At 52.2% G+C, this 283,825-nt stretch overlaps 5 protein-coding genes across 8 annotated transcripts in view; 2 read left to right on the top strand and 3 right to left on the bottom strand.

Annotated features, from left to right (window-relative positions):
* Positions 1–22,993: 22,993 nt before the first annotated feature.
* On the bottom strand, positions 22,994–38,502 carry LOC101538210 (ADP-ribosylation factor 2). 3 transcript variants are annotated; one of them, XM_004618021.2, is made up of 5 exons: positions 38,409–38,502; positions 36,677–36,843; positions 31,657–31,767; positions 27,541–27,665; positions 22,994–24,664 (listed from the first exon to the last, which is right to left on the bottom strand). In XM_004618021.2, exons 2-5 carry the CDS (start codon positions 36,822–36,824, stop codon positions 24,503–24,505), a joined length of 546 nt encoding a protein of 181 aa, XP_004618078.1. In that variant the 5' UTR covers positions 36,825–36,843; positions 38,409–38,502; the 3' UTR covers positions 22,994–24,502. The 3 variants fall into 3 exon arrangements, with proteins under 3 accessions (XP_004618078.1, XP_054989012.1, XP_054989014.1); XM_055133037.1 differs by having other exon boundaries at positions 38,432–38,490; XM_055133039.1 differs by having other exon boundaries at positions 38,358–38,460.
* A 13,552-nt stretch (positions 38,503–52,054) lies between these two features.
* On the top strand, positions 52,055–198,621 carry NSF (N-ethylmaleimide sensitive factor, vesicle fusing ATPase). Of its 2 annotated transcripts, none has more exons than XM_055133170.1 (21): positions 52,055–52,134; positions 70,869–70,954; positions 75,680–75,779; positions 79,133–79,172; positions 83,521–83,687; positions 88,269–88,376; positions 88,893–88,968; positions 92,081–92,236; positions 126,404–126,603; positions 133,630–133,795; positions 134,706–134,780; positions 134,969–135,156; positions 142,485–142,580; positions 146,102–146,258; positions 149,963–150,096; positions 162,693–162,759; positions 165,364–165,443; positions 191,017–191,151; positions 192,623–192,736; positions 196,389–196,444; positions 197,076–198,621. In XM_055133170.1, the coding sequence occupies exons 1-21, from the start codon at positions 52,123–52,125 to the stop codon at positions 197,119–197,121; spliced, it is 2,259 nt and encodes a 752-aa protein (XP_054989145.1). In that variant the 5' UTR covers positions 52,055–52,122; the 3' UTR covers positions 197,122–198,621. The 2 variants fall into 2 exon arrangements, with proteins under 2 accessions (XP_054989145.1, XP_054989144.1); XM_055133169.1 differs by lacking the exon at positions 52,055–52,134 and adding an exon at positions 52,486–52,668.
* Positions 115,635–116,021, bottom strand: LOC129403633 (60S ribosomal protein L37-like). The gene has a single exon (XM_055133171.1). The coding sequence runs from the start codon at positions 115,980–115,982 to the stop codon at positions 115,689–115,691; it is 294 nt and encodes a 97-aa protein (XP_054989146.1). The 5' UTR covers positions 115,983–116,021; the 3' UTR covers positions 115,635–115,688.
* A 5,047-nt stretch (positions 198,622–203,668) lies between the features above and the next one.
* Positions 203,669–243,266, bottom strand: WNT3 (Wnt family member 3). Its single transcript, XM_004618023.2, has 5 exons — positions 243,046–243,266; positions 212,147–212,388; positions 209,017–209,282; positions 208,027–208,513; positions 203,669–205,351 (listed from the first exon to the last, which is right to left on the bottom strand). Exons 1-4 carry the CDS (start codon positions 243,123–243,125, stop codon positions 208,034–208,036), a joined length of 1,068 nt encoding a protein of 355 aa, XP_004618080.1. The 5' UTR covers positions 243,126–243,266; the 3' UTR covers positions 203,669–205,351; positions 208,027–208,033.
* A 32,141-nt stretch (positions 243,267–275,407) lies between these two features.
* Positions 275,408–283,825, top strand: part of WNT9B (Wnt family member 9B) — a 14,489-nt gene continuing 6,071 nt past the window's right edge. Inside the window, exon 1 of the mRNA XM_055132267.1 lies at positions 275,408–275,427. Coding sequence (XP_054988242.1) covers positions 275,408–275,427 — 20 coding nt within the window. The remainder of the gene's footprint in view (positions 275,428–283,825) is intronic.

Raw genomic sequence — 283,825 nt, 5'->3', positions numbered from 1 at the left:
CGGCGACAGTGGAGCCTGTGTCTGGTGGGAAAGGTGGGAGTGGGGACAGGGTCACGCCAGGCCCCCCAAAGCCACACCGCCAGCCCCTCACCCCGGGCTCACCCAGACCACCTCCTCAGGGACCCCTCGCTCCCCAGGAAAGGCTGCTGAGATCTCAGTGCCCTGGTGTAGAGAACCCAGGCCTGGCCTTCACCTGGGCATCCTAGACTCCGTTCAGGGTCGCCTCGAGTCGCCCCCCCCCAGGCCAAGTGGGGGACCAGGACTGCACGGAGGGGGGCAGACATGAGCCCGAAATTCTATCCCACTGCCAGCCCCCGCCACCTTGTCCCGACTCCCTGCACCCCAGCGCCCTGCTCCCTCACGGGGTGCCCCATGGGGAGGAAGGGCACCCAGAGAAAGCGCGGAGAAGCCCCATGGCCGGCCACCAGGTTCCCTCCGTCCCCTGTTAGCTCCGAGAGGCCGAGGGTCAGTCACCCACTGCTTTTCCCGAGGGACCTGAAGTTTGGAAGCTCCAACACCCACAAGTCTCTGCTCCCCCAGGCACACCCCCCACTTTCCTGGGGTCCTCAGAGCAGAGGTGCTGCCTTCTGGGCCCACCGAGTCATTTTCTAGTGCCCATTTTCACTCAATCCGGACACCAGGCCCCTGGGCACAGCCAGGGACAGCGTCAGAATCCACAGGAAAAACTCCAAAATCCAGAGTTGGCCTGTCCAGCCCTGGGTGGTGCCCCCCTACTTCTTCTGACCAATCAGCGGCGCAGTGGGAGCCCCCGTCCCACCTCTGGGACTGGCTCATCTGTCCCCGTGGTCCGCAGCCCTGGGAGGTGCCTGACTTACTTGCCTTTCCCAGTTTGCTCCATTGAGTGAGGATATGATTGAGGCTGACGAGCCCGCTGGGAGGTCCCAAAGGGTCCTAGCCTGGGCCGGACTCAGGGTACATAGCATCTGCAGGTCACAGGGACATTCACCGACCCAGCAGCCTCCCGAACCCACGGCAGGGAGATTTGGGGGTCTTCATTATACACGTACGCTCACTCCCCAAGTCCAGCTCCAGTCCCTCCCCCGTTCCTCCAGGGAGGGCTGAGTCGGGGGTCTTTAAGCTTCTCACCCTGGCTCGGACGTCCTGGCAAGCAGCCCCCAGCCCGTCACCCTGCAGGCGCCCACGGGCCTCACAAACACGCTCCTCGGGCCCAGGAAACCCGCAGGCCCCCAGTTGCTGTCGGGGCTCAGCCTCAAAGGCCAAATGCCAGGGCAGGGAGGAGGCAGGCCGAGCTCCGTGCCAGGAGGGCTCCGGGCCAGCAGAATCCAATCTGCATCCTCTCTATTATCACCCACCCACAGCCGTCATTATCTCTCGGGCGCTGTGGGTCCCAAATCAAGGGCAGGCGGGCCCGGAGGTGGGGCTCGAGGGCTCTGAACATGGGCCCGGGCTGCCTGGGGGCATTGCTGGGGGCCGGCCCCCAGGGGCTTCTCTGCTGCCTCCTGGCAGGAGGCCTCGGTTCCCTACAGCTCCCTCAGACCTTCTGACTGTCTCCCCACAACGACTGGAGCCTCAGAAATGACTCCTGTCACTTCCGCTCCATTCTGCGCCCTGGGAGAAGCCACCAAGCTTGCTGTCCCACTCGGGGTGGGGGAGACCACCGAGAAGGTGTGTCTGAGGTGGGTCAATGGGGTGTGTGTGGGGGGTGCTGAGACACACCCCCCGCCCCCGGGATGCCACAGCAGCTGGTAGGGCCAAACCCTAAGCCCAGGATGTTTGGATCACATGCACACACGCAGCGTGAAGGCTAGCTTAGGCACACATGAATGGTCACACGCAAAGAGAGAAGACTCGGGCAACAACACGAGTCCCATGAGTGACCGCCCGCGCTCCCCCGGACTACAGCCGAGTGTGAGTCACCTCCACACTGCGCCCCAGGGGGCGGTGAGCGAGGGGGGGAGGGGAAACCACGGAGGGGGATGGAGACTCTGAATTTGATCTGATTTGATTTGTATTAAGGTAATATGCGGGGCTGGAGCGACAGCACAGCGGAGAGGGCGTTTGCCTTGCACTGAGCAAACCCGGGTTCGATCCCTGGCATCCCTTATGGTCCCCGGAGCACCACCAGGGGTAATTCCTGAGTGCAGAGCCAGGAGCAACCCCTGAGCATTGCTGGCTGTGACCCAAAAAGGAAAAAAAAAAAGTAGCATGGGTTTCCACGGTGGTATGTGTTTTAAGGGGATGATTTTATGCCTTGAAATCATCTTGAAAGACAGTCACCACGCCAAAACCATTCCCGGACCCAGCCCCTGGCCCCTTCCACGCTGGGAATCACAGCTCCTCATGGCTCGGGTTCAAGGGCTGGCTCCACAGGTGCTGTCTGTCCTGGGTTTTGTTTCTCCAAATCCCACATAGGAATGAGATCATCTGATGTTTGTTTTTCCTCCGTCTGACTTATTCCATTTAGCGTGACCTCCTTCAGGTCCATGTTGTCACAAAAGGCAAGATTTCATTTGTTCTTTTCTTTCTCTTTCGCATTTGCTGGGGGGTGGAAGATTTCCATTTATTCCCCCTTATGGTTGAGCATAGGAGCGATAGCACAGCAGGTAGGGTGTTTGCCTTGCACATGGTCAACCTGGGTTCGATTCCTCCATCCCTCTTGGAGAGCCCGGCAAGCTACCAAGAGTATCCCGCCCACCCAGCAGAGCCTGGCAAGCTACCCATGGCGTATTCGATATGCCAAAAACAGTAACAAGAAGTCTCACAATGGAGATGTTACTGGTGCCCGCTCGAGCAAATTGATGAACAACGGAACGGGATGACAGTGCTACAGTGCTATGGTTGAGCATTATTCCTTTGTGTATATGCGCCTCCTCGGGATCAATTCATTTGTCTGGAATACTTGGGTTGTTTCTGGATCTCGGCTACCGTCACTAGCGCTGTAGTAAACCCAGATGGGCATGCATCTCTCCAATCCATATCCCTGGGGCCAGCGGGATAGTACGGAGGGATGGTGCTTCCCTTGCATGTGCTGATGGGAGTTTGATCCCAGCACCACCGAGGGTCCCCAAGGCCTACCCGAGTACAGGAGTAAGCCTTGAATACTTCTGCATCACAGGTCTGACACAAAAACAAAAACAAAGCAAGCCAACCCCCCAAACTGTGCTCTTATACTCCATGTACTGGCACTAGGGGTGGGATGCTGAGCCCTACAGTGGAGGCATTTGACTCCTGAGAGTTCTCCGCAGTTCCCCTCCAGGCTGCATCATCACTGAACCGTGGCATCTGTTTCTCCAAACCCCACCAACACTTCTTGGCACTGCTCTTTTTTTTTTTTTGGGTCACACCCAGCGATTCAAACACTAGACACCCATAAGAGGTTTAAAGGTTTTATTAGAGTTATTAGAGAGAGGGGGAGACAGAGAGAGAGAGAGAGAGAGAGAGAGAGAGAGAGAGAGAGAGAGAGAGAGAGAGGAGAGAGAGTGTTGTTACAGACTGGCCGGCCGGGCTGCACCCCATAGGGAAACGGCGGGGCACTACCCCCTTCAACCACAAGGCAAAGTTTAAGAAGATTCGACGGCCACCAGGTACTTTCCCCAAACCACCTGGTGCCACCTGCAAGTATCAGGAGTACCTCCAGCCTTTGTCTCCACCTGCTTTGTTGGTTTCCGGGATGTGCGAGGGACACAGGCTGGGTCCGTGCCCAGCCCAGCTGTCAGTCAGACGGCCTCTAGCACAGTGCTTCTGAAATGGCCGCACTTAGGTCCTTCCCCTGAGGGCTATTCCCACAGTGCGGCCAGGCCAGTGTGGGCAGACCTTCTCTTTGGAAAGACCCTACACGGGGCGGATCTGCACCCTCCTCAGTCACCCCCAGGCTGCTTGACCCCTCTGGAATATTCAGGCTGGACCTTCTTTCTTAGCCAGGACCCCGGGGGGCTCATGCCTGCAGGGAGGGGGGACCTGAACCTCTGCAATGGCCTCAGCAGAGGCAACCAGGAGTGAGGGGCAAGGGGAACGACGTCAACCATAAAAGAAATGACACACTTCATGGGCCAAGAGGAAGACAAATGCAAGCCAGACCCAAAGAGCATTTCTGCCTCCCTCTCCCTCCCTCCCTCCCTCCCTCCCTCCCTCCCTCCCTCCCTCCCTCCCTCCCTCCCTCCCTCCCTTCCTTCCTTCCTTCCTTCCTTCCTTCCTTCCTTCCTTCCTTCCTTCCTTCCTTCCTTCTTCTCTTCCTTCCTTCCTCTCTTTTCTCCCTTCCTTCCTCTCTTCCTTCCTTCCTTCTGTTCTTCCCTCTTCCTTCCTTCCTTCCTTCCTTCCTTCCTTCCTTCCTTCCTTCCTTCCTTCCTTCCTTCCTTCTTCTCTTCCTTCCTTCCTTCTGTTCTTCACCCTTCCTTCCTTCCTTCCTCCCTCCCTTTCTTCCTCCCTTCCTTCCTTCTTCTCTTCCTTCCTTCCTTCCTCTCTTTCCTCTCTTCTTTCCTTCCTTCCTTCTTTCCTTCCTTCCTTCCTTCCTTTTGTTCTTCTCTCTTCCCTCTTCCTTCCTTCCTTCCTTCCTTCCTCCCTTCCTTCCTTCTTCTCTTCCTTCCTTCCTCTTTCCTCTCTTCCTTCCTTCCTCTCTTCCTTCCTTCTATTCTTCTCTCTTCCCTCTTCCTTCCTTCCTTCCTTCCTTCCTTCCTTCCTTCCTTCCTTCCTTCCTTCCTTCCTTCTTCTTCTCTTCCTTCCTTCCTCTTTCCTCTCTTCCTTCTTTCCTCTCTTCCTTCCTTCTGTTCTTCTCTCTTCCCTCTTCCTTCCTTCCTTCCTTCCTTCCTTCCTTCCTTCCTTCCTTCCTTCCTTCCTTCCTTCCTCCCTCCCTCCCTCCCTCCCTCCCTCCCTCCCTCCCTCCCTCCCTCCCTTCCTTCCTTCCTTCCTTCCTTCCTTCCTTCCTTCCTTCCTTCCTTCCTTCCTTCCTTCCTTCCTCCCTTCCTCCCTTCCTCCCTTCCTCCCTTCTATCTTCCCTTTTCCTTCCTTTATCTTTCCTCCCTTCCCTCCTCCGTCCCTTCCTTCCTCCCTCCCACGTTCATCCATCTTCTACCCGGGTTGGATTCTCTTTTCATCCCGGATGTTCCTTGGTGGACCAAGGGAGGCCCGAGAGCACAGATACAGACTTGGTCACCAGTGGCCCCGCCCTGCCCTGGTGGCACTGCTCCTGGGCATCTCCCTCCCCTCAGTCCCGGAGCCTGTACGGACCCCAGGAGAAGCCAGCTCCTTCTGAGCCACCTACAGTTTAAATACTCCCTCCCCTTGATTTATTGATCAATAACAGGGTGGCATGTCAGCGGGCGGCATCACCCCACTGTGAGCAGAGCACTCACCGCTCCCACCCCCCGAGTCCCAGAGTCATCCCCCACACACCCCTCTGCCCCCCACCTCTCCCCTTTGCCCGTGGGAACCACCACCGTGTCCCGCACTGGGGCTTCTCGTTGTTCCTTCTGGACCGGCGTGTTGGCTTTATTCACTCCTTTTCAGTGTGTGAAACTGTTAGAAACCGTCTTTCACGTCCTGACATTTCACTCAGCATCATCCGCTCAAAGCGTGTTACTGTGTCCCCACAGGCACGATTTCTCCCTTTCTTCCACGCCAGGGGAGCGCTGCTCTGTGCGTGCGGCCCACGGCCCACGGCTGCTTCATCCCCACCTCCGTGCACAAGCCTTGGGTGGGCCTCACGCTGTGGCCGCTGTGAGTAACGCTGCTATGGACACGGGCACACCAATGTCCTCCCAAACTGGCGGTTTCACAGCCTTTGGATACGTGCCCAGGCGAGGCACTGCTGGAGCTTATGAAACAGGCTTTGTTTCTCAAAGCCTGTGTCGGGGTCGCACATGGTGGTGCTGGGGTGGGGGGCGGGCATGCAGTACTGGGGATTGAACGTGGGGTTCCTGTAACGCTCGGGCCCCCTGAGTCATCTCCTTGACCCCGCCATTTTTATTTGTTAAAGGAACAGCAATCCTGTTTTCCAAAGAGGCTGAGGTCATTTACCCTCAAAGACCAACCCCTGCCCCCGCCCCCGCCTCTCCCTTGACCAAACCATGTCTGCGCTTGGGATGTGGCGTGCCAGAAACGCCCTCCACGCCTCCCTCAGCTGCAGGACGCTTCCCACACCCAGGCGGCACCCTGTGGCCAGGGCAAGGACAAAGCCCAGCGGGGTGGCACCTGCAGTGGTGCAGGGAGCAGGTGAGGGAGTCACCAAGCGCTGCCCAGGACATGCCCGTCCGACAGAGCGGCTCTTGCCGGCAGGCATGGTGCTGGGGAGGAGACGGACCCCACCAACCCGGCAAACGCGGACACGTGTGTGTTCCTCGCCAGAGAAGCGTTTCCCCGCAAATGTCAAGCCGCTATATCTGGCTCATCTGGGGCAAAACTCCAGCTGTCCGAGTTCCAGCTTGGCTGTGCTGCCTCCCGGGAGTGGGCGGAGCTTCCCCCTGCCGGGCCCAGACCCCTGCGCGCTTGCCATTAGCACGGACACGGGGGCATGTGTGTCCGAGCTGACGCAGCCGGATTCCCGGGGCCCCCGGAGATGTCCCTGTTCACTTTGGGGATGACGCAGAGCCAGCACAAGATCTGGCACCGGGTTGGTTGCAGGGGTGAGGCTGACCGGGTGGGCTGGGGGTGAAGGACGGCATGGAGGAAAGCAGAGAGACGGATCAAAGGGCTGAGTTTGATCCCTGGCCCTGCCTGGCCCCAGGTACAGTCCTGGTGGCACCCGGTGGCACCGGGCTGAATAGCACCACGGGGCCTGAGCACTGACATGCCAGGCCCACACTGCTGAGCCAAATCCTGCCGGCACAGTCCCTGGGCCCCCGGCACTGCCACACGGCACCCTCCCTCCCTGTCCTCCAATAAAGGAGACCACGCGGTTCGATGGAGCGTGAAAGGAGATGACCGAGACGTGGACAGGAGCCGCTCAGAGAGGAAGGTGCCCCCCTCCCCCCCCCGCAACTCGGGGACAGGCCTGTCACGGGGCATCACGGGGCGGAAGGGGCGCGGGGCCTGTCACAGCCCTGCCTGCCTCAGAGCACGCCAACCCGCCTCGTGGAGGAAAGAAATGGCAGAGAAATTACAACCCCGTGTTGTGGCATCTCCCACGGAACTAAAAACAGCACATGCGTCCCACGCTCCGTGCTTCCAGATGGAACCACAGCCTCACCACGGCAGGGGCACGGTGGTGGGGTGGGGGGCAGGCAGGCCCCGGGGAGGCGCCTGGGGGGAGGCCCCGCCCTGACCCCACCCCAGGCTGGATTGGCAGCCTTGGAGGAAACCCCCTGAGTGCAACCCCCCCACCTCACCCTGCCATGCTGGGGAGACTTGGGCACTGCCACTCAGGGACCCTCCCCACCCCAATTCCATGCCAGGGCCTGGGGACATGAAATGACGGGATTGGTCCGAGTCAGAGGTTTTCAGTTCACAGACCAGAACCGGCTGAGGCGCTCGGAAACCTCCCATGCTCACACCAAGAGCCTCAGCCCAGAAGCAGCTGACCGGGCACTGGGGCATGCGCAAGGGTAACGCTGAAGGAGTCAGAGAGAAGAGCAGGAGCAAGGGGCCGTCAGCCACTCCTGTACCCTGGGCGGGCCTGCACGGGCGACGGTGAGCGCTCAGCCCACTGGGTATTGCTCCAGCCCGTGTTCCCACTTTGCAGCTCCCAAGTCATCCAGCTAAACATTGGCAGAGCTGAGCTCCAAAGGCAGCCGGTGCGCAGGGCCATCCCCCTGCCGAGCGCCCGGCTCTGAGGTGTGCGGCCAAGGCAGGGCCGAGCGGGCTGGGACCCGCGTCTCCCGGGAGCTTCATGGCCTCCGTGGCTGCCTGCGTCTCGCTCCTCTCCCTCCACTTCCTCTCTTTCCGCTTCTCCTCTGCCCTCCCACACTCTCTCGCACACATTCGCACACCCATGCACTCTCACACACACATACACACACTCACACACACGGATACACCCAGACTCACACACTTCACAGTCACTCACACATTTACACTCATGCTCATTTCACATCCTCGCTCACACTCACACATTCCCACACACCCACACCACACACTCCCCTCCCTGGGGAGCTGCTGGCCACTGGTGGTGGCTGTGGCCGGCCCCGTAATCCCTGCCAACCTCCAGGGGGCTGACCGGCCCTTTGACCGCCCCTTGCCGTGGTCCCAAGGGCCTCATGCCTCCTGGGCCAGGAGCACGTGTCCACTGGCCACCCCCGCCCCTGCATCTCCACCCAGGCAGCTGTCCTCTCCGTCCTCCCTCTCTGAGTGCTGGCTGTGTCTGCAGGCTGCTCTCACCTCCATCCAGCCTCTGCAGGCTGGTGGCTCACACACCGTCCAGCAGCTAAAAGCTCCGTCTCCTCTCGGGGCTTCGTGGAAGACACAAAACTCCCCAGCCTCCATCCCCAGCCCCCCTAACCCACCTGCTGGCCCCAGCCCCGCATCGAGAGGCCCCTGGCCGCAGCCCGGCCTCCAAAGGTGAAGGGAAACCCAGGCCCGAGGGCTTGAGGGAGACTCAGGCTGAGGGCAGCGTGTGCTGGGGAGGCCCCGGGGGACCGTCAGGCTGCCCGCTAGCCGGGCTCTGTCCACGGAGCTGTTAGCTGCAGCCCAATGAACACAGGGGAGAGAGAGGAGCAGGGCTGGGAGCGGGAGGGCAGGGGGAGGAAGGGAGCAGGGGTGTGGGGGGAGGCCAAGGGTTGAGGAGTCAGGCCTGGAAGCTGGGAGGATCGAGGGTGTGGTAGGCTGGGAGGGACGGAGCTCCAGTAGAAAATTCTGGAACGGGGCTAGAGCAATAGTACAGTGGGGAGGGCTTTTGCCTTGTACATGGCTGCCCCGGGTTCAATCCCCAGCATCCCATATGGTCCCCAAAGCATTGCCGGGACTAATTCCAGACCACAGAGCCAGGAGTAAGCCCTGAACATCGCTGGGTGGGACCCACAAAGCAAAATAAGTAAATAAACAAGAAGAAAATGAAGAAGAAAAGAGAAAAGAAAGTTCTGGAACCCAGCGGAATGGCCCTCCAGCCCTCCATACCCACCTATGCTGACCTGTTCCCGCTCACCAGACGAGATCTCCAGCCCTCATGAGAGCACTGGGAAGCGAGAAGTGGGTGGTGCAGGGTGACCTGAGACTCTGTGGGGCCTCCACCCTCTAATTCTGGGGGTCAGAGCGGGGCACAGAGCCCTGAACGGGGTGCCCTCTGCCTTCCCTCCCCCCACAGCCCCCTCAGCTTGCCCGGGGGAGATGGAAAGGCGGAAAGATGGAAACCCAACACAGCCCCAGGCCTGCCACGTAGGGGTGGCTGTACCGAGTGATGGCTGAAAGCTGGGGGCGTCTAAGAGCTCCCCTGGCCAGACCCCCCACCCCGGACCCCTCACCCCGTACACACGCTGCCCTGAGCACCTGGGGTTAGACTACACGAAGCAGCTCTGGCCCAAGAACACTGGGGTACAAGAGGAACCACCTGAGCACCTAGAGCAGAAGCCTGCGGGGAACTGAGGGGTTGCTGGGACCCCCGGGGTTGCCTCAGAGAAGGTCCAAATCTCCCTTCAGAGCCCGGAGATGCTGGCCGAGAGGCAGCGGGTGGGAACGTGTGCTCTGCTGGCGGGTGTGTGGGTCAGCCACTGCCAGGAGCCTGGTGGCTCCTTGGGAAACTGGACATCACTGCCGGCCAAGCAGGTCCACTGGTGGGGAAACACGGGGGTAGGGACGCCTGAGTCTGCCCCAGAGACCCCATGGGCTGGGGCCGCAGCCACGGCCCAGCGGGGAGGAGGCTGGCCTTGCACATTGCCAACCTGAATTCCACTCCCGGCATCCCATCTAGTCACCCAAGCAACGCCAGGAATGATCCCTGAGCACTGAGACAGGAGTCAGCCCCGAGCATTGCTGGCCATGTACCCCCCTCCCAAAAAATAAAAAAAATATATACCCGTTCGGAAAACAGGGACGTAAGTGCCAGCAAGCGAGGTCATGTGCCTGGCCCATCCGGCCCCTTCAGCTCAGGGCTTTTTCCTGTCAGGTAAAGCAAGTCCTGCACACCCGGACTTGGCCCAGGGGCTGCCAGCAAGGGGCCCTGAGGCGACCCTCGGTGCTGCTGCCTCATGCAAATGAGCCCCCCCCTCACTTCCCAGCAAAAGCCCCTATTCCTGGTCCTGATGGATGTGCAGCCTGGTGCCTGGGGTCCCGTGTGAGGCGTGAGGGCCCCTTTTTGGCTGCTGTGTGGTCCTGGGGAGCTGCTGACCGGGACCCTGGAAAGGGACATTCATGGGATGCAGTCGGGATACAGAACGTTGAGTATGGCAGGAGCTTGGCATCTCCAAAACACACCCATGAAGGCCCTAAGGCACCTGGACCCTATGATAGAAGGCAGCCCCGGGGATTTGGGGGGCAGCCGGCATGGACAGTGGCAAGCAGGGCCCCGGGGCTTCTGGGAAGAGATCCGAGAGTCCCACAGGACACCCCGGGCTAGCTGCCGGCCCCCTGCCCCGACTGAGAACGCGCCGCGCCTCCCCTTGCTGCTGTCAGAGGCGTCGTGAGCTGTTTTGCCTTCGCTTCATTAGAGCCTCTTCAGATGTGCTTCCAGGTGGTCCGTGTTCGGTACAGTGTGTCCCCGTGCGAATGTTTGCAGGCAAATTAGTCGAGGAAGGTTAATTCCCCCTCCCCAGCCTTGCCTGCCCCAGCTCAGGGCCCACCGCGAGCCTCAGGGGCAGCCCCGTGGGTTCCGCCTCACCGCCCCGCCAGCCCTGGGCAGCAGCTGTGCAGCCGGACCAGAGGCCAAGCCACGGGGCTCGGAGGGGGGGGGCCCTCCCGCCAGCCCCCACTGCCCTTGAGCCCAGGCATCCAAATCACCCTTCAGGATCGATCGGCAGAAACTGGGACACAATTTCACAGCCACGGGGAGCGGAGCTGGGGAAGAGAAAGGGCCGGCGAGGCGCTCAGGGAATCCAGAGCCTGGAAACGCCTCCACACTGACCTTCCCCCCCCCCTGAGCTGCGGGCACACCCCCCAGCCTGCAGCTTTCCAGGCCCAGGCAGTGCCAGGGGCGGCAGCAGGCACACGGCTGGCGGGCGGGCTCAGATCCCGCAGCAGGGCCCACACTGGGCCCCCTGACCATAGTCCCAGGAGGCGTGGCGGGGCTGCCAGGGCCCGAGGGGTACAGCCCGGCCTCACCTCGCCCCTCCCAGAAGCCCCCTTGGCTCAGAGCCCGAGAGCAGCCTGGCTATGTGTGAGGCCCCCAAGGCCACTGGCGGTGTGCGGCCCTGCTCCCCTACCAGCTTTCTGGGCTCCCTTCCTTCCACCCTCCCCATGGCCCTGCAGCTGCCTCCTGGCCCCGGGGCACAGGGGTGCGAGGGGACCACGCAGTATCAGGGATCAAACCTGAGCCTTGCAGGCTGGAGACACAGCATCGTGGGTCGGGCACTTGCCTTTATCTGCAGCCTACCAGGAGCTCAATCCCGGGGCCACGTCCGGTCCCTGAGACCCACCAGGAGTAACTCCTCTAAGCGTCGAGTACCACGGGGTATGGCTCCTCACAAAACCCGAACCCAAACAAGGAACTAGCCCATCCCTCCTCCGCTGGGTAAACCAGCCAGCGCCTCGGGCTGGCCCACGTGTCGGCTGTCATCCCTCTGTCATCACAGGCTTCTCGGTCGGGATTACCTTCAGTGTCCACATCAGAAAGAGGACTTGGATAAGAAAACTCACAACGAGGGCCAGGACCATGGAACAGTGGTCAGGGCACTTGCCTTGCACGCGGCCGACCCAGGTCTGATCCCCCACGTCGCTCCCCTGAGGAGCATTCATGGGTGTGGCTCCAAAACAAACCAACAAAAAGAAAAAGAAAAAAAAAAAACAACCAGTCCATGGCTACATAGGACAGAAGGCGGATTTCTGCTCTTGGTTCTCCGTCTGTCTATAGCTGCAAAACTACAAACTAGCTTGAAAATTCCTGAATCCCACAGCTCAGGTTAGCAAAGGGCAAATGGAGCACAGAGATTCACTGTTTCCATCTGAAATGCCAATAAAATGCTAGTTAAGGGATTTGAGAGGGGATGGAGGGGGGGAAATTTAAGTGTAACAAGACCAAAAAGATAGAAATTAAAAAAAAAAAGTCCACAACATGTACGCCTGAAATTCAATCACGAATAATTTTGTGACTCTGTAATTCATGGTGATTCAATTTAAAAAAAAAAAAAAAAGGGCCCACAGACTGTTCTGGAAGGGGCAGCAGGTGGAGGCACAGTTGGAGCCGAGACATCCCAGTGCCGTGGGCCGCCACAGCGGGAGCCGGTGAGGACGGAGCCAAGTCAGGCTGCGCCTCTTGGCAAGAGCCTGGCCTCAGGCCCCGGGGACTGCGCAAAAGACGGGGCGAGGGCGGAGCTGAGGCCAGGGCCTGGCTCCAGTCCAGGCAGGAAGCAGATCCCCAAGTTTCCGTCCCCGTTCAGCAGAACAGCTAGGCGACACCCCACTCGCTCGGCCACCCTCGGGCTTGGGCTTACTCGGCGGGAGGCATCCTCCGTCTGAGCCCAGAGGAACCCAGCAGCCGCCTGCCTGGAGAGACCCCGGGGGACTCGAACAGAAGGGAAGCGGGGTGACTGTAGGGGCTGAGTCCCCCTGGACATCCGCCTCCCGGGCCAGCTCCTACTCACCACCCCGCAGGGGAGCGGTCTTTGGGCGCTCCTCAGGGAAAGGCAAACACACACCTACACACATGTGTGAGGCCCTGGGCTCGATCCCCTGAACATCACACCAAAGGAGTCAAACCAACAAACTCTAAGATCGGTCACTGGGGACTTGGAGCTATTAGCACAGCGGGGCGGGTGTTCGCCTTGCATGCAGCTGACCCTGCGTGGGCTCCCACACTCCAAATGGGCCCCCAGGCCCCTGCCAGGAGGGATCCCTGAGCACAGAGCCAGGAGGAAGCCCTGAGCGCCTCCAGGTGTGGCTCCAAAACAAAAGTAAATTAAGTCTTCAATGCCTTTGGGCACTTTGTGAGTGTGTGATCCTGGGTTTGTGTATACGTGACCCCCGTGCTTTTTCCCTGAGTGTGCATGTTCCAGAATGTGTGTGCACGTTCCCAAGGGTGTGTGTGTTCCCAGGTGCATGTTCCTGAGTGTGTATGTTTTCCTGAGTGTGTGTGTGTGTGTTCCCACAAGTGTGTTCCGAGTGCATGTTTCCGATGGTCTGTTCCCGAGTGTGTTCCCGAGTATATTTCCGAGTGTGTGTTCCCAAGTGTGTGCTCCCAAGTATATTCCCGAGTATGTTCCCGAGCGTGCATTCCCAAGTGTTCCCGAGTGTGCGTTCCTGACTGTGTGTGTCCCCGTGTGCACATCCCTGTCTCCTCTCCCTTTCCTGTGGCCCCCACGCCCCTCCCCCAGTGCCCGTTGCTCCTGGGGCCTGTCCCTTCCCTCCCCGGGGCTCCCCATGGCCGCCCCGTCAGGCCCTCACCCGGGCGTTTGGTGCAGGTGCTCTGTGCTTGGGGCGTGATGACCATCTGTGATGACCCTGTGCTTCTGCCTCTGCCGCGGCCTCCCCGGCTCCCCCGGGGGTGCACACCCCGCAGGTCCCCTGCTCCAGCTCAGACTTGCACACGCGCTTAGCCTGTCCTTGTTGCACGGGGAAGAGCTCAGGGTTGGGGCTCACAGGGGAAGCCCGGGTGTTCCAGACCCTCTGACCTCTGGGCCTGCACAAAACCCCACGGCCAGCGGGTGGCGGGAGGAAGCTGCTGCCCTGACGCAGTGACCCCCAGGAGACTGAAGCAGGCAGTGTCCTGGCAGCACAGAGGAGCCAGTGATCCCAGAGCACCAAGGAAGGCTTCCTGGAGGAGGTGATTAGGGGCACTGTGGAGGGGGAGGGGAACGCGGGGGTTACTGGGGAAGGTCTATGGCAGGCAGGCTCAGCCCAGGGCACAGGCAAAGACACTGAGGTGCATAAGGACATTTCAGGTGACTCCGGGGCACGTGGCATGAGGTGTGAGGAGCACAGAGCGCCTCTGCCACAGCTGTCGCCCTGTCTGGGGAGAGACGCCAAGTCTGCTGCCGCTGCCGTGGGGCACCAGGGCAGCCTGTGAGTGACAGCCCCTGGCCCTGCAGGGAGCTCAGGCTGACAGTGACAGCGGCAGCCCACACCGCTCCCTCACCTCCGCCGCGCCAGCTCTGGGAGTGTGTGTGTGTGTGTGTGTGTGTGCATGTGTATGTGTGTGCTTATGTTTATATGTGTATGTGTGTGTATATGTGTGTATGTACGTGTATATGTGTATATGTGTGATGTGTGTACATATATGTGTATATGTATCGGTGTATGTATATGCGTGTATACATGTATATGTCTATGTGTGTGTGTGTGTGTGTGTGTGTGTGTGTATGTAGGGCTCAGCAGCTCAGTGCTCAGTGGTGGCGTCTGAAGGTCAAATCTGGGCAGTGTGGATGGGCTTGTGCTCTTGCAAGCCGCGGGGCTGCCCAGCTCTGAGCAGCAGAGGGCAGAGGTTGCACAAAGGGTCCATGGCTTGGCATTCACAAGGGGCACAGAGCGGCCACACAGCGGGCAGGCCGCTTGTCTGCACACAGTCGGCCCCCGGCAACACATATGGCTCCCCGACTGCCACCAGGAGTGATTCCTGAGCACAGAGCCAGGCTGTGGCCCAAGAGCCCAAACACAACACAGAGGGCCAGAGACACCCGAGTTCCCCCCGCGGCGCCGGGCTCAGAGCAGGTGTGGCTGGTGTCCATGTGGGGCTCTGCCCAGTTCCCAGCTGGGGCACCTGGGGGGACGCCCGGAGCTTTGGAACGGCTGCCCTGCCGGGGTCAGGCGCAGGCGCTGGCTCGGGTCTGGGCCTCGGGATTCAGGTGTGTCTGCCACTCAGAATCTGGGGTGCCACCCCAGTGAGCACTGCTGTTACAGCTGTGAGCGCAGCGAGTCCCGGGAAGCCCGCGGGAGGCGGGCGGACACCAGAGCGAGGGGTGTGCCACCTCCAGCCACAGCAATTAGGGAGAACAGGGAAAGCTCTTTTGTCCTGCTGGAGGCATAGCCCAGCACGAGAGGACTTAGCCTGTGTGGACCCAATTCTTGGACCACGAAACTTAAATAACAAAAGAAAAGAACTGGGTCAAAGCAGTAGTTCACTGGGCTGCGCACAGGCTTTGAGAAAGGGAGGCTCAGGGCTGACCCCCAGCACTGCAGGGCTCCCTGAGCACTGCCCAGAATGACCCCTGGCACAGAGCCAGAAGCAGCCCCCCAGCACCACTAGGTGTGGCCCCCCCCCACCCAAAGAGGCGCTGAGGCGCTTGCAGCAGGGCCCCAGAAGTCAAAGGGGGCTGGGGGACTGGTTTTAGGAAGGTGGAAGGGTGCGGCCTGTAAGTGGGCATGGCCAGCGGGAGGGAGGAAGTAGACATCTGCCTTGCACGCACCCGGCCCGGCCCGATCGCCGGCGCTGCACGTGGTCCCCGTGCCTGGCCAGGACTGATGCCTGAGCACAGAGCCAGGAGTAAGCCAGGCAATACACACACCCAAATAAAAACAGAAAAGGAGAAACAGTCATCTGGCCTGGCAAGTGCTGGTCCTCTGAGAAGCCCCAAAGGGCCTGTCCTGGGGGACAGGAGGTGAGAGGCCAGCTTGCCCACCCCCCCCTCCCCGCATACAGGACTCTCGGGCCTCTCGGCAGGTGTGGCCCCGGCACTGCTGCAGGGCAGCCTGAGCCAAGGTGGCCGAGAGGGCAGCAAAGGCAGCCCAGAAGGGGGCCTGGGGGGCGGTGGGGAGTCAGACAGGCGGCCCCCTCTCCGGCAGCCCCCAAGTGAGTCAAGCAGAGACTGTCAGGCCCATTTTGTTGTGCCGTTTCTGTTTGGGGGCCACAACTCAAGGTACTCAGGGCTTCTTCCCGGCTCTGCGCTCAGGGGCCACTCCTGCTGGGGCTTGGGGGACTGTAAGCGCTGCCTGGGATCGAACCCAGGTCCGCCATGTACAAGGCAAGTGCCCGACCTGGTGTGCTATCTGTGCTATCGCTCCGGACCCTGTCGGACCCATATTACAGAAGGAGGAACTGAGTCTAGACAGCTAGATGCACCCGCATGTCCACACACAGCCAGGCCTGTGAAGGAGTGTTTCTGTGCCTACGAACACTTCTGCCCAAGAAGCAAGAGAAGCCTGAAGGGGCCAGAGATATAGGACAGCGGGTAGGGCATTTGCCTTGCAAGCAGCCAACCTGGGTTCGATCCTCGGCATCCCATAGGGTCCCCGAAGCACCGCCAGGAGTAATTCCTGAGTGCAGAGCCAGGAGTAACCCCTGAGCATCCCTGGGTGTGACCCAAAAAGCAAATAAATATATAAATAAATAAATAAAAGGGAAGCTCGGAGGAGGGGTGGGGAGCCAGACGACACGGAGCCCTTGGGGAGGCCCCATGGCCCACCAGCAGGGAGCAAGGGAGCATCACCCCCCCCCAACACACACACACACACACACTAGTCTCCTGGCTCAGGCAGCGTGTGCAAACCTTGAAAACAGCTGTTGACAGTGGGGAGAGGTGGTGGGGGGATGTCAGCCCAGCAGCTCAGTGGGTGGGGGAGGGGGACACTCTTTGAAACATCAAAGTGGGGGCTAGAATGACAGCACAGTGGGTAGGGCCTTTGCCTTGCATGCAGCCGACCCGGGTTCGATTCCCAGCATCCCATATGGTCCCCTGAGCACCGCCAGGAGTAATTCCTGAGTGCAGAGCCAGGAGTAACCCCTGAGCATCACCGGGTGTGACAAAAAATAAATAAATAAATAAATAAAAGAAACATCAAAGTCACAGAGCACTTTACATTGTGTTCCCCGCAATGGGAACACAATGTAATGGGAAAGTGGACACGAGGAACCTGAGGGCCACCAAGGGTTCCGCACTGGGAGCCTCCGCCATCTGAATGGACTCCCCCACCTCCTTGCGCAGGCCCTGGCTCTGGGTTTCCCTCTTCAGGCGACTGCCCTGCTGCCCTCCAAGAGCCCCATCAGCCTCAGCTCATTTTCAGCTGCCCCCTTCCCAAGCCCAGGCAGCCGGTCGCGGCACCCCAGCCCCAGGGAACTCCCTCTGAGCCGGGCTCACCCACCCCGAGAAACCCAGGGAAGCACCTTTCCGAGAGGCTGCCCCGGACAGAGGTGGCCGAGCTCCGATTCTAAGAGGCGGGCATCAGAAAAATGGAAGAATAATGAGGCAGGCTCGCCTCGGAAGTATTTACTAATGAGCTGTGGAGGAGATACTGCCCGTGCCCAGAGCATGAAAGAGCAAAAGGAAAATGAGGCAGGGTAAATAATATATTTATATAATAATATTCACATAATAATGTTTCATCACAGAGGGAAAAGGCTGGGAGTAAATGTAAAAATAACAGGCAGCCTTCAAAGGCCAATTTTTTTTTTTTTCAGAACAAAGAAAACAGGAAGTATTCAAGGCAGATGGTGCAAGACTGACAAAAGATGGAGGAAATGGGAAAGCTCCTTCCTCCGAGGACTCTTCCACTTCCTTTGCTCTGGAGAAAGGATTCTGACCTGCACAGACTAACAGACATGGGGGTGAGGGACCGCCTCCTCCCATGAGCTCATTCTGCCTTTCATGCACATGTGAGAACTTCCCCATGACAAGGGGATCCCCTACCAGCAAAGTGGGAAGCAGAGAGGGCGGGAAATGTTGCCGAGTCCGAAGACGTCAGTACAGCTGAAGCCGATGTGGAGCTAGAGGGCTGCCGAGCCCTTGCCGCCGTGGCCCTCTCAGGCACCCTGGACACATCTGCTCACTTCCTTGGCCAGTAGATTGGCATATGGAGGCTCCGCTATGCCTAGTGTACTTAATTCTAGCAAAGCACCTGGAAGAGTCCCTCCAGGTTCCCAGTGGGTATGATGAAGACACGGGGCGCAGGGCTGGAGTGACAGCACAGCGCGGAGGGTGTTTGCCCTGTATGTGGCCACCCCACCAGGAGTAAACCCTGAACACTGCCGGGTGTGGCCCCAAAACAAGACACAAGGGCAGGGCTAGAGCGATAGCACACTGGGTTCGATTCCCAGCATCCCATATGTTCCCCCAAGCACCGCCAGGAGTGACTCCTGAGTGCAAAGCCAGGAGTAGCCCCTGAGCATCGCTGGGTATGACCCCCCCAAAAAAAAGAAAAGACTCAAGGGCAAGGAGGCCCCGGGGCCTGCGTGTGGGGGACCTCAGTGCTAGAACCCCGGCCTCGTAGGCATGAGGTCACAGTTCAATCCCCCGTGCTGTGCCACCGGCCAGTGTGGTCCTGGTAGCACGGCTTTCTGGGTAAGCACTGAAACCCCAGGCCCTCCAGGCCACCCCAGCCAGTACTGCAACTTGGCATCCTCTCTTCCTTCCCCCACGGCCCAGCACTGTCAGAAGGGAGAGACACCCCACCCCCAGCCATCGCAGAAACCGTGGGGCTGCAGAGGGGTCGCAGGGGTTAAGGCATTTGCCCAGCAGGCAGCCGACCCGGGTTCAGTCCCCGGCACTGCAGATGGTCCTCTGCCCAGGCCCCATCAGGAGGGCAGAGGCCTGGGCACCAACAGGTGCGACCCAAACCACTGCCACCACCCCCCACCCCCAGCAGGAGGGACTAGACTTGAAGTACGATGAGCTCAGCCGAAAGCACAGGCGAACCAAACATGCCCGTCTTGTCCAATATTTATCATCCCTTTGAACAGTGACTTCCAAGTCACGGGCTCAAACCTGCAGAGCCGAGAGGGGGGCCTGGGTGCTCTCAGCGACAGAGTCCAAATTCATCACCGATCGCCCGTCAGGATGAACGATGGCCAGAGCCAGGCGAGATGGAGAGTCAAGTGTCGCTCACTGGCCGCGGCCCGCCTCCCCCCAAGGCACAGGAAGGAGGCCTGCAGGCTGGACCGAAGCTCCGGGGGTCTCTCTGGGGTGAAGAGCCTGAGCGCATGGGATGTGGGAAGGGGTGAGGCCCGGCACCCTGCTCTCCAGCACTGGCACCAACTTGCTAGAGCATTTATTATGCTTCGCCCCCCCTGCAGGCAGGGGAGTCCCAGCCAGCAGTGCTCAGGGATCACTCCCAGCAGACCTCAGACCATAGACATGACGGGGGTACATGCAAGGCAAGCCCCTGACCTGCTGTACTATCGCTCTGACCCCTTCCACAGCTTTCATCCAGAAGGGGAGCTGGCCCCATGGGCTGAGGGGTCACGGTGCCCTGAGCACCAAGCCAGGGGTAGCACCTGAGCACTCAGCCAGGAGTGGCAGCCGGCCCTGAGCACCATCAGATGTGGCCTAAAAACAAACTGGAAAAGGCCCGAGGCCCAGGAAGGGGGACAGTTCTGTGTCAGACTCGGGCAGCAGACTTGTCACACCCACTGCGGGCTGTCTGGGGAGAGCCAAATAGAGGGGGTGACGGGGGCGGCGGGGCTGGAGTCATGTCTATGCCACCGAATGGGGCCGCCGGCTGGGAGACCCACAGGCCTGTTCTGTCTGGGAGCCTCTTCCTCAAGGGAATGGATGTGACAAGATGGGCCAGGAGGGCGGTCACTCAGGGCTACGGCAGCATGTGGCCGCCGTCCCCAGCCAGATGTCCACCTACGGCTGAGACCCAGGCAGACACGCTTAGGGATGACACGGACTCCCATGAATCAACGAAGGTTTATCTGAAACCTGGAGAGCAAACGTCACCGTCAAAGCTCCCAGAGAGTCGGGAGTGAGGGGGCCCATGCCCTCTCCCTGAGGGCCATCAAGCCAGGCCCAGCCCCCCTGTGGGGGGCTGGATGGTTGGTGACCATGGACATGACTCAAACAGACATTCAGCTTTTTGTTTGGTGTTTTGTCTGTGCTCAGGGCTGACTCCTGGCTCTGTGCTCAGGGATCACCTGGTGGGGCTCAGGAAACCACATACGTTAGGGCAGATCAAATCCAGGTCAACCACATGCCAGGCAGACGTCCTACCCGCTGCACTCTCTACAGCACCCCATCACCCCAAGATTGGTTTTGTCAATGACAGTGACACAGCTGCACAATTAAGGATCATGTGTGCTCAGAAGCCTTAGTGGAGAAGCGGCTGCCAAGCAGAGCTTGATAGTGGTATCTGCAGTCTCGGGCCACCAGGGCCAAAAACCCTGGGGCCTGAGAGAGGCTGAGCGGGCCGAGAGGTTGCTGTGTACACGGTAGCTCTTGGTTTTTCCCCCCATATCACACAGTTTGCTGAGCACTGCCATGGTGGTCCAAAAGCCAAAGAACTTTCCATTTAAAAAAATTTTAGGGCTGGAGCAATGGTACAGTGGATAAAGCACTTGACTTGCACAGGGCCGAGCCCTGGCAACCCATCTGGTCCCCCAACCACCACCAGGATTGAGCCCTGAGCACAGAGCCAGGAGTAACCCCTGAGCACTGCCAGATGTGCTCCTCCCCACTAAACTTTTTCTACAGGGGATAGATAGTACAGCAGGTAAGACACTTGCCTTGCACGTGTTTGACCTGGGTTCGATTTCCAGCACCCCGTATGTTCCTCTGAGCCTGCCAACAGTGACTTGAGCACAGAGCCAGGAGAAAGCCCTGCGCAGATCAGCGTGGCAGAGCGGGGAGTCCATCCTAGGGGAAAATCTTGGTGGTCTGCACAGCATTACTAGGGCTGGGGGCAATCCCAAAGCCTATCCTGGAGGGCAAAGATGGGGGAGAGCAAAGCGGTTTATTCTGCTCAGCAGGACGAGAAGATTACGCCTTCTGAAGATTAAGAGAGCGATTCCAAAGCATCTCAACAGGCTGGCCCGGGCCGTGCTGGGCTCCCTGGCATGGAGCTTCTAGGCCTCTGTGCGGTTGTTGGCTGGGGCTGGCGGGGGCGATGGTCTTCTTCCTCTTCCCAGAGCCGACAGGGCGCTGCTGGGACACGTGGCAGCCTCCGGGCCACTGGGCCCGGGCCACCGCCCACTGGAAGCAAACAATGTGATGGCCCTTAGGGATGCACCGTGGAGCAATCGGGTTTAGTTCACTCTGACTACCCAGAGAACAGTCTGGTATCTGGGCAGACCCTGGCGTGAATGATGAGCCTGCGCCCTCCCCGCCCTCTCAGTCCCTGGCGAGTGAGGAGTCAGGGTCCGCCCAGGGCGCCGTGTCAGGTCCTCAGCAGCGTGTGCACGTGCACCGGTCACCCTCGCTTCAGGGGTCTGCGTTTTCCCCTTCTGCAGACACGCAGGGAGCTTGCAGTTATGAAGATCAGAGATGATCTGGACAAGTGCCTAGAGCGCAGCCGCTGCTGCCTCCATTCTTCCCGCTTCTCAAGTGCTCAGCTCGGAACACCTGCGTCTCTTCCCCAGGAGTCCCTGATGCAGACAAGCAGTGTGGGAGAGCAGCACCACCTAGTGGTGGCATGCAAGAACAACCAAGCCCGTTGCTAGTAGGCTAGTGACAAATCGCAGGAGCAGTAGGAACCCAGGACACCAGGAGGTCCACTAGGACTCTATATGGGGTCACCACTGCCCCCGAGGCGTGAAAAAGGGCAGGCACTGGTCACCAAAACAGGAGGAAAGTCTCCCACTTGCAGCCTTGCACTGTGGCAAATAAGGCTTCTTCGAGGAGTGATTATTGCTAATTGAAAAATGTTCCCACTTTAGGCATCCCTGAGAAACACAGGCTGGGCACTGAGGAAAACGGGAAGGACAGAACTTTCTAGAATGGATTGCGGTGGTGGCTGCACTCCTGTGAGTCTAATACTTAAACTTCTAAAGAACGCACTTAGAACCGGGTCAAGTGTATGGTATGTGAATTATATCTCAACAAAGCCACTATCCCACGGGGTGTAATATACACATCTCAAAGATTTCAAAAGAGAAGTCCTCTCCGGAGGTACTTGGGAGTGACAGAACACTGGGGAGGGCGTCTGCCTTGCACTCGACTGACCCAGGTTTGACCCCCGGCACCCACATGACCCAAGCACCACTAGGAGTCATTCCTAGTGCAGAGCCAGGAGTAACCCGAGCGCCACCAGATGAGGATGACATGTGGATGGCCACCTCTCCTGTACACCCTGCGGGCAGCTGGCAGCCAGTGCCCTGGAAAGCCACCTCCCTTTCTGCCCAAAGCAATTCCTGAGTGGGCAGGCTCAGCCCTGGGCAGGTCTGATAAGATCAGAACACAGAACATTCAGCTCAGGGCCCAACTCCCCGTGTTCCTGGTACCCACACAGAACTATACCCCAGAAAATCCCGCAACCTTCCTTTCCAGGGAAGGCCCGATGGCGGAGGGTGAAGTCTGCGTCCATTCCTGTGTCTAGCTTCTGCATTCCGACGCGGTGATCATGTACCCCTCTGCTCTCTGTCGCTTCCTCGGAGCTCGGGGCCCCCTTCCCTCATGGTAACCGTGCAGGCCTCCTGCTGAGGGCAGGCATTCCTCTGCGGCACGGCCACGGGCTCCCCAGTCCCAAGCAGGTCACCCCCATGGAAGGGGGAATGGATCCAGGGTTCTCTCCTGGGGTACCATCAGTCTGAGCTTGGTAGCATGGTTGCACCCCTGAGCAGACTGACACAGTGTGGGGTCAGGGGAAGGGAGGAAGTGGGACCCAGGATATGCCTTCTGAAACAGACCATCCCCCCCAGGTGGTCCCCGATCCCTCCCCCACACTTGCATAGGACAGGGTGCTCCGGGGTCACAAAGGAATAGGGCAGGAGAGGGACAAGGCCTGCCCCAGGTGTGGCCGGCACTGCCTGATGAGAGTCCCAGAGCAAGGCCCCCGGAGGCCTGAGACCTGTCACCCTCACTGCGCCCCCATGAGGCAGGTGCTGTGCCCATTTGCCAGATGAGCCGAGTGAGGCTCAGAGACAGCTGGCCTGGGCCACAGCAGTGAGGGCAGAGCTGGGGCGATCTGTGGACAAGGCCGTTCTGACCCAAAGCCATTCACTCCTCACCAGCGCCCCATAGCCGCTCCCCAATCACAGCAGGGAACTGGGGCCGAGAGAGCAGGGGCCGAACTGGAGGAGCAGGTGATGTGGCGCGAAGGGACTTGGATGTGACTTCAGACGCTCGGAACCACGGGCTGTCCTTCCCTCCTCGCAGAGCACGTCTTTATTGTCCAACCAATCAAAAAGACAAACGAGACACAAGCGAGGCACGAACCCAGACAATCCCCGCCAGCTGGAGGCACCAACACGTTTCACAGGAACCAAACCCGGACTGGGTGACGGGACCACAACGACCACACTCTAAAGCTAGTTTCCCCAAACACATCACCCCCCAGCACGGCATGAGACCGCGTCCTAGTAGCATCAACATCTCTGTCATCGAGAAACCAGGTTCATGCTGGCTAAAACTCACCTTTCACCTCCTCGGTCATTTCGGTAAAATGTGTTTTTTTGTTTTGTTTTGTTTTCTAAAAAAGGTGAAGTTATGAAAAGGCTTGGGTAAAAAATGGGCCAGTAGGGGTGAGTCTGGGTGGCCTCGCTCCTCTCCAGGCCTGTCTCACTTGTATCTCGGGGACAAAATAAAGCACATTTCCCCATGGGGCCATCACTGCCACCCGCAGGGCGGGCAGTGCCACGGAGGGAGGTCTGGACTGGACATCTTCATAGCAAAACTTAGCACCAGCGGGGCGACACCAGGGGTGGCTGGGAGCTTGTTCCCAAAATGCACCTGGGTTCTCTTGCAAACTCTCAGAAAACACGGGCCTGTGGTTCTGGGACAGAAACCAGCCCAAGAGCCAGTGGGACTGAGACAGGGACTCCGTGGCACGGCCGCCCCAGGAAGGAGCCTCTGGCCACAAGCGTTGACCACTCAGCAGGGAGCAGAGAAGTGGGGGCAGCGGCCTCAGGAGCCTAGAACCTGCGACAGTGCTGGACAGAGAGGGACGCCCCTCACCACCTGACCCGGGCCCAGGGAAGAGCCTTCCCAGGGGTCCCCGTCTGGCAGCCAGGAGGCAAGTCGGGGAAGGAGGGAGCACAGGGAAGGACTGGATCACTTTCTAGAGTCGGGGAATCTCCGTACTCTCAGGAGAAAGACCCACCCCAGGTTCTTCCCACCAAGCCCGTGAAAGCAGGAAGTCTGGGCTAGCAAATACACTTCAGGGGAAAGCTCAAACGTGAGCCTCAAACCTGGGGCAAGCATGTACCTCCCTTTCTTGGGGATGGGACCCCTGGGAGCACAGACCAGGGGGCTGCTGGCTCTGACCAGGACGGCAGGAGCGACTGCTCCTCCACGCTTACAAACAGGACTCCTGGGGAGCAGAGGCCAGGTCCAGAAATGCATGAGAACTCAGCACAGCACTTCCACCTGCCTTACTACCACGAAGCCCTGGGGGCCCCAGTGCTCCAGTCGGCCCCGGGAACTCCTCCCTCAAATGCAAAAGTGGTGATGCAAGCGACGGAAATGGAAGGTGGACGGGACGCCGGCTTTCTCCCGCCGCCATCAGACTGGCTTCCTGCAGCACGTGGAAGGCACGATGTGAGAAAGCTGCTCCCACCCGCACCCCCCGCGGCTCCTCACACGCACACACGCACACAGAAGAGGCAGCTGACTGCCTGATGCCCAGGGAACGGCCGCGGCGGGGCCCCTCACTTCTGGTTCTTGAGCTGGTTGGAGAGCCAGTCCAGGCCTTCATAGAGTCCATCTCCGCTGGTGGCACAAGTGGCCTGGATGTACCAGTTTCTCTGGCGGAGGGAATGTAAGCCAAGCTTGTCTGTTATCTCTGCGGCATTCATAGCATTGGGGAGATCCTTCAAAGAGAGGATGTGAAAGCAGTTAGCCGCGCTGTGTGCGTACCAGGAAGATCATGCCCTTTCCTGTGCACTTGCCTTAACCCATCTCAGCTCGACAAAGGGTAACCCCAGCCTCCGCGGCCTCGCCCCAGGGTCCTCGTGGAAAGAGTAGAAGGACACGTTTGAGCTGGTATTCCCACGCACTGCCTGCCTGTTCTTGCTCTGCTCCGAGCTGGTCCTCCTCGGTGCCTTAGTGCTCTGCAGGAGTCACGGCCCCAAGCCCTCCCACCCTCCCCTCTCTCCCCTGCACAGGCTGCCCTGCTTGGTCTGGAACCACCCGGGTTGTTGCCTGCTGGCTCTGCTCCGTGTCACCTTATCAGCTGGGCTTCCCCCACCTCCTCTACCATACTCCCACCAGACAGCAGCTACATCACCCGGCCCATGGCCACACCAGCTGGGTTTCCTCCCACCAGCATGAAAATTCTATGCATAAAGAGAATCTGCCTTTGTTCACTCAGACATCACCGATACTGAGACAATGCCTGGAAATTAGTAGAGGCTCAGTTTATGCTTGAGTAAGTAAAAAGTACAAAGCATAAGCTATAAAAAAGGTAGAGTGGGGGTGGAGAGAGATAGTATAGCGGTTAAGGCCCTTGCCTTGCACACAGCTGACCTGAATTCAACCCCAGCACCCCTTGTGGTCTCCTGAGAACCGTCAAGATTCATCTCTGAGTAAAGCCAGGAGCAAGCCCTGAGCATTCTGAGGTGTGACCCCACCTCACCTCCAAAAATGAGAAGGGGTGGGACATGATTCAGCAGTAAAGTTCACACCTTGCATGCCTGAGGTCCTGGGTTTGACCCCCCGTAGTGCTAAGAGGTGGAAAATGGCAAAGAAATAATATAGGAGGTAAGGCACTGGCTTTGATGTAGCCACTTCAGCTGACCCTGGTTCAATACCAGGCATCACAAATGGTCCCCTGAATACCATCTGAAGTGGTCCATGGGCACAGAGCCAGGAGTAAGCCCTGAGCACCAGGGTATGTGGCCCAAACCCTCCCACCTCCAGTAAATGAGAGAGAGAGAGAGAGAGAGAGAGAGAGAGAGAGAGAGAGAGAGAGAGAGAGAGAGAGAGAGAGAGAAGAGAGAAGAGAGACAGAGAGACAGAGAGGAGAGAGAACACTTGAGATGACAGACTCTCCCTGCACACGTGCGCGTGCGCATGCGCGCGCGCACGCGCGCGCACACACACACACACACACACACACAGAATTATACATTTCTGGGTTTTTTTTTTTTTTTGACTTGCACACAACCCACCTAGATTTGATCCCCAACACTGCATATGGCTATTCCCAGTGGTACTCAGGGCTACTCCTGTCTCAGGGTGAGATGGAGGTTTACTCCTGGTGGTATGTGGGGACACCATGCAGTGCTGGAGATCAAATCAGGGTCTCTCACATGCAAAACATGCACTCAGGCTTTGCACTATCTCTTTGGAACCTAAGTGTGAGTGTGTGTGCCCACGCATGTGTGCATGTATGCATATATAATGTACATATACTATATGGTATATAGCATATATACCATATATGTATAAATATAAACATACACAGTATACATTTATATTATAAATATGTATATGTATGTATGTAAAATGTGTATATTTATCGTGTGTATGTATATATGTGTATACACACATAGATGTTTATTTTTTCCCCTTCCTTCTCCAAAAGAGTTTGTTGAACTTGGTCCTGTGGGGTACAAACTAACCCCAAATCTCTCAAAGTCTGTATTTGTTTGTTTCTGGACAAAACAAAGTGGATCTTAGGGCTTACTCCTGGTTCTGTACTCAAGGATGACTCAGGGTTCAGGGGACCAGATGTAGCACCAGGAATCAACCTGGGATGGACTGTATGCAAGGCAAGAAGCACCTTACTCCTGGACTCTCTCTCCAGCCCACATCTACCTTTCTTCACCTCTAACTTCTACACTTCCAAAGACTGGAAAGCACAAATACACCTTTGGAGAGGAGCATCAAGTATCTGTAGATTTTGTTCTGGTGGCTATTTTTAGGCCAGCCTAAAAACAGCCTAAATCCCTTGTGGCTCTCAGGGATCACTCCTGGCAAGTTCAGGGGTCCATATGGGTGCCGGGGATCAAACCCAGGTTGGCCACATGCAAGGCAAGTGTCCTATCTGCTGTATTATTTCCCTAGCCCCTAAATATCCATTTTTTAAAAAATTTTTTATTAGTGAATCATCATGAGGTACAGTTACAAACTTATGAACTTTCGTGTTTGCATTTCAGTCAAACAGTGATCATTTACCCATCCCTCCACCAGTGCCCACTCTCCTCCACCAATGTTCCCAGTATCCCTCCCAAATATCCGTATTTTTTTTTTTTTTTTGCTTTTTGGGTCACACCCAGCGATGCTCAGGGGTTACTCCTGGCTTTGCACTCAGGAATTACTCCTGGCGGTGCTTGGGGGACCATATGGGATGCCGAGGATCGAACCCGGGTCGGCCGCGTGCAAGGCAAACCCCCTACCCGCTGTGCTATCGCTCCGGCCCCCGCAAATATCCGTATTTTTAAGTGAGACATTTAAACAGTTCATTTCAGTCCCCGTATGCAAAAGTCAAAGTCATCAACCTATCTGTTTGCTTATATTTTTTGCCTTTTAGAATATTTATTGATGCTTTTCAAACTCACCCAGGGCTGTGTGTGTTTCTTGCTCATACTCTAATCTTGCCCCCTTGGTTCCCCAATGCAGCAGGAGGGCACAGAACAGAACACAAACCTGATCAGAGCTGCTAGTCCTCAAACCCCAAAGGAAGTGAGTCCTTGGAGGGGCCCCTGCGGGCGGGCGGCGTCTGGCTGACCCTCCACACACGTACCTGTTTATTCACAAACACCAATAGAACGGCATCTCGGAGCTCATCCTCAGCTAACATGCGGGTCAGCTCCTCCCGGGCCTCATTGACGCGCTCTCTGTCGTTACTGTCCACCACAAAGATCAGGCCTGGAAGAAAAGGCAAGTGTGTTAGGAATGTGGACCCAGGGAGGCCAGCGGAAGCTTCCTGTCTGAGCAGTCCTCCTTGCTCGCAGCATGCTTCCAAGAAAAGCCATCAGTACGCAAGGACACGCTGCCTCACCAGGTGGCCCAAGATGCCCACAGTCAGCATACCCGGCTCCAAAGCAGCACGGCCTGCACTGCATCAGCAGAACCAGAGAGAGGCAAGGGAGACACCTGGGAGGGGCAAGGCAGCGCTTCTGCTGCCTGGAGAAAACCCGTCCGCAGCAGCCAAGGGGCACCAACCTCCTAGACCAACCCCTTCCAGGAGCCTCCTGCTGTCACAAAAGGTCTGTCTGAGTAAGCGCTTCCCTTACTGTGGGTCACTCTCACCAATTAGACAACCTGAAGAGGAGTGATTGCCACACGTGTCTCCAGCTGATCAGAATCGAGGGCATTTGAGCCGCCTAACTTGCCCCTAGTGTCTGAAGTGAGGGAGCCTTGTGTTCTTTGCCTCAAAGCACGGCCCAGCTCCCAGTATCCAAAGTATCTACAGCATCCCACACCAGAGGAGGCAGGAGACAGGCCAGAGAGATGAGCCCAGGGCACTGAGCCCTTACTACAGGACCACAGCCCCACTGGCAGGAACCAGCATAGCTTGGGTGGTACCTAACAAGCAAGAGTGCTGCTGAAGCCAGGCAGGGCGGGTGTGAAGGGGCTGTGAAAGACCCAGCCACGCCCTGGGCTGTGTCACGGGTAAGGAGAACAGTTCAGTTCGGGTAAGGAGAACAGTTCAGTTCGCTGTGAGGATAGAGGCGAGAAAAGCCTGCTTGGCTGCACCTCAGGGAGTAAACTGGAGAAAGCTCCGAGGGGGGCATGGGTAGTTCACCCAGGAAAAATGCTCAGTTGAGAGGACATGGGGCCTGAATGCCCACCTGCCAGGCTGTGACACGCAAGGCTCCGGGGCCCAGATGCAGCTCAGAGGCAGAAGTCAGGCTCAGCCCCTAGCGCGCACACAACAAGTTAGAATAGAGCGAGGGATTCACAAAGAATGAAGGACAGGGGGGCTGGAGCAATAGCACAGCGGGTAGGGCGTTTGCCTTGCACGCAGCCGACCCGGGTTCGATTCCCAGCATCCCATATGGTCCCCTGAGCACGACCAGGGGTAACTCCTGAGTGCAGAGCCAGGAGTGACCCCTGAGCATCGCTGGGTGTGACCCAAAAAGCAAAAACAAAACAGAACAAAACAAAACAAAACAAAACAAAACAAAACAAACAAACAAACAAAAGAGAATGAAGGACAGGGTAAATGCCACAGCCCAGAGTCGACCGCCAGCAGGAGCAGCAGCTGCCTGGGTGGCACTCCTGGTACCACAGACATTTGTGCCCTGCTTAACCTTTGTGTGGACACGCTGCAGAGTGACCACTAGCAGAAAGGGGAAGGGGGAGGAGAGGACCTCTCAGGCCCTATGGACATGGAGATCCGCCACCACCTGGCAGGCCAGCACCCTCCCTCCTACTGCCCCTGCACGACCACCCCAAAAAGCTGCATGTCCCAGCAGCTGTGGATGCTAAGCATAGAAAAGCAAATCAATTTACTCAGAAGTGGGGTCTTCGAGACTATGAGGGAAACCCCAAAGGGCGGAAGCAGGCACACCATCCCTTTACAGTTTTGGAGACAAATAAAGGTTTATAAATAGCAGGTCCCACTTTCAACTGTCTTTGTAGAGAACCTCTAGGAAACCTGGAGAAGGTAAATTTACACATGAATAGCATTTCATTTGTTTTTAAAGAGGGAGAAGACTGTAGAGAAAGCAGTGACAGTGACATTCAGTATCTCTGGGTGGATAATGGAGAGGGGGCAGGGCGTGTCAGGCAGAGGAGCTGGGCACCAAGTTCTTGAGTGACAGTGACTTCGGTCTTTCTGAATGCCAGTATATAAATATATTGCAATATTAATATATTAGTTTCAGATAACAGAAATACAAATAAAGAGAAAGCTCTACACACAAAAATTGAAGGACCATTCATGCATTCTAATCCACTAAAAGTTCAAATTCCAGTCCTCAAACTCCATAGTTAAAGTGTCCTAAAGAGAACCAAAGGCGGGCTGAAATGGATAGCACAGCAGGTAGGGCGTCTGCCTTGCATGCCGCCGACCCGGGTTCAATTCCCAGCATCCCTAAGCACCGCCAGGAGTAATTCCTGAATGGATGAGCCAGGAGGAACCCCTGTGTATTGCCAGGTGTGACCCAAAAAGACACACACACACACACAAAAAAAAAAGAGAGAACCAAAGGCTATCATTAAGCCTGTCATACTCAACATACTGATGGAGAAGGAATATTAAAGAAAATTAAAAGCCAGAACAATTAAAATTGGCAGAAGTGTCTCTCATACCTCCAGATTGATGATTTCCATGAATTAATATCATCTTATATTTAGTTGATTTTTCATAATAATCAAAATCGGTTTATTTTATTATTTTTATAATGATAATATGCTGTGATAATATAATAAAATATAATCATATATTCTGTTAATGAACGATTAATCTCTGAATGAACGATTTGAGGCTCTTCCTGTTCCTGGAGCGAACAGATATCATTGGGCTGCACTAGCTCTCGACAGGGACAAATGGAGACATTACTGGTGCCCGCTCGAGCAAATCGAAGATCAACAGGACTACAAGTGATACTGTTAATATTTTCATATATTGATGCGATTTCCAGATGAGAGTTAATTATTTTTGATTTGTCTGGGGGGGGTCACACCCTACGGTGCTCAGAGCTTACTCCTGCTCCTTACTCAGAGATCACTCCTGGTGGGCTTGGGGGGGCTACTATTTCAGTGCCAGGAACTGAACTGGGTCAGCAGCATGCAAGGCAAGGCCTTTCCCTGCTGCACTACGGCTGTCCCTGTGGGTTAATATCTGAATCAACAGTCTGATAAAGAGATACCTTTCCCCAATGAGGGTAGGCTCATCCAATCCACTGAAAACAAAGGGGAAGAGAATCTGCATGTTCATCCTGAGTGGGAGCAGGCCTTGGAAAGAAGGCAGCTCACTGGCTCTCTGGGGTATCTCCAACATGGGAATGAAGGAAAGGGCACACATGCCCATATGCGCACATGCTTAGAGAATTCTACAAAGTTCATCTCATTTAAGCCAAATAATCCAGGGCAATGGGTATTATTTCTATTTCACAGCTGGGGAAAATGAGACAGAAAAGATTACTTCACTCTCCTGAGGTTTCAGAGCAGAGCTGTGCGTAGAACCCATGTTTGCTCATTCTTTCAGGGGAGGGGAGGGAAGAGGCTGAGTGTTTTGCTTTGTGAAGAGGGTAAGTTTGGGGAACCTCTGGCTTAGCCTCAAGAGGCCAGGAAATGGCTCCAAGGGCTAGAGCATAGTCTCTGCATATGGGAATTCCGGGCTCAATTTCCAGTACCGGATGGATGATTCCTCAAGCTCCGGAATTACCCAAGGCTACACCGGGAATAACCCTTGATCGTCACCACCTCAGGGTAGGGTAGTGTGGCCCAGAACACACACAGTCTCACACACACACACACACACACACACACACACACACACACACACACACACACACACACACCCCCCTCTCCCAGCACTTCAGCTGAGGCTCATACCTTTGAGCACTACCACCTCAGGGTGTGGCCCAGAACAAACACCAACACACACACACACACACACACACACACTGGCGCTTCAGTTGAGGCTCACATACTCAGTCTGTTAGATGGAACTCTCCAGGCTAACCGTTCTGAAGCATTCTAGATGCTTCCTTTTGAGGAGGCATTCAAGTCACTTTACTAAGAATGCAGGAACCACTTCTCAGAAGGAAACTTCCCCCTTCCATGTGGTAAGGAGGAGTCAGACGAGGAACAACGACGGTTCACACCAAGCCAACCACACGTCTGCCTTCAGAAGAGAAGCAGTTCTCTGAACCAATCTCCAAGTTTCAGACTGAACCGCACTTACCTTGGGTGTTCTGGAAATAGTGTCGCCACAAAGGTCTGATTTTATCTTGGCCACCAACGTCCCAGACTGTGAAGCTGATATTTTTATATTCTACTGTTTCCACATTGAAACCTAAATTAGGGAGATAAAGTTTTTAATAAAGACTTCTGCTGCTAAACAATTCAAAATAACTTTGGGCAGTATATTTAACTGGCAAAGCACCTTGCCAGCCAGAGATTTGGAGCTTAGAAAGCAGAATACCTTATCCATCACAATACCCAACCATCCTCTACACTCCAGTGTTCCCCACACCTCCCCCTGCAGCAGAAGGTCCCACCAAGTACAAACAGAAGCCGTTAGTGTGGCTAGTTTCCACTCCTCGCCACGCACAAATCTACCTACACCCACCCTCCAACAACTATGTTCTTTTTCCTTTTTTGTTTTTTTGGGCCACACTTGGAGGTGTGAATTTTGACATCACTGTCCACTCTCTCCTTTAACTCTTCCCTAGTTCCCCATTTCCCTCTGTTTCAGTGGTTGGACCTTCTAGATTCCTTTCCTAGCTCAGACACACTGGACTGATGAGTAACTGACAAGCCCCCTGACTGTCCTAGCCCATCCATTCTCCTCTTTCCACAACACCCCCCACCCCACCCCCCCAAACACCTGAGACCATCTCACTCAGTCCTAGGACTTCCATTACCATTATCATGCTAACAATCAAAATTACTTTAGGCCAAACTAGAGCTATCTTTGGAACTCCAGGTTCATAACCCAACCATTGTCGTACATCTTTGGTTCCATGTCACAAAGGTTCCTCCAGTAAGGCAGTAAATCAAAACCTGAACTTGGGGCCAGAGAGACAGTACAGCGGGTAAGGTGTTTGCCTTGCACGCGGCCAAACTGGTTTCTCTCCCTGGTATCCCCTCTGATCCCCTGAACACTGCCAGGAGTAATTTCTGAGTGCAGAGCTAGGAGTAAAGCCTGACCGTTGTCAGGTATAATTCCCAAACAAACAAAATAACCCCTGAGTGCTCCTCATCCCTTTACCCAGTTTCCTCTACAAGCTATCCTTTCACTGACTCTATTCCTCAAATTGGAAACCAGACAAAATCCTTCATGACCAAAACCTGTCAACTCAAGCCTCCTAAATATCTAATCACTCTAATGCGAGACTATTTCTATTCTCGATAAATGAAACAGTCTCACAAATACTCTGTATTTGTTTATCCTTCTCTAGCCACTCATCATTTACTAATCAAAACTATCAAAAATGTAATGTGAGGGGCTGGAGCAAAGTAGAACGGGTAGGGCATTTGCCTTGTATGCAGCCGACCCGGGTTCGATTCCCAGCATCCCATTTGGTCCTCTGAACACCGCCAGGGGAGATTCCTGAGTGCAGAGCCAGGAGTAACCCGTGCATTGCCAGGTGTGACCCAAAACGCAAAAAAAAAAAAAAAGTAATGTGAGTCATATCATTTCTCTATACAACTACTAGCAAATTTAAATAACTTTCCTTTTAGGGAAAGAAGAGGAGAAAAAGGGGGAGAGAGAGAGAGAGAGAGAGAAGGGAGGAAGAAGAGAAATAGGAGGAGGAAGAGAAGGAGGAGGAAGAGGCAGCGGCTGTCAGGGTGAGGCAGAGGGAAACACCATTTTGTAGGAAGAGCCTCCGGAGGAGAGAGAGCTGACTGTACCCTATAAAGTAAGAGACAGTTATATATCCAAACTCTAAGTTGAGATGCGGGTAATTTAGAATGGGATATTCTTGGTGACACATTTTGAGGGAGTGCTTTGGCACAGCGTACCTGTATTCAAAATGTATGTTTTTAACTTTTTAACTTTGCTTTTGGTGGCACTGGGAATCAAACCAAGGGCCTCACACTTTTAAGTCAACTGCTCTACCAGTGACTCTGATCCTTGAATCAAAATATATACCAGGTTTCAACAGAGGAAAATAAAGTATATCTTTATAAAAATGTCCAAGACATTGGCGCTGAACAAATAGTACAGCACAGAGATGCTTGCCTTGCACATGACCGACCTGGATTTGATCCCCAGCACCCCAGCTGGTCCCCTGCCTGCCAGAAGTGATCTGTAAGGGCAGAGTCAGAACTAAGTCACACAATGCTGGGTGTGACCCAAAGAAACAAAGAAAAGGGTTCCAAGACCTTCTTGGAAAAAAGGGTTCCAAGGTTCTTGAGCAATCATTTATAAGAGCAAGTCACTGCCCATGCTACAATACAAAAAACTGTGATTAAACTGAAAACAGATCAAGCCACTGCCAATGTATCAAAAACAATCACACTGTGGTGAGGGAAAGCGCTCAACAGACTCAATCAGACGCTTTGCAGGCTGGAGCCCAGGTTCAATCGCTGGCACTACAGGGTCCCCAGAGCACTAAGTCGGTAAGAGACCCCCCAAATTAAAAAAAAATCAGTGGAGTAATAACCAATTATTAAAATTTTATTTTGATCTGCATAGGTTATTATTTTAGCCTCTAAATTTATTGATTTAGAATAACCCTCTCACCCCCACAAATTATGGGTTTCCTAGGCGTCCCCGTTGAGTTTCAGCTAATGAGTCCTTAGGGCTGGGCTGAGACAGGCCCCTTTCTCTCCTAATGGTCACTCGATACCTGAAGAGCACTCATTGTGCTTCCTCAAAAGAGGGCAGTGACTCAGGAAGGCAAGCTTCAAGCTATGTGCACCTACAAGTCTGTACGAGGGTGACCTGAACCAAGGACCCCCTGGCTGAGGTCTCTGATGAAACACAGGGACGCCCAGGGTGTGGCTCTGAGGCATGGTTCATTACAGGGCATTAATATAACAATCCACCACAAAGACCGAAACTCAATTCACCAAATATTTGCCAGGCATTTTTCTGGTGAACAAGACAGACAGGACTCCCATCTTATTTACACTGCTGGGAGGAAGAGAGACAGTGAGCAAGCAATGACAAATTGCAAGTAACCAAGAAGTTCAGGTTGCTATGGAAACTAATAACAGGGGAAAACCAGTCCCAGGGTCAGGAAAAGTGTCCCTGAGAAATAATGTTTGAATCGAGACAAAAGAATGAGCTGGCAATTGCTAGATAAAGCGGGAAGGGGACTAAGGAAGAGGGCAGAAAAGCATTCCAGAGGGAGGAAATGACATATTCCGAGGTCCAAGCATATTGTCTCACGCAAAGCAAACTGGAAAACAACATGTGCATATCTTACAAAGCTCAGTGCCAAAGTCTTAATATTAGAATAGTTTCTAAAAATTGTTTTGTTTTCTGGATGTATGAATGTATGAAGAATGTATGAAGAAGCACAAATTACTTTCATAATTGGCAAAAATCAAGTAGTCGTGCTATTTCAATTTTGGATTAAAACATTTTTTAAACTGTGGGTGTGAACATTTTCCCCATCTGATTTCCCGCTTCTTCCAATATTATGGTCTAGGAAGCTACTGCCCATGATGGATATTGATCAATTGATTGCTGTGCCTAAGGTAGCACACAGAAAGTCACTACCCGGGCTCACATCCCACCTTCTCAAAGGAGCCTGGATCATACGCCACAAACTGCCAAAACTGCCTTTGCAAAAACCTCAAAGAGCCTGTAAAACACAGAGCTGGTTCACAGGAATAACCACACTGCCAGATTGTCCCCTAATACTGCTATAAATCAGATTCTTCCATTGAATACCAACTCAAGCAGTTGGCTTGAGCTGAAGTGAAGAAGAAATCTTTACCTATAAACACCTGGATCATAGTGGCATGGAGAGATGCTGGAGTTTCACTGGGGGAACTCAGAGGGGGGAGGGTTGAGTTTCCCTCCTCACCCCAACACACCTCCAAAACCCCACCACCACCATGCTCACGGCTGCTCTCCACAGGCTTGGATGAGCCTCACCCATGGGAAAACCTGCAGAAAAACCCAGGTATGCGTGACCCGTGACTGAAATCTCCAAAACTTGCTCAGCCAGAATGGGCCTCCTCCCCCATCTCCCAAGTTTTTCAGTAGCTTGGCAGTCATACCCATAAACTGCCCCAGCTCCATGTACTCTCATAAATGGCCATGATCCAGAGACTCAGAAATAAAGCTCCTGTATGAGAGCAACATAGGCCTCACCCATGAGTGAATATGCTGTATAATCATATTCTAAATTTTAGAATTCCTAGAATGCATGACCTCTCATTCTTTACACCATTGATGTATCAAACTTTGGGGATACAATTTAGGATCTGAGGTAGAAACATTCAAAATATGGTGGTGGGAAGGTGCACTGGTGGTGGGATTGGTGTTTGAATATTAAATGTAATGAATTATTGTGAACAACTTTATAAAAACTAAAAATACAATAAATAAAACAAATTTTGCTATATAAGTAAAAAAAGGCCTGCTGGAGACCTGGAGAGGTGACAGAGGGATGAAAGTATGCTGACCCCCACTCAAATGTATCACATGGTCCCCTGAGCACCGCTGGGAGCTACCCCTGAGAGTCGGGAGGAAGCCCGTCCCAGCACCACTGGGTGTGGCTCAGACCCACCCCAACAAAGCAAGACCAGCTGGAATGAAGACTAACTTGGGGAGCAGGGGCAAGGGCTGACTCTACGCTCCCTTCTCAGGCTTAGGCTGGGCCCCAGGAAGGCGAATGGAGGACACGACTGTTTCCACAGTTCATCATCACCATCCAGCTCTTAGCCAAAAAGGGTTAAACTATCTTAACCTAAACGTGTTCTCAGGTCTCTAGCAATGTGCTAGGACTGGTGGGGGGCAATCATGAAACTACTTATTATCGGATTTGGCCTCAAAATGTTATGACCCTGGGACCATGGAGATTGCTGAGTGCTGAAGTGTTTCCATTGCAAGCTGGAGCCCCAAATTAAATCCCTAACACCAGAAGGATCTAGAGCACCCCCCCTCAACCAACTGAAAACGTGGCCAGTAGTAGCCACCCCCCCAAAAAAAAAAGTTTTACAAAGAAAACAGTAATATAAAGCTGTAAAAGTGTAATACGCTGAGCCATAACTGGCCCTCCCACAGGCCCTTCACCTACCTATTGTAGGGATGGTGGTAACAATCTCTCCCAGCTTCAATTTATACAAGATGGTAGTTTTCCCAGCTGCGTCCAAACCCACCATAAGAATTCGCATCTCCTTCTTCCCAAACAGGCTTTTAAACAGTTTCTCAAACACGTTCCCCATCGCAAATGACTTCTGTTACCTGAGTAAAAAGAAAGGCAGGTTAACTCATGGGTTTGCAAAGGTAGAGAAACAATATACATAAGATACAAGCCTCTGATTAGAGTCGGTGCCTAAGTGCAACCTGAACAATTTCAAGTTGAGCCTGGCTTATGAGGAGCAGTGTCTTGTTTTCAAAGGGAAGCCCAACAAGGCCAGTTGGAACAGTGCCCAAAAATGCTTTTCCACTGCAGCACCCAAGGGGTGTGCCCACAGCCAGTCCAAGCATGGGGGACATTCCGGAATGAGAGCTCACGAAGCCTCTTCCTTTTCAGTGTGTAAAGCATGAAAAGCCGGTTGGATGCAGTCAATCCTGGTTCCATCCCCAGCATCTCCAGGACTGATCCCTGAGCACAAGTGAATGCCCAGGGTCTGGAGGAAGCCCTGGGCACCAGCAAGAGAGCGGGAAGAAGGGCAAAAGGGAGGTAAAGGAGGGAGGAAGAAGAGAAATAGATTTCAGTGAAGAGACAGCATCAGGAAACCGCAAAGCTCACAGAAATCAAGTGGGCTGAGAGTCCAGGACATGCCAAAGAATCCGGTGCAGACTAGCATCAAACTTTTGCAACATTTTACATTTACATGCAAATGTATGCGTATATGCTAAGTGGGCAGTTCAGGAAACGCCAGGAACCAAGAAAAGTGACCACCAGCGGTGTGGCCACTGGACCTATCACTTCTTGTTGTGTTGTGTTGAGCTCCTTGGCCACGCTCCGTGGCTTCTTCGTCCTGGCGGGCGCGTGGGAATTGACTGCAGTGCCTGGGATGGAACCCTGCGAAGGCCGGCGCCCTAGCCGCGGGTCCCCGCATCACTTCCTCACCAGAACAGACACTTATTTCTCAGCAAGTGCCACACAGGGCTTCTGGAACAAAGACCCGGTCGGCGCGGATTTATTTAACGCTGCATTCATTGTGCAGGCCTTCGCAGGCTTCCCTGGGGGGCACGCGGACCTACGGGGGCTGAGACCTGGCCCTTTCCGCGTCCACGCTCTGCGTCCACCCGAGCAAGCTCCGGGGAACCCAGCAAGATTCCCGAGGAAACAAAGGGGCGGGGAGGGGGTGGCCCGTCACCGCGCTCGGGGGGGGGGGGGGGGGACTCCGGCCCGCCGCACGCCCGCGACCCTGCCCCGATCGATCCATCGAGGCGCGCGGGGACAGCTCGGGTCGGTCCGCACCGGGTCCGCACGGAACGTCCGCCCGACCCCGACGCCCCCGCGGCCCCGCATCCTGGAGGGTGACAAAGCCGGGGCCGCGTCTTTGTCCCCAAGAAGCAAGGGCGGGCGCGGGGCACCGCCGGGCCGCGACCGTGCCGTCCGCGCGGGGGTCCCGGGCCCGCCCCTGCGCCCGGCCGTCCCGGGCCGCGACCCCCACGGCGCCCGCTGGACGTTGGCGCGCGAGACCGCCCCGTTGGGGGCCAGGTGACGGGGTCCCGGGCCCGGAACGCGCTCGCGGCCGCCGGCCAGGCCCGCCCCGCCTCAGCCCTCCTCGCCGGCCGCCCACCTCTCTCCCGCTTCCCGCCCGCGGTAGTCCGGACGCCGAGCCCGGCCACACCTTCTCCACAGCTCGCCACTTACCCGTCCGAACCGCGCTCCCAACACTTCTGCCTTCAGAGTCTCAATTCCCCTCAGCAAAATGGCGACGGGCGCGGGGCGGAACCACTGCCAACCAATCACCCTCCGCCTCTTGAAGTTTCTGGACCAGTGATCTGGAAGTATTGTGAGTGACGGCACAGACTACCAATGAAAAGGGCAAACCGCCCCCCGGTCCGAGGAGGCCCGCCCCGCGCGACCTAGGCGACCGCAAGAAGCTCTGGAGACGCCGGGTTCATCGTCCAATGATCGAGCACCGCGTCCCCGTGAGCCCCGCCTACGTGCCCCACCCCCAATGCCTTACACGGCCAATCAGAAGAAGGGAAACATTTCCGCCCATCATTCAGAAAAAGGGCGAGGATCGCCCGTAAGCCCGCGAGCGTTCGGACCAACCCGCTGGGAGCACGCGGGCGGGGCCCGACTTGGGGCGATATTTAAGGAAATGTGCCCCACTGGAGCTAAAAGTAGAAACTGGTCAAGAGCGCCTCGCCCTGTGCCAGGCTGCACTAAGGCCGCCCAACGGTCGTGATTACCGGCACCTGCACCCTCCCAGACTTCGTGGTGGGACCCTGGCTGGGTCTTCCTATGAGATACGTTCTATAACTGAACCCCCTTAAATGCCCGCCCGGAGGGCTAATAAGCCTGTGAGTGGCACATAACAGATGCCCGGAGAAATGAGCATCGATTTGTTGTCTCTGAGAGACGTGGGGAATGAGGGAGACAGAGTCCATTTGGAAGTGTGGAAGGACTATCACATACATCTGATGGTACTGCTCCCTGGAAACTGTGCTGGTGCTCAAACAGTGCTCACGAGGGGTCGGACTCCGGCCACAGTGCGCATCTTTAATTGCAGGATGTGCCCTCACCTGACTGTGCACCAGAGGAAGCACACTGTGATGCCTCGAGGTCCCTGGAAACATGCTGGTGGCACCAGGGAATGGAGTCATGACTTCAGACTTGTAAAATAGGTTCCTTTAGCTACCGGCCATCTCCTGAAACCCCCTACATAATTCTTTTAAAAGTTAAGGGGGGAGCGGAAAGGTAGTACAGCTAAGGAGTCACTCCTAACAGAGTTCAGGGGACCAAATGGAGTCCCGGGGATCAAACCCAAGTCAGCTGCGTGCAAGGTAAGCATCTTACCCACTGGACTATTACTCTGATCTCTGTTTCATTTTTTTTTCCTTGGTTTTTTTTTTTTTTCTCACACCCGGCGATGCACAGGGGTTGCTCCTGGCTCGTGCACTCAGGAATTACTCCTGCCGGTGCTTGGGGGACCATATGTGATGCTGGAAATTGAACTCGAGTCGGCCACATGCAAGGCAAAAGCCCTACCTGCTGTGCTATGGCTCCAGCCCCTCTGTTTTATTTATTTATTTATTTATCTATTTTTGCTTTTTGGGTCACACCCGGTGATGCACAGGGTTACTCCTGGTTCTACACTCAGGAATTACTCCTGGCGGTGCTCAGGGGACCATATGGGATGCTGGGATTCGAACCCGGGTCGGCTGCGTGCAAGGCAAACGCCCTACCCGCTGTGCTATCGCTCCAGTCCCCCCTCTGTTTTATTTTTAAGTCAAGTTTTATTGTGGACTTGTGGTCACACTGAAAAAAATTTTTTTTTCCAAAGGCGAGTTTTCAATCGGAGGCACTCAGGCTTTATTTTGTTAATTTTTTTTTCTTTTTGGGTCACACCTAGCGATGGACAAGGGTCACTCTTGGCTCATGCACTCAGGAACTACCCCTGGCGGTGCTCAGGAGACCATATGGGAATGCTGGGATTCGAACCCGGGTCGGCCACGTGCAAGGCAAACGCCCTACCTGCTGTGCTATCACTCCAGCCCCTACACACTGAATATTTTTAATATGTTTTTTCTTAAAGGTATCATGAATTACAATAGGTAAAAGCATGTAAATATATAAACATAAAATGCCGGGGCCACACTGATACAGTACAGCAGGTAGGGCATTTAACTAGCATGCGACCAACCTGGGTTCAATCCCCAGCATCCCACATGGTCCACTGATCCCTATCAGGAGTATTTCCTGAGTACAGAGTCAGGAGTAAGTCCTGAGCACCATCAGGTGTGCTCTCCCTCCCAAAATAAATTAAATACCAAAGACATATGAAATTGGGTTTTCTGTTCTGCTGAATGTCCATAGGCACAGGATTTAAGGTTCATAGATGAGAGGATGAACTGAGTTCCACTGGGGTAGTTGCCTGTTGGGTAAAAGAGGTTTTGGCCAAGAACCAGTGCTGGATTGATTGCTGGAAGGAGACTCATCAAGTGAGACGAAAGAGCTGGGGAACCATGCACTTTAAATGTAGTACTGCAGAAACAGACGGATTCCAGAGCATATAGGTAATCAGGAAGAAAAGGCAACTTCACCAGAGAAACCTGGGTCAAAATTCCACGAAGACTAACAGGATAATTAAATTCAAATTCATCTGGGTGTATTCAAATTGCCTGACAGCCTGTCCCCAGCAATAATTTATGAGGTCCTATCAGTTCAGCGCTATAAAATGGTGCTCTTTTAGCTGGAGCAATAAAATCAAACCAGATGCATTCCACCCAGACTGGTTCTTGCCCAGCTCATCCAATTCAAGGAAATAGCCTTTCAAAGGACTTTAGAGGCAAGATCTCTGGCTAAGAGTTCCTTAGGCAACAGGAAGTCCTGATATTTTTTTCTATTATGAATGTTGCAGTGAGCATTTACTTTTCTTTCCTGTATTCCCTACTAATCAGAAAAGAATTTCAAAAGCAGAAGTCCTGGGTCAAATTACTAAGATCTTCTATTTTTTTTTAATTTTTTCCCCTTAAACTTTATATAGACACTGTGGTTTACAAAGTTGTTCATAATGATTTGGGGGCCGAAGAGATAGCACAGCGGGTAGGGCGTTTGCCTTGCACGTGGCCGACCCGGGTTCGATCCCCGGCATCCCATATGGTCCCCCAAGCACTGCCAGGAGTAATTCCTGAGTGCAAAGCCAGGAATAACCCCTGAGCATCGCTGGGTGTGACCCAAAAAGCAAAAAAAAAAAAACCAAAAAAAAAACAACAAAGTTGTTCATAATGATTTATTACAGGCATTTAATATTTCAACACCAATCATTACACCTTCTCTCCACCGTTGTCTTCAATTTTTCCATCTACCCCTTAAGCCTGCCCTCATAGCAGGCCCTCAATAATTGATTTTTTTACATTATATTGTTACATTATTTTTTGAGTAGATTACATAAATTTACATTTCTATCAACCAAGGGAAAGCCATGGTTACTTTATCCTAGGGTAAACTTGATAGGCCCAAAATTTCATTTTCAGGAGCCTGAAAAATAGTATAGCAGGCAGGGTGCTTGCCTTGCACACGGCTCACCTGGGTTTGATCTTGGCATCGTGAGCACCTCCACGAGTGATCCCTGAGCACTGAATCAGGAGTAAGCCCTGAACACCACCAAGAATGGCCCCAAAAGAAAAATTTTATTTTTCATTGATTTAACTTTTGGGGTTTTATTTGCTTTATTTTTCATGTATTTATTTGTATTTTCATTGTATTGACTATTGTTGTTCTAGTTATGTCCTGCTGATTTCCAAGGCAAAGACGTAAAGTTCTTCTGCCAGCAATTATGAAGGTTCATTGAATAAAGTCATCCTACCTGAAAAGAAGAAAACTAGCAAAGATAACATCTTTGCCTACCATTGTTTGTACCCACAGAAGGAGTGTTGGGTCTGATAGTAAATGAGTTCAGGGTCCAGAGAGATAGTACAGGAGGTAGGGCACTTGCCTTACACATGGCCGACCCAAGTTAAAGTTCTGGTCCCCTGAGCACCACCAGGAATAATTCCTGAGTGAAGAACCAGGAGTAACCTCTGAGCATTGCCAGGTGTGACCCAAAAACAAAAACAAAAGGGGTTCTATCCCTCCACCCTCTCACAACTAGAGAATATGTACTGGGGCTAGAGAGATAGGAGAGCAGGGAAGGCAGTTGTCTTATATGTGACTGACCTGGGTTCGATCCCTGCCACCCCATATAGTCTCCCAAGCTCCTCCAGGAATGAGAACTGGTCCAAGAGTAATCGCTGAGCATCGCTGGGTATGCTCACAGCCCATTTTCTCCCCCATTTCCCCCTCAATCTGCATGGCTAAAACAAATTCCTGCCCACATAGCACTTAATTATGAATAATTTGGACCATATACTTGATGCACACACAGGAGATATGTTTTATACTGCCATGTTTGGACTGGAGCAGTAGCACACCGGGTAGGGCATTTGCCTTGCATACAGCTGACCTGGGTTCGATTCCTCCTTCCCTCTCAGAGAGCCCGGCAAGCTACCGAGAGTATCCCACCTGCACGGCAGAGCCTGGCAAGCTACCTGTGGCATATTTGATATGCCAAAAACAGTAACAACAAGTCTCACAATGGAGATGTTACTGGTGCCTGCTCGAGCAAATCTTTGAACAACAGACGACAGTGCAGTGTAGTGCCTCTGTCATGTTTCTTATGTGCATATTTGTAATAATATGATTGAGAATTATATGGGGTGGGAGCTAGAAAATAGAGCAAGCTTGCTAATGATTATATTCAGGAGCAGGAATTGTGACTTTTTAATGAGAGAAATGATAAACTAATTTTATAATACATAATAACCTTTTGTTTTTATTTTTTATTTTTATTTGGGGGTCACATCCGCCAATGCTCAGGGGTTAATCCAGGCATCAATGTACTCAGAGATCAGTCCTGGGAGGGCTCAGGGGACCATACAGGGAACTGGGATCAAACCTGGGGTGGCACATACAAGGCAATTATCCTATTCTCTGTTCTATCGCTCCAGCCCTGAACTTTTTATTTTTAAGTGATAGTTTGAACCATAAAGTTAGTACAGGAATTAAGGCACTGCTTTGTATCCCACGAACCCAGTTTGAATCCCTGGTACCACATATGGTGCCCTGTATACTTCCCTACTTGTCATGGGGAAATGCTCATGAGTACAGAACCAGAAGTAACATCTGAGCAATGCTGGGTGTATCCCTCCCCCCGACACACACACACACACACACACACAAAAAAAAAAAAAAAAACCTGATAATTAAGCAAGAGGTTACATTGAAGGTACAGTTGGTGAAAGTTTATCAAGTTCACCCTGGTTACTCAATAAACAAAAATAGCTTATGGTGCTATCCATTGAGTAGAGTTTATTTCTTAACAGAAAATGCCTTTTGGGGCTGGAGTGATAGCACAGCGGGTAGGCCGTTTGCCTTGCATACGGCCGACCCGGGGTTGATTCCCAGCATCCCATATGGTTCCCTGAGCACCGCCAGGGGTAATTCCTGAGTGCAGAGCCAGGAATAACCCTTGTGCATCGCCGGGTGTGACCCAAAGAGCAAAAAAAAAAGAAAAAAGAAAATGCCTTTTGTGGGCTTGACTGATAGAATAGTGGTTAGGGTGTTTGCCTTGCACGCAGCTGACCTGAATTCAGTCCCCAGCACGGCATATGCTATATCCCACATGAAACCTGCCAGGAGTGCTCCCTGAGAGCAAAACCAGGAGGAAGTGTTGAGCACAGCTGGGAATACCCCCTCACCTTCCGACCCCCCCACAAAAAAGAAAGAAAAGAAAATACCCCTTGTGAATATAATGTTATTAGTATAGCATGGAAAGTATAGCGTGCTTTGGAATGAGCAAATAGAAAATCCCACCATGAGTGACATGGTTTTTTGATTTTTTGTTTTGCTGGTGCTGGGGATCAAACTCTGGGTCTCACACATGCAAGACGCAGGTGCTCTACCACTGAGCCACATCCTCTTACTTGCAACACCTCCCATTTCAGATTGTCAGAATGTTCATCATTCAGGAGCTAAAGCCACCTTGGTTCTCCGATCATAATCTCATCTAATTCTCATCTAAGATGCCATAGAGTGGTCACATAGAAATATCAAATAGGTCCTCGCTGCAGTAGCAAATTGTCTGCACAGACCACTGTCCCCCAAGTGTCCGAGTCTCATTCTTCTGTTCTGCTGGCATTTTTGCTCACCAGTTGTCTGCTCCTCCGTGGGGGATCCCTGCAGCTAATCCCTGCCCTGGAAACAGCCCTTCTGGGAACTCGCCTTGGCAAAATGCTCAAGGCTCACCTTCCTCTTTCTTTATTTTATTTATTTATTTATTTTTCTTTTTTGGGTGACATCCAGAGATGCTCAGGAGTTACTCCTGGCTCTGCACTCAGGAATTACTCCTGACTGTGCCTGGGGACCATATGGGGTGCCGGAGATGGAACCCGGGTCGGCCGTGTGCAAGGCAAACGCCCTACCCACTGTGCTATCGCTCCGGCCCCTCACCTTCCTCTTTCTCAGGAGCATTCCAGAAGACTCACAGTAGCCAATAATGCCATCCCCATGATCTGATTTTGGAGGTCTCTTGTGGGTTCCAGTTGTGGGCAATCCAGCCCCTTCCAGGGCAACTCCAGTTCCTGTTCTCCAGATGCCTAAAAGCTCATTAGACCAGTTTCCAGACATTTCCTGCCTTTTTTTTTTCTTTTTGTTTTGTTTTGGGGTCACACACAATAGTGCTCATGGGTAACTCCTGGCTTTGCATTCAGGAATTCCTCCTGGTGGCGCTGTATCTCATGTGGGCTGCCAGGGATCCAGCCGGGCCAGCTGTGCACAAGGCAGGCTCCTGCCTGCTGGTCTATCCAGCCCCAGACAATCCCTTTCTGAAGGAAAGTGAGGGAGGGCCACAGGGAGAGAGTACAGGTAAGGCCTTGTACACAGCCAACCCAGGTTCCATTCCACATATGGTCCCCTGAACACTGCCAGGAGGGGTCCTTGAGCACAGAGATAGGAGGAAGTCCTGAGCACAATTGGGTGTGACCCAAAAAACAGAAAATGAAACCAGAGGCCGGCCACTCACTGGCCACGTGATGTCATCACCCAGGGCTGGGTGCGGGGCTGGCACAGGAGGACTGCCTGGTTTCCATGGCAACACCCTTACTTTTGAAACCTCAGAGGATTCTGACACATCTCCTGCCCACTCAGATTTTCAGATAAATTGATTTTTGTGACTATAGGTTTTGTCCTTGATCCTCCAAGGAGAAAAGACATATTTATCAGAATTTTAAAAAAAATCTACCAATAATAATTTTATTAAAAAAAAACCAAAACATCTGTAGCTAGACTACTGCATTGCATCAGTGGCTTCCTGTTCAAATTCCACTTCCCTTCTCTATTTTGCTCTTGCTCTCTAGCCTTCACCCCTCATTTTGGGAAGAGATTTTTCTGCTGGAAAGCAAACAGCCCCCATGCTCCCGAAGCTGGCTTCGGCGAGGCTGGAGAGGAGCCTGCAAGCCCAGGCGTGGCTGTGTCTGAAGGCCACCAGGAGCACTGCTTTCCACCACAGCTCCTCGTCCAGCTGGAGACTTGGTTCATGCTAGACGTGGCTTTGTTCTCCCTTAGTCTCTCTTTTTTTTTTTTTTCTTTTTGGGTCACACCCGGCGATGCACAGGGGTTACTCCTGGCTCTGCACTCAGGAATTACCCCTGGTGGTGCTCAGGGGACCATATGGGGTGCCAGGAATCGAACTCGGGTCAGCCACGTGCAAGGCAAACGCCCTACCCGCTGTGCTATTGCTCCAGCCCCTCCCTTAGTTTCTTACGTTGCGTAGATGCCTGGGTAGAGTAATGCCCACAGTTGATGATGCTGGAAGAATTGGGAAAAGAGAAAATGTGGTGCCAAGAGGAGGGTTTACAGAGAGACTCTGGATACCAGCTTTGCTTCACAGTCGCCTAAGACCACTTCACACAGAGCCGCTGGCACAGATGGCACCGCAGGGAAGGCACTTGCCTTGCATGCGGTTGACCCTGGTTCAAATCCTTGAGTCTGCCAAGTAGCACCAGACGTCACCCGCCACAGAGCCAGGACTGTTCCCACCCCTCACCCCACCCCCCGGGACAGCCAGGTGTGGCCCCCAAACCTAAAACATATAACAACATGCACAGTTGCTGGGAAATGTTTTTTGTTTCTTTTGTTAGTTTCTTTTGGGGCTGGAGTGATAGCACAACAGGTAGGGCGTTGGACTTGCACGTGGCTGACCCGGGTTTGATTCCTTCGTCCCTCTTGGAGAGCCCGGCAAGCTACTGAGAGTATCCTGCCCATACGGCAGAGCCTGGCAAGCTCCCCATGGCATATTCAATATGCCAAAAACAGGAACAAGTCTCACAATGGAGATGTTACTGGTGCCCGCTCGAGCAAATTGATGACAGCGGGATGACAGTGCAACAGTGCTACAGTGCTTGCTAGTTTGGAGGGCCACCCCAGATGGTGGTCAGGGCCTACTCCTGGCTCTGTGCTCAGATCTTACTCCTGGTTCTGTGTTCAAGGATCACTTCTGGTGGGGCTCACGGGCCCAGATCATGTCGGGAATCAAAAGCAGGTTCTCTAGCACCCCACCCGCCACATTCTCTCTCCAGTGCTGTTCCTGGGAAAGCTCTAAAACCCCCTAATTTTTAACATGATTGTAACCATGTTACCTAATCCACAGTAAGATTTTTCAATTCAGTCACTCACCCACACATGTACATAATTATACATTCACACACATCACACCCCTCATACATATGTAAATGTATGTAAACACACATATATACACACACATATATATACACACATACATATAACACATATATGTCTTAGATACATAGAATTGATTTAAATAACTGGCTCTTGTGATTGTGGAGGTTTGGGAAGCTCAAACATTGGCTGGAAGTGGCTAAGACTCAGGAAAGAGCTTGGAGTTCAAGTGCCAAGAAAGCCTTCTGGGGAATTCTCTTGTTCTGGGGACATCATCCTTTTATTCAATTCAGGCTTTCAGACTATTAGATGAAGACCTTCCCCTTTATAAAGCATCATCTGCCTGATTTAAAACCTACAGATTTAAATATAAACGTCATCCAAAATCACCATCATGGAAACATCTAGAATGAAGTGTGGGGTACCCCAAATATCTGGGGTCTGGCGCCCAGAAAAGTTGACACATAGAATTAAGCATCACTCTGTGTTGCACGTTGGCTCAGCAAGAACAGATGTTGGCGAATGCCCACTCTCTGTCCTGGGTCCTGCATTCTCTATCCTGTCATGTCTTCTCTCCCCACCTTCCTTGGGTCTAGTCCCCCTTTTTCTCTCCCATCTTAGCCCTACTCCTATGTCATTCACTTCTTATCCTTCTAAAAAGCCTTCTAAGCCCTTAGGAAATGATGTTAAGTCTCACACACACACACACACACAACCCCCTGTAGGGGGCATACCTGGCTCTGTGCTCAGCGGTTACTCCTGGGGACCATATGGGGTGCTGGGGATAGAACCCAGGTCAGCCATGTGCAAGGCAAGCATCCTACCTGCTGCTCTCCCTCCAGTCCAAGTCATTTATATTTCAGGCTAAATTTAAATCATTGGTAGCTGTCTAACTTGCTACTTTTCAATGTAAGAGAGAGCATATGAAAAGGATTTCAGAGACCCACGCAGAGCTGAGGGAGGGCTTTGTGTTTTGTTTTAAGAAGGGTAAGAAAGTGATTAACTCACAGAAATCAAGACAAAGGGCAATAGGTAGATTTTGCAAAGAAAGAAAATCAGGTCTGCCTCAGGGCCTGGGGGACGGGTGAGCGATCTTCCCTGGGTGTCAGCGGTGTGGGTGGATCAGCCCTAGCTATTCTCCATCATTCTGCTTCGGGACCGCATTGTTGCAGTTTGGGAGAAAGCATTTGTGCTTCTTGTAGGCCAGGGGAGGGCAGGGTCCCTCCTCTGACAAGCTCTAAGATGGCATGAGCTAGGGAAGCTGTGAGCAGAAAGGGGGGGATGTGTCACGGGCCGGGATAGGCCGCACTGAGCTGGAGCGCATGCTTTGTAGAATGAATCCCCCTCACCGCTGGTTCCCCATGCACCCCTCGGGGTGTGAAGAAGCACTGAGGTCTACCAATATAGGACTGAGTACTTGATGCAGGAGAAGCCCCCCAGCATCACCAGATAGGGCCCCCAATTAGAAACAAACAGGGCTGGATACTTGCCTGGCAGGCGGTCAACCTGGGTTCAGTTTCTGGGCCCCCATATGGGCCCCTGAGCATAGCCTTGAGCACAGAGCCAGGAGGCAGCCACGAGCATTGACCCAAAATAAAACAATTTGCCTATCACTCATCTCTGTGGCACCTCTGAGAAGGGGACTGAGAAGGTCAGCTCCTGTCTATTTCTAAGGTGACCTTGGATATAAGAGCAAGGCACAGATGGATGAGAAGACCCCTGAGAACCACACCTCTCAGAATCTTTCCACCCCAAGTAGATGTTAAGCACCCTAGGAAGAGTTGCTCATGGCTGCGGATGTTGCTCAGTGGGAGGGCCCTTGCCTGGACCATGTGAAGGCCTAGCCTGACTTCCAGCCCTGGCACAAGGAAGAAGGAATCCTGGCGGGTTCAATGCCCCCTTTTTTTTTTTTTTTGCTTTTTGGGTCACACTCGGCAATGCAGAGGGGTTATTCCCAGCTCATGCACTCAGGAATTACTCCTAGTGGTGCTCAGGGGACCATATGGGATGCTGGGAATCGAACCGGGGTCGGCCGCGTGCAAGGCAAACACCCTACCCGCTGTGCTATTGCTCCAGCCCCAATGCCTTTTAAAAAAAATTATTATTATTTTTGGTCAGATCCCTTGGCCCAGTGGCACAAGCACCTTCCTCCTGAACTGTCTCTCTGGCCCAGGACTGTAGATCTTCTGTCATGTGTTAACCACTTTTGAGAGGGTTACAGCGAAGGTCAGCTTGTAAAACTGCTGCTCCAGGCCCCTCTGCAGGCCTGTGGGGGTCTGGGGCCCATGTGATAAAATATTTCTCCTTGCGGGAGAAATTGAAGAAAAACTCACTTGCAATTTTGTCTACCTCATAAAACAAGAGAAGAAACCAGTGGTATAAATATAAAATCAAACTGCATTGTTCCCTGGCCTTGAAAGCAACGTTAGCTCCTAGAACTGGGAGCCCATGTCATCTTTCGGAGGGGGGCAATATTTTAGAAAAGATCTCTGATTCATAATATTCAAAATGTTAGTCACCAAAAAAAAAAAAGTCAGCCAAAGCCATTGATCTCACCTAGACATATGCTTCACTTTACACATAGGGAAACTGAGACTCAGAGTTGAAAGGGCTCGGGAGAGGGGGTCACTCCTGGTGGGGCTCAGAGTAAACCATTTGCAGCTTCTGGGATTGAACCTGGGTCCAGCTGCATGCAACAAAAGTAGCAAAACCTGAATCTTCTGATTTATCACTCTAGACCTTCTCATAGTTTCTACAGATGAACAGATCAGAGAGAAACTTGTTCCCAGTGTCCCCTGACAAATTCGGAACCACCCAGGATTGAGGTAAAAGCCCACCTGTCCAGCAAAGCACTTTTATGCTCAGGTACATGTGATGGAAGCCACCTTTGAAATGGCCTGGATATTTTCTTCCATCCAGTCCCATCTCCAGATACTCAGTGATTAATACTGAGAAGTTTTAAGCCACGAAGCCTGCCCAGCTTCACTTTCTCCCCTTTTATTGTATTGGACAAAGCCATTTTCCCTGCTAATTAACTGGAAGAAGTAAAGGTAGATCCTATTATTGTTATGTCACGTTAATATGAAGAGAAGTGTAAGACAGCAGAGGCCGAGAAGGCCCCGTAGGAGCCCGGTGGCAAGGTCTGTCTTGTTACATCCTCATCTCTCCTGAGAGTCCTGTGAGGAAAGGGGGCAGGCAGAAGGAAGAACAGCCCAGGGTAAAGAGAGTTGGACTTAGGGCATATTTTATTGGAGTACCTATTACCTGAAATGAAATTATAGACCTCAGAGCAAGCTCAGCAGGTTTGAGTGCTTGCTCTTGCATGCCAGAGGCCTGGGCATGACCTCTGGCACTGGGGAGGGGGCGTTCCCCATGTAACCACACCGAATAGCCTCTGAACATCACAGATTACTGTGGACCCACTGCCCCCCCACCAAAAAAATAAAGTGTTCTTGGTCTGCAAAGACTTGAAAGCAGGGGCCAGAGCGATAGTGCAGGGGTTCAGGCACTTGTCTTGACCTGGGTTAGATCCCCAGCACCCCTCCTGATTATAGTCCCCTGAGGCAGAGCCAGGAGGCAGCCCAGTGCATCAATGGGTGTGAACCTCCAACCAAAACCATTAGGAATAAAACACAACACCTGCTAAGAGACCAGATTTCTCCAAGAAGTTTTATTGGAGGGAATGTAGGGCCAAAGAGGTAGGACAGCGGGATGAGCCAGGTTTGAACCCCGGTATGGAATAGGGTTCTCCCCCAGGGCCCAAATACAAAAGACATTTTTTAAAAAATGGAATCACCTTGGGGTACACAGTTACAAAGTTGGTCATCATTGGGTTTCAGTCATACAATGTTCCAACACCCTAATGTCCTCAGTTTCCCTCCTGCCACCTGCCTGCAGCCTGCCTCTACGTCAGCTACTTCTCTCTCTCTTTCTTTCTTTCTTTCTTTCTTTCTTTCTTTCTTTCTTTCTTTCTTTCTTTCTTTCTTTCTTTCTTTCTTTCTTTCTTTCTTTCTTTCTTTCTCTTTCTCTCTCCCTTCTTTTTAGGCGCTGTGGTTTGCAATACTGATACTGGAAGGTTATCATGTATATCACCTTCCCTCCTTTCAGCAGTCAGTTCTTGTCCAGAGTGATCATTTTCAGTTATCATTGATACAAGACATATTAAAAAATAAATCACAACCCACATTATCGTTTTTTGGCTTATTTCTGGACCATGCCAGGCAGTGCTCAGGATCTACTCATGGGGTGCGGGGAAACTTCGGTGCTGGGAACTGACCCCTGGGCCTCCCGCACTCAGCTCAGTCGGTGCCCTGACACCCTTCTGGGTCCTCTCCGCAGGGGTCCCAGCCTGAACATCCCCCAACCCTCATGCAGAGCGAATGTGCTCAGGCCCTGCCTCCTGGGTGCCCACCGGGAATCAGGAAAATGGGACTTTTCCAAGCTCCGAGTACCGGATGCTCAGAAAGGATGAGCGGGACTCATCATAGTCAAAGTGATCAATATAAAATAAATTATCTAGCGTCTGCCCCTGACAGGCAGGCTTGAATGGTGGTGGGAAAATTTGAGCAAACTATATTGCCCAAAGTAGAGTGTATTGGGGAAATTGTCAGCCATAAAGGCAGGGTGAGGACTGGGATCGGAGGGGAGAGGGGAGATACTGCGGACATTGGTGGTGGGAAGTGTGCACTGGTGGAGGGATGGGTGTTCCATCACTGTATGGCTAAAGCTCAAACACGAAAGGTTTGTAAGTGTATCTCACGGTGATTCAATTTAAAAAAAAGAGAAAAAAAAGAAAAGAAAGAAAGTCAAGGCCAGAGGCGGGGTGGGAAGAAAGGAGCCAGAGTTCCCTGGGATGGAGCCTGGAGCCGGAGGCGGGGCTGGCAGCTTCCAAGCTGTCAGTCTGCAGCGCCGCCAGATTCGGCCGCGCGTCCCCGCCGCTGCGCCTGCGCGCGCGTCCTCCCGAGGGCCAACATGGCACCCCGCGCGGGCGCGCTCCTGCACAGCCATCAGGGCGGCTACGCGCCTGCGCGGGGCCGGGCGCGCGCGCGCGCGGCGGGGGCGGGCGGCGGCGGCGCGCGCGCGGGGCTGCAGCGGGCGAGCCCGACGCGGCGGCCAAGATGGCGGGGCGGGTGAGTGCGGGCGCCGAGCTGCGGCGCGAGGCGGGGGGCGCAGGGGGCGCGGCGGGCGGCGGGACTAGGCGCGGGCGCCGTGATCCCCCGCGGCGCGCGCACCTGCGGACCGGGCGGCTCGGGGCCGGCAGCAACGCCGCGACCCCTCGGGGCTGCCCCTGGCGCGTCCCCCCCCCCCCCCCGCCGCGCGCTGCGGGGGTCCCCACGCCCCGTGGCCGGCGCAGGTGGCGCGGCGGTGGCGGGGACTGCGGGGACCCCCGCCGGCGCCGCTGGCGCTGGGGGCGCGGGGGCTCGTTTGTCGCCCTGGCGCCGCGCGGGGGCCCTGTCCCGGGGGCGCGGGGCGCGGGGCGGCCGCGGGGTGCGTGAATGAATGACGGCCCGGCCGGCGCTGCGGGACGTGTCGGCGCGGGGACCCCGGATCTTCCGTCCTCCTCGCGGGCGGCTGCTGGTGGCCCGGCCGGGGCGGGCAGGGGCTGCCCGGTGCGGGGCTGTGCGGGACCCGGGCTCAGGTGCCAGCACCCGGGCGTGGGTCAGGTGCGGGGTCAGGCGCGGGGAGGGGCCGCCCCGGGGCCGCGCTGAGGGTCAGGGGCCGGGCCGGGCGGACCTGTGCGGGGCTGTGCGGGGTGAGGCCGGTCTTCCGGGGGCAGGTGCCGGCACGGGTGCCCCGGGCGTGGGTCGGGTGCGGGAGGAGGGCTGTCCCGGGTCGGGTGCGGGGCCGTCCCGGGCGTGCGGTGGCCGCGGGGTGGGCCTGCTCTGCAGTGGGTCTGCAGCTTAGCCCTCCCCCAGGGCTGGGTCTTGCCCGACGTGGCGCTGGCCCTACACCCGGGGCCAGCCACTGCGGCACGGAGAGGTGGGTGGGGATGGGCTCGACTGATTAATCCGCGAAGGGTTGCCCCGGCTTATGTCCTTGCAAGCCCTGAGTCAGAGGATTTGGAGGCAGAAGGGACCTCTCAGGCCCTTTCAATATTCGACCTTTCTCGTGCCCTCATCACCTCCTTTGCAATTGAGAGGCGGTGGGGGAAAGAGATTGGTCCCCCCAATCCCACCCTGTGGAGAGATTCTCTCCACCCCCCCTCCCCGTTGACCCTGCTTGTGGCTCTACCTGCGTCCTCTGAACACACTCATGCTTTTCCCTCTAAAAACCAGCCCTTCCTCCACCCCAGAGCGCTCACCTGCCCTCTTCCCCGCTGGCCAGCCAGACGCCTCCGTGGACTTCACACCTTTATCATCTCCCGTTTGCTTGCCTCCTGCTTCCCCCCTCAGCCTGCTGCAGTGGGATTCCCCAGCACCCCACTGCAACTGCCCCTCGGCGTGAGTGACATTTCCCGGGTCCCTGTCGCACTGGACGGCCACTGCCTCCGTCATTGGAGGGGCCTTGGCCGCGGCGTCTGCTGAGCCTCACTCCCTTCCTGCGTCTCCGTTACAGATTCATCCACCTCTGTCGTTATGCGGGCTCAGGCGCTGCTCTTTGTTCATCCTCATGCTTTCTTTTTAAAATTTTATTGTTATTATTTTTATTTATTATTGTGATTTTTTTTTTTGGTAGGGGAAGGCCTCTAACAGTGTTCCCTGGGGCCTGCCGGCTCCTGGAAGTGGTCTGACAGCTTGGCCTGAGATTCGGTGTTGCGGTACTTGCTGCTAGGTCCTTGGTGCGCTGGAGGCTTGTGCTCAGACCCTTGGGCTCCCTCCCTGGCCTCTTACTCTTTCTTTTTCTGGGGGGCATTGTGGGCAATGGGAGACAACTTGCAGGGCTTGGCTCATTATGCAGGCGTCACTGCTGGAGGTGCTCCCAGGGGCGTTATATAGTACTGGGGGTTGCCTGTTCTCTAACCCTTGGTGCTATCTCCTCCCCCCACACACACCCTATTTTCTTCTAACAGGTGATGCTGGTGTGTGTGGTAGGAGCACTGTGCCAAGGATTAAAACTCAGGGCTTTTGGTGTGCTGGGCATTCACCCCATCCCTTGAACTATTGCCCTGGTACCTAGAGAGATTTTTTTTTTTTAATTTTTATTTATTTATTTTTTTATTGTGGATCTATATGTAGCTTTAAATGTGGCTGTTAGTTCTGTTCAGGGCTAAACTCAGTTCCTTTTTCATAAGGTAGCCCTTCATGAAGGCAGATTGCATTTTCCGTTTTGCCAGGTAAACATCCCCAGCACCTCAGACAGCTGCAGTTCCCAGCCCTTCATCATTCAGGCTGTCTTCCTGTAGGAAGGCGCTGCTTTGTGAACGGCTCTGCTAAATAATGCACCCCAGAGTGTAACACAGTGTTCGTTGGAAGATATGAGCTGCTATTCTCCTGAGCTGGAGATGATCATTATTGATACAGGGTGAAATTATATCCTCTGTTCTTCTCTAGTCAATCATGCTCTTGGCTCAGCTGAGCTTATAGTCAATTAAGACTCTGATGTTCTTTCAGCCCAGCTCCCTTCCAGGGCCGTGCAGTAGCTTCCTGAAGCCTAAGTGGTAGATCGAACCCGGGACAGCGAGTGCTTTCTCCTCTGTACTTTCCGGCCCTGTCGATTTTAGTTTTTCTTAGAGGAGCTCAGTAAGCCATCAAGTTCACAGCCAGCAGGAAGTGGTTCCCCCTTGATTACGGAGCTCTCCCTGTCTCCTTGTTATCTCTGCTCGCTCGCTTTGTCCACTCTGGAGAAGTCCGCCACTTCTCTCGAATGTCTGTGTCCTCTCTTCCTCTCCCCTCACATCGAAGTTAATTTTGTTCAATAAAACCAGCTTGCGATAGCACAGTGGGTACGGCATTTGCCTTGTAAACGACCTATCTGGGTTCAATCCCCAGTATCCCATATGGTCCCCGTGCACCGCCAGGAGTAACCCTTGAGCATTGCCAGTGTGACCCAAAAGGCAAAAAAGAAAAAAAAGAAAAAAAAAACTACACCAAAAACTATCTTGCTTCACGTACACACACACACACACACACACACACACACACACACACACACACACATATGCACTTGCACACAGTAGGGTCAGGATTTGAAGTCAGGGAAGTTTTATCTTGTTTCTTATCTCATCTACTGAGTTGCAAGAGGAAAGGGTAGACTACCTTGCCTAAGTTGTTTGTGTTATTTTATTGTAAATTTTTGTGGTGCTGGGAATTGAACCCAGGGGGCTTCACATGAGTAAGGCATGTGCTCTACTGCTGGGCCACATCCTGGCCCAAATTATTAAGGACCCAGGTCATAGGCACCAGGCTAATAATTTCTTATACATGTTGTATCACACATATTTTATTTTCTTATTTTTTTTTGGGCCACCCACCCCAGGGATGCTCAGGGGTTACTTCTGGCTCTGTGCTCAGGGATCACTCCTGGTCATTCTTGGGGGACCATATGGGATGCTGGTGACCCAACCCAGATTGGCTGCATGCAAGGCAAGCACCCTGCTCATGGTACTATCACTCTGGCCCCATGATACTCTTTTAATGGGTTCCTGTGTGTGTGTGTGTGTGTGTGTGTGAGAGAGAGAGAGAGAGAGAGAGAGAGAGAGAGAGAGAGAGAGAGAGAGAGACAGACAGAGAGACAGAGAGAGACAGAGAGACAGAGAGACAGAGAGACAGAGAGAGAGAGAGAGAGAGAGAGGGACAGAGAGAGAGGGAGGAAGAGAGGGAGGGAGGAAGAGAGGGAGGGAGAGAGGATATTTAGAATTATTGCTTTGGCTAGTTAATTTTGGCATTCTGACAGTATCTTGTGATGATATATTCACTTTGTAATTGAAGTTTTTTTTTTTGTTGTTATTATCTCTGATTATTTTCATTGATAGCATTATTACCTGTGAATCTTGTCATTTGTCTTTTCTGTCTGAAAAAGAGAAAGCCTCTTGTTTACTCTTATGGGGAAGAGTAAAATGTGGTATCATTCAATTAGTAATTGCTAGTCCATCTGAACTTGATTGATTTCTAAGGTATCTTCCCTAGTATAAAAATTTATTTATTTACTTATTTATTTTGATTTTTTGGCCCCATGGGGCTGTGCTCAGGGCTTACTCCTGGCTCTGTGCTCTGTGCTCTGTGCCCTAGCAGGACTCAGGACCCAGATAGGTGCTGAGGATCAAACCTGGGTCAGCTGCATGCAAGGCAAGTCCCTGCCTCCTCTGTTGCTCTGGCTACATATGAATTTTACTGATTCATTGTTTTTTGGGTCATACCTGGCAGTGCTCAGGGGTTAGTGCTGGCTCTGCACTCAGGAATTACTACTGGTGGTGCTTTGGGGACCAAGTGGGATGCCAGAAATTAAACCTGGTTTGTCTGTGTGCAAGGCAAGCACCCTGCCTGCTGTACTGTCACCCCAGCCCTGACATACAAATTTCAGAAGCAGTGTAATGCCTTCTCAAAAATTATTTTAATCTTTAGGTATAAATTTAATCTTTATTATTATGAATTTTTACTTATATTGTCTCCTTTTATTGTACAAGATTATTTCAATATTGAGTTAAGTTACTTTAAGAAACATTTAAATTTTTTGTTAATTCAAAAATAGCTAATAATTTATCACAACTTTGTGCTCCATATCTTTGCTACCAGATAGATGAAGATCAGCTGTTTATGAGTAATGCGGGATATTTTTGGTCCTTTGCTATATTCAGAATGGAAGTGCTAATGTATTTTGCACTAGCCATATAGATTTTTTGTAAGGGACAAAATGGAGAATAATTAATTTCAGGTAAGAGATAAAGTCATTTTGATATCAGCATTCACTTTTCTATAATAATGTAGGAGCACTGACATTATTATTATTAATAATAATTATTATTTTAAAATTTTTTGCCTGCTCCTGGCATTGCTCAGGGCTCACTCCTGGCTCTGTGCCCAGGAATCACTCCTTGTGGTGCCGAGGAGCTGTATATGGTGCTGGAGACTGAACCGGGATTAGAATCTGCAGGCAGGTATGCTGTCTCTTTGGCTAATCATTTCTTTTAAAAATCACTAGTAGTGTTTTAAGATTTCATGGGTGAATTTATTATTATTATTATTATTATTATAAAGTGTTATTGTTGTGTGAGTATGAAGACTTACTTGGGTTGGCAAGCAATGATAAAAGTTATCATTAAATTTTAATTTTCCAAAGAACTACATCTACTTGGATGCAAAAAAAAAGAAAAAGGTCTAATGGGGACTGGATAGATAGCATATAGGTCGATCCCTGGAACTCCATATGGCCCCCTGAGCACCACCAGGAGTGCTCTCCGAGCACAGAGCCAGGAGTAACCCTTGAGCACGGCTGGGTGTGGCCCCCAAACAAAATAAATCTAGTTATCCTTGGTTACATCGCCGATTATCCACGCGGTGGTAGTAGGCTTAATTTTTACTGTATCAGAGCCTGGCGTGATGGTGTTAGTCATTTAATGTTGGTTAAGCAAGTGAACATTTATTTCTGAATACGTTAATAACTGTACCTGAATCTTTTTTTTGAAGTGAAGTAGCCTTATATAGGAAGTATGAGAAAGGAGAGAAACACGTTCAAGAGAAAACACGGGCTTCTCCAGGGGGGATAGCGCCTCAGGAAGTGAAATACCAAGTGTGGATGGGGGTGACCACAGGGTGGGTGCACTTGCGTGCTGCTAGGAAGTTGGTTTTACAGGGTTTCCCCAGCTGCTCCTGCTGGGACCTTTCAGTATGGATACTAGTTGGTAGCTGAGGCGGTATCAAGGGGAAAGGACCTTGAACTTTCAGCAGTCTTCTTTTTCGGGGGTGGGGGGCGTGGAATTGGGCTACACTCAGCACTGCTCAGGCTGTTCCTGGCGTGGTGCTCAGAAGTGACCTCCGTCCTCCCGTACAATCCCGGGTCTCTCTCTGGTTCCCTTCACAACCTTGTGCTCCTGTGGGAGCTTCCACCCTGCGAGTCCAGCCCTCTCTGGCCTCAGTTCCCGCCTCCACAACGGGGTTTCAGCCTTCATGCCTCTGGGTTCCCTTAGGGCTCTGCCCAGGTTTGCCCCGCACCATGGCCTTCCCTCATGGGAAGAGTGTCAGGGAGAGAGGAATAGTGAAGTAAAATAGATTATTCAGAGAAATAAGAGGCGAGGGAGTGGAGAGAAATGGGGGATGGGAAGGACTGTATTTGAATTGTAATGTTACTTTATCTGTCAAGCCATTAAGGATTGTAGTTAAAACCGTTTTTTAAAAATTCTGTGTTTGGGGATGGAACGATAGCACAGCGGGTTGGGTGTTTGCCTTGCGTGTGGCCAAACTGGGTTCGATTCCCAGCATCCCATATGATCCCACGAGCACCACCAGGAATGATCCCAGAGTGCAGAGGCAGGAGTAAGCCCTGAGCACTGCCAGGTGCGGCCCCCAAATAAAATAAAACAAAACAAAATTCTGTTTTAATTTTTCCTTTGAGGCAGGTAGGGGCCATCCCTGGTGACCCTGTGTTTCTGGGCTTGAGCCTGGGCTGGTGCATACGAAACACCAGCGTGCAAAGCATGTGCTGCAGTCATTGGAATTTTCTCTCCAGGTGTTACTCCCAGCTCTGTGCTTGGGGGCGGTTCCTGGTGATGCTCAGGGGACCATATGGGGTCAAGGATTTAGCCCAGGCCTCCCACATACAAAGCATGTGCTTAGCCATTTAAACTCTCTCTCTAGACTATTTATTTATATATTTTTGTTTTGGGGCCACACCCAACAGTGCTGAGTGCTTAGTGCTTTTTTGTTTGTTTGTTTTTTGCTATTTGGGGATGCTCAGGGGTTACTCCTGGCTCTGCACTCAGGAATTGCTCCCAGTGCTGCTCGAGGGACCATATGGGATGCTAAGGATTGCTCCCGGGTCGGCTGGCTGTGTGCAAGGCAAATGTCCTGGCTGGACTTTCGCCCCAGCCCCTTCTGGAGTGTTTTGGGGGACCATATGGAGTGCCAAGGATCGAACTTGTGTTGGCCTCATGCCAGGCAAGTGCCTTACTCACTGTACTGTCTCTCCAGCTCCTCTCTAGCCCATTAAAAAGAAAATTGTTATCCAGAACCAGAGAAATAGCACAGTGGGTAGGGGCTTGCCTTGCACATCCAGGATGCCAACCTTGGTTCAGTACCCTATATGGCCCCCCCAAGCACTGCCAGGAGTGATTCCTGATCTCAGAACTAGGGGTAACCCCTGAGCATAGCTGGGTGTGGGCTGCCAAACAAACAAAATGTTATCACTAATACAGAATAGAACAAACCTTATTTATTTTGTTATTTTGCTTTATGGGCCATACCGGTGGAGCCCAGGGCTTTCTCCTGGGTCTGTGCTCAGAGTGCACTCCTAGTGGGCTCAGGGGACCATATGGTGCGCTGGGGATTGAGCCTGGGTCAGCCTCCTGCAAGGCAAACACTGTACCACTCCAATATGGCTCCTGCCCTCTGTGTAATCTATGACCCCAGTGCAGGCAGATTAGAAACTGATGGCCAAAAATAAGTAGATGAAAAATCTGGAGCAAGCAGACTTAAGTTATACAAAAATAATTATGAAGGAAAAATTAAATTTCTCATGTAATTAAAATCTGTTCTGAGCCGGTGAGATGGTCCAGGAGGTAAAGCAGTTGCCTTGCGTGCAATTCTGGTGGCTGCGGAGCTGGTTAACAAACCCAGTCCCACAAACACCGCCAGGGGTCGCCGCTAGACACAGCGCCAAGAAAACACCCCTGGGTGTAACCTCCTAAGACCAAACAAAATCTGTTCTTCAGAGGACACCCTCTTGATTGACTTGGTCTGCCATATAAAATATACAGGCTGGCTGTGTTTGTGACACAAAGGGGTTTAACCTCATTAGTCACCCCGAGTTCGATTCCTACGCCCCTCTCGGAGAGCCCGGTGAGCTACCGAGAGTATCGAGCCCGCACGGCACAGCCTGGCAAGTTACCTGTGCGTATTGGATATGCCAAAAACAGTAAATATAAGTCTCCAATCAGAAGACGTTACTGGTGCCCACTCGAACAAATCGATGAGCAACGGGATGACAGTGACAGTGACAGTCACCAGTGAAATACAAATAAAAGCCTTTGGTGGGGCTGGAGAGATAGAGAGGATAATGTGCTCGCCGTGCACACAGTTGACCCCGGTTTGATTTCCTGAGCACAGCAGCTCGGCCCAGACAGCCCCTCCTCCCCCCAAAGCAATACCAAAACCAAATTAAACCTCTCACAAAAACATGAGTAGGCATAAGGGTTGTGGAAGAATGTGGAGCAACAAAACGCTCATGCACTATTGGTCAGTATGAAATGAGTCAAAACCTCTTTGCAAATGGCCAAATTCCTTACACCTGGTGTGCCTTGGTGCCTGTTACCTGGCAGTTGGACTTCCCGAGGCTGGAAACGAATCTGCCCAATAGAAATGCACGCTTGTATTATCCAAAAGGCGAACAAACGTTTGGAGCAATAGTACTTGCAAAACGACTCACTTGGTTCAATAGTGGCAGGTTCCTGATTACATACTCTGAAAACAGTGAAAATAAGCGAACGACTCCCATCTGTGATAACATGGATGACTCTTCACATTCATCTTGAGGGTGGGAGTCATGGCGAAATCTAGGCGTCTGTAGCATTCCGTTTCTATCAGGTTTTCCGAGACAAAGCTTCTGTGATGTACGAGTTCTGTCCCTGGGGATAGAAACAAGGTTGTGGGTATCTGTGCCTGGGAGTGGGGGCTCCGGCTGTGAGGGGCAGCTCAAGGGGGCTGGCTGTGTTCGAGAGCGAATTGGGTGCTGCTGGTTAGTGCAGGCATTTATTGGGCCAAACAATGTTTGTATTTTTCTCTCTGTATGTTTTTCTTCAATAAAAAGTTGGCTTAAAGACAGTTATATGCTTTTCCTTTTTTTTTTTTTTTTTTGCGGGGAGGGGCTGCTTACCTGGCAGTGCTCAGGGACTATTCTTGACTCTGTGCTCCGGAGTGACCCCTGCATAGTTTTCTGAGCACTGCCAGGAGTGATCCCTGAGCCCAGAGCTGGGAGGAACTCTGGGTACTGCCACTTTGCCCACCCCCTACCTCTGTGCACACAGAAATAAATGAAAAGCAAAAGAGAGCCTGGAGCCTGGAAGGTTACGCAAAGGCTCACGCCCTGGTATGTTCCAGACCTCCAGGGCAGTTCCCAGCCCCCCGTGTCCCTACTGCTGCACTGCTAGTGTGGTTCCATGCCACACTGCCGGTCCCTGGCATTGAATCACCGGGCTGCAGAGCTGGGCCGAGTGTTGCCAGGCATAACCAGGCCCCTTGCACTGCTTGGGAGGCCCCAAATAGTAAAAGAGAAAAACTGTGAAAAACAAACATGGATTTGATTTCTTTAGCGATACTTGTAATAAGATTTGTTCACTTGTATATAAACTTGTACATAGAGGTTCATAGTAGCATTATTCCTAATAGCCAAAAGGTGGAGATACTCCAAATACTCCCAGCTGGTGAGTTTTATATATAAAATGTGATACGTATGATGGAATATGATTTGGCCATAAAAAAAAAAACAAAAAAGAAAAAGCATGCTACAGTGTGTGTGTGAGCTTGAAAATATGATTCTCTTTGTAGGAAATGTGATAAGCAAAGCCATAGAGAACAAGTGGATTTGTGGTTGCTAGGGAATGGAGGGAGAATTGGTCCCCACTGTTAACAGGGACTAGGGTTTCATTTTGGACTTCCCGGAATATTCTGGAATTTGTGGTGATAATGGCACATCTTGAAGGTACTAAGACTCATTGAAATGTACACTTTAGGGGCTGGAGTGATAGCACAGTGGGTAGGGCATTTGCCTTACATGCAGCCGACCCGGGTTCGATCCCCAGCATCCCATATGGTCCCCCAAGCATTGCCAGGAGCAATTCCTGAGTGCAAAGCCAGGAGTGATCCCTGAGCATTGCTGGGTGTGACCCAAAAAGCAAAAAAATAAAAACCAAAATGTACACTTTAAAATAATGAACTTTTGGGGTTGGTGCGATAGCACAGTGGGTAGGGCCGACCCCTTGCACGCGGCCGACCTGGGTTCGATTCCCAGCATCCCATGTGGTCCTCCGAGCACCGCCAGGAGTAATTCCTGAGTGCATGAGCCAGGAGTAACTCCTGTGCAACGCCGGGTGTGACCAAAAAAGCAAAAAAAAAAAAAAAAAATGAACTTTTCTGTTGAATGAGGTCATTCCTACTCCATTCAGGCAGTTGTTACAAACTACCAGCAGTTGGGCAGCTCATTAACTACAGAAATATATTTCTCACAAGCAAAATAGGCTGCAGGTCTGCAGCCAGGGCGCTTGCCTGCTCTGAGGGGCCTCGTGAACGGGCTCTCAGGGACCCTGTCGTCGAAGTACTGATCCCTTTCAGGAGGCACTGACTGCTGACCTGAGTACCTTACAAAGGCTCCCCTGTTACTATCCTCAAGTTTTCAACACAGGAGTTTCGGGACACAAACATTCAGTCTTCTTTTTTTTTTTCTTTTTGGGTCATACCCGGTGATGGTCAGGGGTTACTCCTGGCTCTGCACTCAGGAATTACTCCTGGTGGTGCTCGGGAGACCATATGGGATGCCAGAGATTGAACCCGGGTTGGCTGCGTGCAGGGCAAACGCCCTACCCACTGTGCTATCGCCCCAGCCCCACAAGCATTGAGTTTATGAGAGAAATATAGCTCCAGAGGTGCGGATCAGAAATTTAACATTTGTTGTGTGTTCCCTGAGTGGCCCAGGAGAGTCAGTTGAGAATCATGCTCAACTAAGCTGTGTAACGCTGGCAGCAGTGGGTAGAGGCAGAACTGGGGAAGGAGCATCGGGGTGGGGGTGGGAGTGAGGGTCTCCTCCTTCCTAGGGCCCTGGGATCTCCAGGCTTGATAATGTGAGATGCATTATTTTAATAGTGTGAGATGCATTCATTTTGTTTAACTTTACAAACATTTCTCAAATTTTTTAATTTGAGAAGCAAGATTTCCACAGTGGAAGGGGTCTGTAGTAGGCAATTCAGGCAAAAAGGCATGATCTGGACAAAGGCATGTGCATGGAATATGAAGAACATGGGCTGCTTTGGGGTATGGATGTAGATAATACTGAAAAATAAGGATAGATCACAAATAATTTTGAGAACCATGTTGAGGAGTTAGGGCTTTGTTATTTGGGAATCTCTGAGGCCAGAGAGATAGTCCAGTGGGTAGAGCATGCTGGCACCCCATACAGCCCCCAGAGCCCCACTAGAAGAGATCCCTGAGCTCAGAGCCTGGAGTAAGCTCTGAGCGCTGCTGGATGTGACCCCAAAACAAAACAAAACAAAAAAAGAATCAGTTTGGGGTTTTAAATCATGTCCGTTGCCAGAAGGAAGGCAGAATTAGACAGAAATTAATTAATCATGGAAACCAATGATCCTGCAGGTTTTGTGAATTGAATGCAAGTGGCATTGCTGACAGGGAACCCTGTACCCCAAACTGGTATGTGTTTTGGAGAGGGAAAACTGACCCTGAAATTGTGAATCTGAGTGACTTGAAAGAACAGAGATGGTAGTAATCAAGATGAGAACAGCAAATCAGAGCAGATAACTAGGACCCTGGATGGTCTTGGCACTCGGAAGGGGGGAACATGGAAGACGGAAAATTGGCAGCTTGAGAGAATTTCAAAACTGGATTAGGTTACGGGAAAATGGGAGGCTAGGGAGGGAAGGGGGAGGAGCGTGCAGGTGAGGAGAGGAAAGCTTCATCCTTTGAGGAGGGAGCACGGGGATGTCATCTGTGCCCCCCCGAAGGAGAGCACTTTCCAGACTGTGCCCCCCAGATTGAAAGGCAGAAGCTTCAGGAGTGGGGGGTGAGAGGCCAGAGCTGCAGGGTAAGGGTCCTGCCTCCCCCTGCCCTGGAGATATGTGCCCTGTGAACTCAGGACCACGAATACTCCGAGCGCAGGACACCCCGAGGTAAAGGTAGTTATGGGATGAAGTGTGCTGCCTGTGATTAACCTGAACATGAGATTCTCTGCCCCATCGCTTCATGCATGCAACATTCAGAATGAGTCCTGTTTTAAAATCGTTTGGTAGAAGCAGTTTTGTGTGTGTGTGTGTGTGTGTGTGTGTGTGTGTGTGTGTGTGTGTGTTATGAGAAGCAAAAAGTGAAATGAATACTGTTGCTTAGATTTGGGCTACAGGGAAGAGAATTTTAGGCGGGGACGCTTTCAGGTTTATAAACTCTTCAGACAGCTCCCGGCACATAATAAGGTCTCAAAACATGTTCGCTCATGGTCCGAATGGTTTCTCAGTGGCTCAGCCACATTTATCAGATAGTTCAGTTGCCGCTTAGATGGGAGTCCTCTGGGATCGTGATTTTAATTGCCTGGAATTTGTGGTTAATTTGGTGTTCAACCTTATTGAGTCATCACATGCATTGATATCATTTTTATTTGATTTAGTTGGCCATTCCTTTATGTACTCCCATAGGTTTTCTTCATATGGGTCTTGTGCAAGTTTTGCTAATTTTTTTTACTATATATACTTTTGTTTCTATTGTGAATGGATTCTGTTGCCTTTTTTTTTTTTTTTTTTTTTGCACTTTGGGTCACACCTGGCGATGCACAGGGGTTACTCCTGGCTCTGCATTCAGGAATTACTCCTGGCAGTGCTCGGGGGGCCATATGGGATGCCAGGAATCGAACCCAGGTCGGCTGTGTGCAAGGCAAACACCCTACCCGCTGTACTATCACTCCAGCCCCTGTTGCCCATTTTTTATTGTAGCAGAATTCTTTAGGCATCTGCTGTGAGATGCACTAATTTTGTTTAACTTCATAAGCATTTCACAAATTAAAAATACTATTTTTAATAATTTATTTTTGGTTTTGGGATCACACCCTGCAGTGCTCAGGGCTTATTCCTGGCTCTGCACTTGTATCACTTTTGGCAGAGCTGAGGAGGCCAGATGTGGTGCTGGGACTCGAACCCAGGTTGGCCATGTGCAAGTCAATTGCTCTACCTGTGTGATCACTCAAGCCCATAAAGAGGAAGTTTATAGGGCCGGGGACTGAAATAATCTGGTTTAGGATTTTGTGCTCAAGTTGATGTGGACTCACGGGTTAACCTCCTAGTTTAAATCTCTCTCGAACACATCTCTCTTTGAGTTGGGATACCTGAATATGGACGTACCAAGGTTAAGGTTCTTGTTGCAAGCATTTGTCCATTTGACCTTGAACCTAAATTTATATATATTTAAACACACTATATATATATAAAATGGACTGGAGCGATAGCACAGTGGGTAGGGTGTTTGCCTTGCATGCGGCCGACCCGGGTTCGATTCCTCTGTCCCTCCTGGAGAGCCCGGCAAGCTACTGAGAGTATCCCCCCGCACCGTAGAGCCTGGCAAGCTCCCTGTGGTGTATTTGATATGCCAAAAACAGTAACAGCAAATCTCATAATGGAGCCATTACTGGTGCCTGCTCGAGCAAATCAATGATTGGGACAACAGTGCTACAGTGCTATATATATTAAATATACATATATAAATCTTATATCTATATCTATATCTACCCCCTTTTTTGGCCCACACCTGGTGGTACTTGGTGCTTACTCGTGACTCTGCACTCAGGGATCATCCCAGGAGGAACACTGGGGACCAGATCAAACCCAGTGCCAGAGATTGAACCGGAGTCGGTCACTGTGCAAGTCAAGTGCCCTACCTTCTATACTAATGCTCCAACCCCTAAATTATATTTTCTCGTCTTGGCTTTTATCCCATGTTTGCCATAGGAATTCTGAGAGATAGCCCAGCTTTTGGGAAGTCAGACCTGCATTTCTCAAGTTTATACAATAAAGTGTAGTCAAGATAAGAAATATTTCTGTCATCTTGAAAAGTCCCTTCACACTTCCTTGCTAATTTGTCGCATCTAGGCAACTGAGGTTTTTTGTTGTTGCTTGTTACTTTTAGAGTAATTTTGCTTCTAAGATGAATTTTATAAAGGTAGGATGAACTCTTATTTTCAGTCTAGCTTCTTTTACTTAACATGATGTTTTTAGGTTTATTCATGTTGTTACATAGATTTCTGATTTAGGTTCTTACTAATTGCTGAGTAGCATTTTATTGTATCGTTAAGCCATAATATGTGTATCCATTCAGCCATTTGTTGGTAAATACTTGTGATATTTCCAATGTTTTCCTTTTTGTTGGAGGGGCAGGGTGGTTTGCAGTCACATCCTGCTGTTCTGAGGGCTTACTCTTCCTCAGGGCTCGGGGGGACCAGCTGTGATGCTGGGGGTCGAACCTGGTGGGCTGAGGGCAAGAAGGCAGGAGCCTTAACCCACTGTGCTCTCTCTCCTGCCCCAGTGAAAATATTCTGAGGCCAGTTCAGTCTTCGGCTGACGCAGACAAATAGCCTTATGTAACATTCCTATTAGCGTCATGTTTTCGCTTCGCAGTGGCTGTGCAGCTAGAGCAGCAGCTGGGTTGTGATCGTTTCCTAGACATAAGGTGACCATCAAACAAAGTGTGGAATTTTCCCGCGGCATGATTGTGATCAGTAAACAGCCGCTATTTATAGGGACTTATTTTTTGATGAGAAAATGAGAGACCCTGCTTGACTCACCATGGAACACAGATGCTTCCCGATCCCAGTGGGGAGCCTTCCCAGTAGCATCTGTTTCTGTTGGCCAGACAGATGATTTCTGGAGCATGTCTCTTGGTTTTGAAGGGCACCATCATGTCTTTGGTAAACTGGTTTACAATCTCAGACGTTTAGGCACACTTGCCAAGTGATGTGGTGATGTGGTGATTGCTCTGGTGATGTGACTCCTGTGTCCTTTTGTGTTATTAGATGGCGAATGAAACCTCGCTTCCTAAGTAACCTTGGCATGTCCTTGGCGTCCATGTTCTTTAGTTCTGCACCTGGATTCTTGTTGACCCATCAGTTCACTTGGCAGCAAGCATTTGCTGAACCCGCACTGTGTGCCAAGCCCTGTACTAGCCCCCAGAACCGCAGACGGTAGAACCCGGCTCTGTCTCAGTCCCAGAGAACGTACTGTCTGTGATGCAGTGCAAGCAGAGAACAGACCACAAAGCTACGGGCAAGTGCTTCTGGTTGAAGTTTTTCCCATCAGTTTAGTGGAAACCTCCCCACTGAAGTGGGGGCCAGAAAGGCCTGGAACTGTAAAATGAGTAGGCGTTGGCCAGGCAAGGAACCCAGAAGGGAAAGAGAGCCATAGGAAAGAGACCCCAGGGGAGGTGGGAAATAGAAAAGGCTCTGTATGTTATTCTCAGATGACAGGGGGAAATGCTGTCATTCAGGAAGCAAGCATTTCCATGGGTTCTAGATCGATGATGGTGTTCATACATTTTATCATTAATTCCATTAATACAAACAGATTGTGTATCCCCAGGTGTGTGTATGCATGATATATATATTTTGTTTATGCCATGTATTAATTTATATGCATAGAGAAATGTACAGCATAAAAAATGTGAGCCATAGATAAAATGTGTAATAGTTTCATAAGTTTTGATTTTACTGTTCATATAGAAAGCAAAGTTATGCTTTGTTATAATTTTTTGTTTTGTTTGGGCCATGCCTGGTGGTCAGGACTTAGTCCTGGCTCTGTGCTCAGGGATCACTCCTGGTGCTCAGGGGACCATGTAGGATACCAGGGATGGACCCTGGCTTGGCCGTGTGCAGAGCAAGTGCTGAGTCCTCTGTACCATCTTTCCAGCCCTAATACTTGAGAACCTAGTTCAGAGCCGGGGAGGTAGCCCAGAGGGATGGGCCTAGTGTTATGCATGCAGGGGTCCTGGGTTCCAGCCCCAGCACTGCTGAATCTCCTAGTACTGCCCTGGGAGGGACCCTGAACACAGTCTCAACCTGCCTCCTCCCCAGTAAAATAGTCGCATGTGAGAACCATTTGCCTTGCACACGGCTGACCAGGGTTGGATTCCTTCGCCCCTTTCGGAGAGCCCGGCAAGCTACCGAGAGTGTCCTGTCCACACGGCAGAGCCCGGCAAGCTCCCCGTGGCGTATTTGATATGCCAAAAAACAATAACAAGTCTCACTGGAGATGATACTGGTGCCCACTCGAGCAAATCGATGAGCAACGGGATGACAGTGATACAGTGATACAGTGAAAATCATGATTTAAAAAAATATTTTGCCACCATTTATGGAAATGTTTTATGTAAGTGTCTTTGGGAAGTTTTCAGTCATTAGGTTTGTTTACAGATTAACCAGAGTGTATTGTACTTCTATGGCATTAATGTGCTAAAAGTAATTGAAAGTCACCACATATATTCCCCCCCCCCCAGTTTTATTTGTCAAAGCCCTATGATTTACAAAGCTGTTCATTGTTGGGTTTTAGACGTTCCATTTAAATATTCCATCACCAATCCCACCACCAGTGTCAACTTCCCTCCCTCCCCCTGTGTTCCTCGAATGCCTCTCCTCCCCCCCCCCCCCCGCCTGCCTGCCATCTCAACAGGTACCTCTCAAAGTTCGGTTGTTAGTTTGGGTCTCTTGATTTTAGTGTTGTTGAGTCTGTGGTTTTAATGTTGAGTTCTATCATTCCTCAACACCACCAAAGTACCCTGACTCTAGCTCCCTGTTCCTGCTCATCTGTCACTCCTTCCTGCCCCCAACTCATTATATTCCTTCTCCTTCCTGTATTGTGGGACCAAGGGTGATCAGGGCATCCCTCCTTTAAACCGTTGCATTTCCTCATCCAGCTACTCTAAGTCCCAAATATTAAAGATGTCTTTTTGTGTTTATCCTTCTTCATCTGGCTTACTTCATTTAACATAATGTCTTCCATTTCCATCCATGTTGCAGCAAATTGCATGATTTATCATTCCTTACAGCTGTGTAGTATTCCATTGTGTGTATATATACACTGTATCTTCACACTGATGTGTTGTTGGACATCTGGGTTGATTCCAGATCTTAGCTGTAGTACTGAGCGCTGCAGTGAATTGTGGTATGACTGTGTCTTTTTGAATGAATGTTTTTCTGTCCTGGGGATAGATGCCCCAAAGTGGGATTGCTGGGTCGGATGGTGGCTCCATTTTAAGTTTACTGCAAACCCTAGTATGGGTTGAACCAGACCAGCAGTGGATGGGGGTTCCCTTTCACCACCCTGCCACCGACACAGATTGTTCCCAGTATTTTTGATATGTGCCGGTCTCAGTGGTGTGAGATGGTATCTCATTGTTGTCTTGATTTGGGTTTTCCTAATAGTAAGTGATGATGAGTATTTTTTCATATGCCTGTTGGCCATCCATTCTTCTTTTTCCTCAGATAAGTGTCTGTTCATTTCCTCTCCCCATTTTTTGATGGGGTCTTTTAAGTTAGAAATCTTTGACTTTTTACTGCATGCAAATGCTAGTGCTTTTTTTGGGTAATATACTTAGTTTTCAGTAGCAGACTCATTTACCCTAAAAATGTTTTCCAAATACCCATTTTGAAATGACTAATTAAATACATTTCAAAGTTTCAAATTTCTGAATTTTGAAATTTATCAGTACAGTTACCAGCACATTGCTTTTTGGGTTTTGTGGAATAGCAGTTTTCTAACATGTTAAAACATTTTTATGTTCTAAGTGGGACTTTTTTGTTTGTTTGTTTGTTTTGGTGGGGAGGGGCTGCCACACTTGGCTGTGCTCAGGGATTACCCCTGGCTCTGTGCTTGGGTATCACTCCAGTAAACCTCAGGGGACCATGAGCAGTGCCAGCAATTGAACCTGGGTTGGCCACATGCCAGGCATGTGTCTGCCCCACTCTGCTCTCTCCACCTTCTCCTGGGATTCTTGCATTCTCTTAGTGTGGCCATTGCTTCAGCATTACAGCTCTCCACGAGGCTCATCAGCTAATTTTCCATGGACACTTTATCCTTTCTGCCGGGCCAGTGCACTAACCCCTGAGCCACGGAGCCAGCCATGAGGCACTCTCCCTTTTGATACATCTTTTAGCAACGCAGAGAAATGTAGTGCTTGATTTGCTTCCTCTAATACCCCAGAAGCACATTAAAGGGAATTAAAGGGAATGTCTGTGGTTTGATCAGCCTGTTTTACAGAGCCTTCCCAGCTACTCTGTTCTGATTGCTTTTGTCTGCAGTTAACAATAAAGGAATATTCATGGATCACTGTACTATTTCCCGTGTGTCTTTATAGCCCCTTGTGACATCTTGTTTTTCCTTCGTTTGAACTGTTCAGTGGCTATTCCCTGCTGGTGCCTGGGGCTCTTTCCCGGTCCTGCTCCTGGGATCCAGTCCACACATTTAAAAAAATTTTTCCTCTTAGGAAACTAGTGTTCCACTGGCTCTGATACAATTCAGTCAAGCACTAACTAGAATAAAGTAATTTTGGTGACTGGTGGAAAAGTCCTGGAACTGTATCTTGTTGCTAGTGGTTTTCAAAGGCCTGCCTGCATGTTAGACACATTATGTCTTTGTATCTTTTTGTATCTTGGTTACTTTTCCTTTCTCTGGTGAGGCACACATTGTGTCTTTGTATATCTTTGTATCTTGGTCACTTAACCTTTCTCTGGTAGATTTATTCTCCTTCAGGGCAGAGTCCTGTGCATTGAGAGGCAGTGAGAGTGCCTTTCTCCCACCGTCTCTGATGTGTGGAGACACGTGGCTGGGCGGGAGAGGAGGCCCTGAGGCCGCCACATGCTGTGGTCGCCAGGCCCACACGTGTTCCTATGGAATGACAGGGACAGTGTACAGAGGAATTGGGGATAGGTGTTGATGGCAAGCAAGATGGACAAGAGCCCAGGAAGGTATAGAGTGTTTCCCCAGGTAACAGCAGTGACGCCTAATCCTGCTCATTGGTTTTCCTAGAGTATGCAAGCTGCCCGATGCCCTACGGATGAGCTGTCGCTGACCAACTGTGCGGTTGTGAATGAAAAGGATTTCCAGTCCGGCCAGTGAGTATCTCACTTTCTTTAAGGTGCTGAGTAGAATTTTAGAATCTTTAAAATATATATATATATAAAATTTTAAGTCAAGAAAGATAGTTTTTTTAATAAGCACTGCACTGTTCTTAAATATATATTTTTTTATTGAATCACCATGAGCTACAGTTACAAAGCTTCCATGTTTGATTTTCAGTCATAAAGTGATCGAACACCTATCCCTCCACCAGTGCACATTTTCCACCACCAAAGTCCCCAGTACTCCCCCCTCCTACCTCCCCCTGCCTCTGTGGCAGACAGTTTTCCCCATACTCTCTCTACTTTGGGGCATTATGGTTTGCAATACAGATACTGAGAGGCCATCACGTTTGGTTCTTCTTTCAGCACACAACTCCCATCCCCGAACGATCCCTCCAACCATCACAGACTAAGTGATCCCTTCTGTATCCCAGCTGCCTTCTCCCCCAGTTCATGAGGCAGGCTTCCAACTGTGGAGCAATATTCCTGGTCCTTGTCTACTGTCCTTGGGTGTCAGTCTCATATCGTGTTGTTTTATATTCCATAAATGAGTGTAGTCATTCTATGCGTGTCCCTCTCTTTCTGGCTTATTTCACTTAGCATGATACCCTCCATGACCATCCACTTATAAGCAAATTTCATGACTTCAGAAAGGTAGTAGTTTTTATGGAACAAAAGTTACTTAGAAAGAAGTGAGGGGAGAGAGAGAGTGGAATTACATGTCCAAGAGAGAAAGTGGGCTTCTCTAGAGTGGAAGACAGCAAGCAGAGAGACATGGAGACAAGCAAGTGAGATCTGTGTCCCAGGAGGGCATGGGCTTGAAGAGAGGGCCACTTCTGTAGTTTTGAATAAATATATTTGTTGATTTTTGTTGGGGGCTGTGTGCCTGGCTGTGTTCCCAAGGCCCACACCTGGCAGAGCTCAGGGGACTCTCCGTGGTGCCAGGATTCGAATCAGGGCTCATGGCCACGGCTGCATCCTAGGCCAGAGCCTTAAGCTCTCTGCTGTCTCTGTTAAACCGGGCCGAGATCTCCCCAGAGGAATCACAGGAAGATAAGTTGCGGTGCAGTAAGCAAAGGGTCTTTATTGGCTAGCTCTGCTAGCTTGAGGGCTCTCATCTGGCTCAACGACACAGTGACAGCCTTCTTGGAATGAGCAGCCCCGAGTCTCAAAAGCGAGGGGCTTTTATACCGTAGCATTATATAAGAGGAACTTTCTGAGGAAAGTCCCTACCTGCGTCAGATTGGTAACCCTTAGTTGATCTCACCATGGCTGTCTCACTTCAGGGAAATCATGACTCAATTCCAGGTATCTGTGCTCAATTCCAGGAATTCTGGAACCGAAACCTTGGCGTAGCTTCTTCTGGCTTCTTTATGAGCCTGTCATGGCTCTGCCTTTGCTTCTCTATCTCTTATCTTCACAGCCCATACGTCTTTGACATGAATTATTTCATTCTTTTTGTGGGCTGGAAATGGAAGAGATGAGAGTTACGTATTTTATTTCTTATTGTGTCAAACTTGAATACATATGTTTTAAAAATGATGCATGTGGGTTTTGTTTTTGTTTTGGGTCCATACCCAGCAGTGCTCCAGAGGGCTTGCTTTTGGCTTTGCATTCAGGAATCACTCCTAGTGGGCTCAGGGGACCATATCCGGTGCTGGGGATCGAATCCGGGTTGGCCGTATGCAAGGCATGTGCACTCCCTGCTGTAGTATTGCTCTGGCCTGATGTGCTTTTTTTTTTTTTTTTTTTTTTTTGCTTTTTGGGTCACAGCTGGCGGTGCACAGGGGTTACTCCTGGCTCTGCACTCAGGAATTACCTCTGGCAGTGCTCAGGGGACCATATGGGATGCTGAGAATCAAACCTGGGTCGGCTGCGTGCAAGGCAAACGCCCTACCCGCTGTGCTGTAGCTCCAGCCCCTTAACCTATTTTCTTGATAGAACTGAAGATAATATTTATATAAATCATAGAGAGCTTGGTCAATGAGAATTTTGACTGTGGGATCAAAATGAATCTGAATCCTGGCTCTGGCGGTGTCAATCTGAATCATCAGAGAGAAAATTATGTTGATGTTGGTTTTTTCCCTCTCTCTCCTGTGCCCTCATCTTTAAAATGGGGGGATGAGAAACTTCCTCAGAGGATTGTGTAATTCATTTAAAACTCTTTGAACAATGCCTAGCCATTAGTAAGCCCTTAACTAAGAAACATGAAAATTAGAAGCACAAAATATAGAATCATCGCATATGTGCTGCCCGAGCCCATGTGTTGCTGCTGTGTGCCTGTGGTGCCCAGGCACATGTGTCGCCCGAGGCTCCCCTTTGGAAATGTGTACTTTTTTTTTTCTTTTTTGCTTTTTTTGGGTCACACCCAGCAATGGTCAAGGATTACTCCTGGCTCTGCACTCAGGAATCACTCCTGGTGGTGCTCAGGGGACCATATGGGATACCGGGGATCGAACCCAGTTGGTCATGTGCAAGGCAAATGCTCTACCCTCTATATACCCACTCCAGCCCCCAAATGTGTATTTTCATGCTTTCATATCTATTGCTGGGTTGTGTCCTGGGACTCCCTCTCCACTCTGGAGAAGCCCGAGTTCTCTCTTTCTTTGAGCACACGTTTTCTCTCTTCCTCTTCCTCTCTCTCTCTCTTTCTCTTTTTCTCTTTCTCTCTCCCCTTCTCCTCCCTCTCTCCCTCTCTCTCTCTTTTTCTCTTTCTCTCTCTCCCTCTCCTCCCTCTCTCCTTCTCTCTCTCTTTCTCTCTCTCTCTCTCTCTCTCTCTCTCTCTCTCTCACACACACACACACACTCCTCAAAACTTGCAAATAAAACATGTTTTTTCACTTTAAAAATGTAGACATTATGGCAATTTGGTCCTCATTTATTTGAGTCAGTTCCTGTCACTGTGGCCAGAGCATCTGAAGAGCCTGTTTCCAGTCTGGTGCCATCCAGGCTCCCAAGGCCACTGAGGGGAGCCGCTGACAAGGGCAGTGAGGACTCATAACCTCACCCTCAGGCCCTTGCTCGGAACCGCATAGGCCTCCCTGGCCCAGAATCCTAGGGAGTGACCCCTGGCCCCTGAGGCCTGCTGGGGAGTACTCATTCCCCTTGCCCCCCCCCCCAAATCAGTGAGAATTAGTTTATGAAATTTTTTACGTATGTCAGGTTTCAGTGTACTCATGATGGGGTTATTTAGCTTATAATCATTAATATCAAAAATATTATCACCTTCTTAAAGATTTGTTTTAAACATAGTGCTGAATGACAGAGCTGTCTCTCACATAGTGGTGATTTCCTAGTGTAGGAGATGATCTCAGATGATTGTATTTTGGGTCAGTGATAGTCCAGGGTAAGAAGCTTGCCTTGCATGTGGTCAACCCTGATTCTATCCCCAGCATCACAATTGGTACTCTGAGCACAGAACCAGGAATAAACCCTGAGCATTGCAGAGAATGCTCCCCTAAAAAGATGACTCTGTTTGAATTGTTTGCGGGTTAAGTTCTGAGCAGGGCAAGTAAGCCTCCGTAGCACTGTAGCACTGTTGTCTCGTTGCTCATTGATTTGCTCGAGCGTGCACCAGTAACATCTCCATTGTGAGTCTTGTTGTTACTGTTTTTGGCATATCGAATACAACATGGGTAGTTTGCCAGGCTCTCCGAGAGGGAGGGAGGAATCGAACCCGGGTCGGTCGTGTGCAAGGCAAACACCCTACTCACTGTGCTATCGCTCCAGTCCAACAAGCCTCTAATGCATTGAAATAGTACATTAGTAGGTTAGTAAAAGCTGATGTATTTTGTGAAATTTAATATTTTTATCATCTTTTAAAATTTGCAGGTTGTTACTGTTTCAGCAGGTTATGAGAGTTTGAAAGAAATTGAATGCATATTCTTAAAAACTCAGTTTTGGGGTGGAGTGATAGTACAGTGGGTAGGGTGTTTGCCTTACTGACCCGGGTTCAATTCCCAGTATCCCATGTGGTTCCCTGAGCACTGCCAGGAGTAACTCCTGAGTGCAAAGCCAGGAGTAATCCCTGTGCATCACCAAGTGTGACCCAAAAAGCAAAAACCAAAAAAAAAAAAAAAAAATCCAAAAAAACAAAAACCAAACAAACCAACTAAAAAAACCTTTTACTTATTTGTTTTAATCCCGGCCTATTCTCTGGGGCTCACCCCGCCTTGGTTCTGTTTAGGTGTGAAGTGATTCTCAGGAGAGAAAGTTGATCTCGATTTTTATTTAATACCAAGGAATTGCAGTCATTGCTTTTCTTCTTGATTTTTGGACCACACCCAACAATACTCAGAGGTTATTCCAGGCTCTGCACTCAGGAATTGCTCCCAACAGTGCTCAGGAAACCCAGTGGGGTGCTTGGGGGTTGAACCTGGGTTGGCCACGTGCAAAGCAAGTGCCCTCCCACTGTCCTTTCTCTCTGGCCCCTCAGTCACTCTTAAAGTGTTTTCATCCACTCAGGATAAATGTCATGAAGTCCGTGTTTCACACCCTCCCCCGCTTGGTCCTTATTCTGCTCCGTGATGCCTCATTCATCTACTATATGTTGGGACAAATTGAATTGGAAATGAAATGTTTGATCCATTCTCTTGGACTCTGATTTTACCCCTGGTTTCCTCTGGATGTCATCCGGTTGTTGCCTGTAAATGAACTCCCTGTCCCCCCCACCCCCCCACCCCCCTGGCGTGCAGTGCTGATTCTGCCTCTGTCTTTCAGGCATGTGATTGTGAGGACCTCGCCCAACCACAGGTACACGTTCACCCTGAGGACCCACCCGTCCGTGGTTCCAGGGAGCATCGCCTTCAGCTTACCCCAGGTAACTCCCGTCGGGAGAGTCTCTGCTCTTGAGAGTTGTGGGGAATGGATTCGCCAGAGGCGAGCTTCCCCTACATCTGTGTTGGTTCGAAGTGGAGTAAAACATCTAGCCATTCAGGAGTTTACCAACTCACTCTTCATTGCCAGATTTTGCTTTACTCTAGCTGCCTGGCTTGATTTTTCTAAATTAAAAAAAAAAAAATTCTGCAGTGGCAACAGTTGTCCATCAGGTTGCCTGAGTGTTTGTTCTCAGGGTAGAGCGGAAGAGATGACAGATAATTGTACTTATCTGTACAGTTGTCATCTGATACTAATGATCTTGTTTTTATTTCTTTATTTTTGAATCTTTGGGTCACGCCCAATTGTGCTTTGGGTCACACCCAGTTTATTCCTCTCTCTGCACTAAGGGATAACTCCTAACGGGCTCAGGGGACCACACTGGGTATTGGGGACCAAACCTGAGTAAGCCAGGGGCAAGCAAGCACCCTCCCCTGCAACACTATCTCTCTGGCCCCTTAAAAGATTATTATTATTATATTTTTGTGGGGCACACCCAGTAGTGCTGAGAGCTTATTCCTGCCTCTGTGCTCAAGGCTCATTTCTGGCAGTGCTCAGGGGACCATATGGGGTGCTGGGGATTGAACCCAGGTTGGCTACATGCAAGGCAAGTGCCCTACCTGCAGTACTATTGCTCCAGCCCCTGATCATAATGATTGTAAAGGGCAGTGATGTTGGGATAAAGTAGCATTACTCAGCTGGTGCCATAGGGCCATCCTGCATGCCTCCAGGGTTTTCCGAGGATGCTGCAGATGAAACTGTGTAAATGGGAGACTGTGGCATAATACCAGGGAGCCAACCAGTAGGGCAGTAGGACAGTGGGGGCTGCACGGTGGGCTGCAGGCTGCAAGACACTGGATTGAAGAGTGTAGGTCTGAGTCGCGTTCCCTCCCGGACTGGCTGAGTCAGCCTGGCTGCCTGCAGTGACGGAGGGTCTGATGACAGTTGAAACTGTTGGGGGTTCCGAGAGCCCTCCGGAGGCCAGGAGCACTGCTAGCACCAGTATCTCCTTCCCTCCCATGTCTTTGACTCCAGCCACTGATCCCAGGGCCCTGGCACCCAGAGTGCAGCCCCGCCTCCTTCTGGTTTTCGAATAAGCATTGATTTACTCCCCTGGGCTTCAGAGAAATCGATCCAGCATTCATTAGGGAACTATGAAACATCTCTCAGAGCTTTCAACAATTCTTCTCACTTCGCTCTTTATTTTTCTCCACTAGAAGCCTCCTACATCCTCCATGAAATTATCAAATGATCAGATTATCAAACTACTCTCTGCATTTGGTTCTCTAGATCGAGTTTGGGGTACTCCCGAGTTCCTAGCTTTTACAGGGCTCCCATTGAAGATATTCATGGTCAGAAGTTTTTGACTATTTTTCCCTGACTCTCCTCCACTTTTTTTTTAAAGGGACAAGCTATTTATTTATTTGCTTTTTGGGTCACACCCAGAAATGCTCAAGATTTACTCCTGGCTCTGCACTCAGGAATTATTCCTGGCACTGCTTCGGGGACCATATGGGATGCTGGGGATTGAACCCAGGTCATATGCGTACACGGCAAACGCCCTACCCGCTGTGCTATCGCTCCGGCCCCTCTCCTCTCCACTTTTTTTTTTGGTTTTTGGGTCACACCTGGCGATGCACAGGGGTTACTCCTGGCTCTGCACTCAGGAATCACCCCCGGCAGTGCTCAGGGGACCAGATGGGATGCTGGGATTTGAACCCGGGTCGGCCGCGTGCAAGGCAAACGCCCTACCCGCTATGCTATCACTCCAGCCCCCTCTCCTCTCCACTTTTTAACAACAGCAACAACGATGATGGAAGTCCCAAATATCTACTATAGCCAAGTGCAATTCTATATAATCTCTGCAATACATTAGCCTCTTTAATTCCCGAAAGAAACCCATAGGAGAGATACTACTGTTACCCACCCCGGAGGTTGTCTTTGGATTGAAGTGCAGAACAGTGTCCGGTTAGTTTGTGATCCACAGTTTCGGTGTAAATGAAGGACCACACTGACTTGGAGGGTGACCAGAGTGGGATGGGATGTACCAAAGAGGAGGGAGGAGGCAGGAGGCAGAGAAAGGAGAAGAAGGAAGCCGGGGAGAGGCTTGAAGACAGTAGGATGTTGCGCAGTTCGGAACGCAGTGTCTTCTTCTCTACCCACCAGGAAATTCATGATGTGCAGAGGAGTAGCCAAATTTGATTCCCAGCCCAAAAATGTTTTCCTTGCTGTTCTTTGGAGAGCTGTCAATAGTTACTAATTTGGGACTTAATACCAAGCCAGTCCCTGGTCCCTGCCAAGGCACAATCTGGCCTGCCTCTGCATTCTTACCGTCGTTGCCAGCTGGGGCTGGGGGAGAAGCTCAGGTCTGGTTGCAAAGGCCCCTAATCATGGGCTGCTGTGCAGAGTAGACGTGACCACCCGCAAGGTGATTTGAATCCCCGCTTGGCTGTTGGGGATAGGTTATCTGTCAAGTTTTGATGAGTTGAATATTTCTTTTTAAACAAACAGTGTAATTAACCACAGAGGGGCTAGGATGCTGGGATATTCCCTAAGACAGCAAAGTCCTTCAGGAACATTATATTGCGTAAAGAAGCAACGCACCCAGCGGGGCGAGCTTCACTGTAGAAAGATGTGCCTGGTAAGTTTGGGATACAAACTATAGCCTGTGTGTTCGTTTCCCCAGGCAGCTGTGACGCAGCGTCACAGGGTGGGCGACTTAGAGGGACGAAAATGTGTCCTTGCCTAGTTTCTGGGCCACAGGTCTGGAACTCCAGTGCTAGCGGGTGCTCTGTTCTCTCTGAAGGTGTCTGGGAAGAATCTGCCCCTTGCTTAGCTTCTGGCATTGCCGGCATGCTGGCCATTCCTTGACTGGTAGATGCAGCACCTCAGTCTCCGCCCCCGTCACCCAACTTTCTCTCTGTTCAACCCGGGTTCTATCTGCAGCAGCCCATGTGGTCCCCAGAGCCCATCAGGAGAGATCCTTGAGCCCAGAGTCAGGTGTACACCCTGAGCAACACTGGGTGTGGCCCCAAAACCAAAGGGAAAGAACAAAAGGACACCAGTCATGATGGCCAAAGGCCAGCCCTCCTCAGTGTGACCCACTGTCCCTTGCTTGCTGCTGCAAAGGCCCCGTTTCCACACACTGTCCTAGTCACTGATGCTGGGGCTGAGGATGCCGACATGCAGTTGCCGCGCACTGGCCTTTCACTCCGTTTCTGCAGTTCCTAGGAATTTCTCTTTTCTAATTTTAATTTATTTAATTTTGTGGTTTCCCCTCCCTCTTTTATTTTACAGAGAAAATGGGCTGGACTTTCTATTGGACAAGAAATAGACGGTAGGTGTATATTTATCTGCTAGGGGTAAATTTTCATCCTCATTTTTTCATAGTATGCAAAACTATACAATTTTGTGTTCTTGGTTGTAAGACTATTGGACATTCTTACTGCTCGTATGACTGTGAACATATATATGATCTATGTTAGATCTGAGAATGGACATAAATAGTCATAATACTTAAATCGCTCTCTTTTTATCTCTTTGGTATTCTTCCTGAAATTAAAAGTGAATGAGGAAAGAATGTGCACATATTCATAAGTTACAGAGTATTGGAAGGTGTATAGGAGTTCTGTGCAAAAGTGCTAAGATAGAACAGGAGTGGATGAATAGATTAGAGACTGGAAATTCACTTGAGAAATCTCTAGGCAGTAGAATTTTTAATTTTGATTAATTTTATTTTGACTTTTGATTTCTAGGCAACACGTGACAATGCACCGGTCTTAATCCGGGCTCTGCGCTCAGTAATCACTCCTGGCTGATTCAGGAGACTATGGGATGCTAAGGATCGAACTTGGGTTAGACGCATGCAGATCAAATTCCATGGGCAAGAGTTTTTAACATGATTAGTGGGTAAGAGAAAGAAATTACACGGTAGAGACAAGAAAGAGAGGTGTTTTAGGTGAGAAATAACATAAATAAAAGACATTGAGATGGGTGTAAACCAGTTTTAGGAGGTCCTCAGGAAGCATGTTTGCCTGATTAAAAGGACCTGTGTGTCGGGGCTGGAGCGATAGCATAGCGGGTAGGTGTTTGCCTTGCACGCAGCTGACCCAGATTCGATTCCCAGCATCCTATATGCTCCCCGAGCACCACCAGGAGTAATTCCTGAGCATCACTGGGTGTGACCCAAAAAGCAAAAAATAAAAAACAAAAATAAAAAGTAAAAGGAGCCAGAGAGATGATAGTACAGTGGGGGGGTAGGATGCTTGCCGTGCATGCAGCCGATCCAGGTTAGATCCCCAGCACTGCAGGGAGTAATTTTTGAATGCAGAGCCAGGAATAAGCTTTAAGCATCACTGGGTGTGCTCCAATACCAAAACACAGTATTAAAGGACCTGTCTGGACTGGAGAGACAGTATGGGTGTTAAATTAAGGTGTTTGCCTTGTATGTGGTTCACCCCAGTTTATCCCTGACTTCTCTGAGCACAGAGCCAGGAATAATCCCCGTGCATTGCCCGATGTGGGCTAAGTGCTCCTCCTGCACACATTAATGGTTTCATTAATGGTTTTCATTCATTAATGAATGGTTTCATTAAGAGAAGGGCTTGCTGCACTTTTGCTCCTTGAGGGAATTTGTGCAGGGGCGTGTGTGTGTGTGTGTGTGTGTGTGTGTGTGTGTGTGTGTGTGTGTGTGGTGTGTCCCTGTCCCATGTGAGGGGTATGTATGTGTGTGTGTCCTGGGAAAGACTGTGCGTTAGCCATGGTGCTGACCGAGATGCTGTCCATGGTGCTGAAACCAGCAGCTTGGTCCTTTCTATTTAGGAACTTTGATCTTAAACTCAAATACACTTGAAAATAAAAGTTAGTAATACTGATATTTTCACATAATCACTCAAATTTTGGGGAATAAAAATGCTCCACACTGGGGTCAGAGCAATAGGGCAGTGGGGAAGGCGCTTGCCTTGCACATGGCAGACCCAGGTTTGATCTCCAACACACATATGGTCCCTCACGAAGAGTGACCCCTGGGCACAGAGCCAGAAATAGACCTGGAGCATTACTGGATGTGGTCCCCAGCCCCCAGCTTCCCCCTCCCCCCTAAAAGAGCTGCACATATATACAGTTACACATAGTTTGTATATATGTCTGTTTATACTCACATACATGCATTTTAATGTTACGGCATTGTTCGGGAGTCTTGGTTAGATTAAGTGGCATTTTCTCTTTTTTTGTTTTTTCACCACACCCAGTGGTGCTCAGGGGCTACTGCTCACAGTGTGTGCACCCCAGCCTTTTAACCAACGCCCTGCTCCTCAACACTGGGTTCTAATGTCATTTTGATTAAACATAGATCAAGTTTCTAAGATTCTTTTTTGTTTTGTGCTGTTGGAGAATCAAACCAGGTCTTATGGAAACAAGGCATATGCTTTGCCACTGAACCACATCCCCAGCTCTTAGCCCAGAATTTTGTTTTAATTGCCCTAGTGTTCCATATTGTGAACATGTCATCTCTTTTTCCTCACTCCCCTTGAGACTTTGTTTTTCCAGTGTTTTGCTAGTGACAGATAACGCAAAGATGAATCTCGCTATGGTGCTCTTTTCAGGAAGACGTTCTGTCTTTCTGGGACAGAACTTACATTAATATTTCAACTTAGAAAAACTTTAACTGTGTAGAAACAGGTTCACTCTCTTGTTTCCAGTCAGCACATTAGCCTTACTTTCTAGCAATTTTAAGAAAGCACAAATCAGTGCTCACCTGGTGGGAGTGATACCATGAACCCAAAGGTGCTTCTCCCAGGTTGTGGCTGATCCTTGCACTCAGAACATGCTGACTCCTGTCATTTTCCCAGTGTGGGAAAGTACTCAGCCATATGGTTCATAGCAGTGGGAACTGCACTGGTGCTTACCATTGAAAAGAAAAGAACAAAATTGGGGGGGGGGTGAAAAGATAGTGCAGTGGTTAAGGTGCTTGCCTTGCACACGTCCAGCCCCTGGTACCCCATATGGTTACCCAAGCCTGTCAGGAGCGGTCCCTGATTGCAGAGCCAGGACTAAGCCCTGAGCACAGCCGGCTGTGGGTGCCCTCTCTGCTGCCCCCCCAAAAAAAAAACAAATGCCCAGAGTAGGCAGAAGAGCATTCTGAAACTTCCAACTGAGAATTGAGGTCTGAATTTATTATTTGATCTCCATTGCCTTTTCCACTTCTTATTTTTGGCTTTCTCTGTTGTTTTGCTTTTGAAAAAAATATTTTGGGGGCTGGAGCAATAGCACAGCAGGTAGGGCATTTGCCTTGTACGCAGCCAACCCGAGTTCGATTCCCAGTATCCCATATGGTAACCCCAGCACCGCTAGGAGTAATTCCTGAGTACAGAGCCAGGAGTAACCCCTGTACATCGCTGCGTGTGACCCAAAAAGCAAAAAAAAAAAAAAAAAGAAAAAAGAAAAATATTTTGTTTAGTTTTTGTTTGGGGGCCACACCTGGTGATGCTTAGGGGTTACTTCTGGCTCTGTGCTGAGCAATTACTCCAGGGGTGCTCAGGGGATCTTGTAGGGTGACAGGGATCAGACCTGGTTGGTCGTATGCAAGGCAAGATCCCTGCCTATTATATTACCGCTCCTGCCCATGAGAAATGCTTGTTTTAAAAATATGTGCCCAAAAAAAAAAAAACAAAAACAAAAACAAAAAAAAAATATGTGCCCAGTATACTCCTTCATGACATCAAACCCAAATATTAAAACTATGGTTAGATAAGCAATTTCAAGGAATTTACAACTAATGAAGATTAATCTGGTCTAGTCTTTTGTTTCATAAATATGACAGATCACAGCCCAATGTTAGATTTGCCTCTTTGTTTATATTTCTGGTATCCAACTTTCTTAAGGAAAAGGAGTTTGCGCACCTTTCAGCTTCTCACTTTCTCGCATCAATCAAGACTCCTGTTTGGAAATTGCATGTTGTACCAATTGTTTGGGAATCTGCTCCACCTCACCTCATTGTCATTTTGTGCTCTCTTCAATGAGAAGGGAGACCCTGTGGGAGGGCTGTGAGCTGCCTGTAGTCAGTGACGTTGAAGGAGGGAGTGTGCTTCTCAGTCCATCTCAGCATTCAGACAGGCAGGAAACTGTGTAGTGGTTATTTCTAAAAGAGTCTGTGCCCAGGTCTCCCTCCAGTGAAGCCCCTTTGGTCCAATTCTGTTTGGATTTGTTTACGTGAAACTTCTTTGAAATGGGGCTGGAGCAGTAGTCCAGTGGGTAGAGCACTTACTTACTTGCCTTGCACACAGCTGACCAGAGTTTGATCCCCAGGACCCCATCTGGTCCACTGAGCCCCTCCAGGGGTGATCCCTGAGTGCAGAGCAGTAATAAACCCTTAGAAACTATGGCTGTGCCCCCCTCCAAATTTTTTTCTTTGAAACATAATAAATATTTGATATCCCCGAGTTTTTTTTTTGTTTGTTTTTTCTTTCGGGGTCACACCCACTAATGCTCAGGGGTTACTCCTGGCTCTGCATTCAGGAATCACTCCTGGTGGTGCTCAGGAGACCATATGGGATGCCAGGGATTGAACCCCAGTTGGCCGAGTGCAAGGCAAATGCCCTGCCTGCTGTCCTATTGCTCTGACCCCGGAGTTGTTGGGTTTTCGTTTTGTTTTGTTTTGTTTTTTAATCTTGCCTCTCCCCTTCTAGTGTCCTTATATACATTCGACAAGGCTAAACAGTGCATTGGCACAATGACCATCGAGATTGACTTCCTGCAGAAAAAAAGCATCGACTCCAACCCTTATGACACAGATAAGATGGCAGCAGAGTTTATTCAGCAGTTCAACAACCAGGCCTTCTCCGTGGGACAGCAGGTAATCTTGTGGTGTCTTTCATTCGTAAGCGCGTTATAGATAGAGGAACACTTACATTCAGCACAGGCAACATAAAGCAGGGGAGATGTGCTTGCTCAGCCTCCCGGAATCTGCACAGAATGATTCTAACATATGTGTAGGCTCCAGTGCCATGTGTATTGAGATAGCTTTTCTTTCTGCCAGTTGGGGAACATGGTAGGTATGTATTCCAAATTTCTTTCCTTGTTGTGCGATGATGTTTTGCCTTTGGATGTCTTTCTCTCTTACTAATTTATGTCTATGGAAAAGTATTTCTTAGCTTTAGTTATGAGGGGCCGGAGCCATAGTACAGTGGGTAGCATGTTTGCCTTGTTTGTGGTTGACCCAGGTTTGAGCCGCCAGGAGTAATCCCTATGGCAGCAGAACCAGGAGTAAGCTCGGAGCACAGCCAGATGTGACTCCCAGACCAAAAACCCACCACCACCAACAGCAACGCTTTAGTTATGAGCCTCTGAAAAATTTAAAAGAATTGTGTAGAATTTTTTAGTTTTTTTATGGAAGACCAAGAGCCCAGATTTTCTCTCCTTTAAAATGCTGCTGGGGCTGGAGCAATAGCACAGTGGGTAGGGTGTTTGCCTTGCATGCGGCCGACCCAGGTTCAAATCCCAGCATTCCATATGGTCCCCTGAGCACCACCAAGGGTAATTCCTGAGTGCAGAGCCAGGAGTGACCCCTGTGCATCCCTGGGTGTAACCCAAAAAGCAAAAAAAAAAAAAAAAAAAAAAATGCTGCTCATGTGACCCTTTTGATTTTCTTTTAGACTTCAGCAAATATATATTACTAAACTCTATGAAGAAATTCTGGGGCCGGAGCGCTAGCACAGCGGGTAGGGCGTTTGCCTTGCACGCGGCCGACCCGGGTTCGATCCCCGGCACCCCATATGGTCCCCCAAGCATCGCCAGGAGTAATTCCTGAGTGCAAAGCCAGGAGTAACCCCTGAGCATCGCTGGGTGTGACCCAAAAAGCAAAAAAAAAAAAAAAAAAAAAAAAAAGAAAAGAAATTCTGTCCGTTTATTGTTTTTCTGGTGCCGGATAAAACACCTATGACTTGTCCATCCTCCAGAGATTCTCTTCTTTTAAAATTTCCTTAAAATTAAAAAAAATTAAGCACAGTAGTTTACAAAACTTTTAATGGTAGGGTTTCATGCATAATAAAACTTTACATTTTTTTGGGGGTGGGAGCATTTTGGCTATACCCAGTGGTGCTCAGGGCTTACTCCTGGCTCTGCACTCAGGAATCACTCCTGATGGGGCTCGGGGTTCCATATGGGGTGCTGGTGATCAAACCCAGGTTGGCCACATGCAGAGCAAGTCTCTACCCGCTGTACTATATCTTTCCGGCTTTTATCTTTTTTTTCTTTCTTTCTTTTTTTTTTTGTTTTTTGGGTCACACCCGGTAATACTCAGGGGTTACTCCTGGCTCTGCACTCAGGAATTACTCCTGGCAGTGCTCGGGGGACCATATGGGATGCTGGGGATCGAAACCGGGCTGGCTGTGTGCAAGGCAAACACCCTACCTGCTATACTACCGCTCTGACCCCAATACTTTGCTTTTAAAAATGTGAATCCATGCATTGCTCTCTGCTTGTCCACATCACAGTGCTCCTGGTGTGTCCTTCTCAGTCCCCCTGGTTCCTTCCCCCTCCTGTTGCTCCTTAGCAGAGGTTCACCACGGGTGGCCCTGGGCCTGTGAGTGCCCTGGAGCCCTTTCAGAGGGCTTGTGGCCTCAGGATTTTCACGTGAATACCAAGTGTTCTTTGTCTTTCCCCGTGTCCGCCAAAGCCCATGGCAGTGCGTTGCGGACACTCACGTGCAGGTCCAGCTCGGCCCCACCGAGCCCGCCACTGGAGACTTGAACCTGCGGCAGCGCCATGCCTCCCCCTTCAGGCTTCCTCAGAGAAGACAGGTGGTTCTGCTGAGGGAGGAGTGTTTGATTGATACCGATACGTAGAGGTTATTTGTCATTTTAAAATCCGTACATTTAAGGTTTTGTTCTCTATGGCTGACATCAATGGGCATGATCCATACAAACTGAAGGCTCTTGGGGGTTCTTAAGAATTTCATTTTTTTATTAAAAATTTTGGGGGTGGGGCTGGAGCGATAACACAGCGGGTAGGGTGTTTGCCTTGCACGCGGTCGACCTGGGTTTGATTCCCAGCAACTCATGTGGTCCCCCCGAGCACCGCCAGGGATAATTCCTGAGTGCAGAGCCAGGAGTAAATCCTGTGCATTGCCGGGTGTGACCCAAAAACCTAAAAAAAAAAAAATGGGGGGGTTGGGACCACACCTGGTATTGCCCACTGGCCACGCTTGGCTCTGTGCTTGGGGGCTACTCCTGGCAGTGCTCTGGGGACCATATGGTGCCAGGGAGCAAACCAGGGTTGGCCACATGCAGGCAAGTGCTTTAATCCCTGGACCCTCAGAGATTTTAGGCCTCTCAGGGAATCCCAAGACCAGAAAAAGCTCAAGTATCTCTGTGTAAAACCTCCTGATTTTCAGTGACTGGCCTGCCCCGCCCCGGCGGCCTCTCCCTAGAGGACATCTGCTAGATGGCGTGTGAGAGAAGACTAATGGAGGAAAAGAGGGTTTCACGGAATAGCAGCATTCTTGGAGAAGATGGGATTTTGCCAGTCCACTTTGTAACATCAGGCTCTGCAGTAGGACGTGGAACAGCTGATAGGAAAGAATGCAAGAGCCTCCCTCCTCCCTGCCTCCCTCCTTCCTGCCTTCCCTTCCTCCTAGCATTGAGATTTGGGTTGTGGAGAGAGCTCAGACTGTGTGGGCCTCTGAACCTTGCCATGAGTGAGCACTAGCCACGGAACCAGGAGTAACCCCTGAGCAGTGCCAGGTGTGGCTTCCTAGCACCCCCTGCAAAACAAACAAAAAACAGTGAATCTCAAAAGAAAATTGGAGTGACTCAGATTATTATTATTATTGTTATTATTATTTTAGATATTTTTACATTGCACACAAGGAATTTTAGGTCCAGAAAGGTAGCCAACAACACAAGGGGCTTCTGTGAGACGCATGAGTCAGCCAGTGGATTCTTCAAGCAGGTGTTTTATTGGCCGCTGAGTGTGTCTCAGCCATAGCTCTGGGCATGAGCATCAGGAGTAAACAGACCCTCAGCGAGCTCGCCCTGGGTGGGCTGTGTTCTGTGGCGTGCCTGTGTGTATTGGCGGGGGCTGAGCAGACATCCACGGTCACGTGGCTTTGCCTGAGATGGTCCCACAGGCTCCCACGATGACGCTCAGCTCCTGATTTTTGTTCGCTCTACGAGCGCTTCTTCCTGGGTTCCTGCGCTGAGAGAGAGGCTCAGATCCCTTCGCCACACCGTCATCTTCCCTGTCTCTTGGAGCTGTGGGTATTTTAACAAAAAATGCCTAAGAGAATTTTTGTTCTTTCAAAATTTTTAGAGGAGCCAGGTTTGCAGTTGTTCACACACATCCACCTTGGCTAATAAGAATAAACCACTACGTCGGGTGCAGGTTTATTAAGTTTTTGTTTTGTTTTGTGTTGTTGGCTTTTTGGGTCACGCCAAAAAGTGTGATGCTGATGGATTACTCCAGCCTCTGCACTCAGGAATTATTCCTGGTGATGCTCAGGGACTACGGGGATTGCCGGGGGTCAAACCCGGGTCAGCTATGGGCAGGGCAAGCGCCCTCCCCACCGTACTATTGCTTCAACCCCTAGGAGAATGTTTTAATAGAAAAAGTTTTGGTATGTGTAATGATTAAAAACCCACTGACATGAATTTGTCTATAAACTGTGAGAGGAAATCCTCTGTAATACAGAGAAGAAATAAGCATCTTAACCCGCATCACTGCGTAAAGCATTTATGTCACTTCATACTTTGACCCTGTTGGCAGTTGACTTTGCCCACTCTGTTTACCATTATAACCTCACACATAGAGGTTGTCTTGTCGAAGGCATTGAATACAGATTGGAGGGAAGGATGGTCAAACGTCCAAAGCTATCGCTGCTTGCATTGGTTACAGGAAAGGTGAGTTTTGGAGGCAATAGACCCAGGCTTAAATCCATCCCCTGCCACCGTGGGTCCCATTGCTTAATCTCTCCCCAGATCTCACCATCCTCACTAGTAAAATGGGGGAGCATTTTCTGGTTCCAAGAGGATAGTTACATAACCGCCTTATAGTTTGTGTGGTATATCATAGGTACTCAGTAAATGGTACTTTCATTTTCCTCTTATTGGTTATACAGGAAGTTTTGCCCGTGAAACAGATTTGAGAGGAAAACAAAGGGAAAGCTTGTTTTTCTGTTTTATTTTTCTTTTTTTGGTCATGTCCAGTGGTGCTCAGGACCTACTCCTGACTCTGCACTCAGGAATTACTCCTGGCGGGGCTCCAGGGACCCTATAGGGAGCTGGGGATCAAACCCTGGTCAGCTGTGTGCCCTCCCTGCTGAACTATGGTCCCAGCCCGAAAGCTGCATTTCTGCGTTTGGAGAGTGTCGGTGATGATATGTGAGTGAAGCTGTCAAATCACGGAATGGGTTTTCTCCCTTCGCCTCTCTCCTCTGTAGCTTGTGTTCAGCTTCAACGAGAAGCTCTTTGGCTTGGTGGTGAAGGACATCGAGGCGATGGACCCGAGCATCCTGAAGGGAGAGGCCGCCACGGGGAAAAAACAGAAGGTGGGTCTCGCTCCAGATAATCTACATTGCCTGATTGTAGCCATGCAATTAATATAATTTTTCTTATTCGCTACCCGTTTCTCTCATGTTGCCTAGTCTTTGCTTTAAGCTAGTAGATAGATGTTGCCAAGTGTGGCAAACAAAAACCATACACAAAAAAATTAAGACAGTAGGAAAAAAATAATCAATTTAATAGCTTACATTATTAAAATATAGCCAAAAATTATTTATTTGAAGGCCTAGTAGTAGAGGGAAACTTGGATATGTCATAAATCTAATTGGATGCAGATATTTATTATAAATAAATAATAAAAATAAAGGTATTGACAAGTGGTGGGCATTGAAATGAAGATAGGAATAGTAGGAGGCAGTTGGGAAGAGTAACTTAAATGATAACTTGGATAATTATTTTTAAATGCACAATGAGACCTCATTTCCCCTTGGGATTTGACCTTGTTTTGTGAAGTTCAGGAGTCTGGTATTAGACTAACTACTAATTATTGTCTTTCTATATAGATTGAAGTAGGACTGGTCGTTGGAAACAGTCAGGTTGCATTTGAAAAAGCAGAAAATTCATCACTCAATCTTATTGGTAAGATTTACAGTGTTTAGAACCTTCCGAATGACGTGGACTGCCTGTGTTGTTTAGCCGTGGCCCCAAGTGGTGGTTTTCTAGAGGGGAAGGCGGCCAAGCGCACTGCCCAGACTTGGAGCGTTGCATAACCCTCACTTGGTGCTGCTGGAGAAAAACAGCTTAAAACTGGATCAGCATTTCCCAATATCCAGATAGAATGTAAGCCCCATATGCAGTTTCTCGTTTCTGAGTAACACACTAACAAAGAAATTTAAAATGCAATTTCTTTTAAAGCTCTAGCATTGAGGTAAATTGAGGCTTACAGAAGATCTACAAGCACAGTTCAATTTCTGCCTGTGTGCTCTACCAGCTGCTTCTGTGTCACATCTAAAATAACCTTAGTGAGGGGCTGGAGCAATAGCACAGTGGGTAGGGCATTTGCCTTGCACGCAGCCTACCCGGGTTCGATTCCCAGCATACCATATGGTCCCCTGAGTACAGAGCCAGGAGTAACCCCTGTGCATTGTCAGGTGTGACCCAAAAGGAAAAAAAAATTAAAATAACCTTAGTGCATCACCAAAACCAGTCAACCTGACTTACATGCCTTATAACTGCAGACAAACCAGAGCTCGACAGGTTTTTGCAGTTGCATCCTGTTTTTCTGTTCCAGGATTGAACTCAAGATCTCATTTTCCCTTGAATTATGCAGAGGCCGCAGTGGGCTTTGGTTTCTGGCTGTCTCTGAGCCCTCTGAGAATGTGGGATTCTCGAAGTCCCCTCTGGTTCTGTGTCCCGTGCCATCCTGGCATCACGTCTGTTAGTGACCGAGGGGAAAGGGGAATGTGCAGATAAAACCTGTCTTGGGGATTCCTAGATGAGCCCTATGCTCGGATCTCAGCCTTGCTCATCATGGTGAATGAAGATTGGCCTTTAGGAAGGGCAGTTCACCAGAATAATCACGCAATTAACCACGTGCTCTGTGTTTCTGCTTGATGGACTATGTGGATACCTTCCCCAATAGAAAGTAGAAATTTCTTTGGTTACAGACCATTATATTCAAGACTATTTATCTGAATGGAGGACTCTTATTTTCCTCCCCTTGATTCATACGTTATCATTTTCTCCTTTTCTTACTTAAATAATAAAAAGATATTTCATGGAATATGGAGGGGATCTGTAAAATTTTTAAATTTAATTCTGTTTTCAAGATCTTTTATAATTTGTCTTTTCAGCCTCATAAGAAATATACCTCTTACAACATAATTTTTAGTGACTGGCTCTATGGCCGTAGGACATATCAGAATCTGTTATTGATCCCATACTTTCTTGAAGTGGTACCTTTGTGTTTTATATCTTTGTATATCTTTTGTTGATTTTTTTTTTATTACCTGGTGGTGCTTGGAAGGCTTTGCCCTAGTGGTCCTTGGGGACCATGTGGTGCCAGAGGTCACCCTGGGCCCCCCCACATGTAAAGCACATACTCCAGTCCTTTGCACAGTGTGACCCCAATTTGTTGTTTCAAATTTGTTGTTGTTTGGGGGCCGCACTCCGTGGTGCTCAGGCCTTACTCCTGGCTCTTCCCTTAGGGAGCAAACCTGGTGGCTGGGGGAGCCACATGGGATGCCAAGGATCAAACTCCGGACTGTTGTGTGCAAGGCAAGCACCTTACCTGCTGTCCTGTCTCTGGTCCCTGGCCCCAAATTTTGTTTGTTTTTGGGTCACACCCAGCAGCGGTGCTCAAGGGTCACTCCTGCCTCTGCACCCAGGAGTCACTCCTGGTGGTGCTTAGGGGACCACCTGGGATGCTGGGATCAAACTGGGGTTCAGCTGCGTGGAAGGCTTGTACCCTCCCTACCTGCTGCACTATTTCTCCAGCCCTTGGCCCAATTTGAAAAACAAAATATTTTAATAAGGACCACGCCTGGGTGGGGGGGTACATGTAGGGGGAACGAGGTGCCAGGGATCAAACTTTACTTTTCTCTAATGTGAGTATTTCTTTTTTTTTTTTTTCTTTGCTTTTTGGGTTACACCTGGTGATGCACAGAGGTCACTCCTGGCACTCTACTCAGGAATTACCCCGGCAGTGCTCAGGGGACCATATGGGATGCTGGGAATTGAACCCGGGTCGGCCGCGTGCAAGGCAAATTCCCTACCCACTGTGCTATCGCTCCAACCCCTAGTATGAGTATTTCTAAGTAATTCTTACAAAGCAATGATTGGTAGATAGGTTTTAGTTGGAAAATTGTGATTTAGCATGAGGTTATTTGGGCACAAGAGGGCAGTAGAGCGTAAGAAAAATATTCCAAGTGCTTCATAAAAGATGTTAAGTCCATAAAACTAACCATAAATTAACAGAGAATAAACTTTTCCCATCATGGTACTGATTTCTTTTCTAATTTAAAAAAATTGTTTTTCGAATTGCCTTCTTTTTTTTACTTACAGTTGAAAGAATGTATTAGGACGGTTCTTTCCTTGTGTTGTAGATGATTAATGTGCTACCCTTGAGTTACTTTAGGTGGCACTATGCCATCTCAGTTAGAAAATGCACAACTTTCAGAATGCAAAAATATGAAATTCTAAATCATTAAAATCTCCGGGATGATTTTAGACTGATGTGCACCGTGAAGGAAAAGTAAATAAGATACCAAATTATCTAGTGCATCTTCTCAGGCCAAGGGGTTAGATTCCAGTCGTGAGCTTCATCAAGAGGAGTATTTTAAGCACATTTGAGTTAGCAGCCTTGGGAACTGCTGCGACTCACTTGCACCTCTGGCTGCTGGCGTCTTCATCAAATATGAACGGGGGGTTTCTTCTAACCAACCAAATGAGTAAACTTGGCTAGGATTAAAGGTTGGTCAGCCTCCTCTCCCGGGGCAGGGGCAGGGGGGGCCACACATGTACAAGGGCATGAGTTTAGCCCAATCATTCTGAAAGTGTTTCACTGACCCTAAACATGGGCGAGAGAAGTTGTTCGCGGAGCAGAACTCATTCTTAGGACATCAGCTCCAAGAATGTCGCTCGTCTTTGACGTCCTCCCTGTTCGTTGAGAATGCCCAGGGGTCTCTGTCTGTTTTCTCCACTCAGTGACGGACTTCTAGCCTCACGGCTTGATTATCTCTGTTTACTCCAGGCAAAGCTAAAACCAAGGAAAACCGCCAGTCTATCATCAATCCCGACTGGAACTTTGAGAAAATGGGCATAGGAGGTCTGGATAAGGAATTTTCAGATATTTTTCGACGTGCATTTGCTTCTCGAGTGTTTCCTCCAGAGATTGTGGAGCAGATGGGTAAGTTTTATAAGGAAAACTTAGTAAAAGCCTATATTGTCTTTAAAAAGATGGATATGATGAATTCTCTTTGCAGTCATGTATTTTTTTTTTTAGACCTGCCAAAGTTGGTTTTTTCTGTCTAAATGCCTTAATAAAGTTTTCTTTAAAAAACTCATTAAAGTATTAGACTTTCAAAAATCACATTTGATTTTTCTGGTCAAACCATAGAAATATTTATAGTTGCCCCACTTTATTCAGTCTATCTTTCTGAAGGACATATTGGAAATTTCATCTTACTTATTAGCTACAAGTGTCTTTCCTATAGAGCATATTGAAAAACACTTCACCCGATTCTAAAGGCCCACTGTGGGTTGGGTTTAGCCAGCTGCTAATTGTCTGTTAGACCAACGCTCTGTTCTAATATTAGCTGCTAATATTTTCATGGCACCCTCGAGTTGCCCAATTAGTACAGCTCTTCATACCTAGTAAATGGATACTTGGCATGTTTTAAAATTAGATAAGTTTGATCCAAACTGACAAATGCAGGATATAGTAGGAGTTTCCGTATTATATACAAAGACAGGCACGATTCATTTAGCACTTCCTTTGCGAAGGTTTATTTAATTTATCTGTGTGAGGTGGCTTCATTTGCCCTCGTGGAAATGCTGTCACAACTGTTTTCAGATCCATGTCATAGGTTGGGTTGGAATGTGAGCAACAGAATATCCGAGAGAGGAATTTCCAACCTAACAAGCTCCTGGCAGGCTGCTAGTACCAAACAGTATCCAAGAAACCTGAAGGAATATGAGCCTATTACTCACCCCATCCGTCTTTATCTTTAAATTGCTACTGGGAGATAAAAGTGTATTCATGGTGGGGATAAGAACTGCTTTCCAGGCACTAAGTCCGTGGTTCTATTAGAGTCCTATTGTTGGTAGCTTTTCTGCCTGGTTGCTCACTCTGATAAATCACAGGACCAGCACACACCTGTTCTCTGGGGAAAGGTCGAGTTTGGAACTGGATTAAGAGAAAATGACAGAGACCCTCATCACCTGAGTTTTTTGTACACCTTGAATTGGCAGTGATATACTTTTTTTTTTAAATCCTAAAAGATACAAAAGCCATGTCCATTAAAAAAAAAATCAAAATTTTAACTTAGAAAATAGTAAAAAATGTGGTACATATTGGTAATATATATTTTGAGGTATAATAAATCCATAACTTTTTTTTATTGTTTTAAAATCAAGACATGGAAATAATATTTAACTATTTGGAGAGGGAGGGGCAGGGGTAGAAGTAGAGAAAAAAGGTTGATTCTGAGTGTTCTAAGTTATTGCAGAAATTTTTTCTGGTTTTTGAGGATGGATGCTGGTCAGAGAGCTTAATGATAGTATTTCTTTGAACATCGATACTTTCTGGCTAAATAATAGGGAAGTCTTTTGATTTTTAAAAAGCCTTTATACTTTTATCACTTTGTAAGTATTGTCCACCAGTTTGGACGTTACCCAAGGACCCAGCTACTCTAATCTGTCCCCAGTCCACCCCTGCTCACTCTAGCTTCTGTCTGAGATGGGCATAGAACCTGTCAGTTGGGTTGTGAGTTGGCCAGCTGCTAGTGAATAGTTTGAAATGAAATCAAAACAGACATGGACTTGGTGACTTTAATCTTGGTTTTTGCAGTCTATATTAAACTTGGTTAAATTGCATGGATTTGAATTTTGTTTATAAGTGTTACTATCCAGACCTTTTTTCTGTGAATTTCTCTTCTTCCTTCCTTCCTTCCTTCCTTCCTTCCTTCCTTCCTTCCTTCCTTCCTTCCTTCCTTCCTTCCTTCCTTCCTTCCTTCCTTCCTTCTTTCCAACCTTCCCTCCTTCCTTTCTCCCTCCCTCTCTTCCTCCCTCTGTCCCTACTCCGTCCCTCCCTTCCTCTCTCTCTTCCTCCCCCCTCTTCTCCCTCCCTCTCTCCTCTCCTCCCTCCTTTCTTCCTTCCTTCCTCCCTTCCTCCCTCCCTCTTTTCCTCTCTCCTTCAGACTTTTCCCCCTACCCTCCACCCCCAGCAGTGCTGGGAATCAAACCCATACCAGGGCATGTAATGTTTTGCTGAATCTGAGTCCCCCGCCTCCCCCAACACACACTGATTTAGTTAGATCAAAAACAAAATCAGAGTTCTTTCCTTTTCAGAAATATGTGTGTTTTTCTCTCTGTTTCCCCCACACACACCAATCAATAAACAAAGTATCAGGGCTGGAGAGATAGTACAGTGGGTAAGGCATTTGCCTTGCATGTAGCCTATCTAGGTTCTATCCCCTGCACCCCATGCTTTTCTCTGAGCCTTTCCAGGAGTGATTCCTGAAAGCAGAGCCAGGAGTAAGTCCTCAGCACTGTGGGTATGGCCACAAACAAACAAGGAAAAAAACACAAAAAGAAACATATACTAGGACCTGGAGCAGCACAGCGGGTAGGGCATTTGCCTTGCTTGCAGCCGACCCTGGTTCAGTTCCCAGCATCCCATATGGTCCCCTGAGCAACCCCAGGAGTAATTCCTGGGTGCATGAGCCAGGAGTAACCCCTGTGCATCACTGGGTGTGACCCAAAAAAGAAAAAAAACAAACAAAAAAAGAAACATGCTATTATTTGATTAAAAGATAATAAATACGAAGTTGTCTTTGTTTTTGAATCTTCATGTCCTAAAGCTACTTCTTGGTGGCGAAGTGGCTGAGAAACAATTCCCTTGCTCTGCATAAGTCAGTCCGAATTTTCCAACAGAGCCTCCTTTTTTCCTTTTGAGTTTGGGGGGCAGTTACTTTATTGTACTCCCCATATAGGAGGGAAGATTTGGTCTATGAAAGTGAAAATTGCTACATTTGCTGCAAGTCATTTTTACACATGTATATTCTGTGTTAATTATACTCTGCCAGGTAGAAACAAATTGACTGATTTTCCCCCCACAACATTTAACAAATTAGTATGCTTTTCCTATTCTAAAAGACAGTGATCAGAGAAGAATTTATGTAGGCTATGGACTGGTTTGCTTTGTTTTGTTTTAAACTGAGATTTTTTTTTTTTTAAGCTTTAGAACAAATCACAGTCTTTACCTTGAAGTCTACTGTTATTTCTTCTTATAAGCATGAATTCTAATTAAATTAATTTTTCTGGCTTATGTATGTTTCAAGTTCACAAAGTAATAAAGTAAAACTTCCCACCATTATTCCTCTAGATCGTTTGGTTCTTTATTTTTGCATCTAAAAATTTACGTTCTTTTAAAAATTGAAAATATAATTTTGACGTGGAATGTTGGAATAATAGGTACAGTAGATACAGAACATATGGAATATTGCTGATGATATAAAGGAAAACTAAAGACCTCATCAGATACACAATTATGTAGTAAAATTAGTACTCACAAGATAATACATACGCAGAGTAAGTGTCCTAAAGTTTCTGACATGTTATTTTCTCTTTGGGAGAACTATCATATGTCAGAGAAAGCTGGAGTCATGCCGGGCACAGGTGGGCACCAGACCCTCTCCTAGTGGCAGGTGTCCATTCCGTGGGGCAGTGGGAGCATCCCCTGAGGGCTCAACCAGAAGTGTGGAGGAAGAGGTGGCTGAGTGAGCACAGCAGCTGACGGCTGTCCTGGGCACTCAGACATACCCCGAGAGCTACAGGGCATAGGAGTGTCCCTCACGCCCTTGTGGGCACTTCTGTGGAGTCCTCCAGAGAAAGGATCCACTGATCACCTCAGTTGTTAGCGGCCGTTCCCTTGCTGTCAGAGACGGAATCTCTGCAAAGAAACATCACTTTTCAGCATCCTGACAGGCACAGCCATGGATGTCCAAGCAAACAGACTGAACCAAAACTTTGCAAAGAGTAATTCAACATTTGTCAAAGAAGTAGTGTCTGTACTGTCATTTTATTACATTTTTTTGGTGGGAGTGGGGTAGGGGTGGGAATCAGTGCTCAGGAGTTACTCCTGGCTCTGTGCTCAGGGATCATTCCTGGTGGGGCTTGAGGGGCCATATGCGGTGCCCAGGATCAGACCCCATCCCCAGCCAGTGTATTATCTCTCTAGCCCCTGTACTGTCATTTTATTTTAGTTTTGGAGTATCTTTGGGTCTTGTTTGTTTGGGGTTTGTTTTGGGGTCACACCTGGCAGTGCTCAGGGCTCACTCCTGGTGGTTCTCAGGGAACCGTATGGGATGTAGGGAATAAAACCTAGGCCAGCTGCATGCAAAGCAAGTACTTTATGGGCTATACTTTCTCTCCAGCCCCTGTACTGTCATTTAGAACTAGCTTTGCATCTGTCCAAGGGAGGGGACTTTGGCAGAAGTCCCCCATTTTAGAGATAGAAGAGAAGGAAGGTGAAAACTCAGGGCCTCAAGCCTGTCCTTCGGTGGATCTATGCGTGCAAGTGTCCAGGACACCTCGTGAGGACTACAGGTTATAGTTTTATGGCCCTGTTTTCAAAAAACAGACACTGTTCTCTCAAAGCCCATTTTAATCTGTATATTTTAGAATCTCCATAAAAATTCTGGAGGAAAGGGACCCTTTTCTGACACCCATAAGTAAACCGCAGTTACTGTATGAAGTGGAGCGACTAAGAAGATAATCACATGCAGAAACATCTTTCCCATGCTAAGAACAGTGTCAGGGAAATACAGTGGAAGAAAGGCCAGGCAGGTTTTGTGCATGCTCTGTTTGGGAGGCGGGAGGGAGTTCTTGCAAAGATTAACATAAACACTGACACTCTGAAATGCATTTTCACACACCACCCCACCCCCCCACCCCCCCCATGAGGGGAGATTGCGATTTAAATGGGGGTTAAGACATCCAGCCGAACTCCGGGCTCTGTAAAAGGAACCCTAAGGCTAAAGAGCTTATCTGAAATTTGAAAAAAAGAGAAAGAAAGAAAGAAAAAAAAAATGAAGCTTTCTGACATTCATCTTTTTCCCTTGTATTAGTCATAACTTGCTTTTCAGCTATATTTTAGGGTTTGAATGCCAACCTGACATCTGCTCAAGTCTGCCTGTAATTTATTAGGAAAGGAAAAGAAAGCGATTCTCACAAGTTAGAGACGCAAAGCTTCTCCCTTCTGATTTTCCATCAGCTACTCATAGATGGATACTTGGATATCTGGAATGTAAAATCTACTAACTTATAATTCTGACTTCACACAGGTAAATTTGTAGCTTTTTTTTTTTTTCAATTAGGAGAAGAAAATGGTTTATGGCTATGTGATTTCTAACAAGTTTTAGAGATAAAGCCTGTACCCTGAAATAAAGTGCTATTGGTGTCTTTTTATAAATGAAAACTAGTAACTATGAGTTAATCAAATAATCATTAATTTTAGATGTTTTTAAGTTAGAGTTACTTGTCTTTTTTTTTTTTTTTCTTTTTGGGTCATACGCTGTGATGCACAGGGGTTACTCCTGGCTCATGAATTCAGGAATTACTCCTGGCAATGCTTGGGGGACCATATGGGATGCTGGGAATTGAACCTGGGTTGGCTGCGTGCAAGGCAAATGCCCTCCCCACTGTGCTACTAGAGTTACTTGTCTTGAGTAGAAAGTGGCTAGGTTAATGAGTCCTAGTCCTAGAAGTAAATTCAGTTGGCATATTTTAACTTTATAGGTTTCTTCTCGAAATTGTTTTTCAGTTTTATAACACCATGATTTACCAGGTTGTTCATAATGCAGTTGTTTCAGGCCTTCACTGCTCTAACGCCAGTCCCACCACCAGTGTGCCCATCCCTCCACCATGGTCCCCATTTCCCACCCACCATCCCAGCCTGCCTCCTTGCAGGCACACTCGAACGTATTTCCTATTGTTTGTTACAGCTCAAAGGCAAACGGGATTCTCAGACCTTAGATCGATAGTAGTCAATTGGTGATCATTGGTAGCACCTGATGTTACTGCAGTCGTCGTCTGAGGGGCGGCTGTGTTGGGCAGTGCCAGCTGAGCCTTCCGTGCTCCTGGTCAGGCTCATTCCACTGCGTGGGCTTCTCAGCAACTCTCAGATTTGCTGTGATCCTCCTGGGCTGACAGCGCCATGCAATTTGGAGATGTCTCGGAGCTGTAGATCTGGGACAGTTTGTTGGTGTGGCAGTTGGATGAGGTTCAGTTGAGCTGGACCATTTCTATCGGGGTGTCGGGTGTGGCGGTGGGCTGCTGGGTTTCAGGCAGGAAGGGCAACCTCCTCTCCCCCTTCCCTCTTCCCCCCACCCCCCCAAAATTCCGAAAAACCCAAGAGTCCTCAGCCTGGACCACTCCACCTGGCAAGATTTGGTGAGATATTTTGTTGCAGACCTGCGCTGGGCTGTTGCTCTGTCAGCAACTTGGCAAGGAACTGTTAATTGAAATTAATCGTTGGGAGCAGTAGCACCTACCAGTGAACTTGACTTATTGGCAACTATAGTTGAGTTATTTCATCACGGTAAAGTTCAGGAATTTTTTGGGTGGGGGAGGTTTTTTGTTTTGTTGTTGTTTTTTAAGCCATATCCTGTGGTGCTCAGAGTTTTCTCCTGGCTCTGTGCGCAGGGATCACTGCTGTGGTGTTTGGGGAGCACGTATATGGTGCCGGGGAGCAGCTGTGTGCAAGGCAAGTGCCTTAGCCCCTGCACTATCTCCTCAACCTAACGAAGTCTTAGGTTTTGAACCCCAATGTCCACCAGGAAGAGAATGATCAGGTAAACTATATCGTCCCATCTTCATTATGGAATATGAAAGGCAGATCTCAAAATGGAATAGCTCCAAATCTATGGATTTGGTTGCTTAAATTTATGGTGTAACTAAAAAGCCAATGGATCATATAGTCTCTGTGAACACATTATATGAGGAAAATGTTTGCTTCTATGACAGGGAGGTGAGGGTTGGAAGCGTATGTGGGAGTTTTGTTCTCATGCTGAGCCAGGTTTGATCCCTGGCACCTCGTGGTTCCCCTGAGCCTAGAGTCAGGAATAGCCCCCGAGCACCACTGGGTTTGGGCACCTCTCCCCCCAACCAAAAATCAATAAATAGAGCAAGCAAAAAGAGAATACTGCAGACTGGCTCTCGCGGCAGCTCCACAGCGAGCCCTGCACAGCAGCCGGGGTGGGGGGTCCTGGCGCGTTGTTCTAAGCACTTTGCCTCTGTTAACTCGCTGAATCCTCAGGGCCGCTCCGGGAGGCGGTGCTCTGGTGCCCGCGGTTTAGGGCACAGGAGAGCAGGCTGCAGTCGGCTGTCGGCGCGGGAAGGAAGGTAGATTCGCCTGCCACGTGGGCGGGGCAGGTCTGCAGCCAGACCACCCGACCTCAGCATCTCTGCCCTCCGCGTCATTGTTGGTTGTTACTTTATGGTGGTTCTTCTCCCATCAGAGCCCGGTAGCTGAGAATAGTAAAAAGGGACCTTTTTTTTTTTTTTCCCCTTTTGGGTCACACCTGGTGATGCACAGGGGTTCCTCCTGGCTCTGCACTCAGGAATCACTCCTGGTGGTGCTCAGGGGACCATATGGGATGCTGGGAATCAAACCTGGGTCAGCCGCGTGCAAGGCAAATGCCCTACCCGCTGTGTTATTGCTCCAGCCCTAAAAAGGGACCTTCTTAGTCTAGCCTCAGGAGCCACGGTGACTTCTGAAGCATTCTCAGCTCTGATGCCATTGGCATTTGGAGCCTGGAAAGCATTTGGGGGAGGGGTCTGGCTGGGTTGTATAGTTTAGGGTGGCCTCTCCCGTCAGGCTCTTGCCTCAGCCCCGAGTCATGACAACCCCGAATGTTTCCAGACATTGCCAAACGCTCCCGGAGGCAAAATTGCCACTGGCTGAGAACCACTGAGCTCCTGCACCCCGATTCTCTTGATTTATGCTTCATGCCCTCCCCCCTCCCCCCCGCAACACCACCCCCATGCCTGGATTGAATCAGAGCCTCACACATGCAAGGCAAGTGCTGTTGTACGCCTGAGCCTGGCTTCGTTTTGCAGATGGAGAAATTGTGGACAGCATCGCTGCACCAGCCCCAGGTGGAACGAGGGTTAGAACCGGGGGCTTCTGCTTTAGAATCCCGGGAAGGAAGGGCAGGAAGTTACTTTCCTGAGTGGTTCACTGAGGTGGTGACGCGCTAGGAAAGGGAATCAGGCCAATTAGCTGCGGAGTCTGAGTCTGAACTGCCTGTCGGTTCTTGTGGATGGAGTTAAGAATCAAGTCGTCCCGGGCCGGGGGTGTGACTCAGCAGTAGAGCACCTGCACTGTGTATGTGAGGCCTGATGCCCCCTACTCCTCCCTCTCTCTCTCTCTCTCTCTCTCTCTCTCTCTCTCTCTCTCTCTCTCTCTCTCTCTCGCTCTCGCTCTCTCTCTCACACACACACACTCTCTCTCTCTCTCTCTCTCTCTCTCTCTCTCTCTCAGGTAAAGCCTTGGATTTTATGTCAGTGAATAACTTGTGATGAGGAAGTTTCACTTTTTCCTCACTGTGTAAATTAATTCTCAAAGGCATATACCAAACTTTCCATGCCTAAAGTTACTGTGGACTCGGGACATAATGGGTTTGGGGGATGAAAGGAAGAGAAGAATTACCACGACTCTGAAGGTCTTACCTCTGCTTTCACCCTACTTTATCCTGCCCTGCTGGGGATCCAGCCCCGGTACGCCACGCGGAAGGCAGGCGCCGTCCCTGCTGTCCTGTCGCTGTGTTCTTACTGTCCTCGATATCTTCTTACTGTCTTCCAGTTCATTTCAGTTGCACTCATAGAGCAGAGTCACAGCTTTTCCATGATTTTTTTTTCAAATTGAATCACCGTGAGGTACATAGTTACAAGACTGTTCGTGATCTGGTGTGAGTCAGTGTTCCAACACCCATCCCTTTACCAGGGTTCATTTCCCACCACCGATGTCCCCAGTTTCCCTCCCGCCACCCCTCTCCCACGGCCCCCTGTCTCTATGACAGAAATTTTCTTCTTTCTCTTACTCTATTTTCATTTTCTAGCCCAGGTAATTCTTTGTTGCGGGGGTTGGGGGGTGGGGAGGGGCCCTCCAGTGCCCTGGAGGAGGTTTAGCACCATCAAGGCGAGCGGGTCACTCCCTCTCCCACCCCCGACAGCCGCCTGTCCATGCTGATTGGCCGGACCGCGCTGCACTCGGACCCTGGGGACCCACAGGATCAGGGCTGCCAGTCAGGCCATGCGCCATCCTGGAATCAAGTATGAAAACTCCGAGAAGCCCGGAGCCCTGCTTAGCAGTTTAATGCTCCTACAGTGACGGTGTTGTTCTGACCGTTGTGCTGGCCGAGAACCACGGTCATGTCCTCCGTCTAAAAGGTCTTTCCTCTCCATCTTTGTATTCAGCCCCTGTTCACCCCTGCAGGCCTTATTACCGTCGCTCCCACTTTCCAGAACATTTCCAGAAATACTGGTCTGCATGGGCTGAGAAATTTAAAAAACGAAACAACACTGGATCTCACTACAGTTCAAAAAGCATTGCGCTACAACAAATAGGAGTTATTGTCATCGCACCGTCCCGTCATCCTGTCCCGTTGTTCATCAATTTGCTCGAGCAGGCACCAGTAACGTCTCCATTGTGAGACTTGTTGTTACTGTTTTTGGCATATCGAATACACCACAGGTAGCTTGCCAGGCTCTGCCGTGCAGGCGGATACTCTGAGTAGCTTCCTAGGCTTTCCGAGAAGGAGGAATCGAACCTGGGTTAGCCGCATGCAAGGCAAACGCCCTACCTGCTGTGTTATCACTCGAGTGAAAATCGTGAATAGATGGTCATAAGAGGAAGTCATTGGGGTAATTTTCAGCAGGAGTTTCGTTACTTAATATGGTTTCTCTCTTTTTTCTTTCTTTTTGGGTCACACCCAGCCATGCTCGGGTTCCTCCTGGCTCTGCACTCAGGGATGACTCCTGGCAGTGCTCAGGGGACTGTATGAGATGCTGGGGATGGAACCCGGAGCAGCCTAGTGCAAGGCCAACACCCTACCCGCTGTGCTATCGCTCTAGCCCCCCGGTTTTTCTCATTGAAAAGAGAAATTGTTGAGCAGAGATGGAGAATAGTCTGGAAAGCCAGGAGTCTCTTAATTGTCGTAGTTTGTGGTATTTCAAGTCTGGATTAGGGCCATAGCACTGGGAATGGGAAGGGATGAAAAGATATTTAAGAGATTACAAAGACAAAACCGGCAGAGTTTGGTGATTAGTTCCTGTGGTGACAGAGTTTGAGATGAGACATTCCCCCCCCCCACCCCCCCAGCCCCCAGCCCCTGCCACCTCAGTGAGAAAAGGTTGGAAATAACATCAGGAGGCTGTAGCTGGGGCGGGCGACCCGCACTGCCTGTCTTTGCTCAGAAAGAAACCAGAACCCGAGGGGAAGATGAAGGATCGCTGACTTTTCTGTTTTCTGAAGCCTCGATCCCACCAGTCCACCTGTGTCGGAGAAGTGAACCGACTTCCCTGAATTCAGCAGCCTCGTTGTGTGGCTTGGAGGGAGCCCAATCCCCTTCCCCGGCGTCTCTGGGCCCCCTCCGCCCCCCTGTCTGTCCCTTTGGCGCCTCCTTTGTGTTGAGCAGAGCGGGTTGGGCTTCCGAAGGAAGGAACGGAGGAACGGGTCCCCCTCGCTGCGACTCCTCCGCTGTCCCCCTGTCACTGAGCAGCGTCCTCTCTGGAGCCTGTGCCGGCAGCTCTCCCACAGCCTCCTTCCTCTCAGCCTGGAGTTTGCACTTGCCGCTGCCCCCTCCCCTGTCCCCTCAGCTCCTGCGCCACGTCCTGTCCGGGGGCGATGCTCCTGCTTCTCTCCCTCGCCTCCCTCTCCGGTCCGTCTCCGCTCCCCGCCTTCCTGCAGGACACCATTATCTCCTGCCTGAATTGCGCCCTAAGCCTGCTGCCTTGCCCTCCTCTAATCCATTCTCCACACTGGAACCGGAGTGATTTTTATAAAAAGGCAAGTCTGATCCTGTCACTCCACTGGTTAAAACTCGTTTGTAGCTCGCCTTAACTCCTTCCCGGGCTTACAAGCCCCGTGTTCTGGCCCCGCCGCCTCCCGGCCTCTCCGCTCCACTCCCTCCGCCCCGGCCGCAGCCACCTGGCGCTCCTCTCGGCTCTCCCCCACCAGCCCACTGGCTCCTACCTCTGGCTCCAAGAGCATTTTCACACTTTTTTGTACCCCCCCCTTACGGATTTTGTTTTTGGGGGCCCACACCCAATGGAACTCGAGGCTTTCTCCTGGCTCTGTGCTCAGGGTCACTTCTGGTGGTGCCATGGTGCAGGGGATCAAACCCTAATCAGCTGCATGTGGGCAGGCACCCCGCCTGCTGTACTGTCTCTCCAGCCCCTCACCTTTTTTTTTTTTTGGCCACATCCTGAATTGCTCAGGGGTTACTCCTGGCTCTGCACTCAGGAATTACTCCTGGCGGTGCTCAGGGGACCATGTATGGTGCCTGGGATCGAACCTGGGTTGGCCACGTGCAAAGCAAGCGCCCTGCTTGCTGTGCTGTCCCTCTGGCCCTCCTCACCTTCTTCTTATCCAACCTCTGTTCATTCTTCCGGCCTTCCCATTCATCTGATTCTTTCTAGAATGTTGCGGCTTTAATTTTCCTCCTTTATGTTTCAGCAGATACATGCTCTTTTGTGCTTTACTGTGATATAATTAATACTGTTTGTGTCTGTATCCCAGTCCACCCCATCCTCTGAGTCTGTATCCCTCCCTTGACCAAAAAAGAAAAAAACCAGAAGAGAGCTTATTTATTTTGGCATTTTCTTTGGCCCTGGTGCCTGACTCATTAGTTTTTAGGAGATGATTAAATGCCAAGAACCTGATTAATCTCTGATGTAGAATTTAGGCATATGTAAGTCCTACCCTCAGTACTGTACTCCTCTCAGCTCTATTCTTGTACAGCTGAAAACACAAGGCGCATCGTGAGCCAGAGGAGCTAAGTGGGGAAGCGGCAGATGTTTACAGGAGCAAAGATTTGAACTGCCTTCGAGAGAGGCAGCTGGATTGCCTTTGAACAGCCTTGGGGTTTGGGGGCAGTGCTGGGGATGGAGTCCAGGGCCTTGCAAGTGCCAGGCAGATGCTCTACCTTTGAGCCACGTCCGTGACCCCTGGGCTTGACCTCTGCACAGTCAGTGCTGAGGACATGAGTGATGGCGCAGGCGGGAAGGCACTGGCCTTGCAGATGGCCGCCTCCCGTGCAACCCTGGTTTGGATCCTTAGTACCACACAGCATCCCCTGAGCACTGCCAGGGGTCACTTCTGAGCACAGAGCCAGGAAAGAACCAAAGAAGCCCCTCCACCAAACCTTTCCCCCCCAAAAAGAAGCCAGGGCAGATATGTTTGCATGTTTATATTTCACTACAGTATGTGACTCGAATCTTAGATTCTTTCTTACTCTGTAGCATCAGTTCCAAATAAAAATACTCAAGAAATTAAAAGGAAAAAGTGGGGCTGGAGCAATAGCACAGCGGGTAGGGTGTTTGCCTTGCACGCGGCCGACCCGGGTTCAATTCCCAGCATCCCATATGGTCCCCTGAGCACCGCCAGGGGTGACTCCTGAGTGCAGAGCCAGGAGTCACCCCTGTGCATCGCCGGGTGTGACCCAAAAACCAAAAATAAAAAATAAAAGGAAAAAGTATATAAGCGCACATCAGCTTCTGTCTTTTCCCCTGGGAACTGCCCTTTTTAGGGGGGGAGTGGTGTCTGGGCCATGCCCAGCAGGGTGCAAATTACCCCCTCCACTGACTCGCCCAGAGCTGCCATTCTCGTGTGGGGGCCTGGGTACCTCACCCGCAGCACCCTTGCAGGTTTGTTGTCAGTGTGGCATTAATGTGCACAGATGCTCTTTTTCTCTTTTTCTTTTGGTCTTTGGACTATACCTGGCAATCCTGACTCCCTTCTCTGTGCTCGGGGTCACGGCTGGCAGGGGTCACCACAGGAGACCATCTGTGGTGCTGGGGATCAAATCTGGGTCAGCCAATATGCAAGGCAAGTGCCCTCCCTGCTGTACCATCTCTCCAGCCGCTCTTTGTCGGAGGGGTTGGGGAGGTCACACCCAGTGATGCTCAGAGCTGACTCCTGCTCTGCGCAGGGCACCATATGGGATCCCAGCGACCGAACCTGGATCAGCCGTGTGCAGGGCAAGCGCCCTACCTGCTCCAGCTTTCAATCTCTTTTATTTTTAGGGGGGATGGGGTTGGGTGGCACATCCACTGGTGCTCAGGGCACCATACAGTGTTCAGGATGGAACCCGGAGCTCTCACGTGCTTTGTGGTCATCTATACCCTCTCCTAGCCCCGTATGTGTTTCCCAGTATAGTACCTGAGTCACTGGAGAACACTGCGTAAGTTGTAGGCAATTGTCACTGCACTGCAAGATCTCACCTTTGCAGCCCTGCAAACCAGGCAAAGGTCCTCCATTCTCTTTACTAGAGTATTGACATACATTTCCTTATCTCAGACTTTTGTTGCTGTCGAAAATAGTTAACGCCTTAGATTATCCTCTTATGCTGTTTTGTAATTACCCATTTTGAACAGTGTTTGTTGATAAGGTAGTCAAGGGGACACCTAGAAATATTTTCCCCCTTTATTTGTGAACTCATGCCTTGGCTGATTTATATTTACTTTTTATCGCATTCCATCAGAGAAGAGCTGATAAATGCCCTACCATTTCTATCAATCTTGTCAGTTTCTTGTCTGTGGTATCCTGACTTGCAGAAACCACAGTCATCTTGATAGACACAATAAGGAATAGAATGTTGGAGAAAGGGATGTGGAAGACAGAATTGCCAATAATGTTAATTAAAAAAAAAAAACAACAGCCCTTAACTCAACCCATGATTTAAGAGAGTCCTTCTACTGTTTTTTTTTTTTTCAGAGTTCCATATAAGGTGTTACTTTGGTACAGTCTGTTTTGTGATATGTTGATAAGTTGTAAAAAGCAACCCTTGGTTCTCGGCTCTTTAGAGACACACGGTGCTTTTTAGGGTTCTCACAGAAGTTGGAGTGGGAAGCAGTAAGTTTTTTGCACTAATTGTGTAACATTTGATGCTGAAAGTTATTTTAGGTAGATAGCACAGCAGGTAGGGCATTTGCCTTGCACATGGCACACCCAGGTTTGATTCCTCAGTCCCTCTCGGAGAGCCCAGCAAGTTACCGAGAGTATCCCGCCCGCACAGCAGAGCCTGGCAAGCTACCCGTGGCATATTCGATATGCCAAAAACAGTCACAACAAGTCTCACAATGGAGACATTATTGGTGCCCGCTCGAGCAAATCGATGAACAACGGGATGATAGTGCTACAGTGCTACAGGCAATGCTCATCCAGATTTATTTGTGACTTTGTGTTCTTTGCTAGCGCCTTTCATTTTAATATGACATCATTTCTTCGGTCAAGTAAATAGTTTAGTTCATGGGCCGAGAATATGGCCCAGGGGAAGAGCCTTGCACGTGTGAGGCCCAGGGTTCAAACCCCTGCACTAAAAGGGAAGAAAAAGTTTGAGACCTGTAATTATTCTAAAGTGACTGAATTTGATTTACAGTGATACGTATTCTGTATCTTGAACTCCTACTACTATGCAGATATGTCTTTACTAGAATTTATTCATAATGACGTGGCTTTTTTTGGAAGTGCTTTGGGTTTTTTTTTTTTTTAAATCTACCTAGAATCCTGTGATCAGGGAGAAAACTTAGCAAGACTTAAGAGCCTTTTGATAATGAATGGTTACTATAGGATAAACCTATAATTAGTATGCTGCTAATCCACGCATTAGATATATTCAGTGAAATCTCAAATATACGTAGGAGAATTACCCAAATTGCAGATTATTAGTGCATTCCAGGGGCTTTTCCCTGGTGATCAAAACAACTGTTTTTTACCTGACACTTTTCTTGTGTCACTGGGCTTTGCCTTTCACAGTCCGTCGCTTTACGGGGCCTCCTTGCTTTCCTGTCACCTGGTCACCCTTTGGTGCCAAGTGTGGCTGTGATGAGCTTAGAGAAAGGGAGGCAGGGAAAACTCACTTTTCTGAGTGGCAAACACTCTGGAGTTTGCTTGTTAGCCAGCTGTAGGAGTCTAACCCAGCCGCAAGCTGCATGACGTAGGACCCAGCTGTTCCAAAACATAGATCTGGCTTGCAAGCGCGAGCGGCTTGAGGTGCGGTATTGTGTCCACGGAAGGAGAGCAAGGGGCTCAGCATCGGCCACCACCCAAAACACTGTCCTTTCCACCACTTTATGGAAAAATGAACTTTTGAAAAAGTGAATGAGTTGAACTTGGACTTGAAAGAATCGTATTTTTTAACAAGTTTAAGGTCAACATTTGAAGTGGGCCTGGAGATGGTTCAGAGGGCCAGAGCATGCCCGCCCCGTCACTGCCAGGTGTGGCCCCCAAACAAAACGGGACAAAATGAACTGGGAGGAAAACTTAGAAGCAGAGTGGCATTGCCTACTGTCCAGTCCTCTCTCCGATGCCTTTCTGCTATTAGGCCCTTTATATTCTGCTCTCCGTGTCTGCTGTTGGCGTGTGGGACTACCTCAGAGAGATCCCCACCATTTTGTGTGATCAATTAGTCCTCAATTAGATCATTGAAAGTGGAATGTAGATTGTGGCTAGAGCAGATTAAACACATTAACACAGCTGTGCGTCTGTACTGGCGTTGGACCATGTTCCCGTAGGAGGCTTTGAAACGACCTAGGCTGCATGTTCCCCATTTACTTAAAATTACTTAAGAGACCTCCTCCCTGAAGGATGTACCTGCCAGAGTCCACGGGTGCCAGTCGGGGAAGGGCTCCCTCGTCCGTATCGTCTCGCTGTGTAGAGAATTGAGTCTTGAGAGCAGAGGCAGAAGAGTGAGCGGCTGACTTATGCTGAGGTCACGGCAGAGGTTAGCATCCACCTGGTGCCCTTTGGACATCTTGGTTCAGCTGCTTAAAATTATTATTAGATTTTTTTTAATTAAAAAATTTATAACTTGGATGTGAAGCCAAACTTTTTTTTTTTTTTTCCTGTGGGCCACACATGCTCAGGGGTTTCTCCTGACTCAGGAATTACTCCTGGGGGATGCTCGGGGACTATACAGGATTCTGGGGATTGAACCTGGGTCAGCTGCTTGCAAGACAAGCTCCTTACCTGCTGTGCTGTCTCTCTCTCCAGCCCCTCCACACTTCTTTCCTCTAGAATAATTTTCACTCCTCTAGAGTCTGGACCTGAGTTAGAAAATCCTCGCTGCCTTTAGATCACTCAGGCTCCCAGACAGGCTGCAGGGCTCAAGGACAGTGCTTTAAAATTTGGTCACAAAAATAAATAAAATAAAATAAAATTTGGTCACTGTCTCCCCAGGACTTTGGGGTTTCGGAGATCTCTGTTTGTTAAAACAGTTTTATTCTTCTAATTCATAGTAGTGCACATTTATTGCTTCAAAAACACCAATAAGTAAAACAAGACTAATCAGTATTAAAAAAAATCCCAAAAATTACTAATTTTTTTTGCTTTATATATAGAAATACCTATGCGCACACTAGGTCTTAGGTCCTGTACACATTAGTTTTACAGTCTCTATCATGTGTATAAGTATTTATATGCATATACTTTGTAGTGTATGATGCACATATATACATATACTTCATGTATACGTATAAGGCATATATGATATGTGTACCCATAAGGAATATATGATCTGTGTACCCTTGAGTCCAAATATTTTTGCATGATTTTGTGTGTTTACGATAACTTACTGGACGTGGAACTGCTGAATTACCCGTGAAAATCATTCACATGGGTGCATCCGTGCAATGCCAGATTTAGATTTATGTTCTTTTCAGAAGTCAGGAAGTTACATAGATAAAATTGGCAGTTTTATCTGTGTAGCTTCATAGAAGCTAGAAGTGTTAGAAATTTAATGGTTTCATGGGAAATTGATGGGCAAGGGTGTGCGGAGACTCGGAGGTTAGATTTGAATTTGTCACGGACAGACCATATGACTTTTGAGACTCAGTTTCCTCATTGAAGGAAAAGCCGACATAACGCTGCCACACAGACGTCCCCTTTTAGTGAGAGAGATTGGTTCCTCTCTGGCAGGGATCCGTCAAGTCACAGCTTGGTCTTGTCTCTGGAACATTCCTCGCACGCACCTTCCAGTAGAAGTCGTTGTCTTCCTGTTTGCCTTCTTGTGGCCCTTTCACTTTCTGTTCAGTTATGTCTTTGATTTTTTAGTATCGAGTTACTTCAGGCTGTTTTATCTCCTGAAAATACCCTACTTAGCATAATCCTCAGTTTGTAGGAGTTTCAGTAAATCTTGTGGGCACTGAGAGGAATCACTGGGCTTCCCCTGCAGAGTGTGAGTCAGACCAGGGGTGTATCCTTCCGAGCTTTTCTGTCCCTCCCTCTGAGGCATGCGCCACATGGCTGACATTTGGGGGAAATTATCGTTCCAAGGTCTTGCTTTCCACTTTGGCTCCCTTGGTTCTCAACCATTGGTTTGTAGCAACACTACTTTTGTCTGTTTGTTTGTTTTTGCTTGTTGGATCACAACCTGCGATGCTCAGGGCTCACTCCTGACTCTGCACTCAGGAATTACTCCTGGCGGTGCTGAGGGACCATATGGGATGCCAGGGATTGAACCTGGATCGGCTGCATGCAAGGCAAACGCCCAACCTGCTGTGCTGTTGCTCTGGCCCCCTGTGGCAACATTTCTGAAGCTTAAAAGAAGAACAGAATCCCAGGCTCTCACGCCCCGAGTGTCAGTGGCACTGAGTGGCCCGGGTGTGTAGCTAGCTCAGCCATTCGTAGCGTTCAGCTTTGACATCAGGAAGGTTGGGGTTCACGTTCCTTCACCACACACTGCTTGTTTCTCCAGCGGAGTCACCTAGCTTGGTGCCTCGCCTCTTAAAAGAAGAGGGTAAAATGGTTGGAAGCCTGCCTCATGAGCTGGGGTTGAAGGCAGCTGGGAGAGAGAAGGGATCACTAAGTCAGTGATGGTTGGAGGGATCGTTCAGGATGGGAGATGTGTGCTGAAAATAGGTAAAGGACCAAACATGATGGCCTCTCAGTATCTGTATTGCAAACCATGATGCCCCAAAGTAGAGAGAGAGTAAGAGGGAAATTGTCTGCCATAGAGGCAGGGGGTGGGGTGGGGTGGGCGTAGCGGGGGGATACTGGGAACATTGGTGGTGGAGAATGTGCACTGATGGAAGGATGGGTATTCGATCATTGTATGACTGAAACTCAAAAATGATAACTTTGTAACTGTAGCTCACGGTGATTCAATTTAAAAAAATAAAGCGAAAATAATTTTTTTAAAAAGAGGGTAAGGTTGGGGCTGGTGGCATAGTATAGTAGGTTGGGCATTTGCCTAAGCCCTGAGCGCTGCCAGCCAGATCTGGCCCCCTTTGAAAAGTCCCCCCACCCCTCAAAATGAAAAGAGGGTAAAATCAGGTCTGTATTTCTAGGCTGAGTGTCACAGGGAATAACCTTTGGGTCCATATCACCCTGGGAGGCCCCCCAAAATAAAGTAAAAAAAATTATTAAGAATAAAAGAAGGTAAAAATAAAACATAGCTCAGAGGGCTTTCTAAATGATTGCATAAGAGAATATATTAAGAGACTTAATGCTGTCTTTCTCAGGGCTGCAGTTCTCACTTTGACCTGGCACTTCTTGGCTACTCTAGGCATCAGTATTCATTTTTTAAAATAAAGTAATTAGGTCTTGACTTTTTTTAAAAAAATAAATAACATGCTTACTGTGGAAAAGCATTTGTGCAAAGCATTGCACTTATGTTAAGAAAGAACTAAAAATACTGTAGCCACAAGTCGTTCATATTTTGATAGATCCTTTTAGTCTTTGTGCGTGTTTACGTGTGCACATACCTGAGTGCTCCCTTTTCATATGGCTGATCTGTCCTATTACGTATCATACTTTTTCACAAATCATGGATGTTACCCCTGTCCACGTGCCAGGGCTCTGGGCATTTGGTAAGTGAGTATGTACACGGAGAGGAAAGTGTTTGGCTGGAGAGAGCTCAGGAGTAAGCTGGGTGTGGTCCAGCCTCCCGGTCGCCCAGTCCCCCCCAAAAGGTTATGTCTTTCCAGTAACTGCTATTTTATACGGCCTCGGAGTCGAGTTTTCTCCCCTTTTTCTTTGCCTGCAGTTTTCAAATTAAGTCTATGTTTTAGGTTCACAGCAAAATTGAGGGGAAGGCACCGAGATCTCTCGTTTGTCCTTGTCCCCACGCCCCTGCTCAGTCTTCCCCGTCATCAGCCTTCCCTGGCAGAGCGTGGCCGTAGCTGCCTGCATCCAGAGCCTGCATCAGCACCTCTCGGGCAGATGTCTAATGCTGTGGGTCATCGTTACACTCTCCGACAGTCACTTTCATTCTTCTGAAAATCCACCATCCCCTCCACCCTCGCTCCTGTGACTACTCACTTGGGCGGGCAGCTGGTCATTCCCAGCCGTGCGCAGGGGTCACTGCACATTGCTTAGGGGACTGTGTCACCTTTAGTCATCCGCCCAGCCCAGCTACTGACCTCAAGTCATGTAGCTGGAATCATACAGAATGCATTCTTTCCGAACTGCTTTCTTTTGTAAAATTGTTTTTATTTAAACACTATGTATTACAAAGTTGCTCAAGGTGCCTTTGTTTCTCCCATTCAATATTCCAACCCCAGCACCCCACCACCACCTTCCCTCTACCAGTGTCTACCATTTTACACAACCACCCTGCCAGCCTGCCCCTGACGCAGGCCCAAAATAATTTATTTTATATTGCTTGTTGCCACTAAATCGCTAATGGAGTGATAAAAAAAAATACTCCAGTAAAATAAAATTTGTGAAAATTGTTATATCTCACCATGGGAACATTAAGTGGTGGTGGTGGTGGTGGTGGTGGGGTGTGTGTGTGTGTGTGTGTGTGTGTGTGTGTGTGTGTGTGTGTTTGGGTGGGTGTGGGTGTGGGTGTGGCTGCGGCTGCTGGGGCTTCCGGAAGTACAGTGAGGGGGAGATCACCCACTACAGTTCTGAGAAGGCCTGGAGTTTTCAGCCCTCAAAACCCATGTACCTGAATTTGTTGGCGGTTTGGCATTTCTGTGATCTCAGCTGTGAGGTAGTGGAGTCTGGTCATAGGCACAGCGGCAGCGCCTGGGGTGTGAGTATGACTGCTAGGACTTTGATGGGGCAAAAATTGGCCACCCCCCCCCCCACCTCTCTGAGATTGCCCCGAAGGTCTCAGCCAGGCCTGTGTATCTGAGAAACTTTTGCAGTTAGTTCAGCTCTTTCGGGATTTAATTTGGAACCTCTTTCACTTAAGAACACGCTGAAGGCTTCTCCATGTCGTTTCATGATTTGATAGTTTATTTCTTTTTAACACAACAGACTCTCTAGCCACAGTTTGTTCATTCACTTCGAAAATAACTTTGTTATTTCAAGTTTTGTCAGTAAGGAGTAAAATTCATTAGATACCCACAAGCAGATTTTAGTACGAGTATAAATTTAAAACACCTTGGTATAAATAGTCATATACTTTATGCGTGCAGTGTTCCCACACCACATCTACTACCAAGAATGCCCATGTCATTTATATTTTAATAGATCCTTCTAGTCCTTGTTTGTATTTATTTACATATATCACTGAGTGGTCACTTTTCACATGATCGATCTATTTTATTATGTATCATGCTTTTTCACATATCATGGATATTACCCATACCCACATGTGCCAGAGCTCCATCCTGGGACCCTTTCAGTCCCTTCCCCCACCTTTCTAAGTTTTTTTTTTTTTCTTTTTGGGTCACACCGGTGATGCTCAAGGGTTAACTCCTGGCTCTGCACTCAGAAATTAATCCTAGCAGTTCTCAGGGGCCATGTGGGATTTGGGGTATTGACCCAGGTTGGCAGAATACAAGGCAAACGCCCTACCCGCTATACTCGGGCCCCTTTCTGAAGTTTTGTCATAAGACTGATGATTTTTTTTTTTATAAAAACATTGCCTGTTCCTTCCTTTGCTTACAAACCACCTTGATAGGAGAGCATCCAGAATTTGTGATCTTCTGCCTTCCTTTACTCAGCATAATACCATCTCTATTCCATCCCAGAGTTCATTGTCTCCCTTTTTTTTTTTTCTTTGCTTTTTTGGGTCACACTCGGCAATGCACAGGGCCTACTCCTGGCTCTGCACTCAGGAATTACTCCTGGCGGTGCTCAGGGGACCATATCGGATGCTGGGAATCGAACTGGGTCGGCTGCGTGCAAGGCAAACGTCCTACCCAATGTGCTATCGCTTTAGCCCCCTAAAAAAAACCTTTTTTTTTTCTTTTTGGGTCATACCCGGCAATGCACAGGGGTTACTCCTGGCTCTGCACTCAGGAATTACCCTTGGCGGTGCTCAGGGGACCATATGGGATGCTGGGATTCGAACCCGGCTTGGCCGCGTGCAAGGCAAACACCCTACCCGCTGTGCTATCGCTCCAGCCCACCCACCCCCAAAAAAGCATTTTTATTGAATCACTGTCAATGACAAAGTTACAAAGCTCTTCATGGATGAACCTCAGGAAGTTTTTTAGCAAACAGTTTTTCACCAAAATCCCATCGCCAGTGCCCATTTCCTCCACCAATGTCCACAATTTTCCTTCTGTGCCCTATCCTGCCTTGCTGGCTGGCACTGTTTTCTTTTTCTTTGTTATATTCTTCCACCCCTTATGCCCCCTGGCCTATTTTATATACTGTTCTTTCCAGTGCCGTTTCTATCAGGGTCTCATGCATGTCACTTTACCTCATTTAAGAAGCTCAACCTGCATCCAGAATAATCTATATATATATATATAAATTTTATATATATACAAATTATATATATATATATATATATATATATATATATATATATGGGCTGGAGTGATAGCACAGCAGTTGGGCGTTCGCCTTTCACGTGGTCGACCCGAGTTCGATTCCTTCGCCCCTCTCGGAGAGCCCGGCAAGCTACTGAGAGTATCAAGCCCGCTCGCGCGGCAGAGCCTGGCAAGCTACCTGTGCGTATTGGATATGCCAAAAACAGTAACAATAAGTCTCTCAATGAGAGACGTTACTGGTGCCCGCTCGAACAAATCGATGAGCAACGGGATGACAATGACAGTGATATGAGGACAGCTTTTATTTTACTGAAGCCCAGTGGGTTTAACTTTAACTATGGTGTGATGAGATGAGAGTGTGTCCAGAGGAAATGGGGAGATGGCAACTGAGACTAAGTGAGTTCTCAGCAACTCAGTTTTGGTTTTGATTTCTGGTTTTGTTTCGGGGGCCATGCCTGGCAGTATTCAGGGCTTATTCCTGCACTGAGGGCTCATTCCAGGTGGTGCTCTGGGGACCATATGGGGTGCCAGGGATCGAACCCGTTTGGTTGGCTGTGTGCAAGGCAAGTGCCCTGCCCACTGTACATCGCTCTAGCCCCTGAACAGAAGTTGTTAATTTTAATAAACTCCAACTTGCTATTTCTTTTTGGATAAGTCTTTGGTTTTGTATCTAAAAAATACCATTGCCATTCCAGGGTTTTTAAGGTGTTCTTTTTCCTCTCTATATTCTAGGAGTTTATAATTTTAGATTTAAGCTTGCAGCTCAGTTTACATTAATTTTTATAAAATATGGTTGGTCTACGTCTATACTGATTTTTTTTTGCATGTAAATTGTTTATTGAAAAGATCTTTGCTTCATTATCTTACCTTTACCTCTTGGCCAAAGACCGGTTGGCTTTACTTTTGTTTGTTCTTCAAATTCATTATTGGTTACTCCTAATCTTTCTACTTTGTTGGTCTAAATCATTTCTAGTTGGAAATGTTCACTGTGGACAAGAACTGAATGCTGAAAGGTAAAGGGATTTAGAGGTACCTACAAATAGAAATAGAGAGAAGAGGAGAGAGGAGAGAGAGACTTGTCGTAGAGGCAGACCGGATGGTGGGTGATGTAAGGGAAACTGAGGACCTTGGTGATGGGAAATGTACACTGGTGAGGAGACAGGTGTTGGAGCATTGTATGATGAAACCCAGTCAACAGCTTTGTAACAGTGTGTCTCATGGTGATTCAATTTTTTTTTTCTCTTTGGGTCACACCCTGTGATGCTCAGGAATTACTCTTGGCGATGCTCAGAATCCATACAGGAAGCAGGAGACCTGGGTTGGCCGCATGCAGGGCAGACACCCTCTCTGCTGTACTATCGCTCTAGCCCCAGTGACTAAATTTTTTTTTTTTTTGCTTTTTGGGTCACACCTGGCGATGCACAGGGGACCATATGGGATGCTGGGAATCGAACCCGGGTTGAACTCCTGGCTCTGTACTCAGGAATCACTCCTGGCGATGCTCAGGGGACCATATGGGATGCTGGGAATCGAACCCGGGTCGACCGCGTGCAAGGCAAACGCCCTACTCGCTGTGCTATCGCTCCAGCCCCCACCAATGACTAAATTTTTATTTTTATTTTTATTTATTTATTTATTTATTTTTAAACCAGAACATTTATTCATACTAATTGATGAAATCCTTAAGATGAACTGGATGCTGCAACAGCTGCTCTCTTGAGTTTGGGCGTTGTTCCCTCACGGAATCCATGCCTGAATCTGCGGTATACAATTTTCAGGTGCCTCATGCGACCCGTGCCGGTGGTGTTCCTCCTCTTGGCCTTAGCACTCCAGTTATACTTCCTCTTGCGCTTGGCGGGGTAGCCGCACTTGCCGCAGGTGGACTTCTGCAGGTGGTAGGCCTTGGAGCCGCAGCGGCGGCACAACGTGTGCGTCTTGTTGCGACGCTTCCCGAACGACGACGTCCCCTTCGTCATCGCGCTTCTACGGCGGGGACCAAAGAGACCAATGACTAAATTTTTAAAAAACAATTTCTTTTTTCTTTCTACATAGCTTTAGTAAATTATACCTGACTTATAATAATAGCTCCTTATTATCTTCCAGTCTTTTGTCTCTTCCCTTCCACCCTGAAATATTCCTAAATTCACTCTCACAGCTAGCCGGTTCTATGAGAGCATCTAAGGAATAGAACAATCTCAGCATTGCAAGGGATCTTGAAAGTTACTTAATTTTCATATTTGTCTTTTGTTTAAGTTTCCTTTCCATTTCTGCTGCATAATCTCTGCCAATTTTTTAGGCTAGACTTGAATTCCTCGAGGGGCCGAAAACTCATTATTTGAATGTTGCATTCCTCTTTTTTTGTATAACTTTGGGTTTAAGTTGAGTTTTACTTCTATTACGGCAAAAAGTATATCCTTGTACCTTCTGAGGCAAATTTGATTTCTCTCAAGTCTATAACAAATCAAAATAAAACTATGGAAACCCCTTGGTTCTGTGAAGAAAGTTACTCTGTTCTGTTTTGTTTTGTTTTTGCTTTTTGGGTCACACCCAGTGATGCACAGTAGTTACTCCTGGCTCATAAACTCAGGAATTACTCCTAGCAGTGCTTGGGTGACCATATGGGATGCTGGGAATCGAACCTGGGTTGGCCGTGTGCAAGGCAAACTCCCTACCTGCTCTGCTATCTCTCCAGCCCCTGAAAGTTACTCTGTTCTGACCTAATCTCAGATTCATCTTTTCTATAAACTCACTCTCCCAACCTGGTTGATTCCTCCAGTTAATTAGTTCATAACTTTATGTTTAGTCCTGTAACATCCAAGTCATATTCCTCTGAACTTTAATATTTGTGTATATTCTCCTGAAATTGTGAAACTCAAAAACCAGTGGCATATTGCAAATCCTGGTCCCTGTTATAAAATAGACCAGAATGATCCATCCTTTGCTCAGAATAGTAATATTCTTTAATGTAGATTGAAATTGCATTAAGTTCTTTGACATCCATATTCTATCTTGGCTGATTACTGAATGACTGTTGAGTAAAAGCCACAGTCATCTCTTACAGAGCTATCTTCTCCAGCTGTATACACAAGCACAAAAATAATTGTATTTATTTTTGATGACTTTTATCTTGGGCCGGAGCAATAGCTCAGCGGGTAGAGCATTTGCCTTGCACACTGCTGACCTGGGTTTGATTCCTCCTCCCCTCTCGGAGAGCCCGGCAAGCTACTGAGAGTATCTCGCCCACACAGCAGAGCCTGGCAAGCTACCCATGGCATATTCGGTATGCCAAAAACAGTAACAACAAGTCTCACAATGGAGACGTTACTGGTGCCCACTCGAGCAAATTGACGAACAACAGGATAACAGTGATACAGTGACTTTTATCCTATGAGTAACTTGTTGTTGTTCTAAGGGTACAGTTTATCTGGGATTAAAACATTTATCTTTGTCAGCTTCTGATTTAATTGAAGCTTTCAAACAGAACCACTAAATTAAATAAAACTCTTCAAGGAACTCTTAGAAGACACGTAAGTGGAGTGTGAGTTGTAACTAATAACTTATCTTAGTGTCTTCGGACCTGTGTTAGAACCACCAGTTGGGGGGCCTGTTTAATATTTGATTTCTCAGCTCAACTGAACTTGAATTTCTAGAAGCGATGCCTGGAAACCCATGCTCTAGCAAGCCCCACTGTAGCTCAGTGCACGCTACTTTTTATGAATCCTTTTTTTGCCCCCTGCCTGCTCCTTTGAATACTGACGCATTGGCCCCAGCCATGGGATCAGGGCTAGGTGATATTAACAGGGTTGGATGTGAGTGGTTAGGTGGCAGAAATCAAGGAGGTCAGAGCACGGATGGACTGAGTAGAAGTCCCCAGGGTGGGAAAGGAAGGAATAAGCTGTCTGCCCAAGAAGGCCCCAAATACCGGCTCATCTGAAGCAGAGGCGGTGAGGAGCCACATTGAAAAGCGAAGGAACAGGGGCGGGGGTGGCGAAGAAGAAAGGCAAACTCTGAAATTCTGAAGCCAGTAAGATCGCACACTGCCAGATGGCAGCAAGGCAGGACCTGCCGCGGGTGAAGCATGATCTTTGCCATCAAGAATTCACGAAATCCCAGTCAACACCCTCTCGCCAGGGAGTGGAGCAGGGTGGGGGTGTCGGCACAGATTAGTCTGAAGCGTTGCTGCACCTGCCCCCTCTTTCTTTAGCGCGGAGCTATCGAGTGAGAAGATCTGTATTCAGTCTCGGCTGACTCACCTGGAGAGAGACCAGTCAGGTGGCAGACGTCCCGCACAGCTGCTGGCACGCCAGCCCGGGCCTTCTCACTGCCTCCTAACGGAACGCGGGACTCGAGTGCGCCGGACATTTTATCTTCGGTTTTGGCTTTTGGGGTCACACCCGGCGATGCTCAGGGCTCCCTCCTGGCTCTACAGTCAAGGTTACTCCTGGCAGTGCTCAGGGGACCATATGGGATGCCGGGGATCGAACACCCTACCCACTGTACTATTGCTCCGGCCCTGCGCCAAGCATTTTCAAGTTGGTGGGGAAACAGCACGTCTGTACTCGACAAAGCGATCCCTGGAGAGTGATCCCTGATGACCAGATAGCTCACAGGGGCTCAAGAGTTGCGTTTTCAGTCTTAAATACTTCCTCTCCTTGAGGCCAGCACATTCGTACAGCTGGTAGGGCAATTGCCTTGCATATGGCCAACCTGGGTTCAGTCCCCAGCACCAGATATGGTCGCTCGAGCCCTGCCAGGAGTCACCCGTGAGCACTGATCTCAAAAAAAATGTCCTCTTCGTAAAGATTTGATAAGTCACACCACCACACAGATGTAGTGGATCCCCGGGCTTAGAGGCTGATTGACATCTTTGAAACAAACGATCAAGTTCCCATATCATGAGTTGATGGGTTTTTGCTCCAAGTCCTTATAGTGTGGTGGGAAACTCAGAGCTGTTTCTTTTGGGGCTCTCTGAGAGGGGTGGAGGAATCAAACTCGGGTCAGCTGCATGCAAGGCAAACGCCCTACCCACTGTGCTATTGCTCCAGCCCGGCAAGCTACCGAGAGTATCCCGCCCGTACGGCAGAGCCTGGCAAGCTACCTGTGGCGTATTTGATATGCCAAAAACAGTAACAATAAGTCTCATAATGGAGACGTTACTGGTACCCGCTCGAGTAAATCGATGAGCAGTGGGGATAAGTGATTCTTTTGGGGGTGGGAGAAGGTATACGAGCACACACAGTAATTCTCAGGGGCTGTTCCTTGCTCTGGGCTCAGTAGTGGCCCCTGCTGGTGATTGGGGGACCATATGAGGTACTAGGTATTGAACTGGGTCAGTGGCATGCAAAACAGAGCTTACTTCCTGTCCTATCTGTGTGGCCCCAAAACTATTTCTTAGAGGCGGGGGGCAGGGGGGGGGAAATCACATACCTCTAAAATAATAAGCCAAATAGAGCTACGGAACTACTCATTCTGCAAGTTGGAATTATGCAAACTTCAAGAACAGCAGATTTAATATTGATTTGTGATTGCATTTTCTATAGGTGCACACACTGCTTAAAAAAAAAAAAAAAACCTGGGCACTCAGATCTGGTTTGCACAACTGCAGAGAGAGCTTGCAAGACTTGTCAATGTGTCCTGGCTTGTCTGTTGATAGCCTCCCTCCTTGGCAAACACGGCAGATCTGTCTGCATCTGAACAAGAAGCTGCTCCCTGGGATTCCCCTCAGACACCGACGACCGTTCAGACCTCCTTACCCCCCGGCGCTCCAGAGCGCCTGCTCCCCTCGGGATGAGTTGCCCTGCTGCCCAGTTGACATCACGCTTCTTTGCCCTGCCCTCTGTTCTTGTTGCAGGGGCAGGGGGCAGCTCGCTGGGTCTGTCGTGCCCACGGCCCATTTTTTTATTTTATTTTATTTTTTTTTGTTTTTGGGTCACACCTGGCGATGCACAGGGGTTACTCCTGGCTCTGCACTCAGGAATTACTCCTGGCGGTGCTCAGGGGACCATATGGGATGCTGGGAGTCGAACCCGGGTCGGCCACGTGCAAGGCAAACGCCCTACCCGCTATGCTATCACTCCAGCCCCCCCACGGCCCATTTTGTGTCAGTGTGCCAGGAGTCCCCCTTGGGGTGGGACTCGGCTGAGGTCCAGGTTGCACTGGGTGCCGTGGGCCAGTGTTGGGACGGAACTTGACACCTCACACATGTCTGCCACTGAGCCGTGTCTGCGCTTCTGGCAGAAAACGCTTCCATTTTTCTATCATTCTACTCACTTCTGTGTTAAATTTGTGCTTGTTCTGCTTTCTTCCCTTTTTGGACACTTAAAAATTAGCTTATAGGAGGCTGGAGTGATAGCACAGTGGGTAGGGCGTTTGCCTTGCACGTGGTCGACCCGGGTTCTAATCCCAGCATCCCATATGGTCCCCTGAGCACCGCCAGGGGTAATTCCTGAGTGAAGAGCCAGGAGTAACCCCTGTGCATCGCCGAGTGTGACCCAAAAACCAAAAAAAAAAAAAAAAATTAGCTTACAGAGTTTCCTCAGTGCAGCCTCTCTCTGACATTATCAGAAGAAAACAAGGGTCACTGTGTTTTAAAAGCAGAGTTCAGGAGGTAGGGCGCTTGTCTTGCACGCCACTGGCCCATGTTCGATCCCAGGCCTCCCAAGCCCTGCCGGGAGTGAGCGCAGAGGAGCTGGAGAGATAGTACAGCGGGTAGGGCGTTTGCCTTGCATGTGGCTGACCCGGGTTCAATTCCCAGCATCCCATATGGTCCCCCGAGCACCGCCAGGAGTAATTCCTGAGTGCAGAGCCAGGAGGAACCCCTGTGCAACACCAGGTGTGACCCAAAAAGGAAAAAAAAAAAGAGTGAGCGCAGAGCCAGGAGTCAGCCCCGAAGCACTGCCGGGTGTGGCCCTCACACCAAAAATAAATATGTAAATACATAAATTCATAAAATAGCAGAATTGAGCAAATACAAGGTTGTCACTTTTTTGGTCCGGTGCCGGGGGAAGCCTCCAGGAGGTGCTCAGAGGCACCTGGTCACTCCCGGTGATTCATTCTCAGCCCAGCTGTGCAGGTCCGAGGGCCACTGGGGCATCCTAGGCAGCGGCGAGAGGATCACGCAGCACCAGGAGTCAGACCGGGCGCCTCCACAGACAAGGCATGTGGGCCTCCATTCCAGCTGTCTCCCTGGCCCCAGGCTTTGTAGCGTTCATGTATTTATTTTGGTCTTTGGGTCTCACTAGGCAGTGCTGGCGTATCGTGCAGTGCCGGGCTCCTAACCTGGGCCCCCTGCGTGTAAAGCGTGAACTCTGTCTCTTGGGCCTGTTTCCCAGCCCTGGGAAGGTGCTAAAGACATTTTAAGCAATAAGCATTACTGTTTGTCCGTATAATTACAGAAATAAGGTTACATCATTTTTCTTGAGCTATTTCAAGAAGAGATTTCAGTTAGTGGGTGAATACCGTGGAGGTATATTCATGTATCGTTTTCATCAGCTGGGCTGGACACGCCTTAATCTCGTGGGGAAGAGTCTGTTCTGTTTAGGCTTTTAGACCAGAAATCACTTCCCAGGTATTTGCAGCACATGCCTTCGAGTCTCTGTAAGTTATCCCCACCAAAATATGCATGATCATAATCACTGGCTCTCGGCACCGGGCAGGAAACAGTAGACCGGGTTTGTACCGTGGGCGCAAGTTGCTCGTTTCAGCTAGCCAGGGTGAAGGTGCAGCGCGGAGCTGCTGACCTGCCCGCAGCTCGGGCTGCATTCACGCAGCGCCCAGACAGCCTTTGGGTGAAGGACCCAGAAATAGCCTCAGTTCTTTCCAGCAGAGCCAACTCAACCCAGGGGAGTGCCCGCAGTGAGGGCGTGTGCCCTGGGAAAGGGGCACGGCAGCTTTCTAAGGTCTGGCAGGCGGGACTTGGGGTACCCGGGCTTGGGGACAGCGGGGGAGCTTTGGAGAGGAAACCCACTTATTATGAGAGGTCAGGGGAGGGTGGGGGGGTGACAGGCGGGGTGTCTAGGGGACAGATTATTGTGGTTACCGGTTTTATTTTGATGTGGGGCCCTTCCTGGGGGTCATGCCCTGGTGCTTTGAAATCCCCCAGCCCCGTAGTTGGCTCTTGGGGTTAGGCTTCAAATTGACCCTGGGTGAGTTTGAAAAGCTTGAGAAATAGGTGGGGGTTGGTTTTTAAGTAAGAGGAGCCAAGAGCACTAACTGATCATGACCCGCTTGGAAGGAGTCCTGATGGCCCCAGAGTCCCGAGCTGCTGGGGACCAGGCAGAGCCCCGGGCAGTGCTGACAGGGCGCTCCGGGCTTGGTCATGCAGCCCAGGGAGTCACTTACTTTCTTTTTTTTTCTTTTTGGGTCACACCCGGCAATGCTCAGGGGTTACTCCTGGCTCATGCACTCAGGAATTACTCCTGATGGTGCTCGGGGGACCATATGGGATGCTGGGAATTGAACCTGGGTCGGCCACGTGCAAGACAAACGCCCTCCCTGCTGTGTTATTGCTCCAGCCCCACTTATTTTCAAGTCATCAGACAAGGATCTAATTGTCACTAATGTATTTTAAAAAAAGAGAGAGAATCCATTTGGAACATAAAATAATAATAATAATTGTCACTAATGAGTTGAGATTGTGGTTTCATTTCATAACAAGTTGGTGAAAAAGAGAGTAAGAGAGAGAATAGCCAGTAATCTGAGGTCTCACTGGGCAAAAGGAAGAAGCAGGGTTTGAAAACACAGAAGCAGATGCCAGGTCACCTGTTCTTTTGCTTGATTGTTTGTGGGCCATACCCAGTGGTGCTTGGGCCTTCCTCTTGGCTCTGCACACAGGACTCACTCCTGGCGGGCTCAGGGGATAGTTTGGGGTGTCGGGGATCGAGCCCAGGCTGTCAGCATGCAAGGCAAGCGCCCTGCCTGCTGGCCTGTCTCTCCGGCCCCAGGTCACCTTCTTGGAAAATGTCCATAAACTGACTACTTAAAGCACTGAAGACTGTTTTTGGGGCCACAGAGAGGCCACGGATGAAGGCACTTGCCTTGCGTACAGTAGGCCCCGATACATTCTCTGACGCCACGTATGTTCCCCCCAAGTGCCACAAGGGGGTCACGTCTGAGTAAAGATCAGGAATAAAGAGCCCCTGAGCATCACAGGGTGTGGCCACCAAACCCCAAACAAAAAATGTCCTATATCCTGAATTTATGTCCATCCAACTTTTTGATACTAAGAAATGACATGTATTTTATTTCCTCCTCCTTTTTTTTTTTCTTTCTTTCTAGTTTTGGTCCCCTCCTGGCAGTGCTCATGGGTTAATCCCGACTCAGTGCATGGGGCACCCTGTGACTCCGGGAATCCAGCCTGGGTCTCCTTCGGGTGCGGCATGCCAGCATGCCCGCAGCCCACGCCACCACAACTCCAGCCGGCGATCCGCTTTCTTGCGGGAGGTGTTGATGATGGGAGGAGTCAGGGCTGTCCGCTGAAGAAACCTTCATCTTGAAAAATAAAAACTGAGCAACCTGTCACAACACATCTCCCCAGTGAGCAGAAAGTTCTGGAGCCGAGGATGGGGCTCTGCAGGAGGGGGGATTCGCCTTGCATGGATGAGCACCTGATGGGTGGGGGTGGGGCGGTGTGGGGGAGGAAGCGGAAAAGTGTTTGATCCCTGACTCTGTAAAGGAAAAAGAATTGCTCGTTTGTGAATCCCAGGTCTGCTTAGAAAGGTGGTGTTCTTGGGGCCAGAGTGGTGGGTAGTACAGTGGGTAGGGCACCTGCCTTGTAGGCAGTAGATCAGGGTTCGATCCCCAGTGTCCCATTTGGCCTGCTGAGTACTGCCAGGAGTGACCCTGACTGTCGCCAGGTGTGGCCCACACCCTCCCAAAAACGTGATGTTCTTGTTATCTTAAATTTTTAACTCTTTTTTTTTTTTTTTTTTTTGATGCTGGGGATCAGACCTGGAACCTCATACAAATCAGGCATGTGCGCCGCCACCGAGCTGCACCCCAGCCTTGGCATTCTTCCTGTTCTCCAGAGACTTTGCCTTTGATTTCCCTCTAATACGTTTAATCATATCAATTCTTTTCTAGCACCTGACCACAAAACACACTTTCTTTGGACAGCTCTCGGTGGTGACAGTTCAATTGCAGCCTGGTGGTTCAGTCTAGGAAATGGCTAAAATACTGTGTGACTAGAGATCTGGCAAGAGATATGAAGTTGTTTTTGTTTTTGTTTTCCCCACACAAATACAGTGTGAGTGCTGTGTCCTGGTCACTTCACTTTGTACACTGTAGACAATGACATTTCTATACTGTGTTTATTCCATCGGCATTCGAGGAAAGCACTCAGTCCCCTGGACACACACACACACACACACACACACACACACACACACACACACACACGGAAGTTGGGACACTCCTAGCAATGCTAAGGATAACTCCTGGCTCTGCTTTCAGGAATTCCTCTGGGCAGTGCTGGGGGACCATACGGGGTCCCAGAGATCCAGCTTTGGTCAGCCACATGCAAGGCAGCACCCTTCCCACTATTCATTGTTCCAACCCCTCAACCTCCTTTATTTTATTTTTTTGCTTTTTGAGTCATACCTGGCGATGCACAGGGGTAACTCCTGGCTCTGCACTCAGGAATCACCCCTGGCGGTGCTCAGAGAACCATATGGATGCTGGGAATCGAACCCGGGTTGGCTGAGTGCAAGGCAAACGCCCTGCCCACTGACCTATTGCTCCCGCCCCCCTCCTCTATTTTTAATGGCCTTCACTGCCTGAATCTAAATGCCTCATGCCCCAGGATGCATGTAGGCTGTCCCCTCCTCTCTTCTCGGTATCTCTCGGGTTCCCTCCTGTGATGATCTTGGTTGTACCCATGTGCTCCAGCTAGTCAGGAAGGTCTCCTTAGCGCCTCCTTCCTGTGGCTGGCTTTCTCACTGGTGCCATTGATTGATTGATTGGTTGGTTGATTGATTGGTTGATTTGGCTTTTTCGGTCACACCCGGCAAATCTCAGGGATTACTCCTAGGCCTGCCTCTAGGAATTATTCCTGGCAGTGCTCAGGAACAGTCTGGGATGCTGGGATTGAACCCAGGTGGGACACATGCAGGAACACATGCCTCCTGCCCGGACTAGCATGCCACTGTAGCGAAGAGCGCCAGCTTCTCCCTTGCCTTCCCCTCCAGGCTCCAGACGCTGCAGGTCACTGAGCCCAGTGCCCACAGCCACACCTGGTCACACGTGGTGTCTCTGGGGGTCGTTTCTTCACCTTGCCTGACCATAGGGCTTCGGGTACCCATCAGTGACCAGACTGAATCCATCACCACCCATCGCCTCTGGGTCCATCCTTGAATTTCTGCCGTGGCCCTGGCGGAGTCCCCGTCTCTTTCATGGGTTATCTCCGGTGATGCGCGGCCTGGTGGAAAGCCCGTCTTCATTCCCGTCTCTCCTGCCGCGTGCCCTGCAGCTGAGGACTGCCCTTTTCATGTTCGCGTGCCTGCCACCTCGTTTCATGCCGAGCCCAAAGAGATTAATATACTTTTGTGGAATGGAAATTACTTAGGAAAAAAAATTTTATGACTCATTTAAAATTAGAGACCAGCGCTTATTTAATAGGTCAGAATTGACTCCACCAATAACCGTCATAACAAAGTCCCATTTCCGTGGCTTATTCAAGTAACTGCTTCCTTTGTGGAAGTGGATTTTGAAAATCTATGTGTGTCCATGTCCGTTTCTGATTGTTTTCTTGAGCGCCTCAAGGACTTGGCATTCTAATGCAGACTACAAGTCTGTGGCATTCTCATGGATGTTGCCGGGACTGCCATCAGAAATCGGCTGTCTATGTCTAATATGTATCTGATATGTATCGTGGCAAGTTCCACGGGTGTGCATGTTAGCTTTCTCTTCATCTCTATGGGACAGTTTTGTCAATTGTTTATTTATCAGATCTGGGGCAATTCAAAGCACGTTTAAGTAGATTTTTTTTCCACGTAGAAGAACAGTTACAGAATTTGGACTCTAGCGTTTGTATATTATGTAGTTTGTTTTGCTAATCTTACAAAGGCCCAAGTATTATCTGTGTCTTTTTCCAGTATTTAAATGAGGTCAGCTGTGAAAGTGAACACTGTTCAAAAATGAAGAGCTCTTGACAATTGTTTACAAGTCGTCTTTTCTCAGGCCAGAGAGAAAGCTCTGTGGGCTGGAATGTGCCTTTGCACGCAGGAGAGACCCAGATTCCTAGCACCCCAAAGCACCCCCAGACCCATCCCCAGCTCTGCACCTGCCTGTTAATCACTGTATTTTTTCTGAAGTGCCGATGAAGAAGAAAGAACATTTTCCTGTCGATTACTTCTTGGATTTCAACTGGCTGATACGAAGCTATTTTCTTTTTTCTTTCTAGGGTGCAAACATGTTAAAGGCATCCTGTTATATGGGCCTCCCGGTTGTGGTAAAACTCTTCTGGCACGACAGATTGGCAAGATGTTGAACGCAAGAGAGCCGAAAGTGGTCAACGGGCCAGAAATCCTGAACAAATACGTGGGCGAATCGGAAGCTAACATCCGAAAGCTCTTCGCCGATGCTGAAGAGGAGCAGAGGCGGGTAAGGGGATGGGTAAGGGGATGGGTAAGGGGACGGGCTCAGCTCTGTGGCAGGCAGCTCGGAGCTGTGGCAGGAGCAGTGTTGCCGCACAATCTATCCTGGGAAATTCTCTTCCGGATCTCGTTTCTGGTATTACTGAATTAGTGGGGAGGGGAAGGAGCTTTGCCTGATGTGAGCAGGTATCACCCACACTGTTAGGCTGTCAGATAGCTGATCAGACAGCTGAAGGTTTTGCCCTCATGAATCTATTTTCAGGTGTGTGTGTGTGTGTGTAAAGGGGGAGAATTAGATTCCCAGAGAAACAGGTGGGGTATTGGTTTGTGTCTGTGTGTGTGTGTTTGTGTGTGTGTGAGGTCCATGTGCAGAACTAATAAAAGGGCCCCCCCAAGGTCTCTTTGGGGCTCAGTGACCAGTAGCAGTTGACAGGTCATGAAGGAACATTAGATTTGAGTATTAGAAAAATATTGGATTAAAAATCCAAGCAGGGAGAGAGCTCAAGGGGCCAGAGTGCATGTCTGCATCCAGGAGGTCCTCGGCACCCCCTGGGGCTTGGGACTGACCCCTGAGCAACACTCAGCGTGGCTCCCAAAACAAGACAAGCAAAAATCCAATCAGCTTACTGATTTAAGGCTGATTTAAGGTTCCCAACCAATTGCTTGCATACTATTTAGAGTACGTCTAGGAGGTTATTTCTAAAGTTAGCCTAGATGGAGGAAGGCAGATCACCCTCCCCAGAGTGGTAAACACACTGCACTCTCTCTCTCACACACACACAAAACATACACTCCACACATATAATACACACATGTAACACGCATACGCACACATATGCACACACATCTCATCTTCCTCTGTAGTCTGGGGCTGGCAAGAGTCTTGAGTCCAAGCCCTGGTCCTTCTTGCCACCTCCCTTAGCACCTCTGGGTGGAGTGCGGCAGCCACACCTCCAGCCCCAGCTCCAGACTTCAGTCACAGCCTGGGACGCTCTGATTCCTGCCGCCAGCGTCTGTCTCTGGTGGTCACGGCAGGTGGGTGCAGATGCCATGACAGATGGAGCAGTGCTGCTACTGCCGCCCGTGTCTGTGGGAGCGAGAGGCGACCTTGTTCTCCACCAGTATAATAGAAACCGCGGAGCATTAGAACAGGGGGTCGGGCCCTCATCTTGCACACGACTGGCCTGGGATCCGTCCCCGGCACCCTCTATGGTCCCCCAGAGCCAAGAGTAAGTCCTGAGCACTGCCAGGTATTGCCCCCCCCCAACAAAACAGCAGTGAAAAAGACTGCTGGCGAGCAACTGGGGCAAAGTAGCATCATGTCTTTTTGTCCCTAGAAATACATTATCCATCCATTCTGGAGCCCGAGAGAGTACGAGGCATGGCCCTGTCTCCGGCTCTGGCCGCCACTCGCACTTTCTCCTGGCCTTGTTCCTGTCTTCACAGCGTTCCGAGTGCCGTTGTCCCACTTTGCATTCATGTTCAGGTTCGGTCGACAGTTGGGAAGCAGCTTCCTCTGTTTCCCTCTCTTGCCATTATGGCTGGGGAGTGAGTTGGAAAAAAAAGAATATGAATCCTCAAATGTGTTGAATTAAGCTAAAATCAAGCAGCAAAGATGGTGCAAGGGTATCGCTATAAACATCCATGTCTTTTTCAAAGATGGTACGCTTTGGGCAACCCCAGAAGAACGCCAAAGGATGATGTCACTTGGATTGTTTGTTTATTCATCGTTGCATCATTCTACCAAACCATTCCATTATTTCATTTACTTATTTTTTTTTTTAAGCACAGTTGTGTCTGTTTGATGAGGAATGATGATACCGATCTTAGAATGTTCAGATAGCAAAGTATAATGTAGATTTGTAAAAGGACTCAGTACGGGGCTGGAGCGATAGCACAGCGGGTAGGGCGTTTGCCTTGCACTCGGCCGACCCGGGTTCGATTCCCAGCATCCCATATGGTCCCCTGAGCACTACCAGGGGTAATTCCTGAGTGCAGAGCCAGGAGTGACCCCTGAGCATTGCTGGGTGTGACCCAAAAAGCAAAAAAAAAAAAAGGACTCAGTCCACATGGTAATTGCAAGGTAGAATGAGATTTATTCTGTTGTTAAATGCATTTTTGTTCTTTTCTTTTTTTTTTTTTTTTTTTGTTCTGTGGAAGACTTCTAGGAAGGAAAAAAGTTACAAGATACCAATCTAATAAAAATAAACAAAGACTGAAATTAGGGCCAAGAGAAATAGCTCCAAGGGCTGGAGTACATGCCTCCCACGTGGGTGTCCCACGTTCTCTTCCGGCACGGTGTGGTCCCTTGTGCAATGCTGGAAGTGACCTCCAAGCACAGAGCTGAGAGGAGGTCCCTGACACTGCCCGTGTGGTCCCAACTGTCTCCCCCAAGGAGAAAAAATAAAACCCCTGGGCTGGAGCGATAGTACATTGGGTAGGGTGTTTGTCTGACCCTGGTTTGATCCTCGGCATCCTATCTGGTCTCCTGAGCACCACTAGGAGTAATTTCTGAGCACAGAGCCAGGAGCAACCCCTGAGCATCTCTGGGTGTGTGGCCCAATGAAAACAAAGAAGAAAAGGGAAAGAAAGAATGAAAATCCTAAGAGAAAAGTCTTGGAGTTGGAGCTAACGGCCCCCAGTGGTATTTTGAGGAGTAAGCACCGGGTCCGAGTGAGGTTAGATGGCCCGCAAAGCAGCACTTGCTGAAATCTTGTCGTGCCGGCTTCCGCATCACTGCAGAGGCGTCTTTGGTGCTGTTCTTAAACCTGCAGACAGTTTAAATATGGCACTATTCATGACAAAACCGAGTCGGCGAGGAATTTCTAGGTAGCTATTAATCATAGCTAGCCAGTCTTTTCAGTTATAAACTTTCTCAGTTCTCACGTCTGGAAATGGCTTGGTGTCTGCAGCTAATGACCCCATGGAGGGTGTCTGTGCGTTCCACAGCAGAGCAAAGCGTCGCCCCTGTGATGCTGGCCTGTCCAGGCTGGGGGAGAGGAGCCCTCGCATATAGGTCAGACTTGTTAAATATAGAGCAGTGGCCATCCGAGCCCGTTGCCAGGGGCTGTGTTTCTGTGGGGGAAGTGTTTTCAGATGATAAGACCGGAGCTAAAAGCCAGGGAATGGAAGGCGCTTGCGTTTTGTGAGCGTTTAAAGGGTTTATTGATGATTAAGCTATATTAATCTGGGAACGTTAATCTTGACGTCTTCTGTACCCGATCCCAAGTTGATGATTAAGCTGTATTAATCTGGGAACGTTAATCTTGACGTCTTCTGTACCCGATCCCAAGTGTATTGCAGCAAGAACTTGCTTTTATTTGAGCAGCCCACCTGTAAAAATTGATGTCATTGTACCGCCTGCGCTGGGGGAAGGGACCCGATGACAGGTCAAAAGATTAGTCGGGTTCTGAGAAGGTCAGACTTGTCCGGCACCGTGTTCGGGACGGCTTGCCTCTGCGGTCATTTAATCAGGCACAGTGTCCTTATTGTCTTGGCGCCCCTGCCCACGGGGGTGATTTGGGGCGCAGGGGGGCGGACTGAGAAGGAAGTCAGATCCCGGTGGCAGCATGAGGCACATTGACAGCAAACTTCAGGTGTTAAAGCTGCCTTTTGTTTCCTGCCACATTGGCAGTCAAGTTGAATAAAAATGTCTTAAACTCCCCCCCCCACCACCACCAAGTAAAGAACAAAAGGGGTGGAGGAATAAAAAATTTTAAAAAAAGTAAATTTTCAGTCTTGAACAGAAGTGCCCTTCTGGCGAAACTGATTGCTCTTTCTCGGACTTTTCTACGGATGGATGGGTGTGTGTCTCTGTACGTATCTGTGTGTGTTGGTGTGTGACTTTTGGTCTGTGTGTTTGTCTTTGAGAGTGTTGGTGTGTGTGTGTGTGTTTGTCTTTGAGAGTGTTGGGGTGTGTGTGTCTTTGAGAGTGTTGGTGTGTGTGTTTGTGTTTGTCTTTGAGAGTGTTGGGGTGTGTGTGTGTGTGTGTGTGTGTGTGTGTGTGTGTGTGTGTGTGTGTGTCCATCCCAGGATTGCGCCCAGGGCTTCCCCGGTGCAGGTGCCCTGTGCTGAGCTACACCGCAAGCCCAGCATGAAAGATTTTTTTTTTTTTTTAGGCAGCAAAGTCTGTTATAGTCAGACATCTGTTCAATCAATCAAATGATATTAAAGTTAGGCTGTTGCTTTTTATTTTTCAGATTTCAATTTATCTTTTAGTTTTTTTAATGGAAGGAGATCTGTTTGTAATTCTCAGGAACAAAAGAATAAAATCCCGTTTAAGTTGAGAAGCAGTATCAATAGATGACCCGCCTGACGTAGCCTGGCATTTGAGAATAAACCACACTCTACAGAAAAAACAGTGCTCAGGGCTTCCTCCTGGCTCTGCACTCAGGAATCGCTCCAGGAAGACTCGGGGGACCCTGTGTGGTCCTGGGGATCAAACTTAGCTTGGCTATGTGCAATGCAAGCACCTAACTCACTGTACTGTCTTTTCATCCCCTCTGGAAAAGTATTTGAGAGCCTGTTTCAAGTCTATATTCCCTCTCCTTGCCAGGGTCACACCAGTGATGGCCCAGATCTGTTGCTGTGTTGATAGATACAGGATGATCTCTGTCATATGTGGGACTTAAAGACACACGGCAAGGTAGCAGCGAAGTTCCAAAGCCAACAGGATGGGAGGACTGAGCCACATAGTTGAGTCGGGGCGGGAGTGGCAGGGATTTGTGGGAATTGGGTGTGTGTGTGGGGGGGGGTGTTGAGAGGGAGGTTCTTTGGGGTCCATGGGGGAGTGGGGGTGGCAGGGGCAGGGTCAGGGGATGGTTCAGAGGTTGGTGCCCGCCTCAGTCGTGCCCCAGCGCTGTCCCCAGCACCAGCAGTAGCACCTAAACTCCACCCAGCGTGGCTCCAAAACAAAAAGGAAAAAATCCAGACTTAACTTATTTAAAAGAATTTTTTGTTTGTTTGTTTTTGTTTGGGAACCATACCCTGCAATGTACTCAATAATCAGGAGTCACTCCTGGCAGTGCTTGGGGATGCCAAGGACCGAACCCCGGGTTGGCCATGTGCAAGGCAAGCGCCCTCCTTACCGAACCATCTCTCCGGCCCGTCAAGACTTATTTTTAAAATGAGATCCTTGGGGGCCGGAGAGATAGCACAGCAGGTAGGGCGTTTGCCTTGCACGCGGCCGACCCGGGTTCGATCCCCGGCATCCCATATGGTCCCCCAAGCACCGCCAGGAGTAATTCCTGAGTGCAAAGCCAGGAGTAACCCCTGAGCATCGCTGGGTGTGACCCAAAAAGCAAAAAAAAAAAAAAAAATGAGATCCTTAGTCCCAGGTTAGCTCAGTGAGGAAGCACCTGCCTTGCCTGAGGTTTAAGGCCTCGACATGGATTCCAGGCACCCTCCCTCATGCTGGAGGGAAAAGAAACTACGAGGGGGAGGTGGCCCAAGTGACAGAGCATCACCGGCATGTGCACCCTACTCCTCCCCCAGCTCCACCTGGCATGACCCGGATGGCCCCAAGGAACCCTAATCTTCGAGCACCCCCTTCCCCAATAAAAAGACAACATTTCTGCCGGAGATTGAATGGGCGCGTGCCTAGCCCTGGGCCTCCCGTGCCCACTATTTATATGATCTATGTTGTCATGTATGGGCTGCATTTATTCTTTTTGGGGGGGCTGCATTTATTTTTATCTGTCTCATTTCACTTATTCCTAATGTTCTTTGTGTTGACAGCAAAAAAAGAGAAAATTCCTAGAGTGCATAGCTCCCCTTTTGGTCCCTAATAGGCGTCTTAATCACTTAAATACAAATTATTGAAAATTGTTGTTAAATGAATAAATCATTAGCATTTTAAAGTGCTTGTGGGTTCAGAGCAATAGTACAGCGGGTAGGACGTTGCCTTGCACGCATCCAACCTGGGTTCAATCCCCAGCACCTTTGAGCCCACTGGGAGTGATCCCTGAGCACCACCAGGTGTAGCCCAGAAAAAATTTTTTTAAAAAAAGGTGTTTGTATCCTTTAAAACCTCAAGATATATAAACAAACTTTCATGATGACTATTTCTATTAAGCGGAGATAGGCATCTGTGCATGAGAATCAGTGTCTCTTAAATTGTTCCTTGGGGATTTTTGGTTTGTTTTGGGAGGGGGCATACCTGTCAATCTCTGGGCTTACTCCTGGCTCTGTGCTTCTGGTGGGGCTCAGGGGACCATATGGAGTTCTGGGGATCGAACCCCGGTCCCTTGCGTGCAGGGCAAGTGCCTGCCTGCTGTGCTGTCTCTCCAGCCCTGACTGTAATTTCTGTGAATGTTGCCTCTCTTCTCACGTGACTGTTAGGAAGAGGTCATTTTCTAAAGGTTGTATTTCGGGGGCTGGAGCAATAGCACAGCGGGGAGGGCGTTTGCCTTGCCCGTGGCCGACCTGGGTTTGATCCCCGGCATCCCATACGGTCTCCTGAGAACTGCCAAGAGTACTTCCTGCATGCAGAGCCAGGAGTAACCCTGAGCATTGCCAGCTGTGACCCAAAAAGACTTATCAGTCAAGTAAATAAAGGTCGTATCTCCAGATACGGCTCATGTTCAGTAACTTCCCTTTCTTGCCCGGTTCCAAACTGGCCTCTGAGAAGAGCTGACATTTAACCGCACCACATGACACACAGATGCGGCGCAAACCTCCTGCTGAGCCTCTCAGGGGACCCAGCGAACTCGGGAGCCCTCTCCCTTTCCTGTCCATGCGGTGAGATGAATACGCACGCGTGGACGGCCTATTGCCTAACATTTCCTTTCCTCCGTGTAAACACGAGTCCTTCTGGTTGGTGGCTGTTAGCTGGCGAATCCGAGGTTCCAAAATGCCTTTTCCGCTGGCTGAATTCCGAGACGGCAGCCCCCAGGCCTTGGAGACGGTGCCAACTCGGGTGGTGCTGGCCGTGTTCACTGGGGGAAAGGGAAGGAGGCTTGTCTGGGGGAACCTCCGTTAGCCCAGGGCCACATGCGCCTGTGGTGACCCTGGCTGCTGTCTCTCCCCTCCCCAGCTGGGTGCCAACAGCGGTCTGCACATCATCATCTTCGATGAGATTGACGCCATCTGCAAGCAGAGAGGGAGCATGGCTGGCAGTACGGGGGTCCACGACACGGTAGTCAACCAGCTGCTGTCCAAGATCGATGGTGTGGAGCAGCTGAACAACATCTTAGTCATAGGTGTGTCTGCCTGAAAAATCTCGAGCGGCTGGGGGGCATTTCTAAACCCCTGGACACGGGGCCACGGCAGAGTGAGCAGGCCGCTTGCCTTGCATCCCTTATGCCCCTCCCCCCCACCAGGAGTGATTCTTGAGTGCAGATCCAGGAGTGAGCCCCCAGCACCGCTGGGTGTGGCCTCTGAAAGAATAAAGCAAGAGCTGTTCTCACCCGATCAGTGGGCTGCTGGCCCTCCCTCACTTCCACCTGACTTAGCGTCTCCAAACCTTAGAGTTTCTTACCAAAGGAGGCAGATAGTGCAGGAGTTTTCCGGCTTGCACATGGCTGACCCCAGTGAGAGCCTCAAGCATTTGCACGTTCCCCCTGACACCGCCAGGGGTGAGCCCCTTAAGCCCTCATGGGTGTAACTCACCTCCCCCTTCCATTTTCTTTTTCCATTTTTTATTAAATGTCTAATCTAAACTTTTAATTACTCTTACATTCCCTTTGTTAGTATGGTGGGGAAATACTTCAGTCAAGTTTCCAGGTATTTTCATTGCAGCAGACTGAGAAGAAATTGTGGGTTTCTTGTTGAGAATTAATTTTTTTTGGGGGGGGGATGAATTTATTTATTGGTTCTGTGGGCCACACCTCTAGCTGATCAGGATTTACTCCTGGCTCAGGGCTCACTCCTGGCAGGGCTTGGGGGAACATACATGGTGCAAGGGATTGAACCGGGGTTGGCTGCATGCAAGGCAAGCACCCTACCCACTGTCTTATCACTCTAGCCCTAATTTGGTTTTCTGACTTTTATAAAATATACTTTGGGTTTGACGGAAATATGATTTGTCTACTTTATACTGGAGAGATGTAAGAGACGTTCTGTCTGGCTTTTGAACTCTGATCCCCCGTCTGCTGTTTCCGCTGTGCGCAGGGATGACCAACAGGCCGGATCTCATAGACGAGGCTCTCCTTCGACCCGGAAGACTGGAAGTGAAGATGGAGATCGGTAAACAGAGCTGTCAGGGCTGGGGGGCTGGGGGTGAGGGCAGAGGACGAAGGTACATGGGGGGAAGGTGTGCATGCGGGAGTGTAGCCGCAGAACTCGCTGGCTCCAGAAATGACATGTTTGGAGCAGCAGATGCTTCCCTGCCAGGGACATGAGGCGATGAACCTGGTTTCTCCTCGCCTGCCCAGGTTTGCCGGATGAGAAGGGACGGCTGCAGATCCTGCACATCCACACGGCCCGCATGCGAGGGCACCAGCTGCTCTCTGCTGACGTGGACATCAAAGAGCTGGCCGTCGAGACCAAGAACTTCAGTGGGGCCGAGCTGGAGGGCCTGGTGCGGGCAGCACAGTCCACTGCCATGAACAGGCACATAAAGGTCAGTCGGACGGGGCCCCCGGGAACACAGGGCCCAGGCTCTGTCCTTATAGGTCCTCCGAGGGCTCGGGCGAGGCTGATTTCCGACGGAGAAGAAACCTGGTGAGGGCAGTGGGGTCAGCTGGCCACTGCCCAGCCTTCGGAGAAGCAGGGACAAAGGTGATGGGAGCCTCTGGCCCGACTGGCCTCTGACCTATGGCCTTATCTGGCCACGACCTTCTATGGTCACATGGAGAGAAACATCTTTTTTGTTTCCCCTCCCCGGGGGGATGGGTTTGGGCCCAAACTTGATAATGAATGGCAGCCACCTCCAGCTCCATGCTCGGATCACTCCTGGCAGTACCAGGGGTCGAGCCGAGGTTGTCTGCACGTGAGGCAAGTGCCGTAGCCCCCGTGCTCTCTCTCTGGCCCTGAAGATGAAGCATTTGAAGTCTGAGCTATTACTGAGTTGCAGCATATCACATGAAGTTGGGTATTCTGGACTGGAGAGGTAAACCAGCAAGCCCTGGGCTGATTCCCAGTACCACCCAGTCTCTGAGCACCCCTGGGTGTGGCCCGAAACCAGAATCCCCACAAAAGGGAAGTTAGGTCTTGTATGTGCTTCCTATAGCAAATGTGATACCTGCTATTTTCAGGGTATCGGAAGATGGGATAAGATAGAATCATCTCAGGGCTGGAGCGAAAGTATAGTGGGTAGGGCAGTTGCCTTGCACGTGGCTGACCCGGGTTTGATTCCCAGCATCCCGTATAGTCCCCCCCAGCACCACCAGGAATAATTCCTGAGTGCCGAGGCAGGAGTAACCCCTGTGCATCACCGGGTGTGACCCAAAAAGCAAAATATAAATAAATAAATAAAAAATAGAATCATCTCTTTCCAAGGAATTCAGAATCACCAAAATGAAACTATTTGGAAATTATTGCTGTGGCAGAAGAAGTACATACCAGTATTTGTTATTTTCATTTGTTTTGGGTCACACCAGGTGATGTTCAGAGCCGGGGGACCGTATGGGTCTGGGTTTGAAGCCGGGGCTCCCTCATGCCCCCGCCCTACGAGCATCTCCTCGACCCTCATACCAGTTTACTTTTTCCTGCCTTTTGGTTTTGGTTTTGGGTCCATACCTGAAAATGTTTGGGGGTTCCTCCTGGTTCTCAACTCAGGAATTACTCCTGTGGCGCTCGGGGTCTAGAGCCTGGGTCAGCCACATGCTAGGTGAGTGCCCTCCCCGCTGGACTCGTGCTCTGGCCCCTGCCATCACTTCTCTTTAGATCACCTCCTGACAGATCACTTCCAGATCTCTGCCTCGTCTCCTCAGGGTCTCTTTTATGATTCATACCAACTGCCTCCGCGCGGATGGATCTCATACATAATACTCCCAAACCAAATTTGATTCCATTGTTTCAGCTGCGTTCCTTCCTGTTCCTAGTTCCAAGGCGCCCCATTTCTGGGTTTTCTTTGAATCCTGCTGCTCTGCTGTGTCCTACATTAAGTCAGTTCTCTCCTGGGAATAGCTTTCCGCTCCTGTTTCTTCCCATTCCACGCCGGAGCAAGTGTGGCAACAAAGCGGGCAGGGCCCTGGCCTTGCACACGGTGGACCCAGGTCGAATCCCTGGTATCCTGAATGGTCCCTCAAATCCCGCCAGGAGTGATCCTTGAGCACAGAGCCAGGACAAAGGCCCCAGCACAGCCAGCTGTGACCCAGAAACCAAAAAAGAAAAAGAAAAAGAATTCTTTGTGTGGTCATTAAGGACCTCTCACACTGACCCTAACCCGGGCCTCCCAGCTGTGTGCCCAGCTCGTCTGCAGGTACGTCAGTGGAGCTGAAACACTCAGAGGGAGCAGATATTCTCTCCCGCCTTCCTGCCTTTTCCCCCCTGGCTTCATGAAGAGTCTCCCCTCCTCTGAGCTTACTCATCTGCTCAGGTCCCGGGCCACCCTTTCCTCGGGTCTTCTCTCTATCTCCTTCTTTACATGAACATCTTTCTTCTCGGAAAAGTCTTGTGTTGTGAACAGTGTCTGCAGTCGACTTCCATTCAAAGTGTATTGATTGAGGGGCCAGAGAGAGAGTGCAGTGGGTAGGGTGTTTGCCTTGCACACGGCTGACCCCGATTGGCTCCCTGGCATCCCATCAAAGAGGAAAGAAAGAAAGAACTCCCCAACGCATTTATTGAGTACTAAGTCTCAATACCCTCTGGCTAAGGAGGTGTTGATAGGCGGCGGCAAAGCAGAAAACAACTTATTTATAAATAATAAATAAAAAGAATTCAAGTGAGGTTGAAACTAGACAGATTCAGTCTAGCACCTTGTGCCGCAGGGTACAGAAGGTAAGACAGGGGACTTCCCGGCGGTTCGGCAAGAAATAACAGGAGTCTGAACATAGGATATATCTAGTTATTCAGGTGCAGCCAGCCCGTGGTTCTGAATCCAGCCAGGGTTGACACACACTGGCCCGTCAGCCAGGTTTCACCGGCACACACGTGTGCCCTCCACAGCTGCGTTCTCACCAGTGCAGCAGAGGGGCTGCAGCCGAGACCTGGAGGCACAGGCCTTCAGGCCGGGTCACGGCTCCACCCGCCAGGCCTAGCATCGCCAGTTGTCCCGGGCTGCTCTGCCCCGGGCTCCTACATTTGGGGGGGGGGGTGGCGGGGAAAGGCAAGGACTAGAGAGATAGTACCAGGGTTAAGCACTCACTTTGTGTAGTACTGCAGTTAAGCTCTTGCCTTGCATATGGTTGGCCGTTGTTTGATCCTCGGCCCTGCAGATGGCCCCCCAACAACTACCAAAAAGAGCCCCTGAACACCACTGGATATGCCCCCCCCAAAAAAAAAATTGTCAGCCTTCAACCAAATGTTTTGTTTATGTTTTTGTTTTGTTTTGGGGTCACACCCAGCAATGCACAGGGGTACCTCTTGGCTCATGCACTCAGGAATTACTCCTGGTGGTGCTCAGGGGACCATATGGGATGCTGGGAATTGAACCCCGGTCAACCGGAGTGCAAGGCAAATGCCCTGCCCGCTGTGCTATCGCTCCAGCCGTCAACCAAATGTTTTAATATTCTTCCTTTGTGTTTCAAAAAGGTCATCATCATTTGTGCTATTTTGTTTCCTTTTCCAAAGATTTAGACTTAGAGCAGATAGAGTAACTGAAACAAGTATTCCTTTGAAGTTATGTTTTCAGGTTTACTGAAACAAGTGCAAAATCTCATCATCACACCTGATGTTCATTGTCATTTGTACCTGGGCCCGATCATTGTGGTCAAATAAAATTCATGTGACATGTGGTTGTTTTTTTGTTTTGTTTTGTTTTTTTATCTTGAAAGGAATTTCTGGTTCAGGTAGAAAACATTCATAACCAAATTTCTTCTGCTCTAGTCTGTTGTAAGAAAATAAATTGAAGACATACACACACGCTTTATAGCTAAATCAGTGTTCTGATTTATATTTCCAGAATTTCAATAAAATTATTTCCTGTATAATTTTGATTGATTAAGGTCATTCTACCTTAATTTAAGAGGAATGATAAGAACTTTGAAAGGTCAGATTTAAAAGGTTATGAAATTTAAGGGTGACCACTTGATATTTGCTAGTGTTGAAATACAGGTTTATTAGTTTCTGAGGGTATAAGCTGAAAGATGTTCCTTCTTCTATATTGATTAGCTGTTTTAAATAAAATGCAAGGAGAAAATTACACTAATTCAGACAAATTAAAAAGGAGGGAAAGGGGGGGGAATCAGAATGATGAAATTCTTAAAATATATTTTACTAATCTTGATAAAATAGTAAAAGCTAAGAGAAGTCTTTAGGACAGGGGTAATGTATGATTGGGATATTGATTGTTTTCAATTTCGTAGCTTCTAAAATTCCTAGAGTGTCTAAAAATTGTTACGCAACTTACCTAGCTATCTTAGTTCACTTTTTTGTTTGTTTGTGTTTTGGACCACACCCAGTGACCACTCTCAGGGCTTACTCTTGGCTCTCTGCCCAGAAATCACTCCAAGCAGGCCTTGGGGGAACCATGAGTGGCGCTGGGGACCTGACAGGGGCCAGCTGCATGCAAGGCAAATACCCTGCCCACTGGGCTATCAATCTGGCTCCTTGATTAACTTTAAATTCATTAGCTGAATCCCTTTTTGAGTAGTAAAACAACGAAATTACACCCAACTTCAGCCCTAAAAGGCAGGTAAGAATTTCCCTTCATATTACTCTGTGCTTCTGTCCTATGAAGAAGAAGCCACAGTACAATGCAAAGCATCGTTGTGAAAAGTTAGGGCCGTGTGGAGAGCACTTTAGGATGAGCATGGCTGCCGAATGGATATTCCACTTGATTCAGAGCTTTATTTGGGAGCCAGATATAGTAGATAGGGCTCTAGCCTTGCCTGTGACCAACCCAGATTCAATCCCCTGTGCATATGTCCCCAGAACCCCGCCAGGAGCGATCCTTGAGCACAGAGCCAAGGGTTGGCTCAGAGCACAGCTAGATGTGCCTCCCCACCATCACCACCACAAAAAAACAAACACTTGGACCTTCAAGTTCATACATTGTGATCTCCTTTTAGCCAATCAAGATTTTTGTTTGTTTTTTTGTTTGTTTGTTTGGAGGCAACACCTAGCTGTGCTTAGGGCGGACTCCTGGCTCTGTGCTCAGGGATCACTCCTGGCAAGGTTCTGGGGGAACAGATGGGATGCCGGGGATCAGACCCGGGTCAGTCGCATGCAAGGCAAATGCCCGCCCCTCTGTACTGTCGTTCTGGCCCCAGACAGATTGTATTGCAGTTTCTACTACACTTGACGGTGTGCCTCGCACAGTTCTCCACAGCAGTATTAGAGCGGGTCTTCGTTATCGTGGATAAACACCTGCTGTCCTAGAGTTCTGCCATGCAGCTCAGCTGTGAGATCGCTGAGGGCCGGCCCCCAGTGGCCAAGGCCTCACCATGTGCACTTTTCCATGCCAGCATGGACAGCCGCCTTGTCCTGCCCACCCCCATCCCCGGGGGTCCTTTTCTAGAGACCCCACCAGCCTCTGTAATAGATGATGGCTCCGTTGCCTTCTGGTTCCTGATAGTGCCCGTGTGCAGAGTCATGCCAGGCTCTTTACCGGCATCTCAGACCCCCTGTGTTTCTTGTCTCTCAGAAAGGTTCTAGTACTGTCTTTTTATCTCCGGTGCTCTAAAAGTTTCCAACAGGTAGGATTCCGCTCATTTCACCACTGAAACCCTTTAAGCTTCTAAAGGCACACTTTGCTTTAGCTATGAATTTTTTCCTCTTGGGCCGTTTATAAATTTTTCTCTCATTCTTCGTGTTCTCTTCTTAATCTCTTAATACTGTGTTAGATCAGTATTAGACTTGTTTGGTGCTTTTTTATTTCCCCTTGTCTTTGCATAGGATTTGGAGCAGGAGGGAGATAAATGAATGTGATTTACTTGACATCATTTTTATTTTTTCTAGTTGGCATCTTAATTCAGTTTTTTGACATGGCTCTTTTTATCCCATATGCCGACTTTTAAAAGTCTCATGTAATTTGTCTCACTATCTATTCTTGAAGAAATGACTTCTGGTGTACAATAATTGATAGATTAATTTCTGTTGGTTTGGTTTTGGGCCACACCTTGAGGTACTCCAGGAGTTACTCCTGGCTTTGTGCTCAGGAATCACTGCTGGTAGGCTCAGGCGACCATATGGGATACCAGAGATTGAACCCAGGTCAGCTGGGTGCAAAACAAGCACCCTACCCACTCTACTACCCCTTTAGCTCCTAGATTGATATATATATATTTTTTTTTTGCTTTTTGCTTTGCTTTTGTTTGAGGCCACACTTAATAGTGCTCAAGGCTTATTGCTGGCTCGGCACTCAGGAATCACTCCTAGTGGTATTTGGGGGACCATATGGGATCCGGGGATCAAAATGGGGACAGCCATATGCAGGGCAAGTGCCCTACCTGCTGTACTACCACTCTGAACCTTCTTTCTTTCTTTCTTCCTTTCTTTCTTTCTTTCTTTCTTTCTTTCTTTCTTTCTTTCTTTCTTTCTTTCTTTCTTTCTTTCTTTCTTTTTTTTTTTGCTTTTTGGGTCACACCCAGCAATGCTCAGGGGTTACTCCTGGCTCTGCACTCAGGAGTTACTCCTAGTGGTGCTCGGGGGACCATATGGGATGCAGGGAATTGAACCTGGGTTTGGCTGAGTGCAAGACAAATGCCCTACCTGCTGTACTATTGCTGCAGCCCTGATTGATATTTCTTAACACCACTTGTGGTCCCCTGAGCCCGCCAGGAGTGATCCCTGAGTGCCGAGCCAGGAGTAAGCCCTGAGCACCTCTGGGTGTGCACTCCCTTCCTGCCAAAAAGAGAAGAGACTCATAGCCTTGTGCTTTTTGTGGGGAGCACAGTCACATTCTGTCACCAGATCACGGCTGCCCTGGGGGCTGCCCCAGATATTTGTTCTGGATGTTAGCTCCAGGTGAAGAGACTCGCTCTTGGAGTCAGCACATGGATTCTCAGGCACACGGGATGGGTCAAAGGCAAAGTCTCTACTCTGAGGTCTTCTAGCATATTGGTCCTCAAGCCTGGATGAGCGTCAGAGTCTCCTTTAGCTCCTTATCAATTATAAGAGCCTGGACCTGCCTGTTAGGTGCAAATCCTGGCGTGAGTGGCGTGGACACCGCTCTGTCTTTACAGACTAGAGATCTGGGGGCCGGAAAGAAGGTGCAGGGCTATTTGTGCCTGTCTTGCATGCAGCCCACTTGGCTTCCATCCCTGACACCACGTGTGGTCCCCCGCATATAGGGCCAGGAGAAAGCCCCGAGTATTGCTGGGGCCATAACCACAAAGTAGCAACAGAAATAAATAAAGACTCTAGAAGCTCTTTGAACATGCAGCTGGGGGTGAGAAATGTCATCTTTGAGAGACCCTCTCTGTTTTCTTTTCCTTGTACTGTGTTTTGAAAAGGGGCGGGGCTCTGGTGCTCTTTGGCTCATCCCTGCCTTAATTTACTGGACTGGTTCCCACCAGGTAGACGTTCCATGCTTCCGTTTCTTGTTAGACATGACTGTCGATACTCTGCTATGTAGAACTTTGCACGCATTCATCAGTATATTCGTGGGATGCAGGCCCAGAAGCAAACATTTCAGGCAAAGGAGCATCAGTGTTTATGAATCAAAGTGGGGTGTTTATGAATCAAAGTGGGGTGTTTATGAATCAAATTGGGGTGTTTATGAATCAAAGTGGGGTGGTTTTGCCTGTGCAGATGCATTTCTCGAATCCTCAGGTATTACATTCTTGGGCTGGAAAGACCCTTAAATCTTGAAAGTGCTCACGTTTTGTTTTTATTTCTAATCAGGCCAGCACTAAAGTGGAAGTTGACATGGAGAAAGCAGAGAGCCTGCAGGTGACAAGAGGAGACTTCCTTGCGTCTTTGGAAAACGATATCAAACCAGTGAGTGTGGCCATTGATGTGAAGCAAGAATAATAATGCAAGCGAAAAACGAGTGCCATTTATCCAGTACTATGGAGGGTATATCAAATATGAATTTAGAAAAGTCGGGAAAATCTCAATATTGGAAGTTTCTGGTGTAGCAGGCATCTATGCAAGAACTCTCATGGAGGGCAATTAATATGGAATGAAATATTTCTCAGGATAAGGAATTTAAAAAATTCCTTACAAAGCAGGCCATTAGTGTTGAGCCTTTTAAATGATCAATTTGGGGGCTGGAGCAATAGTACAATGGGTAGGATGTTTGCCTTGCACACAGCCAACCCGGGTTCAGTCCCCGGCATCCCATATCATCCTCCAAGTACCGAAAGGAGCGATTCCTGAGTGCAGAGCCAGGAATAACCCCGGAGCATTGCTGGGTGTGACCCAAAAAGCCTAATTAAATAAAAGGACCGAGGCTCATGCTTTGCATGCAGGACACTTGGATTTGGGCATCACCAAAAAAGAAGTTTTCTCATTGTTTCTTAAAAGAATCAATGCTACAGAACCTATATTTAATCACAATCAGTTGCTATGATACTGAAAACTCACTCTCATATGCTCCTCGCTCTGCTTGTCCCCAGCATCCTCTAAAGAGCCATTTTTCATGCTGATTTAGTTTCTAACAATACTTAAGCATCCCGGGTGTCCTGGGGGGAAAAAGAAAGGGTTAGTTTTCTTAAAATGTACTCAAATTTCAGCAGTCCTGCAGTCATAAGCTCCTGCTTGGAGTTTTTGAATATGGTATAAGGTCATTATTTAATTCCCTATAAAACAATTACTGTTTGGTAACCAGTGTTTAGGGCCCTCTGTGAGTACAAAAACGAATTAAAGAGGTGTGTATATTGATTTCTCTCTCCTAAATGGACCTCGGGTACAGAGATGAGAATTAATCTTAATCTTAGATTCATGCCTTGTGGTAGTCAGTCTGCATGGCTACAGAATGCAGTGTCTGTAATTTCCTGGGGTTTGCTATATTATTAGCAGAAGTCAGCCATACAAATGTACGACTATACATCGTTCATTTTTATTGCTGAGTAGCTTTTTTGTCAAATCAATAAACAGGCTGTAACTACGACAGTTTGTTTTCTCATCAATGGGCATTTGGAATATGACCAGATTTTTCCTTGTTATTATTAGAAACAAATAAGCATTCTTAAATGAGCGTCACTTAAATAAATGTTTAGGAATAAAATTCCTGGGATTTTGTACGTAATAGTGTTGATGATTATAAGACTTTCCAGCAGAGATAGCACAGCGGGTAGGGCGCTTGCCTTGCCACTGCCAACCTGGGTTCGATCCCCGGCATCCCATATGGTCCCCAAGCCCTGACAGGAGGGATCCCTGAGTGCAGAACCAGAAGGAAGCCCAGAGTACTTCCAGGTGTAGCCCTTAAACCAAAACCATATATATAAAAGATATTTTTAGCTATTTACTTGATTGACCCTAGAAACGTCCCCCAGGGAAGTGGCTTAAAGGGCAGGCTTTGCATGCTGGAGGCCCGGGTGCCGTCCCTGGCACTGCCTGGTGCCTCGGGAGCAGCCCCTTGTGGCCCCTAAGCCAAGACTAAATAAATAATGTAAACAGGTCCTCTTACCCTTGGTATTTAATCCCATGTGAAATGGAATCTCGTTTGGGTCTCAGTTTGCATGTCACTGAGTTCTCATGAAGCTCAGCATTTCTCCATGCATGGGTATTAACTGGCCACATGCATCTCCTGTGAAATGCTGTCCAGCCCCTTTCCTATTTTTGTTAGTTTTTTTTTTAATTTAATATTATATAGCTTCTCCTCTTAATAGTAATTATTTGTTGCAATTATCTCTTTTTAAAACAAAACTCATTTTATCCTACCAAAAGTTTCTATGACTATGGCAACTTTAAAATATAAAATAATTTTTAAAATGACTAAACAGTGAAAATGGCTTAGTCTTTTGCTGCGGTCACTTGTAGTAGTTGCCTTGCCGAGATATTCCCTCCTGAGAGCCTTTAACTGAGAAATGCTTTGGTGATAGAGGAAAGGAATAGAGCAGGGGCTGCCTGCAGGCCTGAGACCCTGACTGATCCCCCCAGCACTGCAGAAAGAGTTTTAAAGGGAAGGAAACCGAGATGACTGGGTTAAGTAAGTAAGTAATGAGTTACTTTCATTTATTCCAAGGGCCTGGGGGGTAGAACACAAAACAAAGTGGTGTGGAAGGGAGGAAGGAAGGCTGGCCGCTCCCCCTAGCAGGAAGACCCCTGTCTCGCCTCAGGCTTCCGCACGTTGCTGTCCTGAGGTTTAATGTAAAGATTTTATTAGTATAATTATGTTTTTTAATTTGAAAATTCTCAGTCTGTGTATTTCAACCCTTCTGTTACACTGGATTATGTTTTCCTCTCCGTTTCTTCCCCGTTAGCTGTATGAGAATACAGTGCAGTCTAGTAAGTACGAAGGTTATTGACTCCTTTCGGCATCTGATTTAATGAAAAGTGAATCCCAAGATCAGTTGGAAATGAGTATGTAGTGGTCACAAAATAAAGCCAGTTGCTTTATTTCCTCTACCTGACCTCTCAGTCTCTATTAGCGGTGTTCATTTCTACCTCACATGGAAGTCCTCTGTTCACACATATGTGCTTGCCACCACGTTACCGTTTAATTTCCATCCTCTATTACCAAGCGGCTGTGGACAAGATCGCCTTGTTACCAGTTTCTATATCTATTTCAGTCCATGGTGCAGTGTTGGGATTAGGTCTTTCTGGTTTTAAAACGTATGGCACTTTTTATTCTTTTTTTTTTTTTTTTGGTCACACCTGGCGATGCACAGGGGTTACTCCTGGCTCTGCACTCAGGAATTACCCCTGGCCGTGCTCAGGGGACCATATGGGATGCTGGGATTTGAACCCGGGTCGGCTGCGTGCAAGGCAAATGCCCTACCTGCTGTGCTATCTCTCCAGCCCCACTTTTTATTCTTTTTGGGGGGAGGAGGAGCACAGCCAGCAATGCTCAGGGGTCACTCCTGGCTCTGTACTCAGGAATCACTCCTGGTGGACTTAAGTGACCATATAGGCTGCCGGGAATCGAACCCGGGTTGTCCACACATGCAGAGCAAACACCTGTCCTGCTGTACTCTGTATCCCTCTGGCTCCATATATCTTTATTCTTAATGGAAGGCCACACCCCACATGCTCCTCATAGTAGAAACAAGTATGTTAAAACATACAAGCCTTTTCTAAGGATTAAGGGGGCTGGGACTCCAGTACTGCAAGTCTGGAATCTATTGTCTTATCACTTGAGTACCAAAAGCACCTTTTTTCTCCCCATGATGATAATGACTTAAAATGAGAAACTATGACACAGTTTTCTTTGCTTTTCAGACTCTTGCAATTAGCATAGACATTGCACTCAACACTCTGAATGTGTAGACGTCATTGCCCATTGTCTGTGCCTTCACGTATTTCACCGTCCAGCACTGATGTCCAGAATGCTCTAAACTCCTTCTTCTCTGTAGGCATTTGGCACAAACCAAGAGGATTACGCGAGTTACATAATGAACGGGATCATCAAGTGGGGCGACCCAGTCACCCGCGTTCTGGAGGATGGGGAACTGTTGGTTCAGCAGACCAAGAACAGTGACCGCACACCCCTGGTCAGCGTCCTTCTGGAAGGTGAGGACGAAGGATGAGCTAACAGGGAGGCACTTATATAAAGCCATCTGGCACTTTCCGGAAAGGTGAACTCTTTTCAGTTCACTCCTTGCTCACAGCCTGAAAATAGTAGTCCAGCGTGTATGAATTAAATTTTCTGGGGGTCCAGTGTTACTGATGAATGGTAGCAGCTTGTTTTCTCGTAGGATTATATCTTCATTTCTATATCTTCATTTCTATGTTTCTTTTTATTTTGTTTTTGGGTCACACCTGGCGATGCACAGGGATTACTCCTGGCTCTGCACTGAGGAATTACTCCTGGCAGTGCTCAGGGGACTATATGGGATGCTGGGAATCCAACCTGGTTGGCCGCGTGCAAGGCATATGCCCTACCCGCTGTGCAATTGCTAAGGCCCCTCTGTTTCTTAATAGTCTATGTGATATCATTCCGGATTAAATGTCACCAAGTACTTATTCTATTGCACTGTAGCACTGTCATCCTGTTGTTCATCGATTTGCTCGAGGAGGCACCAGTAACATCTTCATTGTGAAACTTGTTGTTACTGTTTTTGGCATGTTGAATATGCCACGGGTAGTTTGCCAGGCTCTGCTGTGTGGGCGGGATACTCTCGGTAGCTTGCTGGGCTCTCCGAGAGAGACGAAGAAATCGAACCCAGGTCGGCCACATGCAAGGCAAATGCCCTACCCTCTGTGCTGTCATTCCAGCTCCAGCTTACTCTATTAGAGGCACTAAACTAGGGGCTGGGAATGCAGAAAATTCTGAGTGTTGTGTGGTCATGAAAAAAGTCATGCTGTTGGGAGATGAAGGAATGAGGTGCAGGTGACATAGGGACATAGTGGGGAATTTGGGGTACCTTAATGGTCATGGGTGCAGTGACTTTGTAGATCATAAAATAATTTATTTCTTTTAGCTTTTTGGGTCACACCCAGCGATGCACAGGGTTTCCTGACTCTGCACTCAGGAATTACTTTTGGCGGAGCTCAGGGGACCATATGGGATGCTGGAATCGAACCCAGGTTGGCCGCATGCAAGGCAAATGCTCTAGCCGCTAAGCTATCACTCCAGTCTCAATAAAAGTCTTTTTTTTAATACAAAGAAAATTTTATAAAGAAAAGAAAATTGTCAAGTTAACAGGGCTGGTGAGAGAGCCCAGTGCGGTGAACACATACTTAGCACGTCGAATAGATCCCTGGACCTTTATGATCCCCGAGCACTGCTGGGAGCAAACCCCCTCGCCCCCAGCACAGAGCTAAGAGTAGCCCCCAAACAAACAAACAAATAGACCTGTCCTGTTAACAGACATATATGTCTGAAAGTGCGTGCAGATCCAAGTCCATTTGACCTGAGGTGGTGAGGAAAGCTAGAGACGTTTCCTCTAGGCCTTGGGTGATCCATTCGTTTCACCAAGCAATGGAACGGAAGGTGCTATTCCTGGCTCTGGGTGCTATTCCTGGTAACTGGTGCTGTTTGCTAAGTCCCGGTACAGCATTGGAAGATTTGAGGGGGGGAGGAGTTCATGAGTTCGGGTTTGGATATGTTGAGTTCAGGATTTCTATTGAGTTAAAAGTGTGTCCTGGCTGGGGCTGGATCGATAGCATAGCGGATAGGGCATTTGCCTTGCACGCGGCCAACCCAGGTTCGATTCCCAGCATCCCATATGGTCCCCTGAGCACCGCCAGGAGTAATTCCTGAGTGCAAAGCCAGGAGTAACCCCTGTGTAAAGCCAAGAGTAACCCCTGTGCATCGCCGGGTGTGACCCAAAAAGCAAAAAAAAAAAAAAAGTGTGTCCTGGCTGCTGCTCAGGAGAGAGGTCTGAGTGGCAGTGAGCCCACGGGGGAGACGGAGTCACTTACACAGAGGGAGGAGGTGAGGAACTAAAGGGTCCCTGAACTGGCTCGTCTGCCTGTAAGGACAGTGGAGCAGGAAGAGTCGAAAGGGGGTGGCAGGGGCTGGAGCGATAGCACAGCGGGTAGGGCATTTGCCTTGCATGCGGCCGACCCGGGTTCGAATCCCAGCATCCCATATGGTCCCCTGAGCACCGCCAGGAGTAATTCCTGAGTGTAGAACCAGGAGTAACCCCTGTGCATCGCCAGGTATGACCCAAAAAGCAAAAAAAAAAAGAAAAAAAGAAAAGGGGGTGGCAGCAGCGGAGTACCCGAGAGGCAGAAGTGGGGATGAGGAAACTGCTCTGGCCGGAGGCAGGAATCTGGAAACAGGCCACGAGGGCCGAGGACAGGTTCAGCATGCTGGCGGCCCGGGCTGACCCCTGGCCCCACCAGGAATGACCCCTTCCCCCCCAAAAAAAATAACAGAAAAGAAAGAGGAGGAAAGTTATCAGCCTGATATTCTAAAGCCTGGGCGAGATAAAAGTGTCCCCTGCTTCCCCATGGACGTCATCGGTGCCCTGCCGGTTGCCCGTCCTGCAGGAGGGAGTGGATGCCACGGGGCTTGCCCGCGGGAAGTCGGGAGGGAAGAGAGACAGCTGCCGGTGGAGATATTATCTGTCTGTCAGACGTGATAGGAAATTCTGTTCTGAAGGGAGAAGAAAGAGTAATGGTGCGGGTGTGAAGGCCGCCGGGTTTTGGCCTGCTTCTTACACTGTGGGCCAGCCTAGAACTGGCTTAGAAAACTGCGGGAAAGACTGAAAAGAAGAGCAAGAAATTGAACGGGGTGGGTGAGGGGAGAGTGAGGGAGCCATCAGTAATGTTAGATTCCTGAGATGAGGGGGAAGACCGCTTGGCTGGGGTAGGGACGGAAGAGGAGAGGTGTCCCATTTCACAGACGGACAGGAGAAGGGAGAGTCAGCACACAAGGGTGCCCCAAGCTGAGGCCTGAGCTGTGAGCCTTGCTCGGGTCCATTATTAAGGCAGTTTTCCCAGCCCCCAGTCATCTCCCAAGAAGATTGCACATTTGGTTTTTGATTTTTGGGTTTTTTTTTTTTTCGGTAGACAGTTTGATAGAAATAATGACGTAGGGGCTGGAGCAATAGCACAGCGGGTAGGGCCTTTGCCTTGCACGCGGCTGACCCGGGTTCTAATCCCAGCATCCCATATGGTCCCCTGAGCACCGCCAGGAGTAATTCCTGAGTGAAGAGCCAGGAGTAACCCCTGTGCATCGCCGGGTGTGACCCAAAAAGGAAAAAAAAAAAAAAAGAAATAATGATGTAACTGCTGGAGCGATAGCACAGTGGGTAGGGCGTTTGCCTTGCACGCAGCTGACCTGGGTTCGATTCCCAGCATCCCATATGGTCCCCTGAGCACTGCCAGGGGTAATTCCTGAGTGCAGAGCTAGAAGTAACCCCTGTGCATCACCGGGTGTGACCCAAAAAGAAAAAAAAAGAAAAAGAAATAATGACATAACTACTGACAGGAATTTGAAGGCACTCTTTATTTATTTGTTTGTTTGTTTGTTTATTTTCAGTCCCAAACGCCTTTTTTTTCCATCTGTAGTCAGACATTCAAAGACTCAGGGCCCTGAGAGAAAGCCTGCCGGGATGGATTTCATCAGACCTTGGAGAAATGCTAATCAGTTCATTAGGTTTAGTTGCTAATAAATAAACGAAAACATGTCTGCCCTGAAATCCTGTCAGGAAATGTTAATGAGCAACTAGTCGAGGCCTCAGTCCCTTGGGGCTAAGAGTTCCAACTTGCCTGGTTCCTCTGGGCGCGGGCTGACTGGGGTCCCTGCCTCGCTCTCTCCGCAGGCCCTCCGCACAGCGGCAAGACCGCCCTCGCGGCCAAGATCGCCGAGGAGTCCAACTTCCCCTTCATCAAGATCTGCTCCCCTGATAAGATGATCGGCTTCTCCGAGACGGCCAAGTGCCAGGCCATGAAGAAGGTAGCCTGCGCTTTTGCCTCTCGTTTCAGGATCCCACCTCTGAGATGCGCCAGCCTGTGCGCGCCACACGTCTGTCTCTTTGTGCTTGTGTCCATCGACACACGGTGTCCACTCTGTGCCCTGGTGGAACTCCCCGGTGGCCGCAGGAGGAGAGTGATGACTGTGTTTGATACAGTTAACCTTAGACTGCATCCGTATAGGTTTATCTTCTAAATTATGCCTGGCTGAATCTGTGTTATGACTCATTTTCATTTCCTTAGTTCGTGTGGACTTGAACGACAGAGTGATCATAATGAAAATGTTTGGGTATAGTGGAGAAAATTCAGTTAGAATTTTTTTTCTTGGGAGGGGAGAGGAGGTGTAACTCCTCCCAAGTGGTAATCAGGGAACCCTGGGCCCACTCCCAGAAGTTTTCTGCCAACCAGACCAGAGGGTTCCATGCTAGGACCTGCCCTATGGCACTGACCGGGCTCAGTGATGCTGGCACCACCAGGGCAAAAACCAGGCTGCTTGGGGGCCTCCAGGGCTGCCCTCAGCAGTGCTGGGGGTCAAACTCAGGTTCCAGCATGCAAGGCAAGCACCCTTAACCTCGAGACTCTCTCCAAGGCCCTGTGGTATTTTAAAGTTCCTTTGTGAGTATATACCAAGGCAAACTGTTTTGGGTACGTTAAGTTTAAGAAACAGGTACACCATTGGAAAGATATTCTCTGAGTTCCTTAAAAAGGATGGTGGTTCTCTGCTCCAGCCCCTTAGTCCACCTCTTACATTGAAGCAAATGCCGTGTAGGTGCCACTCTCTAACAACACATTGGGGTGGAGGCGGGAGAGATAGTACAGCGGGTAGGCACTTGCCTAGCACGTAGCCGAACCAGGTTTGATCCTGACATCCATCTGGTCCCCTGAGCCTACCAGGAGTGATTCCTGAGTTGCAAGAGCCAGGAGTATGCCCTCAGCACTGCTGGGTGTGACCTCAAATCAAAAACAAACAAAAAAAATACAAATGCATGGGGTGGGTGACGTTGGGAACACTGATGGAGGGAACTGATGCTGGTGATGGGCCTGGTGTTGAAATGTTACTTGCCTAAAACTCAACTACCGATAACTTTATAAATCACGGTTCTTTACTGAAATTTTTAAAAACCTCATAGGAGCACCTGGAGCACACTTGTCTTTTTTTTTTTTTTTAAAGTAGAGCTGTCTCCTGCAGGAATATTCTGAAGCCACACAGAAAGAGATGTTCATGAGGTGTATCTGTCAGAGACGACCTCAGCGTCCATATTCTTCACAAACTCCGGGGTCTTTGTTGAGACATCCACATTCATCCTCCCCGCCAGGCCTCCAGGCTACAGGAGACTCCCATGAAGGAAGGTCACCTTTGGCCAAGCTTCCTAGCTTTTACAGCAGGGACAGTCCCTAATCAAAACCAAATCCGAACCCAAACCCTGGATGTAATGCATATCTCCTCAACAACCAGGTTCCTCCATCAAACCCCGCCTAGACAGGCACAGGGAGGGGCTACTAGGTGAGGATGCCAGGGGCCTGGTGCTCCACCAGTATCTCACGCTGTTCACATTGGTGTGCACCAGATGCGTCCAGCCCCCAGCACCCAGGTGGTCCCCCATGCCCATCAGGAGGGATCCCTGAGTGCAGAACCAGGATAAGCCCTGAGCACCGCCAGGAGTGACCCGCCTGCAAAAAAACCCCAAATTAATGAAGTAAAACACATCAGGGGACCCTAGAGTTCAGTGGGTAGGGAACTGGGTCCTGCACGACTGACACAGATTTGATCCCAAGCATCCCATATGGTCCCTGAGAGTGATCCCCGAGCACAGAGCCAGGAAGAATCCCTGAGCACTGCTGGGTCTGGCCCAAATAAAAACAAATATTTTGTTTGTTTGTTTGTCTTTGCTCTTTGGGTCGTACCCAGCGATGCACAGGAGTTACTGCTGGCATTGCACTCAGGAATTACTCCTGTCAGTGCTTGGGGGACCATTTGGGATGCTGGGAATCAAACCCGGGAACCTGCATCAGCCGAGTGCAAGGCAAACACCCTACGCGCTGTGCTATCCCTCCCGCCCCAAACAAATTTTTTAAAATTTTTTTTATTTACCCCTAGCTCACTGCTTGGGGAAATCATTCACTACCAGGGACCGAGCCAAAACCTCCAGTGTGGAAAGCATGCTCTCCGCCCTTCTGAGCCATCTCCCCACCCCTAAGCTAAAAACTTTCTTAAAGCATCAGGGCTGGTGAGGTGGCTCAGTGTGGTAGACCACTGGCCTCTCGTACATTTAATTCCCAGCATTGGAAATAAATAAATACATTTAAAAATCATCAAAAGTAAACGAGTAAGACTCTTACGGGCTGTTATATCACCTTTTTGGTTTTTGGCGGAAGGCTTGGGGGCCACACCTGGCAGTGCTTGGGAGCCACTCCTGGTGGTACTTGGGGGGCCACACCTGGCAGTGCTCTGGGGACCAGCCACAGTTCCTGAGGTTGGACTCGGCCGTCCACAGGCAGAGCATTGCTTCTGTCTGTCGGGCTCTCTTCCCTGGCCCGTTACATCACGTCGCATCCACTGTCTCCACTGACATGTAGAATTTGGTATACTCCCCGCGAAGAAAAAAATCTAATTGAAATATTTTACCCTTCCTCTGTGCCTCGATGTTTGAGCTTTTATAGATGAGCTCTGACTGTAACTTATAAAGATGTGGCGAGAATCTGAATCTGAGGCAAGAATTTTGAGAATTGGAGCGGCCTAGTAAAATAAAATCAGGTGTCCTTTTACCTTGCCTGCAGGCCATTACAGAGTTGTGGATAGAATTACTTCACTTTTTCATTGTAGCAGAGACTAAAGGGGAAAAGCATATGAAAAAAGAAGCAGGGGCTGGAGCAATGGTACAGGAGGTAGGGCGCTCTCGCCTTGCCCGTGGCTGACCTGAGATCGAGCCCCAGCACCCCATATGGTCCCCCAAACCCGCCAGACGGACCCTGAGACTCAGAGCCAGGAGTGAGCCCTGAGCATCTCCAGGTGTAGCCCCAAAACAGAAGAAATAAGATTTAATGAAGCCGACTAGACACACACATACACACACACACACACACACACACACACACACACACACACACACACACACACACACACCATTTGTTTATTGTTTTGTGCAGATGGCAGAAATTTGCTTGTGAGGGCTGCTTGAAATGGATGGAGGAGGTGGGGTTTGTCTGAAAATGTCAAGACAGATACTCCATCCGAGGACCACCGTTGCAATTGAGTAGAAGAGTGCGAATTGTTACTGGGCTCTAAAAGGACTTAGTATTACGGTCACTTTATTCTGCCTCTGCAGTATAGATCAGGGGGACCCAGCCTTTGTGGGAATACCAGCACCCAAGGGTTACCGGAAAAAAACAACAGCAACAGAAGTTAGGGAGAATTGGGCTTTGGTTTTCCCTCCAAGGAAAGTCCTTCAGGCATTTCCCCTGGGGCCACTTTGCAAAGCTCTGGGTTCCGGGGCGCTGGGTTTAGCACTGAACTGCAGCGTTCTCTTTGCCTTTTGCGATTCCTCCGGCTTCCTGAAACACGCCCCAGGGACGGAGGTTTTTGCACACCAGGTTCACTCACCGCTGCTCCTCCCGGCCGCCTGGCTCCGCCTCGGATGTGCTCTGACATGTGGGTGGATGCTCCTAGTTTTTCTATAAAGTTTTTAAAAAGTACTTTATGCACCTTCAGATCAAAGCTGCTTTGTAAGTGTGAGATATTATCATTTTTATTATTTTAATACCTTGCAAATTGACTTGAGGGGGGAAGGTAATATGTGCTGATTTTAGAGGCTTAAATGGTTAAATTAATGGCTTAATAACTTACGATTTAATCTTTAAATTGTTGCAGCCTTTCAAGGTCGAGTTTTAGATGAGCAGAAGGCTATGGAATATAAAACTAAGTGTCTACACAAGCTTATTCAACATGGTTTCAATTCATGATTCACTGTCTGGATCATCCATGTGCTCAGTTATAACAATTATTTTTGTTGCAGTAGTATAAAAATATAAAAACTCAAATGAAGACTTTCTGCTCTTCCTTGGGGAGAGAGTATTATTCCTCCCTGTAACTAACCAAGCAGAGTCAAGAATGAAGAGTGGGTATTCTAGAAATATATTGGAAATACTGCCAAATCTTTCCACAGATAGTTTTCACATTGTAGCTTAATGATAGGTTGACAAAAGCCCCAGGGCTCAAAGCAACATAAGGGTTCTGAGACTTTTGGTTTGTTTTTGAAAATGAAATGCAAATGTCCTTCTCCCGCTCCCCTCAAGTTTCCTGCGAAGTGCTAAGATGTTTTTCTCCTTCCCTTTCAGAGCACAGGTATCTGATCTTCCCCCATCCCTCCCCTTTCTGGAGAAGACATTTCTTTCTTTGAAAATGCTTCTCCCCTACCAAATGTAGCCTCCCTCGGTACAAAAACAATTTAGAAAATGCAGAAGAGAACAGAGAAGATTTGATCTCTATTCAGACACAGCTTGAGTTGGGGATCACACATCCTTTTTTTATTACCATGTCTCTTTTTTCTTGTTTTTCTTCTCTTTTTTTGTTAGTTTGCTCATTTTTGGCCCATACCTGGTGATGCTCAGGGGTCGATCCTTGAAGACTCGGGGGAGCATATGGGTGCTAGGATTCAAACCCAGGTCTGCCTTGTGCCTGGCACATGCCCTACCCATTGTACTATCTCTCTGGCCCCACCATGTCTCTTGACATGGTGACACTAAATTTCATCTCTGCTATGTTAAATTAATAACGCTATAATACTCATTTAAATAAACTTTTTAACATTAGGTTGTTTCCAGGATGTTGGTGTTTTTGGTTTTTGTGTTTTGTTTTATAATTTTTTTATAATTAAAATAATATTTTGCAGGCCTAGCAGACTAGGGAAATTCCTGCCCTCATTTTCTTATTAGAGTTCCTTCAGATAGAATAGCCGTAAACAGTACTGGCTGAGAATTCAAATAGACCTAAATTTGAATTCCAGCCCTACCATCCTTACCAGCTCTTCTTGTCATTAATTAAGCTGTAAGCCTGTGTCCTCATTTATAAAGTGAAGATGATGCTAATAGCTGCCTCGTAGGGATATTATGAGAAATAAATGAGATGGTAATTTATGGAAAGTATCACACAGTGCTGTGAGATGTAATATGTGCTCAGTAAAGTATAGGTGGCTGTTTTTGTAGGACAAATTCTCAGAATTGATCCCTATGGTAAAAATAAGATTATTTGGGGGACACTCCCAGTGGTGCTTGGGGGACCAGGCTGGCTGGGCATCAGACCTGGGGGTCGTGCATACAATGTTTGTGCTTGGCCCTTTGAACTTTGAACCATATCCCCAGCCAAGCTATCAAAATTCTTTCTTTCTTTCTTTCTTTTTTTTTATGCTATCAGAATTCTTCTGTGGAAAAACAAATTTATAAAGTTCACATTTTTAAAAAGTAGTACCAGTTCATACTTGCTCACCCTGCATATGACAGTGTCAGTTTTCTTGGACTCCTATCCACATTTGATGTTATTAAAATAACTCTTGACAATTTAATAGGTAAAAGATTGACATTTAATTAACTCTTCAGCTGCATTTTGATAATTAAATCACCAATTTTAGAGATTCTTTTTTCAAAATGTTTTTTGCAGTAACGATAGTTTGTAGAGCCCAGGAATATTATAGCATTAGTTTTTATTACAGAGGTGGTCTGAAGAGTTAATTCATAGACTGTCTTTATTGAGCATTTTACTACTTAAATGAATTTTTTTTCCCAGAGAGAAGTCCATTTGGGTTGCTTTAATGAGTATCTAAAAATTTCCCTGTAGTTGAGTGATCGTTTCTTTTTCACTAATATTCTTGCTAAAATAAAACGAAGGCAGTGTATTCTTAATTTAAAATTCACCTATACCCCCCTGATTAATGAATTTTTTTTCCATGGATCAGTTGAACACTGATCCATGTTTTCACGGGTGAGTTTTCACGGCTGTGTAAGGAGGCCAGGACGCCTTATGCTGGCCTGGATCCGCCTAGAGCTCTTAGTGCTTCCTTTCCCAGGTGCATCCTGTTTTAAGATACTAATTCATTATCCACTTTTGCACCTATATGTTAAAGCACAACTACATATCCCCCCACCCCCCACAATCTGTTCGTGGTGTTAAGTGAACAAAAGAACAGCGCAGTAGGACTCAAGTTTAACTAATTAGCCAATCTTGGTGCTCTCCTAACACACAGTCTTGAGGGGAAATAGAACCATCTGAGGAGACCTGATCGTAGGGACCAAATCCAGCGAAAAGATCAATGGTTTATCAAAGTCTCATTGGTAAGAGACAGCGATCCTGTTTTTTAAGGACTGAAAATTAATGGAAGAAATTTTCCTTCCCGCTAGCTGCTCTACAAGAGAGCAATAATCTTTTCTTTGAATATGCTCCTGTAAATCCCACTGCAGATTGTCGCCGGCCCAGAATAGGCTCGCACCACCTAATCCCCCTCCTGTCATGGTTTAGTCCGAGCAAAGAGCAGAGCTGGAAATCGGATCTTTTGACAGCAGTTACTAAGCAACAGAATTTGGGTGTTTGGGTTAACATCCTAATATATCTCGAGGCGGATTCATTGGGCTGGTGCACAGGGGGACACTTGGGGGGCCGGCACAGCTCCCCGTGGCTGAGGCAGGCACGTCTATCTTGGATGCGCCGTCTGTGGGCATCTGTGTCTGCCAGGCCTCCAGAGGAAGATGACACTGGTCCTTTGTAGGACTTTCAGCCCTCATGGCATTTGTGTGTGTGTGTGTGTGTGTGTGTGTGTGTGTGTGTGTGAGTGCGCGCGCTCGCACCAACACCCCCCCCACCCTCCGCCCGTGTGTGCACTGTGGGGGGACCATGCCCAACAATGCTCAGGGCTTACTCCTGGCTCTGTGCTCAGGTCTCACTCTTGATGGTGCTCAGGGGACCATATAGGATGCTGGTCTATATCGAACCTGGGTTGGCCATGTGCAGGGCAAGTGCTCTACCCACTGTGCTCTCTCTCCAGCCCATCGTAGCATTTTTTTTTTGTCAGTAAAAAAATCCCCCACCTCCATGGCACTTATGTGTGCGGGAAGGTAAGCATTTTTCCTGAAAAGCGGGGAGAACAGGCAAATCAGGGATTCCAAGGTTATTCCAGGAAGCGGGACTAGCCTTGCCAAAAGTTTCGGTCCACTTCCCAAGGCAGTTTCCCCGGGAGGCAGCTCCGGCTGGCTATTCTTAGAAGCTGGAGATTATTACTGATAGCACCGATTTGAATTTGCTCATTTACGTTTTTATATGCTACCGAATACGAGGCGAGTGTGCACTCAGCTAATTGCTGACAGATTTACAGCGTTAGGGATTTTCTGAGCGCTCAGATTCCCACTGTCATCAGATCCTTCCTCGGGAGGTGCTTCGTGCCAGCCGCCTGAGCAGCCCCCAGAGCCCGGCCCCGCTTCCTCTGAGCCCCAGGGGGGCTGCGGGAAAGGGAGGTACAAGTGTTCCATGCGCCTGTGTGTTTTTTTTGTTGTTGTTGTTTTTTGGTTTTTGGTTTTGGGTCACACCTGGCGATACACAGGGGTCACTCCTGGCTCTGCACTCAGGAATTACTCCTGGCAGTGCTCAGGGGACCATATGGGATGCTGAGAATCGAACCCGGGTCGGCCGCGTGCAAGGCAAACGCCCTACCCTCTGTGCTATCGCTCCAGCCCCGTCATGTGCCTGCTTGGATTCACGTGGGCACCAGAGTCTATAGCCCCTGCCCCGCCCCTACACACAGGTGACTCCCAGCTTTCCGAATGTTCCAGAAGTTCTTTGAGAGCAGGTGGTGGCCTTGAGGACCATATTTAGAGCTGCCCCAAGCCCTACAGTGGCCGGAGCCCCAGGTCTCCTTCCCCCCCCCCCATCACCGTGGGTGTCTCAGGTACCCTGAACTCAAGCCTGGGCCTCCCCGCGTTCCAGGTGGCCTCTCCCTGTCCCTGCCCTGACCCTCCGTTCCCCGCCTGTGTGTGCAGGAGAGGTTGTCTCCAGGCATCTCATGATCCTCTGGTGGGTGCACGGGGAGAAAGGGCAGATGGGCCTCTGTCTCCTGGGGGGCGTTAGCTCCAAGACTGGCCTCCTTTCTCCCGTATTAACTGATCCTCCTCTTTACCACATTCGGGGGTGTGCGTGGCAGGTTGTTTTGATTCCCAGGCAACACTCGGCAGTGCTCAGGGCTGACTCCTAGCTCTGTGCTCAGGGTCCACTCCTGGCTGGGCTCAGGGGACCCCTGTGCGATTTCAGGAATTGGTCCTGGGTTCAACCGAGTACAAACCTAGCACCGTCACCCCTGTACCATCTCTGGCCCTCGCCTTCTCTTCCACTTTACCCCCTTCAGTTCATCTCATCCTTTCCCTTCGTCTTCCCTTTCCGGCTCCTCGCCGGATGAAGATCCTGCGTCTTTCTTTCTTGCCCCACCGGAAACCCCCAGCGGAAGTTGGACTGCCGCACATCCCCTGTGCTTTGAGCAATCCTGGTTTTCACCTGCTGCTCCGGCACAGTCATTAACAGCTTCCCCTTTTAAGTGTTCTGGTTTGCATGCGAACTTACATGATCCCCGACTGATAACCTCTCCAACAAGAAAAGGCTTGAGCCCCGTACTTTTATCTTCGGAGAGGGGCAGGATTTAAATTCCTTTGGGGGGGAAAGGCTCCGTTTGCCACGGCATCCCACCAGCTCTCTGCAGCCCCGGCCACACGGGGCCCACGCTGTGTCCAGCTGCCCACCTGCGTGTGCGCGCGCTCTGCGGCACCTGCCTTTCTCTGCACCGGGGATGGGACCCAGGCCTCCCCACTGCAGAGCCTGCGCTCAGCTGCTGGTCTATCTCCCCACCCCCCAGTAGTTCCTCATGGAGATGCTGCTTGGGCCCGGGCCAGGGAGCCGAGACTGGCGGCGAGGGAGCAGACCGGCCAGGAGACGCCAACCCGGTGGGGGGGGGAAGCCAGCGCCCTCCTGTCACCCCAGTGCAGAGAGCGGGGCGAGAGGGTGCGCGTCGGCAGAGGGTGTGCGCGTGTGAATGAGGGTAGAATTGCTGCTTGAAACCGGTCAGGTCACAACTGGAACTGCTGAGTCGCTGTCAGGGTGAGGATGATGTTGCGAGAGTGAGCTGTGAGCGTCCCCCTCCCTGCAGTAGTAATTAGTAGCACATTAAAAACTCTTCCGCAAAAAAATAATAATAATAATAATAATAATAATAAAAAGGTCACAGTAGATGACTGCTGTGCTGTGGGTAATTTTCTTCTGAAATGTCATAGGTCAGCTGCAAAGTGATTTGAAGATGCTTTGAAGGCAAACCGTGGTGTCTGAGGTGGGCTGCGAGACCGCTCGGGTCGCTCAGGGGTCTGGAGGCCAGCAGTGTTTTAGGGAGGTCCCGGAGCCGAGGAAGCTCCGCTCTGCTGAGGGCAAGGCCAGGGCCGAGTACGGAGAATGTACAGCTCCTGCTCACAGCCTGTCTGTGGCGGCCGAGGCCCCGGTCACTGCACCCGAGATGCCAGGGCTGGCTGGGAGAATTAGGTGCGTGCAGCCCAGCCTTTCATGGAATGCTGAGGTTTGTTTTGTTTTGTGTGGGGGCTCAGGGCTTATTTCTGGTGGGTTCTGGGCATCTTATGGGGTGCCGGGGATAGAACCCATGTCGGCGGCCTCATGCAAGGCCAGCTCTGTACCCACTCTAAGATCTCTCTGGTCCCTGTTTCTGAAGATGTTTTGAAGAGCAAAGTAGAATTTTTCAGTGACTCCTTGAAATCATGAGTTTATAGAATAATCGTCACTGTACAGGACTTGTCTTCAGAAACACTACTATAAAGCTTCTGGGGTTGGGGGGGAAATTATAGTACAGCAGGTACGTCACTTGCCTTGCATGTGGCAACTGGAACTCAATCCCTGGCATCCCATGTGGTCCCCTGAGCACCCCCAAGAATGATCCCTTAGTGTGGAGCCAGGAGTAACTCCTGAGCATCGGGGCTGGAGCAATAGCACAGCGGGTAAGGCATTTGCCTTGCATGCAGCTAACCCGAGTTCGATTCCCAGCATCCCATATGGTGCCCCAAGCACTGCCAGGAGTAATTTGAGTGCAGAGCCAGGAGTAACCCCTGAGCATCTCCAGGTGTGACCCAAAAAGCAAAAAAAAAAAAAAAAAAATACTCCTGACCCCAAACAAAAAAAGAGGCTAAAATAGTTAATACCTTTTTCTTTGAGGGAGGGGCTACACCCAGTGGTGCTCAGGGTTTACTCCTGGCTCTGTGCTCAGGAATCACTCGTGGCAGTGCTGGCAGGCCAGGGATGGAACCTGGGCCGGCTGAGTACATGGCAAGCACCCTGACCGCTGCACTATAGCTCCGGCCCCCTCCGGAGCTCCTTTAAACCTCACTCAGAATGACTTGTTGTCCCCACTTCTGACTCTTTCTTTCTCCTTTCGGTCTCCAATGTCCCGTTTAAGTGTTGGCAAACCTGTTGACCCCAAGAACCTATGTTTGAGTAGGCTAAATTACGCTGCAGTAGTCACTGACTCCCCAAATCTCAAAGGCCTACACCCCCCCAAAAAAAACCCAAAGCACCATTTATTTCTGGCTCACACTGGCCACCGTGGCTGAGAATAGCAGCCCTGCTGGTTGTCACCTCCCAGGCCACACAGTGGCCACCCTGAGCTCTGAGCACACATGGGCCCCAGTGGTGCGGGCCGGGTGGAGAGAGGCGAGAGTCAGGCCGTGGCTCTGTGGGCCTTTCCACTAAGGGACACGCTTCCACTCAGTAGCCTCGCCCGCCTGCAGTGGTGCCCAGGTCCCCGGCACCTCCCGCGGCTTCCTGGCCCATTCCACCCTGTCTCCTGCATCACCTCCCGCAGGGTGACGTGTGCTGGATAGAGCAGCAGGGGAAGGCAGAACCTTCCTGGCCACAGTGTGAATGAGACAGATGAGGTTCTGTTGCCCTCATTGGTGCTTGACCCACAATAGAGATGAAAAATATTTGTGGAGAGAATAGGGCAGCCTGAGATTCAGTACCAAGCCCGAGTTTCCTCCTTCACCCTTTCCCCTGGAACACCTCTCAGACCTCCTCATGGCTTCAGCATTCTCTGCCCCCAAACCTTCTTCTTCTTCATGATCCTTAGGTATATCCTTTTTTTTTTCTTTTTGGGTCACACCTGGCGATGCACGGGGGTCACTCCTGGCTCATGCACTCAGGAATTACCCCGGCGGTGCTCAGGGGACCATATGGGATGCTGGGAATCGAACCCGGGTCAGCCTCGTTGTACTCGTTGTACAGTCTCTCCAGCCCATGGAAGGAGAGGTTTAACCCACAGCACCACCACAAGTGATCCCTGAACGCCATCAAGTATGACCCCCAATTCTCTTTAAAAAGGCACTCGGGGCTGGAGCAATAGCACATTTGCCTTGCACGCAGCCGACCCAGGTTCAATTCCCAGCATCCCATATGGTCCCCTGAGCACCGCCAGGGGTAATTCCTGAGTACAGAGCCAGGAGTAACCCCTGTGCATCGCTGGGTGTGACCCCCAAAAAAAAGCAAAAAGGCACTCACTAAAGAATAAGCCACCTAACGTAAGGTGGGGAGAAGGGTCAGCATCTTGGTGCCCTGAGCTTAGTTACCCCCTCGAAAGGTTGGGCTGCACTGGAAGATGATTTTTACAGATTACATCCTAGGAGTAAACCAAATCCCAATTATAGTTGCTAGAATACGATGCCCCAAATTTTTCAAAAAGGCTGGACTCAAGGCCTTGGGCATTTGTATTCAACTTATACATAAACTGGTTAATCTCTCTGGCTTGAAATTGCTATATCCTTCTCAGAATATAACAGTTTTCTTCACTGCTTGCTTTAATTTGCATTTCTTTGGCTGTCATAAGACAATGTAGTATTATCTTTTGTCTGATGCTAAAAATAGAGCCAGTTATATTTGATCCTTCCTACCCGGCTTTAATTCTCTCCTAAACACTTTTAGCTGTGGCCTGATTGGAGTCGGCAGCATCTTTGTCTTCCCACGATACTCCTGCCTTGCAGGGGCCACACTTGTTAGAGATAATAAAATGACGCGCTGTCGCGTCCTGCACATCCCCAGGTGCGGTGGGGGGTACCCGTCTAGTTTTTGAGTCCCAGCACCGAAGTCATGACCCGGATGTAGATCAGAGAGACAGTTGTGACGAAATGGATGGGACTGGCAGGTTGAGGACGGCCAGGTGTGCCATGCCCAGCTCATGGGACTGAGAGCAGCATTGCCCCACTTCTCACTCAGCCGCCATCCAGTTGAGTTCATCTTGGGCAAGTCATACCATGGCTTTGGGCCTCGCTGTCTTTAGTTTTTTATTTATTCGTGCCAGCAGAAAGCGCTTCTGGCAGTGCTCAGGGCTGCCAGGCCTCAGGTTCTTGGGTCTTCTTATCTATAAAGTTCTCAGTGACCGTGTATGCGGAAAATACTGTGTTGGACTGTGCTTTAAGCATTGCTCAAGAATCAACTGTCTTTTCTCTTCCTGGACTGTCGTCATTGTAGAGCGTGGTGAGATGACCAGTGGTCTTGCTTTCTTGCAGATCTTCGATGACGCATACAAATCCCAGCTGAGCTGCGTGGTCGTGGATGACATCGAAAGACTGCTCGGTGAGTCATAAACTTTGTGTTAGATTTGCACACCGCAGGGAATTTCGTACAAATCCTAGAGGAAAAAATATATATATGCATATATATATATATCTACGCCTATATATATATATAAAACAGGTATTTATAAACTGGAGTCAATTGAAATGCTTTCCTTTGTCTTCCAAGGAAATATAACAAATCTTTGATCTGAGGTCAATGATGGAATTCTGTTAAATATCGATTAATACTCTGGACCATTGTTTCATTGTTAACCTGCTTTCCTCTAAGTGCCCTCATAATTTGTTATCTCGTTGTGTACTCAGGGCTGCTCGTCCATGTAAATGGTCAGTAAGTTTTGCTGATGGGTGGATAAGCGCTTCGGCACCTTGGACTTGCCTGTAGCTCAGCTGCCCACATGTGAGCCTGGTCAGAGCTAGGAAAGAGGGAGCTGCCGGCAGCGCCCGTAGCTCAGTTTCCGCTCTCATCAAACAGGGATGCGGCTCCCTTCCTGTCTACATAACCCTGATAAGAATCCTAGAGACGGAAATAGGCTAAGGATGTGGAAAACATTCTGAAAGGTAGAAGTTTTCTCTAAGAAGCTGTAAAGACAGTGCCCGTGTTTAGTTAGCACACTCCTTTTTTTTTTTTTTTTTTTTTTTGGGTCACACCCGGCAATGCTCAGGGGTTACTCCTGGCTCTGCGCTCAGGAATGACTCCTGGCGGTACTGGGGGGACCATATGGGATGCTGGGGATCGGATCGAGCCCAGGTCGGCCACATGCAAGGCAAACGCCCTACCCGCTGTGCTATCGCTCCGGCCCCTAGTTAGCACACTTCTTGGGGATTCTAAGGTGAATCCGCCGGTCCCTGCCCCCACTCAGAAGGTATGATAATCTACACATAGGCTTGAAAGCGCTGTTACTCGTATCTTATTTCATTGCAAAAACCAGATTTATCTCAAATTAATTATGACAGTGACTCCGAATGTCGTGATAAATTCTCCCGAAACTGAGTCAGTCTAGTGACTTAGTCATCAGCATCTAAAACACCACCCAGCCCGTGTAATGGCACAGGGCTGCCCCCCTCACCCCCCCGCCCCGTGCACTGTTCTTACTATTTCCCGCATCATTTTCAGTCTTGCTTTACATCCTCTGTCATTTATGTTTCCGTTTCCTAAGGCAATGGTTGTCATAAATAAAGCAAGTGTATCTGAGAGGTCTTCTCAAATTGATCTTTTTATCTAGTAACCTGCTAGTTTTCAGTCAACTATTTTTGATACCTTCCAGCTCCGTTTATAGGATTATTCCTGTAAAAGCTTTTAGGCGCCATACTCATGGCTCTGTGCGACATCCTTTATCTAAACACAGTTGCGTGTGTGGTCGGGAAACGTGCACCCTCTCTAACCGAGTGTGCTCGCACCAGAGGAACGGTAGTCGGCTCTTGCTTGTTCCCTTAGTCAGCGCGCATTTGCTGGGAGCTCTTCTGTGCTAGAATTATTTTTGAAAATAATTAAATGGATATCTGTCGTCACAGTGTACCTTGGCAGAAATGAACGCATGGTAGAATGTCCCACATGTCCCGGATGTTCAGAAAAGGGAGAAGCACTGGGGTGGGGGGGGGGTCAGTGCATCTTCAAAGATCTGAATATCTGGGGCTGGAGTGGTAGCACAGCGGGTAGGGCGTTTGCCCTGCACGCGGCCAACCCGGGTTCGAATCCCAGCATCCCATATGGTCCCCTGAGCACCGCCAGGGGTAATTCCTGAGTGCAGAGCCAGGAGTAACCCCTGTGCATCGCCAGGTGTGACCCAAAAAGAAAAAAAAAAACAAAAACAAAGATCTGAATATCCAATGTACAGAGAAACCGGAGCAGGGCTTCTGCCCAGTCTGGATGAACGGGTAGCAGTTCTCCACTCTGCCAAGAGACCCCTCGTGACTCTGCCATCATTCCACCTCCCTTGCTTCCTTGAGTATGACTTAGCAATTTTCCCTCCTTTTCAGGTACCAGGTATTTCCTGCCTACTGACGGTGTTGCCTGAGCTTGCAGCAGTTTCTTGAAAATGCTTGCAAAATATATCTGGGTTATTTTCCTCCTTTAAAACAATAGACTCTAGGGTTGGAGCACAGCGGGTAGGGCTTTTTTGCTTGCACACAGCCGACCTGGGTTCGATCCCCAGCATCCCATATGGTCCTCCGAGCACTGCCAGGAGTAAGCCCTGAGCAAGCAGGGTGTGGCCCAAACCTCCAACCGTTAAAACTTTTTAAAGCAAGGGATAATATTTTATTATATTTATTTATAATAAGTAAATAAATATTATAAGTATTGAAGTATTGAGGCTGGAGAAATAGCAGAGGGTGAGGTGCTTGCCTTGTGTGCAGCCAACCCTGATTCGATCCCCAGCACCACCAGGAGTGATCCCCGAGCACCAAATCAGGAGTAGCCCCTGAGCAACACCAGGCATGGCCCACATCCCAAATGTTAAGCAGTAAAATTAGTGAGACCGTTCTCTCCCCAGTTTTAGTGCATGACTTCTTTTAGAATTTGTTCACTCCTGAAGTAGGAAAAGACAGAGAGGTTCGGGCTGCGATGTGTGTCCACTCTAACCCTGGCCGGCTTCTCCTGCAGATTACGTCCCCATCGGCCCTCGCTTCTCCAACCTGGTGTTACAGGCTCTCCTTGTGCTGCTGAAGAAGGCGCCTCCGCAGGTAAAAACATTAGATTTTCTTCCTCTCACAGGATTTTTTTTCCCTGGTAAGTTGTAAGTACATAAAAGGGAACTCTTTCTAAAGAAATAGGCTATTATAAACACAGTTTTAGTGTGAAAGGGATTTTGGAAGATCATCTGGTCTGACTTTCTGTTTTAAGGTAAATGATTTCTTAACAATCAAGAGTTTTCGGGCCTGGAGCACAGTGGGTAGGTCGTTGTTTGCCTTGCACACGGCCAACCCGGGTTCGATTCCCAGCATCCCATCCGAGCACCGCCAGGAGAAATTCCTGAGTGCATGAGCCAGGAGTAACTCCTGTGCAATGCTGGGTGTGACCCAAAAAGCAAAAAAAAAAAGTTTTTTATTCCATTCTGATAATATTTTTAAAATCCCGTATTTCTAGAATAGTGAAAAAACCCACAAATTTGGGAATTTAGTATAAAAATGCTTCAGGAAAAGATGTGTTTTTTGTTTTGGAGCCACACCATCTGTGCTCAGGCTTCCTCTTGGTGCTTCGTTTAGGGGTCCCTTGGGTGGCGCTCCAGGCCCCACGTGTGGTACTGAAGATCAAACCCAGGTCAGCCACATGCAAGGCAAATGCCCTACCCACTGTATTATCACTCCAGCCCTAAAAGGATATTTTTTAAAGTCATCTTTGCATGAAGGTGCATTATCGGTAATTTTTGAGCACTTCCCAAAGTTGGAGTTTTAGCTTACGCAAAGGCTAATGTTAGAGAAGTTAGTTTGCTTTTATCTTCTTCAGTTTTTTTGTTTGTCTGTTTGTTTGTTTGTTTTGTTTTGGGGCAACACCCAGCTCTGCTCAGGGCTTACTCCTGGCTCTGCACTCGGGAATTACTCCTGACAGTGCTCAGTGCCAGGGATCAACCTGGGTGGGCTGTATGCAAAGCAAACACCCTACCTATCTCTTTGGCCTCTTCAATTTCTTCAGTAAACACATAAATAAATTAATCTCTCTAGTTGCTAAAACAAAGATAATTACTGCCCAGTATCTCCATATGTCACACACAAAAAAATATTTTGTGAATTTAGGATGTTAAGAATTATTAGATTAGGAGTAGTTAAATTCATTCCTTTTTTTTTTTAACTTAAAAGAATTTACCTTAAAAGTCATAGGGAGAAGGGAAAATGATTTTTCAGTGGTATTTTCCAAATCATCTGCCCTTACATTGTTAAAGACTAACATTTACTCAAACACAAAGACATGCTAGCTGGAAATTATTTACAATCCAAAATGGATACTAATAGAAATAAAGAAGTCTGTTAACAAATTACATGCAACAGTTTGATTAAAGAATAACTGGGATTAAGGAATAACAGTTTCTCTCTTAAGAAACAGTTGAGTTTATAATTATTGTAAAAATAATTGTAAGAATCTAGAGGAAAGTGATATTATATTATCCTTTCAGATCTTGCAGCTTCCTGCACAGAAGTTTTTTGAAATTAGCTCATGAATTCAACAACAAAAACCATGTATCACTTATTCAAAGAAGTTTTTGTGTGGTCCATAATTTTGGTGGGACTTGAAGTATTTTGCTGTTGCTGTAGTTTATATGTGCGAGGTAGGATTAAAGTGAAAACATTGAAAAATAAGTAAAGTTCACATTGTTAATAAGCAAGTGGAAAGCTATACAATATCATTAGCTTTCGGGGAAATGGAAAAATAAAACCAAAGTGAAATACCACCTCGCATCCACTGGGGTGCCTGTAACACAAACTCAAGAGAAAACCAATTGTTGGCACGTGTATGGAGAAATTGAAAATCTGATGTACTGCTGGTGAAAATCTAAAAACCGGCAGGCTTGCAGTTCCCTAGATGGTTAAAGATACAGTCACTAGCAGTCCTGCTTTTAGTGATAAGTGTATATATATATATAGAGAGAGAGAGAGAATGTAACTGAAGTCACATATGTGCATATATAGATGAAAGTGATATAATAGAATGATACTCAGGATAAAAAAAAATCAAAAGGAAGTCACCATATATGATACACCTTGGGTGAGTCATGAAAACATGCCAAGGGAATCCAGACATCACAAGAGACTGCATAGTGCATGATCCTATTGATAGAAAATGTCTAGCCTGGACAGAGCTGCAGGACAGGAAGTGGACTGGTGGGTTCCCAGGGCTTGACTGACTGCAGAGGGTGAATGAGAAGCACGTGGTTTCCCTGCAGATACACACACACACACACACACACACACACACACACAGTTTCAGCAGCTATTTCATTGCTGAAAGGGAACTTCTATGGAAAGCTGGGAGTACTGAGCCAGGGTGCAGGGGCTGAACTCCAGCTCAGTGGTCAAACCTGTAGCTTACGTTCAGGAGGCTTCGGGTTCCATCTTCAGCATCTCCAAAGAAGTTGGGCTGTAGAACAATTTCTCTAAGGACTGAAAAGGAAGGATATAAGGGTATGTCAGAAGTAAAAGGTAGAGGCCGGAGTGATAGCACACCAGGTAATGCACTTGTCTGGCACACAGCCACCCCACGTTTGAGTCCAAGCACCCTATAGGGTCTCCCAGCCTTCGCCAGAAGCGATCCCTAAGTGCAGAGCCAGGACTTGCCCTGAGCACTGTGAACTGTGGCCTGAAAATAGAGAACAAGCAAATAGAAGTAAAGGGTCAACCTGGGTGCTTCAGTTACTGCACGTGGCAGGGATTCTAGAACACCAGAACCAGGTGACAGACTGACTGCCTGGTGTACTCATAGCTAATATACATGTGCCAGTGGAATCATGGCTAAAATACATATGCCAGAGGAAGTTCATGGCTAACATACATGTTGCCAAAGGAAGTTCATGGCTAATATATATGTACCAAAGGAAGTTCATGGCTAACATGCATGTGCCAGAGAAAGTTCATGGCTAACATGCATATGTCAGAGGAAGTTCATGGCTAACATACATGTGCCAAAGGAAGTTCATGGCTAACATACATGTGCCAAAGGAAGTTCATGGCTAACATACATGTGCCAGAGGAAGATCATGGCTAACATACACTTATCAAGATTAGCATGTGCTTTTATCTCTCTAGCTTGCTTTTTGGATTCGTTTGTTTCCTCTCTGGAAAACGAGGGGAGAGTGTCAGGCTGATCCCATGTCGTAGATACTTGTCATGTCATCCTTGCTCTGCTGACCCAGTCAAAGGGTTTGCTCCCCCAAACCGTGTCATGCCGGCATTTCTGACATCTCCCGTTAAATGTCAGAAGCCCAATGATCTGAGTGTAGTAGAGATGTACCAAGTAGTAGAGAATCATTGTCACAGTCCAGAAAACAGAAAAGTTGCCTGCATTTTTCTTTAAATAAAAAAAAAGAACTAGATGCACATAGACGGCCCAGCAATCATATCTGTCATAGACTCCCTCATTTTGTATTTGTTGCAGTTCCAGCTTTCACACCGAAATGTTGTGTGCATGTGTGCACAGGCTCCAATAAGAGAAACCCTCGGGCACGCTCTGTTGTTATGCATCTTATACCCCCCTTCTGCCGCTCCCCTCTCCCGGCCCCCGTCTTAAATGGCTCACAAGCCTTCCTTTTTTCCCATTGTGGTGGCGTTGGTCCTAGATTTTCAGTGGGGGACTAAAAATTCAAGTCAGATTTCAGTTACTAGGATAATTTTCTTTGAATTTTAAATTTTTTTTTTAAGCAAATGCATGGATTTTTAATGAACCCGGTTGTTCAGGGGGGTTTGCTTTACATTGAACTGGAGAGTTAATTTCATGATTGATTTATTAGCCTTTTGAAAGTTTTGTTTTTTTTTTAAGAAGTGGTATCTGTAGTTCACGAGGACTGAAAAACATCATCCCATTTTGTTTAGCATCTTTTTAAAACCAATTAAAAGCTTTTCTAAAATGGATTGAGCAGGAGAAAATAAAACATGTGGCCCGGGTCTTTATTTCCATCCCGTTTCCCTGTGTTCTGCGGGAGAAGAGCTGGAGGGGGACCGAGGGATTGAAAAGGCCCGTCCCAGCAGGGCGCCCGGTGGGAGAAAGGGGCTGCTCTGAGAAAGCCCGGCTGGCTTCATCTACATGCAGACTCACACAGGGCCCGGGTGCTTGCCGGCAGCCCCGGCTCACATGTGCTTCCCTGCTGATCCCCGTGAGAGAGAAGCTGACAATCGGCCTGGAGGGTGAGAGCCCGGAGCGGCCCACCTCCCCGCCATCCAGGCCAGACCTGTCGCCTGGGCCGGCCTGCCACCGCTTCCTGGCGCCCTCCTCCCTTTCATCAGTGACACTGCGTGTGGCTCTCTGCAAGGTCTGCAGAGGGTGGGGGTGGCCGGGCCTGAGGCTCCAGGCTCCAGAGGAGGCAGCGGGAAAGCTGAGGACAGGCCCCCCTCAGCCTCGGGCGCTGCTCTGGTGTCCGCCCGGGATTCCCCAGGCTGTCCAGCAACTTGCCAGGGCGCCCCAGCAGTGCCCACATGCCTGGCTGCCTGCACCAGGGTTTCTGGGACCAGAGTGGCCTGCTGGCCATGAGGCACTGTTCCTTTGCTTTTTTTTTTTTTTTTTTTTGCGAGGGGGGTGTCACACTCAGTGACACTCAGGGGTTCCTCCTGGCTCTGCACTCAGGAATTATTCTTGGCGGTGCTCAGGGGACCATATGGGATGCTGGGGATTGAACCCAGGTCGGCCGCGTGCCAGGCAAATGCCCTACCCACTGTGCTATCTCTCCAGCCCCAAAACTGTTCCTTTGTTGCTCTCACGCTCCCCTCCCTTGTCTTAGCCCGAGGTTGTGGACACGGCCTTTGCCAGTGGGCTGGAGGTGCGGCTCCAGCCCTCCCAGCCTTCCCAGAGATTCCCAGGAGGAGAATCGATTTTTCAGTGCCCCTAGACCTCTGTGCCGTGGAGCTGCTGGGAAATGGTGTAAGGCTGTAAACTTCGGGGAGGGGTGAAGGACTCTCGAGCAGTGCTTAGGAGGTCCGGGGGTGCCCAGCTTGTGGTTTTTGAACTTGGATGAGTCAGTGCAGAGGCCTGAGGATCTCTGTGGCTGGGACCCTGTGGTGCTGGGGATGATCAGGGCTGCCTGGAGGTGCTCCAGGGTCTCCCCTGCACGCCCAGTCGTGCTCCGGAGCCCCCAGGGCTGTGTCCCACAATGCACAGGGCACGGGTGGTGCTGAAAATAGAACCTACGTCCTATGCATGCCAGACGTGCGCCTAACCTCTATTCTGTCTCCCTGCTGCCCCCCCCCCCCCAGAAGCTATGAATGTTTCTAGGAAACAATCACTCCACATTTTAGCAATACTAGTGAGGTAGGACTCAGACCTTAACCATTGTTAGGAGTTTCAGCTAAGAATTAAAATGTCGTAGGGGTCAGAGTGATGGTGCAGCATGTAGGGCACTTGCCTTACACACCACCAACCTGGGTTCAACCCCCAGCACCCCATGTGGTCCCCCAAGCTCACCGGGAGTGATCCTTGAGCACAGAGTCAGGACTCAGCCCTGAGCACCACCGAGGGATGCCCCCAGAAACCAAAAAGACAAATAAAATTGAAAAGATATAGGGAAAAGGTCATTTCCTCACTGCACTGGCACTGAGCGATCTCACCTAGCAAGAGAGAAGCTCGGGCCTGGGAAGGGCCGGAGCAGGCGCCTGTGGGAAGCAGCGGGTCACTCTCATGGCAAACCCAGCGGGTGTTGGTTTTCTGAAGGCTGGTCTTCCCATCACCGGTCTCAGGACAAGATTGCTTTCCTATAATCCTACAGCTTCTCGGGACTGTCTTACTTCAGCTGTGCTATTAGGAAGCCTGGAAATATTAAGTCACTCCAGGCTTTGGGGCGCTTTAGTGAAATAAGCAGATAATGGAACGGGCTCCAGATCGCACAGGCCTTGACACGAGCGTCTCTGTCTATCTGCTCAGAATTACTCCAGTATGACTCAATAAGATATATAGCCACTCTCGGAGAGCGGGTTAGTCATTTTGCCAGACACGTTAATTGTAACCACTGGCATGGTGACTTGTACATTGGACCTTTGTCGGGGGGTGGGGGGGTGGCAAAGGCTTGTGTGGTGAGTGACAGCGAAATGGCTCAATTTACCCATGTATGTCAGTGACATTGCAGGGTTGCTGTATTTTATAAAATTCTCTTTAATCATACTTTACATATGGGAGTTGCAATGTAAAATGCAACTAGAAAGTTTCATGTAAATAGAATAGACATACTAATATGTAATTAGGCCCTTCTAAATTTATCAAAAATTATGAAAAAGGGGCTGGAGCGATAGCACAGCGGGTGGGGGGCATTTGCCTTGCACGTGGCCAACCCAGGTTCGAATCCCAGCATCTCATATGGTCCCCTGAGCACTGCCAGGAGTAATTCCTGAGTGAAGAACCAGGAGTAAAACCCTGTGCATCGCCAGGTGTGACCCCCCCCAAAAAAAAAGCGAAAAAAAATTATGAAAGAAATATGGTAAGTGCTTTAATTAAGCATTACCACAAATATATGATTACAAAAATGGTTTAAAAATGTGGATTTGGGGGTTTCTTTTGGTTTGGGGGTCAAACCTAGCAATACTCCTGGCTCTGCCCCAGGAATCACTCCTGGTTGTGCTCAGGGGAGTATATAGGATGCCAGGGATCGAACCCGGGTCAGCCATGTGCAAGGCAAACACACTCCCTGCTGTATTATCTCCAACCCCTTGTTTTCAAAATGGTTTAGTTTGTTATTTGGTAAAGTACATCAATAATAGATACTAATGAATACAGAGAAGTATAAGATAAGTGCGTCACCATGTTCAGATAATTCCAGCAACGCAGTTTTAATCACCAGAGAAAGGGTGCTGAGATGAAGTATTCTCATAACTGCCAGATGCCTCAACTCCCTCTACTGGATAGGCATCCGCCATGGGAAAGTGCTCCTGGGCTGGAGAGATAGTTGCCTGACATCTGACCCCTTTGGCTGCCCCCCTTCTGTTCTCCCGAGCACCAGCAGGAAAGATCCCTGAGCACGGTTGGGTTTGACCCCAAAACCAAAGCTTCAACGGTGTTCTTGGAGTATAATTCATGCTGAGGCATCACGAAGCTAGTCGTGAGTAATCCCCTTTCTGAACGTTGAACTAGAACCAGGAACACCCAGTTGGAGTCTTAGTCCGAACGTCTGCTTTGTATGCTCTATGTCTCTGAAAACAGTGCTCCCTGCTCCTGCTCGCAGCTCTGTGGACAGCCTGGGCCGCAGGGTGGAAGGTCTGCGAGCCTGGTTGCGAAAAGCTGGTAGGTTCTGAAAAGTGGGCGTGGGCCTTGTCCCCAGAGAATGCCATTTGCAAAGAATAGGTGTATAAAGTTCTTATCCGAAGATCTCCAATGAGGAATTCGTGTTTGTCCTGTGTCATTTGAATGTTTCCATTGTTTCACAGAGCCAGGAGTGGCCCCTCTGAGCACAGAGCTAGGTGTGGCCCCTGAGTACCTCTGGGTGTGCCACGCCAGCCACCGCACCCCCCATGGTATTTCCACCCCACCCCCCATGGTATTTCCATTGTTTGAGACTCAGAGTTGAGCATCTTAAGATCCTGTTTCTTGGTTTCTTGCGTTTGGTCACAGCTTCAGTTCCGAGAGGGTCTGGTATTTGAAGGCTGAGGCATGGTGTTAGCAGCGCGCTTTCTGTTTTGTTTTGTGTTTTCCTCTTTCACAGAGCTTGGGTTGAACCCAGATCTTACACACACACTTGACCACTGAGCCACCTCCCTGGCCCCCAGGTCCTGGGTTTGGGGAGGGGTTTTGTTCATTTGTTTTGTTCTTAAGTAAAGAGATGCCTCTTGAGGTATTCCACGAGCTTTTTTGGCTTGTCAGGTGGCAGGGAAATACATCACTGCTGTGTGTTAACAAATTTCTGCAGAAAGTAAAGTTCTCACTTTTGTGTATTAACTTCCCGAGGGGAGGGAGCTCAGAGTTCCCGGCCCGAGTGTCCGCACACAGCAGCCCTCATTTAAAGACCAGGGAAATAGGCCACTTGCTTTTCTGCCTCCTGTTCCCTGAAATGTTGGGGCTCCATGATTCCAACCACACTCTGGCTAGGCACTTGGGCATCTCTGTTCAGAAAAGGAAAGACAAAGCAAAGGTGGGGATTCCAGAGCTGTCAAGGGGGGGCCAGGGCCCTGGACACTGGACCCCAGGACACTGCCCAGTTCCGGTCATTGGCCCCGGCCAACTGACCACTTGTTGCCCCTTCTCCTGCACTTCTTGTGTGTGGCTAAAGGTCCCCTTTTCTCCTGAAGAGCACCTGACAGGGGAGCCTCAGGGATTGGGGGGGGGGGTCTCCTGTGGGTCTGTGCCCCAGGGCAGAGCAGTGCAGACAGGCAGAGCCGTCGAGGGGGGCGTTTATTAGGGGCCAGAACAAAACCCATCAACTAACATCCTCACCAGAGCCATCGCTTTAGTTACTGGCAGGTAGCTGGAGCCAGGCTCCCATCTTTCTAAGTCACGACTTGGTCTGTCGCCACATCTTTGATCATGTGTTTTTTTTTTTTTTTTTTAATTTTCCTGGGCTCAGGGAATCCCCTCGAGATGTGCCCAGGGCCCCCGGGGCCACTCCCAGTGACTCTCGGCCAAACAGGCCAGCGGTTCAGTGCCAGGACCCGGAGATGCGGTGTTGCATGGACCTGCGGTGCCAGCCGGGTTCCCTGCACTGTGGCAGGAGCCTGTGGCACCTGTGTGCCACTGATGAGAGAGTGAGAGAGTGTACCAGGCAGTCTGCCCCGCCCGCCCTGCTCCCTCTGATGATCCTTGCTGGTAACCAAACCCCTGAGAAGCAGGTGCCTGCCACTGTGCCACGTCCGCAGCCCTGAGTGGGGCAGGCATGACCCACTCACAGGACTGTGGCGGCCACGAGTAGGACACAGGGCCTAGGGTTTGGGTCCATGTGCTTCCGAGCCTCCACTCTCTCTCTTCCTTTCTTTCTTTTTCTTTCTTTCTTTCTTTCTTTCTTTCTTTCTTTCTTTCTTTCTTTCTTTCTTTCTTTCTTTCTTTCTTTCTTTTTTTTTTTGTTGTTGTTTGCGGTCCATACCTGGCAGTGCTCAGGGCTTGCTGCTGGCTCTGCATTCAGGAATCACTCCTGACAGGGTCAGGGGACCATGTGGGATACCAGGAATCAAAGCTGGGATGGCCATGCGCCAGGCATGCAAGCCCTACCTGCCATACTTGGTCCCCAGTTTCTTTTTCTTTTTTTTTTCTTTTTGGGTCACACCCGGCGATGCACAGTGGTTATTCCTAGCTCTGCACTCAGGAATTACCCCTGGTGGTGCTTGGGGGACCATATGGGATGCTGGGAATCAAACCCAGGTCGGCCACGTGCAAGGCAAACGCCCTCCACGCTGTGCTATTGCTCCAGCCCCCAGTTTCTCATTTTTAAAATGGGGACAGGAGTGTTATTTCAGTCACGAGAGTTAAATTAGATAAGGGTTACTGTAATTCTCTGCCAACTGCAAAGCACAACTCAGTTACCAGGCAATAATTGGTCGCTTCCCTCAGCACGAACTGTCTTTCCTCATCCATGCAAATATGTAGAACGGACCCAGGAGCCAACCCTTGTCCGTGGAGCCCATCGAAGCTGACTGATGTCAGGTCTCGTCTGCGAGCGTCAAAGCGTGGAAAGTCCCTCTTGACCCTCCCCACTGCCCACCTCGCACTCAGCTTCACGCTGCATGGCCAGCCGGACTTGCGGGCGGCTGCCAGTGCGCTGGGGTCGGGGGACCGACAGGACAGTTGGACGGCTGCCCCGAAGGGACACGGGAAGGCTCCCCCAGACCTGCAGGTCTGAGATGCTTCCTTCAAAGAGCACTGTCCCAGGAGAACCCTTTGTTCACACAGACATCCAGCAGGCCCGGCTCACACGGAACCACAGGGAGGGTGGGGAGGAAAGCATTGGGCCTGCTCCCCAGCACGCGCCCTCCCCGCCAGGCGCACAGCTGGAGCAAGGAACTGAGCACAGGGCCGGGTGGGGTGGCCCCGGCGTGTGGAGGGCGGAGAAACCCATGTTCAGGGTCGCCGCTTTGAAGGGTGAGATCAGAGTCGGCACATGCAGCGTGGGGACACTCGGGTTTGGGAGGAAGGAAAGGGGGTCCTTTCGCTCTGCACTGCCAGGGTTGGGCGGGCGATAGAGTGACTATGTGCCCCCATCACAGCCCTTGTTTTCTATTTTTTTTTGGGGGGGCGGTCAGGGAGCACATTTGGAGATGCTCAGGGGTTACTCCCGGCCGTGTTCCGAGGACCCTGTGGGGTAGCGAGGATCCACCCCAGGTCGGCCGCATGCAAGGCCAGCGCCCTCCCTGCTGTGCCATGGCCCCTGGGGGGGGGACCCCCCCTGCCTCCCCGTCCCCCCCCACCCCGCACTGCTCTTTTGCTGATTCTCCTTCCGGGCAGGGGATTTTCGTTAAACGCCGTACTGTGAGGGTGAGAGTTGCGGAAACTGGGTGTCGTCGGCTTCTCTGCATTCCTTGGCTTCCCGAACCCAGTGAGGAACACACGCCCCCCCCTCCACCCCCACAAGTCCGCCGCTGCATCTCACACAGCAGTTGTTGACCTCGGGCCTGGAAAGGCGCGTGAGTGGCCACGCCCCGCCGAGGGGGCAGCTCTGCAGCGCGGCTCAGGCCAGCGTCAGCCGGAGCAGCCTGCGGCTCCCGACGTGCTTACTACGGACTTGCCGGGGGCAGCGGCGCCTCTTCTCAGGGCCCGCGGGAAGGACTGGTCCCGCTAAAGTCCAAGGCTTCATTTGTTCCAAACGACTGAACTGTGACCTCTGGAAATCTCAGTGACCGCCATCCTTTAAGAGGAAACAAAAAAAAAATGCTGCTTCCATCCTCCATGGCACAAGCAAAGTCTAGTAAACGGGGCGGCAGCTGAGCCGGGTGGTGCTGGCCGTCAACCGGGGGCAGTGCCTGGGGCAAGAGCAGGAACTCTGCCATGGGAAGTTCACCCTGAGTCGTGCCCAGTCGGCCCACGGAGCCCTTTTCTCCGTGAGTTTTGGTGACTTTTTTTTTTTCTTTTTGGGTCACACCCAGCGATGCACAGGGGTTACTCCTGGCTCATGCACTCAGGAATTACTCCTGGCGGTGCTCAGGGGACCATATGGGATGCTGGGAATCGAACCCGGGTCGCCGTGTGCAAGGCAGACGCCCTACCCGCTGTGCTATTGCTCCAGCCCCGACTTTTTTTTTTTTTAATGATAGTTTTGCATCAACAGTGACTGTGGAATTTGAGCAAGTTTTGTAAGTCCATCCACCTCCCTCTGAGGCCCCCAACACACACACATCCCGACCCCCTGCAAGCCAGCAGGCGCCCAGCAGGAAGGCGACAGAGGGGGCTTGCGGGGGCAGGGCACAGGGCACCCTCCTGCCGAAGAGAGGGCACGGTTTTGTTTTCCGACTTGATGTTTCACTGTCCTCGACCAGAAAATTCTTTCTCTTTTCATTATGGTGTTTAAAGAGATAAAATTACCTTTGCAGCCAAAGTAGCAAGGGCCCCGGGCATCTCCTGTGCCCAGTGGCTGGTCAGTCATCCTTGGGAGGGGCGTCCCTTGGGGGCCTCCCTTTCTCAGGTCCAAAAATTTGAGGGTTTGGGTTTTCTGGGGGCTGGGGAGGCAGGGAGAGGCCTGGGGCACACCCGGTGCAGCTCAGGCAGGGTTTACTCCTGGTTCTGCGTTTGGCGATCACTCCCGGAGATGTTCGGTAGCATGTGGGGTGCCGGAGATCACGCCCAGGGCTGCCTCATGCAAGGCCAGCGCCCTGCCTGCTCTCTACTGTCTCTCTGACCTTGAGGGTTTTTTTTCCTAGTTTCTTATTTCTTGGCCATGTTGAGGATCTTTCATCTGAACCAGAGGGATAGTCCCACAGGTGGGACATCTGCCTGGCCCACGGCTGTCCAGGGTTCCATCCCCGGCAGCCCCTGTGGGCCCTTGAGCACCACCACCAGGTGCGATTCCTGAGTGCAGGGCCAGCAGTCACCCCTGGGCGGGATGTGATTCAAAAACAAAAGCAAACAAAATTGTGCATCAAACGGGCCTCCGGATGCAAGAGCCGTTGCAGCCGGCCGCGCTGGAGCCATGTTCTGAAGAGGCACGGGGCAGAGGAGTTAGCCGGCCCAGGTCAGGCCTCGGGGCAGGATAGGGGGGAGGAGAGGGGGCAGACTGTGGAGCGGGGACTGCCAAGAAGAGCCCCAGGGACAGGGAAGGATGTGGGCGCTCTCACCACAGAAACTCGCAGGGAACTGTTTCAGGAGCTGTCACGAGTGTGGTGAGCACAGCGCCCAGAAGCTGAGGTCACGTGAGGAAGAAGGACCCTGATCTGAGTGAGGGCCCGTGGCCGAGCGAGGCAGGGAGACCGCCGGGCACACGGCAGGCTGGGTTTGTACCTACTGACCGGCCAGCGCCGAGTCCCGGGCAGCGTCTAGATGTCCAGTGTGCCGACAAGCTGTCCCTCTCCACACTAAGAGCACTGTGGCCTGCTCTGGGCCACTGTATCTTCTTCATTGAAAGACTTTTTCTGCGACAGCTCCGAATCATGGTGTCTAGGCCACGTGCTTCCCTCACTCTCGATGAAGAGAGCAGCCGTTGCTGCCGGGTTAAAGATTACACGAAGAAGAACCGGGGACGGGAATCCAGAGTGGAAACAGGCAGTGAGGCCTGAGCTGAGTTCAGCTCAGTTGCTGGGGGCCAGATGCCTTTCCACAAGCTCACATCTCTCGGCTACAGAGCGGCCATGGGAGCCAGCACTTGCCTTGCATGCGACTGACCCGGGTTCGATCCCTGGAACCTCACAAGGTCCCCCAGGCACCGCTTGGAGTAATCCCTGAGCACAGAGCCAGGAGCAAGTCCTGAGCACTGCTGGACGAGGCCCCAAAACCAGAAGCAGAATGGCCACAAGAGGGAGAGGGGGGCAAGGACTAAGAACTGTTCCAAGTGTCAAATCCATGATCAAAACAAATATGATCCTGTGACATATTTATTTTGTTGGGGGGGCTTTGCCCAGCTCAGGGGCAGCTCCTGGCTCAGTGCTCAAGGTTCCTCCCAGCAGTGCTCAAGGGCCCGTAGGGTGTCAGGTGTTGAACCCGGGCCTCCTGCATGCTTAGCATGCATGCTGGCCCTTGGAGCCGTCTCCCTGGCGTGATTCTGTGACATTTTTATAAATTGACGGTGCCGTATTATTTAGCAACATAAAGCAGTTGATCTTGCCTAAGGAAAGTATTTGAGATGATCTGGGCGAAGCCTCTCAGCGCAGACCCAGATCGTGGCGCGAGGCGCCCCTCCTGGGTGTCCTCTGCCCCGTGAGCAGCACGGCGAGGAGGAGAGCCGCAAAGCCGGAGACGGAGAATTTGCTGCAGGGTACGAGCTAATGGAAAGTCGGAGGGTAGCTGTCTGCCGAGTCGCAGCATGATTTATCCGAGACATCCTTCCTCTGGTATTTCACTCAAACATTTCGTTACCCACTCCCCCACCCCCCCCAAAAAAAAAAATGTGTTGCAGACATGTGAGCATAAGAAATCAGCAATGCACACGGGGCCCACAGAGAGCCTGCAGGCTCCGGGCTGCCTCTCAGGACCGTCAGGGCTGGGGGGGAGCCAGGCGGCAGCGGCGCTTGCTGCCTTTGCCTTGCTGACTTCGGGGGCGGGGGGTGTTGGTTGTTGTTTTTCTGTTGGGGGGATCACACCCAGCGATGCTCAGGGATCTCTCCTGGCGGTGCTGGGGGACCCTACGGGATGTCAGGCATCCAGCCCAGGTCACCTGCCTACAAGGCAAGCGCCCTCCCCACTGGACTGTTGCTCTGGATGTCCGTGGATGTTTTTTTCCAAGGAATCTTCCCTCTTGTTTAAGAGTCCACGCCCAGTCACCAGCTTAGTGCTTGGGCTGATCACTTGATTTCCTCACAAGTCGGATGGACCTGGGCACCCCTTCTACGTGAAGCACACGTACCACTCACTCTGGGTTCTTTTCGACTTGTCTCAGCCTCCATCACTTAGAACTCAGACCTCTAGTCCCTGATGTGATAGGGAATGGTCAAGAGTGAACTTCCTGTTGTACCGTTGGTATCGTGTGTATTTGTCCAGGGCCAGAGCGACAGTACAGGGGTTAAGGCACTTACCTAGCATACAGCCACCCTGGGTGGGCCCCTGGCTCCGTATATGGACATATACAGTCCCCCTAGCACTTGCCAGGAGTGGCTTCTGGGCACAGAGCTGAGAGGGAGAGAGGGAGGGAGGAAGGGAGAAGACCTACAGCCTTGAAATCTCCAGATTGTTCGTTCTCACGACACAGAGCACGAGCCTTCTTCTCACTGTGTGTGCAGACAGCGTGCTGTTCACACAGACGAAAGCGCTGTCAAGGAAGACCCGCAAAAAATACAGTAACTGAGGGCTGGAGTGATAGCACAGCGGGTAGGGCGTTTGCTTTGCACGCGGCCAACCTGGGTTCGATTCCCAGCATCCCATATGGTCCCCCGAGCACCGCCAGGAGTAATTCCTGAGTGTATGAGCCAGGAGTGACCCCTGTGTATTGCCAGGTGTGACCCAAAAACAAATATATATATACACACACACACACACACACACACACACACACACACACACACACACACACACACACACACACACACACACACACACACACACACACACACACACACACACACATATATACACATACACAGTAACTGAGCCCAGAGAGCAAATGAGTGAATATCTAGTCAGTTAAAAGATCGTCCATGTCCGGAGCCCCCGGTCTGAGCCCTGAGTTCCATCCGCAGCCCCACATGGTCCCCATGTACCAACAGGTGGCTCCAAAGCAAACCGAAAAGGAATGCGAAGGGAGAGATGAGGGGCCAGTGAGGGGAAGAGGGCGTTGGGCAGGCCTCGGAGAGAAAGTGCCTTTCCGGCAAAGCCTCGTCTCGGACCCTCTGCACTCCTGCAAAGGAAGAATGTCCTAGGGGTGGAGGTCAGCACCGCGGTTCCCACCGGCTGGCGAGCTGCGTGGATGTCGCCGAGCAGACCGGCTGCGACGCTTGGGCTTGCTCATCCGTGCCGCAGCACAGCGGGCCGGCCCTCGGGTAGGCCGACTTCGCTTCCCGCCTCTGCACCGCCTCACCTGGGCATGAACAAGACGGGGAGGACCCCCCCTTCCAGGCTCAAGCTCAGGCCCCGTGGTGCACTGAAGGGGGCCTCACCGGGAAGGCAGCCCCCCACCGCGCCCTGAGTCTCCCTCAGAACTCGCTGCTTCTTGCCAAGCCCCTCACTCTCGGCCCTGCATGCCCCCTCCTTCCTAGGCCCTGTTTGATCTGTAGCTTCAGGCCCTGTCTGGGCCTTGCCGTAAACCTCCGCTAAGCTGAAGATTGGCACTCGCCCCCCAGCCCAGGGAAGCTCGGCCCAGGAGAATGTGCGCACTCTCCCCGCTGGCCAGGAGGATGTGCGGGCCCTCCCCCTCCTCCCCGCCCTCCTCCTCCTCCTCCTCTTCCTCCTTCACCTTTTCCTCCCCCTCTTCCCCCTCCTTCACCTCCTTCTCCTTCACCTTTTCCTCCCCCTCCTCCTCCTCCTCCACCTTTTCCTCCGCCTCTTCCTCCTCATCTTCCTCCTCCTCCACCTCCTCCTCGTCCTCCTCCTCATCTTCTTCCTCCTCCTCCTCCTCCCTGCCGCTGGGAGGGGGCCTGTGCACGCCCACCCAGGAGGATGTGTGGGCTCCCCCCTGCACCCCCAGGAGGACATGCCCTCACCCCTGCTGTGCAGCATGCCTGGTCCCCTGGCCCGACATGCATCTCAGAGAGCCAAATCTGCAGGACCCACCTGTACAGTGCTCACTCGCTTCCTTTGATGCTCTCACTTCTGACAGGGACGCCCTCCCCCGAGCACTGTGGCCTGCTCTCCTGACAGTACGGAACCTCATCTTTGTGGCCGAGGAGTGCCAAGAAGCTGAGTAACCCACCGAGCTTGCATGGCTGCGAATGGCAGCCACAGCTCTCCCGCCCCCACGAGCCTCCTGCCCTTCTGGCCCTCGCCTCTTGCCCGCTTCCCACCAGCACTGGGCCAAGTAGAGAAGGCATGTGGTGTATATGTGTGTGCGTGCACGTGTGTGTGTGTGTGTGTGTGTGTATGTTTCTGTGTGTTCCTGGCAGGCAGCGCTGAACCCTCCTGGGAGTGTACATGCATGGGTGAATGCATGTGTGAGGTGTGTGAGGTGTGTGAGTACACGTGTGACTGAATGCGTGCGTGTGTGGGTGTATGTATAATGTGAGCATGTGTGCGCACGAGTGTGGAATGTGTGTCTGAGTGTGAGCGTGTGTGAGTGCATGTGTAGTGTGCGAGAATGTGTGTGTGCATGTGTCACAGGCAGGCAGTGCAGAGCACCCCCAGGTGTATGTGAGTGTGTCTGTCTGTCTGTCTGTTTGTCTGTCTGTGGTGCCTGCTGCCAGGGCCACTACCTCTTAGAACCGTCACCACTGTGCACAGACCACCAGGCTGCCAGGATCATCCTTGCCTCTCACGGGCCTTCCTCCTCCAGAACCTTCTTTAGTTGCACGTTGCCTTTTTTTTTTTCTTTTTGGGTCACACCCGGCGATGCACAGGGGTCACTCCTGGCTCATGCACTCAGGAATCACCCCTAGCGGTGCTCGGGGACCATATGGGATGCTGGGATTCGAACCCGGGTTGGCCACGTGCAAGGCAAACACTCTACCCGCTGTGCTATCACTCCAGCCCCAGCACGTTGCTTTTTTTTTTTTTATTTCAAATCAAATATATTTATGAAAACAAGAACCAGATAAGTATAAATAAAGCTCACTTTTAAAAAAATGGAAAAGAAAGGAGACATACCCTTCAAGTTTGAAAACTTAGTCATTCATTAGTTACAACAATGCCATTCCAATTAATCTTATCCTAGTAAATCATGAATTACAAAATTTCAAGCTGTGAAGATTTGGTCCAAGAAATACTAAGACAGATGCATACACATGGATTTAAGACACATTTAAGAAAAATGGGTAGGCATTCCCATAGACTAGTAAACTATGTTCATAATCTGATAAATAACACATAGACAGAATACATAAAGAGCTCTGAGAAATTCGTAATAAAAAGACAAGCTAATTTTAAAAATTAGAGCTAAGGATTTGAATAGACACTTCACAAAAGAGATTGACAAATGACCACTTAACACATGAAACTCTTCAGCACTAATTTTTAGAAATAGAAATGAAAATCAAAATGAGATATCTCACACTCATTAAGAACAAATAACAATGCCATGTTTCTAAGAGTGTGGAGCAAGCGAAACTCATGTTTTCCCAATAAAGATGAAGTGGCAGAATCTCTTTACCTGACCTTTACCACTTTAGGGAAATTTCAGCACGTTGCTTTTTGAACGAGATTTCCTGCAAGAGCTTCTCTCTTCAAGCTTCCTCCTATTCTCCCCTGAGTGTCCCAATCCTGCCACCTCCCCTGACTACAGGTTTTGTTGCCTGGGACACCTGGCCCACCTTCTCCTGCTGCTGTGTCCAGTGTCCGCCCAGAACCCTCCTTGGATGTCCGCATGCACTGTGCCCCACCGCCACAGTTGGTGTGTGCCGAGGTGTTGCTTAGTGGTGGGCCCTAAATAATTCATTTTTTCTTCCCAGCCTAGTCATAATGACTTTGAAAGTGGGAAGCAAATCTCCTAATTCCGTAAGTCTCAGAACAAAGTCAGTGCTTGTTAATGGTCTGATGGGTCTGTATCTTTTGCTTACAGGCTTATACACTCTTAATATTCAGCAATTTTCCACTCCCGCTTACAAAAACCTCAAATTCTAACCACCCCAAAATAGAATTTGAGGCCCCGACACAGCACTTCTTTCTGAGTGGCTCTTTTAGGCTCACTTCTTAATCCATTTCAGAGTTTCCAATTGTTCAGAGTTAATTCTTCTTACCAAGGCTGTATTCCACTTGCTCGGCATTGAATATATGCAAAGACGCTCCTTTCTTTACTGCATAACTGACTTTACTTTTTGTTCATAGGTTAAAATCAGCCCTTCCATTTCACTGCAGTATTATATCAGTGGCATTTTTATTGAAGTAAGAGAGAGAGAGAGGGGGGAAAAAAGCTTTCTTCCACATGAACTTTTGTTACAAATCAGTTTATTGGGGCCAATCAATGGGCAGGACCCTTGAAAGGGTGTGGATTATCTGGTTAGCCCTTTGTGTGGCAAAAGGCTTAGATGCTGCTTACTGCTGTCCCCATTCTTCGGCGTGTAAAGAGGAGGGTTTTTTGCAGGATCACCACCTGACCGGGCCCTGCCTTTTTCATGGTAATGTTTTCACCTGAGTTGCTTCCTATGGTGCTAAGAATGAGCTAACTAATACTTATTTAACCTTGGAACAGTGTCGGTCATAATCCGATTGGCATACAGTCATTTTATGTAAGCCTTTTCTTTTATTGCATCGAGACTAGCACATCTCAGTAAAGTGGGTGCTGGGAACAATGTTTCTACCCCCCGAAATAAGTTCTTGCTCTCCTTTTCTTTCCACCAGGAGCGTGTTGGGGCCAGGAGAATCCAGGGCGAGTTGGATGGCCCCACTTGGGTTGAGCCCCACTTTTTAGTTTCTGTTTTTGTGGATTGGGGTGGGGTCTTGGTGTTTTGGTTTTTGGGTTTTTTTTTTTTTGGAGGTGGGGGGTGCTCAGGGATTATTCCTGGCTCTGCACTCAGAAGTTATTCCTGGTGATAATTGGTGGACCAAAAGGGGTGCCAGGGATGAAACCTGGGGCAGTCATGTGCAAGGCAAGCCCCCTCCCCACTGTATTGTTGTCTCAGGCCCCGGCCCCCACTTTTAATTTTAAAACTGGCATTCCCATTCCGTGCCACCGGCCACTTCTCCCAGAACATTTCCCACGGAGTTTCTGACACGAGTACGTTCAGAGCCGTGTCTCCAGGAGGAAGCCTCCTCCCGAGAATTACCACTCATTAATACACAAAATGGCCCGGCACAGTTTAATTATTTGCTAATGTTTTTCGGTGTTTTCTTAAAGATGATGCTTCACAAGTCGAGGCCTGAACTTGCCTGGGCCGTGACCTCTCCGCGGTGTGTTTGCCGGCTTGTTCAACAAGCAGAAAAGCAAAACACAAATTAGCGTCTCCATTAGCCATTCCTCGACTTTTCCCAGTCTTTCAACACTCCCGGGAGCCCAGTCGCTATTAGCTAATAGCAGGCGAGAAATTCCAGCCCTCTGGGATGAAGGACTGGTGCTGCGGGAGCTTCCAGGTCCAGAGGAGAGAGTGGGAGTGGAACAGGGCCCCGAGATGCCAGGGGAGGACAGTGGCATTCGCTTGGACCATACTGGAGACAGTCCCTCCCCTGTGCCTTCAAAGCAAGTTTTTGAGTGTGAAAGTGTCACTTTTCTCTTATAGGACAAGTTTGGGTTTTCTCTTTCTTTGTTTTCTCTCTCTCTTTCTTTCCTTTTCTTTTTAATTTTGGTCCACACCCAGCAGTGCTCAGGGTTTACTCCTGGCTCTGCACTCAGGAATCAGTCCTTGGTGGTGGTGCCCGGGGTACCATATGGGATACCCAGTATCGAACCCCGGTCAGCCCCATGCAAGGCAAGCGCCCTCCCTGCTGTACTGTCGCTCCAGCCCCCAGAACAGGTTTCTTGGTCTTTGCTCTATGCCTCCGGCATCAGCAGTATCTTACTCTGCTTCTGCCTTTGGACTTAAATATATCCACCCACTCCTGGCTTAGAATGTCCTTCTCCTTCTTCCTAAGCAGCCTCCTCGTTCCTTAACACTCGGATCCGGTGTCAGCTCCTCTGGCGAGCACAGCTTTCTCTGCCCTCTGCCCCCCTCTCCTGTGACATTCCGTGCCGCATGCCATACCTGTCGCTCTTGCCGTGTTCTCTCTGGTAGCTCTTCATACACAAACCCATTTCAGGCTCATCGAGGAACTTGGTAAACACCTGTGAAGAATATAATTTAATTTTTCAGTTGATTTCATGGTGATGGTAATGATTCCTTTAGCTTCTGTGTTTCACGAATAAGAGAGTTCTAGCTCTGGGCTAGACACATGCTTTGCACGAAAGAGACACAGATTTGATCTCCACTACCACATGGCCCCTCCAGGCACGGCCAGGAGCAGGTCCCTGAGTACAGAGCCAGAAGTAGCCCCCAAGAGCCACTGGGTATGGCCCAAAAAACAAAAATAAATCAGTAAGTAGATGAATGTAGTTCTAGCCCGTGTTCTTTGCAGTCAACTGGTATACCAGTCACTCACTGTACCAGAAGTTCTGAACTTATTCTGTGCGAGGCCTTTATGTTGGTGCTTGTTCCATTCTTGGCAGAGCAAATGAACAAAAACAATGAGGAAGATTGAGGAAGCTTAGCATGTTTTTTGTTTTCTTTTTTTGGGGGGAGGGGTTTAACACCAGCGATGTTCAGGGGTTACTCCTGGCTCTGCACTCAGGAATTACTTCTGGCTGTGCATGGAGGGACCATATGGGATGCTGGGAATCGAATCTGGGTCGGCCGCATGCAAGGCAGATGCCCTACCAGCTGTGCTATCATTCTGGCCCTTAGCATGCATTTTGATAATAGTGGTTTATGTTTGTTTCTATTGCACTTCTTTATTTCTACATTTATGTTGATGTCATTGGCTCCTCAGATCCCTGGATAGGTTTATTGATAAAGACTTCTCTGTGAAATGAGTATATACCATCAATCAAGTAGCCTCCGTTTAAAATTCATTCTACTTCCATTTCCCGAGTGAACCATTTGGGGGAGAGGGTCGGCACCCCTGGGCGTTACCAGGGACCACGGTGTGGCTCTTCGGTGTTCCTTGGTCCACTGGGCTCAGTACTTGGGGCCGATGATGCAATATTTCTGTGGCCCAGATGCCGGACAGCACAATGGCAGGGGTCAGGGATGCTGCATCAGGGACAGACCTTGGCACCTCTTGCATCCAAAGCCTTGAGTTCCAACCCTAAAAATGAACTATTTTTTCCCCCTTATGTGTTTTTCTTCATGAAAAAGGACCACATAAAATTTTGAATACAGGTCTAGTTTCTGTTCCTGACTCCGTCATTTCTTAATTATTTGACCATGAACATCTGTGGGACTCCATAGCTCCACCAGTAATTTAGTGATCACACTGGTACTTAATTCTCAGGATTGTAATGAAAATTATTAAGAGAAGAGATTGATCTGTAGGGATGCCAGGCTGCAAGGGGAATGAATGAAAAGAGAGTCCGTTTCTGAACCGAATGTGGAGCTTCCGGCACCCCGTCATCTCTGAACGCTGGGAATGAGGTTTTTGTGGCATGCGGAAAAACCGGAAGAGTCTTGTCGGGGAGAATGGGCATCTCCTGACCTCGGAGGGACCCTCAGTAAGCAGCCACGTCTCTTCCGATCCCCGTGGAGTAATAATTAGTGTCTGGACTGCGTTCGCAGGTGCTAGTTTAGTTCATGTAGATAAACGGTCATCACATTTATCTCCAGGCACTGAGCAGAAGAACTCAGCAGTGAACAGAGACAAAACAGAGAGCAGACAGAAGCATTTTAAGAAATCCAGCATCGGGGCTGGAGCAATAGCACAGCGGGTAGGGTGTTTGCCTTGCACGCGGCCGACCCGGGTTCAATTCCCAACATCCCATATGGTCCCCTGAGCACTGCCAGGAGTGGTTCCTGAGTGCAGAGCCAGGAGTAACCCCTGTGCATCGCTGGGTGTGACAAAAAGAAAATGAAGAAGGAAGGGAGGGAGGGAGGGAGGGAGGGAAGGAGGGAGGGAGGGAGGGATCTTGCCTGGCATGTGACCCTCCTGGGTTTGATCCCCAGCACCCTAACGTATGGTCTCTTGAACCCCACCAGGAGTTGTCCCTGAGCTCAGAACCAGAGCCCTGAGCATTGCCAGTTGGTTACTAAAAAACAAAAACAAAAAAAAAAGGAAAAAGTCTTTTGAAGAAAAATACAGAAAAACTTAATATGGACTGGTGAGATAATACAGGAGATAAAGAGCTTACCTTGCATGCGGCTGACCTGGGTTCGATCCCCGGCATCCCATATGGTCCCCCAAGCCCGCCAGGAGTGATTCCTGAGTGCAGAGCCAGGAGTAGTAACCCCTGAGCGTGGCATGGTCACTGGGTGTGACCCAACACTACTCCCTCCCCACCAAAAAAAATAGAAAAAATATAAAAATAAAAAGTTGCTGTTGACTTTGAAAGTGTTATAAAAAGAAGGAAAACCCAGAAACAGAAAAAAGAAAAGGAACTCAGAGATTAGGGCTCCTAGAACAGTCTCCAGCGAATGGAGATTCCAGGAAAATACAATAGGAGCAGAAAACAAATGAAAGGAAAGCTAAAAGAAAGGCTGCATGATTGAGTGACTGGAGTTTCCAGGTTAGAAAAGAGCCGTCTAGTGCCAGCAGAACCGAGAGAAAGACATATCCTGAGGCACTGTGCAGTGATAGAACATCAGATCCAGAAAAGATTCTTTTCTTTCCGTTTTTATTTAGGTACCTTTAGGTACCGTGATTTACAGTGCTGGTAATAAGCGTTTCCGGCACACAGTGTTCCAGCACCCCAGCCACCCCCCGAGTGTCAGCGTCAGCCCCCCAGTGTCCCGTGACCCCCTCCCAGCCCCGAGCCACCCCTGAGCAAATCCCCATCTGCAATGTGAGCCCCAGGGCTGCTGCCAGCGGCCATTTGTTACCCCCTTACTGTGTCTCTTTATGTCCCTCATACGAAAGGGGTGATTTTGTGTTTGTCCTGCGTGTGACCGCACTCTCGTTCCACCCACAGAGCGGCAAGTTGCCGGATTTCCTCTTTCCTCCTAGCTGGTCTCCATACCACAGTTCCTTCTTGAAGAAAAGACACCTTAAAAATTATCTGTCCCTGGGGCTGGAGCGAAAGCACAGCAGGGAGGGCGTTTGCCTTGCACATGGCCGACCCGGGTTCGATTCCCAGCATCCCATATGGTCCCCTGAGTACCACCAGGAGTAATTCCTGAGTGCATGAGCCAGGAGTAACCCCTCTGCATCACCGCATATGACCCTAAAAGAAAAAAAAATGACATGGGGGGGGTGCTGCAGAAAGATACTAGGGGTGTTAAGTGCTTGCCTTGCACTCAGGTGATTCTGGTTACATCTAAAAAAGAAACAAAGAATCAAATCATCAGAATAGCATCCATCTTCTTGCCGGCCACAAGGAGGGTGCCTCCACTTCTCCTGGGTCCTCTGCCCAGCCAGGTTCTCACCTGTAGATCGAGTATGGTCTGAAGTCTGGGGTCGAGGCTTCTCCAGACCCTCCCAGTCTCCGTATTGTTACCTCCTGTCCACCCTGTTTCAGGAAGCACTTAAAGTACGTGTTCCACAGACGAGAGGGAATGAGGGCGGCTAGGTGACATGGGGGGTCCGAGAGGAAACTTCTAGAAGCACAGGTGTGTGGCAGGCCCAGAAATCAGTTCTGATTGAGAGTTTGAGATCTGAGAAGAGAGGATGACAGCGTGTCTGAGGCAAATAGAAAAAATGTAGTATGTTCGGACAGACTGTAAGGATTTTTTGTGATTATATTTGTTTAGGGATGAACTTGTGATAGGTACCTAATAAACTAATTATTAACCCAAATAAAAACAAAATCTTGCCCAAGAAGGGAAATTTAATAGTACACCACATGACTTAACTGTAAGTCATTTATATAGTGATGAATACTGAATATAGACTTAACTGGAAATTGTGAAATAGCTACATTGGAAGGCAGGGAAAAGAGGTATGTAGAGGAGGGGGGAGAGAAAAACTTATACCAAACCCACATTTTCCTTGATAGGAAGGAAGTAACTAATATTTCAAGCTGAGAACAAAAATTCCAAAAATAATAGTGCGACCTTGTAATTAAAGAGAATAGGAAATACAGGAAGAAAACCTCAGAGTGTTGAAAAGCAAGAGAAAGGAAGAATACTGGTGGCATGAGCCCTATCATGTTTTTAAGTCTCTTTTTGTTTACTTTGGGTTAGAAATTAGATTCGGGGCTGGAAAGGTGGTACAGAGGTTAAGGCACGCGCCTAGCACGCGGCTGTGGCGGGGACCTTGGTTCCATCCCTGGCACCCGCCCACGGTTCCCCTGAGCACAGAGCCAGGTGTGGCCCAAAAACCAAAAGGAAAAAAAAATTCCATGAGACAAATCCATAAAACTCCATGCTTGTCCCTGCTGTGCTGGGGCCCTGAGCAGCCTGCATTCATGTTCTGCCCACCTCACCCCTGTGTTCATGTTGTGTCCACCTCACCCCTGCATTCATGTTGTGTCCACCTCACCCCTGCGTTCATGTTATGTCCACCTCACCCCTGCATTCATGTTGTGTCCACCTCACCCCTGCATTCATGTTGTGTCCACCTCACCCCTGCGTTCATGTTGTCCACCTCACCCCTACATTCATGTTGTGTCCGCCTCACCCCTGCATTCATGTTGTGTCCACCTCACCCCTGTGTTCATGTTGTGTTCGCCTCACCCCTACATTCATGTTGTGTCCACCTCATCCCTGCATTCATATTGTGTCTGCCTCACCCCTGCATTCATGTTGTCCACCTCACCACTGCGTTCATGTTGTGTCCACCTCATCCCTGCGTTCATGTTGTGTCCACCTCATTCCTACGTTCATGTTGTATCCACCTCACTCCTGCATTCATATTGTGTCCACCTCACCCCTGTGTTCATGTTGTGTCCACCTCATCCCTGCATTCATGTTGTGTCCACCTCACCCCTGCATTCATGTTGTGTCCACCTCATTCCTACATTCATGTTGTGTCCACCTCATTCCTGCATTCATGTTGTGTCCACCTCATCCCTACGTTCATGTTGTATCCACTTCACCCCTGCATTCATGTTGTCCACCTCACCACTGCGTTCATGTTGTGTCCACCTCATCCCTGCGTTCATGTTGTGTCCACCTCATCCCTGTGTTCATGTTGTGTCCGCCCACCCCTGCATTCATGTTGCACCCCTTCACCTCTTCCAGTGCTGTGCTGCGTTGTCTGGGGTGGATGAATTCCAGACGTAGACCCGCATTTGAGGCTGCTTGTTTTGCATGGCCACCCCCGCTGATGGGTCCTTCACCTCACTGATGCCAAAGAGAAGCTAGTGACTGCCTTTCTCTGAGCCATGTTGTTGATAGTTTGTCTAAAAATTGTCGTGAGGACAGTTTTGAATGTTTCCTTTTCTTAACCTCTTCATTTGCTTTCTATGATTAAAGAACTGGAGGGGCCGGTGAGGTCATGCTGCAGGGAAGGTTCTGGCCTTGCATGGGGCTGACCCTGGTCCAAGTCTCTGGCACCAGGTTCCCTGAGCCCCACCAGGAGTGATCCCTGAGCACAGCCAGGTGGGGCCCCAAATCAAAATGAAAATGAAATGAATAAATGGATCGCGTTCCAGCTTACTCTGGTTTCCGTGGGAGCCCTTTCTTACGCAGTTTGTTTTGTTTTGTTTTTGGGCCACACCTGGCGATGCTCAGAGGTTACTCCAGGCTCTGCACTCGGGAATCGCTCCTGGAGGTGCTCAGGCGACCATATGGGGTGCTGAGGACCCTGCTGGGCTGTCTCTCCAGCCCCGTCTTACACGTCTTTAACATGGTTTCTCCCTGTGACCAGGGCCGCAAGCTTCTCATCATTGGGACCACTAGCCGCAAAGATGTCCTTCAGGAGATGGAGATGCTTAATGCCTTCAGCACCTCCATCCACGTGCCCAACATCGCCACAGGAGAGCAGCTCATGGAGGCTTTGGAGGTGAGGGCCCCGCGGCCACCCGGGCGCCTGCCGATAAGGAGGGCGTGGGGCCGGAAGTGCTGCCAAGCGCCCCAGACAGCGCAGCTGGCGGTGCGTTTGTTTAACCTCGAACCTGGGACCTGGCACGCACTTTCAGTCATTCTCGGGAATTAGAAGAGGAGATGGTATCGGTGAGAGTGAATTCATCACTGGCTCAGCAGAGCCAGCATGCGAACTCACACCGTGCCAGGCGTGACTCACGCCAGGCCCAGCATGACTAACGCTCCAGGTTACGTGGCAGAGGTACTTGGAAAGGGGGTGAAGAAATGATCAATAGATAGAAAACTCTAGTCATGTCTCTATCTCCCAGCCCATCTAGTCGCATGTAATAAATCGAAATAGGTCTTCGGAGCTTAAAGTGGGCTTTAGAAGTAAACTGCTTGAGGGGCCAGAGAGACAGGACAGTGGGTAGGGCGCTTGCCTTACACACAGCTGACCCAGATTCGCTCGCAAGCATCCCATATGGTCACTCGGGAACACTGTCAGGAGTGATCTTCGAGCACCTCTGGGTGTAGCCAATGGAAAAAAAAAAACAGCTTTATTAATGAGTTTATAATATATAAATTTTTTATCTATTTTTTTGAGGATGAGATTCTTTCTTTTTCTTTCTTTCTTTCTTTTTGGGTTACACCCTGCAATGCACAGGGGCTACTCCTGGCTCTGCACTCAGGAATTACTCCTGGCGGTGCTCAGGGGACCATATGGGATGCTGGGAACCGAACCCAGGTCAACTGCTTGCAAGGCAAACGCCCTACCCAGTGTACTATCACCCCAGCTCAGAGGATGAGATTCTTTTTATTTTTAAATATGTCTATCAAATGTTGGATTACTGGCAGCATACACAAATGTCTTCAGATCTGTTAGAAAATATGGTCTAATGTTCTGCCGTGTCAGGAAAATGCCTTAAAATCCCCCGGGCCTTACAGTTGGCCCACATTCCCCACAAAACAGAAACTATCCATATGATAAATGTCTCCCGGGTACCTGTTTGAGCAGCTTTTGTGCCAGGATTGGGAAAGAGAATTAAATTTAGTCTGCTTCAACACATACAGCTTGTTCCTAGAAAGGAATGTTAAAAATTGTAACTGATCTTTTTTTTTTTTTTTGCGTTGTTTTTTTGTTGTTTGTGTTTGTTTGGGGGCCACACGTGGCAGTGCTCAGGGCTTACTGCACAGGCCCTGCAACTGTGCCTCTAAATGATAATGGATGCCATGAGAAATTAGGGTTTGAGGTACCAGATTCACTTTCAGAAAGAGGCCCTAAGAAGGTTCTGGAAGGTCAGGTTAGATGTTTAAAAAGGAGCAGCACCCCGTGGGCTTAAAGCAGTGAGGTAGTTTCTTATCACCGGTCCTTCCTCTGAGGTAAATGTGAATTGCCACTGGGGGCGTCTTCATTGTCTTGGTCATTGATTCATTCATTTATTCATGTTTAGCTTTTGGGCAACTTCAAAGATAAGGAGCGCACCACCATCGCCCAGCAAGTCAAAGGGAAAAAGGTCTGGATAGGAATCAAGAAGTTGCTGATGCTGATTGAGATGTCCCTACAGGTAAGATTTCCCACACTGAAGCTTCCTGGTTTACCAGGAGGTGTATTTTTTTGTTTCCTTCTGCTGAGGTTTCAGTTCCGCTATAGTTCTCCTGTATTATCTTTGAATTCAGGCTCCGATATGAGCAACCGATACATGTAGTAGAACTTTTCTCTCTCTCCCTTCTTGAAACTCGCAAGTCGCAGGAAGCGTATTCAAACGCATGGGATCTCAGAACCAGCCCTCTGCATCTCTGTCGGGGCTCAGACTGCTGTGCAGTTGTCCAGGACCACTGGACTGTCGCTGATGGAGGGGAGATGGCTTGGTCCCTCGAGGTCAAGGCTGTTTTAAGGGAGCAGCTAATTGAGTTGTAGGGATTAGCCCCGGGCGTTGTTGGTTCTTGTGACTGGACTCCAGGACTTCCTGCAAGTTGCGGTGGAGCTGAAGCATCCAGGATCTCAGAACACTGAGCCCGTGCCTTCTGCTCCGGATTTCCACCCTGCCCCCCCGCCCTGTGCCCCGTGCCCATCCCGAATCTCCTTTTTGTCTTGACGTACCAGCTCGACCACAGCTCTTCGGCTCTGGGGGCCCTGGGCATCCTTGGCAGGTGCACAGCCTGTAGCTTGAGGACAGCGGGTAGCCTTCCGTCGAAGGAACCCGCCGAGCTCCCAGGCCTGCTCCCCGGCTGCACGCAGAGGGCGGCCAGGACCTGCCTGCCGTTGGGGCTTGTCTCTCTGTCGGTTTGTTTTTGTTTTTTGCCTTTGTTGGGAAGTTTATTTTAAAATGAAAACTCTGGCTTTCAGCAGCTCGACATCTAATCTAGTGAACTTTCAACTGGACTGTTTCGAAGCCAATTCCCGCCCCCCCCCACCGCCCCCCGTATGAATCATAAATTAGAGTTGCAGGCTAATGACTTCACGTTGGATTGTTCTCGGTAACGTCGGACGTACAGATGTCCTGGCGCTTTCCCTGGAAGAAGATAAATCTGTCAGATAGTCAGCGCCACTCTTCGCTTCATCTCTCCCCCCTCACGCCCCCCACCCCCCAGTTTCAGCACGATTTCTTTTTTTTTTTCCCTCCAGTAATTGCATAGAAGAAACTATGTGGGTTTCTCGTCCAGTTCCCTCCCTTACCCCAGCCCTTCCTTCCCCGCCTGCAGGTCAGTGATGAAGCTAATAGCCCTGCTGTAGGTGAGGTAGGAAGCGAGAGTGAGGCACTCAGGCCTAATCTCCAGCCGCTGACACTTCATAGGCCTCTCGGAGCTTGAACCCCCTCACGTCAAATGGATTTCGTGCAGCTGAGTGAATTCGCCTTAGATGTGCCCGAGAGACATCGGGCCCCAGCGCCGAGCTATGCAGCCGCGCAGAATCCCAGTCATGTCGCCTGGCGGTGCGCGCCACCCGATTCTGTTAAAACTTGCAGGGCTCTGAGGATCTGCTCTGACTGGATGTCACCTGAGGGAATAAAGTCATTTATCTAGATTACTTTTTTCCTCCCTTTCTCTCGACTTTTAATTCCATAGCTACAGGCAAGTCGGTAAGTCGTTGCTCACACATATTAAATATATTTAATGGGCGAAGACCGGCAAGTGCTGACTCCGACGGCGCTGCAGCCAGTTCGAGTTCTTTCTTTCCTTCATTTTTTTTTTTGAAGAACTTGACAATTGATTCATATGTAATTCTATTCCCAAAGAGGGAAAAATGTTTCTTTTGTTAGCTTATTCACACTTTTTTTTTTTTCAAAGTCCTTTGTAGTCTGACCTCTTAACTTTGATACATTTGAAACTTCTGTTTTTCTGGTATAGGCCAGAAGAAATCACAGGGTTTTTTTGTTGTGTTTTGTTTTGTTTTTCCCCTCAGAGGCTGAGGGGAGGGGGTCCCCGTTGCACATCCCCCCCGGCAGCTGCATTTAAAAGCCGAGGGCAGTGAGGTCTCTCTTAGGAAACAGACTCCTGCCCTGAGCTTGCTTGCTTGCTTGCTTGCTTGCTTGCTTGCTTGCTTTATTTATTTATTTATACTTAGGTGTGTTTTCTTACAATAAACATTTGAGGCCGGAGTGATAATACAGCAAGTAGGGTGTTTGCCTTGCACACAACTAACTTTGAGTTCCGTTCCCGGCACCCTGTATGGTCCCCCGCAATACAGAGCCCGCCAGAAGTGAGTCCTGAGCACAGAGTCAGGAGTAAGTAAGCCCTGAGCACCACCAGGTGCGACCCCAAATCAAAATACAACAAGAATTTAAAAATAAAAACATATCAGAAGGATGGGGCTGGAGAGATAGCACAGCGGGTGGGGCGTTTGCCTTGCACTCGGCCGACCTGGGTTCGATTCCCAGCATCCCATATGGTCCCCTGAGCACCACCAGGGGTAATTCCTGAGTGCAGAGCCAGGAGTGGCCCCTGTGCATTGCCAGGTGTCACCCCCCCAAAAAAAAACATATCAGAAGGAACTAAAGCTGTCTTTAGTGTTTATTCTTTAGGGGCTGGAGCAATAGCACAGCGGGTAGGGCATTTGCCTTGCATGCAGCCAACCCGGGTTCGATTCCCAGCATCCCATATGGTCCCCCGAGCACCGCCAGGAGTAATTCCTGAGTGCAGAGCCACAAGTAACCCCTGTGAATCACCGGGTGTGACCCAAAAAGCAAAACAAAACAAAAAAAAAACGATATCGGAATGAACTAAAGCTGTCTTTAATGTTTATTCTTTAGGGGCTGGAGCAATAGCACAGCGGGTAGGGCGTTTGCCTTGCACACGGCCGACCCAGGTTCAATTCCCAGCATCCCATATGGTCCCCTGAGCACCGCCAGGAGTAATTCCTGAGTGCAGTGCCAGGAGTAACCCCTGTGCATCGCCGGTGTGACCCAAAAAGAAAAAAAAAAGATTATTCTTTAAATAACTGCACTTAAATAACTGCACTTCTGCAGTGGACCCATGAAAATGAAACATAGTTAAGTAGGTAGAAAGGTGACTAGAGGGTGAGAATGAGGAAGGATAGTAAGGACGTGACCTAGCCCCTGATCCGAGCACCCCCACTTTTCTCAGATTCACGACGGGCTCAGTTACAGAAGACTAGGCTCTGGCCGTCATGTCAGAGGAATTCACCGCCTCTCTGCATTTTTTTGTTTGTTTCAGCACAATTTTTTTTTTTAAATTTTAGAATAATTGTAGAGAAAAAAACCTGGCCAGGTGAAGCAAAGCTAAGTTATGGAGAATTAATCAGCTGTATTTTCACCACTTCAACTTCCATTGGTTTCTTCAGGCTTGGTCTCACTTTGAAGCCTTAGGTCAGTCCTGTGACTTGGACGCTGGTGAATGCCCAGAGGGGCCGTCATCTTGCCCCCCTCTGGCGCCTGCCTCTCCTCTGTGCAGTGCTGTGCCCCTCACACGGCACCGGCTAAGGGAGCACCTGGCCGAGGTGAGGTGCCTTTGACGTGCCCGCTGGGCCTTCGGCGCACGGCAGCGCTCCATGCTACAGAATCCCGTTCCTCCTCTCAGGGATGAACTTGGCCTTGCTGCCTGCCAGAATGCTGGTCATGAGCAGGTAACACGTTTCTGTGGCTCAGTGAATAATGGCTACAGGTACGAAACAGCCTCTCGTGGCAGCAAATCAGCGCAGTTATTCGGAGACCCACCTTCCCATTGACCCACCTTCTTCCCTTCTTCCATTGTATCTAGATGGATGCGGAATATCGAGTGAGAAAATTCTTGGCCCTTTTACGAGAAGAAGGAACGTAAGTACTTCTTTTTTTTATTATTATTTTTTTAGTTTGGGGGCCACCCCGGGCGATGCTCAGGGGTCACTTCTTAGCATCGCACTCAGGAATTACTCCTGGCAGTGCTCAGGGGACCATATGGGGTGTCAGGGATCGAACCCAAGTTGGCTGCATGCGCGGCCAGCGCTCTACCCACCGTATTTTCTCTCCAGCCCCACTCCAGACCCTCGACCAAACCCAGCACGGTGAAAGCCCAGGGCCTCGTCGTGCGCGACGCCCTGCAGTGCCCGTAGACTGGGAGGCTCGAGTCTCCGGACACCCTTTTTCCTGTTTATTAGAATTCTTTGCTGTGTTGTAGGCCCCAGAGATCCAGCAAGGACGCGGGCTGCACTGGTGGTTTGCTCTCCCTTTCCTGCTTCGCAAAGCTTCCCTGTCACAAGGCAGGAAGACACTGAACGGTATATATGTGTCGGACTCTGCTTTGTAATGCATGGAACTGGGCCCTTTTTTTCGTTTTGTTTTTAACGCGCCTTCTAGTAAATGCATAGTGAGGGAAGCAGAGTGGCCCTGCGGAGAAGCTTCTAGTGGTCTTTGGGACCATCAGCCGCGCGCAGACCCTCACGCTCTCCCATGCCCTGGTGTCTTCCAGCCGTCCCCTGGACTACGACAGCGAGCTCTTCTCAGGCACAGACTGACCCCGAGACGCGACCGAGGTGAAGAGGGACTCGGCGCTTCCCTCGGCTCCCTCAAGAAACTGGACTCAGTGAAACGTGTCCCGCCTCCACCCGTGCTCGCCCCCGCATGACCCGTGCAATCCGCGCCCCTCCCCTCCCCGCGCTCGGCCGCGGCCTGGTGGCAGGTTTCCATTCACTATAGAATTCCGTGCTTCCTCCTCCGTGCCAGCTGAATGATTCCTTCTTCCTCAGTCCTCAGGTGTGTGTGTGCGTACGTGTGTGCGTGTGCGTGTGTGCGCGTGTGTGTGCGTGTGTGTAGAGGGTCGGGGGCGCAGTCCCTACTGTCTTTGTGAACACTACCTTTTCCACTCCCACCTCCCGCCGCCCCCAAAACTCTCAAGGAATCACTTCATGTAGCGGAACAGCACTTGGCCTGTTCGAGGGAATGTTATGGGCCCAGAATAGCGCGAGCCGGGAGAGCGCAGCGGGGTCTGGGGCTCAAGGGTCCCAGGGAAGCTGGCTGTCACTTCCATCTGACAGAACACTGCTGCGCTCAGTGGCTTTTGAGGCTGTTCCCAGGTGCAATCTTCAGAGAGAGTCAGAGAGAACCGAGTGGCTGTGGCACCCCTTCACCTTCCCCACCCCCCCCTGCAGGAACCTAGGAACAGGGCTGTGTGGAGAAGGGTGTGCCCCTAGGCCAGAAGGAGTGGAAACGCCCGCCACCCCCAGTCCTCCGCGCCAAGGAACATCCCTGTCAAGTGGGCCCGCTCCTTGTAGAGTAACTGAGGCTAATAGGGCCGCCCCTTGCCTTCGCTCCCCCCAAATCTGTTGACTTAGGATGTGCCCTTCGCTTTAAGCCGATCAGCTGCGCTGCCTGGCATCTAAACGAGCCACTTTCCGCCCGACTCCCTCCTCGCCTCTGCTCTGACCATCATTCCAGTTCTCAGAACACATTTCCTTTGCCCTCTGCCTCCCATCGGGCAGGGCTGTCGGTGTGTTGTGTGTGTGTTGGGGGAAGGGGGTCACCAAGTCCAGTCATCCTGTCGGCGACGGGAGTTTAGTAGCGGGCCACTCTCGCCCCTGTGCTGCTGAAGACCCCGGGCAGAGAGGGTGGGCAGGGTCGTGGGCTGCTTCCGGCTGCGGGCCACTGGCCGCCGAAGGCAGACGGTCCCCAGATCTTAACTCTCCGTGTCCTTTTTGCAAGACTCATGCGTCAAACCTACTTTGTTTGGAATTTCCTGCTTCTTTTGTGGCTTTTTACAGCGTGGACTTGACCATTTCGCGAAAGGCCCTGATTCCCAGTGGTCGTGTCCCACCCCCCACCCCGCCCCAAGTCCCTTATTTGTTTGAGCCCTTCCCTGGCTCCTCTCCCCCCAGACAAAGCACACCTTGTACCCACTTCTGTCTCTTGTGAAGTGAGGCTGACGTCTTTGTTGTGTCCAAAACTATATTGAGAAATAAAAATGCTATATTGTTTAATGCAAATGAAGGAATGCAATAAAGAGTACGTATACTTGAAAATAGGCTGCAGACCGGTTTCTTGTGCAAAACACGTCTAATGTGAGCAGGTAGAGGGGGAGGCACTCAGGAAGGCCTCTCCTTGTTTCACTAGAAGATGATGGACTTTGCTTTTCAAATCACACCTTTGGGAGGCTGGAGCAATAGCACAGCGGGTAGGGCGTTTGCCTTGCACACAGCCAACCCAGGTTCGATTCTCAGCATCCCATATGGTCCCCTGAGCACTGCCGGGGTGATTCCTGAGTGCAGAGCCAGGAATAGCCCTTGTGCATCGCCGGGTGTGACCCAAAAAGCAAAAAAAAAAAAAAAAAGTCCAGAGGCGGAGAGAACTCGAGCTGGACCACACGCCTCAGTCGGCCCCGGGCTCAGCGTGACTCCCGGGGAGAGCGCCTGAGCACCGCCAGGTGCGGCCCACACCCCCTCAAAAAAAGTCACCCCAGAAAGTGAGGCTTTGGCGAAAACATCCTTTTCAGTGTCTCTCTGGTGGTGGACTTGGCCCCCCGGAGGCTGTCCACCCCCTCCTGGAGGAGGACCCGAGATGGAGCGTGGCAAGGTGCCATCACGAACACGCCCAGAACTCTGCAGAGCCAGCGCTGCCCTGGGCACAGAGGCTCGCCCTTGGCGGGGGTCAGCCAGGGCCTTCCGACCCCCCTCTCTCCTCCAGGGGACAACTGCTAGCAGCTGGGTGCTCCAAGACACAGGCTTGTTTAGGTTTTGTTTTGCTTTTCATGTAATCTAGGACCTTATTTTAAAATGAGTTATTTTATCCTATGTAAACTTGTCTACATTCTTTCTGAAACTTTTGTTTGTGTGGGGCCACTTTTGGCAAGGGGCGTACTCCTGGCTCTGGTCAGGGCTCAACTTCCGATGGTGCTGCGGGCACATGACCCAGGCATTGAAGCTGGGTTGGCCGTTTGCAAGGCAAGTGCCATCCCCACTGTACTATCTCTCTGGGCCCATGATGGTGGATTAATTGTAAAATATGTTTTTGTGGGGCTGGAGCAATAGCACAGCGGGTAGGGCGTTTGCCTTGCACGCGGCCACCCGGATTCGATTCCCAGCATCCCATATGGTCCCCTGAGCACTGCCAGGAGTAATTCCTGAGTGTATGAGCCTTTGCAATGCCAGGTGTGACTCAAAAAGAAAAAAAAAAAACATGTGTGTGTGTGTGTGTGTGTGTGTGTGTGTGTGTTAAATCTGTCTTTTCCTGGACCAGAGTGGTAGTACAGTGGGTCGGGTATTTGCCTTGCACATGGCTGACCCTGGTTCCACCCCCAGCATCCCATATCATCCCCCCAGTACCGTCAGGAATAATTCCTGAGCACAAAGCCAGGAGTAACCCCTAAGCATTGTCGGGTGTGACCCAAAAAAAGCCACACACAGACAAAAAGCTGTCTTTTCCTATCTCAAGGAAGAGTGAACAGCCTCCCCTTTAAGATTCAGAAAAACATGGAGCAGATTCAGGTGTATTTGATAGTCACAGTCCTGTCAACAGGCTTGCTGAAGCTCTGAGTCAGCTCTGAACAACCTCCCAGCACAGATGCAAGAGGTAAAAGCCAGGCTTCATTTCCCTTGCCTGGCATCTCCGTCTGTACACTTCATCAGAGATGTGACTGGGAAAAGGGTGTGTGTGTGTGTGTGTGTGTGTGTGTGTGTGTGTGTAAGAGAGAGAGAGAGAGAGAGTTCAAAAAAGCATGTAAGGGGCTGGAGCGATAGCACACAGCGGGTAGGGTGTTTGCCTTGCACGCGGCCAACCCCGGTTCGATTCCCAGCATCCCATATGGTCCCCTGAGCACCACCAAGAGTAATTCCTGAGTGCAGAGCCAGGAATAACCCCTGTGCATTGCCGGGTGTGACCCAAAAAGAAGGGGAAAAAAAAGCATGTAAATATTAGACATTATTGCAAAATGATCTTGAGTTTCTCATCAGCTGAGAAATAGTTCCAGGATCGGGCTTCGGGCTGGGTGCACCCGGGCATGTGCTGTGCCCCCGACACTGGGTTAAGATGCGGTAGATAGGCGGCACCTGTGATGGGCGTCATCCCAAGGCATGACGCCGACATTTGCAAGGACTCAGGTTGGAGAAGCTTCCGGTGGTCACTCTCTGCACCACTGACCCTTGCCTCATTACTTAGGGAGTATGAGATTAATGGTAAGATCGTTTTTGTCTCCTCGAAAGTTCTCTCAAGCTAGAAGTGATGTCAGTGCACTGCTGTCTTTTTAAAATTACCTTCTTGTGTCATGTGCAGGCCAACCATATATGTCAGTACATGTTCGCAGACCCAGGGTCATCACAGGTATATATGCCTGGGTCACTGGGTAACATCAGGGACTTGTCTGAAATTTCTCAGCACTTGCCCCTCCCTTTCCAGTTTTCCTTACCTTATCTCCTTTTACCTTGTAATTTATCTCTTGGGTTTTTTTTATTTTTGTTGTTGGGGTTTTGGGTTGGGTGTTTTGGGGTTTTTTTTGGTTTTGGTTTTGGTCTTGGTTTACTTGGTTTTTGTTTGGTTTGATTTGGTTTTTGGGTCCCACCCAGCAGCAGTGCTCAGGATTTTCTCTGTGCTCAAGGATCACTCCTGGCAGGGTTCGGGGGACCATATGGGATGCTGAGGATCAAACCCATGTCAGTTACATGCGAGACAAGTGCCCTATCAACTATACTCTGGCCTCTACTATACTATTGCTCTGACCCTTACCCTCTCATTCTTGTTTTCTTGTCTGAGGGCCACTCTTGGGGATGTTCCGGCGTTAATTCTGGCTCTGTGTTCAGGAATTAGTCCTGGTAGGACTCAGGCACCCTGTGGGATGGGATCCGGAAGTCAAACTGAGGCAGGCACGTAGAAGGCGAGCACCCACCCAGCCGTACTCTGTCCAGCCCTGTTCTCCCCTCGTCCTTAAATTTTCTCTCCCACCTTTCTTCCCATCTTCCTACGGGGAAAAATAACTTCTCAATAAATATACTTTTTCCTTTTGTTGGTGTTTGGGTCCCCAGTGAGCGCTGGATTTTCTGGGCCTGCCACAGAACTCTGGGCTCCTGCTTCCAGAACATGCACTCACTATCAATATTTCTGCTCAAGGGAAAACTAAATGTTCAAACGCTGCTATAAACCATTGTCTTTTAATCACAAAATATGAATAATGGTAGAATGCAACACAGTGGGCTGAGAAAGTCTGTATAGAAGCCAGTTCAATCTTTTGGAAGTGGCGTGGGTTTTGAGGCCACATCTGACAGGTGACAGTACTCGGGGGCCTATTCCTGGCTCATTGTTCGGGGGTTGTTCTCAAGGGCCCAGGTAGTGCCAGAGGTCAAGCCCGGGCCTCGGGCATGCAGACATGTGCTCAGCCTGTTGAGCTCTTTCCGCCCAATGTTAGGCAGTTTTAGAGGTTTTAAAAATTACTGGGGAGGGGCCGGAGCGATAGCACAGTGGGTAGGGCGTTTGCCTTGCACGCGGCCGACCTGGGTTCAATTCCCAGCATCCCCCAAGCACCACCAGGAATAATTCCTGAGTGCAAAGCCAGGAGTAACCCCTGTGCATTGCCAGGTGTGACCCAAAAAAATATATATATATACTGGGGTTAGAGAGATAATACAGTAGGTAGGACACTTGCCTGGCATGTGGCCAACCCACTTTGATCCCTAGTGTCTCTGAGTACTGCCAGGAGTAATTCCTGAGCATACGGCCAGAAGTAACCCCTACACATCAGTGTTTAGTATAGTAAAAACAAAAGACAACAACAAAAAAATCAGTACTGGGGCAATAGCACAGTGGGTAGGTCCCTTGCCTTGGATTTGACCAACCCAGGTTTGATCCCTGGCACCACAGATTGGCCCCCTAATCCTTGCCAGGAGTGATCTCTGAGCATAGCTGGGTGTGGCCCCAAAACAACACACACACAATCTACTTGGGGCTGGCTGGACAGTATGGTGGGTGAGGCAGTGACCAACCTAGACTCCGTGGCTGGCACCGAATATGGCCCCTGAGCATCCCCAGGAGTGATCACTAAGCACAGAACCAGGAGTAAGCCCTGAGCATAGCTGGGTGTGGCCCCAAAACCAAACAAATCCAGGTGAGTATCAGCTTCAGGTGCGAGCGAGCCACACCCTGAGATAACTCTCTGCCCAATCTCTCCCTCCGCAGAAACAGCTGATTCTTGTGATTTCAGATTTTTCCAGGAACTAAGTTCATAAGCAGAGTGTCCTTAGTAGGACTCCCAATCCTTTCGATTTTAGATAGAATCTTTCAGAGGTCTGGATGGGGTGCAGAATGGGTTTGGGTTTCCTGGGTTTTCTGGTGGTTAATATTTCTCTATGAAGTGAAGTGAGTAAGATTTGCACCCAATAAAGGTAAATCAGAAGAAAAAGGAATTTTGCTGAGCCAAGTGAAGATGACGGTGTTTTATGGGATGGTGTGAAGACCAAAGGGTTTTCTCATAAAACTGAGTTCTAGCATCTTCTGGTGGAGAAGGTGTAACCTGTGTGCCTCAGGGGAGCCCTTTGAAGCCCAGCGCTGGCTGGGCGGGCGTGAGGAGGGCCTTCCCAGAGCCTCCACCCAAACCCTCTGAACCCCAGAGACCCACACCCCCTACCCCATCCCCCAGCCCGCCTCTCATGGTCTCCCTCTTCCAGCCATTTCCCATCAAGTTTCATTTCAGTAGCACAAATCCTGTTTTCACAGTAAATGGAGTTGAAATTAGAGGGAGGCAGGGCTTACACGGAGGCTCCGAGCTGCCTCTCTGTAACATCCGCTTGTGCCCTGGACACATCCAAAGACAGCTCAAATGGTCTATTTCCAAGTCGACAAGGTCTTTGCTAGTGTAGATGCTGGTTTAGGACATAGCTGGTGGGTAGGCGTCCTGGGGTCCGTTAATCTCACTGGTTAGGATGTCTCCGAGGAAATGACGGTAATTGGGGCCACCCATTCGATAGTGAAAGTTGAGGCCACCACCCAGAACGCCTCATCCAGGCAGGGCGAGTGCCCAAGGCCTGGAACCTCATCCTCTGGTCTGGAAACCCCACACATTGTACAATGTATCCGTTTGAAGTTTGTTTACCTTCTCTTTAATGACTTAACAGAAAAAAACTGCATGATGAAATATATTTTCTCCAAATATATATATATTTATATAATATATAATCTTAGTTAACTCAAAGGTATATACATTGTATAATAAATAATATTTATAAAAAGAGACTTTTTGAATATAAAATCAAAAAGATCAACAACTTCTACAGCTTTTTACAAACCTTTGGATACAGCAGGTCGGTAGGGAATTCCTGTTGGATACTATGACCCGACTACAGCAAGAATCATTACAATGCGCTCAATGGACTATTATTAAATAATTACTTGTCAGCTACTTGAGTACGCCCCAGAAACATGACTTTATCACTTTTAATATAGAATACATAGATATGAAAAGACTTTGAAAATTTGTATCCACGCTGCTGAAGTAATTCTCACGGAAGCAAGCATTATCCAGTTGCCATGATTGAGAACTTGAGCCTGGTGAGATGAGGGGGCAGCTCGGGAAGGGCACGGGGTGTCTCGGGCAGGCTTTGCTGCCGGAGGTTTAGAGGGCCGGGGCAGGCCTGGCTCCTGGACGCTTGTGCTGAGCCCTGCCCCCCCTCCCAGGGCAGGCAGGAAGGCGGGCAGCTGAACCTGGTTTCTTGGGTCAGTGTTTGACCAAAGAGAGGAGGTGGGAAAGGAAGGGAGCATGGTTTCGTTCCATCCCCTTTCTGCGTCTCTCCTTTCTACAGCTCCTTAAGACGGAGCGGGGGGCCTGACCCAGCCTTCAAATCCGTGTGCCAGTTTTCCGAGATCTCTCTAGAAGGCCAGCATGGCATTAAGACCCATTCATTCCCCAGGGCTGGGACCATGGTCCCTCGGCACAGGGATGCGGCCGGGGATGGAGGTGGGAGACTCCACTCACGTGGGGCCCATCACTTCCCCGGGCCCCAACCTGGGGCTGCGGGTGGGCCTCACCCTGTGTGCCCGACCGTCCAGCTGCTCTGCCTGTGCGCTCTGCAGAATCCATAGGCGTGGGGGAGGGGACCCCGGGGGGTGGGGCACCAACTGGTCCCTTCTCCCCTGAGGGAGGCCTCGCCACCCCAGACCTCACCTATTTACAACACCCACCACCCAAAGGAACAGAACAGCGGGGTGAGAGGCTGGACGAAGGAGGACCCACGGCTGCCCTCTGAACATCGGGAACCCCACTGCCTCGTCCAGCTGTGCCCCGGGCCTGTCTGCTTAGCTGGACCTATGGCTTTGGTCAGAACGTGCCAGCCCACTGGAAAGGGGCAGACCAGAAAGGGGTCGCGGGGGTCTGCCCCTTCCCCTTCAGGCATCTGAGAGATTCCCCCCCACCAACACATACACACACACCCCCAGAAGCAGTTTGGAAACGGGGTAGCGCCCGGGCTGAGGTCTTCAATGCCGGGGCGGGGGCTCTCATCGCCCAGCCCGTCGAAGGAGACGTTTTGTTGTTGGTCTTTATTTTCTTTCACACGTGCAAAGATAAGCCTCGGGCCTGAGGCGAGCAGACCCTAGAGAAGGAAAAGGAAAGCCCCTTCCGTGAACACCACGCACCATCCGGGGCGGCCAGAGCAGGAGGCGGGGGGCGGCGGCCGTGGGCGCTGCAGTCCGAGACCCCAGCCCGGCTCCGGAACCTGCTCCCCAGCGGACTGCGGTGGATCTGCCCGGCCACGCGCTTCACCCGGTCCCAGGACCCTGCGGGGAAGGAGGTGGAGAAATCAGTCCCAGGCTCATTCCTGGGAGCACAGAGCCTGGGTGTGTGGGGGGGTGGGGGGTGGAGGAGGGGGGCTGGGCGTGGACCCTCAACACGTCTCTGGTAGTGGGAGGTGACGGCTCCCAGACTTGGGGGTCTGAGGTAGGAAGAGGGGATCCCCAAGCTTGGGCAGACTTCAGTGTTGCAGACCCAGACTCAAACCCTGCCCACACACCCCAGCCCCAGGCTGGGCCCCCCCTTCCTGTGACCTGCCTGCAGGAGGCCCCATCTCCGAAGCCCAGGGCGGATGCGGCACCAGACCCCTGCGACCCGGGGCGCCCGCGGGCGCTTTGCCCTCCCTGTCTAGTTGCATCCCGGGCGGTCCAGGGAGGCCCCGAGTGCGGTCACGGGCGTCAGCTCCTCCCCAGTGCTGATGGAGGCAGCGAGAGACGTTTTATAGGAGCCGAAGCCGAGGCTGAGGGAAGCCAGATCAAAGGGGCAGGCCCGGGACTCGGCGGATGAGTGAGCTACCAGCACTTCCGGCCAGTCCAGACTCACAGGCACGCGGGGCTCTGCGTGACAAGGGAGAACCCGGGGCCCGGGGCTCCGTGCCCACAAGCAGCAGGGTGCAGCCGGCCCTGCAAGACCCCCCAGACCCACCACGGGAGAAGCCAGGGGCTCCCTCCAGCCTGTCCTCACCGCCCCACGCCCCACCTGCCTCCAGAGGGGCATCAGGGAGACCCGCCCAAACCAAAAAGCAGGACTGGCCCCCAGGCCTCATCTCACACTGGGGGTGCTTGCGGGGCGCTGCTTGGCTGGGGGTCGCTGCTGCACCCCCCCCCTCCCCCAGCACATGGAGTTCTTGATCCCCATGGCAGGTCAGTGCTGGGCTTTTGGGTCCATCCCACCCCCCATGGGACACGGTTCTCACCCCTGGTCCTGGGGCTCAGAGGCCATGTGGCCCAGGCCACTCGCCAGCCTGAGTCACTTCCCAGGGTGCCACTCCAGGAGGGGGCCCCGGGCCGGGGGTGAGGGTCCAGAGCACCCTGGAAGGCAGAGTCTGGCTTGATCCTCAAGTGCGTGGGCCGGAAAGGGGAGCCAGGGCCACCAGCAGCGCTGGCTGCTGGCAGGGGTCGGGTCCCTGGTGGGGGAGTTTCCTGTAGCCCCGAACGACGCCCAGCATCTCCTCTCCCGCCTGGCCCCACCCCAGAGGCTCCGTGCCCCTCTCTGCCCCCAGCCAGGGCTGGCTCAGACGCCCCACACACCCCCAGACCGGGGGGAGGGGAGGCACTGGTGTGGCCACTGTGCTCTGTGGACGTCAGGGAGGGACCGTCTGGTCCCCAACATTCTTTCCACCGTCACGGGCCACAAGGACCCTGAAAGTTCTCTCCCGCTGTCAGAGGTGCGGAGTGCCCGTGGGGGGCGAAGGCCCTCCTGAGCCTCAGGCTGTCACCGCTGCCACTGCTCTGAGAAGCTCCCTGGAGCCTCCTGATGCTCCGGCCACACGCCCTGGAACCCCGAGACACACCAAGAACAGGGAGCGCGCGAGGCGGCAACCAGCTCGTCCTTTCTCTTGCCACCCGGTCCTGTGCAGACGCTGTGAAAAGTGACAAGGACTGACTTTCCAGGCTCCGCCTGCCACATGCCTGGGGGACAGGCAGTGGGGGGCTCCCGAGAGGGGCGAGGCGAGCCACGGAGTGGCTCTGTCACGGGGTCACCCAGTGGGGTGTTCCCCTCACACGGTGCACAGCCCAGGCGGCGGGTTCTTCGTAATTAGCCCAGTCCTTGCCCAGAGGTCTTTCCTGGGTGGGGGCCCACTCAGGAGAGAGGCCGGTGCAGACCAGCCTGTCTGTCTCGCGTGGCTGGCAAGTGGGGGCGTGGGGGGGGCAGGCCTGCGCTCGGACTTCTCAGGGAAGAGAGAAAGGGCACCTCGGCCCCGTTCCTTTCACCCGATGTCAACCCTGACCTGTCCTGGGGACCCACGGAGCCGGGGCCCGCTGGTGCCTCCCACGCAGGCCACCTCTGGGAAGCTTGGGAGCACCTGCCTTTGATCCCGGCTTACTCACCACCACTGCTGGGAACGAGTCCCTCCTCCTCCTCCCCATCGCCATAAACTCCGGCCAGGCCGCCTCACGCCTCCCTCCGCCCAGGCCTCAGATCTGCCGTGGTGCGGGCGAAGGCGCAGCTTCCCCCCACCCACCTCCTGCGGGCTGGCGGCACTGAAGCCCGTGCAGAAAGCTGGCCCTGGGAGTTCAAGGCGGATGCAAAAATAAAAAACAAAAACCCGACTCTGCCCCAGGGCGCCACGAGGCTGCGCCGCCGCCCTGCCACATGCCAGTAAAAGCCCTGGCTTCACCGGAAGAAAACCAGGGCCCAGGAGAACGAAGGTGCAGCAAGTCGGGGGGCAGAGTGGGCGCAGGGTCAGGGGTCTGGGTGCCCAGCCCTTGCCACAGCCCCTCTTCCAGGACCTCAGACACGGGCCAGGAGATCCAGTGCATATGTGCACACAGCAGGCATGCACGCACGCACACACGCACGCACGCACGCGCACGCACGCACGCACACACACGCACTAGTGTCCTCTGGGACCCTTCCCTCCCGAGCCTGGGGGACCCTGCCGGGTCTCCACCCTGCTCAGCCAGCCAGAGGAGAGGGGTGCCGGGCCCCCGCCACCTACCTGGCCTCTACTTGCAGGTGTGCACGTCATAGACTCGGATGCACTCCTGGCAGCTGACGTAGCAGCACCAGTGGAACACGCACTGGCACTTCTCCTTGCGCTTCTCCGTCCGCGTGTTGTGGCCACGGCCGCAGCACAGCAGGTCACAGCCGTCAATGCCGTGGGAGGTGACATTGCAAGTCCGGTCCCTGGTGCCGAAGGAGCCCGTCTCGGGGTTGGGCTCGCAGAAGTTGGGGGAGTTCTCGTAGTAGACCAGGTCCCGCTCCGTGGGCGGCTTGAAGAGCGCGTACTTGGCGCGCAGCGTCTCCACCCAGCCGCGCGACTCGCGGTGCTTCTCCACCACCATCTCCGAGGCGCTGTCGTACTTGTCCTTGAGGAAGTCGCCGATGGCGCGGAAGTCGGGCTGTGCCCACCAGCATGTCTTCACCTCGCAGCTGCCCGACAGCCCGTGGCACTTGCATTTGAGGTGCATGTGGTCCAGGATGGTCTGGGGAAGAGGAGCAGCCGCTGAGCCACGCACGTGCAGTGCCTGCCGCCCCCCCCCCAACCTTGGGAGGCTTCTCAAGCCCCCTCCCCGGCAGGAAAAGCCTCCTCTGGGGACGATCATGCCCCCCACTCCACTTCACACCCAACAGAGATTGCGCCCAGGGGTTGTTGTTTCCACCTTACAGAAAGGGACACGGAGGCTCCAAGCTTGGGTCGCTGCTTGGAGCAGAGAAAGTGGGGGTGGGGGTCAGCTAACCTCTTGGAGACACATTCCCAGCAGTGGGGTAGAGGAGGGGAAAGAAGTGTGAACAGGGGGGATGGGAGGGGGTTAACAGGCATGGTCCAGGAAAAGAGGGCAGAAGGATGCCCAGGGCGCCCAGAACCACAGGGGTGAGGCCAGCCAGAGAGGAATGGCAAGGGGTGAGCGCAGCTGGGGAGGAGCAGCCAGGGGCAGGCAGGGGTGAGGGCAGTCCAGAAGGAGCCGCCAGGGCCAGCAGGACTTACCGTGCGGCCAGCCTCATTATTGTGTTTGTTCATGGCAGAGCGCGCGTCAGGCCTGTTCTCACGGGCATCCGCGAACTCCCGGGACACCAACACCCCGAAGTCCGCGTCCTCGCTGCAGCCCCCCCACTTCCAGCCCTCGCCGGGGGGCCCCTTGTGGTGCGAGTCGCAGCCGCAGATGGTGGAGGTGCCCTCGGCACAGGAGCGCGTGACGGCGAAGGCCACGCCGGCCGAGGCGATGGCGTGCACAAAGGCGGATTCGCGCGTGGCTGCGGAGGGGGCGAGGAGGCGCCGCTCAGGCGGGGGTCCGGGAAAAGGCCGCCCCCCACCTCACCTCCCCGCCTCCCCATCCCCTCGCCCCTGGCACAGCACACGAACCCAAGACCCCCGCGGGAAACACAGGGCGGAGGCAGGAACGGGGGTGCGGAGGTTTGCAGGGGGCCGCCAGACCCTGCGCCCCGGCGCGCGGCCCGAAGCTGCCCCCGAAGCCCCAGCCACTCCCACCCGGGCGCGCCGGGCGGGGCCGGTCTCATGGCCAGGCGGCTGCCCCGGGGGGCTGCGCGTCCCCGCTGCTGACCCCCTCCGGCCTCCTCGGAGCCCCCGCGCCCCGGGGCGCCCCCTCCCCGGCCCTGCCCGCGGGGCCCGCGCCCGGCTTCCGGCTGGCGGCGCCCGGGCCGGCCGCGCTCGGTTCCCAGCCCCGGGAAGGCGGGGGCGGCGGGGGCGCGGCGGGGATTAGCCTGGGAGCGGCGCGGCCGGCCCCGCTGTGCCGGTCCCCGTCCGGCGGGGCCCGCTGGGCCGCTCAATCCGCCTTTGTTCGCGCGGTGTCACACCGCATTACCCGCATAATGCGGCCGCCGGGCCCGGGCCGCCGGGCCGGCCGCCACCGCGTAGCAACGGGCGGCTCCCGCGGCCGGGCCGCGCCCCCGGCCCCGGCGCCGCCGCGCGAAATCCCCATTGAAGGGGCGCCCCCGCCCCGCCGCGCCCGGGCCCGGGGCGTGTGAATGGCGCGGCGGCCGCAGCGGGCGCGGGGCCGGGGGCGCGGCGGGGGGCGGCGCGGGGCCCCTTTCAAGCCGCCTAAGCCCCTTGGGGCCGCGCGCCCCGCCCCGCCCGCCGCAGCCCCCGCCGCGGCCTCTCGTCTTCCGGCCGCCGACCCCGCGCCCCGTGCCCCCGCGCCCCCTGCGCCCACCCCACCCCGTTCCCGCACAGGTGCAGCGCGAACCCCCGAGCCCAACACCCCCCCCCCCCGCCATGGCCCCGCACAGGTGCAGCGCGAAGCCCCCAAGCCCATCCCCGTGTCCCCGCACAGGTGCAGCGTGAATCCTTCGTGCACCCCCTCCCATGTCCCGGCACAGGTGCAGAGCGAACCCTCCACCCCCCGCCCCCCATGTCCCCGCACAGGGACAGTGCCAACGGCCACCCGTGCACCCCTCATGTCCCTGCACAGGTGCAGCGCGAGTCTCTGAGCCCTCTCATGCCCACGCACAGGGGCAGAGTGAACCCCCATCCCGCGCTCCCCATGTCCCCCGCACAGGTGCAATTCGAGCCCACCCAGAGCGCGGGATACCCGCGGGGGGGCGGGGGACATGCGCGCCCCCAAAAGGCAGCAGCCGGAGCTACTCCTATGCAAGAGGACTCCTGGCAGGGCTGTGGGCGTGGGCCTTCTCCCGGTCACTCGGTGCACCCCACCATGTACCAGGCACACCACCAGGCTCCCACCCCACCTGACTTTCTTCTCTCCTAGCAGAGAGGAAGGCTTGTGGCAGAGGCTGCAGGGATGGGGCAGAACCCGCAACACACCAAAAAATAAAAAATCTGTAGAAAAACGGGCAACACCGATGTGCACGGGTCATACGCCCTGAGACTCCATCCGTCTTCACTGGCTGGTGTCCCCAAGCGGGAAAGCGAAATCAGAGGGGAGCCTTGCTTTCCCGCTTGGGAAAGTTTGGGGAGCGTCCAGACGCCAGGTCGCAGGATTAAGCGCTACCTGGCCCGAGGTGGGGCACCGGAAGCAGTGAAACCGACCCACGGCCAGGTCTGGTTTGAAATGCAAACCGCCGCCGCCACTTGGCCCCAATTAGAGGCCAACCCTTCTAAGTAAACAAGGAGTAATTAGCTTTGGTAATGGAAGCGTAAACAGAAACATCAGCCATTGATTTGCTAATTGCCCTGCTGTCCCCTACAATGACTGTGAGTCTGACAAGCCCCTCACACCTAGGGCCCAGAAGAGAGAGCCCGCACTCTAAAAAGGGGGTCTGGGGGCCAGAGAGATGATAGCACAGAAGGCAGGGCACCTGCCTTGCATGCAGCCAGCCCGGGTTCATTGCCTAGCCAGTGTCACATATCGCCCCCGCCCCCAGCACAGCCAGGAATGATCCCTGAGTGCAGAGCCACGAGGAAGCCCTGAGCATCACCAGGTGTGCCCCCAAACCAAATAAATAACAAAGTGGGGTCCTGCTCCCCCTCACACTCCAGGGCCAATGTATCAATGACAAAGCCCAGGTGTGGGCTAAGGGACACAATTGGTGGGAGGGGAGGGGTCACCAATTTTAGGACTGCAATTCTTCTGAGCACTGCCAGTCCATCCAGGAACTCCCGCGGACTAGAGCTCCCGGGGCTGGGGCACCTCCCCTTCCTCCCGACTCCCCTCCCTTGCCCCCTCCCTTGCCGCATTCTCTCTCCCAAAGGCTCCAGGTTGGAAGTCAGGTCCTGTGAGTGGTGGTGGAGCACCAGATGCCAGAGCCTATAGCAAGCAGGAATCCCCGACACACACACCCCTTCCCACAACCCCAGTCCCTGTGCTCATGTGCCTAGCAGGGCACCTCCCAGTACCCTTGGCAGCAAGGATGTGCCCCAGGCATGGGGTGATGGTGCCCTTTCCCCATGCCACTTCACACAGCCTTGAGAAAGTATCACACATGTGGGGCTGGGCTGGACAAGGGTCAGGGAGGAGGGCTGCCCAGGGCAGGAAAGGGTTTCAGAGGCAAGATGTCCCAGGGCCCAGCTGCACCTGGGAAGGTGCCCACAGAGGCCCCCAACCCACCTTCCCTGGAGACTAGCGCGAGAGGTTCCTCTGCACCCCACAGCCCAGAGCCAGGCCGTGCCCCGGTGCCCTCCCGGGAGGAAGTGCATATACCTTTGTCCAGGACGGGCCCAAAGATGGCCAGGCTGTCGTCGATGGTGGTGCAGTTCCAGCGACGGCCCCGGAACTGGTGCTGGCACTCCTGGATGCCCAGCTTCACGCCCTCAGCCACACTGGGCATGATCTCGATGTAGTTGCGGCAGAAGCGCAGCTGCTTGGGGACCAGGCCGGGGATGGAGCCGCAGAGCAGGGGCTGTGAGCCCAGGGATGTGTACTGCTGACCCAGGGCCAGGGACCTGCAGGCAGACAGACACAGGACGGTGAGCCTGGAGCTGAGACCTCGGGGACCCGGCACTCGGATGCAGTTCATTGACCTCAGGGACACGCGTCCCTTGAAGGACAGAGCCGTGCTCGCTCCAGTGCAGTGCAGGGATGTGCAGCCCCGCAGACCAGGCTGGCGGGGGGCCCAGGTGACAGAAGATGGGAGTGAGGGCTAGGTCTGTCCCCAAGCAGGCTGGACTAGGAGTCTTGCTTCCTGCAAACTACCAAGGGTCTGCGGGAAAGAGCAAGGAGGCAGGGGCTGATCCGACCCCAGCCCCACCCAGAGAGGCCTCTGCACTGCAGGGTGCGGGCACACGCCTGGCACCCCACCCTGTCCCGCAAAGCCATCTCTGCTGCTCTCGGCAAGTTCTGGGAGAAGCGACTCTTCTCTTGCCAGATACGAGAGGGTGGCTGTCTGGGAACAAGTATAGCACAGGGTCAGGCGGGAGAGACCCCAGTCCACAACAGTGGGCTCTGCGAGCTTGGTGTGGGACAGGAAAGGCAGAAATGACATTGGGTGGGAGATGCTGAGAAAACACCCCTGGGTCTCAGTGGACACAGGCCAGCGTGCGTGGGAGGAAGGAGTCCCCAGGGTGGCCCTTCTCCCTCGGCGTCCAGCATTGAGCCAGGTCCTGGTCTGTCAGCAGCCTCAGTTGGGTCCTCCCGAGCCCCCTGCCAAGTGATGGCTGAAACCCTCAAAAAGAAACTGGCAGGGGGATTGCTGGAGTGATAGCACAGCAGGTAGGGTTTTTGCCTTGCACGCGGCCGACCTGGGTTCGATTCCCATCATCTCATATGGTCCCCTGAGCACTGCCAGGAGTAATTCCTGAGTTCATGAGCCAGGAGTAACCCCTGTGCATCACCGAGTGTGACACAAAAAGCAAAAGCAAAAAAATATACATGTTAAAAAGAAACGGGGGCTGGAGGGGGTGCAGGGGGCAGACGAGACGACACCCGGATCTCTCTGGCCTCAACAGGGATAAACTGGACGGTGCTGTTGACTCTGTGGCAGCCATCCACTGCGACAGACGTCCAGCCATCACGGGGAGAAGGACCCATTTCTCTGTGTGTCCACTCTGGTGAGTGGCAGAGGAGCCCGATCTGGGGGTTCGGGGAGACTGTCCGCTAGATGTTGTCAGAGCTCGGGTGCAGGGGTGTCTCCCGAGGGGAAGGGACAGATCACAAGGGCTGACTGGTGAGTCCTTTACAGCCACTCTGGCTCCAGCCACCTTCACGAGGGCCTGTCCACTCTCCCCAGGGCCTGTGGCCTTTAATCCCCACAGCAGCCCTATGGGCCCGGCGCCCTGCGGCCAACCCCCAAGGGCTCAGCAGTGCGCTGGTGACTCACCACAGCCCCGGGGCCATCCTGCCTGCTGGGTCCTGGGGGAGAGGGGGCAGGGGACCCTGGCATGTTTGCATGCTGAGCCCCCACACTGGGCTCTTGCCTCAACAGAATGGAGCACGCCAGCCTTGTGGACACCTGACAGCTGCCCTGCAGAACCGTCCCCTCCTGCCCCTCCTGCCCCTCCTGTCCCTGCTATGAGCAGGTGAATGTGTTCACAGTGACCATCAAAGCTCGTGTCCCACCCGCTGGCATGTTGGCCCCGTCTATCCGGAGGGCCCGTCTTGGAGGTGCTGACACCGTCACGGCGAGTCTGTGATGGAGGAACTCTGTACCCACGGTCCTCACTCCTGGGCCCATTTGACAGGTGAGGACACCGAGGCCAGGGTGCTAAGCCAGCCGCCCGGGTAGGCAGCGCTGAGCCTCTGTCCCCCTTCCAGGGGCCTCTCCCCACGCTCTTTACCAAGCAGTCCCGGCCAGGGAAGCTGAGGCCCGGTGCGGTATGGAGGACTCTGCAGATGGCCATCATGGGGCACAGAGGCGGGGTCCAGCTCCCCAACTCCCTCCCGAACCCGAAATAGGGACAAGCAGAGAGCAGAGCGGAGGCAGGACACGGAGGCTGCCCAGCGAGCCCCTCTGAACGAGCATGGGGTGACCTGCCAGCCTGGCCTGCTGCCTCAGCACCCAGGGCAGGCCCCGCGTCCTGCCCACTGGGCCCAGGCCCTTCAGGCTCCCCAGCTGGGCTCCCCCACGCAGGTGCCCAACTCCCACCACAGCCTGGAGGTGAAGACTAGCCCAGCCTGTCCCCCTGCCCCGCATGGTCAGGCCGGCGGCACGTCACCTCTAACACCAGGAGTCCATGCCACCCTGCTCTGCCCCGGCATCAGCCTCTGCTCTGCCCCGGGCATCACTCTACTCACCGGCCCACCGGCCCCCTGCCCCCCTACCCCGAGAGGGGGGTGTGTGACTCGGGACTACTCCCAGGCTCTCCCAGCAGCTCAGCCCCAACACCAGCCCTTCCATGGGGGACCTCATTCAGGCCTCACAAGAGCTCTGCACAGTGGGTGCTGTTTTACATGGGGGGAAACTGAGGCACAGAGAAGCCGGTTGACAGGCAAGGAAGTGGCTAAGCCAGAATGCAAACTCTGTGGTTCTGCGTGTGAGCTTGGCACCTTACAGTGGGCTGGGCACTTGCCTTGCATATGGCCAATCCGGGTTTGATCCCTGGAACCCTATGAGCCACTCACCCCAAAACTTGCCAGGAGTGATTCCTGAGTTCAGAGAGCCAGGAGTAACACCCTGAGCACAACCGGGAGTGGCCCCAAAACTAACTAACTAAAACTCCAACCAAATAGGAGCCTTGGGGCTGGAGCGATAGCACAGTGGGTAGGGTGTTTACCTTGCACAAGACCGACCTGAGTTTGATCCCCGGTATCCCATATGGTACCCCGAGCACTGCCAGGAGTAATTTCTGAGTGCAGAGCCAGGACTAACCCCTGAGCACTGCCGGGTGTGAATCAAAAAGCAAAAACAAACAAACAAACAAACAAAAACAAACATAAGCCTGTCCCAGCCCTGAGCCAAGAGGCACCAGCCCCTCTCCCAGGTTCCCGCGTCCCCTCCAGCCTTGCTCGCTCCTGCCTGCCAACCTCATACAGGGATACAAGCTCTCCGTGCCTCAGTTTCTCAGCCATGAGCTTCAATGTGATGAGCGAACCCGCGACTGGAAGCTGAGGGGACACACTCTGGACACAGGGCAGGGGGCTTAGCTTGTGCTTAGGGGCTGTCCCCAGCACCCGTCCCTCCCTGTCACCCAGCTCATTCCTCCCTCTGTGACGGACCTTCCCTTCCAGCCCCGCACAGCTGGAGCAGAGACGAGTGGGCCCTTCCCAGTGCCCAGTCTGAGCTGCAGTGACCAGACAAAGCACTGTGCTCCCCAAAGGGCCAGGGGTGTGGACACCTGCAGGTCTCCGGCATGGACCTCAGCCCCCACCTGGACATCCTCCTGGCAATTGAGAGGGGGCTCTGGGAGGGGGTTTAGCTCTATGCCTCGCAGGTGCAGGGTCTTGGTTTCTGGGGCAGAAAGGAGGTCTCGCCCAGACCCACGCATCTGCCCTGGTGCTGCCCAGGTGCTTGTCCCCATGTGGCACTGCTGGTGCCCACCCCCTCAGGAAGGTCACAGGGAGACTGTCCCAGCCAAGGGGAAGCCACTTGGTTGGATTTGCCCAGGCTGCTCCTTGGTGCCTCCGGTTTCCTTCTGCTCCTGGAGGGACCCCACAGTCCCAGTGGCACACGCGTGCACACACACATACACACATACACACACGCTCACACGCACGCACACACACACCCCTTCCACCTGACTCAGGGTCCCTTCGATTCAGAGGCCTCCAAGGGCCCCAGGCCGCCCCCTTTCCTGCGCCTGCCTTCGCCATAGTCAGATCTTAGCACCAGTTCGTCTCCGGTTCATCCAGCCGAGTCTCAGTCCTGGCCCCTCCACTCCCCCACCTACCACAGCTGATTACCAAAGGGCCAGGCACACGAGAGAAAGGTGGATTCTCGGGGCCAGAGCAATAGCACAGTGGGTAGAGCGCTTGCCTTGCCCATAGCTGCCCTGGGTTCGATCCCCAGCACCACTCCTGGTCCCTGCACCCCATCAGGAGTGACCCCTGATTGCAGAGCCAGGAGTAAGCTCTGAGCACTGCTGGGTCGCCGGGTGTGGGGAGGGAAGAAAGAAAGAAAGAAAGAAAGAAAGAAAGAAAGAAAGAAAGAAAGAAAGAAAGAAAGAAAGAAAGAAAGAAAGAAAGAAAGAAAGAAAGAAAGAAAGAAAGAAAGAAAGAAAGAAAGAAAGAAAGAAAGAAAGAAAGAAAGAAGGAAGAAAAGAAAAGAACAGTCTCCCAGGGCTAATCCGACCCCCATCCCGTCATCTTGCAGCCCCTCGGCCCTGCTCCCCAGGGCTGCGGCTTCCGGGGCTTCTGCCCACACACAGGACAAGACTCCTCGGTTCCGCTGAGGAAATTCCTTCGCTGAGGGCCTGAGACAATGGTCAGCTCCCAAGGGAAGGAGAGACCCGCCTGGCACCAGCAGCTGGTGCGGGGGAGGGCAGAGGGCACTGCCAGGCCTCCTCAGGTGGGCAGGGGCTATTTATACCGGGCTCCTGGCTGCCCGGTGCCCTGCCCCCACCTCCCGAGGACAGCTCTTCCTCTGCCCAGCCACCCACTGCCCGGAGGGCTCAGGCCAGGCATGGGCCGCCAGCGGATGGGCAGCAGATGCTGGCCAGCACCCAACGGGCTGCTTGACCCTGACCCCTCAGATAACAGGCCTCACTCTATGCCTAATCAGTCTCTCAACACTGCACACTACAGGCTATACACATACGCACACACACGCGCGTACTCTCACACACCCAGGCATACACAAGTACACACATGTAGACACTCATACACTCTCACACACATGTACACACTCATACACATACGCACAGCTTCACTTAAAGAGCCATGGGGTGGGGTAGGGGGCTGGAGCGATAGCACAGCGGGTAGGGCGTTTGCTTTGCATGTGGCCGACCTGGGTTCGATTCCCAGCATCCCATATGGTCCCCCGAGCACTGCGAGGAGTAATTCCTGAGTGCAGAGCCAGGAGTAACCCCTGTGCATCACCAGGTGTGACCCAAAAAAGAAGAAAAAGAGCCACTGGGGGCCAGGGAGATGCCCCAGGGACTGAGCCCCAGCTCTGCATGTAGGAAACCCTGCCTGGTTTAATTCCTGAAATTCCTGAGTACCAGCAGGAGCAACTCCTGAGCACTGAGCTGCTGAGCACTGAGCTAGGAGTAGCCTTTGAGCATCACAATGTGAGGCCCCAAAAACACACAGAAAGAACAGGATGTGGGTTGAAGCCCCAAATCCAACTGGGCAGCTTCTCAGACACCCAGACACACTTCATCTGGAACCTTCCAACGTTCTGGTATTTTAGACATCGAGGGGTTAAAGTCACCTCTCCCCTATCTCCAGCTATCTCTCCCCCCCACCTCTTTTGGGTCACACCCAGTGATGTTCAGGGGCCACTCCTGGCTCTGCACTCAGGAATTACTCCTGGAGGTGCTCAGGGGACCATATCAGATGCCAGGGATCGAACCCAGGTCACCTGCCTGCAAGGTGAGCACCCTCCCCGCTTGCTATCTCACTCCAGTCCTATCTTTAGCTTCTTAAGCTGTGGGTCCTGACCCCCTATAGAGTCGTGTGCCTAGAGTCAGGGATCATGAAACATTTGGCAACAGTGAAAAGTTTCTGGACACAAACAGCGAGAAACTGAATCCAAGTCAGCCATGTCCTGGGTGTGAGGCGGGGCTGGCAGCCCGAGCTGGGGCTGCGTTTCTTGGGTGAAGAGTGGTCATGCGTGGGAAAAGCTGAAGACATTCTGGTCTAGTTTAGGGTGTTTCTATATCTTCCCAAGTCACTTTTCCCAAATGGAATCATATACAATTTCCCCTCTCCTCCCTATACCTAAAACAAACTCCTTCCGGCAACTGGGTTTAATCCCCAGCACCCCATACGGTCCCCTGAGCACAGAACCAGGAGTGATCCCTGAGCACAGAGCCAGGAGTAAGCCCAGAGCATCACTGGGTGTGTGCCAAGAACCAAAACAAAAAAGTAAAAATGCAGGATGAGGGGCTGGAGCAATAGCACAGTGGGTAGGGCGTTTGCCTTGCATGCGGCTGACCCGGGTACGATTCCCAGAATCCCATATGAGCCCCTGAGCACCGGCAGGGGTGATTCCTGAGTTCAGAGCCAGGAGTAACCCCTGTGCACCGCCAGGTGTGACCCAAAAAGAAAATGAAAAAATGCAAGATGACCGTATCAAGCAGTTCTGATCCTAGTTCTCTTTCCGAGGAAAGCAGGGCCCCCACGCTGGTGTGTGGACGCCCCGGCCATACCATGCCCAGCTGACCACAGGCGGAAATGGCCCCCAAGTCCCCCAGCAGATGAAGCTCGGTACATCCATTCGCCAGAATGTTACTCGGACATCTAAAGAGACACAGTATTGGCACCTGGAACAGCCTGGGTGAGCCTTGAGAACACGCCGCCAGGTGAAGTGGCCAGTTGCAAAAGGACAGACTTTTGCAGACAGACCCGGGTCAGAGGCGGCGCACGGGCAGAGCCAGGCGGGCAGGGGAGGAGGGGCGGCGGTTGCTTCACGAGGAGAGTTTCTGTCTGGGATGACGAAACGTACTGGAAAGAGATGGTGGTGCCAGTTTTGCAACCCCGAGTCGACTCAACGTCACCAAACTGTGCCCTGAGAAAGGGACCATTGCAGGGAAGGGTGAGGCGGGCTGGGGCTCCAGCCCTGCAGCCCCTCAGAGGGACGTTAATGCCCCAGGGAGGGTCGCCTGGCCCTGTGGGTGGCACTGTGGAAGATGGACCTGGGGTGCAGCCCGGGGAAGGCTCTGGGGCTCCCCTCCTCTTCCTGCTGGTGTCAGGGTGAGCGCCACAGCCGTGCCCTTCTGACTCACGCGCCCCTGGAACCCGGCTTTCCCCAGGGCGTGGCTACCTGTCCCTCCTGCCCCCAGGCCCAGCTCTTATGACTCGGACCCAAAGACCTCAGGTCTCCACCAGCTGGTGACACAGGTGCCAGAGGAAGTAGGGTCAGGAGTGCTCCCTGCGGGCTCCTGGGCAGCTTCCGGGTCCAAAGGGGCCTCCCACTGGGACCAGATGGAAGTTTCCAGAAGGGGAAGGAAAAAATCTCAAAAACAGATGGAAGAAAAGAGCCCGATGATGGCTTTAGAGCTTTCCATTGAGGTCCAGAGGCCCCTGGGGGCCGCCTGGCACCACGAGGGAAGGCTGAGACGCTCAGGTCAAGCACGTGTGTTCCGGGGGGGGGGGGGGCGGGGCAGAGGTGTGTCCGGCCCCAGCAGGACCACAATGCTGGCTCCTAGTCCAGTGGTGGCCCCACAGTGCCCTGGCAAAAATCAGGGGACAAGGCAAGAGGAGGTTGCCTTGTCCTGGCCCACACGAGGCTGAAACGGCTGCTGCGTCCGGAGGCCCTGGCACCAGGCCCCTGCCATTGGCCATGCCGTCCTCGGGACTCCCGGCAGGGGAAGGGGGACCCAGGACTGGGAGATGAGCTGGTAAGAGAGACCCCCCCCACATCACCTGCACCCATAGGGCCCAGGCCTCCTGCTGGGCTTCCTAGCGGGTCAGTCCCAGCCCCAGGAGGACAGTGAAAGTGTGGAGTGGCCAGCAGTGTCCACTCCAAACCTGCACTCGATCCTTAGCCTCTGCTTCATGCACAGTTGAGTGATGGTTCTGGGTGATTATTATTATTATTATTATTATTATTATTATTATTTAGCTATTTTGGGTCACACCAGCAATGCACAGGGGTTACTCCTGGCGGTGCTCAGGGGTCCATATGAGATGCTGGGAATCGAACCCGGGTTGGCCCAGGTTGCAAGGAACCTGCCCAGGTTAAACCCGGGTGCAAGGAAAATGCCTCACCCGCTGTTACTATCGCTCCAGCCCCAGTTCTGGATTATTTTTGAGGATTTTGGTTCGGTTTTGTTTTTTCCAGGGGAGGGGGACTGGTCTGAGGGTCACACTGTATAGAGCACCTCCCAACTCAATTCTCCGGGGTCGCTCCTGGCCATGTTTTCTAGCAACCAGGCGTGCCAGGGGCTGGATCTGGACATGCACGCAGAGCAGCTCGGGCTCTGGATGGTTCCAAGTCAGGACAAGTGTGGGGCATGGGGGCGGGAGAGGAATCGGGACAAGCCCACGGGTGCGTGGACTGGAGGCCGGCAGCCGAGGGCTGGGTGCCACGTGGGGCGGGAACCAGTGGCGCGTGATTCACGGGCCATGTGCCCACCGCTGACAGAAGGCACGAGGTGAGGGGCGGGAAGGGGCCGAGAGGGGCCGGCGGTGTTCCGGAAGGTGCTGCTCCCGGGTGAGGACGGATGGGAGCACAGCTCAGGAGGAGCGGGATGGCAGGGAGCACCCCGCACGCACAGGTGAGTGGGCAGCGGCTGAAGCAGCCGGGCCCTTGGGTGCACTGGTTCACGCGACAGAGGATAAGGGGCTGAGCAGCAGGTGCGGAGGACGGCCTGAGGAGCAGAGGGAGGAATGAGGAGGGCATAGAGGGGCCCAGGAGGGCAACCGGATGACAGGGGTGGTGTGAGCCCAGCAACGTCCAGACAGTGTGGGGCGTAGGGTGGGGCCCCGAGGGACAGGGAGGATCCTGGCTAGAGGATCACATTGTTTGGGTGCAAACATCTGCACCCTCAAAAAAAAAAGAAAAAAAAAAAGACGACAAGACAGGAGCAGGGCTGGGCAGTGTGCTACTGCCGCGTCTGTGAGGCCCCAGGAGGGATCCCTCAGCCCTGCAAAAACCAGGTCTGGGCCTGGAGACAGTCCCGAGATTAAGGCATGCATCTGCCTGGCCTGTGAGCGGTTCGAATCCCAGCGCCGCATGCTGTCTCCCAAACACCAACCAGGCGTGGACCCTGAGCACAGAGCCAGGTGTGTCCCCACACCCCCCCAAAGCCAGAATGAGACAGGAGACCAGCAGGGGCCAGGGGTCAGGGTCATGCCCCCACCTTCCTCCCCCTCCCTAAACTCCCCACCTCACTACCCCCCACTCCACCTGGCTTGGATGATCCCCTTTAACACCGTAACTTCCAGAAAGGCTCCCTCCAGGCCCCAGGGAGCAGAACCCAGGGGGCAGCATGGGCAAAGGCCGGCCAGTGGGAGGGAGGGAGGGAGGGAGGGAGGGAGGGAGGGAGGGAGGGAGGGAGGGAGGGAGCACGTGCCCCCTGGTACCCCCGAGTCCCCCAGAGGTGTCTTTGGGGAGGAGAGGGAAGGTGGGGGAGGGCGGGGCAGAGCCTGGCTGGAATGTTCCAGCTTCTGAATTCTCCGGAGCAGCTCCCTGAGCGCCTGATCTGATAAGCAGTGACAAGGCTGCCTGAAAAATGTCCCAGCCTGTTTCTGCTGCGCTGTCACAGGGGCATCCCCCCACTGGAGGAGGAGAGCGGAGCTGATCCCCTGCGGCCAGGTTGGGGGGCGGGGCGCAGAGCAGGAGGGCAGCCGGGGAAGAGGGGGGGACAGAGAGCCGGAGACCCCAGGCGGACAGGAAGAATGGTAGGGGCACAGCGGGGTGCAGGCGGCAGCCCCTTCTCAGCCCCAGAACACAGGGGGATGACAGCAACGGTCAAATGCACCCCCAGAGCTTGACCCCCAGAGCGGGGAAACCGATGCCCAGGGGTCTACTCATGGCCTCAGAAGTCAGGGGCTCCCCAGCTATGACACTTTCTGGGGGGCATGTGGCCTGTGGCCTGCCCACCTCCCCGTGAACAGGGTGTTCAGCACCCAAAGGGCAGCAGAGCAGCCTGGCAGGCGGGAAGCCCCCTCCTCCACGGCTGTCACACCTCTCCATAGCCCTGAGTGCGGGTGGAACCCAGCTGAGAGACACAGAACATTCTAGAAACCCCGGGGCACCAGGCATCTCACAGGGCCCACTAGGACAAAGAGGTACTGAAGAAAGGCCGGCAGCTGGCCCGGAGCTGGCCTCCTGCTCTAGAAGACGCGAGACGCCTCAGCCAGTGACCACAGCGAGCCTCCCTCCGGTCAGGCCTCAGACCCTGAGGGCCTCCTCGGCCACTAGCTGTCATCCAGGCCCGAGAAGCTGAATCCCAAATGCAGCCCCCGTTCCTGTGTGGTGGGAGGCGGCACCCCACATTGCACCCCCCAAACTCCGTCTTCTTTTTTGTTTTTCTTTTACACCCGGCAATGCTCAGGGGTTATTCCAGGCTCATGCACTCAGGAGTTACTCCTGGCAGTGCTCAGGGGACCATATGGGATGCCGAGGATAGAACCGGGGTCAGCCACACACAAGGCAAACACCCTACCCGCTGTACTATTGCTCCGGCCCCTCCATTTCCCTTTTACATGCTGTTTCTTCAGGGAGCGGGGTCTGGACATCGCCTAGGGGTCCTCATGCACGGAGCAGGGACCACCCCGAGGGAGGGGAGCACAGAGGGCAGAGGGGCTGCCCACGCCAGCCGGCACCCTCAAGGGCACCACAGTTGGTTCCAGGGTGATTTCTATGCTCAGGCTCTGTGTCACTCGTCCCTTCTTTCAGCAGCCCTCACCCAGTGGCCCGTGTCCCCTGCCATGTGGCCGGCCGAATCCCCCAGTACCTCAGTGACATGCAGAGCAGGAGAGGGCGCGGGCACAGGAGCCTCACAGGTGAGCTTACTGGGCCTGAAGCCAGGACCGCCGGCCCCTCATGGGTCCAGCCTCCCGACCTGATGCTGATCAAAGATCAGACCCAGCTTCCACCCGGACTATCTGTCCACCGCGGCCCCATTCAAACCCTCCTGATGTGTCCAGCTCAGACCCTCCCTCTGCCCCTCCCCCAGGAGCCCGCCCACCCCCACAGCTCACACCTCTGGGCCAGCCACACACTCTCCCGAGGGGAGCAAGGACAGGCCCCTGGGCCTGGTGCACGGAACACAGGTGACCTGGCGTGAGGTTCTGGGCACAGTACAGGAACTCAGGTTTTGTGAGCACGCCCGGGGTTCAGTTCCTGACACGGAAAACTATATGATAACAAAGATAATAACAGTGGGCGTGACTGGCGTAGGGCCCCTTTCTGGGCAGAGAAGCCCCCCAGAGCGGCCCCCGGCAGTCAGGTTCCACAGGATGGGCCGCACTGAGGGGCCGCCGGCCACCTCCCTCCCTGCTCCCACACGCCTCCCTGTCCCGCCTCACACATCCCGAGGAGGTGTGACCGAGGCATCTCCGTTCTGACGCAGCAGCCCTCAGTCAGGGTGCAGGCGGGCCCCTCCAGCCAGCTGCGACTGTGTCCCTGGAAGCCACTGCCTGGCCGCTGTATTCTGCACAGTCCAGAAAACTCGGGGGGAAAAAGTCCCCCTTCAAGGAAATCACCCTCCTGAACTCTGTGACATCCCCAAGGTGGGACCCTCTGCCTCTGGCCTCTGCTGCCTTGGCCACTGTCTTCCTGGTGGCCCCTTCCTGTCTGAGGAAACTTGGCAGAGCTGCCAAGGGGCATCCCCAAGTTCTGGGAACCACATCTCTGTACCCCCACTTCCCCCCTGACATCTCACACCCGCCTCTGTTTTTTGGGAGATGCTTCCTCTCCCCAGCCTGCGGGGGACCCTGGCCAACCACCTCCTCCCACTCCTGCGGCCTCCCCACCACTCGGCCAACAACGTCCTGTCATCACCCAGGCCAGGGACAGCCCCGTGACCCCTGGAGCTCTCCCACTGCATGCTCCTGTCTGTCAACATTCATCACGGCAGTAGAGAAAGTAAATTATGGGGGAATGGTGGAGTGACAGCATAGCGGGGAGGGCATTTGCCTTGCACACAGCTGATCCGGGTTCGATTCCCAGCATTCCATAGGGTCCCCCGAGCACCGCCAGGAGTAATTCCTGAGTGCAGAGCCAGGACTGACCCCTGGGCACTGCCAGGTGTGACGCAAAAAGCAAAATTTTTTTTTTTAAAAAGTAAATTATGGGCATTTTCTTTGTGGGGGTGCAACACACCCAGTAGTGTTTGGGGGCTACCCACACACAGCTCTGTGCTTTGGAGCCACTCGCTGAGGTACCAGGGATGGAGCCTGGGCCTCGTGCATGCAGAGCAGGTGCTCAGCCCGTTGTGCTCCAAGGAAATCTGCCCAGAGGGAAACATGTGCTGAACAGAAACAAGAAAACCATCCTTAGATACAGAGAGCAAACAGGCAGGGTTAAAGCTACCAATGCCAACATCTCAACAAAAGGATGCATGGTCAACACGCGGGGGGTGGGGCGGGGAGCACCCAAGGGGGTTGGTCCAACACAGGTGCCCTCAGGGATCACCCCATTAACCCAACCTTGGTTCACCACAGACAGGAGGGGGTGTCGAGATAATGGGGAGACTCTGAGTGGGAAATGAACACAAGAGGAGCACTCTTACTGGTCCATGTGTGGTGGTGAGATAATGTGGGATACACCCGAAAGTGGGGAGAGGAGAGGGGCAGGCAGGTCTCTGGAGAATACCTAAGGACGCTCAGTCCCGTCTAGGGAACAGGACTCCTTGCCACTTATCATCAGAAAAACCAAATCGAAGCACAGAGATGTGCCCCAGCACCAGTGAGACAGGCATGGACCAAAATGCAGGGAACCGCCAGGGGGACACCGGGAGAAAGGAGCATCGGGCACTGGTGGTGGGAACAGTTTCTGGTTCAGCCTCTGTGGGAAAAGAAAAAGGATGAAAACACCTCCAAAAGTAAAAACTAGACTTCCATGTGACCTGGTGATTCTACTTCTTGGCATATATCCGCCAAACACAGGAACGCTGATTCGAAAAAGAGATGTGTTGGGGCTGGAGCAATAGCACAGCAGGTAGGGCATTTGCCTTACACGCAGCCAACCCGGGTTTGAATCCCAGCATTCCATATGGTCCCCTGAGTACCGCCAAGGGTAATTCCTGAGTGCAGAGCCAGGAGTAACCCTTGTGCATTGCCAGGTGTAATCCAAAAAGCAAAAAAAGAAAAAAAAAGAGAAAAAGAAAAAGAGATGTGCATCTCTGTCCACCAAGTCAATAGCCAGGATCTAGAACGAACCTAGATGTCGGGGGGCTGGAGCGACAATACTGCAGGGAAGGCCAGTGGTGGCAAAGGGTTGCCTGCGGGGAGGGCAGTTGCCTTGCACCCACGTGACCTATTTTGAGTCCCAGCACCCATATGGTTTCCACCAAACCCACCAGGAGTGATCTCTGAGCACAGAGCCAGGAGTGGTCTCTAAGTACAGTGCCAGGAGTCAGCCCTGAGCACAGAGCCAGGAGTGATCCCTGAGCACAGAACCAGAAGTAAGCCCTGAGCACGACCAGGGGTGACCCCAAAACCAACAAACAGAACCCAAATGTCCAACGACAGATGAACAGATCCAGAAGCTGTGGCTTATCAACAGAAAAGAATACGAGGGGCTATAAGAAAGATGGAACTGGGGGCAGAGCAATAGTTCAGCGGGTAGGAGCCTTACATGCAGCTGACCTGAGTTCGATTCCCAGCATCCCATATGTCCCCCAAGCACTGCCAGGAGGAATTCCTGAGCATCACTGGGTGTGACCCGAAAATGCACTGTAACACTGTCATAGCACTGTCATACTGGTGTTCACCCATTTGCTCGAGCGGGCAGCAGTAACGTCTCCATTGTGAGACTTGTTACTGTTTTTGGCATATCGAATACGCCATGAGGAGTTTGCCAGGCTCTGCCGTGCGGGTGGGAGACTCTCGGTAGCTTGCTGGGCTCTCTGAGAGGGGTGGAGGAATCGAACTCAGGTAGGTCGAATGCAAGGCAAACACCCTACCCGCTATGTTATCGCTCCAGACCCAAAAATTTGAAAGAAAGAAAGAAAGAAAGAAAGAAAGAAAGAAAGAAAGAAAGAAAGAAAGAAAGAAAGAAAGAAAGAAAGAAAGAAAGAAAGAAAGAAAGAAAGAGAAAGAAGGAAAGGAAGAAAGAAAGGAAGAAAGGAAGGAAGGAAGGGAGGGAGGGAGGGAGGGAGGGAGGGAGGGAGGGAGGGAGGGAGGAAGGAAGGAAGGAAGGAAGGAAGGAAGGAAGGAAGGAAGGAAGGAAGGAAGGAAGGAAGGAAGGAAGGAAGGAAGGAAGGAAGGAAGGAAGGAAGGAAGGAAGGAAGGTGGGTGAACCATGTGGGCCACTGCAGGTGGATGGGACCCGGGGCGGCGTATTAGGTGACACAGGTGGGAATGAGAATAAGCTGCCAGGGGCTCTCGAGACAGGCAGTACTGAACAACCGCAAACCTCGGCCGTGGGTGACAAACCTGATTACCAGGGCCTGGAGGCCAGGACAGCAGGGCGGGCACTCGCCTTGCATGCAGCCACCCCGGTGTGACGCCCAGCGCCACAGAGGGCTGAGCCCCACCAGGAGGGAGCCCTGAGCACCACCAGGTGTGCCCTCAAGACGAATAAAATCAGGAAAAAAGGAAAGAAAGGTGCTGTGGGGTGCATTTGTCCGACCGGAGGAGACGAGCCACAAGGAAAGCACTGACCAAACTCTGCTCTGAGAAACCAAGGGAGGCAGTGGCCTGGGACTGATTATTAATAACAACAACAGTGACATTTATTGAGCCCTGCCTAGTGCCAGGAGTCATGAAAAGCGCCTTCACTGAAGAGATCTTTTAATTTGCCGAAGAACCCTCTGAGGTCATTATTTTCCCTTTTTGATGGGTGATGACAGGTTCAGAGAGGCTAAGTAATTGTCTGGGGTCACACAGCTTGGCAGCTAATAAAGCACGAGGGGGAGTTTATGAGGAGAAGGCCTGTGTGACTCAGTCCGAGGGCGGCCTGAGGGAGGAGGGGAGAAAGGGACGGGGTGGGGGCGGCTCTTCGGGCTGCTGTCTGGGCTCCCAGCCTCTGGCCTGCACCCCAACCTCCTGCCTTCTGAGCAGTGGCACCTGGGACTGGATCTTTCTCCGTAAAGGTTAGTCCTCGCCCTCTCGGGGCACCCTGCGTGGGAGGAGAGGGACTCGGTGGTCATGTGTGAGCACCTCACTCCAATTCAAGACCCCAAACCCAGATGCCGACCGGGGCGCCCACCCCTCCCCGGCACACTCTCACTGGCCTGGTGCCCCTGCCCTCTCCATCCCTGCTAACCCTCCACTCCCCCCTCCTTGTTCTTCTAGTTTTTGGGTCACACCTGACTGTGCTCTGGGCTTACTCCTGGCTCTGCACTCAGAGCCTGCACCCCTCCTGGAGAGGCTCGGGGGACCACCTGGGGGGGGCGCGTGCAAGGCAAACCCCTACCTGCTGTGCTACCGCTCTGGGCCCCAGACTGCCCCTTTCCAAGCAAGAGGCTGAGACAGGGGATCGCAGGCAAGTCCCATTCTGGCACCCTTCCCTTCCCCCACTGGCCCCCACCCCTGGGCGCTGAGCAGCTCCCCCTGACAGATCACTGTCACCCCGAGTAAACTGCCCTGATCTGGGGGGTGGGGCATAGGGCCACCAAGCCAGTGTCCCACACAGCTTTCATTCTGTGGATATGGACAGTCTATGGACGTGAGCCTGGACACGGAGCTACAGGTGGCCATTGGAGCAGTGCTCAGGGAACCTGTGTCTTTGTGTGATGGGGAAGACCATGAAGCCTCTTACCACCCACATGCCAGCCCACCCCGCTGTGGACGGCTGAACGGCCAGCGCTCAGCAGAGGACACCTGCCCTGCTCGTTTGACAGCCTGAAACTGGGGTCCACCCGCCCCCCACATCACACACCACCAGACCAAACCAAATCCTGCCCCTGGCAGGGAGGTGAGAGGGGACGACGTCCATCTCTGCATCCTGGACCCTTCGCCACCACCGCCCCCTAATGTCCCTCAGGGAGAATGTGACTTCCGCACAGGACACTGCTGACCCCACTCGTGTCGACGAGGTTGGGGAAAGAAGGTTCGCTACGTGTGGGAGAAGCTGGGCCCACTGCCCCACAGCGCAAACAGCTGTTGGCACTGCTGAGGTGTTCACAGGGGCTGGAGCAATGGTCCAGCCAGGAGGGCATCTGCCTCGTGGACAGCTGACAGGGTCCAATCCCTGACACCCACAAGCCCCACCAGGTGTGATCCCTGAGCATAGAGCCAGGAGTAAGCCCTGAGCATTGCCAGTTGGGGCCTCAAACACACACACACACACACACACACACACACACACACACACATGCACGTGCACACATACACAAGGATATATATATTCAAATATATATATATATGTATATATATAATAACTTTTTTTTTCTTTTTGGGTCACACCCAGCGATGCTCAGGGGTCACTCCTGACTCTGCACTCAGGAATTACCCCTGGCCATGCTCAGGGGACCATATGGGATGCTGGGAATCGAACCCAGGTTCGGCCGCATGCAAGGAAAACGCCCTCCCCGCTGTGCTATCACTCCAGCCCCGATATATAATTACTTTTAATTAGAAAAAGAAATGCTCACCGAGGCCGGGGCCATCTCCACATCAGACACTGTTTCATGTGCTTTACACAGGTTCATTGTTCATTGTTAACCCTACCAGTCCCCCCTTGAGGGAGGTGCTGCTACCATCACTCTCTTTCAGATGGGGAGAATAAAGAATGTGGGACCAGAGCGATAGCACAGCAGGTAGGGCGTTTGCCTTGCTTGCGGTCAACCAGGGTTTGATCCCCAGCATCCCATACAGTCCCCTGAGCAACGCCAGGAGTGACTCCTGAGTGCAGAGGCAGGAGTAAGCCCTGAACATTGCTGAATGTGACCCAAAGAGCAAAAAAAAAAAAAAAAGGAAGGAAGGAAGGAACGAAGGAAGGAAGGAAGGAACGAAGGAAGGGAGGGAGGAAGAGCGAGCCTGATGTTACCCGGGGGAAGGGACTCAGGTGGGTTGTGAGGTTGCCCAGGTGGTGGAGGAGGATGCGTGTAGTCTGGCTGCAGAGTCCCCAGCACACACCCTCCTCTAAAGGGCTGGGGAGAAACCTTCCTTCAGAGGCTGAGGGTTTGGCACTGACGGGGGAATGCAGCAGTGGATTCGACCCGTTCCCAGCTCACTCAGGAACAGACATACCTGGAGAGAAAACTCCAGGAGCCCTAATGCTACATGGTTGTCCCCCGGCCTGATGCGGGCAGGGAGCGGGTCGCACACCAGGACAGCCCACCCACTGGCAAGCAAACGGGTACCAACGGGTGCATGCGCTCGACTCAGGCGGTGCTGGAAAGGTCACCCCGGGCGGGACGAGTTCTCAGAGGGTTTTTCCAAAGGCAGAGAACCGCAACTGTGTGGTCGGACCCCAAGGACAAGCCGATGGAGGAAAGCATCTCCAGATCTCCCAGAGCCAAGACCCCCGACCCCCGGCAAGCGAGCCTGACTGCTCCATCCCGACCAAGGAAGGCGGCCGCGTCCAGCTTAAGGACTCTGGAAACAGATCAAACGGATGAAAGGGAGGGTCACCGGTCCCGGCTGACCTCTCTGTGCGCTAGCCTGCTCCTGCGCTAATGAGACACGGGTAGGCTAATTGCAGGGCGACAGGCTAACGAGACCCCGGTATGCTAATGATCCCCTCAACATCAGAGGCCCGGTTGTAGGTGACACTTTCCAAAGGAGTTCAAGCGCCAGAGCCCTTCTCAGAGGGACGCTGTGGGCACCGGGGGGAGGCGGGGGGGGGGGGGAGGCAGGGGGCAGCCCACGGGCAGCACGGCCGGAAATGAGCTGCTGCACAGAGAGGGCTTTGGAAGGTCACGACCAAGGGGATGAGCCTTGGGAGAGGTTTTCGATGGAGAAAGCGTACAGGGAGAGCGAGCGAAGGTGCGGGGAGGCGACCGTGCGGTTACTCAGGCAGGAGGCAGGGGCAGGGGGAGGAGGGGAGAAATCCTCCTGGACCTGCATGGGCACAATAAAAAAAAAAATTTTTTTTAGGGGCTGGAGCAATAGCACAGTGGGTAGGGCATTCACCTTGCACGTGGCTGACCTGGGTTCAATTCCCAGCATCCCATATGGACCCCTGAGCACCACCAGGAGTAATTCCTGAGTGCATGAGCCAGGAGTGACCCCTGTGCATAGCTGGGTGTGACCCAAAAAGCAAAATTAAAAAAATTTTTTTTAAATAAATCTTTTTTTTTTTTTTTGCTTTTTTTGGGTCACACCCGGCGATGCACAGGGGTCACTCCTGGCTCATGCACTCAGGAATCACCCCTGACGGTGCTCAGGGGACCATATGGGATGCTGGGAATTGAACCCGGGTTGGCCGCGTGCAAGGAAAACGCCCTACCCGCTGTGCTATCGCTCCAGCCCCCTAAATAAATATATTTTATTTTTTTAAGAGGAGAATACAGTAAAGAATACAAGTTTGGCGGGGGGGGTGGGCGAGTTAGGGTTTACTCCTGGCCCTCTGGGCCAGCAGTTTGGGAGCAACTTCTGCAAAGCAGAAAATTCACTCGCTGGGACCAGGGAGATAGCACAGTGGGTCGGGCACTCGCCTTGCACGCGGATGACCTGGGCTTGATCCCTGGCCTCCCCTATGGTCCCCTGAGCACCACCAGGAGTGACTCCTGAGTGCAGAGCCAGGAGAGAAACGCCTGAGCAATTGCCGGGTGTGACCCAAACACAAAACAGAAAGAAGAAGAAAATTCCTTTGCTAAGCTACAACCCAAACTTCCACTGCAGAGCGCCAGGGCCAAGAGCCTTTCTCCCTCAGGCGGAGACAAGCAGGTCCTCTCAGGAGATGGGCCCTGAGGCCCCGGGGACGCCAGAGGCTCCAGTGACACCCAGCGCAGCAGAAGAGAAAGCCAGCAACAAAAGACTCCAGCCCTGGTCCTGAAAAAAGCAGCAGAATGAGGCCGAGGCAACAGCGCAAAGGCCGAGCAGTCTCCCCACGTGGGAGCCCCCAGCTCCACGGCCAGGAGCAGCCCCTGAGCACAGAGCTGGGAGCAGCCCCTGAGCACCTCTGGGTGTGGCCCCCGAGAAAAACAAGAGACAAGAGACAAACAAAAGCAACATGAATTCACTGCTTAAGATTCTCTGCTGGGAGCACAAAGACTCTCTGAATAAAATACAACTAATGTGGGGTGTAGTTAGGTCTGTCGAGCACAGTGGGGCAGAGTGTGGAGGGTCCACATGGGCCTGATTGGGCTCTGGACCCTCAAGGGTGTGGTGAGACCCAGGTATTCTTTATTTTTTAAAAAAAATTTCAGGGGCTGGAGCAATAGCATAGTGGGTGTGCGTTTGCCTTGCACACGGCTGGCCCGGGGTTCAATTCCCAGCATCCCATATGGTCCCCCAAGCACCGCCAGGAGTAATTCTTGAGTTCATGAGCCAGGAGTAACCCCTGTGCATTGCCAGGTGTGACCCAAAAAGAAAAAAATATATTGGGGGGAGGAACACACCATGCAGTGCTCAGGGCATACTAATGTCTCTGCACTCAGAAATCACGCCTGGTGGGGTTCTGGGGACCTTATGGGGTCCCGGGGATCGAACCTGGGTTGGCCACATGCAAGGCAAGGGCCCCACTGTCCTATCTCTCGGCCCCGAGCCCAGCCTTTCCTCTGGCTGTGTCCTCTCTTCATAGCATGTTTTCCCTCCTGTGTGGATCCAGTATCACACCATAAAAAAAAATACTTCCTATCTGTTTTCAATCAAAAAACGAACTCCTGGGGCTGGGGAGAAGTGATGAAATCGGGGGGTGTGTTTTGAAGGTGAGTACCCCGAAGTTCAGCCTCTAGTTCTCTAGCACAGCTGGGCATGACCCCAAATAAAAGCCAGGCAGAAAACCAAATTACAGGGTTCCCCTGTGCCTCGGTTTCCTCATCTTTTGCTCAGAGAGCCTTTGGTCTCTAGCTGTGGAGGGGTCAGCAAACGGCTTGGCTGCTCTGGGCTCCAGGGGGTGGTCAGGAGAGATGCGGGGAGTGTCTGGGGCCGGAGAGAAGCAGAGAACACCCCGCCTGGATACTAGGGGCTGGCTGGGGAGGGGGTCGGACGCAGCCTTCGTGGAAGCTGGAGTTCTGTGCTGGTCCCTTGGCTCCCTCACACCACACTCCCCACCATGCCCTAATGTCCCAGTCCTGGCCACAGCCCCTAAGAACAGCCTCTGGCCACCTGCAGGGAAGCTGCCCACAGCCTGGCCTGCCCAGCTGGGGACACCCCAGCAGAGGCTCGGAGGTAGGCTCACAGTAACTGGGCAGGAGACGCCTGCGGGCAGGAGATGGCTCCACAGAGCGGGCAGGGCTGGGCAGGGCTCGTGGTCCCACCCTTCGCCTCCTGGTCTGGGCAGGAGTGTCACTTCAGGACAGCACTGAAGGGTCCAGGACCACCGGCACTGCTGAGGGTCACAGAGCCCAGAGGACAGAGCCCCTGCCCGCACCGCATCCCCCCTTCCAAGCTCTTTCCCTGCTCGCATTATACTCATGGACCAGCCAGGTGGGCAGTGAGGGACACTGCATTACCCTGCGCACACACACCCTTACCCGGGGAGATACAGCTGGGGTGGGGGTCCCCGAACAGGCCAGCACCTGAGAATGGCCGATCAGATGGGAGCCGGGGACCCAGGGAGCACAATTCTAGGGAGCAACAGCCCTGACCCAGAGGAAGCTCTGACCCGGAGAGGACACACAAACACACACAGACAATCTCATACACACACATACACTGGTACACCCACATATACATTACACACACACTCACACACACTCATACAGTCTCATACACACATACACAGGTACACCCACATATACATATACACACAACCACACACACACTCAGTCTCATACACACACATACACAGGTACGCCCACATATACATTACACACACAATCATACACACACTCAGTCTCATACACACACATACACATATACAACCACATTACACTTATATATACATTCACACATACTCTCATATATTCACACTCACACAGTTTCACACACATGTTCACACAGATAAACCCAATATATACTTATATACACATTCAGACACACTCATAGTCTCACACACTCACATGCACACATACACAGTTACATATACATTCATACACCCTCACACACTCTCACCACACTTTCACACACACTCTGACTCATCCACATCCACTCTCACATCCACACAGCCACTCACACACAATGCTCCAACACACTCACACACACACACACACACACACACACACACACACACACACACTCACACTCTCTCTCTCTCATACACAACCCCAAAGGCCAGGGCCCTGTGGGGGAAGCTGACAATAAACACTGAATCTGGAAGTGGCCTGAAGGGCTGGAGCACGTGCCCAGCAAGCAGGAGCCTGAGTCCTTCCTCAGCACCGACCGTGTCTGAGCACCATGGGGAGTGACTCCTGAGCACCGCTGGGAACGGCCCAAAACCCAGTGAAAGAAACCAATCCGAATTCTTAAAACCCTGAACTGCCCACTTCTGGTTTTAACTCAAACATGTCTCATCTCCTTCCAAAAGGACAGACATGGCAAATGTTAATCCCAAAGACAACAATGATCCACGGGGCACGACACCTACAAGCCAGGCACAGAGAGCAGAGCCGTGTGGAAGGGCCCGCCCGTTCTCAGGGAGTTTTAGCACAAAACACGTCGGACCAAGGAATGATGTGAAAAGAGAAAGTCAGCTGATAGAGAAGGGATCACCAAGCAAAGGGTGCTAGGCAGGCCCACCAGGGATGGGAGATACGGGCTGAAAATAGACTATAGACTGAACATGATGCCTACTTAATACCTCTGGAGCAAACCACAACACCCAAAAAGAGAGAGCGAGCGGGGCCGGAGCGATAGCACAGCGGGTAGGGCATTTGCCTTGCACACGGCCGACCTGGGTTCGATCCCCGGCATCCCATATGGTCCCCCAAGCACTGCCAGGAGTAATTCCTGAGTGCAGAACCAGGAGTAACCCCTGAGAATCGCTGGGTGTGACCCAAAAAGCAAAAAAAAAAAAAAAAAAGAGAGAGCGAGCAAATGGGAATGCCCCACCACAGAGGCAGGGTGGGGGTGGTGGGAGGGATGCTGGGACCATTGGTGGTGGAAAATGGGCACTAGTGGAGGGATGGGTACTCAATCATTGTATGACTGAAATGTAAGCATGAAAACTTGTAAGTCTGTAACTTTGTCTCACGGTGATTTGCTAATAAAAAAATAAATTAAAATAAAATAAAATAAAAGTTTGCTCTGATAAAAGCATCCTAAAAAAAAAAGAAAAGAAAATAGAAAGTCAGGATTGAGGTGAAAGCAAAAATGCCAAGGCAGGGGCTGGAGCAATAGCACAGCAAGTAGGGTGTTTGCCTTGCATGCAGCCGACCTGGGTTCTATTCCCAGAATCCCATATGGTCCCCCGAGCACCGCAAGGAGTAATTCCTGAGTGCATGAGCCAGGAGTAACCCCTGTGCATCGCCAGGTGTGACCCAAAAAGAAAAAAAAAAAGCCAAGGCAGGGTGGATGCAGGTGTAAGGACAGTTCCATGTTCACTGGGGCTTTTTATGTTGTTGTTTGTTTTTTTTTGTGTGTGTGAGGGGGGCACTCCCAGTGATGCTGGGGGACCCTGTGGTCCTGAGGATCAAACCTGGGGCTCCGGCATACAAGGCCCACATCCAGCCCTCTGAGCAACTCTCCAGCTCTGAGCTTTAAGTTGGACCCTGGCTTCCTGACAGCCAAGATAGGAAAGGAGTATTGTTCATCTTGGTGGTCTTCAGCCTTTGTGCCCCTGCAGACTGCACCAATCTGTAGCCTGGCAGCCAGAGGCCACAGGTTTATCTGAAAGGACAGCTCTTGTTGTCCCTGGGGAAAACAGTTTAGTGTGGCCCAGAAAGAGTCAGGGAACTTCAGCTCTGTCAGGGCAGGAGAGAGGGTTCTGTCTTGTGGGCGCGCCGGAGACAGGACAGAGGAACACAGACCTGTGGGCAAGCTCAGCGGGTCAGCAGAAGCATCTGGAGGGTTGGCAACGGCCGGGCAGACCCTCGGGCAGGCCCTCGGGGGAGAGTCAGATGCCATCTTGCCTGTAGAGGAGCCCGGTGGAACGGGGATTTGGTTCCTTCTTGCCCCAAGGCAGAAGTTGGCTCCTGTAGGTGTGGCGGGAGGAAGCAGCTAGAGCCGGTCAGAGCCGCAGCGAGGCCCAAGTCCACCTGTGGGAACGGGGCCGGTCTAGGCCGCGATGCGCACTGCCTGCAGCATGTCGTCCACCACGAGTGGACAGAGGCTGAAGCATGTGGGGCCTGGGGACAGGCAAGAAATCAGAGCTGCAGGTGGAAAAGCTCTCCGGTCTGTGGGCCATCCCCTGCTCGGGACCCGGACAACCCCCAGCACGGAGAACTGGGTGCCCACAAGTCTGGCTTAGCACTCCCTGCACACACACATCCTCACACAGCCACACACACTCATACACTCACCACACACACTCATACACACTCATACACAGACACACTCATCTCGCATGCACAAATACACACGCATACTCAGTCACACTCACATATACACTCATGCACACATTCACACACCCACACGTGCACACACACACACACACTCACAGCCACCTGGACATGTATACACACTCATCCGCCCTTATGACTCAATCACACTCATTCACACATATACAAACACACACATACACACATGTCCACACACTCGCATACACTGACACACTCGTACACATACTCCTACATTCACATATACACACTCACACATACATACATGTTCACATACTTGCACACTCGCATACTAACACACACTCATACACTCACATGCTCACTTATACACACATACATATATGTCCTCACACTCGCATACATACACTCATGCCTACACTCGCATACATACACTCATGCCTACACTCACATATACACACTCATACACATACATACCTGTCCACGCACTTGCATACACTTACACTCACAGACACACTCACTCCTATACTCACACACACACACCTGTTGTGCCAGCCTCGCCTGAGCATCTGGCCTGTCCATATGCACTTGCTGGCCCTTTCCTGATGAGCCTCAGAAGAGCCCTGCCCGCCGTTCCCGGCCCCCTCACCTCTGCGCCCAGGCTGGGGTACCCCGCGTCAGTCAGGAGGGCAGACGGAAAAGCTCTCTGGCCTGCGGGCCATCCCCTGTGTGAACTCAGTTGTGTCCCTGTGCTTGGCCTCCGGTCTCTGCCTCTGCCTCACCTGAAGCCTCAGGCGTCCCTGTTCCTGCTTCCCTCCCTCCCCTGCAATCAGGATGGTTCCCCAAACTGGGCTCCCGGCGGGACCCCCGGGGCCAAGTTCGGGCCCTTCTCCCCGGGTCTGGAAGGCCAGGCAGAGAGCGCCTGCCACTTCTCTGTCCTTCCGAGGGTCGGATCCGCCCTGCCCAGTGTCACCCAGGTAGCAGATAAGGAAACTGAGGCAGGAAGGTTCCGGCGCGCCCTGATCTCTCAGCTGAGTAATGAAGCTGGGTGCCTGGGTGCCGGCATCCCGCCCTGCCCCGAGGTCGGCTCTCAATGAGCCCTCTGCCTGGCTCAGCGCGCCCAAATAGCTGGGTGTCCCGAACCCCGGGCCCAGACGGGAGATCAAAGTCCGAGGCCAGCGGCTCGTCCAGGCCCCACTTTCTGACGACACCCAGACTCTTCATTCCGACTCCCGACCCCGACCCCTCCCACGGCCCCCCCTCCCGCCTGGGTGCGCCTGACATGGTTGGAATTCACTCCACACACATAATGAGGCCATGGAGGCCTGCCTCGGGGGAGCCAGGGCTGCCGCTGGCCCCCCGCTGACCCCTGGCAGCCCTGGGCTGCAGACAGACCCACGCCCCTGCCCCCAGCCTCAGCAACTAGCAAGTGGGGTTTGGGATGTCGGGCCTGCTCTGGAGGGTGACTGAGGATGGGGAGCAGCCAGCAGGTGGCAGCCGGGCCTCTGGGGATGCAAAAGGGGGTCAGGGCATCCCTGGCACCTTGACCTGGGTTCGAGCAGATGACGTGGCGAGGGGACCACTGAGCTGTCGGTCCACCCCGAAACACACTTCTTCTCCCCGACCCCTAGGGTGGGCCAGCCCCGGAGGTCCTGTCCGGAGACCCGTTTCGTGACTCAGTGGGCCCGGCAGAAGAGGGAGGAGGGACGGACCCCAGGGATCACAGTGGGAGAGGGACAGGCAAGGCTGCTGCCCTGCAAATGTCCAGCAGCCACCGAGGGGGTCCCCACCTGCACCCAGCCCCCCTCTCCTGCCTCGCCCTGTCCCCCCGAACCCAGCGGGGCAGCTACCTGGGCCGGAGCTGGAGGAGGCGGGGGCCGCAGCGTACCCCCTACTGCCGCCCCATCAACCTCCACCCCCCAAAGAATGTAATTAAGCATCAGGCCTCTGCCAGGAGCGGAGCTTTCTGCTTCCGTCTATAAATCACCTTCTGAATCATCCCCAGCTCCCGGAGGCTCCCGGCAGACCCGGCGCCACTCGGATCCCCCCAGCTGCCTCCCCCACCCCTCCCAGGCCCAGCCCCACAGTGGCTCCAGGTCCCAGCTGGAAGTGGCAGTGGTCTCGGGAGTCTGGACCCTGTGTGTGTGTGGGAGGGAGGGGGTCGGTGGGGGGGAAGCTAGAGAGTCCCAGACCCTCCCCACTCTCCTCTCCCTGAAGCCTGTCCTTGCTCCCTTGAGTCAGGAGGGACACTGGGGCTCCAAGGCCCAGGGGGAAAGTGGCTCAGGGGAGGAGGAGAAACCAGAGCCAGGTGGGGTCAACCTGGGAAAACTTCTTGGAAGAAGCAGGGTGGGCGCCAGGATATCAAGGTGACACAACGGCCTGCCGCGCTGGGGAGTGCGTCCAGAGCGTGTTGTGATGCTCTCAAGGAATCTGCACTCCAAGACTGCCAGGTGGGGGCCGGTACCGGCATGGAAACTGAGGCCCAGCGATGTCGGGTCACTTGCCTTAAGTGACCCAGGCAGTACAGGGAAAAGCCCGGAAGTGAATGTGACAGGCTCTGGGCAACAACTACTTCAGGTGGGCAGGGGGAGGTGGGAGAGCTGAGTGGGGGGTGGGCAGCCTGGGTCAGGAGCTTTGCAGGGGTCTGGGGCTCATCGAGCGGGTGAACAGTCTAGAAAGCAGGTCCTCCTCAGCCCTTGGGCTCACGGCATTCTGAGACCAGAAGGTTCTTTCTTGGGTCGGAGAATGGAAGGGGGGAGGGGTGGCAAGGAGCTCGCCTGGCAGTTGGCGGACCCCAGGTCCATCCCGGTGCCAGAGGGGGTGACCTCTGAGCACTGCAGGGGTGTGGCCCCCCAAACAATAACACACTCAAGGAGAGTTCTTTCCTGCTCCCGACTCCAGCCCCCCACCCGCCCGACACAGACGGGGTTCAGAGCTCGGCCAGTCCACTCTTGGGCGCTCCCCCCGCCCTGTTCCCCGTGGTCAGTAGCTGGACTGCGTATGCTGGACTGGTCACCTGGAAAGGAGAGTGCCAAGGGCCCGCTCCTCTGCCCACCCGGCTTCCCCTACGTGGACAGGCCACACTCCACACCCTCAGGACCCCCACAGGGGGTGTGGCTCAGGGCCAGACCTGATCTTCTGCCCTGCACCTCGTCCCCTGATATTCCAACAGGTTCTCCCGGGGCCCCATCAGCAGCCACTCAGGACCTGAGGGTTTCACCACGCCCCACCCTGGGGTCTGGGTTCAGTTCTCTGCCACATCCCCCCCCCCCACCCCACCCCACACCCCCGCCCCGGGAAGGGAAAGGCCCAGCAGGGAAGGGAGACCTCAGCCCACCCACCCGCCCCCCCCTCAAGCCAGGCCATCAGTTCTGGTATCTGCCCATCTGTCTGTCTGTCTGTCTGTCTGTCTGTGGGATCAACAGCCTCCAGCCAGCTCAGCTCCTCGCCAGCCCGGCCCAGCCCAGCCGCTGTAATTCCTGCCTGTTACAAGTGCTCGCACCTGGCCTGGGGCCTTCCTCCCCCGCACTCTCCAGGTGCCTCCCTGGGCCCAGCCCACTGACCCCACCGGGTCTGACTGAACATGTTCCTAGTCTCTGAAAGGCGGGTGGGGTGGGGGTGGGGGGCAGCAGGACACCTGGCAGATGGGGAAACTGAGGCAGGGCCTAGGGCAGGCAGGGGAGTGGGGGGACACATGGGCGATGGGGGATGGAAAGAGAGCGGGGTGGGGGGGTCTCCTGTCGCAGGTCCCTGCCCTTGGCTCCCAGGGGGCCAGGCCGGTGGTTGGCCGGTTGGGGACAGAGTCCAGAGCACTGGTCCAGGGCAGGGGTGCGGCCAGGGGTGCGTCCCTGACCCCCAGCACAGGCCCCTCCCAACCGGCTGCTATGCAGGAATGTCGAGGCACCAGGCTGGGCCTCAGAAGACAGGTTCCTAGCCCCCCTGGCTGGAGAGGAAAGACGAGTTCCTCCAGGAGCGGGGCAGTGGGGCTGCTGTCACCCTCCCGCCCGCTTGGCCCCCCGTCGCCAGCCCGCTTGGCCCCCGTCGCCAGCCCGCCAGCACAGCCTTCCAGAAGCCCCTTGCCGCCCCAGGCAGGGGCCTGGCCGTGCGGCATGGCCGGAGACCCCAGCTAGACCCTTCCCGGCCCGGTGCGAGCTGGTGGGCGGAGGGTGAGGGCAGGCCAAGGACAGGCTGTGCGGGCTGGACACCAAGGGCAGGATGGGAGCTGGGGTCCACGCCCAGTCCCCCGCCCAGTCCCTGTCCCCGTCCCTGTCCCGGGCAGGCGCCCCTGGCCCCCGCCTGAGAAAGTGACTCAGCCTCCACCCCACAGCCAAGACCAAAGCCACGGCTCTCCCCTGGGGCTGTGGCCCGAGGGAGCTGCTGGGGGCCCCTCGCAGCCCTGCCGCTGCCTCCTCAGGCCTGGCCACCTCCCGCCTGCTCAGGCCACACCCAGGCAGCCCGGCCCCCACAGACAGCCACAGGCCCCGACCTCCTCACACCGCGACCAGGCCACGAGCACGGAAACCCACGCACAAAGGCCCAGCTGTGGGGCACCCCCAGCTGCCAGGAAAACTCTCGCCTGCACATCCACACACACAGCACACACCCCACAGAACGCAACACACACACGATCCACACCACACACACATGTATACACAACACACCGTACAGACACCACAGATGCACTCTACACACACATGAAAACAACACAGAGACACACAGTCATCAGACATAGCACATGCACACAACACACATACAGTGCACCACAGAGACACATATGACACACGTATACCATACACACATATAACACACGTACAACACAATTCACGGAAACACACCAAACACCACATACTGCACACCCCCAACACACCATACAATACAAAGACATACTACACGTCACACTGTACAGACATACACCAAGACACACACTATACACACACATACCACAAGACACCACACGCCCCATGCCACACACACACACCACAACCACACAAGTACACCACATATCATGTTTACTACATAGAACACATCCCTCACATACCACACACACAACACACAGCAGACACATACCACACACACACAACACAGGATATTCCACATCAAACACACACTGTATACCACAACACACAACTCACAGCACCCAGACACTGTGCAACAGATACTACACACAGCATGCACCACAACACGCTATACATATGCCACACCCCACACACCCCACATATCAGACGCACGCACTCTTCACACACCCCATCACAGATGTGGTCACACGGGCACAGAGACACGCAGGCTTGTCTGTCCACCCCCAAGCACGGCACCCCATGGTGGGCTTGGTCCCCGGGCACCCCTCAGCTGAGCGGCACCCACAGCTCCCCAGCGGCAGGCACAGAGCCCGGGGGATGACACTCCAGGACCACAGGCCCAGAAAATGCACACGAGCCCCCCTTCACGCAGACAAAGCAGCATCCCTGTCCCCCGAGCCCCCACGAGCCGTGTGTCCAGCCTTATGCCGGGCCAGTGCCGGGTTCCTGCAGTGCCTTTTCCTATTGGGTGGTCCCTGTGTGATGGCCCCCAACATCTCCATGCACCAGCCCCCAGCCCCCAACAGCTCTAGCCCTCCTCCAGCCCAGAGGGTGGGGACCAGGTCACTCCCCGCCGCTGCCCAGAGCTCCTGCTCTCTGCCTAGTCTCCCCTGCCCGGGTCCCCGCAAGGACAAGGAGCAGCCAGGCCGCGCAGCCAGCAAGCGCGGCGGGTGGAGGGTAAGGCCGGCGCAAGATTCGATTCCAACAGCCTCCCCCAACCTGCAGAGCCTCCAGCCCAGAATCCCTGGCTGCCAGGCCCCCCCACGGTCATCTTTATGTAGGGGAAGCCTCGCCAGCCCGCCGGAGGACATGCTGGGCAGGAGAAAGCCTGCCCCTGGGGGTCCAGTCCTGACGCTCTAGCCCCCCTTCCTATCCCCCCGCGAGGCCCCCAGACAACCAGACACAAATGCGGCCACCTGCAAACAACCAGAGACAGACTTGGGGTGTGGCCCCCAACCTCTCCGGCTGGGGAGGGGGTGCACAACCGAGGCAGAGATGGGGGACGCGGTCCTCCAGGTGGGGCTGGACCCTGAAAGCACTACTGGCCCCAAACACATGGGGGGCACGGCTTCTCCCTCACAGATCCGGAGCCCCCCAGCCCCGCAGCCAAGGTTGTCCAGTGTCCAGAGGGGAAGACTCTGATGAAAGTTTTCCGGAATGCAGGGGGGGGGGTCTGGGGAAGGACATGCTAGTGCCTTTCCCCTCTGGCCTCGGGGACCTGCTGTGGGGAGACAGGGGGCCGCTGCTTGAAAAACAAGGGGGCTCCCCAGAACAGAGGGGCTTGCTCCCAACAGACTGTTTATTTCTCAATCCCCTGCCTGCCCCCCCTCCACACACAGACACACACTCACATATACACGCTGTGGCTGCCTCCCCAGCCCTAGACACGAAAAACGTCTTTTGTATCCGCCTTTCTCGGGGACAGAATTCTCCAGCTCCCTTTCTCCTCCGTCCTCATTTTATTTTTCCCCAAAAGGAACGAATTTGACATGGAGAATGGGGTTTGGGGTGAAAGAACAGATCCACCCCCCTCTGAAACAACTCCGTTTTTCAAGGACCCCCCCCTTTGGGGGGTGGCAGGATGGACCGGCAAGAAATGAATAAAATCCGAATTCAATGGCATCTTGGATCAGCAAATACCATATTCACTTCTCAGGCGCAAGATGAATGTAGAGCACCGTGTGTGTGTTTGGGGGGGAAATCGGCTGAACCCCCACCTCCACCCCCCCTTTCCCCCGGGGCTTCGGGGATCCCTGAAGCTACAGGGGAGGGGCTCTAAGATGAAGGCCGACGGAGATGAGGAGGGGTGGGGAGGAAGGGAAATCTCACACCCCCACCCATGCGGGCGCTGGCGGAGGTGGGGGTGGCAATGAAGGAAACGGGATGGTTGTGCCCAGGAAGACCCCAAAATGGAGTAGAGGAGAGGCCGGGCCCCTGGGGGAGAGGGAACCAGGCGGGCTCTCCAGAAACCCCAACGGCTAGCGACGGGAGGGTCGGGGAGGGAGGGGGACACACGGGTTGGAATGTGAGAGCTCGGGGACCTTCTGAGACGGGCCGGGCGCTCGGGCCTCTGCAGCGAGTCGCAGGGAAAATGGTGATGATCCGAGGGAGCCGGGGGTGGGTTTCCGAAGGCGACACCCGCGGAAAATCCAGGGGCGCCGGGCGGAGTGCGGGCAGGGGTTTCCCCCGGAGGGGAGGCCGGGAGGAAGGAGCTGCAGCCCACCTAGACCCCCAGCCCCCCTGCCTCACCCCCCACCGCCCGGGGACTCGGCGCCGAGGCCGGGCCGGGGTGCCCAGGGGCGAGTCTTACCACCAAATTGGGTAGCCGGCGAGGACGCGGGTGCCGGCGAGCAGGAGGCCGAGGAGCGGCCCGAGCAGGTGGGGCTCCATTAGAAGCGGCGCCGGGGAGGAAGTTTGCCCGCGACCATGAAGAGGGGCAGCGACGCCCCCAATAGTTGGAACAAAGTGCACGGGAGATGGGAAATGACTTTGGGGCTGGTGGCGAGCGCACCTCCGCCCGCAGCCGCCCCCCTCGCGCGCCGGGCGCGGAGCCGGCGTGGGGATGTCAGGAGGCAGCCAATCAGCGCGCGCCGCCCGAGGTGCGGACGCGCGGCCCGCCTGTCAATCACGCCCGCGCCCGGCCCCCGGCCCGGCCCGCGCGCGCGAGGGCCCCGCCGGGCCGACCTGGGCGCCGCGCGCGGGGGCGCGCCCCGACCCTCGGCGGCCAGCGGGGCGCTCCCGCGGGGCCGGGCGGCCCGGGCGCCGTGGGTGGCGGCCTGTGTCGCGGCGGGGGAGCGGGGCGGGGGGGGGTGGGGGACGGTGCCCGCGCGAGGGTCGAGGACGGGAGGGGTGGCGGCGCAGGCTCGGGAGCTGGGCACCGGGCAGACTCAGGGCAGGACGGACTCCGCGGGTCTCGGGGTGGGGGACCCGGGCACGGCCGGCCCGCCTCGCCCCGCCCCGAGCCCGTGCGCCCGCCGGCCCTGCACCCCGGCCCGCGGAGATGGCCTCCCGGGGGCTCGGAGAAGCGTGGCCGGGACCCGCGGGGGGCTCGCAGGGCTGGTTGCGGGGCGGCGCCGGGGGACCGAGCCGAGTGTCATTTGAGTCTTTTGTCAGGGATCAGATCGGTATCGGGGACCTCCTGCTGCCTTTGCATTTCCTGCAACTGACACCGGCGGCCACTTGCTTTTCCTGCGCCCCTGAGCCCGGCACTTTCTCCTCCTGGAGGGGTACCTGGGGCTGCCCGCGCCCCGCCCGCAGTCCCATTTAGATCTTGTAGGGGAGGGCCTAGGATCTGGTGTCCCCGCGCGCCCACCCAGCAGAGTCTTCCAGTCCTGGACTCCACGTGCGGTGGTGGTGGTGGGGGGGGGGGCGGGATTGTAATAATGTTTCCTTGGGGAGGGGGGCGACTGCACCATTGAGCCCAAATACCCCACCCATCACCCCAGGGAACCGCCCCCCCAGGACACCCGTCCAGGTTTTCTCGATTCTCCTTCTCCCAGGCCGGGAATTAGGGGTCAGCCCTGAGTGGTCTGAGACTAAGAATCGGGCCAGTCCTGTGTGGCCAGCCTTGCTGAGACGGAGGCCTGAGGCTTTGCTCCCTGTCACTTGGGTGGCCTGTTCCCCACCCCACGTCCCTCCTGGGCCCTGGGGCAAAGCAGGCCGGTGAGGAGGGAGGTAGGATTGGGGGCAGAGGGGAGTCCTGCCGAGGTCCAGAGTGGCTGGCTTTCCTCAAGGTGGGCAAGAGGCCAGGTCAGGGAGTCAGAGGCTCCCGGCTTTGATCTGGGGTGCCCGTGCCCAGGGCTCAAACCCAATGCCCTGCCCAGGAGCCCGCTCTGAACGTGGCTGCGGCGGCTCCCGGAGCTTGGGGAATTGGCCCAGGGGCACCGGGGGTCGGAGAGCCGCCTGGGCTTGTCACAGCTTCAACCCTGCTCGGAGCCCGGAGCCCGTGCGCAACGGGAGGGGGAGGAGATGAAAGAGGAGGGGAGGAGAGGGAGGAAAGGGACTGGCCCTGGAGAGGTGGGCCAGCGAGAGGAGCAGGGGAGGCTGGGGAAGGGGCGGGGGGGAGGAAGCTGGGGGTGGGGGCACAGGCACAGGGAGGGCACAGAGGGACCTGCTGGCACCCCGGCCAGTGGCGGCTGCAGAAGTACAGATCCTTCAGATGCCCCAAAGTGGGCGGTTTGGGATGCCTTGAATGTACTCACCAGGCAGTAATGGGGCTGCGGTAAACCTGCCACATTGTCCCTGACTCAGAGCACCCCGGGCCCCAGTTCCAGGTCGAGCAGTGCATGGGGAGCCTGTTAAGTCCCTCCCACCCACCCCGCCCTGGAGTTCCACCCAGCAGGGCACTGGGTGGGGTGGGGGGGCTCCAATTGGCCCTCTGAGTACCTGCTGGAACCCAGATCCTGCCTGACACCTGGCAGGGGGGAGGGGGGCTCTAGCTGTCCTTCTGACGCTTTCCTAGCCACTGACAGACAAAACGAGAGTCCTCGGGGCCAGGCTAGGTGGTTTCTGGGCCTCAAGATGCTACAGGTACCCGCCTGCAGGTGAGAATTGGAGGAGCGAAGGGCCCCCTCAGCTGAGAATGGGCTGGGGCCAGCGAGGCACCCACCAGGGGTCCTGAGTGATGTGGACCAGACCCATGACCCCCCTCCCCGAAGACCACACGTGCCCCTGATGCCCCCGTGCCTCCTCCTGCCCGCAGGTCCCGTGTGGGGGAGAGGGAAGGGCAGAGAGCAGTGAAACAAGTGGGTGGGAGGGTGGAACCCCGGACTTTTGTTGGCCACCGGCCTGGGGAAGGAGAGGAGGAGAGGGCTGGAGGGGCCGTGTGGGAACCTGCAGTGGCCGGGCGCGGCGCCTCGGAGAGTGGAAGCTTGTCTGGGGATTTCCCTCCACTTGAAAGCGAGGAGAGGAGGGGATTCCTGAGCCCTTTCCCCTCCCCTGCCAGGTGTCCTTCCTTCAACACCGGCTTAATTTCCTTCCTCCTGCCCGCCCAGCGCTGCCGGTGGGTACCTAGAAATGGTCCCAGCCCGGGAGGGGGAGAGCTCCCGGCGCCCCGCATCGCCAGCGGAAACACCCTCCCCGCAATAGGTTGCCCTGCCGGGGAGGGGGCGCGATCGCGCCCAGCCGGGCGCGGGGAGGGTGGTGCCCATCGCGGTCTCCACCCTCCTCGGGTCGGTGGGCTCCGCGCGCAGCGGGTGGCACGTGGGAAGCACTTGGGGTGTCTGTGAATGCGGGGGACCGCACCCCTGCGTAGCGCTGGCGCCTTCGGATGTGCGCCCCGGGGCACTCGGAGCGCGCCGGGCCCCGCGGGCTCTGGGAAGCCGGCGGCCAGGCCGTCTGCGCCGAGCCAGGGTTAATCTCCCATCAGCTCGATGGGAACATTCCCCAGGGCGGCGAGTGTCCCGGAGCCGGCGCGGGCCTCGAGGGCGAGGGACGCGGCTGCAGCCACGGGGCTCCTGCCGGCAACTGCACGCAGGCGGCGCTGGGAGCCTCGGCGGTCTCTGACCCAAGGGGTGGTGTGTGTGTGTGTGGCGGGGCGGGGGGGTGGGGGGTGCTGGCAACTGTCAACCTGCTCCTAAGATCTCTGGGAGCCGCAGACCGGTTCTGAGCGGGCGCCCGGGGAGGCCGCCCGAAGGCTGAGCAGCCAAAGGCCACCTGCAGGCATGCGGGCCCGAGCGCGGTGGGGACGCTCAGGAATTCCTAGCGAGGACTGGGCTGGGGGGGCGGGGGCTGGGGAGAGGGTCCCGGGCCTCACACATGCAAAGTGCGCGCTTTACCGCAGAGCCACATCCTGGGCCTCCTGCTTTCTTTCAACAGCCCAGAGGAGAGGGAAAGCCTTGGAAGTGCCCCGAAGTCTGCAGAGGGGTGCGGTCAATGTCACTGGGACCCCCGGGGGCGCGTGGGGTCGGCGCTGCCGCCCGGCGGCCGGCTCGAGCGTGCCCCCTGGCGGCGGTGCTGATAGCCGGGCGTGGAGTCCGCCAGCTGGCGGTCAGCGCCGCACTGCGGGGGACACCCAGGTCGCCCTTGATCTGCTTTGCAATCCTCCAGATTCCCCTGGCTGGGAGGTGGAAGCGGGCGGGCCCCTGGAGGGGGTGAGAGTGAGCGATCTGGGAGTCCTATAAGTAGGTGAAAGAAGGGGACCCCCGCAGGGCTCTTAGAGCCGCTGGTGCCTGGGCCCAGGTGCACACAGCATCACACCTTCAAGGGGATCCCCGCTGCGCTGCCAGGGACGGTTGACGGGCAACCCACGAATCCTGAATCCTGCCTTTTCTTCTTTTAGTGATTCAGACCCAAGGGGAAGATCCAGGGTCTCTTAGCCCCTAAGGACCCATCTCAAAACCTCTTCTGTGGCCAGCCCCCCCCCAGGCCACTAGCAGCCCCCCCAGCCTCCCCTCTTGGTCTCATAATCCTTAGCACCTTAGATTAGCAAAGGTGCCTGTGAAGTTGCCGCCCTCTGGTGCACACAGTGGGTGCTCTTGTGTGCATTGGAGGTCAGGGGATGTCGTTCATTCACTTTCAGGGCATACCAGAGAGCACTGCTGACTGAGCCCAGTTCAGGCTGTAGGCAGGGAGCCAGCTCAGGTAGCTGGAGCAAGGCTTTGCCTGCAGGACCCTTGAGATCCATCTGCAGCACCTCAGGGTCCCCAGAGCACCAAGCAGGGAGTAGCACCTCAGTACTGTTGGCTATGCCCTCTCTAAAAAAAAAAAATTAATTAAATTAAAACACCAATCAACAAAACAAAACCCAAACCCACTTTCATTTTGTCATTGCTGTCATCTGACCAGTCAATCATGTTTCCTTTTGTTCTGTTTGTTTGGGGGCCACACCTGGCAATGCTCAGAGAACCATATAGGGTGCTCAGGGATCAAACTTGGGTCAGCTGCATGCGAGGCAAAAACCTTACCTGCTGTACTATTGCTCCAGCCCCAATCCATGTTTCCTTTATAGTTCAGCTAAGCAGCACGAAAGTTCTTAGGGATTTTGAGGTGGTGGTGTGAGGGGGTGGGGGTGTTGTGTGAGGTCACACTAGGAAGATGTGTGATGCCTGAACCTGCCTAAGGGTATACCATAGAGACATCGCAGGAATTCCTGGTGAGGCAGAAGTGTGCCCGCCCCAAATCTGCTCACTAATCATCTCCCCACTGACCAAGGCAGCCTGCCTCAGCCATGGTGCCATGCAGGGATGTCCAGCCCTGGGTCCAGGAGCCTGGACATCTGAACAGGGGCTGGGGGGGGTGGGGCAGAGCAGCTGGTCGGGGTGGCACAGGGCGTTGTGGCTGGGGCACCTTCCTGGCATCGGCACTCCCAGCGGATCCCCTCTCCTCCGATCCCCCACCCTGGGCTCCAGGAAGGCCCACCTGAGGACCCGCTGGGCCTAGATGTCCTGCAGCCTATTGGGTGGAGCGACATCTGCAGTCTTTTGAGTTTATTTTGTTGTTCTCTTTCTGGTTGTTGGGCCACACCCAGTGATGTTCAGGGATCACTCCTGGTGTGCTCAGGGACCACATGGGGTGCCAGTGAGAGAACAGAGTCAGTTGTGAGCAAGGCAAGTGCCCTACCCATTCTGCTATCACCCCAGAGCCAGTGTTCACAGTATCTGACTGACCTATTACTGGCCTATGGGCTAGAGCGGTAGTGCAGCGGGTAGGGCGTTCGCCTTGCACGAGGCCAACCCGGGTTCGATTCCTCTGCCCCTCTCGGAGAGCCTGGCAAGCTACCGAGAGTATCTCGCCCCCACAGCAGAGCCTGGCAAGCTACCCATGGCGTATTCGATACGCCAAAACAGTAACAATAAGTCTCACAATGGAGACGTTACTGGTGCCCGATTGAGCAAATTGATGAGCAACGGGGATGACAGTGATACAGTGATGGCTGTATGTGGTCAGTGTCTCTTCCTTTCTTCGGGGCTCTTCTCTTGGCCCAGCAAGGACTCAGGCTTGTCTCTCAGAGGCCCAGTGCATCCCGGTAGCTCAGAGATGGCTTCCGACTGGTCCCCGTACACTATCAGGGAGACGGTTGAGGGGAATTTGCAGGATGCAAAAAGAGTATAGAAGGACCGGTAGGGCACTTGCCTTGCACACGACTGACCTGGGTTCAATCCTTGGCACCCTATCTGGTTCCCTGAGCCCTGCCAGGAGTGGCCCCTGAGTGCAGAGCCAAGAGCACAGCCAGGTGTGGCCAAAAGAAAAAAAAAAAAGAAAGAAAAACCACACACACACAATAAACAAAAACAAAAAGCTTTCTGGGAAACCGTGTTTTGGATTTTGGAAACGAAGCCTGTGCTCTTCCTTTTTCCTGTTTTTTGGACCAGGTGGTGCCTGGGCTGGATGCCTGGAGCTGCCTGCATCACGATCATGTGTTCAGAGCTGCCCGAGGACCCGGATGAGGGGAGGAAAAGCAAAGAGAGAAGGAAGCTGAGTTGGTACCGCCAGGGTCTTTGTTGACTCCCAAAGAGCCACACCTGGCTCTCAGAAACAACCTCTCCCCGGTTGCCTAGGCAACTTCAGGCTGTCCCCTGTGGCCATAGGCTCCCCCAGGCGAGCTGTTCCTCCAGCCTGGACTCCTCAGGTCAAGGGCAGTTGGATTGGAGGCCTCTGATAGACTCCTGCCTGAGCGTCGCTGTAATTCGGGGCTGCTGTGCTTTAGGGCTTGCTCTGGAAGGTTGTAGTTGGAGCCAGGCGCTAAGACTCTCGCTCGGAGGTAGTTTGGGAAGAGAAGAAATGGCCAAAGGCAGTGGAGTTGGAGCTGAAAATGAGCCCTGCCTAGAATTCCACCGGGGGCTGCTGTTTCTGCCTGTGCCTTGGGCTCAGGACTCGGCCACTACGGGCTCCAGCGAATTTTCTGGGCTCACAGGCAGCTTTGAAATCAGACAGTGGTGAGGGTTGTAGAGTTTCCTCTCTGCAACACTTGGAAGATACTGGAAGTCTCTGAAGGGGCTACAGCATACAGGACAGTGGGGAAGGCACTTGCCTTGCACATCATCGACCCTGGTTCCAGCACCGGGACCGCATATGGTTCCCCCAAGACTGAGCCCAGAGCCCAGAGCCAGGAGTCAGCCCTGAGCACCGCTGGGTGTGACCCTCCAAACAAACACAAAACCCCCAAACTCCCTGAAGGGTGCCAGGGAGAGTGTTTACAGAGAGCATGTGGGCGGCCCGGGGTCCAACCTAGGGAAGGCTCTGCTGCTGGGAGTAGCCCCTGAGCGCCGCTGGGTGTGACCCCAACAAAACAACAAACCCTGGCAAGTGACTCAGGCCACGACGCCCTGAGATCTGTAAGAGCGCCAATGCCGCTGCCCTTCCAGAAGCTTGCAGATGGGCCTTTGCTGATTTATGGGGTTTATAAGCGCTGCCCGTGTCTCAGCTTCCGGCGCCCGGACCAGAACCACGTCCCGCTCCCCTGTTGCACACGTCTCCTCTCCAGCACCCAAGACTCGTGTCTGCCCTAGTCTCCCACTCCCTTTGCTTTAGGTATTTATATTCCACACGCGGAGAAGCCTCTCAGCCATTGTCCTTCCCTTCTGGGCTTCCCTGGTTTCACATCAGCCTCTGAAGTTCCAGCCATATTGCCTAAGACCATCGCGAGCAGAAAGTGTCCAGGTCTTGGCAGACATCTGTGATCAGAGGCCCAGTGGCCACTCTCCTGCTTTATCCACCCCCCCCACATACACACCCCCTCATGGACCCCAACCTGGACCTCCCCAGCTACCTATGCCTTTGTTCTGTATATTGAAGAGGTGGAAGATAAGAGGAAGTAGTCTGGCCCAAACCGTTTTTCTAATTTTTTTTTCTATAGAAGATGTAAAGAGAGGGGCTGGAGCGATAGCACAGTGGGTAGGGCGTTTGCCTTGCACGCGGCCGACCCGGGTTCGATTCCCAGCATTCCATATGGTCCCCTGGCACCGCCAGGAGTAACTCCTGAGTGCAAAGCCAGGAGTAACCCCTGTGCATCGCCAGGTGAGACCCCCCCCAAAAAAAATCTAAGATGTAATGAGAGAGGGGCTGAATCAGGTCCCCACTCTGACTCCCCCTCCAATCCAGGGCCCACTGCGGCTTTGGGGAAGGGGTAGAAGGATTGGACAAAGCCCAGAACTGAAGACAGAAGTGTAATGTGGCTAAGGCTGAAGTTTTGAGAACATTTTCCGGACTGACGGTGATAGAAGAGAGGTCGGCGTGAAGGAAAACTGTCTCTAGGGAAGAAGCTCGTTTCTCTGCTCTATTTTGTCTCCTTCACTCCAGAGCCTGGTGCAGAGGAAAGTCCGTCGGAGCACATGCTAGGACCCCTGGTAAAAGAGAGACTTGGGGTGGGGTGGGGGGTCAGGGGCATGGATCGGGTTAGAAACAAGAATACAAGGTTCTGATAATGATGCCATCGATGGAGACAAGAGTCCAGTTGAAGCGAAGTGCAGCAAGTGGAGAGGAGAGAGGAGAGGACAGGAGGAAAGGGGAGGGGAGTGGAGGGGAGGGAGCAGTGCGTGCCGCAGGAACCATGGCTGCGTGGAGGTGCTGGACTCTGGGAAACCTGAGTCTAGCTAGGGTGTCCTCCCGTGCCTGCCTCTGCCAGAGGCTCTTTCTTTTTTCTTTTTTATTTTTTGGGTCATACCCAGCAATGCACAGGGGTTACTCCTGGCTCTGCACTCAGGAATTACCCCGGCAGTGCTCAGGGGACCATATGGGATACCGGGGATCGAACCCGGGTCGGCCGCGTGCAAGGCAAACGCCCTACCTGCTGTGCTATCGCTCCAGCCTCTCTGCCAGGCTCTCGGGTGACCAGACTCCCTGCTTGGCAGAACAGGCCAGCACCAGCCTTGGGCCCGGAAGCTGCTGTGGCCATGGTCCACCGGGATCCCTTGCACCACCCAGGCCCGGAGGAAGCAGATGGGAGACTTGGGGTTTCTGAGCACCCACGAAGGTGCTGGATGACGGGATGGCCCCGCATCAGTTGTGGGAGTTGCGGCCACCAGTGTGGGACAGAGGGCTTGGGAGCAAGCTTAGGTGCCAGGAGGGTTCCGGCAGGCAGGTCGGGGTGGGTCATTTTTTTAGGGGGAGGAGCCACGCCCTGCAGTGCTCAGGACTGACTCCTGGCTCTGTGCTCAGGGATCACTCCTGGCAGTGCTTGGGGGACCATATGGGGTGCCAGGGATTGGCCGTGCACAGGCCTACGCCCTCCCCAATGTCCTCTCGTTCTGGCCCCTCCAGTGAGTGCTCCTTCCCAGCACGGTGCGTAGAGAGCCCCAGAGGACAGAGTCGGAGCACAAGGCAGAGTGCCCACCCGGCTTGGCTTTCCTGTGTGTCTCCAGGCCAGGCACTCACCCTCTCTGGCCCCCCCCCCCTTAGATGGAAGAAGAGGCCAGAAGCATCTGATGGCAATAATTTGAGTGTTGCAGCCCTCCCTGCCTCCATGTGGCCACTGGACCCTGCCACCAGCAGAAACTCGCCCCCTAAGGTGAGAGGCTGGGTTGGTAGTGCCCCTTGCCTGGTGCTCGCAGCAGCAGACCAAACCTGGGGGGAGGGGGGGAAAGTGCAAAAGTGCCGAGCTGTTGCCAAGCGGAGTTTAAGCCTTGCTCCAGCGCACAAAGGCTCCGCGCGTCGGGGGGCTTGACCCCGCCAGCCTCCCCGAGCCCAGGCCCCGGCGGGCTGAGCTGCCCCCAGAGGGCCGGCCGGCCGGCGGGCTGCGAAGTGGCTGGGAGGGGAGTTCCAGTCATCCACAGCCCGAGACGCAGGGGGGCAGGGAGGGGGGCGCGGCGGAGGGGAGCCGGGAGGGGGGGCGGCCCCGAGAGAAAGGCCTCCTGCCAGGCGTGTTGCCGGGAGCCCGGCTGGGCAGCGGGAATCAGCCCTGCTCTTTTCACAGTGGCCTTTGAGTGCGGCAGAAAGCCGGCCCACAAAGGGGGACATGTGTTGCTGGGCGTGTAAGGCGCCGCCCCCGCCCGCCGCCGCGCGCGGAGGGCCCCGCCCGCCCCGCCCCGCCCCCACCCCCGACCTGGGGGCTCCGGAGGAAGGAGACTGGGGGACCCCGGTCATCAGGGAAGGACTCAGGGCACGGGCTAGGCTGCCCGCTGCCACCTCCGCGGGGCTCAGGCAGAGCGGCAGGGGGCCCGGGAACCTGGCAGGAGCCCCTGGGGGGCGGGGCGATGCCCCCCCCCATCCACGGGAAGTCCTCAGGGATGCTCTGCGGGCGGGCTTGGGGGTGCAGATCCACTGCAGGCCTCAGGAGGGGCGCGGCCTCCGGTCCTCTCAGGAAGCCGGGCTCCCTCTGTCCTCCCAGCCGCTGCCCCAGAGAGGAAGTAGAGGGCCAGGCCCAGACCCCTCGGGCCTGCTGGTCGCTGTGGAGAGAGATGGCCGTGCTCCGGGGACCAGAGGGGATGTCGGGATCACCCCTGGTGGTGCTCTGGGGACCAGAGGGGATGCGGGGATCACCCCTGGCGGTGCTCCGGGGACCAGACGGGATGCCGGGGATTGAACTCTGCTCCGCTGTGCTGTCTCTCCGGCCCCTCTCAAGTCTTTCTTGAGAGCGTGGCCAGGGACAAGCTCGTTTCCAGGTGGTAACTATAAGACACGTCCAGCTCAAGACGGGGTGGCTGGGATGGGGTGTTGAGGCGGTGCAGGGGGGGTGACAGGGAAAGGGAGGCAACAGACTAGCTGTTCGAGAGTCTCCGAAAGCCTACCCCGACCTCAGATCTATCCTCCAAAATCATCCAGGATCTTGCCTGTTGGCATGCACCCCCCCAGGCTGTACTGAACCCACAAGTTGGCCCCAGTCTCCCCTGTTCTTCATAAGAAAGAGCCAGGGAGGAGTCAATCTCACCTCCTCCAGAAGCCTCCCTGGTTACAAACCCCTTTGGGCCTTCTGGCTCCCCAGCGGATTCCTGAGACAGAGGAGCCCTTAGTAGGCACCAAAATTGATACCCAGGACGGAGGAATGACGGTCAGCTGGGTTATGGGAGAGAGAAGCTGAGACGCAGGGAGAGGGGGCCAGAGAGAGAGGATAGCGGCAGGGCGCTTGCCTCGCACACGGCCAACCCATGTTCCAGCCGTCTGCGCATCCTTAGGTGTGGCCCCAAACAAAACTAACAAAAAAAAACTGGATAACCTCTCGGCATCTGTACTGCAAACCGTAATGCCCAGAGAGAGAGAGAGAGAGAGAGAGAGAGAGAGAGAGAGAGAGAGAGAGAGAGAGAGAGAGAGAGAAGAGAGGAGATAGGAGAGAGAGAGAGGAGAGAGAGGAGAGAGAGAGAGAGGTTGAGGGGGTAGGAGAGGTGGCGGGAGGGAATCTGGAGACATTGGTGGTGGGAAACTTGCACTGTTGGAGAGATGGGTGTTGGGACTCTGTGTGACTGAAACCCAACCATGAACAGCTTTGTAACTGTATCTCATGGTGACCCAATAAAAAAGAGGGGGTAGGGGTAGGGAGGAGATGGTTAGGATGGAGAAAGAGAGAGGGAGAGAAGAAGAGAGAGAAGAGAGAAGGGAGAGAGAAGGACAGAGAGGAAAGAGAGAGAGGGAGGGAGACAGAAGGAGGGAGGAGAGAGAGGGAGAGGGAGAGAGAGGGAGGGAAAGAGAGAGGGAGAGAGCGAGGGAGAGAGAGAAAGGGAGAGAGAGGAAGGGAGGGAGGAAGAGGGAGGGAGGGAAAGAGACAGAGGAAGGGAGAGGGAGGGAGGGAAAGAGGGAGGGAGAGAGGGAGGGAGAAAGAAGGAGGGAGGGAGAGGGAGGGAGGGAGAGAGAGGAGAGAGGGAGGGAGGGGGAGAGAGAGGGAGGGAGGGAGCAAGAGATGGAGGGAGGGAAGGAGAGGGAGTTGGAGGGAGGGAGAGAGAAGGAGGGAGGGAGAAAAGAGGGAGAGAGGGAGGATAGGGAGGGGGGGAGAGGGAGGGAGGGAGACAGAGAGGGAGGCAGAGAGGGAGGGAGGGAGAGAGGGAAGGAGAGGGAGTTGGAGGGAGGGAGGGAGAGTGAGAGGGAGGGAGAGAGAGGGAGGGAGGGAGAGGGAAGGAGGGAGGGAGCGAGAGAAAGAGGGAGGGAGCGAGGGAAGGGGGGAGGGAGGGAGAGGGAGAGAGGGAGGGAGGCAGAGAGGGAGGGAGGGAGGGAGAGGGAGAGGGAGAGAGCAAAGGAGAGATGGAGGGAGGGAGGGAGGGAGGGAGGGAGGGAGGGAGGGAGAGACCCTCTGGTTGGAGGAAGCGGAGCAAACTCCTGCTGTCCAGCCTGTGCTGCTCTTAATCTTGCCCTTGGGCCTTTGCTAACCACAGCTCTTCCCTAAAGTGGACCCAGAAATAATGGGTGGAGCCGGGCACCGGGCTCGCCTCTCACTCGCCCCCTACCTGTGCAGTGGGATGGGGGGGGTCGGGGGTGCCCCTGGAAAGTGAGGTCCCGCCTCTGGGCGTTCCCTTGTTTCAAAGGTGAGGCCGCAGGCCACGAGCAGGAGCCCAGGAGGATGGTCGGTACGCAGCGACACCTGCTGGATGTTCTCAGCGTGGCAGCGGAGAGGCGCTGAACGCGCGCGTTCCTGGGGACAAGCGCCCAGAGTGCCCAGAGGAGGGGCGCTGGGCTTCCAATTAGGGTTCGCAGGGACGGCGGGCGTGAGCAGCAGTGCGTCAAGCGGGCGCTATAGTTTTTGGGGTTTGTTCTCAGGTGTTTGGGCCACAGCCCTTGCTGCTCTGTGCTCACGGATCACTGGATGGAACCAGAGCCAGCTGCAGGCAAGACCAGCACCTTAACCGGCACTGTCTCTGGGCCCCTGTTCTTTACATCTTTCTTGATCTCCGTTCCCTTTCCCCCCACCCCCCGTCGGAGTCACACCCCTTGCTTGATGGCTAGTCGGGCCCACATTTTCTCTGCCATGCTCACATCCGGGGCTATGGACCGAGAGTGTCTCACTGATAGCCAGCAGGAGTAAGAGGGAAGGCGGTGGCAGCCCCACGGGGAAAGTGCTCAGAAAGGGTGAGAAGGATAAAAATGCTCCCTGAGACTCAGTGACCCACTCAAAGCGCAGAGGACCGAGCTGGTGTGCAGATGTCTTTCAGAGTGCCAGGTCCGGGGGCTGGAGCGTTTGTTTGCCTTGCGGGAGGCCCCGCAGCCTGGGTTTGATCTCCGACATCCCCTATGGTCCTCTGAGCACTGCCAGGAGTAATTCCTGAGTGCAGAGTCAGGAGGAACCCCTGAGCATTGCTGGGTGTGACCCAAAAAGAAAAACAAAACAAAACGAAACAAAAAGAGTGGCAGGCCCAGTTGTGCAGGTTGTCCACTGCTAAAGTGCCCTCTGCCCTCAGAGGTGCCCTTGGCCTCACAGGCAAATCTGCATGTGCTTCCTGGAGGAGGAGAGATTTCTAAGCCACTTAGAGGGCCTGTGTGGGCAGCAGAGCCCTGCCAGCTTTCTACATCTGCCCCGTGTCTTCACCCAGACCTTTGCCCAAGGCGCTAGCAGGGGTGCCCCCTGCCGTGCCTCTGGGTGCCGAGGGGTGGAGGAACCCACAGAATTCTCCCCCCCCCACTTCCTCCCCACAGCCGCTTCAGGGCACAGAATCCTGGGCAGTGCCTGGGGACCCGCAGACCCTCTCAGAGCTGCCTGGCTCAGCATTTGCTTTCTGCTGGCTCGGGCGGTGCCCACCAGGAAGGGAAGAGGCTGGCTGTGTGGGTGAGCAGAGGAAGCAGCAGAGAAAGACCCCCCCCCTATTTTCCTCACCTCGAGACTGAGGATGTGGGGCACCCGACTTACTCCTGGGTCTGTGCTCAGGAGTCAGTCCTGGCAGCGTTTGGGGTATGTTACTTGGTGTCAGATCGAACCCAGGCCAACTGCATGCAAGCAGCCTGCCCACTCTGCTACTGTCTCCAGCCCCCGTCACTGTCACTGTCATCCCGTTGCTCATCGATTTGCTTGAGCGGGCACCAGTAATGTCTCCATTGTGAGACTTGCTGTTACTGTTTTTGGCATATCGAATATGCCGCGGGTAGCTTGCCACGCTCTGCTGTGTGGGCGAAATAACTCTTGGTAGCTTGCCGGGCCCTCCGAGAGGGACGGAGGAATTGAACTCAGGTCCGCCGCGTGCAAGGCAAATGCCCTACTGCTGTGTCTCTGCAGGAAGGGGCAGGAGGGACCGGAGACCCCAGCTCTCTGAACGCCTTTTTTGTTTGTTTGTTTGTTTGTTAGGGAACACCCGGCGGTGCTCAGAGCTTACCCCTGGCTCTGTGCTAAGGGAGCACGCTGGTGAGATTGGGAACCATAGGGGATGCGGGGGTAGGCACGTGTCCTGTCTCCTACACTGTGGCCCCAGCCCCCGTCTCTGGAAGCCTTTGCGAACCACTTCATCTTCTGAGCTCCGGGTTTGCCAAGTGCAAAATAAATGGGCTGGAGGGACCCCTCTGGGCACCTCCCAATCCAGTCTCAGAGTGCAAAATGCAAAGTAAAGTAAAGGGGGTCCGCATCAGGAGCCCCATGGCTGCGCCACAGTCCGCGGCAGCTCTGGCGACCAGCAGGGGGCGCTCCTGCAGAAGGATGGTGTCCCGGGCGGCTCCTCTGCCTGGTCCGGGTGTGGGGACCTCACTGTCCTCCCTTCTCCATCCTTCCCAGTCCATTCCAGTCACTTACCTTCCCACACTTCCCCTGCCCACCCCATGTGCTGGGATTGGCAGGCTGGGATGATCCTGGAATGCAGGACAGGTCACAGTGCATCTCCGTGCCTCAGTTTCCCCATGCACAAAGTTGAGTGATGGGAGCTCCTCCTCCTCCTTTTCCACCTTCACCTCCTCTTCCTCCTCCTCCTCCACTCGGGTCTTATTTCTGGCTCTGCTTTCAGGATTCACTCCTGGCAGGCAGTGCTGTGGGGTGTGTGTGTGTGTGTGTGTGTGTGTGTGTGTGTGTGTGTGTGTGTGTGTGTTTGTGTGTGTGTATGCATATGGGATTAGACCCAGGTCAGCGGTGTGCAAGGCAAGCTGCCCTATCTCTCCAGCCCCTCCCTTCCTCCTCCTCCTCCTCCTCCTCCTCCTCTTCTTCTTCCTCCTCCTCCTCCTCCTCTCCTCCTCCTCCTCCTCCTCCTCCTCCTCTTCTTCTTCTTCTTCTTCTTCTTCTTCTTCTTCTTCTTCTTCTTCTTCTTCTTCTTCTTCTTCTTCTTCTTCTTCTTCTTTTTCTTCTTCTTCTTCTTCTTCTTCCTCCTCCTCCTCCTCCTCCTCCTCCTTCTCCTCCTTCTCCTCCTCCTTTTTTTTAAAAAAAATTTTTAGCTTTTTGGGTCGCACCCAGCGATGCTCAGGGTTTACTCCTGGCTCTGCACTCAGGAATTACTCGTGGTGATGCTCAGGGGACCATATGGGGTTCCGGGGATCGAACCCACGTCAGCCGCTTGCAAGGCAAACACCGTACCTGCTGTACTATCACTCCAGCCCATCTCCTCCTCCTTTACCTATTGTTCTTCTTCTTCCTTCTCCACCACAAATTACAAACTTACAAATTATTCATGATTAAGTTTCAGGGGTACAATGCTCCAACACCAATCCCTTCACCAGTGTCCAGTCCATTAATATTCCCCGTTTCCCTTCCCCGCCCCCGCCCCCCAACCTGCCTCTACAGGCAGTTTTTCCTTTTCTTATTCTTTTTTTGTTTTTCTTTCTTCACTTATATATATTTTTTCCTTTTAGGCATTGTGGCTTGCCCTACTATTACTGATAGGGCATTGTGCTGATTTGAGACCCTGTCTTGGTCCCGAGTGACCACTTCCCTCTGTCACTGTCCTAGTGGTCCCTTCCCCGACCTGTCACTCATCTTGCTCCCTGTGGCAAGCTCCCTACTAAGAACCAGTCTCCTGCTCTTCATTTCTATTGCCTTTGGCATGTTTTTACACTCCTCTGTTTCTTTTTTTTTTTTTCTTTTTGGGTCACACCTGGCGATGCACAGGGGTCACTCCTGGCTCTGCACTCAGGAATTACCCCTGGCGGTACTCAGGGGACCATATGGGATGCTGGGGATCGAACCCGGGTCGGCCGCGTGCAAGGCAAGCGCCCTACCCGCTATGCTATCACTCCAGCCTTCCTCTGTTTCTTTATGCCCCACATAAGCATGAGGTCATTCTGTGTCTGCCTGTCTCCCTGTGACTCATTTAAACTCACTTGACACCTTCCAGATTCATCAAATTAGCAGCAAATTCATGGCTTCATCTTTTCTTACAGCTGAGTAATACTCCACGGTGCAGATGTACCATAGCTTTTTTGTACTCAGCCATCTGTTCTTGGGCCCTTGGGTTGTTCCATTTTGGGCTATTGTGAATAGTGCTGCCATGAACATAGCAGTGCAGACGGCTTTTCTGTGTTGTGTTTTGGGGCCCTTGGGTTGTATTCCGAGTGGAACTGCTGGTAGTATGCAGGATCTCGCACGGCAGAGCCTGGCAAGCTACCTGTGGCGTATTCGATATGCCAAAAAAATAACAATAATGGATCTCCTGAACACAACAGGGAAGAATGAAGACATTACTGGCACCCGCTCAAGCAAATCATTGAACAACGGGATGACAGTCATACAGTGATACAGTGATGGAAGCTCAATTCCTAGCTTGTTGGTTTTTGGTTTGTCTTTTAGGCCACATCTGGTGATACTCAGTGTTTGCTCCTGGCTTCTGCCCTCAGGAATTACTCCTGGCTGTGCTTGGAGGACTAGATGGGGTGCCAGGGTTCAAACCCCGGTCTGCTGTGTGCAAGGCAAGTGCTCTGCCTGCTGTACCAGCTCTCTGGCTCTGAAAGTCCTAATTCCCTAGTTTCCTTTTCTTTTTCCTGCTTTTTGGGTCACACCCAGCGATGCACAGGGGTTACTTCTGGCCTCCTGGCGGTGCTCAGGGGACCATATGGGATGCTGGGAATCGAACCCGGATCGGCTGCATGCAAGGCAAACACCCTACCCACTGTGCTATTGCTCCAGCCCCTGTAATTCCTAGTTTCTTGAGGAATGTTCATACTGTCATCAATAAGGCTAGAGCAGTCAACATTCTCGCCAGCAGTGAATGAGGGTCCCTCCCCCATCCCACCCCATCCACACCAACACTGGTTGTTGTTCTTTGGATGAGTGCCAGTCTCTGTAGTATGAAGTGGTATGTCATTGCTTGCATTTCCCTGATGATTAGTGACATGGAACATTGTTTTTTCATATGTCTTTTATCCGTGTGTATTTCTTTGTTGTTGTTGTTGTTGAGGAAATTTCCGTCCATCTCTTCTCCCCATTTTTTGATGAGATTGGCTTTTTTTTTTTTTTTGGATTGTTTTTTCTTGTAAAGTTTACCAGTGCTTTATTTCGCTTGGATGTTAACCCTTTATTGGACGAGTGCTGGCAAGTAATTTCTCCCAGTCTGTAGGCTGTCTTTGCATTCTGGCCATCATTTCCCCTAGAGTCAGAAGCTTCTTCATTAAACATCCCACTTATTTATCTTTTCTTCCACATTCACTTTGATTTTTGTTTGTTTGTTTGTTTAGGGGCCACACCTGGCAATGCTTAGGGGTTGCTCCTGGCTCTGGCTCAGGGATCACTCCTGAAAGGGCTGGGGGGGCCCATATGGGGTGCTGGGGATGGAACCCGGAGTGGCCATGTGCAAGGCAAGTGCCCTACCCGCTCTTCTACCACCCTGCCCCACACCTCTATTTCTTAAGAAAGTTGCTTCTTTGTCCTCCTCCTTCCCTTCCTTCCCGGGTTTTTCTTTCTTTGACTAAGCTTTCAAAGCTGTGTCTCCGTGGAACATTCTTCCGTTAGAGAACATCAAAGCGGAGCCTTTGGTTAGCTTTTCCCCTCGGGGAGGCCAGTAAGGAACCCGGGCTGGGCTAGGAGAGAGGAAAGCCGCTGTGTACTGCTTGGCCATGATGAGCCAAAGCTTCAAGAAGCTTCTCTGGGAGGGACCAGGTCGATGGGAGCGGGGGGCCCAGACCGAGCTAGATCTGCCTCCTGGTGTTCAGGAGTTGACTGGGGCACATAAGCAGCTCTTTGAAGTTGGGGTTGCCCACCCAGACTTTATCATCCCCCTGACTCTGAGACAGAACTGGCCCGCTCACAACTTTCTCCTGTTCCAACCAGAGCACACATCTTTCCCCTCTTAAAGTTGATCAACTCAAGACACTTCGTGACCATCAATACATCGGCTCTAACCCGTTCTCTCATTTGTCCCTTCACCTACTGACTGATCTGTCCCGTGCACGGAATCCCAACCCCATTACAGGGCCAGATGGGACAGAAAAGAACGTGGGGACAGGGACTTGGTCCGTGAGCCAGGTGGAGTGTCCATCACCCATGCACATGCAGGGGACAGTCCCCAGCACTGAATGAAGCAGAGCTACTCAAGTCTGAGACCCAGGGAGGGAGGGAGCACTTCAGTTGCAGCCAGGTCCATCAAAGCAGGCTGCCAGGTGGCGGTGGTAGCTGTGACCCAGGCGGGTGGGGCAGCCTTGACCAGCGGAGGCCCGGCTGGTGGGTGGGAGTCAAGGTTGGAGACGGCAGCCCCGGAGCAGCTCACACAGCTTTTGTGTGGAATGTTCTAGAGCCTTGAGGAAAATGAGGAAGGGTGGGGCGAAGTTGGAACTGCCGCAGGTGGGGTGATGTCCCTTAGGAGGACAGGGCTCCTCTTACAGGACAGATGGACAGATACCAAAGGGAGGGTGCCCGCAGTTACACCGCCACCCCAGCCAAGATCTTTCCAGCCAAGCCTTCAAGTGCTAGCTAGCATTGGAGATTTTTTTTGTATGTGTATTTGCTCCCTGCTCTTTCCTCTCTTTTGGGGGCCAATAGGGTTTGAAGAGGCTCACATCTGGCAGGCTCAAGGGGTACTCCTGGCTTGGTGCTCAGGGAACCACGTGGCACTGGGAATCCAATCCCGGCTTCCCACATGCAAAGCACGCACCCTCCCTAATGAACCATCTCCAGCATATCTGTCTCAAATGTTAAACACACTTGGAAGAAAAAAAATGTGGGAGATAAAAAAAGGATATAAACAAAATCCCCTACATTCCCAAACTCCAAGGCATCCCTGTTTAATAGGATGTTCTCTTTCTTTTTTTGGTTTTTGGGTCACACCCAGAAGTGCTCAGGGCTTGCTCCTGCCTCTGCACTAAGGGATTACTCCTGGCAGGCTCAGGAAACCATATGGGGTGCCGGCCATCAAAGCCGGGTTAGTGCACGCAAGATTAGTGCCCTCCCCACTGTATGAGCTCTCAAGTCCTGAACCCCCCCCTTTTTTCTGCTTTTTGGGTCACACTCGGCAATGCACAGGGGTTACCTCCTAGCTTTGCACTCAGGAATTACTCCTGGTGGTGCTTGGGGGACCATATGAGATGCTGGGAATCGAACCCGGGTTAGCTGCATGCAAGGCATACGCCCTACCCACTCTACTATCACTCTAGCCCCCGCCCTGTTCAAAAAAAATATGTGTTGGTGCCTTTCCTCATCATCTTTTGTTGCAGTTTTCAAGTGGGTTTGCGTCCCGGGTGGTACCCCAACACGGGCTGTCTCCACTTCACTTCAGTCTCTTCTCAGTGTGATGTGCCAAGTGCCACTGAACCCCAGGGGGGGACTCACTCATCTTTCTGGAATTCCGAGCAGTCACTGTCCTGTGTGTGGAGCAGGGATGGTGTGGCCTTGTGTGCTACCTCAAAACATCCTCCAGAGCCCAACAACACACAAGTGACTGCCCATTTCAAAGGTGCGGTCAGGGGGCCCCACATCTGGCAGGCCAGGGGCTACTCCTGGCTTGGTGCTCAGGGAACCATGTGGTACTGGGGATCAAACCTAGGTGGCCGGCCATGATGGGGACAGAAGCAGTTATGGGGCCATAGCCAGAAGAGGGGAAGAGAGGCCAGCGAGTGGACAGGGGTGCACTCTGCCCCCCCACCCCCGTCCTGCCAGCTCTCTCCCAGCCTGCTTTCCCGGGCAGCCTGGCCTGGGTACTGACCATCTGTGGAGCCCACACAGGAGTCCTGCCTACTTCCCATCGGGCCTGTGCATTCCCAGTGAGGAATTACAAGCAGGCCTGAAATTCCTCATTTCTGCCAGCTCACGGCAGAATGACACGGGGGGTGCTGGGGGGCTGTGATTGTGGGCCCATCTGGGGATAGCGTCCTCCATGTCCAGGGGATAGTGTGGACGTCCCAAGGGTTTGCTTCGGAGAGTGGTCTGGTCAGGGGACAAGGTGGGGGACAGGGAGTGAGAAGTGTGGAGGTGACCTGCAGCTGGATTCCGCGCAGTCACCGTCAGCCTTTCAGTCACATGCTGGAGTCCCCCCAAGTATGTGTGTATGAGTTTGGTATGTCACATCCATGTGTGTGGTGTGCAAGCATGTGTGTGTGTGTGCATGTGGTATGTGTGACCCATATGTGTGGCATGCAAAGATATGTGTGTGTCTGTGGTGTGTGTGACCCATGCGTGTGGTGTGCACGCATGTGTGTGTGTGCATGTGGTGTGTGTGACCCAGGTGTGTGTTGCGCATGCACCTGGGGGCCTGGTAGTCTGCATCCCCAGCCCCGGCTGCCTTGGACTGGCTCACGGAGGCAGGTAGCTGCATGCGGAGGCCTAAGAATGCCTCTTGTGCATACCTGTGTGGACGTGTGGGTCCGGGAGCAGCTGCGGGGCTGCCCAGGAATCTCGGCATCCATGGGGGCGGAGCGGGGGAGCCTGGACTTGTATGGCAGAGTCAGCGCATGTGGCAGAGGGTGGGCGAGCGGGGGCAGGCGCTCTGGAGCCTGCATCGTGCTCTTAGGACACTTTCGAGCTCCACCCCCCTAGAAGGCCGCAGACCCAGGCTCCGAGCTGGCACAGCCAGTTTCCAGAGCACTGACTAGGTGCTGACCCTTGGCAGGAAGTAAAATTTCAAACCCCCCAGGGGTTCAAGGCGGGGTGGGGCACACACTATTTATGACCAAAATTTTTGGTTCCTGAGGGCTACCCCCCACATCCAGCCTCAGGCATGTTGTGGAGATCCCTGCCTCCATTGCTGTGCCCACACCCAGTCTGGGTGCCGGAGAGATGCTGAATGTGCCAGGGGTGAATTCTCCCAAGGCCGCTGGGCGTGGGCCCAGGCTGCCATGGCCGATCCTAAGCCATGAGCAGCGTCCGACAGTCCCCAGGGAGCTCTCCTCCTGAGATGCTCCAGTTCCCTCCACTCTCAGAGTCTCCGTTTCCTTCTCAGGGCAACAGGGCGAGGAGGCAGAAGGCTTGGGTGAGACCATGTGCTGGGTCTGGCACACACACACACACACACACACACACACACACACACACACCTACATTCATACACATTCATAATACACATTGTTGCATTCACACACTCACGTACTCTTACACACATCCATGCGTGCTTCTACACTCTCACTCTTCCACTCACACACACATCTCACTCATACTTACGCTCACACACTTACACACTCATTTAGACACACTCTTGCACTTAGACACACTCAGCCTGGCACCCGGGAGCTGCTGTGGGGTGGGGTAGCAGCCCAAGGGGCCGCCCCTGTGGCTATCCTGTAGATGATTGCCCAAGAGGACAGGAGCCCAAGGCACCACACAGGCAAGAGTCACCCCTGCAGACAGAGGCCCGGAGAGCGCTAAATCCTGAGCCTGTGGGGGTCAGGAAGATGTATGGGGGCGTGGTACTTGCTATGTGTGTCCCACTGTCAGGCCACATCTGTGCAGCCTGCAGATCTCTGCTGTGTCTTCGCCTTCTTGGCAATCCAGGCCTAATGGTCAGAGGTTGGTATCTTCTAGAAAAGACTGAAAAGTTTTGCTTTGGGAGGCTGGAGTGACATTGGGTAGAGCATTTGCCTTGGACACAGCCAATCCAGGCTCGTTCTCCGGCATCCCATATGGTCCCCTGAGCATCGCCTGGAGTAATTTCTGAGTCAGAGCCAGGAGTTATGCCCTGAGCATTGCTAGGTGCGATGCTCATTTTTGCTTTGTTTCTTTGGGAGGTGCTCCCCGAAGCCCTCACCCCCCAGGCAGGTACATACTTGTGTATGTGACCTGGGCAAAATGACCGGAGGGGCCATGCTTCTGGTTTGGGGGGATTCTCCTCTTCTCTGACTCACTCTGGGGCAGCTAAGTGGCCTCCTCAGAGCTGCCTAGAGCCTCACTCAAGATCTTAGCAGCTGGCTCCGCCTAGCTGGCAGCACCAGTGGGCAAATCTCTCCTTTCTGTGATAACCCCAGGAAGTGGAGCGGGAATATCCACAGGACAGAAATAGACAGACAGATCCTCAGAACCTTCCCCCCCCCAACCCCCAGGAGCTATGGACTCTTATCAACACACCACAGCTTCTGCCTGCAGCTGTGCCCATCCCATACCCAGTGCCAGCACCAGCTAGCCAGTGGCATCTGTGCACAACCCCCTGAGATGATCTGTCATCACCCCCATTTATGTCATATCAGGGCTCATCATTTACATGGCTTCACTCCAGGTCTCTGCCCAGCCCTGAGATTTTTTTTTTCTTTCTTGTTTTTGATTTTTGAGCCACACCCGGCTGTTCTCAGGACTTACTCCTCATTCTGGAGTAATGAGAAATAATTACTCCGGGATCACTCCTGGCTGGCTCAGGGGACAATAAGTAGTGTTGGGGATCGAACCCAGGTTGGCTGCATGCAAAACAAGCACCCTACCCTCTGTATAATCACTGCAGTCCTGAGAGTTAACTGGCAGAGCAGTTAAAGCTCCTTGGTCATCGCTGTTCACTTGGCAGAGAAGCGGAGCTCGGCGTCTGGGGGCTCCCTCTGCTAAGCTTGGCACAAAGTCGCCCCCTTCCCCCTTCTCCAGTCTCTCAGCTGGCATCCTGCTGGTGCCCAAGAGAAGCCTGGGTCACTGTCATCTCATGCACTGCACGCCCGGTTGGGTCTTCGGAAATGCTGGATGAAGAGCGGGACTTCCAGTGGCCCTCCGAATTTTCTTTGCTTGACTTGACGCAGTGTTGGAGACTTACTTCCCATCCTGCTCGCTTGTTCTGACTCCCTCCGAGATAGGAGACCCCAAGTACGTCCATGATCTCTGTACCTTCTTGGCTGCAGCAAATGGACTCAAACTTGGGAATTAGCCAGACATTAGCTACCAGGCCTCCCACTGAATGCTCCCAAGCGTGTGACAGAGATTCTGGAGTCCACACAGTCCCTGTTCCCCTTCCCACCCCAGAATCTGATTTGTTTTGGGGTGCAACGGTGGTGTTCCTCAGGGGTTGCTTCTCGGAGTGCTTGGGGATCTAGTTCCAACTTCCTGCATGCCAGGCAGGTGCTAACAGCGCATTACACGCTCACCCCTTACCCCGGCACCCCTACCCCAAGAATCTGGATTTTCACCCCCGCCCGAGGACGGCGGCAGCGGCGGCAGCAGCAGCAGCAGGAGCAGCAGCAGTAGAACTGCGCGGCGGCGCGGCCCGGTGCTCCCGGCCCTTGACAGACGCTCGTTTTAGGAACAGGACGCGGACGCTCCTTTCCTCCTCCACTTGACAAAGGACACCCTCGAGGGGCAGACGTGTTCGAGCTCTTACTTAGCGCTACGTGTTCAGCCCCAGAATTGCGACTCGGAGTCAGGACGCGGCAGTGCCGTCGGGTCTCAAGGCTGGGGCGGAGGCGCGCAGGAGTGCCCCGCGCTCCTCCGCCGACCCCCTCTCTGAACCTCACTCTTGGTCCCACGGGAGAGAACCCCCTACGCCTCCTCCATACGGCTCCAGAGAAGCACAGACCCCCAGTCCCCACCTGGCTGCCCCATCTCCACCCCTCCAGGTCCACAGGGGGTGAGTGGGGCGGGGGATGGGGGGGAAGACGCTCACCTGGCAGGGCCGGTAGGCGGATGTATGGGGCGTGGCCGCGGAGGGTATCAGCCACACCCACCAGAGGGCGGGGATATATCGGCGAGGGCCAATAGGGTGGGGGGCTTGCTACAAACCACGCCCCTAAACGTGCCCCGCCCTTCCCGGGCCCCGCCCCTGGGGGTTTAAGACCCTGCTGGCGGCTGGTGGTGGCGCTGCGCGCGCGAGCGGCGAGAGGAGCTGCGAGACGGTGCCCACCGCACCATGCGCCCCCCGCCGGCCCTGGCCGCGCTCTGCCTGCTGGCGCTGCCCGCCGCCGCCGCCGCCGCCTACTTCGGGTCAGTGCGCGCCCGCGCCCCTCCTCCGGCCGCCGCCCGGCCGCCCGGTTTCTCCCGCTGGCTGGCCCGGGTGGAACCTGCCGCTCAGCCCTGCGCCTCGGGGGGCGGGGAGGGGGGCCTCTGCTTCACGGTGGAAGTTCGCACCCCAGCACCGGCCACGGCTGCTCTGGAGGGCGCGTCCGATACTCTGGTTCACTTCCCGCCGCCTCGGTCCCCGATACCCCCCTGACCAAGCTCCTTGCGCTCCGCGTACACCTGCGAACCTGGTCGCGTCCGTCCCCTAGCGCACCCGGTCCCTGCCGCTCCAGAAGTCTCCCCTTGTCTCCCATGCCTCCCGGGGTCCAGTGGCGGTGCACGCATCCTAAGTTTTGTCCAGCCACAGTCCTCGACTGGCAGCGGTTCCCTCCCCACTTGCTGCTCAGCGGAACCCGGGAGGTGTGTGGGCGCGCGCGCGCGGGGTGTGACCGAGGCCAGGGCAGGTGATCACGCGTGCGTCCAAAGGGAAAGGGGAGAGGGGACCCCGGGCATGAGAAGTGTCAGCCCCAGTCGCCGGAGGAGAGGGACGGCTCGTTCGCTGGGGAAACCCGACAGATCTCAGCCCTGGAGTGGGGGTCCTTCTCAGGCTTAGGACGCAGGGAGAGGGGGAGAGGGTTTTTGCGCAGGGAGACGAAGTGAGGCGGGCCCCTGGCTGGGCAACGTGGGCCAGGAGCCGGGAGTGTTTTAGGGCGACTTTTTCCTTCTTCTGGGCGTCTGAACTGCAGGAACTCAGGGCGAGAAACCGGGGGGGGGGGGGGGGGGGACCTGGTACTTCAACTCTTTCCTTTCTGGTCCTGCACCTAAAGCGGCTCCGGGTACCCACAGTGCGATCAATCTTGCCAATCAATCCTTGTGGTCTTCACCCTGAATCCAGGTGAGGGAGGTCTGACAGCGGGGGAGGCAAAGGTATGAGAAGGTAATTAAGGGCCTCTGGACACTGTGACCTGCCCTCCAGGGCTGGTGGTTCAGAGAGGGGACAGGAGAGCCACTCCCTCTGGGCTGTGGGGCCTGGTTTCCAGGTGACCCCCTGGCGACCCCCTCTTTGGCAGCAGACAGTGGCCTCTCCCTAGATTCTGGCTCTGCAATCTGATTTCTTATGGCCTGAGAAGACCACTCCATCTCTAGCCTCAGTTTCCCTTTTTGCCTTTTGTAGCAAGAAGGGGCTGAACTTGATCCGGGTGACTCAGGTTGGGGTGCAGGAGCTGCTTGGGCGGAGGCTGGGTTTTCAGCCCTCAGCCCTGCCACATGCTAGCTCTGTGTTCTTGGCCATTTCACTTCCCTCCTCTGTGCCTCAGTTTCTCCTCTGTGGAATGAGAATAGTGCCTAGTTTATTGGAGAACTGTCTACATCAGTGCAGTGAGACACCCCGTCTGGTATGTTTGCGCTCACCTATGTTATCACTGTACCACTGTCATCTCGTTGTTCATTGATTTACTCGAGCGGGTGCCAGTAACTTCTCCATTTGTCCCAGCCCTGAGATTTTAGCAGCCTCTCCTTACTCGTTTTTCCCAATCATTAGAGGCTCTTTTCAGGATCAGGGGAATGAGACCTGTTATTGTTACTGTATTTGGCATACCGAATATGCCACGGGGAGCTTGCCAGACTCTGCCCTGAGGGTGGGATACTCTCGGTAGCTTGCCTCGCTCTCCAAGAGGCATATATATATATATACATATATATATTTCCCTTTATGGTGATGTCATGTATTATTATTGTTGTTGTTGTTGTGGGGGACTCCCAGGAGGTATTCAGGACCCCAGGGTTCCCCACCAGCAACTCTCTTAGTCAATGAGGGCAGCCGTTCAGTGCGAGAGCCAGCAGGCCTCCACACTAGAGTAAGACTGTGAGGACACGTCCCTTTCCCTTTCCAGGTCATTTGCATTTGAAGTCCTCCTTCCAGTGATATGATGAACTCTGTCAGCACCTTGACAGAAGAAAATCCAAACCCGAGAGTGCATCTTCTTGGTGCCTTTGGAATCACAGAAACAAAGGCTGAGAGTTGCTACTCCGGGGCTGGAGATAGTCCAGGACTAAGGTGCTGGTCTTGCACACGGCCGACCTGGGTGCCACCCCCTGTACTCCGTGTATCACCAGGAGTGATCTCTGAGCACAGAGCCAGGAGTGAGCCCCGAGCACTAACCAAAAGTGGCTTCCCCACCCCGTCAAATAGAGCAGCTACCCAGGAGTACCTCGTTCAACTCCCACCTCCAGACAGAGCCTGTATTATTGTTCCCGTTTTACAAAGGAAGCAACCCTCATCCCTAAACCATCCTGCCTGGCGTCTGTTCGGCTCTGGGTGATAACACAGTCCCTGGTATCACAGCTGACAAATCCCTTTCCGCTGTGGTTCCTCTCTTACCTGATCAGCAGGGCCGCTCCTGCGGCATGTCAGATGGGTCAAAGTAGCTCTGAGAGGAAACTGGGAATCGGAGAGGTCTGTGACTCAGTGAGTTGGTGCGGGGAGGAGGGTGAGTCAAGGACAGGCTCTGGCTGTGGAGGGTGGGCCAGGGCAGTGTCTGGTCTGCAGTGCCTGGAAAGGAGCCCCCCACACACCCACCCATTCTCCTCTGTCCTCAGTAGTGATGGAAGCTCTGAGTCCTTCCGGGATGTCTGGTGGCAGACTGATGATGAAGTAGGGTCCTGGGTTTGTCCTGGCCCTGGACAGTCTGTGTTTGTAGTTCAGTGACTTGCCTCTGAGGTTGTTCCCGCACAGCACAGGCTGGGGTGACTGAGAAGCTCATCATTGGGCTCAGTTGCCCTAGGATTCAAAGATGAACTTCAGTGGCTTTTTTTTTTTGGCCCCACCCAGTGGTGCTCAGGACTAACTCCTGGCTCCGCACTCAGGAATTACTCCCCGCAGACATAAGGACCATATGGAATGCTGGAGATAAAACCTGGGTTGGCCCCATCCGAGGCAAGTGCCCTCCCCACCATCCTATCGCTCTGACCCTTCATGCATGAAGTGGCCTTTTATGCATGAAGATGCATTGGGACAAGACAGGCACAGACCCGCCTCCTAGCCTTGTCCAGCCTTGAAGACATCCCAGTAACTTCATAACTAGAAATAGATCCCGGGAAGGCAACTTGTACTGTTTTAAGTTATTATGTGGATGCAACTTTTAAAAGCATGCTTCCCTTCCCTTGTTTTTAATGTATGACCTCTGTACCAACCAGGTTTCTTTCCTGAGATGGGACCGGAGCGTTTATAGACCCACAGGCTTCTGAGTCAGCTGGCTCTGAGTTTGAATCCTGGTCTTCTTTCTCGAAAGCTTTGTAATTTTGGCCAAAGGTCTTAACCTTGCTGGGCTTTGCGTGATAATCTACATCTTGTGTGTTTGCTTATATTTTTCTTTGGGGCTAAAATCAGCCATGCTTGGAGAGCTAGACTCGGTGCTCAGGAGTCATTCTCAGGAGTACTTGGGGATCCTGTGGTGGTGTGGATCAAATCCAGGCCTCCCACATGCAACGCCTGCCACTGAGCAGTCTCTCCAGGTTAAACACGCATTAAAGCTGGTGTGAGGGGCCAGAGACATAAGAGAGGGGCTAAGGCACCTGTCTTGCATGCAACCAACCCCAGTTCAACTGAGACGAAGTGAGACTAGAGTTCCTGGTGCAAACTGTTCAGGAGTTTATTATTAGTGGTTTTGGGGGAGGGAGTTCTTGCACTGTGGGGGGTCATCTTGTGGAGAAATGAAACGTACAAAAAATTCACTTCACCAGGGCTGGAGCAATAGCACAGCAGGTAGGGCATTTGCCTTGCATACAGCCGACCCGGATTCGATTCCCAGCATCCCTGAGCACTGCTGGGGTGATTACTGAGTGCAGAGCCAGGAATAACACCTGTGCATCGCCAGGTGTGACACAAAATGCAAAAAAAAAATCTCTTCACCGACAATTCTCGGCAGAGCCTGGCAAGCTACCCGTGCGTATTGGATATGCCAAAAACAGTAACAATAAGTCTCTCAATGAGAGATGTTACTGGTGCCCGCTCAACCAAATCGATGAGCAACGGGATGACAGTGACAGAGTGACTGACAATTCTATGTTCTATGTGCACCAGCAAGCATCTCTCAGCCCAAAGTGTCCCCCTCAACTCTCTGCAGGTAACAACTCCCACCCTGCTCCCACCCCCAGTCCCCTTCTGTGGTTCCTGTAACTCTATATGAGTTTCAAACAACATAGAAGCTCGTATAAATGGAGTTGTGTGGTATGTAGCCTTTGAATCTGTATTCCATTGCTCAAAACCATGTTTGGGAGATGGTTCCATGTTCATGCATGGATCAGTTCATGTTCCTCGGTATTGCTTGGTAGTAGTCCATGGGCGGATGTGCTGATTCACTAACTCAAGTTGATGGATTTGACTACGCTTCCAATTAGGGTTTATTCCAAATGAAGCTGCTACTCTTTTAGATAAAAGTGCATGTCCTTTTGTGTCACTGTCACTGTCATCCCGTTGCTCATCGATTTGCTCGAATGGGCACCAGTAATGTCTCCATTGTGAGACTTGTTGTTACTGTTTTTTGGCATATCAAATACTCCACGGGTAGCTTGCCAGGCTCTGCCATGCAGGCGAGATACTCTCGGGAGCTTGCCAGGCTCTCTGAGAGGGGTGGAGGAATCAAACCCGGGTCGGCCACATGCAAGGCAAATGCCCTACCCGATGTGCTATCGCTCCAGCCCTTTTGAGAACCTGTTTATTTGTTTAAAGCAAATTTCCCTTGGATAAATTTCCAGGACTGTATTTCTGGGTCCTCTAGTACCATGTTTAACTTTGTAAGGAAGTTCGGAATCATATTTCAAAGTGGTTGTGCCATTTCACATGGTTCCACAGTCTGGACAACTAATATCAGTCTTAATACCCATTTCAGTGAGTGTGTGTTGGTATCACATTGTGGTTTTGGTTTGCATTTTACCATTGATCAGTGGTGTGAGGAACATTTTTTCATGTGCTTATTAGTCACTTCTATGTATTTTTCAATGGGTTGTCTTCTTATTGAGTTATAAGAATATATATGTATATTTTTATTTTGATAAAAATTCTTGGTCAGGAACGCTTGGCAATCCCTTATCCCTTTCTGTGGCCAGCCTTTTCCTTTTTTTTTATTGGCATGTTATGAAGAACAGATGTTTTAATTTTGTTTGTTGATTGTTTGTTTTTGTACTAGGGATAGAACTCAGGGCTTCATACATTCAAGGCATGTCCTTTGTCACTGAGCTATTTCTGCGGCCAAAAGCTTTAATTTTGAAGTAGAATGTTTCAACTTTTGGGGGTATGGTTTGTAGTTTTTGTCTCTTGTCCAAGAAATCTCTGCCTACCAGAGTTTTTAAAAGTTTCTTGCAGTGTTTTCTAGAAGCCTTATGATTTCATCTTAAAAAAAAATCGAATCACCGTGAGACACACAGTTACAAAGTTGTTCGTGATTAAGTTTCAGCTATACAAGGTTCCAGAACCCGACTTGTATACATGGATCTTGTAATCAGCTTGTATATGTAAAACTTATGATTCATTTGAAGTAGTGTGTATGTCTAGTAGGAGTTAATAGGACATTAGGGTTTCTTGTTTTCCATGTGGATAGTTATGTGTCCCAGCGCTATTTGCTGGAAATATTGTTCTTTTCCTATTCTCCTAGAGAACTTTTTTTTTTTTTAACTTTTAAAGTCACACCTGGCGATGCTTAGGGGTTACTCCTGGCTCTGTACTCAGGAATTACTCCTGGCGTTGCTTGGGGGTGGGGACCAGGGGGGGACAACTCCTTGGCGTTGCTTGGCGTTGCTTATGGGATGCCGGGGATTGGACCCGGGTCAGCTGTGTGCAGCTGTTTGCCCTCCCCACTGTGCTATCACTCCAGCCCCTCTATTCTCCTTACTGCTAGTTGACACAAGTCACGAGGGCCTTTTTCTGGAATCTCTCTTTTGTTCCATCCATCTATATGCTAATCTCTGTGTCAATACCATTCTTGCTTATTGTGGCTCTACTGTAAGTCCTAAAGCTAAGTTTTATAAGTTCTCTAATTGTCATTTATTCACAATCTTTTTTTTTTCTCTTTTGGGGTCACACCCGGCAATGCTCAGGGGTTACTCCTGGCTTTGCACTCAGGAATCACTCCTAGCGGTGCTGGGGGGACCATATGGGATGCTGGGAATCGAACCCGGGTCGGCCACATAGCATGGCAAACGCCCTATCCGCTGTGCTATCTCTCCAGCCCCTATTCACAATCTTTGGCTCTGAAAGGTCCTTTCCATATATCCATTAGAAAGATTGTTGGGGGAACGTTTTTGGGTCACTTGCAGTGGTGCTCAGGGCTTACTCTGGCTCTGTGCTCAGGGATCACGCCTGGCAGTGCTTGAAGAGACCATATGTGGTGCTGGGGATTGAAGCTGGATCAGCCACTTGTAGGGCAAGTGCCTTACACGCTGTTCTATCTCTACATAAATATTAATATCATCTTGTCAAAATGTACAGGAAAGAGTGCTGTAATTTTTTTTTGGCTTATTTTGGGCCACCCAGAGATGCTCAGGGGTTACTCCTGGCTCTGTACTCAGGAATTACTCCTGGCAGTGCTCAGGGGACCATATGGGATACTGGGGATCAAACTTGGGTTGGCCGTGTGCAAGGCAAACGCCCTACCCTCTGTGCTATCGCTCTGGCCCCAAGAGTGCTGTATTTTGATGGGGATAGCATTGACGCTGTTAGTCGTTTCTAGGAGATTAACTCGCTAACACTGCTGAGTACTGATTTAGCAGCTGTCCTTATCTCTCCATTAAAGGCTTTTAATTCTTTCTTTCAGCATTTGGGATAATTCTCAGGGAACAGGTTTTTGCAAATATTTAAAAAATGATTTTGAAGTATTTTATGCAGTGTTTAGAAATTAATTGGGTTCCAAGAAAAAAAAAACAGGGTTGGAGGGAAGAAAGTGTAAAAGAAAGTTATTGCTTTGGGTGGTAGATGGAAAGCCAAAAAATGATAAGAATCATTGTGTTTGGGGAAGGAATTCAGGCCGGCGTGTCCCTGGCTGAGCTGTAAGCCCTGAGGAATTGAGCTCCAGAACTGCACTCAGGGTCAAGCCAGCGTCCTCGGGGATGGCGGTGGAGTTTTGGAGACGGGAGAGGGGGAAGGGCTGCCGGGCAGAGGGGTCCCCCGGCTGGAATCTCCTGAGAAGGGGGAGACGTTCTGGTGCCATGGGGCTTGAGTGCTCAGGACGAATGTCAGGTTCAGGGAGGCGATGAGGGTGATTTTCAGTGTACAGGTCTTTCGAACACATTTTTTAAAGGTTCTTAATTATTTTATGTATTGGATAGTACTTCTTTTTTTTTGGATCACACCCGGCAATGCTCAGGGGTTACTCCTGGCTTTTGCACTCAGGAATTACTCCTGGCAGTGCTCGGGGGACCATATGGGATGCTGGGAATCTAACCCGGCTCGGCCGCGTGCAAGGCAAATGCCCTACCTGCTGTGCTATCTCTCCAGCCCCTGGATAGTACTTTTTTTTTTTTTAATGAAATGACATAAGCAAACATTAATACCCATTTTAGGGAGTATGTATTGGTATCACGTTGTAGGGGTTTTTTTATTTTTAAATTTTTTTTTTGCTTTTGGGGCCACACCCAGCGATGCTCAGGGGTTGCTCCTGGTTCTGCACTCAGGAATTACTCCTGGCGGTGCTTGGGGGACATTATGTGATGCCGGGTGGTAGATGTAAAGCCGGCCATCAACCATCAAACCCAGGTGGGCCGTGTGCAAGGCAAACACCCTATCCACTGTACTATCTCTCCGGCCCCACATTGTGGTTTTAATGTGCATTTTACCATTGTGCCTGCCCAGTCCTGCGTCTGCCTGCCACTCACAAAGAGCACTGGGTATGGAGACACTCAAATCCTCCAGCCAACCACTCCCCAGCTGGGACCCGAGGCCAGCAGTGCTGTTTTGCCCCCAAGGCCCCCCTCTGGGAAGCGGGCTGGTCCCTTCCCTGCTGGTAGTGGTACGGGTGCAGTGCGGGGATGTCAGGAGTCTGGGAAGGTTGGAGGGGCAGGAGCCGGAGAGAAGGTTCAGGACAGATTCCCCACCACCAGGCGCGGGTTTCTGGGTGACAGCAGGGCGGCCTGCTCACCTGATTCCCCCAGTGGTGGGACGTGAGGAGTTTTCGAAAGAGAACCCGATGCATCTAACGATGCATACTATGTGCAAGACCCGAGCCTGGCCCAGATTCCATCACTGACACCGCTCACGTGGCCACACGGCACTGCACCTAACCCTAACCCTAACCCTAACACGGCACTGCAGGGCTGGAGCAGCACCGCACCCTTGGGCCCAAACACTGAAACTCCAGATCACTGGGAGTGAGTGGTCCCGAGCCCCTCTGGGCACCATTTGGAAGGACCCCCCTGTGCACACACACACACAAGAAATAGAGTGGCATATCTTAGCTAAGCAGTAGCTTTGGTGACATCTGCGCTTGGCTTCATCTTTGCTGCTGTCACTGCTCCGTGCTAGGCCAATCCTTCTCAGCTCTGCACTTCACGTGTACCATGTCACTGAGCCTCTGAGACAGCCTGGGCGGCAGGTGCAGGCATGATGATCCTCAATGCCAGGTGAGTGGGGGAGAAAGCTCAGAGAGGCTAAGTCCCTCAGCCAAAGTCACACAGCTTGTACCCGAACGGTACTACAACGGGTAGGGTATTTGCCTTGCACGTGGCCGACCTGGGTTCAATCCCTGGCATCCCATAATCCAATATGGTCGCCTGAGCACTGCTAGGAGTAATTCCTGACAGCAGAGCCAGGAGTAACCCTTGAGCATCACTGGATATGGTCCCCCAAAAACAAAAATACTCCGGATGCCGGAGTGATACTACAGCATTTGTCTTGCATGTGGCTGACCCGGGTTCAATTCCTGACATCCCATATGGCCACCCAAACACCACCAGGAGTAATTCCCAAGTGAACCAGGAATAACCCCTGAGCATTTCTGGGTGTGGCCCCAAACCAAAAGTAAAACAACCTCCGCCCCCTCCAAAAAAAAAAAAAAACCCTAACAAACAAAAACAAAGTGACAGAGCTTGTGACTGACGGCACTGCTCCAGGGCGAACCCCCTCATCCGGCCCACCACAGACTGCCAGGCGAGCCCCAGCTCAGGCCCCTCCCCCGGGGCAGCTCTGACCTCGGTCCCTCCCTTTGCCCCCTACCCCCAACCCCGTCACCTCCACCCTCAGTTTGCTGCATGGCATCGTATGCACTGCATCTTAAACTCCCGGCTTGCTGCTCAGTTTCTCAGTGCTCAGGCCTCCAGTTCAGGCCGAGCACCCTGTAGGTTTGCTGGCTGCATTCCTCCCCCCCACTCTTGGTCCCTGGTCTTATTTCCCCCTCTGGAGTGCATGTCTGGGGGTGTCTGGGGGTGGGCAGCTCCCTCTCCCCACCCCTGGCCCTTCCTCCCTGTCCTGCCCCACCAACGCTCTCGGCAGAGAGGAAGGCCTCAGGGCAGAGAGGGGGAGACTCCGCACTGTGTCCAGTCCTGGAAACGCCAGAGACAACTGCAGGGCAGCCTGCATCCCTGCGGACGCGGTCCCCAGGCGGCCAGCTGTGCACGTGGAGAGAGGCGTGCTAAGGCAGCTCACGCTGCACACGCTTTCCTAGCAAGGGCCAAGCTGCTGCCCATAACCAGACACTTGAGGCTTGAGCGCCTCTGCAGGAAAACATGCACGCTGGGATAAACAGAGACCCGCCAGGTTCCCCGGCCTGGCTCCGGTCAGCACTTGCTTGCCCTGAGAGTTCCCTGTATCTGGACCCAAACTGCGCAGTCGCCGGAGCTTTCTAGAGCTTGTGCTGGCAGAGGGCTGGGTGGGGGTGCGCCCGCAGCAGAGCATGGGCACGCTTGCCAGAGGAGCTTCAGAGGAGCAGCCGGCCAGCCGGGTCCTGATGGTCAGAGCAAGGCAACACCTCCCCGGCACACTTGTCCCCAGGAACCGAGGGGCAGAGGGAACTGGCCTAGCTCTCCTTGTCCCCACATTGTTGCGTCCCACGGGGGCTGAGCAAGCCAGCGATCCTGGCGTCTCATCGACCATGGCAGGGTGAGACTTGGCACTGGGGTGAGCACAGGCCAGCAACCCCCAACTGGGCACCAGGAGGCTTCTTGAGCACCCTTCCTTCCCTCCCTCCCTCCCTCCCTTCCCCCTTTCCACCCTCCTTCCTTCCTTCCTTCCTTCCTTCCTTCCTTCCTTCCTTCCTTCCCTCCTTTCCTTTCCTTTCTTCCTTCCCTCCCTCCCTACCTCCTTCCCTCCCTACCTCCTTCCCTCCCTTCCTTTCTTTCCTTTATTTCCTCCCTCCCTCCCTCCCTCCCTCCCTTCCTTCCTTCCTTCCTTCCTTCCCTCCTTTCCTTCCCTTTCTTCCTTCCCTCCCTCCCTCTCTCCCTCCACCCCTCCCTCCCTCCCTCCCTTCCCCCTTTCCACCCTCCTTCCTTCCCTTCCTCCCTCCCTTCCTTCCTTCCTTCCTTCCTTCCTTCCTTCCTTCCTTCCTTCCTTCCTTCCTTCCTTCCTTCCTTCCTTCCCTCCTTTCCTTCCCTTTCTTCCTTCCCTCCCTCCCTCCCTTCCTTTCTTTCTTTCATTTCCTCCCTCTCTCCCTCCACCCCTCCCTCCACCCCTCCCTCCCTCTCTCCCTCCCTCCCTTCCTTCCTTCCTTCCTTCCTTCCTTCCTTCCTTCCCTCCTTCCTTCCCTTCCTCCCTTCCTTCCTTCCTTCCTTCCTTCCTTCCTTCCTCCTTCCCTCCTTTCCTTCCCTTTCTTCCTTCCCTCCCTCCCTCCCTCCTTCCCTCCCTTCCTTTCTTTCATTTCCTCCCTCTCTCCCTCCACCCCTCCCTCCCTCTCTCCCTCCCTTCCTCCCTTCCTTCCTTCCTTCCTTCCTTCCTTCCTTCCTTCCTTCCTTCCTTCCTTCCTCCTTCCTTCCTTCCTTCCTTCCTTCCTTCCTTCCTTCCTTCCTTCCTTCCTTCCTTCCTTCCTTTCCTTGTTTTGGGAGGGGCATACCTAATGGTGCTCAAGGGTTACTCCTGGCTCTGCACTCAGGAATTGCTCCTGGCAGTTCTTGGGGGGAACATGGGGAACCACGTGGGATGCCAGGGATGAAACCCGAGTTGACTAAGTGCAAGTCAAGAGCCTTCCCTGTTGTGCTATCGCTCTGGCTTTCTGGCTTTCCTTTTTTTTTTTCTTTTTTTTGGTTTTGGGGTTACAACCAGTGGTGCCCAGGCCTACCTCCTGTCTCTGAGCTCAGGGGTCACTACTGGCTAGACTTAGGCGACCATATGGGATGCTGAATCCAGCTTGGCCATGTGCAAGGCAAGCCCCGTACCCATGGTACTATCTCTCCAGCCCACTTCCCCCACAAACCTCTCCATCCCCGGTTAGACATGTGCTGTGGTGAGGGCCGATGCTGCCTCTCTGACATGTCACATTGAGTCTATAAGCAGGAAGCCGTCATCTCAATAGACGCAGTGAGGAAACGGGGTGCAGGCCCAGCCCCGTCACGGACCCCGGGTCACCTGGTACATAGGTGGCCTTGCTGTAACTCCAGACAGGCCAGAGCACAGCCCTGCACGTTGGCAGGCCATGGGCCCGCCGGTTGCAGGAGCCTCTGGGACAGCTCCCAGGAGCCCGCGGGGCAAAGCCTCTGGACTGAGTGTTCTGGAAGGATTTCTCAGCCCTCAGCAGACGCAGAGGCTCCAAGGATGTGCAGTTGAACCCAGCCCAGGAAGACGGGGGCAAAGTTCACAGGCCCGGAGGCGAGGGTCCCTCTGCACTCTGTACGCTTCCCGCACAGATGTGGTGCGTGTCTGCTGTGGGGACCACACCACCTGCTGCACTCCTGGCGTGTGGCTTGTCGACCCGTGCCATCCTCAGTGGGAAGCCCCGTGCGGCACGGGACCCCGTCTGGGTTATTCTGAGACACAAAGCCGCCAGCAGGCCAGGTTTCCCCCCTGTGCTAGTCAGATTGATGTCGGTGGGCCCCACGGGTGACTTTTGTGAAGCAGGGAGGAGAAAGACGGTCACTTTCTCTCCAACCGCCTCAAACACCCGGGACCCAGGGTTACTGGGTCCTTGTCTCGCTCGCGGAAAAGAATTTCAGGAGTAGACAAGCAGTGAAGTAACAGATTTTATTTAGAGGTTTCTGAGGGAAGGAGGAAGGGATAAGTGGAAAGGGAAAACCAGTAGGAGTAACGCGCTCAAGAAAGAACGCGGGCTCCTCCAAGGATGGAGAGAGCTCTACACACATCCTAGCACTGGACACGAAAGCATGAAAGTACACATCTCAAGGGGGGAGATGCGGGCGACACATGTGCTCGGCCACATGGCACAAGCAGCACATGGGCTCAGGCAGCATATGCGCGCACTTCCTTTGTTCAAGGTGGCCTTTATAGGGTTTCTCCAACCTGCCCCCACGTGGGGGCTTCTTCCCAGGTAAAAGTCCGTTGCTAAGGAGGTTACCAGGGGAGGTTGCGAGTGGTGATGGCCTTCTTTGGGGAACCCCCTGGGGAGGGGTCCATTATCCTCAGGGTCTGCTGATGGTTTCTTCCGGGTCTTTTGTTTTCTTGAATCTGCACATCTTAAGAGTCTCCTTCCCAGAGACTCTGTTAAATCTCAATTTTCATTGCCAAGGGCCTTTTCCTATCTACCTGCCTACATCAAGATGGGGACCTGACTCCATCCTCCAGGGGGCTATGAAGTCACTTACTTACACACACACACACACACACACACACACACACACACACACACACACACACACACACACACACACACACACACACACACACACAATTTTTTTGTGTTACCAGGAATTGAATCCAGAGTCTCACCCATGCAAGGCAGTGCCCTCCTTCTGTTGTGTTAATATTTCCGTGAGTAATTAGCAGGGATAGAAGGAGTGGAGGGGCTGGAGTGATAGCACAGCGGGTAGGGCGTTTGCCTTGCACGCAGCCGACCCGGGTTCGATACCCAGCATCCTATAAGGTCCCCTGAGCACCGCCAGGAGTAATTCCTGAGCGCAGAGCCAGGAGTAACCCCTGAGCATCGCCGGGTGTGACCCAAAAGGAAAAAAAAAAAGGAGTGGCTGGGGGAGCTGGGGTCTGTCCTGAGGACCCCTTCTCCGTGAGAGAAGCCTGCAGAGAAGGGCTGTATGAGCAGAGGGAGGGACAAGAGGAACAGCTGCTCGAGGCTCATCTGGAGCTCCGGGCAGGAAAAGTGGCTGTGGGGACACCCTCTGAAGAATGAGGGACACCCTCTGGAGAATGACCGCCCAGAAGCAAGCCAGGCTCTGGGAAACGTGGGGAGTGGAGAGGATGGGAGGGGTGAGCTGGGGTGTGTGTGCATGTGTATATTGCATATGTATGCAACATGTGCATATCTCTTGTGCAGGTGGGCCTATTTTCGCATGTGTGCATGTATATGCGTATGTCTATGTATGTATGCGCAGGTACATAGCCACACTATATATTGTGCATATATAGTGTGCATGCATGCGTGCACCTGTGTGCATATGTCCATGCATGTGTGTGCGTGTGCGTGTCTAGGTATGTGTGTGTGCGTGTGTGCGTGCGTGCATGTACCTGCATGTTTGTGCACATGAGTATGTGTGTGTGTGTGTGTGTGTGTGTGTGTGTGTGTGTGCACAGGCTGCCGGGGATCAGCGGGGCCTGCAGGGATGGGCGGAGAGGTCTGAGATGAAAGCACAAAGGGGGCACTCACCCTGCAAGCGGGCCGCAGCGGAAGCCTGTTATCAGGGGCATCTAACAGGTCTTCTCAGGGCCGGGCCAGTGCTCCAGGCAGGGCAAAGCTTTCCTGGTTCCCAGGCATCTGCGTGAAGTTGGTTGGCATGGACCCTGGTGCCAGGCACTGCTCTCACCCCTCCTGCTCAGGGTCTGGTCATGCTGGCATTAGCTGGTGCCCTGGGAACCGCCAGCCTCGTCCTGTGCCACCCACCCACATCCTGGGATGGCTTCCTCTGGAACCCTCAGACCCTCTGGAGCAGAAACAAAGCTGAGGGGGCGGGGTGGGGCAGAACAAAGCCCGGGGAACCCCCAGCTGATGGGAAAAGACTCCCCCAGCCAGCTGAGGCTCCTCTCTGGGTGCTCCTCCTGCCCTCTACCTCCCAGGATCCCCCCAAACAGGTAGGTAGGATTGGTGGAAGCCGAGTGCTCCACAGACAGTGCTCTTTCAGATCTTGCTGTCTGCACAGCTGTGGATCATTCCTGAATTGGTGCAAAGTTTTCTTCTTCCCTGCTCCTGGGGCCAAAAGGGGGTTCTGAATTGTACTTGTTTTTGTTTGGGGGCCATGCCTGGCAGCGCTTAGGGATTACTCCTGGCTCTGTGCTCAGAGATCTTTCCTGGGAGAGTTCTTGGGGCCCTATGTGGGGCTGGGGGTTGAACCTAGATTGTCCACATGCAGGGCTCGTGCCCCTACCTGCTGTCCTATCTCTCCAGTCCCCAGAATCTCCCTGACGTCAGCCAAGTTCCCTCCGGGCTGTGTGCTCCCCAGGACAGGCGCGCGTCCCGGAAGCTGGCACATAGCAGCTATGTAAGAGAAATACTTTGGACCAGAGACATAGCACAAGGGTCAGGGCACCTGCCTTGCATGTGGCAGACCCTGGTTTGATCCCAGACTCTGCGTATATACTTCCCCAAGCACCTCCAAGAGAAACCCCTGAGCACAGCCGGTGTGGCCAGCAAATGAATGGCTCTTCCCTGAAGCTTACCACATGCAGGCGTGAGTGGGCACTGCTCAGGTGCCTCACGGTTGAGCACATCTGATGTGTGCAGCGAGGCAGCAGGAGGGGCAGTGGCTGGCCCCTGCAGTGTGGACCCCCATGCACCGCCACACCACTGTTTATGTCTTTGTTTGTTTGTTTGTTTGTTTTGCTTTTTGGGTCACACCCGGCGATGCACAGGGGTTACTCCTGGCTCTGCACTCAGGAATTACCCCTGGCAGTCCTCAGGGGACCATATGGGATGCTGGGAATAGAACCCGGGTTGGCTGCATGCAAGGCAAACGCCCTCCCCGCTGTGCTATGGCTCCAGCCCCCTGTTTATGTCTGTTTGTGAGGTGGGATGTGCTCAGGAGCCAGGTGGCAGCCCCAGGGCACTACACTCTGAAGGTCAACACATCCTGGGGGCTAAAAATTGGCGGGGGGGTGGCGCCCAGGCTACAGGGGTGAGTGAGTGTCTGGGTGAGCTCCAGCTCTTCTCCGGAAGGCGGGTCACTGGGACCTGCTAACAAAACCAGTCTCCTGGGGAGCCATCCCATCTGGGAGAACTTTTTTTGCTGCCTTCAAGGTCACCCAGCTGGGACCACTTTAGCTAAAACTGCAGACAGGGTGAGTGATGGCGAGTGTGGGAGCAAATCCAGGGGACCCCTTGAATTTCCTTACTTGAGGGGAGATAAGGTGGCCGCAGAACTTGTCAAGGGGCTCTGGGGTTGAGAGGCAGCTCTCTGTGGGCTGGGGGCTCCTGATCTAGTTGCCAGTTTGACGTGGGCCCAGGGCAGAAAGCAGAAGGCATAGACTGGGGGCAGAGGAAGGATAATGGGCTGATCACCCCCAGGAATAGGGGATTGGGGGAACCAGAGCAATAATACAGTGGGTAAGGAGCTTGCCTTGCATGCAGTCGACCCGGGTTACATCCCCGGAACCCAATACGGTCCCCCAAGCCTACCAATAGTGAGCCTGGAGCACAGAGCCATGATGAGTAAGCCCTGAGCACTGCCCCAAACAAACAAACAAAGAAAAAACAGGTCTGGGGCCTGGGGGGCTGGAAGTCCACTTGAAAGGGTTGGGCCCAACTTCAGGCAGGAACTGAGGCCAAAGGCAAGGGAGGCTCAAGGGGGGGCTCAGGGCCGCTGAGTCACCAGAAACCCAGAGGTGGGAAAGGATCAGCACATTCTCAGATCTGCCCCCTACTGGTCAGCTCAGAGCCTGTCGCTGACCAGCCGGGTGGGAGATAGGGGTAGGGGTCTGTGTTGTACCCCCACCAACCCGCCCACTTTCTGCTCTGGCTGCATGCAGTCTCCAGCACATCCAGAGGCACGGCTCACGCCGGAGGCAGTGGGTGACTGGTGCCGACAGCGGGATCCAGCAGATTGGCTCTTCGGGTCAGGGCCAGGAACTGTGACTTGGGGAGGGGAGGGGCCTATACTTGCTGACCCCAGGCCAGACCGGACGGGGCGCTCCTGCAGTTCCCTGGGTGTCAGGGAGAGGCCACGGGATGGGCCCACACAGGTTTCAGCAGCAGGTCAGGGAAAGGGGCGGAGAGGTTCATAAATATGACGACTCTATTTCTTCAAAGGAAATAGGACTTGAGCCTTGGGGGTGGGAGAGAGAACTCAGTGCTAGAGCAGAGAGCACAGGCTTTGCATGCAGGAGGTTTGGGTTTGATCCCCTGAGTCACTTGGTCCCCAGGTACCACCAGGAGCGACCAATGAGCACTGAACTAAGAGTAGCTCCTGAGCACCACCAGATGTGACCCCAAATCAAACAGAAGTGGAGAAGAAGAAGAAGGAGGAGGAGGAGGAGGAGGAAGAGGAAGAGGAGGAAGAAGAGGAGGAGGAGAAGAAGAACATATCACCAAAAGGGAAACGGAACACGGGAGGTTTCTCTGTGACTTCCGCTGGCCAGCCCCAGGCGCTGAGCACAGCCTTGGGCAGACCAGGGCCCAGCCTGGCCCGAGGCCTCTGTGCGCTTGGCTGCCTTTCCTGACCATTAATCGCTACTAAGTGTCATTACCGCTAATAAAATTAACCGACTTTATACTGGACTCCTGGGGCCATCAATCACAGGGTCCATTACACGAAATTTAAAAAACCAGGTTCCTGTTGATGGGGGGCGAGGGTGTTCGCTGGGCCGGCTGGCCCGCCGGTGCGGCTGAGGGCAGGCTGGTGTCCCACCGCTGGCACTCAGGGCACCATCAGCGTTACTTAGCCCAACCCCGAGCCTTGACCCAGGACTGGCCCGGGGCCA

The sequence above is a fragment of the Sorex araneus genome, chromosome 3, assembly GCF_027595985.1.
Source record: "Sorex araneus isolate mSorAra2 chromosome 3, mSorAra2.pri, whole genome shotgun sequence".
Taxonomy (NCBI): Eukaryota; Metazoa; Chordata; class Mammalia; order Eulipotyphla; family Soricidae; genus Sorex; species Sorex araneus.
Note: the sequence above shows the minus strand (reverse complement) of the source record. Positions and strands in the feature narration are given on the sequence as shown.

Bases quoted from the DNA above. Each gene is read 5' to 3' on its own strand.
- LOC101538210 (XM_004618021.2), bottom strand. From the start codon at position 36,824: ATGGGGAACGTGTTTGAGAAACTGTTTAAAAGCCTGTTTGGGAAGAAG. The intron at 27,666-31,656 runs GTAAGTGCGGTT...CTTTTCTTCCAG, and splicing joins CTATTTCCAGAACACCCAAG to GCCTGATCTTTGTGGTGGAC. The intron at 24,665-27,540 runs GTACGTGTGTGG...CTCTCTTTGAAG, and splicing joins TGGTGTTTGTGAATAAACAG to GATCTCCCCAATGCTATGAA.
- NSF (XM_055133169.1), top strand. From the start codon at position 52,501: ATGAATGACGGCCCGGCCGGCGCTGCGGGACGTGTCGGCGCGGGGACC. The intron at 83,688-88,268 runs GTAATCTTGTGG...TCTCCTCTGTAG, and splicing joins CCTTCTCCGTGGGACAGCAG to CTTGTGTTCAGCTTCAACGA. The intron at 92,237-126,403 runs GTAAGTTTTATA...TTTTCTTTCTAG, and splicing joins AGAGATTGTGGAGCAGATGG to GGTGCAAACATGTTAAAGGC.
- LOC129403633 (XM_055133171.1), bottom strand. From the start codon at position 115,982: ATGACGAAGGGGACGTCGTCGTTCGGGAAGCGTCGCAACAAGACGCAC.
- WNT3 (XM_004618023.2), bottom strand. From the start codon at position 243,125: ATGGAGCCCCACCTGCTCGGGCCGCTCCTCGGCCTCCTGCTCGCCGGC. The intron at 209,283-212,146 runs GTATATGCACTT...CCCCCTCCGCAG, and splicing joins TGGGCCCGTCCTGGACAAAG to CCACGCGCGAATCCGCCTTT. The intron at 208,514-209,016 runs GTAAGTCCTGCT...CCTCTTCCCCAG, and splicing joins ATAATGAGGCTGGCCGCACG to ACCATCCTGGACCACATGCA.